Source organism: Rutilus rutilus, assembly GCF_951802725.1.
Source record: "Rutilus rutilus genome assembly, chromosome: 13".
In the NCBI taxonomy this organism is placed as follows: Eukaryota; Metazoa; Chordata; class Actinopteri; order Cypriniformes; family Leuciscidae; genus Rutilus; species Rutilus rutilus.
In genome coordinates, this window is record NC_140218.1 from 18,894,022 (window position 1) to 19,182,379 (window position 288,358).

General features: G+C 37.2%; 11 protein-coding genes across 27 annotated transcripts in view; 6 read left to right on the forward strand and 5 right to left on the reverse strand.

Moving 5' to 3' along the window:
• The first annotated feature begins 6,378 nt into the window (after positions 1 to 6,378).
• Positions 6,379 to 58,916, forward strand: fignl2 (fidgetin like 2). Of its 6 annotated transcripts, none has more exons than XM_084427532.1 (4): positions 6,379 to 6,429; positions 11,921 to 12,068; positions 45,074 to 45,215; positions 55,439 to 58,916. In XM_084427532.1, exons 3-4 carry the CDS (start codon positions 45,191 to 45,193, stop codon positions 57,493 to 57,495), a joined length of 2,082 nt encoding a protein of 693 aa, XP_084283658.1. In that variant the 5' UTR covers positions 6,379 to 6,429; positions 11,921 to 12,068; positions 45,074 to 45,190; the 3' UTR covers positions 57,496 to 58,916. The 6 variants fall into 6 exon arrangements, 5 of the variants coding, with proteins under 5 accessions (XP_084283658.1, XP_084283657.1, XP_084283660.1 ...); XR_014629531.1 differs by lacking the exons at positions 6,379 to 6,429; positions 55,439 to 58,916 and adding exons at positions 9,565 to 9,683; positions 51,161 to 51,288; XM_084427531.1 differs by lacking the exon at positions 6,379 to 6,429 and adding an exon at positions 9,565 to 9,683.
• A 6,942-nt stretch (positions 58,917 to 65,858) lies between these two features.
• On the forward strand, positions 65,859 to 101,959 carry stat6 (signal transducer and activator of transcription 6, interleukin-4 induced). Its single transcript, XM_084427529.1, has 21 exons — positions 65,859 to 66,011; positions 70,559 to 70,701; positions 74,445 to 74,589; positions 75,248 to 75,331; positions 75,440 to 75,641; positions 83,038 to 83,129; positions 83,241 to 83,389; positions 88,427 to 88,561; positions 88,714 to 88,890; positions 91,387 to 91,474; positions 91,637 to 91,759; positions 95,696 to 95,788; positions 95,901 to 96,104; positions 96,419 to 96,513; positions 96,615 to 96,748; positions 97,294 to 97,443; positions 97,607 to 97,667; positions 97,883 to 97,981; positions 98,112 to 98,132; positions 99,740 to 99,814; positions 100,002 to 101,959. The coding sequence occupies exons 2-21, from the start codon at positions 70,571 to 70,573 to the stop codon at positions 100,078 to 100,080; spliced, it is 2,337 nt and encodes a 778-aa protein (XP_084283655.1). The 5' UTR covers positions 65,859 to 66,011; positions 70,559 to 70,570; the 3' UTR covers positions 100,081 to 101,959.
• Positions 101,960 to 102,179: 220 nt separating this feature from the next.
• On the reverse strand, positions 102,180 to 106,534 carry mipa (major intrinsic protein of lens fiber a). Its single transcript, XM_084427544.1, has 4 exons — positions 104,663 to 106,534; positions 104,322 to 104,486; positions 103,952 to 104,032; positions 102,180 to 103,865 (listed from the first exon to the last, which is right to left on the reverse strand). Exons 1-4 carry the CDS (start codon positions 105,020 to 105,022, stop codon positions 103,680 to 103,682), a joined length of 792 nt encoding a protein of 263 aa, XP_084283670.1. The 5' UTR covers positions 105,023 to 106,534; the 3' UTR covers positions 102,180 to 103,679.
• A 2,033-nt stretch (positions 106,535 to 108,567) lies between these two features.
• Positions 108,568 to 113,088, reverse strand: ptges3a (prostaglandin E synthase 3a (cytosolic)). The gene is made up of 8 exons (XM_084427546.1): positions 112,896 to 113,088; positions 111,539 to 111,652; positions 111,291 to 111,360; positions 110,336 to 110,434; positions 110,151 to 110,240; positions 109,986 to 110,042; positions 109,803 to 109,830; positions 108,568 to 109,645 (listed from the first exon to the last, which is right to left on the reverse strand). Coding segments are annotated over exons 1-8 (480 nt in total). The 5' UTR covers positions 112,898 to 113,088; the 3' UTR covers positions 108,568 to 109,625.
• A 597-nt stretch (positions 113,089 to 113,685) lies between these two features.
• On the forward strand, positions 113,686 to 119,904 carry dtx3 (deltex E3 ubiquitin ligase 3). Of its 2 annotated transcripts, XM_084427539.1 has the most exons (5): positions 113,688 to 114,212; positions 114,457 to 114,504; positions 115,533 to 116,335; positions 116,476 to 116,693; positions 117,805 to 119,904. In XM_084427539.1, exons 2-5 carry the CDS (start codon positions 114,492 to 114,494, stop codon positions 117,878 to 117,880), a joined length of 1,110 nt encoding a protein of 369 aa, XP_084283665.1. In that variant the 5' UTR covers positions 113,688 to 114,212; positions 114,457 to 114,491; the 3' UTR covers positions 117,881 to 119,904. The 2 variants fall into 2 exon arrangements, with proteins under 2 accessions (XP_084283664.1, XP_084283665.1); XM_084427538.1 differs by lacking the exon at positions 114,457 to 114,504 and having other exon boundaries at positions 113,686 to 114,212.
• A 23,418-nt stretch (positions 119,905 to 143,322) lies between these two features.
• On the reverse strand, positions 143,323 to 156,591 carry rnd1b (Rho family GTPase 1b). Its single transcript, XM_084427545.1, has 5 exons — positions 156,359 to 156,591; positions 155,948 to 156,035; positions 147,393 to 147,502; positions 146,897 to 147,031; positions 143,323 to 145,876 (listed from the first exon to the last, which is right to left on the reverse strand). Exons 1-5 carry the CDS (start codon positions 156,476 to 156,478, stop codon positions 145,631 to 145,633), a joined length of 699 nt encoding a protein of 232 aa, XP_084283671.1. The 5' UTR covers positions 156,479 to 156,591; the 3' UTR covers positions 143,323 to 145,630.
• A 7,076-nt stretch (positions 156,592 to 163,667) lies between these two features.
• On the reverse strand, positions 163,668 to 180,086 carry cacnb3b (calcium channel, voltage-dependent, beta 3b). The gene is made up of 14 exons (XM_084427537.1): positions 179,802 to 180,086; positions 173,695 to 173,814; positions 173,486 to 173,608; positions 173,282 to 173,403; positions 172,258 to 172,313; positions 172,035 to 172,054; positions 171,746 to 171,826; positions 170,332 to 170,390; positions 169,054 to 169,154; positions 168,762 to 168,913; positions 167,203 to 167,298; positions 166,903 to 167,073; positions 166,778 to 166,825; positions 163,668 to 165,894 (listed from the first exon to the last, which is right to left on the reverse strand). Exons 1-13 carry the CDS (start codon positions 179,841 to 179,843, stop codon positions 166,796 to 166,798), a joined length of 1,173 nt encoding a protein of 390 aa, XP_084283663.1. The 5' UTR covers positions 179,844 to 180,086; the 3' UTR covers positions 163,668 to 165,894; positions 166,778 to 166,795.
• Positions 180,087 to 196,642: 16,556 nt separating this feature from the next.
• adcy6b (adenylate cyclase 6b) lies at positions 196,643 to 232,762 on the forward strand. 2 transcript variants are annotated; one of them, XM_084429270.1, is made up of 23 exons: positions 196,643 to 196,837; positions 198,576 to 198,772; positions 199,277 to 200,165; positions 217,360 to 217,509; positions 217,866 to 217,987; positions 218,865 to 218,976; positions 219,926 to 220,053; positions 220,147 to 220,305; positions 220,440 to 220,581; positions 221,781 to 221,909; positions 223,154 to 223,182; positions 223,467 to 223,614; positions 223,733 to 223,830; positions 223,938 to 224,025; positions 224,159 to 224,275; positions 225,060 to 225,215; positions 225,351 to 225,526; positions 225,762 to 225,788; positions 229,288 to 229,420; positions 229,529 to 229,792; positions 230,063 to 230,267; positions 230,413 to 230,537; positions 231,112 to 232,762. In XM_084429270.1, the coding sequence occupies exons 3-23, from the start codon at positions 199,278 to 199,280 to the stop codon at positions 231,238 to 231,240; spliced, it is 3,525 nt and encodes a 1,174-aa protein (XP_084285396.1). In that variant the 5' UTR covers positions 196,643 to 196,837; positions 198,576 to 198,772; position 199,277; the 3' UTR covers positions 231,241 to 232,762. The 2 variants fall into 2 exon arrangements, with proteins under 2 accessions (XP_084285396.1, XP_084285397.1); XM_084429271.1 differs by having other exon boundaries at positions 196,809 to 197,051.
• Positions 232,763 to 234,062: 1,300 nt separating this feature from the next.
• Positions 234,063 to 245,023, forward strand: galnt6 (UDP-N-acetyl-alpha-D-galactosamine:polypeptide N-acetylgalactosaminyltransferase 6 (GalNAc-T6)). 2 transcript variants are annotated; one of them, XM_084427298.1, is made up of 12 exons: positions 234,361 to 234,621; positions 235,491 to 235,580; positions 235,830 to 236,331; positions 236,975 to 237,147; positions 238,158 to 238,307; positions 238,775 to 239,009; positions 241,402 to 241,519; positions 241,785 to 241,985; positions 242,103 to 242,234; positions 242,329 to 242,430; positions 242,595 to 242,753; positions 244,232 to 245,023. In XM_084427298.1, the coding sequence occupies exons 3-12, from the start codon at positions 235,856 to 235,858 to the stop codon at positions 244,343 to 244,345; spliced, it is 1,860 nt and encodes a 619-aa protein (XP_084283424.1). In that variant the 5' UTR covers positions 234,361 to 234,621; positions 235,491 to 235,580; positions 235,830 to 235,855; the 3' UTR covers positions 244,346 to 245,023. The 2 variants fall into 2 exon arrangements, with proteins under 2 accessions (XP_084283423.1, XP_084283424.1); XM_084427297.1 differs by lacking the exon at positions 235,491 to 235,580 and having other exon boundaries at positions 234,063 to 234,621.
• A 4,806-nt stretch (positions 245,024 to 249,829) lies between these two features.
• On the reverse strand, positions 249,830 to 261,921 carry LOC311302031 (ceramide kinase). Its single transcript, XM_084427547.1, has 13 exons — positions 261,516 to 261,921; positions 258,948 to 259,043; positions 258,732 to 258,857; positions 258,502 to 258,630; positions 257,326 to 257,389; positions 256,911 to 257,056; positions 256,685 to 256,759; positions 256,095 to 256,247; positions 255,055 to 255,160; positions 252,046 to 252,149; positions 251,610 to 251,806; positions 251,190 to 251,524; positions 249,830 to 250,524 (listed from the first exon to the last, which is right to left on the reverse strand). The coding sequence occupies exons 1-13, from the start codon at positions 261,640 to 261,642 to the stop codon at positions 250,464 to 250,466; spliced, it is 1,719 nt and encodes a 572-aa protein (XP_084283673.1). The 5' UTR covers positions 261,643 to 261,921; the 3' UTR covers positions 249,830 to 250,463.
• A 2,373-nt stretch (positions 261,922 to 264,294) lies between these two features.
• hspg2 (heparan sulfate proteoglycan 2) overlaps positions 264,295 to 288,358 on the forward strand; it is a 116,307-nt gene continuing 92,243 nt past the window's right edge. For all 9 annotated transcript variants that reach the window (XM_084429068.1, XM_084429069.1, XM_084429071.1 and 6 more), the window contains exon 1: positions 264,295 to 264,682. In XM_084429068.1, the coding sequence (XP_084285194.1) occupies positions 264,608 to 264,682 (75 nt within the window). In that variant the 5' untranslated portion in view covers positions 264,295 to 264,607. The remainder of the gene's footprint in view (positions 264,683 to 288,358) is intronic.

Here is a 288,358-nt window from a genome sequence, read left to right on the forward strand (position 1 = left end):
TTTCTTTTGAATACTTTTTAAAATGTCATTTTTTCCTGTGATGACAAAGCTGAATTGTCAGCATCTTTACTTCAGTCTTCAGTTTCCGATGATCCTTCAGAAATCATTCTAATATGCTGATTTGGTGCTCAAGAATTTTTTTTAATGATTAAAATAGAAAACAATTATTTTAAATGAATAATATTTCACAATATGACTGTTTTTACTGTATTTTTGATTAAATAAATGCAGCCTTGATAAGAGACTTCTTTCAAAAACAATGTCGTTTCCAAACTTTTGACAGGATATACATATGAAAGGATATACAAATGAGCACTGTAATATTTCATTTATATGCAACGTGTCCAGTGGATGTCGAAAAAAATTATGTTGGAGTCGAACTCGCGCACAATTGTTATCAGCGCTGCTTGGATGTTTTAATCTGATACTGTATGACGAGAGGGTTATGCAACCAGCACACCTCTGTAACCTTGAGGTTTTATAGACATGCATACAAACACACATTTACACGTGAATGCACATATATGCGCCGTCCTGCCTATGGACATTGTGTGGTCACCCACCCGAGCCTGAAAGTCTAAAATAGTCACAGAGCAGTTCATGTATTCTACTCTAAAGGCCTCCCCGAACACTTCAGTGCTGGTACCTGTGGGCCTGAACAACAGTTTTGTATGCATTTCGTATCCAGTTTTTATGTGTTCAGTGGTCTGTTTCTAGTGCTACTTCACTAATTGTCGTGTGCCTTTTTCTGCATTTTCTCCATGTTCCTACATTTTCTGGATTGCATTTCACTGCAATTTTGGAGGATGATGCCATATTTAACATTTAGTTGATGGTGGGGGAAAGACAGGAGAATACAAAATGGCGCTCAATGCAAATCAGGGACTATAGTCTGAACAAGGCGTCTGGTGTAATGCCAGAGGAACACTGAAACCAACCAAGAAAACAAGCCCACTTCTTCCAGATTTGATGTTACGAAATCTTCTGATGTTCTGTTTTCTGTACTTTGTGTATCATCCACTTGGCTTGTAAAAAAAAAAAAAAACACACAGAAAAGAAAAAAAAGTATAGCTTGCCTTCAGACTTTTATGTTCTTTCCATCTTTGAAACTCACTTTTGTATCGATATTCAGTTACTGGACTTCCATTTTTAGCATGACTAAAATGCTTTCCATTTTGCTGAAAAGATTTCAAAAGTGCTTTTCAAACTGTTGTTTTGTTTGACACAGTGTTGTAGGAGGACATATAATTGGTGTGTATGGCACAACCACTGGAACTCTTAGTAAGAACATATAAAAGATTGTCTTCATTTGAGCACGAAACTTTTTAACAATAAAGCAGCCTTCCAGTTGCACAGAGTCGTCACTGATTTTGTTGAACGTGAATGAGAGGACAGACACATTAAGTGCCCATATGACATCAGGAAATCTTAATCTGCTACACTCATGACTGGCCCTCCATAAAACTATTAATGCATGTTTTACAGATAATTTTATTCTTTTATAATTGATCATTTGGTCTTCGATTACTTCTCATTTTGTTCCAATCCTGTATGAATTTCTTTCTTCTGTGGACCACAATAAAAACTTTTTTTGCCTATACAAAATACATCCTTAACATTTTTCAAAAATCTTTTGTGTTCTGCAGAAGAAAGTCATCTCAAACCCTTAATTTTGGGGGAATTTTGCAATCATTGAGAGTTTTGTCTCAGGGTGAGATGGGATCTGCACTAACACTTCTATCGGTGTCACTGCAGATTGTGGCAAGACATGCTCCTCTGCTCATCTAAGTCATGGTTTAGCAGAGAGATCAATAGAAAGCTATACCTGTGAGCTTAAGTATCAATGACACTCATCTGAATAACCTCAGGGGGAGTACATCCCGACCATTAGCTCTTGGTTGAATTGATTTGCAGTTTTACCAGTATAGCATTGTTTAAAGGATTAGGTCAGCCAATAATGAAAATAGAGTTATAATTTACTTGACTTTGTTACTTTTCTCTGTGTAACCCGAAAGGAGAAAATTTTGAATAATGTCTGTCATTATTTTCCATAGAATAGGGGACTGAAGCCTTCACGCTTCCCAAAAAAACACCATAAATGTTGTCCATATGACATGCGCGCTCTGCAAACCAAAACCATAAAAAAGCTTTTGAGAAACCAACTGAAATATGTCACTGTTCACTCATAATCTTGCCCGTAATCTTGCTCAAGACTTGATCTTGAGAACCGAATCGGTCAGATTTATGAATGAATGAATGAATGGTTCTCAGGGGGCCTCAAGAGGACTTCTTATCCTTAATCCTTATCCAGTAGATTAAAACGACTGGAAAAAATCATCAGGGCCTTTGAATATTGTTGTGGACAGTAGGGGGCCTTGGAGTCAAATGGTTGAGAACCACTGACCAATGTCCCTTTCAAGTTTATCTATAGTTTATCCAAATAATTTTCTTTTATATAATTTTGTTCTTCACCATGTCCCTTTATGGGCTCATTACCTTCTTATGAACTGAACTGACTCTTTTTTTTTTTAACGACTTTAATTTTGACCTGTTTGTCAGAATTTTTTTTTATGATTTCGTGTAGCCTATAATGTACGAATCAGATGGATCACACTTTTTTTTTTTTTTTGGAGCTTGACCGCACTAGTCCTCATTTATTCCCATTTTCATTGGGGAAAAAAAGATCAGGATGTTCTTCATAAAATTATGTTCCGTGGAAGAAGGTCAGTCAGAAGTTTCATTTTTGGTTTCCGTTGCCTTTAAAAGAAAGAAGACGCCAGAAAGGAAAATGTCTAAAATTAGAACAAAGCAGAAAGAAGCTAGCGCGAACATTAATGTTTTTCCTCGCCTTTCCTCCATTTCACAGCTGAGCAGGATTCTGTTCCTGCTCTCTTTCTGCAAGTCACAAGGTTTGTTCTCTTGCCCCCCTCCTCCTTTAGGCTACTCGTATCGCCAAACCTTACGAAGCACGATATTCCACCCCCACCCCATCGATGCCACAGCCATTCATGGTAAGGACCTGGTGTTTATCTTAAAATGTCTGTCTCACCACACCCCCGTTTCAGTACAGCGAGGCGGGAAGACCGAGAGGAGAGAGGGTGCGGCGGAGCACTGCAGTGCAGATAAATGAATGCACCATCGGTGGCTGAGTCAGCAGCACACTCCCAGTTTGGCCCACTGCCTGCACCAACTGTGTCTGAGGAGGAACAACATGTATGCAGTCAATATGCCTCCTGCCTGATCGAAGGCGCACCGAGATTTTTGCTCTCAATGTTTCACTGGGCAAAAAATGTGTGCTTTAGTTATCGGTGATCTTGCAGGCTATACGGGCTTGACCTAATTATTGAACCGATTCACCCTAACATGCATACAAGTAAATGACCTTCATTTCAGACTGGTTTTGAGGGACTGCATTTATGAGAAACAATGGCATTGTGAGCTCAATGCCGTTTCATAATTCTCATCTATTTATTTGAAAATCCAAATAAATGAAGTCTTATGTTTTTCCCCCCGGTCGATCTGTTGTTCCGTCAGGAGAAGTCTGGTGGTGGTAAGCTACCTAACCAGCTGCTTTGATTTATGGTCTGGTGGTGGAGCTTTCAGACTCCACCTTTAAAGAGAGTCCAGTGAATCAATGAGAGAGAGGGAGGGAGGAGGAGGGTGCTGTATCACTCAAGTCATCATGCTATCCACCAATCGCAGAAGCCACGACGTTTCTCGAACTCCAACTGATCAGCATGAAACTGCACTGGAACTACAAGTTTAATGGAGGAACACCGATCTGAATAGTGCTGCTGGATTGTGGGTAATTGTAGGCATGCTGAATAAATGGTGCTAAATGTCCAAATAATTGCATAAATCAAATGACACACTTAAAGGGATGGTTCACCCAAAAATGAAAATTCTGTCATCATTTACTCACTCTCAAGGTGTTCCAAACCTTTATGAATTTCTTTGTTTTGCTGATCACAAACGAAGATATTTTGAAGAATGTTTCAAACAGTTGATCGACCCCCATTGGCTTCCAGTATGGAAAACAAAATACTATGGAAGTCAGTGGTGCCCCAGAATTGTTTGGTTACAAACATTCTTCAAAATATCTGTATACAGATATATGTATACAGCAGAACAATATAAATTTACACAACTTGAGGGTGAGTAGCTATAGCTAAATTACAAATGTTATTTTTGGGTGAACTATCCTTTTAACTGTTATTTTAACAAGCTGTAAGACTGAATTTCATTTGTTTCTTAATGTGTCTGAATTATTATTTATTGTAAATCTTTCAGGAAGGTTTTTTTTTTTTTTTTTTTTTTTACGTTTTCCTCAAAGTTTTCCTCATGAATTTGCACTGTGATGTATATGTGTATGTTTATGCATAGGTTTGTAGGATTTTATTGTGTTGCTTCTAAAAGATTGCTAGTAGGCTAACACTTACTCATTTTGCAATAAAGCTGCAGTTAGAAATTGTTCATGCAGAATATACAAATATCTTCCCTTCACTTGGGTTTGCTGCACAAATTCAAATATAGTAGTTCACATATGACATATCTCTTATATTCAAATTTTATCATCTGTACAAAGAGCTTGAAAATCACTTCAATTGTATTAGCCTAGGCCTGCATGTCGCTTGCCTATCAAACTAGCGTAATTGAAGTCAGACATCCAGTTAGATATATGAACAATAGCAGGCATCAAACGCTTTAAAGTCATTAACGAACTAATATTGCATATTCTTATTTTTAGTATTAATAATGTAAAAATATTTTCTTTGAGCTCAAGCGCTAACAACCCCGTTTTGAAGTAAAGCGCTCCAGCTAGTGGTGGCTTAGCGTTAGTGCATTTCTTCCAATTTTACTAATGATGTGAAAAGGTAGTTCTGTTGGAACAAACTTACTAAACTTACTTAATTTAGAAATGTCAAAATAATGATGCTATGTATGTAAGCCATCTCACATATGGCTTTAGTACTGCAGTTGCGCAGCCATCGTAGTGTTTTGGGAAATTATGGTTTATAGAAAAATCGGAATATATTTTAAAATGGGTCAAATTAAAATAAAAACACTTAATTCTTGATATAATATTTTAAAATATGATATTTCGAAAACAGCTGAAACTATAGGCTACTCCAGTGACGATTCATTAAATGGGGTTTACAAACTAATAATTCTATGGGGTGTGAGAAAATATATTTTCCCTTAAAAACATCACAGTTATGCCTATGTGATCTGTTGGCAGATATTTTGTTAAATGTTGTAAACTGTTTCTTGTTTGCTTCGCCATGTCATTGGAGAAACTATTCTAGGCAATGTAAAAATGTTATAAACTCTTCCAGTTCTCTGTTCATATGGAGAAGATGCTTCTAGATGTTTTCTGCTGAAGGAAATCTCTGTTTTTATATGAAACAGTATGATGAAACACCTTCAAATTGCTGTTGTACAGTGGTCTGGTCATGCTCTCAAATATAAATGTTATTTTGATACAGACAAATCAGGGGTCCCGGGACAGTCGGGTTGCCTCTCTCTTCTTTTTACAAAGGAATCATTCATGTTTTACTAGCTAAGATCCCCCATGAACTTTTCAACTTGAAATACCACTGTGGATGTGTAATGTCTTTCAGTCAGCTGCACAGCAGATGCTTTCAAGTAACAAGTCTGGTCCTGAGTGCACACATGACCCTTCATTATAGTTCTTCTGGTACTTTTAACATTTTCAATGTAATGTTGTTTACTGAATAAAAATAATAACTTGTTTTGCTTTTGACTGTTGGCATGTCTTTTCCACTACCAATTTAATTCAGGCTAAGTATCATCTAGGCCTATATATCATTCATGAAGTTGTAATCTTTTTCACAACTTGTTAGCAGCATCTTATATATTTAAAATCATGTGGCTAAAAAGTAAATTATTTTTGGGTTTAAAGGGATAGGTCACCCAAAAATGAAAATGATGTCATCATTTAGCTTCTCACCCTCAAGTTGTTCCAAACATGAATGCATTTCTTTCTTCGGCTGAACACAAAAGAAGGTATTTTAAAGAATTTAGGAAACCAAAAATTTGATTGACCCCATTGACTTCTATAGCAGTGTTAAAACCATAGACTGTGGAAAAAAAGACCTATTCATGTATTTTATGTCAATGAGCGTCACTCTGTCAGCCCCTGCTGGTAGATTTCTGTATCCATTGTTTAAGCAACAAATAAACCTCAAATATAATATGATACTATTTGATTGTATTATTGTAGTTGCCAACACCGACAAATTGTTTTGCTCTATCACTATCTGATTCTTAAAAGTGCGATATTAACATAAACATTATATCAATTAGTCCTATCTGCGGATCAGTCACATGACAAACATGAAGCATGATGGCAGCGTCCAATCACGTGCTGCGCAAACGGAGCAACCTCTGAGGTCAAGCGTTTTCCAGGTATTCGTTTCCACTGAGCGGTAGCCTACGGTACGGTACGGTACAGTACGGTACGCATTTATTTCCGTTTCCACTGTCAAAAGTTGTGAATGGTACCAAAATGCCGAACCATGCATACCGTACCACTTTTTGGATACCCTTCCGTTGGGGTACCTAGCACAGTGGTACGGTACTAAAGGGTAGAGCTAGACTCACTGCATGACGTTGATTGGTTGACAGAGAATCGTCACTTGCGCGTGCTACAAGGGGAATGACAACATAAGAAGCGCCATTTTTTAATATACAGTTTAAATATAATACTCGTTTATATACTGTCTATGATAATACTACTGTTACTGTGCCATCGCACAATGCTAATAGTACAATAGTAACCAGAGTTACTAGTGCCCAAATTGGGCCTATACAGTTAAAACAATAAGATGCTTGTTATTTAACATTGATTTTCTTTAAAATTATTGTAAGGAATCGCTTTTTAAGTCATCAGTCATGTCGACTAATTCATGGTATTTAAAAAAAACAAAAATCACTGAATTAAGTTGTTAAAATACGCTGAAACTTATTATCTAATCTGCCTGACTGGTTCACTGAATAATTAAAGTAGGATTCAACAAATCAATTTGTGCATGTTAATTTTCTCAGCCAAACACTTTGCTGATATTGTGCTGCACATTTCTATCATTTTCATACTAGAATAGCCTGAGTGTCTATTTTTATGAATTCAAAAATATGTCTACCACTACAACTAAGGAAGGTTTTTTTTTTTTGACACCTGCTGTTTACCTCTATCACGCCTATGACATCAACATGGCAACAGCTCGTGAATTTTATGTTTGGAACATTTTTATTTTGACAATCATGTCAAAAGATTAAAATATGAAAATGGACATACTTTTTTTTTTTTTTTATCTCTGGTAATGCTGAAATAGCTCCCACAAGGGGGCGATATTTAACTGATAATAGTCCATAACACTCAGGCCTATGTCATTTTAGTAATACTACAAAGTAATAACTTTTTTTTTAAAAGGTTCATTTAAAAAATATTTAAATGGTGTATAACCGGTTATTTTGTATAAGCCATGTTTCATATTACTTATGACTAAGGAGTAAGATGTTAGAGTTATGGTTGCAGTTCATTAAAATATCAGATGATGGCATAGTGTATCCTCTGCGCTTCTCTCTCCCACTTGTCCAGCCACAGTGCATGGCAGATTCAAATTCATGAGTCTGTTATTACTGTAAATTTAGAACTGGAAAGTGTATGGAAAATTGTCATGGATGTTTAATTAATCTCATGAGTTATTCAGTGCATTTCCTACAGTGTCTAGTACCTAAGTCAAAGTCATTATTGGATGAGGTAGTGCTTCAGTAGTGCTGCAGCTGCTCACCAAGGCTTTCTTAATTTAAAATGAACACACTCCATCCCTCCATCCCTGACAATCACTGTTTTAATGAGTCTTGGAGTTTTGCAGCACTGTTCTTTAAAAGTAATGACAACTCAAAAATAATCAACTGATAAATTGTTATAACTTTTACTTCTCTGATCTTTTTTTCAATCTTCACACAGCTGGTTGCGAAACCTTTAAAGAATTCAAAATTGACTTTTTGTGTTCCACTGAACAAAGAGTCATAACTTTGGAATGACATTAGGGAGAGTAAATAAGGATTTTTTTTGGTGTGCACTGTATACACATATACACCAACCCAACCGTTGGTTTATATTAACCTAGAATTAAGGTAATTTAGAATTTAAATTAACCCAGAATTTTACGTTAATTTAAAGTTAAACCAACGTTGAGTTTGTATTGGCTTGTGTATTATTTTGTATTTATGTGTATTGTGTGTGTGTGTGTGTGAGAGAGAGAGAGAGAGAGGAATAGCAATATTAGCATGCGGCGCCTGGATGTCCTTTCTAGATTTGTAATAAGCAGACTACATGTATTATTCAGGACTGTGTGGACAGGTCCTACTCTGCTCCGTGCTCTCTCGTCCTGACCCGTCCCCTAGGGACCTGATGCCTAAATTACTATTTCTATTTGATATATTCCCATAGCCCAGCCCTTAAAATGCATAGGGAGAGAATGGTGTGTTCTGTGGGGGTCACAATGTAGCGGTCACTCAGTAGAAGTCAGAGGTGGACTAGTGGATACAGATTTATGCATTCATTCCTGTGATACCATAAAACAGCAATGTCACCTTTCCTCATGTATGCTGATCTGAAGAGGTCAGAAAGGGACAATTCTGTTTGAATTGTGCCCATATTTTATTTTCCTAATTAAATCTTCTTCGGTGTCTTTAGAAGTTTCCTTTAGAAGATAAAACTTCTTGGTTGAGACTTGCATCCTTGTGATGGTGGACAGATGTTGTCTATAGTACCATTATTTGGTTGGTGGTTATTTATTTAATTATTCTAATATATTAGCAGCTTTCCATTGCTGGGTCAATAGAGAGTGTACATGACAAAGAAAAGAAAATGTTTAAAAAAAATCTATAGCTTCCAAACTCCAAGTTGTTGAATAGTCTTTGTATTCACATTGATTTAATATGGTTTTGAAAACATTTATATCATTATAAACAAGTAAATTTAAAATCTCATGTGGTATAACGGTATAACCAACTTAAATACATGAGTGTACACTTAATCTTTTTTTTATGTAAAAAAAAAAGAGGATTTAAACGGAAACAATTATGAATTTAATATAACCTTATATTTAAATATAATTTATAAATCATTATGGTTTGGGGGGAGTTGCATTACATGACATTTCACAACCCAAACTTCCTTTTATTAAGTGACCTACAGTTATTTTTTGTTTTGAAAATATGAATATTTAAAATGTAGGCCTATATTCAAAATAATGAGTGAATATACATCATCAATCCTAATTCCAAAACGTGTTTTACCCTGATTCACTATGATAAGCCTATTATAAGTGTTTATATTTTAGACCTGAGGAGATGGTTTTCGCGGGAAATTGCGAAGATACGTCACTCGCCCATGTGTGTTTCATCATATCTGTAAATAGAGAAAAGATCCCCCTGTCACTTTAAGGAGTGTATGGTGTGGGAGTGGCACAGGTTAGTCGTCACAACGCACGAGCGAGAAAGGTTGACAAAGAACACGATAAATCTTGAACCTCTGGAGAATCATCCGTTTAAAAAAAACCTGACAAAAAGAGAACTTGACAGAGCTCGCAATAAAACGAGAATCAACATTGGCCTGAGGGATTTGAAGTGGTGTTTTTAATACTCAACAGGTGAGTAGCCTAAGGTATTTTATTAATAAATTGCCATATGTAACGTTAGCTCTCAAACAGAGTTAATTGTAAAGTATTATATTGGGTCATTTCATTATGGTTGTTGTAGTGCTGTGCTGGAATTTATTTTCAAGTGTCTATTGATATAGCTAAAGTAACATCTTCAGCCAGTCAGCTTGAGATCCTTCCTTTCCATCTAACATGGTGCCGCGAACTATATTCATCCGCACAGTCACGCAAGAGCCGAATCACAACCAAAAAAACAATGTTCTTTCTGCAAAAAGCATGGAGTTTTGTTATTTAACCGGTAGAGGGAAAGTTACAGTGTACCTTTAGGAATGTCATTTTTTTCTTCTTCTTCATTATGATGACATCAGGACATTGTATCACCCTGACCATTTTTACTCTATGCTTGCTCAAAATGAATTTTAGTCCAGAAAGAAAAAGTGAACCTCTTCTATGATGAGCTTGTAATTTATATATGAATTGCAAGTTTAATGCATTTAAAAATTAATTTGTAGATTCAGACAAATAGAGCGTCATTGACCCAATTATGTTTAATATGAACTTTAATAAAACTCTTTTTCAGTTTTCCATTTTTGGTCCAAAAGAAAACATTATTGTTGAATCTTTTGTGTGTTCAGGCAGCCCTGAAAAAAGATATGGCGTCTTTTCAAGTAAACATGTTTTAGAGCCTGCAGTAGTTTCATTGGCTTCTCTCCAGATGCTGTTTCATGGCCAGAGCTGTGAGCTAATTACACCTTTGTTGCTAATGTTCCTGCCAATAAACACTGTAACTGAGGTCAATAGTTTAGCTGGGCCTTTTTTTCTCCATTTATTTGGTCTGTTAATGATGGGATATCAGATTCCGATCTCTTTTTCCTGTGGTGGCCCCTCTTCGCTCCCCTGCTCTCTGCCATAGCCTGGAGGAGTGTGGAGCTGAGGCGAGCATCTGGGTGAAGCCTGCTGAATGGGGCCCTTTCTTGCCGAAGCCTGCGGTCCAGCGAACGCACAGCATCGCGCACGCTGGCCTAGCGAGAACGGCTCCTGTCATAACAGCACCTCGAGGCTCGCTTTTAACATCTCCTCCTCCTTTCCTCCCTAAACTCACACCCTTTCCTTTTCTGTCATCTCCTCCTGTTCCGTTCTCACCTTTCACCCTTCTCGCTCTCTCCCCCGGTTCGGCGGTGAAAAAACCTTTGGGTAGGATTGTGTAAATGAAACGGCGATGATCTCTTGCTCGGATCAGGCAGAAAGATTTATTGAAAAACAGGAAGGCATGGTGGTCCAGGGGTCCACCGAAAGGGTCAGATAGATGAAAATGACTTGTAACAAGATCATAAAATGCGGACAAAGCTTTGGCTTGCAAAGAAAAGACCTTGAGTCATTTGGCCGGGGTGGGGGCCACGTTGCTTGGGACACATATTCCACATGCAATGAGCAGCTGAACTATTGTCTCAGGTTCAAATGATCTGGCAAATGAACAGACTCACAAAGCTCCGCCCCCTCAATGAAGAGCTAGTGCATCCCAAGGTCACATCTTAGGGACAGAAATTAAGTGTTTCGGAGAAGAAAGACATTCCCTGCATTCGAATATGCCTGTTTCCTAACTATACAGTATGTGAGCCAAGTAGTATGCCTGAATTCTGAGTATTCATAAAACAGTAGATGGAAAGTACTATTAACGGCGAGATTCTGAAGTGCGCATCTAGTGGGCATTTGGTTATTGGTTATTAAAAGGCTTGGGGGATTTGAGTCTCAAGGATGTATCTCAAGCTGTCTAGTATGGCAGCTCGAGCACCTTAGAGCCTAAGCCTCTCGGCAAATCCAAAGATTGTCAATAAATTTCATTCTCAAAGTGGTCTTGACTGAACTTATGATTTCTACGGGTTCTATCCACCTTATTTTGCAACGTTGAAGTAAGCTATTTTCTGTGAATGTGTGATACTTCCAATACATAAGCCACTATTTGCGCCACAAACCGGTGTGTTTATAATAACAACAATGCATTAAAAAAATTCCAATGTCAAGCAGCATAATAAGTTGTTTTGTACAGCTAAATACGAATGACACCAGAAGCCTCGCACATTCAAGTTACAAATGGCTGCGCTTGCTAAAAATAAGGTACTTGTAACACTCTGCTTTTGTGTATCTCATTCATGCCAGTATTAGAGACCATCTTTTGAAATGCGTGTGAAATGAATGCTCCTTCTCCATTTGTGACTTCCTGTGTACAGATTCAGCCTGCGAGAGGAGACACTGCACACCCTTCTGAGCTGAAATCCTGTTAACCCATGACCCATCACTTGACCCAGTGGAGTGTTGGAGGGGACTACAATCAAATGTGAAACAATGAAACTCTAAGAGTCACAGTCTCATGCTTAAGTGAGTAAGAGAAAAGTAAATCTCTTTTGTTGCTGTTTTACATCGGGCAGTTTAAGTTGTGTTGGAAACGTGATGTTGTAAGTGAAGACTGAGTCTCTCAGTTTTCCACTAGTATTATATCAGAATCGCTGTGACAGCGAACCTGATGATGTCTAGTTCAGTGCTGCTCGTAGGTGAAGGTCTGTGTGATCAAGGACACTGAAGCTCATCACTGCCACCTTACCTGTCAGTTTTAATGGCTTCCTACATGCTCCCTCACCTTCTCTTTCCCTGCTACCTCTTACCTCTACCACTGTATGTTGACATAATTAAAATAGACAAACCAACCACTAAAATAAGCTAAAATAGCTAAAAATTAAGATGCACACCGCCATCATATTTCTTATTTTTTAATTTGCCCCCTTAACAGCTGTCTTTTTTTTTTAAATCATTGGAAATGAATAAAATCTTAAAACGTTATATAAATGTTTAAAATGTATTTTTTTTTCTAGTTATCGCTAGCACTAATATATTTTATCGGGTAGAAATGGCTGATAAATTGCTATAGAGTAAAAAAAACTGAAACGATCAACTTGAAGTAATTTCAATATATTGATCATAAAAAGTGTAAATGCTGTAGAACATTCAGTTATTGAAAGTTCTGGAATTTTCTGGAGTTTAATTGTTAAAATAAATAAATATGAATATAAATATTGTTCCACTCCTAGTTTATGAAAATAAAAAAGTTTGAATATTTTGGGTGCCTTCAAATATTGTCTTTGACAACAGGGGTCCAGAAATCAAAAAGATTGAGGTTACATTTGGCTTAAGCCAGCATAGGCTACTGTATATATGCATTAATCGGACATAATTTTATGCGTTTTGTCATATATATTTGGACAGTGGCTTGATTATAATCGTGCATGTAAGCATACTTTATGTGTGCTGCAGTGTAGAACCTGGATTTTAGTATTTATTAGCATTTATGTTTAGAGTTTCTTCTGTGTAGTAAATTATCTTTTGACAGTTGGCAAAGGCAACAATAGCTTCAATTACAATAAACTGCTATACCGCTCATTCAGCAACTATTCAAAACATACCATATTACCTCTACAGTTTGTGGTGCACATTTCAGGAAAAACCTGTTTTGGTCAATGCCACATGAGTAAGAGAAAAGGTGTGGCGATTGCTGTAGAACTTTGTGGACCACTGATAAAGCTTATCTAGGGACCAGGATGACAGGCTTTCACACTTCTATACTCTAACCCTCCTCCTAGCATGTTAGCATTGTATATCTGTGGTACATGTTAACTAGCTGTGCTTAGCATATGGTTTACGTGTTGTATATTCTATATGAGAGAGTACATACATTCTCTACACAAATGCTCTTACAAACCTGTAGGTTTTCAATTCAGAAGTCACTTAGTTTATTAAGTTGAACAAAAAGTTTAATTATAACCCATCTTCCTGGAAATATATTTCTTTGTTGAAATGCTGAATAAAATTGATACCAATTACCACCTCCATCAAAGTGGCTGCCTGCAATACATGTTCCTAATAGTGATTAGATTTTCAAGGCCGTGGATGGCAGATTAGATTTATTTCCCTCACATAGTTAATCCACTCATCTCAGTGTCTCATGCATTGAAGAGCACTCATAATTGCAGCACGGCAAAGGGGCAAAAGTACCCGGCTTACGTGCCCGTGAAGAAAAGGCCGATCTGCTGGAACAATGACAATATGGCTGGAGAATTAAACGCGTCACTGACCCAAGCTTTTTCCCTTTGCTCCTCGTCCCATTGTGCTAGGCTGATTGATTTTGACTGGGGTCACCTAAGCCCGTGCTGGGAGGCATGGTGCGCTGCGCACAGGGCTAAACGTTTACATGCATTCATTTAAACACACATGCACGGGCACATGCGCACAGACACAAGCGCATGCCAGGGCTCACGGGGTCAGCAGCCTGTGAAGGGGTTTACTGTACAAAATGTGTATGTGTCAGTTTGGATTTGAGGGTTATTTGTGACGTAGATAATTTATATAACGTATATAAATAAAATAATACATTTCATATATATATATATATATATATATATATATATATATATACAGGTGAAACTCGAAAAATTTGAATATTGTGCAAAAGTTCATTTATTTCAGTAATTCAACTTAAAAGGTGAAACTAATATATGATATAGAAAATGACATGCAAAGTGAGATATTTCAAGCCTTTATTTGTTTTAATTTTGATGATTATGGCTTATGAACATTTTCAAATTTCAGAGATTTTGAATTTGGGGTTTTCATAAACTGTAAGATTATTACAAATAAAGGCTTGAAATATCTCACTTTGCATGTCATTTTCTATATATTAGTTTCACCTTTTAAGTTGAATTACTGAAATAAATGAACTTTTGCATGATATCCAAATTTTTTGAGTTTCACCTGTGTGTGTGTGTGTGTGTATATATATATATATATATATATATATATATATATATATATATATATTGTATTGTTGTTCTTTGGAACTTACTGAGCAGCACAAATGTTTTTACCATTGATAGTAAGACGAAATATTTTTTGAGCACTAAAGCAGCATATTATAATGATTTCTGAAGGATTATGTGACACTGAATACTAGAGTAATGATGCTGATTCAGCTTTACCATCACAGGAAAACAAATACATTTAAAACATATTAAAATAGAAAATGGTTATTTTAAATTGTAATAATATTTTTCTTTCTTTATTTTTCTTTTGTACCATATTGTACCTAATGTATTATATTTAGTTCATCCGCCTAAAAACACCCTACAGAATGTTCACTAGTACATTACAAGAGCCAACAAACAGCCAGGGTCCTTAACAAATATTAGAGATGCATGTGGGCTGGCAATGGCCCCCACTCATCGATCTATTGATCTGTAATCAATAGAGGTGAAGTTTTCCAATAATTCATCATGAATTGTACACTTTCCTCCCTGCAAGTCAAGTGAGAAAGACTACAAGAGATGACAAAATCTGTACTACTGTTTTTTATTTACTAGTTTATAGTATTAATGTGCCTCCATAAGTCATGAGGTAGTGATCTGAGAATGTCTGTGACATGTCTTAAAGGATGTGTGTGTGACCTGTCTTTGTTCCGTCCATTAGTCTTTGTCTCTTTCGAGGTCCGCAGCACGTGATCAGAACACATGATCTTGGATGCTGTAGTGGGCAGTTAAACTTAACAGTCACTGCTGAATGTGTAATTCTTGTTAGCACAGTAGTAATTAACACCACAGGTCCACATTGTTTACAGTTTTCAGGGAAATCATCCCACAAATAGTTGTCACTGCATATTAAACCGTGATAGGTGAAAGAAAATACACACTTAGCTTTAAATTACATTCATGTTTTTGATCAGCTATTTTCACTTTTCACTCAACCATTCAAAAATGTGGAGTTGGTAAGATTTTTTAATTTTAATAAAAAAAAAAATTCTAATGATGCAGTGATAGTGGGAAAGATTTTAACATTTAAAATAACAGTTTTCTATTTAAATATATTTAAAAATGTAATTTTTCCTGTGATGTCAAAGCTGAATTTTCAGCATCATAACTCCAATCTTCAGTGTCACATGATCCTTCAGAAATCAGTGTAATATGCTGATTTGCTGCGCAAGAAATATTTGTTATTATTGGGCTGCTTAACATTTTTGTGGAAAATGAGATGCAGGATTTGTGTACAGGATTCTTTGATGACTAGAAAGTTCAAAAGAACAGAATTAATGTAAAAAAAAAATGTTTTGTAACATTGTAAAAGTCTTTACTGTCACTTTTGATCAGTTTAATGCATCCTGGTAGGGCTGCACAATTAATCGAATTTCTAATCGCGATTACGATTACGGATGCCACGATTACGTAATCGTTCAAAGCCGCGATTACAAAAAAAAAAAAAAACACTCTGCGTGCACGTGTTTAGAGCATGTTATGTTATGAGAGGCGAATCACAACTACTTCAGAAAACCCAGCACAATAGGAACTACCAGGCAGTGACGTATATGTATACTCTGAAATAAAAAGTATTTCACCTCAGAAAAACGGACGTTCCTGTCCTGTCAGCCGTTATACTGTACTCGTAGCGCACACTCTTCAATTGCACGCGCAAAGGCGGAGGCGCGCGCCGTGTATCGCTTCACTGTATATAAAGTGCAAAGGAAACTACGAGCATGCAACGTTGTTACGTTGTAAATTAGTAAGTCATGAAATAAAAGTAAAATACCAATAAATCACGTTACTGGTACGTCGTCTGTTAGCTGAGAAGGATTTGCATGCAGGGATGATTTTCATTCTATTCACCAGGAGCAGTTTCTATGTTTCATTAACAGTTCTTGTTAGTATTGTGTATTCACCATGGTAACTGTCGTTTCAATATTAACCCCAAAATGCCACTTTATTTTCACTTTGTGTTATTTTTTTATATTTTTAAAAGACTGTAGTGGCTCATACCAACATTGTATTAACAAAAGCTAGTTTGGGACTGATATTTAATAGCTTTAGCATAGGCCTAAAGTTTATTTATTAGTAGTCTTTACTATTAGTCATATTCTTACAATTTATGTCTATGTTAAGTAAAGGGGGACAGTGTGTGTGTGTGTGTGTGTGTGTGTGTGTGTGTTCACAATTTTATAATATGCCTATATATATATATATATATATATATATATATTCATATTCAATGTAAATTGTGATAATCGTAATTAATAATCGCAATTACAATTTCAAGGGAATAATCGGCAATTATGATTTTTGTCATAATCGTGCAGCCCTACATCCTGGATTAATTTATTGAAACAAAAACACACACAAAAAAAATTCTGACCCCGAACCTTTGACCTGTAGTTTATTAAAAACTCAAAAAATTTGGGAAGTTTTTTTTTTTTTTTTTTTCTATGTGATGATGCCACTAGTGTATGGTATCTTTAGGGCACATTTAATTTATTTAGTTAAATATAGCTAGTGAAAATGGAGAAAAAGTGTTGTAGCGTGGTCTTTAGGAAGCAAGAATATCTGTTATTACTGCTTATTCAGGTGATTGTAATAGCTTTTATCAGTACATAGATGTCTTCATCAGAGTCTGCGATGAAGCCTTTTGATTTGTGCGCGCATTAAGTCTGTGAAAGTGCGCCGCTGCACGTTCTCGTGTGTGCTTGTGCATTTGAGTGACAGGACCGTGGGAGCTGTATTGAGTAGTTTAGCTAACTTTGGCACTTCTGACTTTGGAGCCCCTATTCAACACCCCCCTTACACTCACACACGGCTCCACGCGGACTCAAGGCAACACGCTTTGACTCACACGCTCATGCATAGGCGCACACTCTCACGCACGCAGAACCTTGGAATTCCAGGAGGGCCAGGAGGCAGAGAGGAGGCTGATGGGGGACAATGGGCAGGACATCTGTCATGCGTGGCTGCACTCCGTCCACTCACAATGGAGAGAGGGAACCGGCGAGTGGTGCCTTTCTTTCCTCTCTCTCCTTTCCGGGGAGACTTCTGCATATCACAATGGTCCTTTTGTCCCCTCGTTGCTTTTTTTTTCCAGCATTTAACCATTTAAATCTGCTCCTTTTCTGCCAGCCTTTCTTTTTTATTCCTGAAAAAGAAAGCAAAATCTGAGAAGCTCCCTTAAGCTCCACTGCTCCATACATGCAGGGATACATGCATTTGTGTCTCTGAACTTTTTGAGAAAGAGAGGAAATCATGGCAGCATCATAGAATTACTTAGCACTTTCGAAATGTAGTTTTACATTTTTAATGCAATTATAATTAAATATGTATTATTAGAGTAAATATTTAAATGACATTTAGAAAATTGATGCTGCTTTTCAAATTATTCATTCATTTTTTAAACTTTATTTCCAAACTCAAGGTCCATTAGATTTTCTAAAGGTCTAAATTACATTTAGGAAGTGTGAATTTTCAAATGACAGTATTTTGATTTTGCTTTTAGATTCTTCTACCATTTTTTCAAAATCCTTTATCCTTTCACATCTCTCTCTCTCTCTCTCTCTCTCTCTCTCTCTCTCTCTCTCTCTCTCTCTCTCTCTCTCTCTCTCTCTCTCTCTCTCTCTCTCTCTCGCTCACTCACTGTCACTTTCTGTCTTCCATCCTATTTCTCTCCATGGGAAGTCTCATTATAGACAAGCTTTCACACACTCAACTGTAGTCGTTTCTCCTTGGTTGATAACTTTCAGCTTATTGACCACCACATGCATATGAGCGACAGTCTTGCAGATAGCCAGAACTGTCCCGAGCACCATTGATTGGCCAATCCAGCGGCGTTTGTTGTGAGAGGCCTCTAATTACCACCGGCCCTTCTCAGCTGTAGCTTTTAGCCTGTTTTCAACACACTGCCGCTCATGTAAATTGCAAATTGATTTCTCAGCCGGCCTCCCTTTCTTAAGGACTTAAGGGGTTCAAGACTGTCCACCATTGATTTAAGTCAGACTGCAATGTTTTTATTGCTGTCAGCCGTAAGGCTTTTCAAGGGGAAAACTTCAAGAAAGGCTTTTGGGTTTCGCATTCAAGGACTTTGGAAAAGTCCCAGAAAACTTTTGTTCCGTCCAATTTGTCTGAAATGTTATCTAAAGCCAAACAAATTGCGAGGTGAGCCACACAGGTGTGTCAGCTAATGAATTAATACTTCTGTATTATAGTTTGGAGTTAACTGAGGCAGATTGATTTACTACTTCAGCATGGACGTTGAGGCTCCCATGCTTGGATAGGCACTATAATACACTGACTGGCAACCCTTACTGCTGTGTACTGGCAGTTAATTGTTCCCAGCTGTTGTGGCTCAGGGAACAAAGACACTTTTGAAAAGGTGATCTGTTGATTGGGGCACCAGCCTGACTTCCTTTAATGGGATGTGGATCACAGGAAAGGTGGCATCTGTGTACAGCGTTGCTGGTTCATGTGGCCCAGGGCTAACATTCACACTGTAACAACAGTGGCCCATCTGTGTGTGTTTGTTTAAATCAGAGCGCATGTTTTTCATGTTTTAAAAGGTGAAAAACAAAGCAAGCAAAGAAGAGAAATGGAGTGATTCTGACGAGCACTTTTACTTCTGGTGTGAAGGAAGGTGTGGTTGGTGGTGTTTTTTAGAAGTCAGACATGCAAGAGCTTTGTGAATCATGTGATTAGGGTTGGGGTTGGGGTTGGGTTTTGCAGCCTTAACATTAGGGATGCACCGATAGGATTTTTTTGGCCAATTCCAATACTGGTATGTATTTGTCACTTCCTCTATTATTTGTACCTTTGTTATTAAAATAGATTAGCGTTTTGATGGTTTTAAATGAGCAAAGTTCAAAAATGCATGCATTAAGGTATACAAGCTTATTGCTGCATAATCAAATAATTTCTATTGAACATTAATTGGATCCATTTAACATTCAACAGGCCAACATAAATGCATAAATACAACAGAACAAAGATGAATATGAAACCAGTGCTTTTCAGGTACATCTAGTAGTATTCAGTTAGAATACTTATTAAAGTTACAAAAGTAGTTTAGTCCAGAGTAGTGAGCGATTATTTTTATTTTATTTTTTATTTTAAAACAGACAGCAGCACAGCAGAAATATTAGGCTGATGTCACTTTAAGAGCTGCATGGATCCAATATACTGGTACACAAGTGTTTTATTTCTCAGTTGTTTACGTTCATTTAAGACATAACTGACAATGTTTACAAGGATACTCGCCAAGACGGGCATTTTAAAATAATTTTGTATGAATTAGAAGTGAAAGAGAACTCAATTCAGTATTTGCGTATTCCAGTATTTCAGTATTATCTAAAACGCAGCTTTCCGGGCACATGCTTTGAATGTGTGCACAGTGCACACACAAATCTTCTCACACCATGAGTAGAAATGAGTTATCTTTCGCGTCTTGCACTTGAACATTTTAATTGGCAAGGCTTAATGCGTGCTAAGGATTTTGTGAAGATGCAGCACTGGCCTGATCGGGACAGTGACAGTTTTGTTAATTGTCCTGACTCCTGAGCGTCGTTCACATTGGCACCAGGCAGTCCGTATTGTCACGCCCTGCTCTTTTTTTTTTACGGATTTAATTTTGTTTTAGCACGTATTTAATTATTTTATCTGTTATTCATGCTATAGTTGATAGGCCAATGGTTTTAAATTGATCAAAAGTCGGCCAATAAATATTGGCGTCCGACACATCAGTGTATCTTTTCTTAACATGCATAACTGAAATTCAGCATTGAATTGCCTGAAAGTTTAAAATGAGATTTGATAAGTCAGTAAGACATGCAGATAGATGGTTTGGGTGTTGCTAGGGTGTTCTGTGCAGATGCGTAAAGAGTACCTGAAAACCGTACTTAAGTAAAAGTAGAGATACCTTACAGCTATTACTTCATTACATGTTACAAGTCACCAATTTCAATGCCACTTGACTAAAAGTTTCAGAGTATCTGATCTTAACAGTAGGCCTGATTAAGTATTTTACTCTTACTCGTTTTACTCATGAATCTTTCTCTTTTAAGTGACACAAGCATGAGTATAGAAGTGTGTAAAAACAAAAAGATAAAGAAACATAAGAAAGAGAACCTGAGTGAGCACAGGCAGACCAACAGAAGCACATGTAGAAAACATTCTTCTCACTTTTCTCTTCACACCAGGATAAATATTTAACAGGGCCTGTCAGCAAGACTTCACTCTGTCTTATCTCTCTCTGGGATGGAGGGAAGGAGTGAGTGGAGAAATGTTGGCTTTGTAGGAGAGAGGGATTGTCAGAGAGGAAGAAAAAGGGGCAGAGAGAAAAACAAAGAAAATGAGATACAGAAAGAGAGAGAGAGTGACAGAAAGATTTCACATTCTAGACTTCCCTTTGGGCCCGTGTTCACTATCAGACAGCCCGTCTGCTGCATGTCCTGACACGGCTGTGGCCTCCATTAGCTGTGAAGGTGAAGCAAAGAACAGACATTAGCTGAAATGTTTTTACCATACGTTCATGTTCTTATAACTCTGAAGAAGTGCAAAAATGTTGCACAGATTATCAAACACAAGAAATTAAACGTGTTTGTTTGTAACTGTTATTGGTGGCGCAATTGCTATTGTTTATATACTTAGGGTTAGATATTTAGAGGCAACAATAGATATTTTCAGATGTATTTTTACATTTATTTCACCCAACTGTAATCACCCCGAACACTTTTGCAATATCAGACAACCTAGCATCATGGCAGTGAGTTTTGGATGGGCATGTGGTTTAGTTTTACACAACGATGCATATCAGTATCATTATCTTTGCACAGCTTATTTGGATTAACTATGTGCCGAGTATACTTAATCCCCAGATCAGTTTTACATTTTGAATTCATGATCGACATGAGTGTTACAGCTGATGGATGTCAGATAAGAAACATACAGAACCCCACTTACATAACAGTGAATATCAGTGTACCTCTACATTTAGACAAGCACATGACCTCATTCCAGACACAGTGCATTGTGTCGCTCCAGTTTAGACAGAGGAGGGATTTGAATGAAGTGGACTATTGCTGAAACTGAAACCGAAACCAGAGAAAGTAAGACAACACGAGCAGTCGGTCCGGGCTTGGGTGTCCGTATCCAGTATAGCTTATGGGTTTAAATAGGAACTGGAGCACTGGAATGGGAGCCAATGAAACAGTAGATCAGCAGGTGACTTTCCTCAGTATTAAAACACAGCCTGTGGGTTTAAGCAAGTCCATATTTCAGATTTTCTACACAGTACTGCTTGACACAGTTAACTTATAATAAAGTCCACTCTCTGTAAACAAATGCTAAATGTGAGGAGAGCACTACAGATTTATATTGCTGGCTCGATAGGAGGAATTGCAGTAAATGGATAACCTTGATATTAGAGGCATTGAGATGTGGTTAACAGTTGAAGCTGCCACAGCTGTGCAAGCCCAAAAGCAATTACGCTTTATAACATCTGCACAGCCACAGCTTCATAATAAAAAGTACGCACAACACCTGTGATGACCCCCTTGTCCCTCCCCCTTTCACAGGCTCAACGGTGCGGATGCCATTCAGGGTCAGTCTATCCATGCTCTGTATTCAGAGTTATGTTAGGAAATCTCATAAACACAGCAGTCCTTTCTGACCACTGGTAATCAGATGAAGAGTCAACTTGAGAAACTCAAAAGGTCAGGGAGCTCTCTCATTCTAGTTGCCTGTGAAAATTATTTTATTGTTCCAAAATAATGTTTATTTTAATTTACTTGTTTCTCTCCTAATGATGGATGTCAAATGTGGAAATTAGAAGTTAACGGCAGCCCTTATTATCATTTGACCCGACTTGGTCAACCTATTAAAATGAGTCGTGCAATGTATCGTTGTTGCATTCCTGTTATATATTCGCTATAGACGGGTGGTGACGTAATATTATTCTTGTAATCGGTTTTCAGAATTTCACAAACAAGCCAATGTAAATGTTGAAATTACCTTTCATCCACATGATAAACAATTACTATCTGAATAGGGCTTAGGATCACAATTTTTTTCTTTTAGGAGTATTGTATGGTATTTGCTTATCAAATCAGTATATTCATTCTTTGTTTGACATAATGTGTGGCTGTCAGACACCTTTGACCTTGTAGATGTTTGTGACTGGACTTTATGCTGGCAGGTTAAGTTCTTAACAGCTTTATACTGACGCAAAACTTCTATTTGTTTTTCAGTCGCACATTTTTTCCTCTTAAATCGTTTCCTCTTAAAAATACAAGGTTTTCAAAACAAGACAAAAAACAGTATAATAGCGAATCTGTCAGAATAAAGGCCTTGTGTTTTGACAAACAGCAGGCATGAAGGGAACAAAAGTGACCAAATTTTCCATTGTGGTGTTTGCCTGGCTAAAGGCTGTGTTGATTGTTTTCGTGTGTTCAACGTTAGCCCTGTTTGTGCGTGTTTGAAATGAATGGTTGGCAATGAAGCTCAGTAATAAATACAAATTGAAATTGAATTTTTCCCTCTCTTGAAAAATGCCATTCTCAAATGGCCTTGTGTCAGTAGAATCAACTCATAGGCTTTCACTATGACAATTGTCACAGCCTTTTCTTCTTACAAGGCTCCAAATCCTCTGTTGTATTTGCAATTTCATCTGACAGTGCTCCAAACAGACCAGATCCCTTTAAATAGGAACAATAATATGGAAAATTACTTCTATGTTGACTTACTCCCCTGTCATTCTCTCCCTGCATGTTTTCTTCAATGCGGGGCCATTAAGCTATCAAGGACGAGGCTTGAGGGAAATGAAACACTGTCCAGAGCCGAAGGATTCCTGCGTGCCGAAGGGAGGACAGACGGAGGGAGGGGCACGTGATAGGATGATGAGGGGCAGACGCGGAGAAAAGTGTGCTATCAAAGCTGAAGGAATGCAGAAGTAGACTGATGCAGTCTGGAGTTCAGTCTGTCCTTTAAACACCTAATTACAAACAACAGACCAGAGACATAGAGACACTCTCCATACGATGACCTCCACATGGCAGTTTAGACACTGGCTGGAAACCGTCCCATAAGAAAAGAAAATCAGAAATGAGAGATTTTTAATTTCGCAGTTCTTTCTCCAAGGTAGCAAAGAGATAACAGATCATTTGATAAGTTAGCGGATAGTTCACTCAAAAATGTAAATTCTGTCACTCACCCTCATGTCTTTCCAAACCTGTTTGACTTTCTTGATTTTGTGGAACACGGAAAAAGATATTTTGATATTTGTATGTGTGTGCTTTTTTGTAAATACAATGAAAGTAGTCAATGGGGTCCTTTTGGACCCTAATGACTTTCATTATATGGACAAAAACAGTTGAAGCATTCTTTAAAATATCTTCTTTTCTGTTTTCTTTCTGTGCAACAATAATAATGCACAAGATACAGAAGCAGTTCTTTTAGCTGTTTGCTGCATCTGATCAGAGCTTTCTGATCAGAATTGCAATGCTATTGTGAGTGCATTTGCCCTTGCAATCTGCAGGTCTTATGTAAGAAAACTGTTTTTGCATATAAACACGTTAGTTTTTCAAGGTTACTCTTCAAGTTGCTCTTCACACGGGGAACAAAATGTCCTTGAGAGAGAAAACAGTGGTCAAGCAAGGATTTCGCGCTTTTCAGGTATGCAGTGGGACGTGACTTAACAATGACTTTGAAGAGGTTAGTTAAAATCTAGAGTTGTATGGACTTTGTATGATTCTTTTATGGTACTTTTTTAGAGTTTCAAAGCTATTGGCCCTCATTTTCTTTCATTTATTTGTTTTCCATGGACACAAGAAACTTTAGTCCTTGTTTTAAATGTCATTTTAAATAATGACAAATTTCCTTTTCAGGTTCAGTGAGCTCACCTTACCAATATAGTTCTTAATTTTTGTTTCTTTTACGTTACCAATGCTTGTTCTTCTCATATCTACTTTGCTTTTCTTTTCTTATTATATTTATTTATGAGTAAGTGCTCTTTCCTTCCTTCATGTCATCAGTCAAGTTTATTTTTTTAAATCTTCATGGCCTTTTTCTGTTTCTTTGACACCCACAGCCACCATCATGCATATATGCATCTATTATCGCGCGAGTGGAATCCGCATGCTGCCGTCTGTCGTTAGCTTGCCGAAATTTTGGGTTAGTTTCATCGCCTCCATAGTGTGAGCGAGAGCAACATTCAATAATTATTGATCTGTGGACATACAACTTTTACTGGAGCTCCCATTTAATCACAAAAGCTGATTTATTGTTGCCTTTCTGACAATCCCATTAAAATGCTGTCTAGCTAATCAAGTCCATTCACTCTCCTGGAGGACTAATCTTTTACAGGGCTGCCAGAACAAATCCCCGTGGTAACAGGATTGCAGGGGAGTGAGGAGGACTGTTCATCTGCTTTCCCCCGTAAATGGGAAAATAGAGTTTACTAGAGTTTTGTGATTTTTTTTTTCTTCTGATCCTGTTGAAGTACACAGTCATTGTTCTGTTATCATCAGTCATTATACATTGGTTCTATCTACCATTCCTACATTGAAGAATTGTACACCACATTTACAACTTGTACAACTAACTTCTTTCAGTCTATCGTATATTTTTATCATCAATTCAGTGCAATTATTGCACTCTCCCAGCTGATTTAGGTGCCAAGGCCAGAATGTCTATTTTCATTCAAAACAAATTTCCTTTAAGAAAAATGTAAGTCATATTTTATATTCTGAACACCTGACAATACTCATTGTTGCTTATAAATTCTCTAAGAAGCAGTAAGAACTCTTAAGCCCTTGATTCAATTGACCATAATCTATTGCTACAGACACTTGCCACTAAATTGGTTTAAAAGCTATTGTTCTGAACACACAGTGTGTTAAGTTTAGAAAATAATAAATCTCCTTTTTTTGAGTTCCCCAAGGTTCCATGTTAGCTCTCTAGCATCACCATCTTTACAATATAGGAGGAATTTGCATATGTATATATTTAATGCTAAGGCACTTTTAGGTTAATTGCCTTCTTATATCTCTAAACTCCTAACTTTTTATACAAACAGTTATGGTACTAGATCTGTTACACCTTCGACTAAAAGTCTCAAAGGTATCCTCAGAGTTTGGTAAACATGCTTTTTCCTTTTATGCCCCTTAGGCATGGAATGACTTGCAATATACACTTAAACTGGAGTTTTTGCCACCTTTGAATACTTTTGAATGTGTTTTTAGAATCTGTTTTAAAAGAATCCTGTAAGTGGTTTTCTTAATCCAATTTTTATCAACTGTTTTGTTTGAGTATTGTTGTGTCCTTGTTTGTTTGTTTATTTATTGTTTATTTTTATGTGAAACTCTATGTGCTGCCGTATTGACCAGGTCTCCCTGGAAGAAGAGATTTTGATATCTCAATCTTCCTGGTTAAATAAAAGATAAATAAATGAATAAAATAAAAAATCAGTACACCATAGTACACCAAAACATCTGTTGACTTATTTTATCCTCTACTATGATTCAATAAGCTTTTCTTATAGAGTGCAGAACTTTATATATATATATATATATATATATATATATATATTATCTGTATTCAGGCCATTATGCAGACATTCTTGTGTGGCTCATGCGTCATTGACAGTAAGCTGTCTTTGTGGCCTTTCTTTGACCTTGGAGTGTTTGTTGAAAAGCCTTTTTTGAGTGAATTGGTTTGAGGGCTTCCACGTTTGGACTATGCAGTATTTGCGCTCTGATAAGACGCTGTGCAGTGCTCTCCGTAATGGGTTAGGTGTAGCAAACTTCACCGCACACGTATCTGGACCATATACATTCCAGAGTCATGCAGTTATCTGAACTATTTGGTTGGAGGCAGTGCAGGCTCAAATGTGCCAAGAGTTGTGCTTGTGTGGTTTTTGGTCACTATACTGGTTTATAATTACGCGTGTGCATACTGGTATTTTTTTAAGAGCCTCCGGTTTGCGGTAAAAATGAATTGATGCTCCTGTTTGAGATGAAAAAAAAATTGATTCCAGTGGTGGCACACGAGGTCCTAAAGCTATAGCTATAATGAAATTGTACTTTTAAAGCCTTCAGGTTTCTCCTGTGTGGATATATTCGAGGAGGAGCTGTGGTTTATGAGTTTTTCATTGTCTGTGGGGCTTCATCCACTAAATGAATTGAGAACCCAGTTGAGAGTGACAATGAAACGATGGAGATGCTTGGGTGAGCTTTAAAGCTTTACAGCAGAATTTTTAATTTAGCTTTGTATTTGAAATCCTTCTAAATAAAGATTGAACAAGGCGCATCTTTGGACATTAAAACTTTACAAATCTATTAAAATGAAAAAGGTTTTGCATCTTGAAATCCTCACTTGAAAGATTTTAGCTTGTGAATATGTCTCACCGAATCGTTTGAGGTTATGAAATCACTGGAGTGAGATATAGGGCTATAAATCCAACTATGGAGATATATCTTACACTGCCTTTTTCTTATGAAGACTGTATGATTTGTGCGTTGTTGCACTTTTGTATTTCAGCTTCTCTGACCCACAATTCAATCTGATATGTCCATTGTTCTGATATGCAGGCTCTAGGGAGAGAGTTATTAAAGTAATGTGTAATATCGGCATTTTCCTACTGCCTCTAGCTGTGTTTATATTATATTATATTATTTTATCTGAAGAAAACCTTTTCAGCCAATTGTGAGTGATGAAGTGAGTTCATGTGCTTAGTGATCAATGCTTATTATAGGAAGAGGAATTGACTCTCTGCTCACTGTCACCTGATATAAAGGTGATTGTTCCTCCTCTCATATTATTCTGCCGATATTAGGGGTAAATAGCGAGAGATGATCTTTTAAAGGGAAGCATTTGTCCTCAGACTCAAGACATGAAGAATTATCGACCATCATCGCAGACAGGCATTTCGTGTTTCTTGTCTTGCAGAGATGCATGCAAATGCTGTACTGACGTACTGCAACAAGCTCTTCATTGGAACAATATGCAGAAAAGCTGCCCATCTATTGATCTCACTGGTATTATAGTTCCTCTCAATGCTTGGATCTCATCTCCGGTGAAGCGTATCATCAGCTGACTGGTATTGTTACAGACAGGCAGTGGAACATGAGATTACTGTCTGGACCAAGCTTCCTGTCAAAGCTTACTGTCAGCCAAGCTTCCTCATTTTGCCATTTTATATTTATTTCATTTTGTTTTCTTACAGATCATCAGATTGTTGATATTAAAGCGAAACATATTCTTTTTCAATTGTGGCTTGCATGGTAGAATAAGCCCAAGTAAATGTACCTCGCGATTTACAGCATCGGTTTCAGGCGCTTGCTCCATTTACTTTCACTGCTTTGCTCTAAAAGATTGTCAATCTGGGAATGGCCGCTGCCGTTGGAGTGCCAGTAAAGTCTTGTCGATTTCATTAAAAATGGGGACAGATGTTTGTCATTACCCTTATTGATAAGTGCATGGTCAATAGTGTGATTTATTCAGGAGACACAGGCTAAGCTTTAGTCACAAGTTTTACTGTGGCTTGATCAATAGCGCACAATGAACAAGTACAAGAGCAGCAAGAGTGTAAGCGAAAGGTTTTCGGTGCATTTATGATCAGTCAGGGCCAATAACTGAGCTTCCTGGGCTATACATTATTAATAGTTTGATGGTCATGCAAGTTATAGTCAAGGAATAGCTTACTGTTTGTACGAAATGAATTTGAAATGCTTACATCTGTCTCAAATAAACATTAAATAAAAGTGGAGTAGGATTATTTTCAGTTTTTTGAATGTTAAATCAGACTCTTTAAGAATAGCTTAGTTGTCATCAGTCTAACTGGACACATTTAGTACCATATAATGTGTTTGCATGCTTTCCTAAGCCCTTCAAGCATGGTACAAAAGAAAGGGTTTTTGCTTGACATGAGTGACACAGTCTAGTTTGTCAAGTCCAAAAGTAGTTCAGAACTATAGTGAAAATCTCCCAAAGACGTCACTGTGTTCAAGAAGGTGAATCTATTACACAATTCTTGACAGTGAAAATTACCTTACCGCAGGCCCAAAGCTTGTCAGAACCTGTGTTGCCAGATCCAAAAATAGAGCCTCAAGACACTTTAAAATGTAGGTCAGGGACAATGGCTTTAGCGCATTATGAGTATATTATTCTCCAGATATTATGTAAAATTCGATGCACTAAAGGCCATCCTTCAAAATTAGCATTAGTGTATGTGGTAGCACTTTGTTTTACAGTCCTGTTCCCCATGTACATATTATGTAGCCTACTTTATATAGTAATTACAATAACTATAGGTAATAACTAGTACTAACTCTGAACCTAACCTTAACCCATGAAGTTACCTTATATTACCACTACTTTCTTAGGTAAATACACTGTAAGTACACGTAAGTGTGCGTATACTGTAAAATAAAGTTCAGCCATATATATATACTTGTATATGCATACTCTACCATTGAAAACTTTGGTTTGTGTGTGTGAAAATAACGTAATACTTTTATTCAGCCAGGATAAAATAAAATGATCAAAAGGGACAGTAAAGACGTGTACAGTACAGTTACAAAAAAATGCGGTCACACTTTTTATTAGCTGCCTTTATACATGCATTAAAAAAGTTTAGGTACAATGGACTTATTGTGCTGTATTTGCAAAACACTTTTGCTGCTATTGAGGTTGGATATACGGGTAAGGTTAGGGACAGGTTTAGTGGTATAGGTTTATGGGTTGGTTAAGGTGTAAGGGAAGGGTCAATCGTGTAATTGTAGATTTGTTTTAATATAAGTACATTGTAAAAACATATATCTATACAATGAGGGCCCTATCTTGCACCCAGCGCAATTGACTTTGTACACCGACGCATGTATCATTCCTATTTTGCACCCGCGCAAAGCGGACTTTTCCCTCCACAGATGCACGTCGGTTAACTAAGAAATACACTTGCGCTCCCCGGGGGCGGTTCAGCGCAAAGAGGAGGCGTGTTCCGGCGCAAACGTTTCCTCATGCTATTTTACAGGTTTAGAAAACAATTGCGCCACTGACCGAAAAAAAAACAGTTTTGAAGTCAGTGGCGCATTGCGCATGTTATTCATATGCTATTTTAAGGGCGCATGCTTGGCCTTAATCAATGTAGCGTGTGCACAACGCGCATACACTTTGATTCTCTCATCTACACACAGACGCAGCAGTTATTTTTGCAAATCATACATTATTACGATAGATAGATAGATAGATAGATATACATTTTATTATAAAAGCATACATCTAGCTTACACATTTACCCAAATTATCATACGCCTGTTTAACCGAAGTTAATTTGGGTGTGTTTCTCCATCCCCAACGTCCCTGACGAGAACGTCGGTCTCCTCGGCTGTGAACCGCTCCTGGTGCGCGCCTGGCAAATCCGCCATTATAATAGGAATCCGCTTTAGAACAAGCGCGCCTGCTCTTAAAGGGAATGTGAGATGTCGCTCTGATTGGTTTATTTCACGTTACGCCCAAACCACACCTATGAATAATGAAGCTACTTCAGACCAACCCCTTTTAGATTTGCGCCAGGCGCAAGAGTCATTTATCCCGCCGGGAAAATAGCAACAGCGCCAAGACCCGCCCACAAAGTTACTTGCGCTTTGCGCTTTGACACTTGCGTTTCAGATCGTTAAAATAGGGCCCTGAGTGTGTTGTATCAAACTATTTAAATCTTAGTACAAAGTAAAGAAAATGTTCTTTTAAACTTTCTATTCATCAAAGAATCCTAAAACAATGTAACGCGGTTTCCACAAAAATATTGTTAAATGTAATTTATAATTGAAGTGTTTCTTGAGCAGCAAATCAGCATATTAGAATGATTTCTGAAGGATCATGTGACACTGAAGAGTGGAGTAATGATGCTTTGACACATCACAGGAATAAATAACATTTAAAAAATATATTAAAATAGAAAATAGTTACTTTAAATTGTAATAATGCTTCACAATGTAACTTTTTACTGTATTTTTAAACAAATAAATGTAGCTTTGGTGAGCACAAGAGACTTCTTTAAAAAAACAAAACAAATACAAAGATATAAATGTGATAGGCCTATAGATGTTTTTGAAATAGACAAATGACATCCTTGTCCTCATGAACAATGACTATTTGCTCTAAAGCAAATGTCTAGCGCTCAGTGTGCTGTGGGGGTGGCCACAGAGCCATCTGTTTGTCTGATCGGGTTGTTTCTGGATCCCCTGGACCAGTCTGACCAGAGACACATTCCTCTGACTGATATAGAGCCTGAAGATGCTGCATCTCTGGGTTCCAGCGCAAATGCAATTACGGCAGCCTTACAATGTCAGGGCAGACACGACCCTGACAGCGGCTAAAGAACGAGCAGTTTAAAGATTAAATTATCCTGCTGCAGCACCGCTGCCTGTCTGGAGTGTGAGGGATGATGTAGAGCTGAGCTACATCTAATTTTCTCTCTCTCTCCCTTGCTTTTTTCTGTGTGGTGAAATCTCTGTGACATTAATGTAAAATAAAGGGACAGTTCGCCCAAAAATGTAAATGCTGTCATCATTTAGTGACCACATCATTCCAAACTCGAATGCTATTTCTTTCTAGGGAATTTGTATGCAGCTCTTGACAGTTTATAGTGCCTTGAGCTGTCAAATAAACACAAAAAAGATGATTATCCTTTAAAAAGGCTTCATTGCAGTCTATTTCTCATACAAGGCTATTGTAGAGCCTCAAGTCGTAAGACTTATTTTATGGTGTTTTTTTTTGTTTTGTTTTCGTCCCTTTTTTGTAGCTTGAACGCTATAGTCACTATAGCAAGAGCTGCGTAACATTTCCTCAAATATTCTCTACCATTAAAATATTTGGGGTCAGTAAGATTTTTTGTTTTTGAAAAAAAACAATAGTTATATTGTGAAATATTACAATTTAAAATAACTTTTAAAATATAATTTATTCATGATGGCAAAGCTGAATTTTCAGCATCATTACTCCATTCTTCAGTGTCACATGATCCTTCAGAAATCATTCTAATATGCTGATTTGGTGCTCAAGCAACATTTTTATTTTTTTTTTATGTTGAAAACAGTTGTGCTGCTTAATAATTTTGTGGGGACCGTGATAGATTGTTTTCAGGATTCTTTGAATAAAAAGTTAAAAAGAACAAAATTTATTTGAAATCAAAATCTTTTGTAACATTATAAATATAAATTTGATGCGTCCTTGTAATAAAATAATACATTTCTTGGAAAAATGTATTACAGGCCCCAAACGCTTGAATGGTAGTGTATTTTTTTTTATGTGCGTTCCTCAGAAAAAAATAACCTCTGGTAATTATTTGGAATGACATGAGTGAATTAATAATAACCAAGTAAATAATGCATAATTTTCATTTTTGGGCAAAATTTACAGTTAAATCCAATACAAACCATGGTTTTATTGTCTAATACATTTCATGATTTTTCCATACCTTTTTCCATAATTTTTCTTGCTTCTTTTACCCATTGATAGCCCATGAAATATGGTGAGAAGGGTTCACAGAATCAGGAAATGACTCAAGACAAACTCTGTCCGTTTGAGCCCAACACACATATTTCCCCAGTATCTCCCGAGTTCTGTAAGCATTCTTTCTATTTAAAAAGCAATTACTGTGATATTATTTGAGACAAGCCCAATTCCAGGAACCACCATGTTGTATAGAATTCAGTGCTAATGAATTTGCACCTCACCACTGACAGAAATCAATGGACATTTTTTCTTCACTGTCATATTCAGTATAGCTGAATATATGCTTACGGTAAGAGCCTCCTCCCATCCCCTGACTATTCTATAGTCTCCCCTTTACCTAATTTCATTCTCGAGTCTTTACCTTAACTAAAGTCACTTTCACAGATTAATTAATGTTAACGGCTCTTATAATGTTTGCAGTCATGCAGTGTAGTGCACATGAGCCACTGTAATGGAGGCTTATGAACTATTATTTCAATTGGCTGAAGGATAAAGGGACAAAGGGATCAGCTATAGATCATAAGAGGCCCTTATGTAGAACAGTGGTACAAGTTGAATGCTAGGATCAAATCATGTCCAGCTATCAATCGGTGTATGAATGCTTTGGTAAGCAATATATAGTGACGACAATATGCAATTCTGTGTCTAGTTGGGGGAGGAGGGTTTGCTATGCATAATTGAAAATCATTCAGACAGTTGTACAGTTTAACCTTGAAACAGCACTGTCATGTGCAAGTCAAGATATTATTAGTTGGTGCCTAAGAGAATGGGAGATGTCAGTGTTGTATGCTGAGAGACTGTTCTTTTTATATGAGATAACATGCCTTTGTGAGTAATGCATTTGCTTTAGGGATCGCAATATTGATCGTATATAATTTGACTATTTATCAGCCTGTCTTATAATACTGAACTCGCAAGACCTCACAGCAGATATCTTGTCTGCTCACTAAAGCTTTGCATTGTGTCATTCATATGAAGACGACCTTTGCTCAATATATGCTTCGATTTAAAGTATAGAATCAATAGAAATATATAGAGTAGTGGAGGGAAAAACAAATTGAGGCAACCAGTGAAAATGCTTGTATTTAATTTTTTTGTAGTATTTGACTGTATTCTTAAATGTTGCTCCCACTCTTATTGCATCTATTTTTTCTTTATTTATCTAATTTATTTTATTAAGGGACTTTCAGAACTTTGTAGTATTTTAATTTATTCTTAAATGTTGCTCTTTTACTCTTATTTGTTTTATTATTTTTTCATTTTATTTTAAATTATTTTCAGAATTTTGTAGTATTTGATTTTAGTCTTAAATATTTATTTTTGTGTTATATTAATTTCTGTATTGTCAGGTTTTTGACAGATTTCCAATGTGGTCTCAGACTTCTGGATCCCTCTGTATATTTAAAGCCATAGGAAGTCACTAACATTATCAAACATATTAGTGCTTCGAGACATTTACTGAAGATCAGGTTTTTTTGCTTACTTCCAGGGAACATGGCTATGAAACATTTTTCTAAATAGACTGGTAGTTAATGACGAAGACATTTTTCCCAGTTGTGTAAGCTTATGACAGAAGCTTAAAAGAACTGGACTGTAACCCAGTGATGGCACTTAGGGGAGCTGATGAACAGGTTTGGGACCACTAATAGATTCTGCGCTCTGGCCAAATGGATCCCACCTCCGCCCAGGCTTCTGTGTTGTCACTGTAGTTGTGGAACAAATAAATTATTGATGGATAGCTGATCGGGAACTCAATTACAGGCAGATTACTGAGGAAGGCGGACACTAGGAGACTGACGGCGTGATTGAATTAGCACCTTCGCACACAGAGAAAGTGTCCTTCAGACTCGGCCCTCCTTCCAGGACCGCATGGGGATCCCAAATGCCTCAAGCCATTTCTGCCCACCCCTTGTGTTCATTTCAGCACTCTGTGCAGGTTTGAGATGCAGTTTCTATAGTATAAGGAAATTTGTTGGACCAATTATCATGTCTTTTGGATCAAATGGCCAACAAAAAGTTTTATTTTGATATTTTATATGTGCATTTCCCAAAATTTTCAGACACATTTGCTTTGAAGGGCCTGCATTCAATGTGTCTATAATGGAATGATCTTACCAGAGGAGAGTATTCAGAGGCATTAATGTTTGGATGTGTTAATAAGGAGCTGTATATGTCTATGGATATGTTTACATACATTACTTGCACAGATCTTGGCACATCTGTTGAATATGTCTGTTGCAGCTGCTTCCATCTGAGCTTCAATAGGAGCACCAATGAGACAGACGTGGGCTGAAAATATATGTGCATAAGTATTGGCATTTATGGAATCTCATTCATATAACATGAAATGTTGAATTGGAATCTTGCCTCCGAAGGAAAGAAGCTATTACAAAGTTAATGTGAGCTCCGGATAGAAAGCTAGAGGCTGAATTGGGTGCATTTATCTTTTCTGCTGGTCAGCAATTGAAAGGAGAAAAAAGTAAAAGAAAAAAAGGTTGCTGATACGAAGAAACACCTTTATTGAACAGATCAATTTGCTTCAGTCATCAGACTCTTTTTTTTTTTCTTTCTTCTAAGGAGTTCTGTATGCCTTTTTCTGCACCCAGAGTCAGAAATCTATTTGTATTTGTAGTTCATGCATAACGTGTATATGGCCTTTATTTCATCCAGATTTTAGTTTAAAATTAATATAAATGTACTTTACAATAAAGTTTTATTTGTTGACATTTATAAATGCAAAAGCTATGTAACAGCAATGACCAATACTACTGCAGCATTTTTTTAATCTTGGTTAATTAAAAATGTCTATATACTAATGCATTTATAATATGTTCAAATTGTATAAATGAGTTAATGTAATGAATTAATAAGCAATAATATCTGTTTCTTAAAGGGATAGTTCACTTTGAAATTAATTTTTGATATGTTTTAGCTTACCTCAAGGGCATCCAAGATGTAGATGTCTTTGTTTCCGCAGTAGTTTCAATTTTGATATTTTTAGGTCAAACCGTTCTTGTCTGTCAGTCATATAATGCAGGTCTATGGTCACTGGCTCAAAACAAGAACGGTTTGACCTAAAAATATAAAAATTGAAACTACTGCGGAAACAAAGACACCTACATCTTGGATGCCCTTGAGGTAAGCTAAAACATATCAAAAATTAATTTCAAAGTGAACTATCCCTTTAATGGCCTAGATTCGAAAATACTGTAAACAACAACAACAACGACAACAACAAGTTATTGTTACCTTATAAATATATTCAGCTGAAATTGAACCTTTTTGTAAAATGTTGCCAGAAAGACCTTGTAATCTTTTTTTAAGCATTGTTAATCATCATTTAATAATTTAAGTAATTTAATAATTATTTTAGCTTTCATTACTTGGAACTCTTTCTCTGCCATTGACGGAAATTTCCGTAAAAATTTCTCGAAAAATCCTGTCGTCACTGGCGCGCAATGAATTCTGGGGTAGGCAAGGCCGCGAAGGATATATCGGTTGTATCCCTCATTTCATGGGAAGTGATGGACGCATTTGAAGCAGCTTTCAAATTGGGACAGTCATCGTCGTGTCGCGATAATGCAATCGGCCTTCGAATGCGGCCTTTGAAGGATGCAGCCTCTGAATTGGGACACAGCACACGCTTACCCGCTATTGACGGAAATTTCTGGCTTTCTGTGTTTTCACTGATATACGGTTGGAGAGAGAAGACAGAGAGAGAAGCTACATAGAAAATGTGTATGAAGCTATAAAAGCTGCAAGCATAATAACTCAATTTAAACCAAAATGCTGTTTAAGGTATAGAGTATGTCATAATGCCAACTTCCCTAAATTATTGAAAACCTACTACCCACTTATCCTCATTCTAAATGTACTAGACTCTTTTAGACTAGTTTTTACCTTTACTTTTGCCCTTGTTTCTCATTGTTTAAATTGCTAAGAAAATCCTAAATGAGGACACCTGTTTGTGGCATTCATTGTCATTGGAGATTCTGACATAGCTGGACAAGAGCCTGCTTTTGTTGCTACACAGTTGTGTCGATGTTCAGGAATATTCTGAGACTTTCCTTAGTGTTTCTGTGCTTGTTCTTGGGCTAGATGGTGTACTCAAATGCACTCTATGGCATAGGATTCAAATACATACACATTTATTGATAGACTATAAAGTTCATGCTGATGTCAGCTTTACTGACAGCCTTGGGCTAACAGGCACCAACAATATGGCTCACCACCAAGTTTTCCACGCAGTGTGGGTGGGTTGTATCAGTGTCTCCGTCTCTCTCTCTCCAGACGCCATTCTGGCTCCAGCGTTCCCCCCCCCCCAGTGTTTCAGCCTGTTCAATTTATTGCAGCTTCAGGCTCTCCGCTAGAGCTTCAAACCTTCGTCCTGCTAGATATATTGTGCTCATGTCAGTCAAAATTTTCATATAGGTGAATGTTTTCAGCCACACATTCTCTAACCATTGATCACTGCTGCTTAACGCTCTGCATCAGACAAACCACCTGACCGGGTAATTTTTTTATTTTTTTTGCAAACAGATAGAATCAATATGTTGGCCGACTCGCTGCTCTGAAACTATCAATCACAGAGAAGCAGAAAGGAAATCAACAGTACTAGATAACGCTGCGTTTATGCCTTTTAAAAGTCAATGTAAACAAAGTATGGACCTTGAATGGTAAACAGTCACTTTGTGATTTGCCAAGTACAATGACATTGATCGGATAAGTGGCAACTGTGAACTTCATGAATCATGCAAGTGAGAATCGGCTGGTGTGTATGCGAGCTGGAATGTGTCCATCTCTCTGTCCGTGACTCATCCGTGCCAACTCAGAGCTGCAGCTATATTTAGAGTTCCTGACATCAGGCTCTGTTGAGGGAAGAGCTGGTGGAAATGTTATCCCGACACAATGGGCCATTGGAGGTTTGAATGGACAGAAGGAGCTCAAGTGACACACAGAGAGTTGCAGCCCAAAAGTTATTGTTCACATGTTGCCTATGGGGGGAAAAAAAACACTTGAATGTTTATGCGCCATGTTCTGTTGAGATTTGACGATTCTGACTGCTTTAAATTAGATTAGATTAGATTTCCAGAAGTGCAAATAGCAATGTCTATGACATAAAAAAGAAAAAGTTCAAGGTTATGAGGTAGAGATTCAAATGACACACACACAAGTGTTTGAGGTTGTTTGTTTTAATTTTTTTCCTTCTTTTTGAGACTGAAGATATAATAAGTTTATATTTTTCAAAGAGGCCATTTGAAGTGTGTTATCAATTTTACTTTATTTTATTTTACAAAGTTTCTATTAGGGCCAGTGTTGGCTGATTTAGTTTTATTGATATATACATTTATATATACATTTTTGTATATATTTAGTTATTTTAGCACATCAAGTCAAACTAAATCAAAATGAAAATGTTGCTTTGGAAAGTAGCTGAAATAAAATAAGTTTAGTTTTTTATTTATAATTTTTTTCGAACATTTATTTTTTAATGGTTTTAGTTTTAGTAATAACCCTGCCATTGACCAAATAACTTTTTTTTCTGTATGACATTTAAATTGGTAGGTGAGTTATAAATGTACTGACATTATATTATGTGAATAAACGAAATGATAGCTATATTTAATAGGCACACACGCTGTTTAGTCACACATGAATGGCAACCATGCGAGTGGTTAGCCACAGTAACCAAAGTTGGACCCTGCAGCTAGTGGATTAGCCCACCTCTGTCTTTAATTAGAGGTCTAAAGCGCTCTCATCTGACTCCTCTTTCAGCCTTAGAAGAGCATTGGCACTCTAATCAAAGACAATTTAAAACCACGTACTTCCACTGAAGTCTTTGCGGGTATAGTTTGCAGTATTTCTGTAAGCTGGTTTCAACACAGCTCTAAAAACACACAATATAACAAAATGTGACTATATCTCATGGATCAAATTTATTTATTTGTATTTTTTCTCTCAGTAGTTTACAGTGACTCTTTTTCCAGTCTAAACTAGACTGAGCATGTAAATGTATTGTGTTTGGAATGGTATTAAAATCTAAATTCATCATAGGTGACCCATGTGCTGCCCTAAACGCCATGCCTGCTGCACTACACAGAAAGTTCACGTTTCTCTGTGGGCTGTCACATGTTCCCAGCCAGATTAGCAGCCTTGCATGGACGTGACTGGGCGTCTGTGGGAAAGGAAGGCATAAAAATGGAGCCCAGTTGCTTTTTCTGTTTCAGTCTGAAATTGATTCCCCCATTGCTATTGCAGAAACTTGATGATACATTGCCATTGGTCTATTTGACGTATATTGCTTATTGGTTAGTCTTTCATATTTTAGGATATTTCATGTTTTCAGTTATGTTGCAGATGTTTCTCTCTTTAAAAAAAAAATGTTAATGGAGCATCTTAGATAATTTGGTCTTTCAGTAATTTGATGATTATGTTTGAGTTCATACTGAAATCTTTGGATTTTGATTGCAGAATTTGTATCTTGTTAAATCTGAGCAGTTTGTGACATTTATTGAGATCACTTCTGAACCTTTTTATGACATTTCAAGGTTCTTTTCTTCAGGAGTAACATTTGTGAATCAGGATCCACTATTTACTCTATTTAATCTCATTGCTGTCTATGAGATACTGAGAAGAAATTGAGAAATTTAACTGATAGAAGATCAGCAATGAAAGGCAGGAGTAAACAAAAAGAATCCCATTCAGCAAGTTTCTTGCTTTCTATCTTCCTCCATTGACTCAAACCCCAACTGTGTGGAAGCACAGAGCATAAATAGCTGAGAAATGTCTTTTCTGAGGAGCCAAAGTGCTGGATTTAACCCCTCTGCACTGATCCCCCAGGCTGCTGCTTAATTCTTCAATTTTCAGCTGTTAGAGATAGAATAGGAATAATAAACATCTGAAACAGCCAGTAATAATCCATCTGACCCCTCTCCCCTCCTCTGTATGGCACAGAGGCCAGGCTAGAGTTTCAGTCCGTCCTAATCTCTGCCAAAGACTCTGCACTCGCCTGGCCGACTAATGACACCATATCACCAAACTTCAGCAGCCTGGGACTGATTATCACCACATTCATGCGCACACCCCCAAAAATCTCTCTCTCTCTCTCTCTCTCTCTCTCTCTCTCACTCTCACACACACACACACACACATTTTGAACTTTGACTACTGCGTATGTAGAACGTGATAGCTTTTTTGTATGAAATTATATGTTCTACAAAATCATTCAATTCAGACTTGTCAAAAATGTTTATTTTAATTTATTTATTATCTCCATGTGGAATTAAAAGTAACACAGTGTGTCTGTGTCATATCCAATGAGTTCTTCAAAAAGTGTCTAGTCACACTGATAATGTCATGCTATTGATCAAACTAAATATATGTTGTTGGTTTTTATCTTCATACATTTGTTTATAATCCTGACATTTTTCCAGTCTTGTCTTATGTAAGGCTTGTACTTTTTTTTTTTTAAGATGATTGCTCTATTTTATATTTGTTCAGCTATGGCAGAGAATGAACACATGTCTTCAGGAGAGGCATTCTCTCTGGCTATAGAATGGCATTGTCTAATTATAGACTCATTTTATTTTAGGTGGTTGCTTTAAAAAGCATGACAATATTTCCTCTACCAGCCATGTGTACCACTCAGCAGTGTACAGCTGTCACCTAAAACGAGACCTGAAAATTACCCATTTAAACAGAACAGTGCAGCAATAGCCAGGGTAAGTCTGGCACACTCCCTAAAAGCTATCACACACTCAGATACATACACATATGAAGGTATATAGAATTTCATATATCTCGACCTTTCAAAAAGTGTTCTCTCTGATACATTTTTTCAGGATTCTCTGAAAAACAGCATTTATTTGAAATATAAATCATTTGTAACATAAATATCTTTGTCACACATGATCAATTGAATTTGTCCTTGCATTTCTTTAAAATGAATCTTACTGACCCCAATTCATTATTCAAACTATTGTATCTTCAATCTATCTTGTAAAATATTAATTTATATATTATTTAATATATTTAAATATGAATTTCTCTGCAATCAGTAAGGAAAGTAATGGAAAAATATATTGGACATATGGTGTGAGAACCCTGTATCACAGATGAGTGCAGCCTATTTTAGTTTAAAACTGAAAATCACTAGCATGTCATCTTCATTAAGGGTTGTGTTGGAGTAGTCCTGCTCTTTTGCTCGCTTAATGAGTACCAGCGGGGGAACACTGCAAGGCTTGCAGCTTCTCATTCAACCAAATTACTTATTACCCTGATTCATCACTGGGCCGTCATTCGTGCACCTGAACCCCCTGCACTGTACAGGCGGAAGATGGAAAAGCTGCTAAAAGCTGGCATGACCTCCAGCAATGAGGTCAGATTGAGATTTTCAGCGTTTTAGGTCATTAGCGGTGTTTCTCATCCATAGTGTTTGTTTTGGGGTCCGGCATTAAGTAAGCTCAGCTGCTCTGTTCTTTTGTGCTTATAATCTAATATGCTCAAGATATTATGTGGTCAGTGAACATGTGGTGTTTGAGGTTGTACTGGGTGGTGAATTGTGCACACTTGAGGTTGATTTTATGAGTGACACCTGTCAAACTCCCTCTATCCCTCTCTGTTCCTCCCTTTCTAGCTCTGATGTAAGACTGCTTTGTGGTCATTAGTGCTGCACTCAGCAGGCTTGCAGTAGCCAGACTGCTTGCCTCAGCATTAATGCTTAATTTCTTTCTCTTCTGGTAGGCGATAGAGTGATGGGCCTGCATCCTCACAAGGCCCTGCCAATCTTCTCCAGTATACAGCCACTATCATATACCAATTATAGTCAGCCTGGGAAGAAAAACTGCACTGTTAATAGAGACTGACGCACAGTTAATAGGTGTTTCCGCGTGGCATTGTAAACGCTTGTATTTAGCATTTCCACTTTTTAAATGGTGGCTTGCGTACTTTTAAGCTACAAAGAGTTGAAATAAAAGGATGAAAATGGCCGTCTACCGTTTCACCCCGCGCTTTGTGCTGAGCTACAGTGATTTCCACTGGTGCGCCACTAAGAATAGTACCAGTTAAGGCTTTTTGTGAGGAAGTTTCTTTTGAACGGGGGTGGTGCTGAATGGCAGCATTATGGGGATAAAAGACCTTTGTTGGACAAAGGATAGTTTTATAGATGCTGATGGAGCAAGTTGCTGTGTAGAGTTGACTTGGTTACTGGTTGCACGGTGGGCTTTTTTCCTTAGGGGTTGAACCTTTTAATTAATTTTTTTGCTCAAACAATTTTCCCAATGTTTTAAACACTGAAGTCTGCATGCTTTTTGTTTATAGGTGTATTCAGAGGCGATACAGTGATATAATGCCCAAGTACCATGTGACGCGTTACATTTGGATGCGACGGATTTGAATGCGCATTGCTAAACACAGCGCTCTAAAAACAGATCCTCAGCTGTGCAGAAATGCTCCATACACAACCTCACACACTCTTTACACTCCTCATAAATTGCTGATGAGCTCCAAAAATAAAAGCACAGGACTCTCCAGTCCACCTGTGAAAATGTGGGAGTCCATATAGAATGTAGGTTCCATTACTTCAGGCCTCTCTTATATGCTAACATGCTAAATGGTTAGTGTGGCAGCTGCAGTCATATCATGTGTTCACACAAACGCATTTCACCTGACGTTTTGAGCTTTATGCTAAACTGAAACCAATTTCTAATGTTAAAATAAAATGATTCACTATGATATTGAGTGAATTGAGCATTTTCTTATATGTTGAAGTTGCAATAGGCACAGAAGCAGAGCTGAATTGCTTGAGCGTGTCAGACTGGACTTTGGTGTCAATAAAGTGTTCCTATAGCGGTCATGACCTTTGCTGATGCAAGTCCAGTTAACAGATACAAAAATGACAGTGATTGTCTTGAAATCTCAACCAAATTGAGGCATGAATTATACATTTTGGTGATATAATATTTGACATATAAAAGTGTAAGAGTCTATTTGAAAGCGTCACGTATGTAAGTCTTTGAACTAGAATTCAACTCACTTTAAGTTACAATTAATTGTTCCGTACTGATTTGAGGTGAAAATTATGCATTTTCATAATACAATGTTTTTATATATCTATAGTTGTGAAAGTCCATTTAACAACTACTAAGTTAAGTCACTGATCAAGAAATGTCCACTAATCTGAAGCACAAGTTATACATTTTGATAATATAATTATTTACCATAAACTACCAGTCAAAAGTTTGGGGTTGATAAGATTTTAAAAACAAATTTGAAAGAAGTTTCTTATGTATGTATTTATTTGATCAAAAATACAGTAAAACAGTCATATTGTGAAATATTATTACAATTTAAAATAACTGTTTTCTGTTTTATTATATTTTCAAATATATTAACATTTATATATATTATAAAATGTATAATTTTCAGTATCATTACTCCAGTCTTCAGTGTCACATGATACTTCAGAAATCATTCTAACATGATGATTTGGTGTTCAAGAATCATTTCTTATTATTATCAATGTTGAAAACAAAGCGTCTTGCTTAATATTTTTGTGGATATTCAGGATTCTTTGCTGAATAAGTTCAAAGTTAAAAAAGAACAGCATTTATTTGAATTATAAATCTTTTGTAACATTATAAGTGTCACTTTTGATCAGTTTAATACATCCTTGGTGAATTAAATTAATCATTTCTTTAAAATAAAAAACTAAATTATGAGTTTGTGATCTTAAATTGTTTAGAAATGTCTTATTGGACTCACTTTATGTTAGAATTAAAGTTCCAGTAATAATTTGTGGCATAGTGTTTACCATATATAGTATTGATCAGTATTTCAGAATCAGGAGTAATTTAGCAATTTTCCACCAAAATAAACATCTTCACACTAATTCCCTCAGGGACTAGCCTAGCTCAGCCTCTGCCTTTCCCTCCACCATAACTAGCTTCTCTATTTCTCTCTCAGAAAAAGAATACAAGCCTGCACTCCAAGCATGATTGGTCAGCTGCCCCCACCCCATAGCCCTCCTCTCATTCTCTCTTTCTCTCTCTCTGCTTAAATAGTTTTAACAAAAAATAGAGAGAGAGAGGTAGGGAGAGGGGGATGGGGAAAGCTGGGGGAGGGTAATTGTGTATGTGTGTGTGTGTGTGTGTGTGTGTGTGTGTGTGTGGGTGCTCTGTTGTCACTGGTTGGGAGGGAGAGAGAGAGAGAGAGAGAGAGTTTAGTCGTGTCCCATATGTGGAAAAAAAGCATAGTACTGCACACACGAGCCTGTCTGCTCCAGGGATTATCTAACAGCTTTTGAATCTGATGTGGAAATGCAGGCATGAGTAGGTGAGTCTACCTTGACTAATAAACTGGACAGTTTTCTGCTGTTGTTCTCATCTGAAGCTGTAAATGATTGAAAGTCTTAACTCTGCATTGCACTGTCCTCTACTTCTCCTGATAGCCTGTACTCTTCTTCTTCTCTCCGTTTCATTGCATTCTCCCTCCTTTAATGTGAAACAGCCTCTTCTGCATTCCCCGCACTGCATGCAGGTGTCGGGTTTTTAGGCGAACGACTCTTGCTGTCTGCATGTGTGTGCATGAGTTTGGTATATAGATGTGTCAGGCTTCATTCTCAGCAAGTTTAGAGGTTGTTTATTTAGGATAGTGTTTCAGTCAGTGATCGAATGTAAAAGCTTCCATGTCAAGTTTAAAATATTGTAAAAGCGTCACCCTGGAATAAAGTGTTTCTTTTTTCTGTTCTAAGTTGAGAGTCTAACAGTATTAGTTTCACACACAATTTCTCATTTTTGTCACAAAACCAACAGTTACATGAATTAGAACATCAACATAAAAATATACTATATTAACTAAAGTTTTAAGCCATTTTAAATTTTTGTATTAAAACCTATGCATGAACCTCTAAATAAAAATATACTATATTAAATACAAATATTTTATGTATTATGTTGTGTACTCATTTACAGGTGTGTATGTATACACATGTATATGTTAACTTGACCAGATCCAATAATAAACTGATCATTAAAACATTGGTGTGATTAAAAATACATATTTACACATTATCAAAAAAATTAATTCTGTATACTTAAAACAATTTATTTCATTTTTAAGCATCATTTTGTAAAGAATGGTGTGTCAGTTGCCATTTCATTTCCTGAAAGCAGGGCTGGACGCCACGCTGTTTGACTAACATTATTATGTAATATTTTTCATTCATGTGTGAGCTATCCTACACGCTCACTTGAGAAGGAATGACGCTGTCCTTTGGGACACACCAAACTAATTGTTCATGCTGCATTTTAAGATATACTAAATTCACTAGATATTAGATTGTTATTATTTATTTAAAAAAAAATGTTTAATATTTTTGAGTCATTTCAGAAACAGATTTTAGATAATACATTTTTTAAATGAAATTATATATATAATGCTATTTATTCATTCATTGCAAAATAATGCAATATATATGTATGTGTGTATGTGTGTGTGTGTGTGTGTATATGTGATTGCCAATATACGGTGGTTTAATATGTCTTCTGTTTAATTATTATTTTTTTCTCATAGAAAAAAGAGATAATTGAGCTAGGAGAGTGTGTGGCAAGGGATGAAATGAGCTTAATTTTGTGAAAGCATGCTCTCTGGCTGCTGTTATGAGGCGAGGGGAACGGCTATGGTATGCATGGTGCTTTTTGTCAGGGAGATTTAGAAAGCCCTCTTTAGAAGCTGGACACAACCATACAATCAGCTTAATGCCTGTGTGCAGGCTCTTAATGAATACCCCTGTGTGTGTTCAGCCCACAGTGAGAGTCCCTGTGTCCGTGACTGTTTCACTCTTGCTTAAAATTGAGATGAAACCTTAGAGGCTATTGATTGTAGGTTGCACACTATGTTCACATATATGCATCATAAACTTGTTTGTTTACATTGTTTACACTGCTTATTATGCAGTGCAGTGTATGCGTAAATGATGAACATTAACCCCTCCTGAATTCTCCTCCTCCTCTTTTTTTCCCCCATTTTTTTCAGGAACACGTTTTTTAGAGTCCCAATGTGAGTAGAGGCCAGCGATGGACTACAGCCGTACAGACGCTAACCTGGGTTTCTCCGCAGAACTGTTACCATAATCGAGACCAGATCCGCAGAATGCTGAGTCCCATTGTTCCCTATAGTAAGTGTAACCTTTTTAACGTCAAACCACAGAAAATGCAATAAATAACCAATTGTCAACTCTAGACTAGTAAAAAATTCCCCTACGGCTACTTAGGTATTTGGTTTGTTGGTAAACCAGTTTGAACAAAGCCACATTTTAAAAACGAAATGTCTCAGATGTTCACCCCAGTGTCCTCCTCATGATGTTTTAATGAAAATACCCAAAGTATATGTCATGGTTGGTAGGACAGGTGTGGGGGTGAGCTGATGGCTCTACCAGCAGAAACCCTGTGGTTCTGCCAGTGTCATCTCACCATGATTACCCACCAGTGTCCAGCTTACTAGCATAGTTACTTCCTCTATCTCTGTCCTTTTCTGTCTGTCTTTCTTTCTCTTCTTTTCTGCCTCCCTTTCTCCAGCTCTCTTCCCCCTCCTCACTGTTCTCGACTGACCTAATAACTGACGTGTCCAGTTTTAGCCCCCATTCCTAACCCCCCTGCCAGGCTTCATTTGAGCTCCGCGCTGGCCCTCTCCAAAACAGCATTGTTTGTAGGCCAGCATGGGGTTTCTTCCCCCAGTTCTGCCTGAAGAGATGCTTTTTTCTCCACTCTTTAGCTCTTCTTCTCTGTGCTATATAGGCATGACAGTTACATGAAAAGAGGGAGGGAAATCAAACTAAAGGACCGATGCACCTCAATTTGAGATGTAATCATGTATTAATGAGTCGCCAGCTTAAACCTTTCAGCTGGCTTGCTAGGTTGTTGCAGCAACCAATTACCATTGACGTCTAATATGGTGTTATAATTCCATTTAGCATGACATTCAGAGGACCTTTGTCATATGTGCTGATGGAATTACTTTTTGTGTTTGTTTTGATAAATTCATTTTGTCATGCAAATAGTTAGAACTGCATTCTGTAGGCCTACATATGTTTTAGAAGACAGGAAAAACTTGTTTTGATCAAGGGAAGAGCTTTTATATTTTAGTATAATCAGTACTAATCATAATTCCACTTTTGGGTGGAATTCGGAAGAGTAAGATTAATGCAAAATAAGAAATAACTACTTTTTATTCAGCAAAGATGCATTAAATTGATCAAAAGCGACAGTAAATACATTTATAATGTAACATAAGGATTTCTATTTCCTGAAAATATTATCCTTAAAGAAATGTATCATGGTTTCCACAAAAATATTAAGCAGGTTAATTTTACATGTTTTTAACATTAATAATAATAAGAAATATTTTTGAAGGATCATGTGAGACTGAAGAATGGAGTAATGATGCTGAAAATTCAGCTTTGACTTCACAGGAATACGTTACATTTTACAATATATTAAAATAGAAAACGATTATTTAAAATTTTAATAATGTTTCACAATATTTCTATTTTTACTGTATTTTTGTCAAATAGATTGGAGATTTCTTGTTAAATAATAAAAAACATCTCACTTTGAAAGTTAGTTTGTATATAAATGATTTATTGATTATTAATTTATGTTTATAGTTTATTAAAGTTCTGCCTTTCCTTGTATAATGAATCAGTAATAGTTTCAAATCTGAATCTCTTTTCTGCCTAGTCTCTCTTTGCACACTTTATTTTCAAAAATGTCACAAAGCCCTGTCAGAATATTTTAAATTCTTTGAAGATCTAGAAAGTTGTTGTTTGTGTGTGTAATTTAGTGCACAAACCTCTTAACCACTGATTTGAGATTGCTAATGTCGCAGATCCTGATTTTCCAGTACTGCAGCATGCATTTAGATTTTGGAACTGATCTTTTTGTTTCTAAAGTTTGATGCTTATGGACTGTGCATATATGTGTATGTGAATGTTTCCCTGAGTGTCTAGTGTGATATTAGGACAGCACACAAAGGTGTTAGATATCCCTCAGAGTTTACCCTTTGAGCTTTTAAAGCCAGGCAAATTCCTTTTCCTCCAGGTCGTTCGCAGTCCCGATATGTCCTTTCTGTTCGTTCTGCCTCATAATTCGTCTGTGCCGGAGCCAGGTGAATGTAGGGCAGCTTATGTGGTATATATGTGAATAGTGTCACATCCATGCTGGAATTTACTTTGTGGAGCAACTGAGCATTTCTGACATCAGTGTTTATGTTTGAATCAAGAGGACAGGCATGATTGTACTCCAAATGTGCGTTTGAGCACTTGTTTGATGTCTGTCACATGCAATTACATATACTCTCATTGCATCCACAAACAAAAGTGTTGCATTGATGAGCATGTAGGAACCGTAAGCTGAAGAGGTTCAGAGTCAGAGCTGAAGGAAATCTGAGAGAGATTCCTGGGGCCATGGATACTCCTGGAGGGATTTGGTGCAAAGAATCTGTAATCTGCACTTCAAACACACCCTTAAATCAGTCCCAGGCCAGCAGCCCATGAGTTCTCTAACTCTTGTTGCTTGGGGGCCCTGCTGTCCGACATATTCCTTGTGTAAAGAGAAACAAGCATAGCCTCAGCTCTCTCGCTTTATGACCTCATTTCTTCCCTACTCCACACTAAAGGCCTGGGCAGATGAAGCACTCTAATTGCATCTGTTAAGTCATTAAGGCTTTGAGTTTGGTCTATAGGAAGGGGCGCTTTGGATGGCGCAGAAGGAGAGATTAACAACGAGCATCTAACACATCTATTCTAATGAGAGCGACAGGGTGAATACGCTTCTGGAGAGGCATGCGGACCCTTGAGTAAACAGGCAAGGTGCTGAAGTGTTTGTGTGAATGAGCGTGGGGTCATTAGCATTGGGTGTGAATGGACTTTAATTAGGCCGCAGTGCAGTCAGTGAGATGGAAAAGAATCTGCGGCCATAGGAAAAGCGAAAAGGGACCCCCCTGCCTCAGCTCATCATCTCAACATCGTTGAAGACCGCTCATTAGGCCCGTTGCTGCCACAATTAGGCTTCCAATTAAGTCCCGGACTTCTGAGGGTTATTGGGCATCAAGCTTGCAATCACTGCTCCAAGATATCACTCAAAGGGCTTGTCCATGGTTCTCTAATTAAAGAAAATTAAAATTGTGGCCTTATGTTTTTACAAACATGTATGTCTTTGGAGCACAGAAGGAGTTGTTGTTTTTTGCACATACAGTGAAAGTCCATAGGGTCCAGTGTTGTTTTTGGACCCCAATGCCTTTTATTACATGGACAAAGCCGGTTGAAAACATTCTTCAAAATATCTTCATTTGTGTTCTGCAGAAGATACATAAAGCTCAAACAGTAGAGCATGGCACTGCAAAGGTCAACGATTCCCATGGAAAGCAAAAAACTGATCAAATGCAACGGAAGTCGATTTGGATCGAAGCGTCTGTCAAATGTAAATATAAGGTCATACAGGTTTGGAATGATATGAGGGTGAGTAAATGACAGAATTTAGGTTTTTGGATGAACTATCCCTTTAAGCTGGACCGAGTTTTTTTCAGATCAGGCATTTGCGTAACATACTTTATGTCCAGCGTTCAATCCAAGTCATATTTGTGTGTGCGCACACAGAACATCCCAACACGGTTGTAGGGTTATTAAATAAAGCGGCCAGGGAATTCGAGAGAGGGCACTGATACGCAGTCCGGACACTCCGTGAGGGGGCAGGGTGAAAAGGAAGGAGGGAGGGGGGGGAAGAGAGATTGGAAGAAGGAGATGGAGGAGAACAGGGGGAGATGGAGGAGAGATTGGGTAAGAGGGACAGATGGAAGGGGGTGATTGGTCATCACAGAGCCTTAGGACAGCTGTTCTTTGATATATTAGTGGACACAATGACCTAAACCTGGCCTGCGGCCGCAGAAAATAGGAACCCTGTTTTTCTTAAAGGGGAGGGGTCCCAGGCATTTGGCCATTTGTGGACAAGAATTAGCTGGTCAGGGGGATGGGGATGTTGTTTTTAAAATTATGAGCATCTAATCATTCATTAAAACCACCAAGGCTATGGGCTTTTCTCATTTTCATTGCAAAATGAGCTAAAATGTTAACAAGTATTTATTCACAATTGAAACAGATATTGCACTTGATTTTTTCCCCCCAATTTTTATTCTAGTCATCATTAACATGAACCCACGGATTGCAACTTACTGTGTCCCAAAAGGCAAAGCAATAACACCTTCAAAGCTGAGAGATTATGGACTGCAGCTCACATGGATGACTAGTGAGAAAGAGAGAGAGAGAGAGAGAGAAGGACAAAAATCTGATCATTCACTGCCACTCTAGCAGATAGGCTCCTTCCTCTTGGGACCCCACGGGGCCTGGCTGAAAAGAGCCACGGCGTCTGGCAGTGTGCAGAGGAGCAGGTGTGAAAACTCGTAAGGCCCACCGCCTCTTCTGCTATTACATCATTTTAGGTCCATGAAAAGGGAGCAGATGAGCAGAAAGAAAGAGACAGAGAGATCATGTTAACCACACTGCTGTAACTAATGCATCACTTCATAAAAAATTTCATAGTTCTGCCCTGTTATGCATGCCTTGTAAATTATGAGGAGCTGCTGTCAGGATTTTTAAGTAAGGACCTCACACAAATTTTTCCTTATGTTCTTTATTCTTTATCTGATCTGCCTTCATCCAGGAACATAACAGATTTTCACAAGACATCATTATTGATATGTTTTTTTTTTATTGGTGTGCATCACCAGAGAGATGCACACCAATAATGTGCCTACATTGCATGCCTACAATATGCCTTTTTTTCTGCCACAGGGACAGAAATATTTTTGAAAACTACATATTTTAAGTGTTTTTTTATTTTAATCATTTATACTGAAATATAGAATATCTCTATTTATTTTTTTGGATTTAAATGAAAATAAGAAGTACCAACACTGTACAGCCTGAAGAAAGAATGGATTTTTAAATAACTATCGTAAAGGCTTTGCATGACTTTAAAATGCCCAATGGGCTTACATCATTGACATTTTGCAGTTCCTCAGCCTAAAGCATTGATTCAGAGACGTCTGTATACAGAATACAAATCAGCTGATGATTAGAACGCTGGGTGCCATCTTATCTGCACTGAGGTGATTAATTCATGTAAACACAATCCTCCCTCTGCAGTCTTTTCAACCAGATCTACCCTTTCTCTCTGTCTCTCTCATCTTTCTCCCTCTCTCTCCCTCCTTCATCTTTATTCTCTCTTGAAAGAGCCCTTCTTTTGTGGCATCTGCGTTCTTCAAAGGGAGTTCCACACATACCAGCACTGTGGGCTGAAGTTTCAGGACATAATTCCTAACAGGATGCTCACTGTTCACCCGTACAACTTCTTTTCGGTTGTTTTGAAGTTTAACTGACAGAAAGTGGTAGTAATTAATCAAATACTCTGAACTGAGCAATCGGGTCTGTGTGTGTGTGTGTGTGTTGTTATTCCCGGTTGCTTCCCTTTAAAGTTGTCTCTTATTTCAACAGTGTTAGGGTAGCTGGATGTGTACTCTTTGGATTTGTCTGTGTGCTGTTTAGTTGCAGTGCAGATGCAGAGGGTCTCTTGAACAGTGTTTGTAGGATTTGATATTTGAATTTGCAATGAGGGGGGTGTCTTTAGTAGATAAACCTACTTAAATCTATGTGTGGGGTTTAGGGAATGGGTACCCACCATAATACCTGATTGGATTGATTCAGCCTGCTCCTGTTTACAACTGGCCCCTGTGCAATCTGCCTGGTTTAATGGCCCCGTGTCCCAGAAGGCTTGTTGCATCCATGTAGGTTTTGTTCCTCAGGGCAGGAAAACAAAAGTGACGTGGCCTGAAAGTGCACACGGACCCCTGGGGAGCTGTGAAAAGCTGAGCATCCTCCGGCAGCCGGGCTTGCTCGGCTCTCACATTGCAGAACCTTCTGCTCCGACATCCTGCTTGTAGTCGCATAGTGGCCATAGGAGTCATAACTAATATTTTGGTTATCCTAACTTTTTTATTTATTTATCTAGAAATGGTTTATTAAAACCCACTGATATTCACTGATTCCGTTTTTCATTTGGTTCCACATAGATTTGTGAAATATCAAGATGGCGCACACAAACAAACACGCACGCACATCTCCAAAGGAACCCTCAATAAATCCCAGGACAGCACAAAGGCTGTCAGCGCACTGCTCCTGAATAGATTAATAAGATTTCCATAATTAGGCAGGCCTCTGACAATAGGATCCCTCAGCTTTTGTCTCAGGACCAACAGGATTGTCAGGCCAGGAGGACGTCTGCTGGATGGGTTGTGCAACAATGGACACACAGACAGTAAGGCGACCAGTTGAAACATCTGTCTCCCTGCCAGCCTCGGACCCGCACAGAGCCACCACGGCAAGCCACTCGTTGCTGCTCACACAAAGCAATGGCCAGGATTGCTCTATAGCTCTGTTTACGCATCTTTAGTTAATGATGTGTGATTAGAACTGGTCCTGTGGCTATAATTTAGGTTTATGTGTGTGAGAGGGAGACTGAAATGTTGTTGTGTCCATGTTGAGACACAAAATTGAGATAAAGCTGCACTTTTTCCAGCATTTCTCATCTACTTGTGTTAATACTGTGTTTTGCCTTTTGGTTTATCTATCTTAATTACCTGTTCAATTCAGTCTGTCTTTTTAAAATTATTTTTGTTTAAAGGTGCACCTGATCATTTATAGTTTAAACGGGGAATGATTTAATTATGGCTTACTGTAGCTCGTGCATTTTTACAATGGTAGTGGTTACTGAAAATTTTGCTGAAAATTATTAGATATCTGCTACTATAAAAATATATAAAAATAAAAAGATATTTTGCCACTACTGATATTTAATTTTATTAGTTAAAATGAATGTTATTTCTATTAAATAATAGAATTGATAATGTATTATCAATCATTATTTTATTTTATTTTGCATTGCATAATTTCTCATTATACATGTTATGCTGCAAATGCCTTAGCAAGACAAATGTACAGTTTTTGTCATGCAAAAAGAACCTTCAAATGTAAATTGTGTTCAGGAGCTTGATGTTTGTCTAATCTTAATGAGAACATTCTTTGTTTTTATGTGACTGCTGCTAGATTTATCAAAACGTATCATCTCACTCTCTTTTGGCACATTTTATAAATTATTTCTTGGTTTGATACTGTCATTTATTCACTGAAATGAATATCCTTCAGTGGTCATTCCCACTTCTACCAGTGTAATTGGACCATCTATTCTCAAATGCCCAGAATGAGTTAATTTCAGATGCTGTGGTGATTTAAATAGAAACACTTTTAACACATCTAGATTATTAGATAGTCCCAGCTGAGGCATAGCTCTAATTGCAGAACAGTTCATCTGTGGTTGATTTCATTCTAATGGGTAGTAGTGTTGTCACGATACTGGAATTTCCAACTTCGATGATACCTTGAAAAATATTGATTATTCGATACCATTTTTTGATACCACAGGGAAAACAGCCATATATGCTGCCATACGTTACTTTTATTATCTCATAAGTCTTTGATAATTTGGGCAATTTTGTGGCAAAAGCTTACACAGAGCACAGGGAGGCTTTATTTGAGACTTAAATCTACACACAAAAAAATACAAGTGAACAGATACAGAACAGATTCTTATAAAATAAGATCAAATAAACAAATTGCAAATGATAGCACAAATAAATACAATAGAATAAAATTAAATAAACATGGCTTTAAGTTTTTCAGGTGGGTCTACCAATAGTATTTCGGTAAGAAACACTACAGAAATTAAATAAAGTAATCAAATGTAAAATAATACTGGATAGTTGTAAAAATGTTTACACTTCATTGTAAAAATTAAATACAGGTTAATGCTAAAAATTAAAGTTACAAAAGTAATTCATTCAAGACAAGCGAGTATCTTTTTTTATCTGATTAACATGACAGACAGCAGCAGGTATATTAGACTGCCGTCACTTTAAGAGCTTGTGCACGGATCCAATATACTGTTTGTTACACAACATGCAAATTCTTTCTCAACTATTTACTTTCTCAAATGTGTTTATCTGAATACTCGCTAAGATGGGCATTTTGACATCATTTGATCGTTTAAGTGCAATAAGCCACAAGATAGAACTCAATTTGGTACTCGCGAGCTGTTCAAAAGTTAGGCTTTATGTGCGCGCCACTTATAAAGATCAGTGGTGTGCGTGCTTTGGGTGTGAGTGTAAAAACTTAAAGGAAATAGTAAATTTATGTGCAATTCCCACAACACCAACACTATTCAACCGGAGCAGAGTGAGAGTGCAGTATTTGGAAGTATTGGAATCGTTTCAGTTATTTCAGCATCGATACGTATCGAAATATCTATATTTTTGACTACACTAATGGGTAGCACTTTTAGCTGAGTAGGACTTTTGAGGTAGCCTTACCCAAATAGCACTTCCATGTCCAATTTGGAAACGATTTCCCGTGTGTCTTGGTGCACACACACTCATGTATATTGATGGAGTGGACAGCAGTTTGGCCGCCTGAATGACCCCTCTAATGTCAAACCCCATCCTCTCACACAGACTCATGCGCGTGCATGCACATGCACACACGGCGGCCGGAGCGCCTGCTGTCCACTCCCCCTCCTCCTTTCCTACCCGTTGCAGGTTTTATGAGCTCCCCTGGGCTGCCATCCATCTCTGTCGCACACTGGCCCCATTATTGTGCTCCATACAGCACTTCACAAACCAGCCTGCAGATGGGATTGCCCTGCTGGATATACACTGTTTCTACTGACTGGACAATGACCGAATACATACCTGTGTTCACCTTGTTTAAATTTTTTTCTGAGTCGTTTTATGTTTTATCTTGTTGTTATATTAGAAATAGGGGTAAAGAGTTAGTTTGGATGTGGGGAACTTGAGGATCTAGAGATGAATATGAAGGACATGGTAATCCAATGGCCATCTGGTGTGTTGGTGTGATCTTTTGGAATAAATAGCAGGCGTAATCTGAAGACACACATGGGAAGGTTTGGCGACGGGAGGGGTGAGAGTTTGAGAAACAGAAAGAGCACACAAAGGGGGAGGGCCAAGTTTTTGGGAGAAAACAGTAAGGGGGAACATAGCATACAGAACTGAGGCTTGATTTAAATGGCAATAAAGCAGCAGCTTGCATACTCTGACAGAAGTGCAAATAACAAATCATCACTTTCTCCTCCGATTGCAGCCTATGATGAAGATTTGCAGTTTATTCCATTTACTTCCCCATTTCCCCCTTTAGCCCTCACCCCAGGCTGATTCCTGACAGTTCAATAATGCCAAGCTATGTGTGGAATTTAGCTAATGCCTCTGGAAGGTGCAGTTGCAGACCCTCATGAAATGGCTGGTTTTAAAGCTCTGCTCCATGAAATTCTCAATACAAAGAAAAAAATGCAATTCCAATTGAAGTAATAAGGTCTTTCTATTAACAGATATTAATTATGCATACACCTTAGTAATTAACATTTTGATTTTTGATTTGTTCATTTTAGAATTAATCTCTTATGATTGCCTTTAAACTGTGATGCTGTTAAGTGTATTGCAATTTTAGAAGCACAGAAAAGCTCTGAATAAAGGAATTTGCATTATGAAAGGACATGGCAGAGACTGGATGTGGACATTTTTTATTTTTATTGAGGTTTATTTTCCACTCCTCATGTGCATTAAGACCCCCTTAGCATTAGGACAGCATAATTAATCACAGGAAAGCTGTCCTGGAGAAAGCCAGAGGAAAGGGCATTCCACACTCCCAGTGCTTCATGGGAAGTGGCCAATGAATAGCACAACTATTTCGTCCACCCGTCCCAACCCCCCTTTTCACCCATATTGGTCCCTCCCTCTCCCCCTCTGTTCCTTCTTCTTCTCTCTCTTTCCCTCCTTCTGTCAAGCTGACCATAGAGGCCTTTTGGAAAATTGCTTTGTGGATGAACTGTGGTGGTGGGAGGGGATGTATTGAGGGAAACATGCGCAGGGTGATAACAGTTTCTCCTTTGGGAGAACTGCAGATGGCAACACAAGGCTGCTACATGGCTGAGGGCTTGAAAGGAGAAAATTCACAGCCCTTCTCTTTTATACTTACTGCAGAAAAAAAAGACTCCCTCTGTGTGCATGCACACAATACCAAGAGAGTCATCTCGCCAAGCAAAATGGCAACAAAAAATCAGCCCCACAATCATCCATAATTTGCCATTAGTCATTTAGATTTTTCTTATAATTCTTTTTAAAAATCACTATATCCATCTAATACTGATTTGTAAATGCTTGGAACGTACACTTTTGTTATACAGCAAATTCTTGCATAATCTAACAAATTGCTATCTCCTGCAGGCCTATTGAAGATGCACTGGAACCCGGAGCATGCCCAGCCCCTGAGCCAGTGGCCTGAGCAGCATTTGGACGTGTCTTCCACCACCTCATCCCCTGCCCACAAGTCTGAGCTCTACCCCAGCCGCGGCCGTGGCTCCTACAGCTATGCCTGGGCAAATGACGACATCTCAGCCCTTACTGCCTCCAACCTGCTGAAGCGCTATGCTGAGAAATACTCAGGCCTTCTAGACTCACCATATGAACGCCCTGCTGTGGGCGCATACCCTGAGCCTGGAGCGTTTGGCACTCTCAACGGAGGCCAGAAAAGCGAATTGGAACCTTGGCCTCTTACGCACAGCACTGATGGGGCATATTCCTTAGTGCCTCCTTCATCTCATGATGGTCTGTCTGGGCCAAAGGTGGTTCCCACATCAGCAGGCCCACCAGGCTCTGGCAATGTGTCAGCTGTTAACAGCAACCTTTCAGACTCAGGCTACAGTGGGAGCAGCTCCTGCAGTGGGCCCCATTCCAGTGACTACCCCCCCAGTTACAACGGCACCTACCTCTCATCAGCGTACTGTCCCCAACCCAGTTCAGCACTTCCACCAACCTCATTACATGCCCTTCAGCCTAACCCCACACTTCTCCCCAGTTACACACCTTCTCCGCCTGTGTATAACTACCCCCCTAGCACCTACCCTCACCAGACTAGCCTTGCTCCTAGCTACACCCACCCAACAGCCCCTTACATCCCCTCGGGTATAGCTGCCCCCTCTCCACTACCCTCAAGACCCACAGTGGTTGGTGGCAGCTATGGCTATCAGAACAGCAGTCTAGGGGGCTCAGAGCCTGGGGGCTCTCTGAAGAGAAAAGCATTTGAGATGACTCTGGATGAGGAAGATGGAGATAGCTCACGCTATAGGAAGTATAGCTATGACCCCATGAAAGCTGGGGGAGATTCTCCATATGGGGTTACTGATAAAGCTGAGTGCCGTGGAAATGGCTTTGGAACGGGCAGCACAGATCCTCAAACCTTTAAGCCTAGTAAACCTTCATCTCAGTCAAGCCTCGAAGGAGACGAAGTTGAAAAGTACAGTGGGCTAAAGCCCTTGGTTTCACCAACGTATGGAGCCGCAGGGGACTACAGCCCCCCAGCAGCCATGACTGGGGAGAGCAGAGGTGCAGAGCAGGGCTTCTCCCAACATCATTCTCAGAAGTGCTCAGATCCTATGAAAAGCATGGAGCCCCAAATGCTGGAGCTAGTAAGCCGAGAACTGCAGGATTGCAGTCCAGCTTTGCTTTGGAGTGAACTGGCTGGGAACTGTCACATCAAAGCAGCACTGGAGGAGGACCTGCTGTGGCCTGTCCTGCGACCCAACCCTGCCATCCGCCCACCCAGAACGGTCCTGCTGTTTGGCCCTCAAGGAGGGGGAAAAACCACACTGGCACGATCCATGGCATCTCAACTGGGTGCTACCTTCTATAGGCTGAGTGGTGCAACTTTGGCCTCTAAATTGAAAGGAGAGGCAGAGCAACTATTGATCACCCTGTTCTCGGTGGCAACGGCCCGACAACCTTCAGTGGTGCTGCTCAGTGAGGTGGAGTCCGTTGAAGAGGAAGGTCTCAGACAGCAACTGCAGGCCCAGCTTGAGAAGATCCAACACGGTCAGAGCAGCCTGGTTCTGGTGGTGTGCACCACAAGACGGCCTGATTTGATCAAAGATCCCCTTCTGCGCTGCTTCTCCAAGCGTTATCATATAGGCCTGCCAGATGCCAGCACACGCAGGCACGTGCTTCTGCAGGCACTGGTGCCCCATGGCTGCAGTCTGGGTGAAAGGGAGATGTCAGCAGTACTGCAGCGTTCAGAAGGCTTCTCTGTCTGGGAGCTGCTGCAGCTCTGCCAGCAGGCTCTGGCATCAGCTTCTGCCTCAGCACCCGTGCCCTTGCACGGCCTCCCTGCATCCCTTTCTTCCCCTACCCTCCAAGACTTTGAAAATGCTTTCTGCAAGGTACGTCCTCACAGCACCTCCAAAGATTTGGACACTTGTATGGAGTGGAGCAAGGTTTATAGCCACTGAGAACCTAGTCAGCCACTGGTTGGGGACTGCTACAATTGTTTTTAAATACTTGTTGCAGCCAAAAGAGTGGAACTCGTTGAGAAATTACAGTTTATGAATGGGAGGCATTTTGGATTTAATGCATTTAATCTAGGGAACATGCCATTGTGTGTTGTTTTTCTATAAATATACATATACTTTATTTTTTTCCCAAAGAAATGAAATATTAGGCCTTTCTTGAAGGGGCATTTATTAGTTGCTTGGCTTATCTGATAAAATATCTGAATTATATTTTGGAATGTCACTGGAATTCCAATTAGCCTTGATCCTGGAATAAACCTGGAGGTTATAGATCACTTGACTTTTTCCTAAAAAAATACCCCCATTGATTGCAACTCTCAGGATCCTATTTATTGCCAGTCCACTCCAGTGGTGTTGTATCTTTTGCGTTGATTTACTTTAAAGATCATTTGGTGTTAAAGGGCTTAGGATTTATCAAAACTACTCTGTTTTTACCAAAAATGCTCAACAACATTATATTGTCCAAGTTACAGCATTCACCAAAAGGTATTTACTGTTATGCAACCTCTTGGGAAAGAAAGCAACAGTATTTTGCAAAATTGATTGTTAGGCCGCGGTCATATCTTGTGCACTTTGTCAAAATGGTCATTTTACCAAAAGAGTATGCGTTGCTACCCAAAAAGTATTAAATTGCTAATCCATAGAAAGTCAGATAATAGAAAGTGACAGGCTTTTACTGTTGGTAGTGGTACACTTCTTTCAGAACACTTTGTTAAAGGTAATACTTTTCCAAATACAATATCATGTAAACAACCCATCACATTCCTCACAATCTTGTGAGAGCCTTTGCTCTGGACCCTCAAACACACACAAAAAGCAAGGGTCCATGAATGACTATTTCTCTCTTCTGCTTTACTCAGTTTATTTTATTAGTATATGTAGTCTTGTTTGAAAATACTCAGGAAGAATTTCTTTACCTCAGAAATGATAACTAAAGAATGTATGTAATCTTAGGGTCTTAGTAGTAAGCATTGAGGTTGGAGGTGAGCAACAGACCTGACACAGACATGTATACACACTGCATCTGTGCTGTTACCTCTTAGGTGAAACTTGAAAATGCTACCAAGACAAACAATGAATGTAATTCAGGTATTTCAGAGAATATCTGATGCCATAAATCCATGTTTTAACTCTATATGAAAACATTTTCCCTTATCCTAACCCTTTATTTTTGATGTAGATTTTTGATGGAGTGATGATTGTCTTCATGATGTGTAATTGTAGATGGCAAACCAGATGTTTGATTTTGTTGGACAAACTGTTTTTAGAGACCAAGGTACATAGGCCGTTTTTCGAAGGACACTGACATATACTACGTAAGTACTCGAAGAGCAAAAAAAAAAACAATACAAAAAACAACCCAAAGATCAGAATCAGATTGTTTTTTATATAATTGGTAGTTAATCATGTCTAATCATAAATTGTGTTATTTGTATACATGTGTAATGTATACAAAATTGTAAACATGCTCATCAAATAGACAATCCAGATGGAGCAGCCTCTACCAATGTTTAAATATTTTTTAGCTTTTTCGTCTATGAGGTACACAAAAGCTAGAGTTATCAAATGTCTTCAAATCACCACTGCTGAAGAAACTGAGACTGAGCTCATTTATATTGTCTGTAGAATGGCTTTTGTGGATTGTTGAATTTCGATCAGCTGTGACATGACATAGCCTCTGATCACTCCTTTACCCCCAGCCCACCCCACCCATCTTAACACAATGGGTTGTCCCCTTGGTTGTTGGTCCTGTACAGCCTTGTGATGAGCTGATTTCCCACCCCCCATTCCTCTGTATCACCACAGCCTTTTGGAGAAGCCATATTCTGATTGATGTCCAGTAACCCTATAGCACTGTTCGGCTCTTCAAGTACAGCTGGTGGCTTCACTCATGCCATACAGGTCAATCAGAATGACCCCAGGAGCACATATTGATCAGTGCCGAAGAGAACCTGGCAGACTCGGGGACATCCTAAGCACACAAATGCATCATCTTGTGTAGAAAAATTCAGCACCAATTCTTATTCATAAAACCAAACATACACCGGTTTTATTCAGATGAAAAAAGTCATTTATGTGGCTTATTTCAAACAAGAACACAAAAGATACTGAGCAACTGAACAGTTTGTCCAACGAAATTGTCATTAATTAGCTGTTTTGAAACTATTAGTACAGTAACTTTGTTCTTGGATCTTGTTCTTGTACATTTTCTGTAACCATTTCTACCTCATTTTTGCAGCATATTGTACATGAAAATATTTATTTCATGTCTTTTTTGATGTCTGTTTTAAAAATGTTCTTGAAATGTAATGGTCTACCTCAAAAAAGACTGTATTTTAAGAAAAAAGTATTACACAATATTAAAGAGAATATGTCAAAAATCTCTCATGGCTCAACTTCCTGTACATGTCAAGAAGTGGCAGATTGTAAGGGTGAATTGTCTTCTCTTACATGCACATGATCTCAAAATATAAGGTCCGTGAAACTAAGAATTGTGGGATATTGAGGGCCATGACTATGAATAAACCAAATAAAAAGTAAAATGATTTGAATGTAAGTGAATATTTACTTGTAGCTTCTACATGTTCAACACAGAAAGGGATCTTTTCCAAAGTTCATTACTATGTTACTTAATTTTATTCAGTGTTTAACATTTAAATACTATTAAATGATCTTGATTGCTTCCAGTGTCAAATAAAGATGTTCAATCTGTGGTCAAGGGTTCAATACAGTCCACAAAGAAAAGCAAATCAATCTTATGAAAAAAGATTTTCTTTACACAATGCTAACTAGCGCCATTTTTTTTTAGTGTTTTGTTTCCTGTCGAGTGTATTGGAAAATTTACTTGAGCAAGCAAAAAATCCCCATAAATCCCTATATCTCTTCCACCATAACCCTCACCATAGCAACCATCCCTGCTGGTGTACGCTGAGTGATGTGACCTGGTCAGCTTGAACTCGACCTCTGACTCCAGAGCTAGAGCAAAATCTAAATTTACAGAATGACAAAGTGTACAGATTCAGCATTATGGAAAGGAAAAAAATGACTGTTAAGATCAGTATGTAAAAAAACTGTCAAGCGAGCCAATGGACACATTTATATGTACGCCAGTCGCCATATATAATGTTGTAAAACACAAAAGTGCACATGTATTATAAACATTTTACAAATACTTAACTTATTCCCTGCCAGAGTTTTTGAAAAAAGTTTCCAGCCAGCATTTTCAAAAAACCTTCATGGCCCTAGTATAGTCCACAGAGGTGGAGCTGGACTAGGAAAAGCTCCACCTATTACGCCCAGAGAGGAGGAGCTGGGCGTCATTTGGCTCTGCAGTGAGCACCACTTGGAATATTTTGTTGTAGGAATATCTGAGCATGTTGATGATCATGTTATTTTACATATGCATCTGCTTACACATGATATCGCATGTTTCTGCTATCTGCATCTTCTTCGCCTGTTTTGATCTGGAGATTCTCTACTCTTTCAGAAGATGCGTAATAGCGCCCACTACTGTATAACAGTGAAAACACCGGGGAAAGCCGGTCAATGGCGGGGAAAGAGTTAATATGAATCCCTCAATGTAGAATGTAAAATCCCACAGTTTCTCTGTGTTAATAAAAAAGTGAACAAAATAATATTCACGACTATGGCTAAATGTATTCTGCATTCTAGTTGAACAGATATGAGCATCAAGGGTCTGAAGGATGAAAGCTGTAGATAGCATTTGTAAAAATAAAAATAAAGAATCCATGTCCCCCAAGCTATAGGCTATATATTACAAAGCATGGATGTTTACATCTAAGAGTGGTCTTGGCATAAAATAATCATGGGTGATTTTAAAGGTCAGGTAAATTTCGTAAAATATCTTTTCTTTTTTTTTTTACATGCAAATAAAGAGCAGTTTGGTCAATTATATGAAATAAATGTTTTTCTCTAAAACACGTTGGCCACAATTATTGGCACCCCAATCATTTTTTTATGAGTAAAATATCTCTGAAGTATATTTCCATTAATATTTCCATTTTTAGCACACAAGGGTGACTAGGAACATAACATTGTCCAGCTATGACTTAGTTATGTTGTTGGAATATAAATATGAGGAAACAAAGGCCAAATTCCCTTAATCATCCATCACAATGAGTAAAACCAAAGAATATAGTTCTGATGTGCAGCAAAAGATTGTTGAGCTTCACATAGCCTAATTGGCTGTAAGAAAATAGCTAAAGCATTGAAAATTCCCATTTCCACCATAAGGGCAATAATTAAGAAGTTCCAATCAACTAAAGATGTTACGAATCTGCCAGGAAGAGGACGTGTGTCTCTATATTGTCTTAATGGACGGTGTGGAGGAAAGTTTGAGTGGCCAAAGACTCTCCAAGGATCACAGATGGAGAATTACAGAGATTAGTTGAGTCTTGGGGTCAGAAAGCCTAAATCAAATAAAAAAAATCAAACAACCCCTACATCATCACGTGTTTTGGGAGGGTTTCAGGAAAAATCCCTCTCGATCATGCAAAAAAAACTCCAGCATATTCAGTTGTCAGACACGACTGGATCTTCAAAAGGGACCGGATTCTGTGGTCAGATGAAACAACAAAAAAATAGCTTTTTGGCAGCAAACCCACCAGATGGCTTTGGTGCAAACAGGGATTAAAAGTATGCCATACCCACAGTTAAATATACCGCTGGATCTTTAATGTTGTGGGCCTATTTTTTTGCTGGAGGTCCTTGACATCTTGTTCAGATACATGGTGTCATGGATTCTACAGATAAAAATAGATCAAAAATCAAAACCTGACAGCCTCTGCTAGAAATCTTATAATGGGCTGTGACTGGTTCTTCTATCAGGACAACGGTTCAAAACAAACATCAAAATCAACACAAAAATGTGTCACTGAGCACAAAATGAAGCTTCTGCCATGACCGTCCCATCCCTGACCTGAACCCTATAGTGGGGTGAACTGAAGAGAAGAAGCATAAAACATGGATCTGGGAATCTGAAGGATCTGGAGAGATTCTGTATGGAGGAATGGTCTCTGATCTCTTGTCAGGTGTTCTCCAAACTCATCAGGCATTATAGGAGAAAACTCAGAGCTGTTAATTGGCAAAAGGAGGCTGCAAAAAGTATTTAATGAAAGGGTGCCAATAATTGTGGCCAACGTGTTTTGGAGAGAAGTATTTATTTCATAATGTCATTTACCCCCCACTTTTAATTATTTTGCTTCAATGAAAGGTTCGATTTTTGAGAATTTTTTAAATGGAAGATCAAAAGGTAAACCGATGCAGATTTATTTTTACAGTCATCTTTGATCATATTTACCAGGGGTCCCAATAATTCTTACCACAACTGTACATTATATCTGGTTCAGATCTGTTCTATTTTGTTGTATTTTTAAATGGCAATTTTCACATAAAGTATACAGAAACGATCATGATGGAAACCAGAGGGTTCTGATGCAGAGCAGCAAGACTTCCCATAGACCCTGCCTATACCTCTGTTCCTGACTGCTCATGTCTTGTTCTCCTTTGTCCTGTCTAGCCTTGATACAGACAAGGTTGACATCAGAGGAGATCCCTGACACAGGGTGAGTTAAGGCTGCCAGCTGCTAGCAATCAAGTCTATTTAGGAGTCAGGGACACATGGACCCCCAGGGCCAAAACCGTAACTAGCCCAACCCTTAGCCTTAACTCCCCCCCCAAACCCTCTAGTTACCCAGTTCGGCTGTATTGATTCCAGATGTGCTGCCATCAGTGCTGCTCAGCGCTGGGTCTTTACCTAAGAGGACCCCGAAATAATGACAAGCTGTGAAGGAGGGGAGAAACAAATACAGAGCAAACAAACAATCCAGGTCAACCCAATAACAATCTGTTGATTTTTGACTTCCTCTTAAAATATTCATCTATTTATTTTTATATAATTATGCTATTTTAAAAAAAAAGATATACAATTTACAATTTTAAATTGACAATGTTTAAATTGCCTCACAAAAATATAAACTGGAATCAAGCATCTTAGAAAAGTGTCTATTCCTTCGCATGTTTATTTTTTCCAGTTGTTACTTTTCACAACAGCTGCAAATGGTTTGTTGTCATAGAAGTTAAACACTTTGCACAACTATTATGGAATTTTTATTGATAACATTTGTTACTTCAGAATTCCATTTCGGGGTTGTCAAACTCTATCAGCGGGAGATTGATCAAGTCAACTCTGACTTTGTTTAAGTTAAAGCTGGAAATGAAAACAACCCCTGAAGCTCATACAGCATTCTGCTGACCTATCTCAATAGCCTCAGACAGGCCAAATGTATCATGACCGGTCAGGAAATGGGCTTTGATATGAGGAATGCCTGATGCTTGAAACAACCTTCCCTGCTTGGTCATGCTGCATATGAGATGTGTTTGGATTTAATATAATGTTTGAAACTTATTATTATTATTTTACATTTAGTATATTTTTCAGGTTTACCATTTAATTTTATTACATAACAACTTCATCAATTGACCAACACAGATGAGTTCGCTTTTCACATTGGCTAATGACCCACTGCCCTCTAGTGGTAACACAAAATACTGCTTTTTTTGAGCGTAGATCTTATGTTGTAATACTGTTCTATACGCCTAGTCGCCTACTGATTTATTCTTTATAGTCATATATTTCTCAAAGATATTGGCGAGCAAAGGATAATGTTATTCTGGGTGTGGGTGTGAGAATTGAAATGATTAGTCGTAGTAATGACGAGGCAGTTTCCTGATTTCAACGTTTCCTGATGTAAACGATGATGTGTTGCCAGATCCGCTACAAAACAAGCAAACTAAACGGATAAAACATCACCCAAATAAGCGACGTTTCTCACAAAAACTACGCGTGAATAAGCGATTTTATTTGTTTCTACGCTTATTGGGAAGGGGGAACTATACAAAAAAAAAAAAAAAAAAAAACTATAGGCTACAAGCAAAAGAAAAAAACAAGTCGCTTATAAGGGTGACATGGCAACATTTCACTTCTCGGGATCCAAAATTCATTAATTATTCAAAATGAGGTAGGCTATATTATCAAATAAATTCATTGCTGGATTTGTTTATTTTAAAGCCGTAAACATTAAATTGGTATATTTATCTCAAAATCGCAAATTCTTTACTGAAACATTGCAGCACTGCCAGCTTTTATTTTTTAGTGCATTAAAAATAAAAATATCCTTTGTAGATGTCTTCCCTGATGACGGGCAAGAAGAAATTATGCAACAAGAAAAAAAAAAAAAAAAGGAAAAGGAAAAGAAAAAAAGAGCTTCTTTGATAAGCGGAAACCCATTTCGAAACTCCTTACTGGAAATCAAGCGTTTCTAGCAGAAATTGCGTTGTTGTTTCCCCGCCTACCAGTGACGAAAATATAGAGTAGTCCTGAAATATAGAAAGTCGCCTCTTTTGAACAAGCATATGATGCAAGAGATGTTGTCTTGCTTGCTCTCCAGGTTTTGAGACACAACCACACATATATAACGTTAGACTATAGAGAGAGAGAGCTAACAAGGCAACGTATCATTTGTCTGCCTTTGTGGTCATTGGTGGTGCAGTTGAATGTGTCCTACTTTGGTTGCACACATAGACAGCATATAAACGGTTGCGCACTGGTTTTCAGTACAATTTAATTTCATGAAATATAATAACAATTTTTAATCTCAATTTATTTTCTTTTTTTTTTTTTAGGCGAATTAGAATTTATAGTGTGAATATATATATATATACCATTTATAACTTGTAATATATTTATATTCGTCGTTGGTACGTTAAATACTTATTCTTGGATATCTAAGAAGATCTAGGATTTTCTCTTTCATTTTCTTTTTCAAGTTCTTTATGGCTAACTTTTGCGACGCTAAAACATAAACGCATACAAAGAGTGGCAAAGAGAATGGAAAATGTATAGGCCAATAAAATAAGTTGCTAATGTTAATAAAATACTTTCAATAATAAAAAATAAAATAACGTAAATTAATGAACATTCAGACGTACCTACAGAAAACGATTAATAGAGAGTATAAATTGAATATGAAGATACTTACAAAAATATGAAGGTGTTCAGTAGTTAGATAAGTATGAAGATATTAAAATACGAAGATACTCACAAAAGTATCCCTTGAAGTATGAAGATAAAAATGTGATAGGCTATATTAAAATGGGTCGAATTTTCGGTCACACACATAAAACTGGATTTAAAAACAATTACATAGCCTATTTTCTGTATATGTAAATAAAACAGAATAGATCATTATTTAAAATTCTGTCCAGCCGGATAAAGATTCTCGTTCACCAGGTAGCAGAACTGCATCAGGATGGCCAATAGGCAGCAACTTCAGTCTAAAGTGAAAGTAGGTGGATAGAAAAAAACAACAAACGCACACGGAAGGCGCAGACTTATATCTCTTTACGTGTGTTAAAACAGCTGGCGTCGAAATCAGGTAAGTTATGTTCTCACATCATTGTATATTTTAGCTATATAAACTACGTAGATTAAGTTTATCGCGACCTGAATTTGTATATCGCTTAACGTTGTTGTGAGGAGGGAACATGAGTTTTGTAATAGCCTGTACTCGAAAATTCGAGAGAAGCGAGCAACCAGAACAAAAAATAAATCCATCAAAGTGTTCTATTACGATCAAAAAATCCCACTTTATAATAATTTAATCTCAGTATAGTTGTGAAATTGGTTTAGATATGCCGTTGTAGCGAACTAGACTAAACGACGCCAAAAAAGTTAGGCTACATGGTCATATACTCCATGAAAAAATATGCGAGACATTGACTTAATGAGAATTCTCATATTAAACAAGTTTCCTGTATCAGACAGTACTGAAAAGAGCAAGGGAGGAAGGCCTACTTAAATGGCTAAAACGTAGTAAACTGCTAAATGTCACGTTATATGGTGTAGTGGAAAACGTTTAATGTAGCACGAGCACCTACACAAATTCACGCCCTACTTTCTGTTCCCCATATGTATTGGTGTGTTATGTTCTTTTGTGCACTAGAGAGTGGTCTGTCCTTGACTAACCGTGCTCACTGTTGTTGTAACATTGCATGTGTCAGTCTCAGTCTTAGGGATGTAACACCCTCATGCTGTTATTTTTCATAAATATTATATGAATACTAATGGATGGCTTTGCTGTCTGTGGCCTTTTTTAACATGCATTAAAAAGGTTTAGTGACGTGTTTGTTTCTGTGCAAAGTAGATTAGATGGCTGTCTGTCTGTCTATCTATCTATCTATCTATCTATCTAGGCTATCTATCTATCTATCTATATCTAAAGTTTAATTAGGAAAGTGTGAAATTACACACTTCTGCGCGAAACAAAAAAGTAGAATGTCTTTCCCTACTATAGTTTGAGGAAATAATAGCTACTTTTTTAAGTTTTCAGTGAAGCCAGTAGGCCGTAGTTCGCAGCAATCACAGTATTAGCATCAACAGTGTTTGGATCAGTGTACAATGCTTTAATTTGACTAATTGCTATAAATGCTTTAAAATACTGTGTTAAGATGTCTGTGTAAGTGAAAAGGGAAAATGTGATAGGGGCCGGGTACTGACAGAAAACTGCTATGAGTTTGTTCGTTTCTGTCATTTGTATATAACCTTTATGAATGCAGTCATCCATTCAATGAAAAGAGATAATAATGGGTAAAGTGGATGAGTGCTCCATGTGTCAGATGCAAACTGCTGTCAAAGTTTGGCTGGTTTGCTGTGAGAATTTGAGGTTGAGAGATTGCTTTCTATTTTCCATTACAGCGAATTAACTTTAAATAACTCTTTAATTTTACATTTGTTTTTTCTTTTAGTCAATTCGATTGAACAAAGGAGCAAAACTCTTGCTTCTCGGATTTTTCCTTTAAGAAAAACACACCAGTATTCTCACACGTGTTTCCTGGATTTTCAGAAATAATTTCAACAACGTCAGAAACTGAAGTGTGCAATCAAACATGAGATATTTAAATATGCAGCAGTATGCATATCATCAGATTTCTCCAAAACCCAGTTATCCGAGCTATCACATCCACATTGATTTTTAGATGCTTACAGTACAATTGTACCTTTCGAATATTTCTCTTAATATAAACATCTGAGACCATGTTGATACCTTAAAGAAACAGGACTATGAAAGAGCAGCCTTTGCAATAATAAAATAAAACAAAATGTTTTACTTGATTTTTCTTCTCTGCAAATACATAAAATAGGGCACTGATCTATTATTAAATAAGATTTTTTTTTGAGAGTATGACATTGCTTTGTAGCCAGTAGCACATAACAGTGCTGAAAAAGAAAAAATTTATAAACATGAACAAAACACATTTCTATGTAGTTCTTTTTTATGTCAGAGACAGAACCGTTCTGTGTTCTTTAGATTATAAGTTATTACAGAATGCAGCCGTGACCCTTTCAGGTCCGTGATCTGCTACAGAGAGGAAAGCAAACCTATAGTCGTGATTTATATGGCTACCCAATGACAAGCTGTAAAACTATGCTTCCATGAATATGCCATCTCTTATTTCCTCAAGATCTTTCTTATATTATTTATTTTCGCTCTATCTGCTACATAAATAGGCACTATGTTTTTACCAGATCAGTTTTTCATGCACAACAACAAGTTGGAATCTAACTATCTGTTGTCTCATATGTGGTATGTCATGCATGTATACATGTAAGAATGAACTTGAATTTTCATTGGTCATCTGTTTGTTCTACATCCTGAAATAGCATGACATAGTTCCCTTGAATGATTTAGATCAGATATTACATAGGTGTGGTCTTTTTTTCACCTACACCTCACCTACGCTGCACCAATCCCTTTGTCAAACATTAAACCTTTGGAGCAAAAAAAAAAACAACAACAAAAAAAAACAAGAAAAATTGAGGAAATGCAGATATTAATTGGAACAGAGGGATTCCCAAATAAAGATGAGTCATGACCTTTAATGTCTTAATGAATGAAAATGTACACCTTATGACTTGTTTAAAAAAAAACTCTCAAAAAATCAGGGGATTAACCTAGTATTGAAGTATTAGTATTAAGTACTAGCTTTAACAAAGTACAAATCGGCTATTTGGTTTGTATTTTTGTAGAATTTTCATAAAACTGATTGGTTAAACTGATATTTAATTCGAAAAAAAAACTTTAGCATAGTAAAAAAAAAAAAAAAAGGCTATTTAGAAAGACATATTGGTTACTACTGATCTTATCTCGTGACCTTATGTGTTTTCTTTTATGTTGTAAAGGGATAGGCTAGTCCACAAGATATATATTTGTACATACAACAAAAGTCAACGAATTTCAGTGTTTTCCATTTTTGTGTGAACTGTCCCTTCAAGTTATTTCATAACAAATACTGATTAGCTGTTCAGTTTTATGACTTTTCTAATAACTTTCATACACACAGCTTAAGCCTGGTCCTAGTTTAAAAAAAAATCTGATAGTGTGATCATGTTCGAGACCAATCAACATCTTTTTCAGAAGGAAATGAGAAGTGACACAGTTGTTATGGACATGATCCAGCATGCTTACATGCCTTTGGGTACAGTTTGGTTTCAGTGCTTGAATCTAACACACCACGTGTGCTTGTTGGTTTGTAGAACTAGAAACCATGAATGTATCCTGTCAAAATCTAATCTGTTCATTGGAATTTGTAAAGGATAGGCCTACACATATTTTTATGGACTCTGAAACATACAATATCGACATACTCACAGCATCCTTTTAAATCTTTTGGATGTTCACGAAATATTATTATAAATGAGATTGATTATGTTTGATGGCATGATCACATTTATTTATTACAGTTAACACATTTACCTCATATAACATTAGGCCTACTGGGTTTGTGTTTCTTAGAAGAAGGATTTCCGCTTTTAGATCCTGACAATGTATGTACAAATAATTAAGTTCCAATACAAAAAAAAAAAAGGTCAAGAATGACTAAGGTCAGAGGCATTATCATATTACATTTTGTGTATACACCATAATAAAATGTTCTTCTCTTCTTACAATGCAGCATAGCTAATTTATGTGCTAAAATTACCATCTATGTAAGCAAACTTGTTATATTAGTGATGTTTGGGTTTGCCGGGCTGTTGTTTTGTCAAGCGCGCTGTGGTATACAGTGTCTTCTGTCCCCTTATGTTGGGGAGAGATAAGACAGACATACTGTCTTTTCTCACTTGCCCAAACAAAAGTCACACAGAGCAGTAATTACACACTCTGCCTGTGCTGTTTACACTAAATTAAACCAGAAAATAACCTGAAATACAGCATGCTACAAAATGTTGAGCATTATCTTGTCATCGGATGCTAATTTTTGAATTTCTAAAAATGACATTTGTTTTGCATAGAAGAATTCAGATTTCCAATTCAGTTTGTTCAATCCATCCCTAGAATAGGGAAGTTGTTATAAATCCAATGTTTATTTGTCTTTAATATAAATATTGCAGTTTTCTATTCTGTATGATTATGATGTGCAAACCTAGCAAAAGCAACGTTCCTAATTCAAAGCATTAAACCATGTTTAGATCATTAGTTTGTTTATTTGTGATAAGTAAAAAATGTCTTACCTTTGTGTAGTTCATCCCAAATTCTGTAATTATTTCCATAAAACTCAATATATTTTCAATATATTATATGCACTGACAGTCTATAGGGACCACATCTGTCATGCTCCAAAAAGGACCACTTTAAAAGTTGTCCATACTGTTTGTAGTTGTATTCCAAGCATTCTGAAGCCACACAAGTTACAACTATTTCTTCACAAATTGAACTGAACCATTTAGAAAACTTGGAATATGGCAATGCTTTTTAAAGGTTGACTGATGTGGTCATATCTTGTATGGGAAACAGCTATGGTTTAGAACATCATGAGAATTAGTAATCTTCATAGATTTCATTTTTAGTGAACGATTCCTTCCCAAGGAATTGAAAATGCCGTTTCTTTCAATGCGGTGGTAATGTTGTGATTTTTACTGTTGCAGTGTTTGCACACTATGGCGCTGTGGGCGCAAATGACCCCGCAGTTACAGTTCCTGCCAACTCAGACGCTGAATGAACTCTACCCAGAAACACTCCCTCTGGATGTCAGACATTATCTGGCCAACTGGATAGAGGATCAGATATGGTATGACATCACTGTTACAAATGTTGTATTAAGTTTGACGCAGTATATATATTTTTTAACTGACACTAGTAGCTTTAAATCAACATAGATGCTATTGTAGAAGTATTTTATTCACAAAGAAAGTGTTTGATAATAAGAGAAGTGAGTAGTATTTGGCTGGTCATGTGATCCCAATTTGGCAGCCTCCATGAGGTGACCCACTTCATGTTACATAAAAAGTTGTAAAGTATTTATCTCATCTGAGTATACATATTTACATGTATAACATTTCAAAAAGTTCATTTCCTTAGCGATAAAGCTTTTCATGAAGTTCAAATGACTGAGTGCACCTTTAAAATGTACTGGTGACTAAGTGAAATAAATGAAATTTAAACCGTATGAGTGACAATAGTGCTTATTATAACCTGATGCACACTACAATTTAGTGTAGTTTAAAGGACAAGTTCGGTATTTTACACTTAAAGCCCTGTTTACAGATTGTTTCTGATGAAATAGAACGGTTAAGATTAACATTTGGACACATGCTGCTGTCCCGAGAATTTTAGGTTTCTTTCGCTTTCCCCCCCACCTACAGAATGGCTGCCTATGGGCACTGGAACAATCCTTCCTAAATACGCATTAAACTTTCGTTTACAAAGACGTGAAACTCACCGAGTGGTCAGGGGTGTTCACTGATATGCTCACACAAAAATCGCTGCAAAAGATGCTTTCCAACAGGTTTTATCGTAGTTTTTGTCCAACTCCATTGACTTGTATTGGATGTCCATTGACTTGTATTAGATGTGCTGTGAGGTACTGTATTACTCCGCCACCAACTGGGCTGGAGTGTCTATTATTCAAGCTCTCAGCGGAAGAATGTAAGGGTGTGAGGCGTTTGGAAAAATAGGTTCACAGTTTTACAACGAATGGTGAAACACCTGTTGGAAAGCATCTTTTGCAGCGATTTTTGTGTGAGCATATCAGTGAACACCCCTGACCACTCGGTGAGTTTCACGTCTTTGTAAATGAAAGTTTAATGCGTTTTTAGGAAGGATTGTTCCAGTGCCCATAGGCAGCAATTCTGTAGGTGGGGGGGAAAGCGAAAGAAACCTAAAATTCTCGGGCCAGCAGCATGTGTCCAAATTTTAATCTTAACCGTTCTATTTCATCAGAAACGATCTGTAAACAGGGCTTTAAAGGAGAACTCCGGTCAATTTTAACATTGAGCTCATTTTTTTGTACATTTGCTGTCAGTACAGAGAACAACGACAAAAATCGGTGTTGCCTACAACGTGTTATCCTCTTTTTAAAATTTGCACCCTGTTGACTTCAATGGGGCAAGTTTTAAACCTGCTTTTAGCCTCTTAACATCCTTGATGTGTCATTACAAGTGCACAGGTCATGTGAGTGATTCCTTCAGAGTGATCACGGGTGAATCTGACTGCAGTAGATGTGAAAGATATTAATAAAAATGATGTTTATTCAGCCAGCGCACATCCCTGTATTTACATCCTGTTTTCGGTCCAAGTCCACAGTAGTCAATTGTCGAGTTCACGCACGTGATCATAGGTACTAAACCTATGCGCGTGAACTCGACAATCGATTACTGTGGACTTCGACCGAAAACAGGATGTAAATACAGGGATGTGCGCTGGCTGAATAAACATCATTTTTTATATATTTCTTTCACATCTACTGCAGTCAGATTCACCCGCGTTCACTCTGAAGGAATCACTCACATGACCTGTGCACTTGTAATGACACATCAAGGATGTTAAGAGGCTAAAAGCAGGTTTAAAACTTGCCCCATTGAAGTCAACAGGGTGCAAATTTTAAAAAGAGGATAACACGTTGTAGGCAACACCGATTTTTGTCGTTGTTCTCTGTACTGACAGCACTCCAAATGTACAAAAAAATTAGCTCAATGTTAAAATTGACCGGAGTTTTCCTTTAAGTGTAAAATACCGAACTTGTCCTTTAACTTCTTAGGAATTTCTCATGAATTATGTTATATCATAGTGACTCACAAAACGAATGAAGGTTGTAGAACAGCACAGGACAAGCTAGACTAGAAAGGCTTTGCTCCTTGCCCTATGAAATCCGTTTTATTTTTCCTCAAATTCCGTTTTATTTTTTTCCAAATTCCATTTTAAATAACATTTTAGTAATCAAAAAGCATGTCTAATTAATTGTAATCATGAAACTTATACAATTTAACAACAATTTATTAAAGGTTTTAAAAAAGTACATGTTTAGGGCCCCATGAAATACGTTTTATATATTTATTTTCTCAAAATGTTTTTATTTATTTATTTATTTATTTATTTAGCAAATTCTGTGTTTTCTGGATTCCATTTTAATGGTTTAATTAAATTTCAATAATCAAAAAGCATGTCGAATTAATTGAATTCATAAAAAACTATTTATAATTAGTTTTCTTCAGAAAGTCTGCGTTGTGTATTTTAATTTTATGTCAATCAAATGCAGGCATAAAACATTAATTTAATCGTATAAACATGGAAGGAAAAAATTGTATTCTTTAAAAAATTAAGATATTTTTGATGAAATCCGAGAGCTTTCTGACCCCACGTAGACTGCAATGTAATCACCATTTTCAAGGCGCAGAAAGATAGTAAAGACATCGTTAAAATAGTCCGTGTGACTACAGTGGTTCAACCTTAATGTTATGAAGAGTCGAGAATACTTTTAGTGCGAAAAAAACTAAAATAATGATTTATTCAACAATTTCTTCTCTTCCGTGTCAGTCTCTGATGCTGTTCACATTGTAAACACAGTGCAGCGCTTCCAGGTTCTATGACAGAACGAGATATGACATTATTTTGTAGGCCAATCGGCAGTTAGCATCACACTGGTTCCCACCACAAAAACCCAATCAAATTTTTCCATAGGTTTTTTGGATTATCGCCTGTTTCAAGACACCTAACAGCTTAAAAAAATCACGAGTGGGGTATAACTGATGTATTTTATGTCTTAGAATAAAATGTGAAAGTATCTTGAGCTTGTTCACCACAGACCATATTTCAACCAAAAAAATCCAGTTGACTTCAGGACAATAGAACCTGAAGTGCTAAAATGCTTACTCGTTTCCACGTTTTGGCCTGCAAGTGATGTCATACCTGCACCACTCTATTGGCAGGTTCCTGCGTCAACACCACACACATGCATCGTGGTGCTCACGTGAACAGCGTCGGAGACTGACACGGAAGATAAATTGTTGAATAAAGTCGTTTTTTTGTTGTGTGTTTTGTTTTTTTTGCGCACAAAAAGTATTCTTGTCGCTTCATAACATTAAGGTTGACCTAATGTACATGGACTATTTTAACGATGTCTTTACAACCTTCATGGGCCTTGAAAGTGGTGATTACATTGCAGTCTATGGGGGTCAGAAAGCTCTCAGATTTCATCAAAAATATCTTCATTTGTGTTCCGAAGGTCTTACTGGTTTGGAGCGCAATTAATGACAGAATTTTCATTTTTGGGTGAACTAACATTTTAAATGGGCTTTTTGCGGTTTAATACTCACAGATACCAATCTATATCGCGATTTGATTCAAGTGTACTGTCCTGCTTTTTATTTATTCATCAAAAATCTGAGAAATTCCTTGAAATTTCACATTATTCAGTAAATTCGTTTTTTATGACTAGATTCCGTGATTACGTCCGCAGTTTCTGCACCGCGGAAATCAAAGGGCCCTACGGTTACCAAAGATGACTTAAAAATGTCATGTCTGTGTTTGATTTAGGGAGGAATTTGATCTAGACAGCGTGGAGCAGGAGCCCCGGGCCCGATTACTGTTGGATCAGATGGTGCTTTTGCTGCAGGAGGTGGCCCAACAAAACCCTAATGTGGTGGAGAAGGTCAAACTACAACATATCAGCAAGAACTTGGTGTGCACAACAGTCCTAACACTCATAATTATTACTGACTTGAAGATGCTGCATCATATAAGCCAGTTCAAATAATTCTTCATTTTTGTACATTTAACATTTCTCACTGAAATAATGAGTAGAAAAAATACAACATGTACAAAATCAACATTTTCTATATTTAATAATTTGCTTTGGCTTCAATACAGTAACAATATAAAAGGTAATTATTTCATTTTACAGATAACAAAATGTCTTTAACAGCACACTTTTTCTCACAGTGTAAATGGGTCCTTATACATGGAAATATATAGCTGCCATTATAGTTTAGGAGGAGAGTTCTTCGCAGTACTCATATTTGAGGGCCCATGGCATCAAAAAGTGAAAACCCCTGCTTTAGATGATCTACATCACCATGTGGGATGTCCAGGACAGTTGTGTTAATTATGTCAACACAAGGAGTTACTGCACTGCAATTTTTTTTTAAAGATTCACTATATGCTATATAACATGAATCATGTTGATTTTCATTTCTTTTACATTGTGAACACTTATGGATCACAATACGGATAGACATTTTACTATTGGCAGCCTACCATGTTGACTTGTGACATCTGACACACTGTTTGTATTTCTGAATGTTTGTATTTACTATGTAACCTCATGAATTATTCCTCAGAGTGTGTACCAGCCACAACCCATGCAACTTGTGAGGACAGTTCGAGATATGCTAAGGAAAGAAAGACAATTGTTAGGACAGGCAGTAAGCACAAAAAAACTTTAATTCTGAATTATCAGAACATTTATGTGTTATATGTAATGTAAATGTCCGTTGTGTCATTGCTCTTTGTGTCTGTGTGTTTGTCTATAGAGTCTGGGCTTCCCACCCTTTCAGCCCATGCCTGGGGGTCCTCCAGCTGCCAATGGCACCCCACAACCTGTAAGGGAGGATTCTAAGGCTGATGTGGACAATCTGGTGCTCAAAGTTTTGGAAATTCAGAATTGCCGACAAACGCTTCATCAGCTACAAGAGGACTTGAATTGGGAAAAACAGGAAATAGAACCCATGCAAGGTAGAAGATCCAAATCTGTTTTGAACAATGTCTAATAAGCTTTAGGAAGTTACACCTGCCAGATTTAATAATATAAAATGCCATATTTTGTCAGCTTGATCCTTTTGGACAGTAAAATTAGTGTAATTTTTCATATCAAGTTATAATGAAACTTTGGATACCTGTGTTTTTGAGGAACAAATATTTATGTAGGGAAATTATGTAGGGAAAGCACATCTCTCTTTCTCATGCTGTGATGCATGATGTCATCACGAAAGAGTTGCTAAGATTTGGAAAAATAGCAAGCCCAGTGAGAGCCCAACATGTAATTTCTTTCCGCTGCTAAGTCTTAATGTTTTTTACTTAGCCGGAGCGTATTTTGGTAGTTTCGTTCCGAGTTAATCAAGGAGAGAATTCATACATGATTTACTCAAGCACTGAAAACCTGAAGTGCTTCGAATGTGGTGACCTAGGACACAAACGTTTCACATGCCCACATAAAGACGATCAGCGGCCGTCTACATCGCGTGGAGATGTTAACAATGCGAACCAATATCAACAGGATACAGAACAGAGAACTGAGACACAGTAGAAAGCAGCCTCAGAAGAGGTGAGTGATGTTCATTTAAATGCTGGGGGTATTGAGCAGCTGGTTTGCGTTGCTGAGACTGTAACTGATGAGAGTGAAGCTCAGGGAGGTGATGAAGGATTGTGTGAACTCAAAGAAACAAGAAGCAGGAGTTTCTGAAGAAAATATGACTGATGAACTGTCCCAATGCAATGCTAGTTTGAGTAATGAAGAGCAGTGGTCAGATACATCTGATATGGCAAGAGTGGCTGAAAAGTTTATTGCCTCTGTATGGGGAAGGAAAACAAGTAAGAGCTCTCACAGCAGAAGAGCTCCACAAAATATGCACATAACTGTTATTAGACATGGAAAACAAACAGCGAAGGAATGTATAACGAGGGGAAAGGCAAAAGAAAAACCCAATAATAATGATGACTGCTCTCCCTATTTCTCATGGCAGTCTTGCGGATGGGATCTCTAAATGTTAATGGGATTTGAGATGGGAGAAAGAATAGGTTACTTTCAGAGATTATACATTTGACAGATATAGGTGTTTTTTTGTTACAAGAGACTCACAGTGATCAAAGCAATGAGGCTGAATGGGGCCTATGGTGGGAAGGAGAAAAAGTCCTTAGTCATGGGTCCAATTTGAGTGCTGGAGTGGCAATACTTTTTTCCCCTATTGTTAAAGTGAAAATCTTGTCAAAAAATGAAGTTGATCCAGGGAGATTGCTGATTGTGAGGGCAGAAATTAGCAATCTTATTTTTCTTTTTGTGAATATTTATGCTCCAAATATAGGTGCAGAGAGAATATGCTTGTTCACTAAATTAGAACATTTTTTAAGACAACAACACGAAGGAGATCTCATTATATTAGGCGGAGATTTCAGTTGTACTTTGGACTTTACACAGGACAGGATTCACGAGTTCACATCTACATATAATTAATACAATAAGTTTATGCGTATTTGGCGTGCTGTGCGGGGGGAGGGCTCCGAGCTCGGAGTTAGGCCCGAACCCAAAGTACTCCCCCAGTTGGTAAGTGTAGATGGAACTGGAAGTGAGGAGATGGGGTGGAGGAGGGATGCTGACAAACTTTCAATGAACAGAGATAGGTCTGCTGTGAATTTATACTCTGTCATTGAGTTGATTACTGATTAATCTCCAGCTGTGCATAATTTGGTTAATTATCTGAACCTGCTCCTCCCGAACTTTGTTAAATAAAACCTCATATAGTGAGGAACCTCATGCACAGAGTGCATTGTGCTTAGCCAATGTGATTACAAATTGAAACCTATCTGATGTATGGAGAGAACATAATCTGTTTACACGTCAGTATACATGGGTGAAGATTAGTAATGAGCAGGTTTCTGCTGCACATTTGGATAGACTCTATATGTCACGTACTGTAACACATGAGGAATAGAGTTCTAAATTTCTATTTTTCTCACCTCAATGTCGGATCATAAATTTTTCACTTTTGAGTGTACTTGATAAAAAGAGTGCATAAAAGTCATTATTGGCATTTTAATGCTAAATTATTAGAAGATACATTTTTTTTTTTTTTTCATTTTAAGTTCTTTTGGGAGTCTTGGAAGAGAGAAGAATTGTTGCGAAAATTGCATTCAATGGTGAGAAATAGGGAAGGTACAAATAAGGATTTTTTGTCAACAATATTTATCACATTCTTCGTTTTGTATAAAAAAGTCTTTGGAATGTCTTGAAAAAGAAATTATTGGTATTGCGCAAAGTATGATTGCAAATTAATCTGTAAATCTTAAAGATCTGTGGACTGAAAAGACTAACCTGCAGAGCTCATTTTTAAATGAAAGAGTGAAAGGAGGTCTTGTAAGGAGTCGTTTTGTAACAGCAAGAGAAATGGATTCTCCTACTTCTTATTTTTTAGATGAACAATGTAGAAACGAGCTGCTTTATGACCTTCAGGTTTTTACCTCAAAGCACAAACTTTTTTTAAAGTCTGAACTTACCTTTGAAGAAGGCACGGCTGCTGTGATTGGACTCTCTGTAGGCCGTACACCTGGAATAGATGGATTGTCTGGTGAATTCTATAAGGCTTTCTGGCCTGTTCTTGGACATGATTAATTTGAAGTTCTTCAAAAAAGTGTCTCTGAAATAATTCTTCCTAAGAGCTTTCAGCGTGCAGTGCTAAAACTACTCCTTAAGAAGGGGGATTTAACACCCTTAAGACCTGGAGGCCTGTGGCAGTTTTGTTTTCAGATTACTAAATCAATTCTAAATGTTTGGTCACCACATTAAATACTGCATGAAATCATACATAAAGATCAATCTTACTGCATAAACGATAGATCTATTGTAGATAACCTAGTGAGAGATGTATATGACTATGCTTTTTATAACAAGATTGAAATGGGATTTTTATCATTAGACCAAGCGAAGGCTTTCGATCAGGTGGATCACATTTTTCTCTTTAATGCTCTAAAGGCCTTTGGTTTTGGTGATAATTTCATTTTGATGATGCGGTTAGTGTACACTGAAGCCACTAGCTGGTGGCCTAAGTAGCCCTGTGAAAGTTCAGAGGGGAATTAGAAAAGGCTGTTCTATTTCGGGCCAAATTTATAATATAATTATTGAACCCTTGTTATGTAAACTAAGGAAAGACCTGGCAGGTCTACAAATTAACTTTCTAAACTCCCAGAAATCTGTCAAATTATCTTTATCTTAATTATTAATTATAAGTGTACTGGTGTAAAAGCGATGCTGTGTGGTGTGGCCAAGCTGCTAAAAGTCCATCACTTCCTGGTGGTTTACAATGGGGAAGGGCATGTTTTAAATATCTGGGAGTTTTTTGGGGGACAACTGAGTACAGAAAGCAAAATTGAGAGGGCCTGTTGGAGAAAGTATGTGCGCGTTAGTCTCATTGGAAATGGTTGGTGCCCCAGCTGTCCTACAGGGAAAGGGTGTTGATATGTAACAACCTCGTAGCCTCTTCCCTTTGGCACAGAATGATGATCCTTGAACCTCCAGAAGACCTTGTGAGACAAATTCAGAGATGTCTGGTAGATTTTTTTCCAGTCAGGACAGCATTGGTTAAAGGCTCCAGTGCTGTATCTGCCCAGACAGGAAGGAGGACAAGGCCTAGTGGACATCAGATCCAGAGTAAAGACCTTCAGACTTCAAGTAGCTCAGAGACTCCTCAATGGGAAGGACATGAGCTGGGCTGGGAAAGCGTGTACCCTATTGAGGAAAGCAGGCAACATGGGACTAGATCGCCACCTGTTCCTGATGGACATAAATAAGATGGATCTTGCAGGATTAACATCATTTTATAATCACTCTTAAAAGCATTCAAGATTTCTCAGGAGTCAAACAATGCCCAAAGTTTGTGACTGAGAAAAGAACCATTGCTTTTTAACTCTGCTCTAAATCTGGATATTTTAAAGACATATCACTCAGGAAAAGTCTGTGGTCTGCAAAAAGCACAAAAATTGGACACTTAATACCTGAAGGTGATCAATTTGAGTGGCAAAGAAAATTTGGAGAAAAAAACATTTTTACCACAGTTATAGACTTTCCTTAGAAACTCATAATGGAGAGATGAACAGATGTGACTTCCCAGAATTAGAAATTGCAGCTGAGACTGAAAGCTGGGAAGAAACTGAGGGTGGACAATTATCTTTTAAGACATGATGTTTTATTAACAAGGTTCGGGAGGAGCAGGTGCAGATAATTAACCCAGTTAGCACAAGTGGAGATCAATCAGTAATCAACTCAGGACAAGATAAATAACAGCAGAACCACCTCTTCCTTGACAGTTTATCAGCATCCTACCTCCACCCCATCTCCTCACTTCTAGTTCAATCTACTCTTACCACGGGGGGAGTACTCTGGGTTCGGGCAGAAATTCCGAGCTCGGAGCCCTCCACCCGGACAGCACGCCAAATACGCATAACCTTTACCGTAATAATTATATGTTGATGTGAACTCGTGAAACCTCAGTTGGGAGTTTTCAGCAATATGGGAAAAAAAATCACTGTACACACTGTGTGTAAAGATACTGCATCTTCATGTCGTCAATAATTCCTTACTTATGAAGATATCCATTTCATGAAAGATAAATATTTTATAAATGATTAGACATATAAAGATATATATTTCATGAAATAGTCTGAAACATTGGAAAACAATCAATCAAGCTTGCCTTGTTCAAAGCACTCAGGATATCAAAGGTGTTTTCAAACCCAAACAGTTAGTAAAGATTTAGTTAAAATGAAAAAGAGGGGGAAGTGCTGCATGGTGGTGATCTAGTGATTAATTCTATATGTATACAACTCTTTTCAGGTTTTAACATGTTGTTTGAATGTTTTCCTTTTTTTTTGGTTCCATCTGTCAAAGCACATTCAATTGCTAGGTTCAATATATTTTGTCATCAAATGCTTTTAAAGTATTTTAATTCACATTTAATAATACATATTATTTCAAAGCTGCTTTAAAAAGAACAAAGTGACATAATGCTCTCACTTAGCAAGGTTAACTACTTGTCACATATTGTTAAGAAGACTTGGCCAGTCACAGAGTTTCTTATTGATGACAGTGGAAAAGGACTCTTGGGGAGAATGTAAACTATGTGCAAAGTTTCCAACTGAAGGTCAATTTATTCTGAATCTTGTGGAGCATGTTTTCTCTGACACCCTTAGGCAAGCACAACTTTCTTACTCAGCGACTATAAAGTCCTAATCACCCCTATATACTGTATAAACGGCTACATACAGGTCTGACGTGGGGTTGGGGTGGGTGTGATGGAGGACAGTGAGACTACCGTGCACATGACATGTATGTGCATGAATCATGGTCACACACACATAGATATTGTAGCTTTATAAGTTCTACTGCATAATGTAACTGTGCAATACATTTTTAACAAGCATCATCATACACGTAGTATTAGCATTTCCACAACCACTAGCTGTGGAAAACTGCTCAGCCACAAAATCTCTGGAAGTGCTGAAAATTGTATCCAGCGATCCTCACAGTGACTTCTGAAATTGAAATTGAAAATGAAAATGATTTCGTTTTTTACCTTGACTATGCATAATGGAATTGAGACAGGAATTTTTTGTTGTGTCAAAATCAACCATTTAAAAATGATTTGTATATATAAAAAACTGTATTATTGCAGGCCAAGCGGTTGCACGCATGGTTTTGTCTGCAAGGCTGTTGTGAAATGGTTAACAGAAAGTTTTGCAGCAACACAAGAGGGAGAAATGCAATAAGACATAGCCCTAGAGGAGCAGATGTGTAAATAGTCATTTCCGTCATGAAGGCTCCAACAAGTCTCACCATGATTAGCAGTGTGGGTGAGTTTTTGATGACCTAGTACAGCAATGCAAAATACATCATGAAGCGTAGGCTCAAACATTCACTTAGATGAGCTGTCAGTTTATCTGTGAAAGTCTCTTCAGTGATAGCCTTCAGTATGTGCAAATATTTACAATCCATAATACAACTCTTTTAACTTATAAAACATCATAATTTGCTCCTCTAAAAGACTAACCTAAATCATTGATTGATTATCTTGCAATTGAATTTAATAATGATTCAAATAATTATCCAGTGTTTGTGATATCCAAGGTTGTGATATGCCAAAACTGAAAGTCTGTAGTGTGACAATGCTTTTATTTACAATATTTATATAAACTGTTAGGTTTTTCTGCTTTTCCTCATTATGAGCCTATAGGTAACAAAAACAGTTTTGTTTTTGTAAAGGAAAGACAGTTTTGCTATACTTAAAACATGTTAGTGCTCCAAATTTTGTGTGTAATACTAATAACATGTTTTTTCATGTTACAGAAATTAGCTTGTAACATGTATAGTAAAATGTTGTGTTTATATTAATTGTTGATATCTATATGTTAACATTCAGTTTAATGGTTATTTATGTTCAGTGATGCAGATAATTGAGTACTCAGTTATTTATTACATTTATATCCTATTTATTACTTTTAAAACTTATTAATTAATTAAAAGGCACTGTAAGAAATCAAAGGTATAGGTAAAGGTAAAGGTATATATATCTCCCTAAGATATAATCCCTTTCAGAATAATTTTGATTGGCCAATTAAAAAGTGCGCTTCCTGTCTGTCAACCATTTTGCGGGCAGTCCATATATGGGAAACCAGAAGCGTGATAGATGAGCTTGGCTGGGCATGCTTGCACTGCCCAGCCAAACATCCTAAAAGGGAAATGGAAGCAAAAAGTGATTGGACCAAAAAGTAGATTCAAGTAGAGAGTAAACATCTGTAAAAGTTTCATCTCTGGAGTGAGCTGAGAGTTTCAAAGTTGTTGATGCTTCGCTTGACAGATAAAATACCATGGTTATGCCAAATTGGCAGGGTTGGAAAAACACCCGGTGTGTCTAATTCGGTGGCTCTGACAAAGCCCTACAACTTGTTAACTTCTCTTGCAGAACCTCCAAATGTTCAGAATCACCTGTCCTTTAACCTTTTAGCGATCAATGCTTCATACTAAATTTGTTCAACATAATTAGGGGATAATTCGCACTCTTTCAACCTTTATTAGCAGACCCAGATGCAATTTTCATACCTTATGAGAGAGTCACTTGTTGCAATTTTATGATATACAGGAAGTAAGCAAACACCACTTGTTTTAAACTGTACTCTGTAGTAGGTGATAACCAGAGATTACTAATTTACATAGATTTGTGAACATAAAATGAACACCATGAAGAACCGCAACACAAGTGAACTGTTCGTAACCCCTGGACTGGGTTATCATTATCAGGGCTTACATGTACACAGGCAAACAGGTGTCTCGGTATATCTAATGAATTTTTTTCTTGTTTCCCTACAGTTCAAAATGATTTGGATCAACAGCATTCGGATCAAGGCATTAGACAGAATCGCATAAAGCAGCTTGAGTACAACTTTTCAGTTTGTGCAAAGGTAAAAGCTCAAATGCATGCTTGAACATCATAATAAGTTCATCAGGGTAAAGACAAAAGCATTTATAATGGAGCTGTTTTTCACGGTTTGTATATCTGTGCGAGTTTACAGAAGCGTTTGCAGCTTCTTCAAGAGGCCGTGTACGCCCTGGAGCAGTGCCAGTCCTGTCTTATTCTCAGAATTAAGTCCTGGAGGTGGGAACAGCACCGAGCAACCATTGGCGTGCACTTCAATGACAACCTTGGCTTTCTGCAGACATGGTGAGGACCACTGGACCTTTTTGTTACAGTTGTATTACTGTATGAATGTTATCAGCTAAATCTTTCCCTGTAAGAGGTTTGTTTGGTGAAACCTTTCACCACCAAACTGGTTTTCATTTTCAGTTTTCAGTTTGTTTACTTTGGCCTCTTTTGCCATCTTGAACAGTGGGCTTTTTTTTGTATTTTTCCTTCAGGGTCACAGTATTTCTGTCACTACTTCTGGATGTTTCTTCTTGAACTTTATCTCCCAATTGAACCACTTTACACACACACACACACACACTCACACTCACACACATATATATATATATATATATATATATGTGTGTGTGTGTGTGTGTGTGTGTGTGTGTGTGTGAAAAGTGGTTCAATTGGGAGATAAAGTTCAAATGTAATTATTATTATTATTATTTTTATTATTATTATTATTATTTTTTTTTTTTTTATTACGTTTTTGAATCATTTAGTCATGCATTTTTTAAATGTGGAGCATAAAGAAAATAGTTCTCTTATACCCCTTTTCCACCAACAAGAACCAGGTGCTGGTTCGGAGCTAGAGCTAGTGCCGGTTCGGAGTTGGTTTGACTGACGAGCCTCCAAAGAACCGGTTTGCTTTTCTACAGGCTAAAAGAGCCAACGCAGAGCCAGGTCTTACGTCACAGCTACGTCTCATCTTTCTCAGCAACGTTAGCGCGGCGGCGCCAAACACATCATCAACAATGGCGCACGTTGCTTTGCTATTGATGTTCATGGCTTTGCGGACCTACATCGGCATCCAAACACGGCGGATCCAACGTGTTCGCGCGGCTCGCCATTATTTGTACAGACGGAGATTACAAGCGAGAGTAACGGCATGTAATGTTACATAACATTTATTTTTAACAATAAGATGCCGACTTTAGCCTTAGATTTATATTTTAGATCACGTCCATCGTGTTTAGCTGCTGTTAGCTCGATTAGCTGCTATTTGAAAATGCCGGTCACAAGTTTCTCTTCAGTCTTGTTGGCCACGGTAACCCCGCCCCCAGCCTCTGACGCAAGCGGTTCTTTCTTGGCTCCGTTCTAGACCCTGCAATGATTTTGTGCTACTTAAGAACCAGTTTTACTGGTTCGGAGCTGGTGCTTTGGCGGTGGAAAAACAAAGAACCGATTTGAAACTAGGCTCTGGCTCCGAACCAGCACCAGCTCTGCCTTGGTGGAAAAGGGGTATTAGAGATCTAGTTTCACTTCAGGATTCAGATTAGATGTCAAGTGGTGACCCAATACAGTACCAACACTGTTTATCATACAAAAGTAAACAGAAATGCCCTTACAACCAAATTGTTAACTTTTTAATTACATTTATTTATCACTATGAGCTGCTTATGTCCAACATTATGGAAAAGTTTTAATATGACATCAACTGATTATCAGCTGAAAAATATTGTAATATAAAATGCAAAAGAAGTGTTTTTTTTTTTTTTTTTTTTTACATTTTTTAAATGTGATTAGATCTTGTTGCTGTTATTTGAAAACCTCAACAGGTTTGTCTTCATGGTTTTAGTGTTTGGTTTCTCTGTGCCTTTTGAATTTCAGCGGTTCGTGGACAAGATTTCATACAAATCACGTTGTTTTCATTGCAGCACTAACTACTGTATGTTTCTGTCATGACAACTTTCTGAGGGTTTGGTATGGTAATAGTATGACAATGTTTATATATCTGGTCTTGGTGGAATAGATCTGCTTTGCTGCTGCTGCAGAGCAAGGACAGGACTTGCTACTGCCAAATGCATACATGACATGCTGTTGTGAATAAGACAGGCTGCTGCTGTACAATATAGCATACATGAATTGCCCTTAGCAGATCTATACAGATAGAGCTGGGGAAGGTGTAGGATTTCTGAAAACTGCTAAGGCAAATGCTAACTGAGCATTTTAAGTTTGAGCATGCAAGCTCTTTGGCTACTCTACTGATAAACAGCAGGAACCAATCAGCTGTGCCTAATAGAAAATTATATTATTGCAAGTGTTTGAGCCTGTGCCATCTAGAGTTTCATTACAGAACTTTATTTCTGTCATAACAACTCTCTGAGTGTTTGGCATGGTAATGGATATGACAGTGTTGATATAGTGTTGATATATTTGGTCTTGGTGGAAAGTACGGGACTTGCTACTGCCAATACATACATGACATGCTTCTGTGAGCAAGTAAGACATGCTGCTGCTCTAAAATATAGCGTACATAAATTACTCCCCAACAGAGCAGATGACAATGAGATTTGAACAATACAAGCCAAGTGTACTGTACACCATAGAAAATCCCCCATCATGCAGGAAGCAAAGGAGATGACGATTCAGCCCCCCAGCAGATCCACCACCAAAACATACGTACTGCTGCTGCTCCAAAGACCCATAGGAACCACGTGTATGCTAGCTACAGTTTGTGTGCCTAGCCCTTCAGTTTTGTTTAAGTATAAGAAATAGGGCATATATAATATCTTCCTTTGTGTTCAGCAGAACAAAGAAACTCATACAGGTTTGGAACAACTTGAGGATGAGTAAACAATGATAGAATTTAAATTTTGGGGTGAACTATCCCTTTAACACTAGTGGCCTATGACTATGTGTGTCTAGGCTACCACGCCGAATAGCTTAACTCTAGTGGCATAAACTACGGTGGGGAAAATAATAATTCGATCCCCTGCTGATTTTGTAAGTTTGCCCACTTACAAAGAAATGAAGGATCAATAATTTTTATGGTAGGTTTATTTTAATGGACAGAATATCAACTAAATAATCCAGAAAAAAACACATTATATAAAGGTTTTAAATTGATTTGCATTTCAGTAAGTGAAATAAGTATTTTGATTCCCAAGCAAAACATGCCTTAGTACTTGGTGGAGAAACCTTTGTTGGCAAGCACAGAGCTAAGACGTTTCTTGTAGTTGGTCATCAGGTTTGCACACATCTCAGGAGGGATTTTGGTCCACTCCTCTTTACAGATCCTCTCAAAATCCTTAGGTTTTTTTTGCTCAAACTCAAAGTTTCAGCTCCTTCCACAGATTTTCTATAGGATTAAGGACTGGAGATTGGCTAGGCCACTCCAAGACCTTAGTATGCTTCTTTTTGAGCCACTACTTTGTTGCCTTGGTGGTATGTTTTGGGTCATTGTCATGCTGGAAGACCCATCCACAACCCATCTTCATTGTTCTGGCTAAGGGAAGGAGGTTCTCGTGCAAGATTTGACGGTACATGGCCCCGTCCATCAGCCCCTCAATACAGTGAAGTCTTCCTGTACCCTTACCAGAGAAACAGTCCAAAAGCATGATGTTTCCACCTCTGTGCTTGAATGTAGGGATGGGCTTGGGGTCATAGTCAGCATTTCTCTTCCTCCAAACACGACGAGTTGAGTTGATGCCATTCAGCTCAATTTTGGTCTCATCTGACCACAGCACTTTCTCCCAAGCCTTCTCTGAATCATTAGATGTTTATTGGCAAACTTCAGACAGGGGGACCTTGCGGGCGCTGCAGGATTTCAGTCCATTGCGGTGTTAGTGTGTTAGCAATGGTTTGCTTGGTGACTGTGGTCCCAACTGCCTTGAGATCATTAACAAGCTCCTCCCGTGTAGTTCTGGGCTGATCCTGCACCTTTCTCATGATTATCTTTACCCTTTACTCCATGAGATCTTGCATGGAGCTAAAAACAGGGCGATTGATTTTTCATTTAGTATTTCTTCCATTTCCGAATAATCACACCAACAAAAGTCCCCTTCTTACCAAGCTTCTTGCCGATGGTCTTGTAGGCCATTCCGGCCTTGTGCAGGTCTACAATCTGGTCCCTGACATTTGGTCTTTGATATTGCCCATGGTGGTGGAGAAGTTGGAATGAAAGATACAGATTCTGTGGACAGGTGTCCACTGACATTAGGACATTAGGAGTACTTTCTTAAAGTGACACGGCTAATCTGTGTTCCACATGGGCACATAACCAATCTGTGGGAGGCAGAATTCTTGCTGGTTGCTTGGGGATTGATCACTCGATCAAATGCTAATCAATTTACAACCTTTATATAATGTGTTTTTCTGGATCTTTTGGTTGATATTCTGTCTCTATCCGTTAAAATAAACCTACCATAAAAATTATAGACCCTTCATTTCTTTGTAAGTGGGCAAACTTACAAAATCAGCAGGGGATCAAATAATTATTTTCCTCACAGTATGTGTGCCTGATCCAAAAAGACACAAACATATCTGATAAGAACTCATTCATGTGTGGCTTTATGAATGATATCACGTTGCAGAGAAGAAACCCCCCACAACCACCTAAGCAAATAGTATGAGGAAAGTAACGACTCTCATCTGTTTCTATAGCAACTAGCTTCTAACGGCAGCTGCAGTGACATAATGACATGACTGATCGGCGATTGGCTCTTTTATTAGAAGTCGGGACTATCCCACCATATTGCTTGTTCCACTTTCTCCCATTCATAAATAAGTGAGTACACTGTCTTTACGCACGGCTGACATGGCCCCCATGCGCTTGTTTCAACTTTAAATGCAGCATACTGAAATTGTTTCATCTGACATTAGATACATTAGATACCTCTCGTTTCGCTAGAGAATCTTTCTTAGCAATGAGAAAACGCTAAACTTGGGTTTTGACATGCTAATGGTCGTTAACATGAAACATGATGTTAAACCTTATTGTGTATGGTTACTTCATAAGGAATAGACAAAGCAGACCATGTAAAACGCATATTGATATAGCATAAGAAAGACGTTGAAATCGCGTTGTACTGGGCATGCAAGCTCATTGGAACCAATCAGCTGTGTCCTATAGAGAATGATATGATTGCAAGCATTTGAGTTAAGGACCTATTAGCCTGCGCCATCTAGAGTTTCATTACAGAATCCTTGCAGCAAGTGCACCCATATTTAATGTACTCTGGATCATATTTGTTTCACTCCGCCTTGTTTTGTTGTCATGCATGTCTTGCAACCTGTTGGCCTTCTGTCTCTGTGTCTTCCACATTCTATTTCCTACCTTTTCTGTTGCAGGTGTGAGCAGTTGCTTGGGGTGAATAGTAATCTGAGGCAGGAGCTCATGTTGATGAAGAGGGACCACGGAGAGGCTGAACAGTTACACACGTTGCAGGAAAGCCTGGAACTTCTGCTCCAGACTCTCGTACAGAAGTATTCAGGCTTCTTTCAGTTCTGAGAAAGATGAGATTGCAGTGTAGTTACTCATCATGCAATCACAACAGATGATTATGCGATCTTGTGAAAATGTGAGTGCTTTTTCTTCTAGCCTTTGATATTGTACTTTCTTTGTCTTGGCAACTCAGTTCATTGGTAGTAGACAAGCAACCTCCCCAGGTCATCAAAACCCAATCCAAGTTTTCCGCCACTGTACGCTATCTGCTGGGAGAGAAGATGGCCCCTGGAAAACCTGTCGTATTGAAAGCGCAGATTATTACTGAGGCGCAAGCAAGAAATCTGGGACAACAAAGTATCGTACCCAAGTAAGTATGCTGTCTTATTTAAATACACACACAACACAAGTATCTATTAAGATATATATAATAAATATATAAAATATATATTTTATTGTTTTAAGTTAATGTTTTTGTTTAAAATAAAAAGTTATTTTGTTTTATTACTGTATTTTATTGCATAATATTTTATAAAATAACTGTACTAAATTAAGCCAATAAATTGATAGCAATAATTATATTAAGGATAACACTTTACAGTATGGTTCAGTAAGGTAGCAAAAATTGGTTTTGCTAAATACATTGAACCAACGATAAGCAATAATTGTACAGCATTTATTAATATAAATAAATTATAACGTTTTAAATATGTACATTTTTTACATCAACTACCGTATTCAGCTAGGATGCATTCAATTGATCAGTAAAGACATTTTATAATGTTACAAAAGATTTTCTTTTCATATAAATGCTTTTTTTTAATTATTTTTTTACAAATCCTGAAAAAAATGTATCGTGGGTTTCCACAAAAATATCAAGCAGCACGGCTGTTTTCAACATTATAATAAAAAATGTTTCTTGAGCAGCAAATCAGCATATTAGTATTATTTCTGAAGAATCATTGTAATGGCATCAAGTAATAGCTTAAAAATTCAGCTTTGCCTTCACAGGAATAAATTATATATTAAAATATATTTTAACAATATTATTGTATTGTTGATCAAATAAATGCAGCCTTGGTGAGCCTAAGAGACTTCTTTCAAAAACATTAAAAAAATCGTATAGACCCAAGACTATTGAACGGTAGTGTATACTAATACATTTGAAACATTTCAAGATGTATAAATGAATGAATTTTATGAATGAACATGAATAACAATGTACAATAGTGTATTTCTAAAATAACATTTACCTGAATTAATTGATGCTGTAAAAGTATTGGTCATTGTTAGTTCATGATGCCTTATGCATAAACTAATGTTAAAGAATCAAGGCTTATTGTTAAGTGTTAACGTATTATTTTGAAAGATATATATAGACAGCTTTATAGACTTTATATGTTATTCACAGATACTAACTAAATTAAGATCACACAGTATTTTTCTCCTATTCTGCAATTTTAAAACTCATGCAAAATTTAATTTATCTTGTAACGACTTCTGAGAATAAATATATATATGTATATAGGGATGGGCAGTATTTCAGATACATGTATTAAAAATTCTATTTCGTATTTTAAAGCCTTTGAAAATAATCAAATGTAATTTGTATTTAAACATTTTTAAGCTTAGTATTTTTGTATTTTGAAAATACATAAAATACTTTGTGCCAATCAACCTCTTCATTAGGCTGCTGATTTCCTGTAAGATTTGGTGAGGATGTCATGGTCGATTCTATTTGTTGGTTGTAAGGTTAAAACAGAACATCATTCAGATTTGTCTTCAGTTAACATGAAGGAATAAAAGAGCAGTGGCAATGCAAAAGAGAACTCATACTCTGTATTCGTGCACTGACACTTCATGTGCACTTGCGGTCTAGTGGACTTACAATCACAGCAAAGGCCCTATCCCAAATGGAGCCCTAAGCCCTTGCGATCTTCCTCCGGTCCACACTTTCGTGACATAACGCCGCTTTGACTGTGAGGTAGTCTGCTGCGGAGCCCGCTTCAGTGCAGGCTCGGAAAAAGTGCACATCGAGGGGCCGCTTGCGAGTATCCTTCTGAAACCTAAAATGACAAATGGGACACCCTACGATCTTGTGGACTTAATGAACAAGACCTCAAGTGTACATTGTGTGTGCCATTTGGGACAGGGCTAAAGCAGTATTACGTCACAAAAGTGTGAAATCAGAGGAAGTTCATAAGGGGTTAGGCTTAAGTAGTGTTCACCACAAGTAATAAATAGACTGCAGTGTAACCTGGTCAATCGGTATAGAAATGGCACACAGATGCCTTAAACCCAGTCTTTTTGAAAATTTGGTGGTAGAGGTAGGTGAAATTAAGACAAAGGTTTTTAAGTTGTTACACGAAAATTCAGAATAATAAATCAAATAAATAAAAATTCCACACAGTATTTGGTATTTTATTTTGATCCATTTCAACTGATGTGTTTTGTATTTAAAAAAAAAATACATTTCATGTATTTATGCCCATCTCTATTCCAAAGAAACAATACTGACCAGAAAATATGATGCTGAAGCATGTTGCATGTGCTGTTACTGCATGCGCAGTATCATCTTTGATCTATAACTTACGTGTAATTGTGTCGTAATGTTGCTTTTGTGCCTTTGCCAATTGTTGAAATCTGCCCATACAAGCTGTCATACATGTCATACATTTGACAGCCTTTGTTGCTGTTCTCAGACTTAAAGAGGAAGTGGAGGCACAAGAAGATAAGCAAACAGATTCAGGGTTTCAGTTAAGCTGTTAACCATGCAGAGGCGATACAATATTTTATATGTCTAACATACACACATAAAATATGCAAATGTTTTATAATCATTTGCTGTCTGTTTTTCTCCACTTAGTGAAAATGTTGGAGATCTTCTCAACTACACGGCTATCTTAGAACACAACACCGCCAGCAAGAGCACGTGTGCTACCTTTAGAAACATGGTGGGTGATGGTGAAAAATAGATGGATTTGCCCTGTTCTGTCACAGCTCATTGAGAATGTTTTTTTTTTTTTGCTTTATTCTGTTGTCATATCGATATTGTCATGTAAAGGTAATGTTTTTGAGAAAAATCACTCTAATAAGACATGTTTTCTCCTCTTCAGTCCATAAAGAAGATCAAACGAGCTGACAGGAAAGGCTCTGAATCAGTGACGGAGGAAAAGTTTGCTTTGTTGTTCAACACCGAAATAACCATCACAGGCTGTGAGAGCCCTTATGCCATTCAGGTGGTTGCCCCACTTCTTTTACTGATTTATATATCATTATATATTATACAGTCAAACCAAAAATTTATCAGACACCAGATATAATGTTTGATATTGTTTTACTAGTGGGTGCAGGACACTATAGTTCATTTATGTAAGTGAGGATAGCAAAATAAAGTAAACTGTGACATTATACTCAAAGATTCTTCATACTGTGGCCTACCAGTAAAATTTATACAAATTTGGGAACAAAGATTATTCAGACACTTTGACCTGACCATGTTTTGCTTAAGTGTTGTTTCTTTAATTGCTAATGCGACATTTTTACACCAGAGACTGAACAAAATTAAGCATTGCTTGGTAATTGGTTGACCTAAATTGATATTATCTAATTGTGTACTTATATTTAACAGCTGACAGCAATTCAACCTTATTCATTTGTGAGACAGTGAAATATCAACTGATTTTATAACTCTTAGTTCTTGTCATATTTTATTACCATTTTCTAAACTATAGCGAATAAACTGATAATGTGAGAAATGTTGAAGGTGTCTGAATAAATTTTGGGTTGACTGTATGTATGTGTGTGTGTGTGTGTATGTATGTGTATGTGTGTGTGTGTATATATATATATATATATATATATATATATATATATATATATATATATATATATAATAGTGTGTGTGTGTTTTGCAGTATAAACCCACCAATAATCATGATGTACTTATGTAATTAGTGTTAGTGACAATAAGAGTGTAATTACCTGTAAAATATTTGGTAACACTTTTAAATAAGGTTTCATTTGTAACATTAGTTTATATATTAACTAACATGAACTAGCCATTAGCAATACATTTGTTACCATATTTGTTAATGTTTGTTAATGTTATTTATTAAAAATACAGCTGTTCGGTGTTTGTTTGTTACTTCACAGTGCATTAACTAATGTTAACAAATACAACTTTAGATTTTATTAATGTATTAGTAAATGTTGAAATTAACATTAACAAAGATTAGTAAATGCTGTAGACGTGCAGTTAAATATAACTTCATGTTAATTGATGTAGTTAACAAGTTGTAACTTGTGAAACCTTGTAAAGTGTTACCAAATATTTTTGTGCATAATTACTGAAATTGTGGTTCTTGTCCCCCATGCACAAGGCAATGGTAACTCCAACATAGGCAAGGCAGGCAAGGCAAGTTTATTTATATAGCACATTTCATACACATGGTAATTTAAGAATTCCCAGAAAGGAATTAAAATAATCACAAAATAAAAGCAAGGAAAATTAAAACAATTATAAAAGGAATTAAAAGAGATATGTGATACACTTATAAAAGGAATTAAAAGAGTAAAAAGATGATACATAGATAAACTTCTCATCTGGCAAAACAGTGTATTATATTTTTCACAACTCCCAGTTTTACTCGAGATTTTCCTGTGGTGATTACACTGTGTCTGTGGTGTTCTTTTCGGCGCGCCTAAGTAATCTTTCCCTTAAATCGGGACAGGACCTCTAGGACTGACTCACGGGGTAACCTCGGGTTCACTGCCCCATCAGTCCGCACCCCAAAGATTTGTTCAGAAGCTCTAGGAATGGAATCGATCCAGTCCGCACCCCACATGAACCTCGAGTTCATACATAGAAATACACATAATTCTGCTTCGCTGAAAAAATGCAGAATTGTGTTAGACACTAGCTTGTGAAATCGTTAAAATCGTTGAAATAAGACAAAAATGGAAGCTGGCTCAAGTCAGTGTTATTTTAGTATCATTCAGATATATAGTGTTTATTAATATTTTGAATTAGTTTTTATTTTTATATTTTCCGTTTTAATTTTAGTTGAAGTTTCTTTCAGTTTCAATTGTCTTGTTTTTATTTTTAGATATTATCAAGTTTTTATTTTTATTTATTTTATTGTGCTTATCTCACTAAGTTTTGAGTATGCACAAACCTATTGGACATAGCACTAAATGACTCTACGGAGCTTAGCTCAGAGTCAAAAGCATGTCACCCCCAGGGCACATCCTATGTGACCTGCAAAAGTTATATAGTAGCACTACTCCCAAGCCCAAATTGTCAGGCGTTAGTGAAAAAACCCCAAGCTGCTTTGCTTCATATCAAGGGAACTACACCTTCCTCCCTACCTTGCGGGCCAGGCCTCAGCCAGAAGCCCAAGAGCAGGGCTATAATGGGGGGCACTGTCAGAGGGACTCGTCATTGCCCACATAACTTCATACACTCAGCATCAACCCCTAGATCTAGCAGGTGAGGGAGCAGGATGTCCTCAGACAAGCGACCACTCTCTAACACCTCTCTAAATGCATGAGCGTGTTAGTATCCATCATAAAGTTTTACTGCCCTCAGAGAGAGTGATTGATTTTTAATTTTTTTAAACAAAATATACTAATATAAATCTGCACTCCAAAAAATGCTGGGTAAAAAAACAACCCAAAATACAGTACATTGAAAATTAAAATCACACAGAATTACTGGAGTAACAACACAGGGAACAGTAATAAAAACACAGGCAACAGTAATAATCAAAGGATGAACATTAATTTGTAAGCAATTTTAACGTCCAACTGAATTAGATTGACGAATAAAAATCAGTTTATTTATTCAAGGAAAAATCCGTTTTTATCATGCGAGATGACCAATGCTGACTGACTGACGCATTTAGCTGACTGACATCTCATCCCTGTATTTTGCGTTGCATTAAATAAAATGATTTACAGTAAAGACTTTATAGACGAAAGAAAATGTAAACAAACCATTTTATCGAAGATATGCACCAATTCGGCGGCATTGAGAACTGCTCTCTCCTGACGAGGATGCAAAAAGCCAGCGCTCAGTGCAACCCATCAGCTTGGTTGTTGTAGTAAAGCCACCACTGGGTTGTTTTGTTGACGGACGGGTTTAGATGGCAAGACTGGAGATTTTAACGAAGATGCCTCACCCTGCAAAAGATAGCTGGTCAGCGTAATTAACCCTCCGTATTCAAATCATTTAAATGTGGAAAAGGAGAAATACAGGCTGAATATGGCCTCTTCTATGATCTCTCCACCTCAGTGTGCAGATCTGGAAGAAACAGCAGGCTCGTGGGACAAAAATGGCCCAACAGGAATCGCTCATCGAGTCTACCCCAAATCACTTTCTTCTGTTTCTCACACGACCAAGCGTCAACCTGGCCCTGGCCAGTACATCCAGCAATTGCCTGTATGCGGGCCTGACGGAAGGAGAGGGCTCAACAATTTCACTCTCTTCATCCCCTCTAGCTACATCTATTTCCTCAGAGCTAGATGGCCCCAGCAACATGCTCTCTGCTAGATCGTAAGATACCGTAGAATGGGCTTCCTGATCCGGCAGATCGCTTAAGCTGGCAAACGAGGACTGAGAAAGCGAAATTCTTTGACCTGTGATCCCCACGATTTAAGTCTCTGCTGTGCTTCAGCAACAGCAGGACCCGAACCGCGAAGTGCATATGGTTGTCCCTAATCTCTCGAGAAGAAGGCAAACCGTGAGAGGAGCTTCTTCACTGTGAACGCATGGCTCAAGTGCTAGAAGCACGTGCTCTGTTCCCAAGCAAACAACGCAAAGATCGTGGGTATGCGCAGGTGTCATGAAATGCACATTTTAAAGCACGTGCTGCTTGGTTTATCCATAGTTTGTCTTTGATTATCACCTGCTACAAACAAAACGGCTCCTGAAGACAAAAAAGGCTGATGACGTGTAAAACAGGCACCCTTTTATTCTCATGGGCACTCGTCCGCCAAATAATCTTGCTGTGATGTTACACGTGCCTCAGACACCGGTCACGCTTCAGTTAATTATAATAACCCAATAGTTGGCAGAGTTTGCTTTATTTGCAATAAAATTCTGTGATGACGAAATCCTGGAGGGACTGATGTATATAAAACAGTAATAACTGATTGTCTTATTCTTCTCCCAGACAATCTCTCTTCCTGTGGTTGTAATTGTACATGGTAGTCAGGAAATCAATGCTATGGCGACCATCATATGGGACTGCGCCTTCTCTGAGCCTGTGAGTAACACAGAACAACCACACAACAGCTCTTTTGTTGTCCTGTTGTCAACCCTCTTCAATGTTTTGTTAACAAATAGGCAACATGTGCTTTGTGTTGTGCTGAATTCAGAACAGGATACCGTTCGTCATTCCGGAGCGTGTGCCCTGGAAGCAGATGTGTGAAGCTCTTAACAGTAAGTTCATGTCTGAGGTGCAGACGCAGCGGGCCTTGGACAGATACAACCTTCACTTTCTTGCACAGAAGATCTTTGACCAGCCAGACATTGCTGAAGATTTCGGAAATATACCGGTGTCCTGGGCTCAATTCAACAAGGTGCCACTAACTTGCATTTTGCACTTTGTTTACGTGCATTGATTTACAATATTATGAGCATGTGTTGTTTAACAGCAAACTAGTTGATTATTTTTCTTAGTTATGCTTTAATTAGCTCACTGACCGCATTTACATAGTGAAACAATGTTGGATACGATTTTTCCATGCTGTCTCGAGACCTCTAAACAAAATAAAAAAGAGTCTAGAGACCCTAGCACCTAATAATTTTTTTATTTTTATTGTAGATAACATTCACAGAAGGTTTGACTGGCGAATTGGTGTGAATAATTATTTCTGTGACTGTTTTAACACAGGAAGTTCTGCCTGGTCGAAACTTCACCTTCTGGCAGTGGTTTGAAGGGGTGATTGATCTTACGAAGAAATGCCTGAGAGACTATTGGAGTGAAGGGTACAGCTACACTTCCTCAGTTTGTTTACCACTTTAATGAGAACTAGACTAGATAACTAAAGAGAACTACTATAGAAATCTACTTCTCATTGCCCCTGCAGATTGATCTTTGGCTTCATTGGAAAACATCATCTCCATGTCCTCCTCCAAAACAAGCCCAACGGAACCTTTCTTTTGCGCTTTAGTGACTCAGAAATGGGTGGCATCACCATTGCCTATGTGGGTCCCAGTGATAGTAAGTCTCAAATATTTATACTGTACGATACACTACTGTTCAAAAGAAGTCCCTTATGCTCAAACGTTTAATTTATTTGATCAGAAATACAGTAAAATATCTTTACAATTTGAAGTTGGCATGAAATGAAAATTCGCCCTTTCTATTTTCTAAGTGCATGTTATATATCTTATTGTAAATGATTTGCAAAAAGTACTGCATCTTCTGTCAGACTTCTTTCTAGTTATATATGCAAGAATTCCCCAATCATTTAGTCTGCTTAAACCCACCCCTGCAAGCTTGTCTTCATCTTTCTCCACCAAGTCTTTTGTCTTTACTGAAAAACGCATAAATTTCAAACATTGAATCGCCTAATGCAGTCCCATGCAAAGCATGCTGGGAACTACAGATCTACTGCTCTGTTAGTTAAGTCAACAAAAATGATTCCCAACAGAAAATTATTACGTTACTAAAATATGTACTAATGTGAGTGGATTGAGATAAAATGTTCAAGAACTGTGTCATTTAAAAGTAATAACATGTATGTCATTGTTGTTTCTGCTCAGATGGAGGCAGGAAAATCCAGAATATCCAACCTTTCACCAAGAAGGATCTGGACTCAGCTGGCCTTGGTGACCGCATACGGGATATTAGTTGCATCAGTTATGTGTATCCAGACTTTGTAAAGACCGAAGTATTTAAGAAATTCTTTACAGGCAAGTAATAGGATCTTTTAAAGATAATATCTATATTTCAAGGTTTCACCAAAAAAGAGAAAATGCACAAAATGTATCTGTATATTTGAATATTTCTTTAAAAAGTATGCATAACAGAAACAGTCCAATGTTTATGCTTCTGTTTTCTTGTGTCCTGAAACAGTGCTTTCCCCCCCTAATCCTGATGGATACCTGCCATTCAAACTAACAACAGTAGTCAACCCGTAAGTCAAATTTTTGCTGTAAATGTATATCACGTTTCAAAGATTTTATAAAGTGAAGCATAATTTAATGAGCACAGAGCCATTTTCTTATGTTAACAACGATAACTTGGGGTATATATAGAGAACTGCTTCTATATTAGGACGGGGAAATAACTATTTCTATATTAGGACAGGGAAATAACTAAAATAATAATTGTGTTTTCTTTCATGATAAGAGGAGACCTTAGCTCCTCCACTCCCAGCATACCACCTCAGACTGACCTCCCGCAGGATTTCTATGACCAATCTATGGTCCCAGGCTATGGACCAAACATGTGCGTATTGGAGTCAATCAGATCTTCGATGAAACAATCAAACAGCCACAGATGTACACATTGTTGCAGTATAGTTATTTTTAAAAGTCTTAATTGTGTGGTGTTTAAAATACCTCTTTTCTCTCCACAGGAATCAGAGTCATTTCTCACCGTAAGTTTAATTATACTTTGGCTTCGGAAGTTCATTCACATCTGTCTGCTCGTGGATCATGTAGGAATGGAAATGTCGATCATATTTTTTTTTCAGGGGCCGTATTCACAAAGAATTTTAAGGCTAACAGTAGCTCCTAACTGGCGAATTTAGGAGCAACTCCTAAAAATAATGGGCGTGTCACTCGTAATTTTAGGACTCCTAATATTTTTTGACTAAGAGTAATTCACGAAGCGTTTTAGCCCTAAAAGTAGCACCTAAGCCTGGGACAGCTTAAAAGAAGTCGAGAGGACTCCTAACTCACTAAGACCTATTCACAAACCGCTTTTTGTGGCATTTCACGTTGCGATGTTTTGAAATGCGTATGCGGCGGCTACAGGAGCTTCCAATCGCGAGGGAACAATTTTGCATTGTAGGCATAACTAGGGATGCAATAACGCCACCAACAACAACCAAAACTATAGGCTACTCATTGCATGTAAACTATTTGTAACGTTTCATTGTGAATCAAATACAAATTTTCTTCTCTTTGCAAACGTAGGCAGTGACAGATTAATTCAATAATATTGCAAAGATATTGCATCAATCCATATGTTTCATTAGGCTACTAGGCTATTTGTTTTGCCTTACTCTTTATTAATTTAGGCTATTTATTCAGTTATTCATCATCTTCCGTCCTTCGCACTACTTGTGTAGCGCACGCATTCTCAGACCTGTCACCTGTCACTCATCATCGTAGGGGAGGTGTTTGGAATCATTCCCGCGTTACAATCATCAGCCAATCAAGGTGGTCACTTCAGTCAAGCTCGTGCATGAGTAATGACGTCATCCATAGCAACGAAGACTCACTCTTAGTTTAGGAGTTGTCATTTTTCTTTACTAAGAGTAGGTCTGAAAGGCGTTGTAAATAACTTCTAAGAGAAAACTCCTAGCTAAAATCTTTTAGTGCGATTTAGGAGTACTCCTAGTGGTAAGATAAAATGCTTTGTGAATATGGCCCCAGAAGGCTTTGTTGTAAACTTACACATCAATGACAAGCTTTGGAGGCATCCTAGCCAAAAAAGTCTGTTAATGGGCATATTAAGCTTAAAAGAGCTCACAATCTTTATCACATTGCTAAGCTAACAACAAAATACTTTAAGCACACACACACAAAAAATTAATAGTTTTCAGTACTAAATAAAATGCACTACTGTTCAAAGTTTTTTTTTAAGAAGTCTCTTAGGCTCACCATTTGATTTATTTGATCAAAAATACAGTAAAAACTCTAATATTGAGAAATATTATTATCATTTAAAATAGCCATTTTTGTACTGTTTTTTAATTGTAAAATGTAATTTATTCTTGTAATGGTAAAGCTGAATTTTCAGCATCATTACTCCAGTCTTCAGTGTCACATGATCCTTTAGAAATCATTCTAATATGCTGATTTGGAAACCTTTTTTTGGTGAAACCAAGACTCTTTGATGAATATAACCATTGTATTTGTTAAAGGAAAACTTTTAAAAGTCACTTTTGATCAATTGAATGCCTCCTTGCTGAATTAAATGGTTGATTTCTTTAATAAACAACAATGTTGACTGTTGTCATTCTATTGCCCTTCCCAGGCATCCTAGTAATTGTACACCCACATATATGTCAGACCCCGTGTCTGTTCCAGGATCAATCTTCCCGTCATCCATGTAAGTCACAGTCACATTAATGTTATATGCAAATCCCTTGTATTTAAGGAATGCATACAGGTTTGGAACGACATGAGTAAATGATGACAAAATTTGAATCTTTAGGTAAACTATAGCATTAATGTCTTGGCATCAATCACACAGCTGTTCTTTATTAACGTTCTAATCTTTCTTTATTCTATTACAGGCCACCAGCTCCCTCAGATGAATCCATGGGCATGGATTCGCTGGAGGGAATTTTGGATCAATTTGAGGTACATCATTAAGAGGTACACTCTGTTCTTGTTGGAGAAGGGCTATCAGATGGCTTGGGGCTCCGTGAACTTCCAGACCAATTCACGTGTCCTAAAAGGACACATTACCCATTTGTTACAAAAACAAGTGTGTCTGTAGCTATGCATTTTTTTCCCCCTAAATTCATAGTCAGGAATCAATGGACGTAGAGTGTCTTTTTGGGGGGGGTAGTTATCGCATGGATTGTATAACAACTAGGCATCACACTCGCTTCCTCCCGCAAACAAAAAAAACACACTAAACATGCAGTTTAAAGGACCAGTGTGTTTAACTCAATAATCATAGGGAATGTTTAATAGCACCTTGTATAATTTCTATGAGAAAGCAGGTGAAGTGTAGGCAAAAAGAGCTTTTGCGCATTAGCTTGTAGTACCTAAACTGCTTAGTCATTCCCTGTTTCCGTCTCATCAATACTCTTCAAAGCAGCATTGTAACTGACAAGTGAAACTATCAAGTGGTTGTATTTTCCATTGACAGACCAAATAGATTAAACTCAAACATTTTTGTATATCAGAAGTTTTTTTTTTTTTTATGACGATGATGATGCAGAAAAAACATATTTAGTATATTTCAGTGTGGTTGTGTCACCAAAGTAGATTAAGAATATTTTACTCACAATGTCCTGAATGAGACCGATTGTTCAGGGCACAGACACCGATTTGGTGAGGTAAGCTGAAACGAATAGCATCACATGTTCTCTTTTAGACATAGGCATAGGTTTTATTAAAATATATGCAATTATTACTTTTGTACCATTTTCCATATAAAAAGTTTTCATTCGGCTGTTTTATTTGTATGAGTTGTTTGTAATGGCATTTTCAATATTCAGTATTCATATGATTCTACAGTCCGCTTTGGCTAGTAAAGCTAAAATCACAGTTTTATTAACTGGATATCACTTGTGAGTTTTACTTAACTCTGTCTTGTATCATTTGTTCCTTAATGCCGGGGACACACTTAACGACTAGCTGAAACATTCCAAGACTGAACTGAACACACTTACAGACTGTTTCCAATGACTGGAGTCGATTTTAAACACCGACTGAAAGCAAATGTCTTTGACTCGGCGCATTTGGGCATGATCAGTCGTAAGTATCAAATTACATTCATAATTGGCCTTGCAGTCGTTAATTGTGTCCCCACCTTTAATCGCACTATATGATATATAACTAAATTTCGCAAACCTCTCATTACATCATTTATGAGTATGAATCATGTAAAATACATCTTGTGTGGACAAAATAACAGTAAGTTTTCATATAAAAAGTAGACATAATACTGTCTCTACATACTCTACAGTGTTCTATGTGTTCACCTCTTCTGTATTTAGTCCTTAGTGCTATAAGTCATCAACTTTCTTAAAATTTTAATGTAATATAAATTTTCCTTTCCATAAACTGTGATTTTTTTTTTTTTTTTTTTTTGCCATTCAACAATACTGTTCTATATCTTGTAAAATATCAATCTTTCATAGTGCTTTGATTAGGAAAATATCAAATGGGATGTTTTTCAAAGGTACCATCTGTCTGTATGTATTTAGTCCTTTTTGGGAAATACCACACAATTTCGTTTCTGTTGTCTATTCAGATGTTCTTTCTGTAGCTCTAACGGATGATTGTGCTAGATATACTCCTGTCTGATTATTGATCCTGAAGATTTCATCAAAATCCTGTTACCTGCCAAAGAAGAGCATAAAGCACTTAATGCATTTGTCATTAAAAAAATGTCAAAGTTGCAATTTTTTTCATTTAATACATGTGACTAAATATGTAATGCAGGTATATATGATTTTTTTCAAAGAAATATTCAAATTTCCATGTTAAAAATCTGATAAATAAAGTCAAAATACCATTCGAGACTCTTGCCTGATAATTCAGTAGTTCTGGATTTCTACAGAATAAATGATTGTCTCATGTTTCATAAGAGTAAAAAATGATAATTTTGCGTTGAATGAAGGTTACTGTTAATTTAAAGAGAGGAAAAAAATAAATAAAAAATTGTTCATGAAATAAGCACTGTGGCATTATTTCAGACTCCACCCTCATTAAATTACCAAAGAAGAGACAATTACTAACTTGAAATGATTATTTATACTCAGCTAGCTTCAACAGTCAAAAAAGGTCATCTTTACATTTTACACAAGACTTTGATGACAAAATGATAACTGATTTTACAGAGCCCTATGGTGAGCCCTCTGGTCTCCCTTCAGTCAGATCTTGAACAACAAGACACTAGTAGAAGAGTGGAAAGAGTGCAGAGAGGAAAAGAGTGACAGAACACCTGGGTGGAGTAATTGCCTTTTCATTCTATCAGATCCAAATGCTACAAGAACATTAATGTGCATTTAAATCCAGACATCTCAGTCGCTCAGCAATCCTCTAATCGCAGGCCAATGAGGAAGAGGTGACTAAATGACCGTAACAAATCCCTCTCCATCTGTGAAAAACAGGAACGGTCACTTTTTCCATGATGTTTTGAACCAATTTTGCTCATTAGTGAGTTTTTAAATTTCTTTTACAATGAATTACACAAATATTCTCTTGCCCGAGACAAAATTATCATTGCTTTTGCCTAACTTTAGCTATGTACACACAAAATAATGCCAAACCCACTAATCTAAACAGAAAATGTATGCATGCAGATTTATGGCAGAAAAAGTTCATTGAAAATGCCTGAAACAGTAGTTTTGAAAATGACATGGTTGGGGGGTTGGGGGGGATCAAGTGCTTGTATCAGGTAAAAGTTATGGTATAACAATAGACTAGTTGAGTTTTGTGTGTTTTTTATATATGTATATATTAATTATGAATTATGTGTGACTGTGCTTCTTTTAAAGAAACACATACTGGGCGATTAGGCCACAGTTAAACGACACAACAGCTTGAGACAGACTAGAAGAGGGATCCAAATTCCCAAAGGATTTATGAAGCTTTTAGTCGTGAATGAACATCCACCTGACCCAAGATTTAAAGGAATGATTCCTTCATTTTGGGAGATAGAAAAAAGAACATTGCATTGATACAAACACAAGGCGAATGGTGGAAATGGAAGAGCCAAACTGGAAAACACACACACACACACACACACACACACACCAAGCACAACTGAATAATGTCGACTGTAAGTAGAATGTAAAGAAATCTGTTGCAAAATGCTAATAATATTGTACACGTGTCACATCTCTGAAAAATCAAAGAAAAAATAAACTGAAATGAAATGAATGTGTGAGATTTAAACCCTGTGAAACTGGAAAGCATGCAGAAGTCCACTTCTAGCGTAGTTCACTCTTAGTAGACTAGAAACGACAGAGGTGCCCCTGAGCGGCGTTAGCCACCTGATCTCGCTCCCTATACCTGGAGGTACAGAGCGCAGTCCTCAGCAGGAAGTCCTCATCTTACCCTCATTCTTAGTCCTTGGGAAGGGGTTATAGTGTCTCGATTGCCTTTGGAAGTGTGTGTGTGATTCTCCCCATGGCAAACTTTGTTGGTATGTTGGAGGTGTGTGAAGATGAGGTGTGTGAAATGATCGAACGTATATGATGCTTCAGGGATTCAAAGTTTCCTGGCAGTGTTTATAAGGCTTGTGTTTTGAGCTCAATCGGTTCTCCTCTGGTCTCCTGCTGGGCTTCGGCCTCGGGAGGCCGGTCGCCCTTGAGCGTGGCCAGTCGCTCGGACAGACCGCGCATGCGTGGAAAGAGCATGAAGTCGTACAGCAGGGCACCCATAGCACCGCCGATCATAGGGCCCACCCAGTAGACCTACCAGAACAGACAGAAAACTGTAACGTTTATGATTCAATACGCAACATGTTTCTTCATCTGAATATGATGGAAATGTGCCTCACCCAATGGTTAATAAAGTTCCTAAACAGCACAGCAGGGGCAAAAGACCTGGCAGGGTTCATTCCAGCTCCGGTGTAATACATCTGCAATGAGATTCATGTCAAGTCAAGTCAAGTCTTTGTGGTACACTTGAGAAACAAGGGCATACGATAGTATGTAAATACACGAGCAAAATTGTAATTTTTAGGTGAACGATCCCAGCTAATTACTTAATGACTAGTCTTTGTTTCGTGTGCTAAGCAAGTAAATCTCACCTGAAGGGTTTTATGCATTTACTCTTTGTTAACATTTTAGTGCTGTTTTGCATTGGAAAATATGGGCCATGAGGCAAAAACCAATGCACAAGAATCTGTCCTGTGGATGGCCTCTTACCCCCAGCAGGTGACCCAAAAGCACTGAGAAACCAATGGACAGGGCAGCAGACCCCAGTCGCCCGTTTCGCCTCTCGTCCGTCACAGCGAAGACACAGACTACGAGTTGCAGAGTCAGGAATATCTCTATGGTGGTGGCCATTCCCACACTGATGCCTGGCTGAAGCTGAAAGCATATATACGCATACGTTGTAGGAAAAACTGCCAAAAAATGATCCAAAATACATTTATTTTCCACTATTATTTTCATGTGAAATGATCTGTGGTTTAAACCATTGATCAATCAGTTTGTATCACTTTATTTTAACTAACGAACTCACGGATTCAGATGCACCCTCTTACCGTGTTCAGGGCCAGATTGCCTCTCATATTGCTTGGCGTGACCCCGTACAGCACAGCGGCTCCAGCCAGCGCGCCCAAGCACTGAGCACAGATGTAGAAGAAAGCACGAAACAGGGACATCTGGGAGCCAATCAGGTAAGCGAACGTGACGGCTGGGTTGATGTGGCCACCGCTGATGTGGCCGATGGACTGGATGAGTGTGGCAGCTGCCAGCCCGAAGCAGAAGGCAACTTGGAGCACGTTGTGTGGCCCGCTGGTCCAACGCAGAGCTGCTCCCAGCCCGAAGAACACAAAGAACATGGTGCCGTAGAACTCGGCAAACACAGCCCGCCAAAAAGACATGGACCGGAACTCCCACATGGCTGCTATAACTCAGAGGCGATGCCAAAAAATATGGAGGGACTTGAGAGTGAGAAGGAGAAGAACCTCCAAGAGCTTCCTCTCAGATCTGGATGTGTTCCCTTTGAACACAAAGGCGTATAAACTATGGAAAACCGAGCATAAATGCCTCTAACCTACAAAGAAGTTCGCGTGAAAAGCAGCCCTGCTTCACAAGACTGAAATCATTTGCTCCGTTAATTTCTATCTTGTGGTTTTTGTCATAAAACCTTAAGTGTGAAACTGGCAGGTGATCTCTGCATCTACGTGAAAGTTCGAGATGATATTTAATAAAAGGACACGGATAGACAAATGATGAGCATGTCCTGCAGACATTCAACCTCTCTGATGGGAAAGTGAGAGGCCACAGGGGTATTTATAACGACCGTGACCCTCAGTGACACTATAATCCTTTGGCTGAATTGTGGGAGGGGGCTGCAGAAAAAACAACAAATCAAATCAAAAAGTTCTTAACCCTTTTCTGTCCTGTGCCACCCTTTAGCTCATGATCATCACCGTAAAGCGTACAATATTTTCGCCATTGAGGAACGGTGAAATGTTAAATGAATCTTGGTTGGAAATGTAACTTTCAACTTAGTTTTCAACTAAAAATAATGAATTTTCATTAATGAAAATGTTCAGAAATATAAATGTTTTAACAGCAGGCACAAGGGAAATGATGTATTTATAAGATGTGGGAACATGATGACATTTAAAAGAACAGCTGCTGAGAATCACTGTCACATCCCATCCCAGCCCACAACAGAGAACAGTGTTTAGAAACTGCCTCTTCTCTGGCCCCGGCTACAACACTAGGGCCCCAAAAAGGGTCTAGAGCCCTTCACAGTGTGGATTAAGTGCTGACACAAAGAAACAAACCCTCTCATACAACAGAAGGAAGCCTCACATGGATGTAACCTATCATAACTAACACTCCACATGGTAGAGGCACTGGACAAGAAAAGTCTATGGGTTTTTTATAACACAATTAAATATCACATATGAGGCTGTATATGCACAATGCATAAATGTAAATATAATATTTGCCAGATGCTTTTATTCAAAGTGATACACATTGCATTTAAAATACAGACTTCAATGTTAAGCTTTGGATAAATGCATCTGAGTACACATTGTGCCGCTGTATCGTTTCAAACACTTTGCTTGTGGTATTTAATAGTTGTGTCATCATCAACGCACAGCATACCACACAAATCGCATGCTTGTGAAACCATTTTTACTGGAACCGCATGAAATAGTGACTTTTCCACAGCACACAATGAGGGCTTTGCCGTAGCACCTCCATTCCCTGGTCAGGGCAGAGCCAGTTGGTTCTGTGCAGAACTGATTAGGCAGAGTTTTACATTGTGTGTGCTGGCGGGACTGCTGGCCTGAGGCCCATTAAAGCTCTGGAAAATCCATGTTTGGTGGCAGGAGGTGATAGCAGGGCGAGGGCAACACTGAGCCTCTTCTCTGGGCAATCACGGTTAGCTAGTCTAGTGAAAGGATACTGCTTCGCTTGTGCTTTTGCTCTTTCATTTGGGATGAACCAAAAATGCTGGCCGCAACAGTTTCTGTTGCCTTTGATTAAATTTTTTGTGTGTGTGTGTGCGTGTGGTCGGGCCATTGTCTCAAATGATAGGTGCTTTATTTGCAAATGTTACTAGAGCAAGAAGTGTGATAACTGGTCTAAAAGCCAAAGTGTAAACTGTTTCTATACCAATTTTAGAAAACATTGAATATCAGATTGCAAGTTCTTTCAGTTATAATCTTTTCTGTCATACTGTAGGCAATAACAATGTGGTCCTTTAAGGCGAAGCACTTCCTTAACCAAAGATGGGTATTAGCTAAGCAATCAAGGTATCATATATCTGACCCCCTCTATATCCAATTTCATGTTTGGTGATATAACCAACCAGGCCAGTTGCAATTTCTGTGGAAGCAGGTGATCCGGTTGGGTTGCAAGTAGCAGCAGCTCTGCAAGGCCGGCTCAGAGTAACCGACTTTGTGTACATCTATTGTGGGCAGGATTACTCCACGCCATTGCCTGCTCATGTGTCCGTAAGCCGCCTTTTGTCGCACAGGAGAGACAGCTTAAAACCGCTTGCGTGAGGACTTTTCTATTACCTCTTGTGCAGACTGCTGACACCAACACAACCCTCCACAACCTCCCATACCACCACTGTCTTAAACAAAACGCTAGCTCAGGGAACTCAACCCCCTAAAATATTCCAGACCTTACAGATCAACTGTTGATCTGAACATACAGTCCCTCCAGATACCATTCATCCATCATTACATCTCCATCTGCTGTATTTAGGGCAGTTATTAAGAAGAACCTGGTTTCATTTTGAATGCAAAATAAACATCTCTGAAAGTCAGTTAAAACAGTATATGCTCATTAATAAAAAAAAAAAGGATTTTCCTACCATACGAATATTTAAACATTTTTAAATTAAGAATATCAAAAATATCTATCAGTGAGGAAAGAAAAATAATCTTGTTTTCCATTTGAATTAAGTTTATATTTCTGATCCCAATGGCAGATATTCTTTTCTTATTTTAAGCAAACGTTAACTTCATTTTGTTTTCAGAAAGCAAGACTTAATATCCTAAGTAATTTTGCTTATCAAGTAGCCTAAATCTTGATTTAAAACATCCTTTCACTGTTAAAGTCATCTTTTGTAATTATATTACAAAATATTATTATAATATAGTAATATATATATTAGTAATAGTAATATTTATATGACATATTATTATAATTTCTATGAAGCTTCTTTAGGAAGAAGCCCAGAACCTCAGGGCTGAAGATAAGTGCTCAATGGAACCCTTACCTTCTTACATTAATGGTCCAACTAGAACCCAGACCTCAAACCATTAGTATGATCAGGAAATTGTTGCCTGGAATCACTGGATCCTTCCACCTAACGTGATAGAACAAGAATTTGGTGAATAAAAAGTATTTTCTTCAATTCTGGGTTGAATACTGAATAACTGATAACATAAAGACGTTGTGGAATGGTGAACGTTTTCAATGTGTGAGCAAAACTTTAAAGAACTCTATATTACACCGAGTTCTGTTTTCACTCAGACTTTTAGCTTTAAAAACAGATGCAGTCCCGTCGAATGTAGTATCACTTCTCAAAAACGCAAAGTGCAGTTTCATTCTTGCAGGCCCGTTCAGCAGAAATGGAACTATAGCGACATCGTGTGGGAGCAGCACAGTAGCTCTCTTTTCATAAGCGAGGACAAAATGTTCCGGAACCTCAGAAGAAGCCTGTTTTTTAGGAATGCACAAACAAATGCGGTCCTGTCATCGATTTGACGAATCCATATTAAACTATTCGTTTTACCAGTGTTCACGATAAATCTCATATTTAGAATTGAGGGTTAATTGTGAATAAATCTGCTGCCAAAACCAGACAATATTAGCTGCTACTATAATTTAATAAACACAAATATCGGATGATATATCGCGCACTGCTGAAAATGATCCAAACTGATGTACAAACATAGGACAAAAGTGTTGTTTAGAGACAGTTTATTAGAAATATGTAGACAAAAACCTCACTGCTTTTAACAAACTGAAATTTATAAACCTGAAATGACAGGTCACAACATCTTTTTCATGATTTTATCTTTTACTCACACCTGCATTGATATTAAGAGTGCAAACACAAATTGGTCATCTATTGATAATGTTTTTTTTTATCTGTTGATAAGTTACCCTTTTGTTCTGTACAGCGGTGAGCATATTTTTAATGACTTGTCTTTACATATATGGAAGAAAACAGTGCACGATTGCCTGCTACACGTCTATGTGTGATACAAAACAACAAATACTAACTGCCATCCTGAAATTATTTTGTCAAGCAGTGTGTACAGACATGACTATGCACTTTGAACATGTTGGATTGACACATAAACCTATCTGAGGGGTCAAAACTGCAGCTAAAACACTTAAAATGGGGGTTTGCAATAAATCAGTGCAAGGGTTTTGAATATGCCATTCTGATTTCAAATACAGCACTAGTGAAAACCAAATGTCTTGGCTGGCAATGCAGAAGCATGCACCTTAAGACAATGCTTCCTTCGAGGAAATCGGAGCTTAAACACACACAAAAAAAAAAAAAAAAAAAAAAGAATTAAATAAAATGTACAGTTTGAATGAGAGGGAGAAGGCAGAATATGTTGAAAAAGTCATTCATGTCCTTTTTCCAGTACTACAAATTACAATGTCTACATTACATGATGCAATAACCTCACTGACACTGAGGAAAAGCCCAAGACTTAGAAGCCATTGAGTAAACTGACCATAACTGGTGTCCACAATACATCATTGAGAGCTCGTAATTGTCCATGCAGAACAGTAAAGTAAAGTGTGTGTGTATTGTCGAGGGGCTTACGTTGCCATCAACACAACAGTAAAAATTCATCCCTTGTGACTTTCTGCAGAAAGAGAAAAACAGTTCCGAAAACTATGCAGTTTTTAAACGGCTACCAACTCAAACTTAGTCTCTCTCTTAATTTAAGTGTTAAATTAAAATTCTTGCTTTCTTCTGCATGACGGTTTCCTGTTGCTTCACTCGAGGTCAGGCATTTCTGAAACGTTTGAAAATAAAATTCAAAAAGTTAATACATTTCATTTTTATATTTTAAGAATTAACGTATAAAGTTGTAGCAGCAAACATATATAGATTTTCTAAATGCAAACAAACAAAAGTCACAGAGGACAGACAGATAATTTAAGAAAACTTACTTTCGTCATCACTATCCACAGACTCTTCCTGGAATTTGAAATAAAAATCAGGTCAAACACAGAGAACATTTCAGCAATGCCGCAATTATAAAAACATTTTTATTATTAGGTTATTATTAACTAACTAACTTACAATAAACCAATCATTTAAAAATTATATTAAGTCTTCAATAATTCTCTCACATCATCAGCACCATCCACATCTGGTAGGTCATCTTCCCCTCCCATGTTGTTCATCATCTTTAAAATCAAACAAATCAAATGCAAATGAGTATGATTTATTTTCCCCAATTATTATTTCCCCAGAAATTTTTGATTATTAATAGCAGTATATATGTAGACATGAACCTCTGAAAAGCGATCGAAACTGGACAATTCTTCATCCGAGTCATCCTCCCAGTCTTTCCAGTTATTGAAGTCAACACTGAGCCAATTGAGCTGCACAAAGAACAAAGAGAAACATCAATTAACACAAGTGACCTTATTGCTAAACGGAGTTACATTTTAATAGTTTAAACGGACCAAACACTGACCTTCGCCTTCTCTTTTGTTAACCTTGGCCAAGACTTGCCAGATTCTGCTTTTCTTAGACAGCAAAACACAGACCTGTCTGTGCGTTTGTGTTTAGAGTCCTGCAAAAGAATAATAGAGTTCTGTGTACCTCTTCAACCAGTGAGAACACCATGAGCCATGCAGATTGAGCTCTTACAACCTGAATTAGACCAGAAACCATCAGGTGGAGTAGCGTTGTCAAACGTACCGCTACTACTGGTACCGGTCGGTACACACACACACACACACACACAAAAAAAAACCTTGACAGTACCAGCATTTCTGAAGTATTGTTAGTACCGAGTACCAGGTATTTTTGGTACCCGCTGATGGACACTGCTTTCAAACGCTGTCTTTTGTGTTTGTTTGAGCGCAAAGGTTTCTATTTACAGTTTTTTGTTTTTTACAAGCATTGAGCATTATAGCCAATCGCAATCATATCTGTTGAGTGCATGGACACAATGGCCTGTCAGAGTTGCTAGTCAGTAAATTAGTCAGCATCAGCTTAACACCGCTAAAAAAGCACAAGGTTTTTTTTTGTTGTTCAATGTGAGCCGTGTGCTCACGAATCCTTTCACATGAAGTAAATAAGAGATTCACTGAACAACTAAGACAGCTTTTTTTATTATTCACAAGAGTGCAGAATTCAGTGAGCTTGCACTTTACAAGTTTAGTTTTTCATGCTGCCAAGTACACTGCAAAATTTTTGGATCAACAACCGAATTTATATGAGGAATTGAATCAGAAACTGTGATGACTGACAGTGATAAACAATGGACAAGACAAAATAGAACAACACTTCTTAAAGTACTTAATTCAACAGTTTATGCTCTGGTACCAAAATTGGTATCGAGAACAGCTAGATTTTGCTGGTATTGGTACTACTGAACTATTGAAATGTTGGTACTGTGACAACCCCTGAGGTGGAGTACTTACATTTGGGTCAATGGACTCAAATAGTTCTACTTCATTATGGTGTTTCATGTTATCTGTTCCTCCAACACAACTAAAACAAAAAATATAGCATATTACAATTTAGAATTAACTAGTTTAAAACACTAAAGAGGCAAGCATTCAAATTTGCAATGCAAATACTAAAACATTTTAACTGAGTATCATTATATTGCATCAAAAACATTAGATCATAATTATATTTTGGAATAGCAATTTGAAAACGGATGTACCTGAAATCAAGCTTTGTTTTGTTAAATTTAACTTGGACATCTTTGCTGTCTTCTATACAGAATTCAATGAAGACGGCCTCTCGTCTGTCATACCACTTGGCAGTTGCTGGCTGCCTGTAAAACAAATGGAATTAAAACCAATATATTTGAAAGAGCATGCAGAATTTAAGGTTGTACAACACTTCAATACGACATCGAAATAAAGCGATGTTGTTTAGTTCTAATGGGGAACATGGTGAACTAAGCAACCAGCTAAGTGCATTTATTAAAAGGCAAACTCCAGAACTCCACACTAAAAGCGCAGCTCTAAATTAAGATGTGCGAGCAGGAGGCCCTGGCGGGGGGTGGAGCAACAATGATGTTACCGTGGAAACCAGTTTGTATTGACTGGCAGGTTCACGCATGGCCTCTGAACAATTTACCTTGGGCTACACTACAGTAAAAACAATGAAAGAACCAAGCCCCTGAAAAAATATTTGTTTCTAATATTTTGTACAGTGTTTTAACTGCATTAACTATAGCTTAAGATATATATGCCATGCAACTAAGTGTAATTTGACACATTGAGAGTTAAGAGTTAAATGGTGGTTAATTGAATCATACCAATGAACAAGATGCTGCAATGTTTAGAGCTGGTGTTGAAGACATGTACACATTCTGGTCATGATTATTGCCTGTTGCAAACTTAGTCCAACCTGAATTTGCTGGTCTTACATAGTTTAAGATGGTCTCTGTGTCTTGTCAAAGTGGTGCTCAGCTGGTTTAGCTTGGAAGCTGGCTTATAACCCACATGATCAGATGAAGTGACCCAAACCCTTTTAAAACCATCCAACAAACCAGCCTGGGAGACCAAACTAAGACCTTTCAGCAGAGCACCAGCTTGGAAGACTAGCTGATTTAAGACCGTCTTAAACAGTTAAGACCAGCAAACCTTTTTTTCTAGCTGGGAACACCCTGCAGACCTTGATCTGCGTAAGGCTTAATCTAGGGCGTGGAAATTGCTAGAACATTCTACAGTCATGCAGATGAATTATTACATTAAGAAGAATCAAGCAATGGCAAAATGAGCAGTAGCAATTCTCATGTTAGCTGTACAATAACTTCAGGCCCTGATAATCTAGCTGCAAACCAGCTAGCTAAGCTCTTCTGTGCAAGCAATGTGCGCTGTTTCCACCACCTTTTCTATGCTATTTAAAACGTCTTTCCGAGAATAACTAGTATTCTCTTAAATGTCCATATTTGACAACTGCCGCATGTGAGAAAATATGATGTTTAACGTCACCTGATAGAGGTTATGAACACATTTGCTAACTAGCTAATAAGTTAGTGCATCCTTATCACCGCCAGTCAAACTCACATGTCGATATCTTCTTTCAGTTTACACAAAAATCTGCGTTGCCACTTTCGTCCTCTCGCCTGTGGTAGTGTTTTGAATTTATGCTGTCAGTTCAAAGCGCATGCATAAAGACGGAAACTAGCTGTTTATGCGCCGCTCCGTCACCCTGCACAGGAATCGCGCGTGTCCGTCTACTCACTGGCGCGTAGTGACGTCACCTCAACGTTTCTAGCGACTTCTGCTGCGCGCTCCGCGCCATGCGCGCACCTGAGCAAATGCGTCTCCATAGTAACGCAGACCTCGCTCCGCCTCGACTGTACAAGATGTCACTATGATCCTGGACCATACTACAAACATACATACATACAAATAATAAGGATAAATAATGTGATATATTGCCAAATATTTGTTCTTGTATTATCTTTTCTTTTCCTTTATCTAGAGTCAGAATTAGACTTTATAATATAAAATCTAAATCTATCTATCTACATTTACATTTATGCATTTGGCAGACGCTTTTATCCAAAGCGACTTAACAGTTACATTGCATTTCAAGCTACACATTTACATTCTTATCAGTTCTATCTCTGTTTGTTATTTTACGTTTTACTTAAGTGTTTACTTTTTTATTATTTTATATTATATTAAAGTACGTTATTGGCATGATGTTTTGCGTTGCATAAAATATTGGCAAAGCTTCAATACACAAAAAGTGTCGGCAAACAGACAAACAAACAAATAAATAACAATGGCAGTGATGTTAATAAATTAATCATTGCAAATGATTAATAATTAAAAATATCTATCCCGTGAATATATATACAGAAGGAGTTAATCAGAAAAAGCACAAAGGTCAAACAATACATTTACAAGACGATTGATGATGTGGTCTTTAAAGAGCGCCACACAGTGGTCACATCCTGTAATCGCTAATCCGGCTCAACCAACGACCACGAGAGTGACGAACTTCCTGCCTAGATTACCGTGTATTCAGGGCATTTTCACTGTAATTACTGAAAGCGAACTATGTGATAACGAAATATGACATAGAGACGCCGAGTTAGAGTCGCGAAGGAGCCAAAGGCAAAACACTTTCGTCGTGACAGTCAACGATGTTCTTTGTATGCATGTTGTCTTCTTTTGGCCAAGGACGGGGAATTGGGAAACCACAAAGAGACTGAGCTGGTCTGTTGATCAAGCGAAGTGTCATCTGAACTTGAATAGGATATCCCAAGCATAAATTCGCAAGAATTATCATAGTTTTTCTTACGGCACGTTCAATGCAGCGGTCGTCTGTTGACTTCCTCATCGAGTGGAAGCAGGCATTCTCTAGTTGCGGTAGGTTCCCTTTATATTCATCTCTTCTTCCGGCAAAGTCTCTACAGAAGGTGAATTAATTTATTACATGAGCACAATAGGCTTTGTCACTATGTTTTTTTTATTTTATTTTTTAATTTAGCAAATGCTTAGGTTAAAGCAACTGCCATCATCATTTTCTTCGTGTGTCAGGTTACTGGACAATCCGCTAAATATAAACAATGTCTTGATCTACTAATTTGTGTATTTATTTTCTCTAAAACAGGGAAATAGGCCTGTTACTGCAAGTAACGAGAATTTATGGGATCACAAGGTAATTTAGTTTCAATAATGGAATCACTGCAAGCATCAAGTGACATTCATGAGCAGGTAGTGCAACACAGAACGATCCTTTGTTTATACAGTGAACACATTTCAGAGCAGCTGATGTGGTTCTGCACAGCTGCCTGTTGGTGTTGAACGAGCTGATAATACTTAGCACAGCCTATTCATGCAAGAAACTTCATTGTCTAGAATATTCCACCCTTCTGCTGCACAGCCACAAATAAATTGGATTGTGAAAGGGTAAATTATATTATAATGATTAAACCTTCTAATATAATCCTTTTTATAAGAGATACAGGGAGCTTGTGAGATCTGACTGAGAAGAATCTGCATGCTAGCCTGCAGCTCTTGTCAGGTGTGAAGTATTGTGAATTTATGCAGGGTTGACTCATTACACGTGTATTATTCATCATATGCTTCTCCTGACAAGGAAAGAGCGAACCGGTAACAAGCACAAGCAAGCTAATATTTAACTTCAAGAATTGTAAAAAGGGTGAAAGGTTGAACATTACTGTAATTGGTAAGTTAACATGACATCAGTCAGTTACAGCAGTATTTCATCTAAAACTGGTTTAATTAGCATTTAAATTGTATTTTTTGTACAATTGTTATGCCATTCTTAAGACCTCTTATAATTAATATGAAAGACTACATCAAATAATTTAAAAAGAAATGTGTTTCTTTTGTTTTTTATAAAAAGCTAAAAGGCTTTTTAAAATGGTAAAAATAATAATAATGACCAGACACCTAAAATGTACAAAAAGGAAAAGAAACATGTATGTATGCGTATATAATATATAACATTTATTTATTCAATTTAAAATATATATTTTGTACTTTTTAACTATATATAGTTGATTTATTTTATTTACCAATAATATTGGGGGGAAAATGTGAAGTACCTAATAGTACAGCATAGTGTAAATGTAGCAACACAATAAAGCACTAAATAATTGCAAAATTTGTTAATGTTGGCCATTTGAACTACTCTTGCAAACTGATCTCTTTTCCTCCCAGTTTCATCTGATGAGATGAGCGTGCGCGCGGGGCAGGGCAGTGACGAGGTGCTGGTGTCGCAGGCGGTGTGGGATTACCTTGCAGCCGCTGGACGGCCCTGGTTGGTCGACTTCGAGGACAAGCAGGGACTAAGCGCTGACATCATCCGACGCGGGGAGCGTGGCGGCTGCTGTGCCGTGCGGCTCTCCCCGGTGGAGGGAAGCAGCAGGGCCAGAACTGGGATGATGGATGGGCCGGTTTCTCCTGTTACACGGAAAGCTTTCATTGACTTATGCCGCTGTGCCCGGAAGGAGATGACCAAACAGGAGGCAGCTCCTAAGAGGAAACGCTCTCTGTTACCGTGTGTGACGGCGGTGGAGCCCGACGGGGAAGGGAGCTTGTTGTCTCCGCCTCCCCCTCAACCACGCCGCTCGCAAAGGCAACAGCAGAAATACAGGAAAAACGCAGACATGGAGACCTGTGTGGTTTTACCCATGCAACATGAGGCAGTGGCAAGGACCGGGGCTGAATTAGCCGTCGGTCATGAAGAAGAGAGCACCGTTTGCTCTATCTGCATGGGCGAAATTGTGGAAAAGACAACTTTGGACAAATGTGGCCACGCGTTCTGTCGGTCCTGCTTAGAACAGGCGTTTCAAGTAAAGAAGGCATGTCCTGTGTGCAGGCTGGTGTATGGTCAACTTATCGGGAACCAGCCGGCCAATGGGAGCATGATGGTTGAAAGAGACCAAGACCTGGAGCTGCCTGGCCATGAAGGCTATGGCTGCATATGCATTATTTACAGTTTCCCTCCCGGTTTGCAAGCGGTAAGTACTGCTTACAGGCGGATTACAACAGCCGAGTGTTTTGCATTCAGATCACCACAGACCAGATTTCATTATATAGCACATAAAAATTCCACACAAAAACTGTAATCAAACACTATTATGTTTTAAAATTCTTTCAGCAAGAGCACCCAAACCCTGGGGTGAGGTACCCAGGCACAGACCGGGTGGCATACCTGCCAGACAGCCCTGAGGGAAACCGTGTCCTCTGCATGCTGCGGCGGGCATTTGAGCAGCGCCTGATCTTTACCATAGGCACCTCGATGACCACTGGCATGCATAACGTTATTACCTGGAATGATATCCACCACAAGACCTCCATATGGGGCGGACCACGATGGTATGCAATTTCATAGTTGTTTGCTAAATTATATCTGGGAAAATCAGTTATACCACAGGCATCTCTTCACTGGAATTGCCTTTTTCATTTTTTATTTTTGTATTTTTATTTAAAGCTGTTGGTTTGGATAAAAGCCAACCCAAAAGATATATTCAAAAATCCAAATTATAAATGATGCACTAAATTGTTAAATTTTTTTGCAGTAGATTTATGAGGTTCTAGTGATTCTGATGTACTAAACCTTTATGATCAGAGCGACTTGGTTAAAAATGCCTGAAATCATGATCAGCTTTCATAGAAAAAAATAGAGGAAATGTTTTTGTGCCACGTTTCATGTTGCCATATGTTTGTTTGATTAATTTTAATCAGCCAAACAGAAGCTTGAGCAGACATTTCCATCCTATAGCACCTATATATCGTGATAGTTCTAATATGAAATACATTTACAAGGTGTTGTTTTTGTTTTTCTGGCCAAGGACAGAGATGTTACTACATAGTGTAAATATTGTATACACAATATAACATTTTGCAGCGTGTTGCATTTTAAACCTGGTCTATAATGACGCACATAATACCACATTCATTTAACAATTTATTTACAAAGCCATTAAAATAATATTAATGAAGGATGTGCAGAGATACACTACTGCTCAAAAATTTGGTTTTTTTTTAAAGGCTACATTTATTTGATCAAATGTACTGTTAAAACGTGCAATATTATTACCATTTCAAATAACTGTTTTGTATTTAAATATTTCAAAATGTTATTTATTCCTGTGAAGCCAAATCATTACTCCAGTCTTCAGTGTCACATGATCAAAATGACAGCATTTATTTGAAATATAAATATTTACTAACATTATAAATGTCTGCGCTGTCAATTGTCTTTCAATTGAGTGTATTCATTGCTGTACTAAATACTTAAAAATAAAAAAAATGAATACAAATTGTGCTGACCCCAAACGGTTGAACGGTAGTGTAAACTTGTAAATTGGCTTATAAATGAATTTAATACCTTTTAATATGGAAGGGATAGAGAAACATTTAGCTTTCTAACTTCAGTTTTAATTGAATTTAACTTAATATTGATTTATTTTTAATTTTTTTTCAGCTTTGGTTATCCAGATCCTACATACCTTGTGCGGGTGACAGAGGAACTACGCGAGAAAGGGATAACGGCTGACTGATTTGTTTCTAGCACTTGAGAAGTTTCAAAAGGATGGCGAACGTGTGCGCTTGACCAGTCTCTTCACAAACCCACTGTGTCGAAACAAGCCACAGTCATCTGCTGCAGGACACCGTTTTCACTATGTTTAATTTCAATCTTTATGTTTAGCTTTGTTCTTTAGTTTACCTGAGTGAATACAGTATTTCTGTGGTACAAACCCGGGGTGCACTTTACTGAGACAGATTGTTCAATATTCTCAGCTGAGTTTCAGATACCCACTGGATTGCTAAAGTGTGAATGTGAAGGTGTACACGTTTCTGCAGTACAACCTTCCTCTTACCTTTTTTTTTCAGGTTAGAATCACTAGGCTGCCAGCCTCCCTCTTCTAACTCTGTTTCTTCCATCTAAACTATGCTTAATAACCTTTTTAGTTTATGGTAACATCTGGGTGGAGACAAATGAGAGACTAATGGCATAGCACAGTTAAATGGGTACAGCTGGGACAATCCCATACAACTTTTTTTTTTTTTTTTTTCTAGTAATCAGCACTAAGAGGCACTTTGCAATGTAGGTAATCTTTTTATTATGAGGATTTAAAGTGGATTCTGCCTGATCTTCCAGAGTGCAGGATCTAGAGAGGTTATTTGTGGGCCTTTCTAATAATAAGGTCCTAGTAAAAGAGATGCAAGTCGATTTCACTTTGTCCTAGCTTTCATCCTTTATAACTCCCATTATTGTCTTTCATTTCAATAAGATGTGCATAAAAAGAAATATTTTTGCTTTCTGTTCATTGGATTCAGTTTTCCCCAGTTTGTATTTTTATGCCGTTTACAGATTTTTGAGTTCATCCATTTTGGATGTTAAAACTTCTGTCACGTATATATAAAATGATGTCAAAACGAAAGGGCGTGTGAACCACTTAAACCAAACTAAAAGCATAATAGCTCAAAACTTTGCTGTTACCATTGTGTTTATGCCTCAGACTGAAAAGCATAGCACTGATTTTATTGTGAAGATTCAGCAGAATCGTCCATACAAAGTTTGCTGAAGTAGAAAAAAATCCAATAACACAGCAAATGACTCTCACAAAAACATGCAGGTCACATTTAACTCTAAAATCCAAAGAAAAAAAAATATATTTATTGCATTTAGCTTATTTTAGTGCCATTACGGTTTTTGTTATACCCATTATTCTCTGTTTTTATTTTTATATAATAGCATATTGTTATATTACACAATTATCATTTTTTTGTCACAAATGAAAGATTTTACCTTTACTTTACTACCTTTAAGTTTAAATATCTGAAATGTTATACATTATGTTTATAATAACTTAACACAACACACACACACACACACACACATAATTGGCTTTATTTTCTTTCCAAATACCAAATGTAAATTTTTTTTTTCTTCTTTTGATTTTTGTGTGAGATATGACCCAGGTTCGTGAGATTCATTCATGACGCAGTTTTATCAGATTTGTTTTGTATTTCTCTCACTGAAATGTTATTGTGCCTTCTGCTAAAGGTCACAGCCTGTTATTACTAACAGTATACTATTACTCATTAGTATTGGTTAAACTGTGTTCTGATCAATATGAAGCATTAACTTTATAGCAGTCTTTCAGCTTTAAGCAAAATGCATCATACTTTAAAGTCTCAGATAGTTTTGCGCAAACCAAAACATTTACTTTGTATTAAGAAGGTTTTTGTGTTGTTGATTACGTTTTACAGTATCTTTAAACAGAAAACAGTATCAGATTTGAGTTTTTCTTTTATACCGTATTCTCGTACTCCCACCTTTATGTTATGAAGGACCAATTCAATCAGGATGAGTAGGACTTAAATGTTACTGTCATGCAAAATTCTATGCACTTCAAAATCAGATTTATAAAATAGACCTCTTCAGATGACTGATTGTTCAAATTAAATAATTTGCCTTTATAGTTGTGTTGATTTGTATTACATAATTGAATTGTATGCTACAAATAAAAATGTGCTTTACATTTTCATACTTGAATAAAGGGATTCTGTTCTGTTAGACAGTGTTCTGTTTTCTTCTTCTTCTTCCAGATTTAACTTCTCAATGCCTCATGTGTTTATCTCTGTAAATGACAAAATGGCAGTGATTCACTGTTTTGTTAATATGACCTATCTTCTCAGGATATCCTGCCAGGAATTTCAGCTGTCATGAATTATTTTCTGCTTAAGCTACCCTTGCATCACCTTCATCATGAGTAGCACATTTTGTGTCAGGCATCTAATAAATGGATCAACTGTAATTTCAACATTATCCATAAAAGCTTTAGGATATTAAAGGAATGTTAAGAATGCCTTGGTATTAGTTATAATTGCTTATAACTAAAAGGAGGGTGAATTCAAGTTGATTGGGACACTATCGACCTGAATTCGTTCGATTTGTTGTGACTGACTGAAAAGGAAGTCATAATACTACATTTGAACTACATTTAAATGTATTCATTACAGTTTCCATTGCAATGGTTTGATACTTTAGTATGTTTCACTTTATATTTTTGCTGTTTCACAATTTGTCTGTAAAGCCCCAATAACAGGTTCCTTTTGTGACAACATGCCTCACTATTGTTGTTGTTGCATATGTATCACAAAAGGTTAAAGTATGCCATAAACTATAGCTTTTTTCCTGAGCAATAACGGTGGAATTGTTCAATAACCTTTTTGTAGCCTATACTTTAAAGGCATGTTTCTGAATATTGACTGCAGTTTATTACTACTAGCCCAAGTCGCCCCTATATTTAATACTTTAAAGAAATATATTAGGCCTAGCAATGGATCAGTTGTGTGCAATTGGCGAAGAAATATTCCTGGGGGGAAAAAAATCATTAGACCCTTGACATCAGTGATGCAGTAAATGCAATCTTCAAAAAAAAAAAAAAAAAAGCAGTGCTTTAAGATGCTCAACAGAGGGCGCCATTTTACCACTTCACTAAACTCGCAAATAAATGTTTTGGATTGAAAAACTGCAGTGTAGGGTGAATCTGAAGTAGTGTATGTTTGTTGTTATCGTGTAGCCTATTCTCATTCTTAAAATTAATATCATAACATTATTATGATAACAGAAGGACCTCAACCATGGTAAATGTATTCAATTATTCGACACAAACAACATTTCTGCCTTCCTACCAGAATGTGTAGCCTAGCCAGATTTCAAACAAAGGCCCATTCCATCGTAGGGATCCATCTCTGCTTCCATCGTCTGGAATTACACCCAGAACACTGTAAATCGTATGTAGCCTAGTAAAAATCTTATACAACACTATGATAATTATTATTATTAATCTCTGCATTCAGTAGCACAAAATACCTGGAGGGACAAGCCTTTAGAGAACATGTGACACCGTCGTATCATTCATTTTGTGTTATGATTTTAGAGGATGGGGGGATGCAACCTGTCCATGTTGGCATCTACCTAATTTGGCTAGCGTCTAAATGATGTTTTGCGCCAATATACAGTAGAGTTTAATTGGACACACGACTTTTGACGTAAATAAAAAAAAAAATCCTACGCTAAGAATATTTTCCATTCAGTGCCTTCAGTGACTAAAACATTCCATTATCTTCTTGCAGGCGATATTTTTTAATTCTTGAGAGTTTTTTGGCAGAAATGCAGTGACGGGTGGTGAAATGATAAGAGCACAGCACTGTACTTGGAAAACCCGTGCTGAAATGTGTCTCAGGGCATTTCCTCTGATTATGCCAGCGAGCCTTTGAGCAATGCACTGAATCCCCATCTGCTTTAAGGTCTACAGTAGTGCCCTGACCCCTCTCTGCCTCTCTGTGTTAAATAAGAGTATGGAAATGTCACCTGGATCTTGGCAAGGTTAACCGAGCACTCTTTTGTTTCTGCGAAGGGAGGGGATCTCCATTTATATTCTTAAAAGATAAATTGTTGAAATGTCAGCATAAAATAGTGAAATGTTTAGATGGATTGTTATAGATTTGGATATTAATGTGCCCAGTATAAAACCTATTTTTAAATTTCAATAAAAGTTATTGTTAAAAAAAAATGTATACAAAAAAAAAAAAAAAACAACATAATGACAACACTTTACAATAAAGGTTCAAATTGTTAACATTAGTTTACTGCATTATTTAACATGAACTACCAATACATTTTTTTATAAAGCATGTATTAATCTTAGTTAATGTTAACATTTACTGATACATTATTAAAATCAAAAGTTGTATCTTATAATGGACCTGACCTGACACGAACTATAACAATAACAGTTGTGCTTTTATTAACTAACGTTATCAAAGATTAATAAATACTGAAACAAATGTATTATTGTTAGCTAATTCTAATGAATGTATTAACTAACATTAACTAACGGGACAATAACAAACATATGAATTTGTCTGGTCGAGAGAGAATGGCTCATTTTTTATTTATTTATTTTCCAGAGGTGACACATATGGATGGAAGTCATTTGATTCTATGGAATTCTATAGTGTTACAAGTCGCTCTTGTTTTAATGTCGGGAACAGGAAGGACTTTAAAATAAATGGTGTACTTGTCTGGACCTTTAATAATCTTGGCATAAGCTTTATGGTGATACTTAAACCAAAAGGAGCTTTTCATTCCCATTTATGCCATTAGTCGTCAGTGAGAGCTGAATGGCTGGAGTGGCTCAGGTGTGTGATGCCCATGTGCAGGCTGGACCGTGAGGCTCTGCCGAAGCTTTTCTGGACATCTGCTGCTGTCCCATCTCACGGTCCGGCCCATCTGGCCCAGCCAGGCTTGCCTCTCGACAAAAATTGCCAGAAGAGCTCTTTGTCTTTGCCTTTCTCTCTCTATTCTCTCCTCCTTCTATCCCTTCATTGTCAGGATTGAGAGCACTGAATGTGTGCTTGTTTGTCTGAATAACACGTGTATGGATAATGATTACAAATCTAGCTGATATTTTCCTTTTTGGTGAGCTGATATTCTGATATTTATATTGTAGCATTGCATGAATATCCTGTTTTCCAAAGCAAAGATTAATAAAAAAAAATATTTTAAATATACATGTATTTGCTTATTAATATCTGCAATCCTTGCCTCAAATAATGAAAAAATACAATTTGACAAATAAGATTTTTTCTTGTTGTTTTGTAATAGTGTGAAATGGTGCATATAACATTTGAAGCAGAATTGTATGTTCTGTGATTTGGTTTGTCATATCTATTTCCCTGGGCAATTTCACTCATGTCATTATCCATCTGCCTGCAATGAGAGGGTGGGGGTTGCGAGGGGCAGGGAAGCATTGCAACAAACCCAGAATGCATGGTGAAACATGCAAAAATTAGCATTTCTACTGTTTTTTAAAAAATAAAATAAAAACCTTTCAGTCTTACCAATCTGGTAGATCAGTTATGTGCTTTTACGAGACTCTGGCTTTAGCATTGTGCGTATTTTCCTCTTGTCCTCTCCACAGAGCTCCTTGTGCCCCCCCTCCCCACGGTGCTCTTTAATTATAAGATCTGCACTCGGGCAGACTTGGCATGCTGTTTCTCTCTCTCCAACTTTCTCTTTCTTGTCTCTCTATCTATCGCTCTCCTTCTTTTCATCCCAACACACCTTCTCTATAGCATAGGCATTAACATGATGCACTATCTTTATCCAACAATCTGCCTAGGGATGGGAAACAAAATCCAGTTTTACTTCAGTCTCATGCATTAATAAAAAAAAAAAAAGAGAGAATGAGACTCGGGTCGGTACTCTGTACATTCGGTACTCACACGTGCATTCGCCGAGACTGACAGAACAGCTACTAAAACAGGGCCGTATCTGCAAGTTGTTGCTGTGGGCCCCTTTGAAATCGTTTGAAATCCCCTAAGGCACCGTGAATCGTCACCACCGTTTGCCCCTTCAGCGACAGCCATGCACCGCTACAACAAGAAACCAACAGTGCAAGCAGTGTAAAATTACTTTAATGAGTGAATCAAAAACTTTCCTGCGTAACCAGTGGTAGTCCAACCAATAGCGTGCCGCACGAGTGCTATTTTTAGACCGCAAGGCCGCGTGACGTCAGCAACGTAAACCGGAAGGGGGTCAACATAGAAGCGCGCTCGCTTATGATTCATGCTAGTACTGCTTGTTTTCTGCCGGTTATCCCTCAAATAAGAACATGCCGAGTAAACACTGCTGCTATGGAACTTGCAGAAACGACTCCAGACACTATGACCGTCCACATATGAAGGATGTATTCTTTATTCGTTTCCCGAAGCCAAAAACCCAGAGGGATAAATGTGAACTACTTTTTCTGTAGTAAGGAAACAGCCTTAGGGGGGAGGGTAAAATAATTGAGAGAATTTAGATTTGATATTAATTAAAAATTAAGTGTTGTTGGTTGTGACCAAGTAGCATTAGCGATCGCTAAACAAAAAATAAATACATTAATAATAATAATAATATAAATTACCCACAACAACTATCAGACGTAAGACAACCAGAGGACATAGTATATATGACAGACATAGGGTTGCCAACTGTCCCAAATTAGGCGGGACGTCCCGTATTTTGGGCTTAATTTATTTGTCCCGTGCGTGACCTCCCGTGTCCCGACACTTGAGAATGATCACCGACACCTGTCATCATCCAATCACAGCTTTTTTTAATCACTGTTTTGAGACAAATCATTGTTTGATTTGCGAACATAATCCTCTGCCGTCTGGTTGCTTCCTCTTCAAGCCGGACTCGTCTCGCGCTAACTGTCCACGTTTTGATTTCGGCAAAACAATTTTGGCGAATGCAAACAACGTGATTATTGTTCATGAGTCGAACATCCAGCCACGCAAGAAAAAATGTAATCTACCTGAAGGAATAATATGCTCAAAAAACATTTCTGATTATTATTAATGTTAAAAAAAGCCTTAGAAAGTAAATAGAAAGCTTTTGTAACATTATAAATGTCTTTACTGTCACTTTTGATTAATGTAATGCATCCTTGCTGAATAAAAGTAGGCAATTACTTTCTTTAATTTTCTTCCCAAAAGAATAATCTCCCAAACTTTTGAACTGTAAGCCTATATAATGTTAAAAAGCTTTCTATTTTAGATAAATGCTGCTATTTTGAATGATGGTTTGTTTGTAATGTGACATTTTTTTATGTATGACATTAAAATTATTTTTATAATTAAATACATAAATAGGTAAAGCAATACTAATGTGTTTATGTCTGATAACCTTTTAAACACATATTTAACTGCAGACACTGAAATGACGTACAGTTTTGAGTGTCCCTCATTTTCCTATAAATAACCACGATTGTCCCGTATTTTCCTTTTCTGAAGTTGGCAACCCTAGACAGACAGGACATAGGGTGGTAAAAGATAGCTTGTTGAAACTGCAAAATGTCACTGTCAGTGGCGTAAGGCGATGTTTTTTTGGGGAGAAATTCTGTCGATAACAATCTACCTCTGGATCAGGTCGGCTCTTTTTCCCGTCTTTTTCAGCCCTCTACACTCAAGCCATCTCTTCAATTGAATATTTGTATGTTCTTCTACTTCTATACCAGTGAATTTGGCACCGGGGACATCATTCTCGGACAGAGTTAGCAGGTTTAGCTCAGTAGACATCTCGTCCGTAAACTGTTTACATGCGTCTAGCATGAGTGACACGCGCGAGTTTGACCCCCCTAGCAACCGTCGCTAGCTTAATGAATATTAATGAGAAAAGGTGACGTATATCGTGCGGTACGCTATTCCCAGAAGAATAACACTTATTAATCGGCTCTTTTTAGTTAATCAAAACCACACAGCTCAACCAAAGTAGTCCAACCAAAACAATGACTATTATGAACCAAGTCTTTTGAGTGAATCAAAAAAAATACTGCTTTAAAAGTGTAGTCCAATCGATTCTCGGACAAATAATTCTTTTGAGTCGGTTCTTTCGAATGAATCAAAAACATGCATAGCCACTGTAGTCCAACCGATTCTCAAACGAATGACTCTTATGAGTCTGTTATTTTTTGTTTATCAATAATATACAGCACAATCAGCGTATAGTCCAAATTAATTCCAAATGAATGACTCTTAGGAGCTGTAAACGAGTAAACGAACAACTCTTTATAGGTAATCAAAACTGGACAGTGTAGTAATTGGATTCCCATATGAATCATTCTATATGAATCGGGTCTGTTTAGTGAATCAAATATATACTGTTGTAGCTTACTTACTTAGGTAGCTAGACCTTTGTCAGGTTAGATGCCGTATTGAATTCAACACAGATGAAAACGAGGCTTTGAGGGATAGACATTAATGTATGAAAGTCCTATATAATGTAATTTTCACAACTCACAACTTTTAAAACTGTTTTATGGAGTTTTTGTCTTCTGAAAGCCTCGTTTTCATTCCTGTCAAAAATGTAAAATGGCGCTACCCTGACTAAGGTCTATAGCAAGCAACAACGACCCAATCAATTTCCAATTAAAAAAAAGTCCCGCCATACATTTTTTTTCTTGTTCGAGAAGCTGTTTCACACAGATATGGAAGAATAGGGAAGAAAGAATATGGAAAAAAAACTCAGTTTCATGTCAACTTTAAATCAGTGTAGCTGCAGAATGACAGATTGGTTACATGCATAGTTTTTTTGCCCAAATTTTTTTTCCCTTTAAATTACGCAAAGAATTGTGCATTATCCTTTATTCATAATACATAATTTATATTTGTTGTACTTGTAACAGTTGGGTACTAAATATATGTCAATAATTATCTGGAAAAACAAGCTGATTCTTTCCCCCACAGCCATGAGCCTCAGGCAGTTTACTTGACGGTGCCGAGGTTGTTTTGTGCTTCTGTTTCTTTGTATCTGTCTTCTAGCATTGACTCGAAGAATGTAATGCATAGGCACTTGTACCTTCTGGTTCAGATCATCGTATGGCTTTTCTTCTGCAAGATTTAGCAGAGGAGGCCCTTTAGATTCCTGTGAGATTCACAGGCAGACTTCACCATTAGGGCACGAGAGCAGCTTTGGCTGGATTTCCAGAAGACAGATTGAAGGCTCTTGCTCGAACAGTTAATAATTATAAAAGCCTATGTTGCCGCTTATGAGAGTTAAAGCATAATCATCATTGCTCTGTGTGAAAGAGAAATAAAAATGGTGATCAGTATTTACCCCTGGAAACTATTCTTATTTTAGAAAGCTAATGTCCACAGAGTGGGTAAAAAGGGGTCACAGAGGAATCGTTCGCTTGCAGGATGATAGAGCTGTGATGGTACTGAAGAAGGAAATACTGAATTACATAAATCCATGCAATTTTAACACTATATGAAATGTTAATGATTGATTTCAGTAAAACATTTAGATCTAGTTTTCTAGGCATAGGGAATAGGGAAGACAAGTTTTGTGCTATGTATCTGAAACGTCAATAATATTCTCATATTTATTGGCTGCAAATTAAATTCCTAAACTGTATTCCACTGCTGTAATAAAAAGCTTGTGTGGTATATCAAATTAAACCAGAAGATATGTTGATTCAGATGATCCTTCTGCATGTCATTCAACATCAAATTATAAACCAGTCCTGAAATTTTACTTACCTTAAAATAACTTCCATAAATCCTTTGTATAGAATCTTACAACTTTCACAGTCACCTCAGAATAATGATGCTCATTTCTTATTGGTTGAACACAAACTTCAATGTGTGTTCCATCTCATCAGTTTGGTCTGGCATATAATTTTCAATGCAGTCATCAGGACAGCAAACATTGTTGTCCATAATTTACTTAGAGGCATACATGTCACTGCAAATGTCATAAGTGTAAATCACTGCAAATGTCATAAGAAGCATCTTTCATATTCCACCCACTCAAACTAAAATGTTTCCGTTCATATCTTTTGTGTCAGAGTCACTAAGTTAGTTTGTGTTATAGCATCTTCAAGCATGGTTGCTGGTCGCAGATTTCCAGCACCTTAAGCTTTGGACTTGTAGGCCTAGTTTTTTTCTAGAATTATCTAGGGCTGAAATGATTGACAACAATCTAAATTGTTGATCATTTCTATTGATCTGAAACATTACATAATGTTGGCTATGCATCCAAAATAAGCTGAAAACATTTCTGAAATAGTTTGTTATTTATACATTTCAAGGTCAAGACAGTGACTTAACAATCAAGTACACATTGGTCCTCTTAGCAGCACTAAAAACATTTTTTTTTAATTCAAATTGTGAATAAATTATATACCTTATGCTCTAAAAACTCCATTATAATCATAGGTTAAGGTGCGGTCACATTAGCAAAATTTCGCCAATTTTCGCTAAAAAAAAAAAGGTCCAATGTCTATTGTTGTCAGGAGTTTGTTGAGTTTAATTGTGTTTGGTTTCATTTTCCCTGTTCGCCAGTGTTCTCATTCTTTGGCTGCGTTTAAGTCCAATTTTAATGACCTTCCCTTGCTAACTTCCCTCCTCTCTCATTCACTCAGATGTACGTCATTTCTTACGTTGCACGAGTGCCCACTACTGGCGGAACCTTTGCATTGTGTTTAAATGGAAAGCTCTAAAATTTGTTTTACGCACCATTCTATTGGCCTTTATGTATGCTTGGGCTGTAAAAAAAAATAAATATACAAATATATTAAATATTAAAAAACACAAACAAAAATGATAACAATACATAATAAAATATAACTGTTTAAAAAAACAGTCCGCTTAAGGTAGCAACAAATATTAAATGCAGTTAAATGTCAAAATAACTCCAAACTCATACACTAGAGTTGTGTGGGATGGGCGTAAATTAAGCGCAACCTGCTGTGACATCACAATCATGTTGCAGTGGTCTATGGATCCACCTGAAGTGTACATGTTGAGTAGACTCGCTCCCTCAGTCAAAATCGAGGGGTCGAGGATCTGTCCAAATAAACTTCCCTCGTCCACTTGACAAAGTTGAATGCACTTCAAAATTATGATTTTCTGACTTCCCCTGAGAGGAAGTGCTTAGGAAAGTATGGCTAAAAGTGGAGTTAAATACAGCCATTGTTAGTTGATATGGTTTCTGATTTGAGTTACACACCTGTTCCATGTTATGTTGATTAGTCCCTGTGTGTATAAGCCCTTAGTTCCTTCTGTTCATGGTTAGGTCGTTTATGTTTTATGTGGTTGTGTTTGATGATTATTATGCTTGTGATCTCCTGCCTGTTCCCAGTTAAATTGTAATTAAAGTATTTTTTTGTTGTTTTCTTTCATCGTGTGATTACAGCCACACGTGACAATTGTCAATAGAGTACCAATGTATGAAGCGCATCTCACACCAAAGTCACTTTTAAAGCAGCTGTCTGTCTGTTGGTCAACAGGTCAAAATTGCATGATTTGAACCCGATGCAAAATCTGCATGTGGAAAGCTTTTGCCCTCACACAAAATTCCCAATCGCACAGATTTCTATTGAAGCGATTGAATTTCTCCTACGAAAATTCCTCGAACAACGGTAAATGTGAGTGCACATACTTGCTCAAACTCCTAAATATAATTTCAATGTCTACTCTTATTATTTATGTTGAGAGCATTTGCGAGAGTGCAGGATGATGTTGGGCTTGTAACTACTTTAAACATCTCTGATTGGCCATTGCAATGATGCGTTTGATTAGCTACAATGTTAAAAACTGCAAAAACAGGTTGTAAATTGAATCATCTGATGTGGCGGTAGACTACTAGATCTAAATAGAATGCTGCATGACACTTTTCACTATTAGTTACGGCAGCTGGAATCATTGCGATCAATTGAGAATAGTCAATTCATTTGAGCAAAACAAGTCGAAGAGAATTTCTTCTCACTTCATGATAGTACCAGGACAGATGTGTTTTTTTTGTGGCCTGGCATTGGCATTGGTTAATAAGGCCTCTTTTATCTGCTGCAGGCATTCCTTTTTTGGTTGTCTGGTGATACATGTCTGGATTGGGCTGCCTTATTTATGACTCCAATTACATGGCCACCATTAGCAAGGCCTTTAGCCTAATGAGTCGTGCAGAAGATTGGAGAGATGGCCTGTGGAGCTGTATTGATGGAACTCTAAACAAGTCCGCTATATCACTAGAAGTGGTTACCATGAGGTACTGTTGGTTTTAGGCAACACCAGTCACCTGAAAAGTCCCATTATCTCACATTTGCTCCATACACTTTGCTGTGTGTGTGTGTTTGTGTTCGGTCTGTTGTGTCTGCTAGTGTGTGTCAGACTTGGCTTAAACAGAAATAGGTCAGGCTGAAAGACTTACAGCTGCAGATGATTTAAATGCCATGACCTGTGCAGCCTGGACATATAAATGTCATCTAGCTCTGTTTAGGTAAACTAGAGGTTCTGGGTTGAACATATAGGGTAGACGGAGTACAGTTGAGACACTTTTTGCGTTTAGATTTTTCACACAAAAATAGATAATGAAAATAAGTGAATTTCCACATGGCATGCCACATGCCATTTAATTAGCTTATAGACTAAGATATTATCAATCAATAATACCCACAAGTAGTTTATATTTTCCACAATTAGCTCATAAAAAAAATGTGCTTTTTATCTCAACATACCCATGTGGTACAGTTGAGACAGTGCATGGTACATTTGAGACACCCATTTCTAATGATGTAAAGGTAACTAACAATTCATTTTAAATATAAAAAATAAAGACAAATAAAGAAAATAACAACTGGGCAACATTTTTGTTTATTCAACCATTTATATTCATTCATTTTATTTAAATTAGCACTGGTTAAAATTTATAAAGCAGGAAGAAGATATTAAACAATATTTATTAATAATACACAGTTTAAATATCACAAATATCAAATTGTATTTTCATTTGCGTCCTATGCTGGCTAATTACGGCGTTTAACCTGTCATCACAACACTGAACAACTACACAGTGTGTTTCCACGCATGTGCACAGCAAAAATCATAACTTGTGCTTGCTGCGAACGCAAGTTATTTAAGGTGTCTCAACTGTACCTATGTCTCAACTGTACACAGTCTACCCTATGCTTTGGCCGCATGATTAGAATACAGTGCGTTTATAATGAATACAATGGAACAAGCTATGCCAGCAGGTGGCATTTCTCATCTGATTTTCTTTGTCTGATCTCTCTATGTGATTGTTAGGCGTTTCAGTCTATGAAAAATGTATGAGGAGCTCTTCACATCAGTGTTAATATTCACACCGTGCATGGATGCATGGATGAGTGACTCTCTATATCTTGTTGGATAAAGACATTGGAACGAGGAAACATTCTCCCTGTGTACGTCTTCATGTTCCCATGACAACGGACTTACTGCTGTGAAAATGCATGAAGACAAGGATTATATCTGTTTTTAAGGAGAAACAAATCTACAAAGTGAGAGCTCTTGGTTATTTGGTCTGTATCAATGTGCTGTTGAGAAAGATGGAGTGCTCATAAAAATATAGAGGATGTGCACACAAACACCAAGTCAAAACAGACCTTGCTGCAGGATGAGATGATGAATATTTTATGGACTTGAAACCACCCTTACCGTGGTGGTATTTTGATATACAGTGGAATCTACAAGTGAAAATGCTTCTGTTTTATGCCAGCATTTTTATTACAAATGATTGTCAGCATAACCATAAGTGAAAATTTGAGAAAAAAATCTATAATTCATGTATTTTTTTCATTAGTCACCTATAGAAATACTGCAGAATATTCAATATATCAGTTACACTTTACAATAATGTCTTGCTTTTTAACATTAGCTGTATTAGTTAACATGAACTAACAATGAACAATTCTTCTATATCATTTATTGTTCTTAGAAAATGGCAATTGCAACATTTTTCAAATCCAAATGTATATTTGTTAACATTTGTTAATGTACTGTGAACTAATAGGAACAAACAATGGATAAACAATTTGATTTATACTCATTAAAAATGTTTTAAGACCTTATTGTAAAGTGTTATCAAAATTTATTTTCCATTTTACATAGTTTCTTTGTTTTATTTTCAAAATGTTTATTAAATTCCATATTAATCATCTTCCATATACTCTAAAAATAAAATAAAACTTTTTGTTAGTGCAAACCTAAGTTCGATATGTTTACTTGACTAAATCAAAAAGAACAACTGCGAAGTGAAAAACCGCAGTGAACCGTCACAAAAGCTACATCAACTCCCAAATACCAAGGACATGACTTGTTTTGGATTCCGTCAGCAGCACAGAACGTAAAGTCACTGTGTGTTTCTTACATAACCTCCTTCAAGCTCACTTTGTGCTTCACTTCCCATGTATTCCTTGTGAGTACATGGAGAAACATCCTCTAAGTGCTTGTTCAGTGAGTGTGATTCCTAATCGCATGTCATTGTGATTTAACATCACTTCCGACTCAGTCCAATTCCTCGATCCTCTGCCCTTCAATAAGAGCTTTGCCCTTCAGATCGGACCTCGGTCCGACAATACAGCAGCTATTTTTGTGCTTTGAACTGGATGGGTCAGTCAACCTGCTGACAAGGTAAAAGTAAAGTGTAATTCTCTTAGAGTAGGACTCCTTTTTCACAGAGTTACTTTACAGACCTAGAGGGGGAAACAATTCTCATAGTTGGTCACACCACACATCCTGTTCTCAGCTGTAGCTACTTATACCGTGTAAAAGAAACACTTAGGGAGAAACTCTCTGGAATACATTCTGTCCGGTCAATTGCACCATTCAGCAGTCGGCTATTTCCTCACTTTCATTGTTGTCCATTGAAATGCTGTAAATCAAACCACTCATCTGGAAATGGAGCTACTTTCATGTTGCTCATATCACATCTTGGACTCTCTGACTCGTGGACCTCTCTGTCGTTTCATACAAACACAATTTGCCGAACTTGCCAGTCGACAACTAGGACACAAGGGTGCCCTTAGAAAACTGTGTCGTGTGGGACGCTGCAAAAGATGCAAAACATAAACGTAACATTCAAAGTTGTCTGTCAAACAATGGATAAGCACCGCAGAATAATGCAAAACACTTTTTGTGGCCCCTACTGGGATATTTCATGTTGTTCACACACACACACACACACACACACACACACACACACACACACACACACACACACACACACACACACAGAATGGGTTTTTGAATTCCACTGCGCTGCTTTTCCATTGTTTTTCGATGTAATATGTGCTAGATGGATGTGTTTGGGGCAGTTCACACAGAATGCAATTTTGTGTTAAAAAATGTGAGATGCAGGCCAGTAGAATGAAAAAATACACATGGTCTTGAGGTGCTTTTTAAAGGGGTGGTTGATTATGATTTCACTTTTCTAACTTTAGTTAGTGTGTAATGTTGCTGTTTGAGCATAAACAACATCTGCAAAGTTACAATGCTCAGAGTTCAAAGCAAAGGGAGATATTTGCTTTTAAAGAAATCGCTTTTTAAGGACTACAACAAACGGCTGGTAGGGACTACACGACATTCCTCCCGGGTTAGTGACATCACCAACCCTAAAATTTACATAAACCCTGCCCCCGGAACACGATGATTATCAAGACAGAATATGCTAATCAATGACTGGAAGATACTACACATAAGCTCAGTGGCGTAGCAAGTCAGTCCCGGGCCCATATGCAAAATAAATTTTACGGGCCCCCCCGCCCACAAGTACATCGAAGATATAGATATAGGCTAGACGTTCATATATAGACGTTCACTGTAGTGTATCAAGAAAATACCATACTAAACAATACCATAAAAAACACACTCTACCCAACCATTTTTCACAACCAGAACGGAACAAAAACAAATCTAAAACAACCAAGGCACTGCCAATGTCAATAATAAACTAGGCCTACTGATCTTGGCACGGCGGCCCAAAATGTAAAAACATAAAACTACTCACTCATTTTAGTTGCATTCACCGGGCCTTTCTTTCGGCAAATTCATCCACGATGTCAACAGTAACAGGGACCTTCGACATCGTTGTCATTTACACTAGGTTTGCACAAAAAAACGGTCTATTTTGGGTACTTTTTGTGTCGCGACTATAACTTCTCCACCCTCCTTTTTCTCTTTAATGCCCCACTTTTATGTTTGTATTTGTCCATCCTTTAATGTTCAATTAGCTAGCCGATAGTAACCTCTCACTCTGTGTTTTCTTTTTTTAATTTGGCGCGGCGATGTAGTGTGCGTCATATAAAAAATGACAGCGTAGTTCTTCTACGTCAGCTGCGGGGTGCAAAAAAAAATGCACACCTTAAATGTCGGAGAAAGTAGACATTAGGGAGAAACAAGAAATTACTACAGATGACAAGCATACAAAAAATAATGAAATATATTTATTGTGGCCACGAATTTAAAATTAATTTCCTCGTTTTAATTAAAAGCTCCTCATGGGCGGGCCCCCTATTGGCCCGGGCCCATTTGCACGTGCATACCCTGCATGCCCTGACGCTACGCCACTGCATAAGCTACATAAATTCATCAATTAACCATTCAGAAATGTCCTGTTGCTTCTACATGTTGTCACTTCTTCTAGAGTCTCTCCATCTTTCTGACTCCGGTTTGAACCAAGCGTGCCACACAAGCCCTGAAAAGTGAAGCCAAAACGTCTCGATCGCCCGCCCCGTGACTGGTCCTAGTATAGGTCATAAGCCCCGCCCCGTTGGTGAGACCAACTAAACAATTAAATTACACTTCAAATATCTTTTTTCCAAAGGTGGTTTCTTTCATTTGCTGTTGTTTTTATCACGCTGGTGTAAGTTCAAGTGTCTGTTTCAAAAATAAGTTGGTTTTTAGTTAGTTACGTGATGTGGTGGTGTAACGTCATGATTGACAGCTGTGATTGACAGGTTCTCTGAGCGAAGTATAGTCACTGAAGCACCAACGGACATTTTTTTCGGGATCTTCGGAGGACTGAGGAGATTATGTTTACTTTATATGAACAAGCCTCTTGTCGTACTGCAATAAAAAAAAATGTAAAAGTGTGCAGAATGCACTCTCCCTGAGTGCATTCTGCGAGAGTGAGGGCGAAGCGTTGATTTCGCGGCTTTACTTCCTGCTCACTACTGCGCAGGTCTGGTCCCGAGATCGCTACCGCGCAGACTCATCAATGGAAGAGAGCGAAGGGGCGTCGTCCATATTTTTTTACAGTCTATGGTTTGAACATAAAAGGCTAAAAGTTTTTTAAATTTTCAGTGCATGTGTGTGTGTGCTCTTGAGCTCTTGAAGCTCCGCCCCCTATGCCGGGGGTAGCAGCTCATTTGCATTTAAAGGGACAGACACAAAACGGTGCGTTTTTGCTCACCCTCAAAAAGTGACAAGAGACTTATTTTACATCTTGTGAAAGCTTCACATTATGGAAGGGGGGAATCTCCTCAACCACCACCAATGTGCAGCGTCCACCTGGATGATGCGACGGCAGCCATATTGCGCCAGAACGCCCACCACACACCAGCTTACTGGTGGAGAGGAGACAGTGATGAAGCCGTATTGGGATGATTAGGAGGCCATGATGGACAGGGGCCAATGGGCAAATTTGGCCATTAATTACCACAGAGTCAGGACCTCGGTTTAACGTCTCATCCGAAGGACGGTGCTCTTTTGACAGTATAGTGTCCCCATCACTGGGGCGTTAGGACCCACACAGACCACAAGGTGAGCGCCCCCTACTGGCCTCACTAACACCTCTTCCAGCAGCAACCTGTTTTTTCTCAGGAGGTCTCCCATCTAGGTACTGACCAGGCTCAACCCTGCTTAGCTTCAGTGGGCAACCAGTTTTGGGCTACATGGTGATATGGCTGCTGGCCTATATGTGAGACATGATCACATTATCAAAGGCCCTGTTTACACCTGGTATTAAGATACGTTTTGGTCAATCGGATCACAGGTAGACGAGGGAGAAACATCCGTTTACACCAGGTGTTTTAATCCGTCTCTTTTGTCTAGTTTCAACCACTTCTGTCCTGATTTCTTCGAGGGCAGGGTCTATGGGCAGGTAGATATATGGGCTTTTTCAGACCTTTCAATCTAATGGGAAAAATCAGCTTGCGCAATTTACATATGAACGTGCCTGGAGACTAGGGAAAAACACATGGAGAGCAGCAGCTTTCGTTTCTGCTCTGACAGCCACAAGACCACACTGAATGCTGTGAGTGTGTGTTAGAAATCAGGAATGGTTTATGCTTGGTAAATTTTTTTGGGTCTCCAGCCAACAAAGTTTAAATCCCGTCTGGTTGGCGCGCTTCCCATAATGTTTACAGGTCAGTAGAGAGAGTCTTTTGTGGTCGTTCACTACAAACATAATCCGTTCGAAAGCTCAAAACGTTTTAGACCCCGTTTACACCTGTATTTAGTGCTGTCCACATGTGATCTGATCAACCAAAATACATCTTAATACCAGGTGTAAACAGGGCCAAAGACATCCATCTAGTTCATTTACATAAAAAAAACAAGGGCCTTTTGACCGTCACACTCACGTTTTTGCAGCATTTCACACATGACATGCCGTTCAAAAAATGCGGGGCTCAAGTTACAATAAGTTCAACCTTTAAAAAAAAAATGCATCACAAGACCTTGCAGTTTGTTTTTCATTTCAATGCCCTGCGTCTTCCATTTCTAAATGCAAAAAACGAATGCAGGATAACGTACAGTCAGCGGACATTGTCGCAAAATAAATCCAGACAAGGTGACCCCAACGCAGAGCATACAGTAGCCTACTTACATTTAATCCCATCATGGCACTTGAACTGAAAAAGCGTATTTGTGCATTTGGGTGAGTTGTCTGGGTTTGACAGGCATGAATCATCCTGGCCGTGTTCAGCACACAGCGGTTTACCCCCCTCCTTGTTGTTTGCCAGATTCACTTGCAGAACACGGTTGGTCATCGCTTGAGTGCTCGACTATATTTCGTTCTTTGAGTTGGAGGTAATGAGAACAATGACATTTAACCTGACTTGTGCCTTTGCTCCGGCTGTGCATTCAACACTGTCACATTCTGCACATCAGAACGCACTGCCTTTGTGTGCACTGTTGCCTAGTGATGGCACGAGGAAAAGCACAATGCGAGTGTGTGCATATCGTTGCATGTTTGTGTGTCTTTCCTTTGGGCTGCTCAATATCCTGTTTCAGTTTATGCAGAGCAGGCATGCGGATATTGTTATAATCGGAACCAATATTTAATTAAATGAGCAGCAGTTTAAATCATCAAAATAAATACAAACAGATGAAAAGAATCATGGCTAAATTTGTGATTACTGATCCACGCAAGAAACACTTGACTTGCTGGACTGAATCGTGGACAGGACGTACCGTTTATAGTGTTTGGATGTGTACTAGAAACTCAAGGAAGATGTTGCTGCTTCTGTTACAAAACAACAAAAGAGAGCAAGTCTGGCAGAGCTTCAGGAACGCTGAACAATTGATCATGTGTGCATTTGCCCTATAGAGAGAGAGTGGGTGGACAAAGTGCTCATGGGAGGACTATGGGATCAGACACTGTCAGCTGCTTGCAGGATGATTAACCCTTAATCACTCCTAAAAAAGGACAACACTTAAGGTCTTTGGGGTCATTTTGACCCCAAACTTTTAAAGAGCGATTGCATAAGGAAATATACATTTTTTATATGGAAAACTATATATCATTTTTTTTATTTACTTCTCAACTATACATTTATGCTGTGTTTTTGTGGAAATTTTGAAGTTTTTTACCTATTTACTGCACAATTACATAACTAGGCCATAAATTGGCTCATGAAAAATGATTTTTTAAAGAAAAAATCACTTAAATGATGATCTTAATTAAATCTAAATAGTTTTTGGACATTGCTCTAAGTGTTAGGGATAGAATACTGACATCTGCTGGTTTGTGGAAAAACTTTAGACATTATAATTAAAGAAAGAAAGTGCAATGACCACATATATCCAATAGAGGGCCATAGAGACTCATTCATTTTCACTTCATTGTTCTTGATGCTTCAACTTCTCCTCACAACTTTATGATATATATTTTGTGAATATTTATTTAAACATTTTGAAATACATAAAAAATACGTAGTTTTGTCAGAGTAAGAATTTGTTGTTGTTTTCTGATATATTTTGAATTATCTGCTTTTGCAAATTATTATACATACATTTGCAGAAACATTACAAATCACCACTTGACGACATGACTGTAATGTGTGTGTGTGTGTGTGTGTGTGTGTGGGAAGTTGGGAACAAGCTCCATGTTGCATATGTGACATTTTTCAGATTTATGCCAGTTTAGTTGATTTTATTTGCCAATTTCTATAAAAATGCTCTCTGTTCCAGTGACATACATGTGTGTGTTTGTGTGTGTTTGTGTGTATGTATGAGATAGAACGTTCGTTCCACTTTGGGTTTATGCTCTAGGACCAGACCTTCATTTAAATGTAATTTTTTTTTAGATTTATGCCAGTTTTGTTTATTTTAATTGTCAATTTCTGTGAAAATGCTCTCTGTTGCAGTCACATACATCTGTGTGTTTGTGTGTGTGTGTGTATGTGTGTGTATGAGATAGAAAGTTTGTTCTACTTTTTATTTATGCACTAGGACCAGACCTTGGTTTATTTGTAGAATTTTTCAGATTTATAATGGATTTACTGTTATTTTTTTGACAAACAAAATAAAAAAAAGTCATTTTTTTCATTTTCCCATTCATTTTCAATGTGGGGTCATTTTGACCCCAAAGACCTTAAATGGTACTTTTTTTTTTACACACCTTTAGAACAACCAAATCAAGCCCAGTTTTTTTGTGCATGTTTAGATAGATTATTTAGGAAAAGTCACAGAGTTTCATGCCCCTGAGATGAAGGTAACATTTAAAAAAAATGAAGGAAAAGTCCATTGGGGTCATTTTGACCCCAAAGAGTGATTAAGGGTTAAAGGAGCACAAACATGGAAGAGACATTTTGCTTGGGTAAACAAAATTGTTTATGATGTTTATTAACATTCCATGAATAAAATCTTCCCATTAAGAGTGGTTTATGGTAATTATGAATTTTTGGAAAGAAAAGAATCAAACAGAACATAAAAACCTTGAATATTTATGTTACACTAATTTGTTAACATTAATATCAAGCATAATAGTTGGTTTATGATAAATATGAATCATATACAGTGGAGTCCAAATATCTGGAATCCAAAATGAATTTTAAACCAGGAAAGGAAAAGAGAAAACCTCACTAGTTAAGGTTTTACATAAACTTGTGAAGTATTAAAAAAAAAAAAAAAACTTTGTATGTTGACATAACATACATTTGCAATGAAAGATGTTGCATTAAATGAGAAAAATGCAAATATAATAAAAAAAATATAATCTTCTGGTCCAGCCAGAAAAAATAATTACTACCTCTTTCAACTTAAAAACTCGCAATTTTTAAGTGTAATCAAATTGGCAAGCCATTTCAACTTAAATTATATTAAACTGACTGAAATCGAGTTTAATCTTTTATTATTAAAAAAGTTAAAATTGCTTAAATTATTTTGCTGAGTTACAGTAATGTAAAAACATAAGTTATAATATAATTTTTTGCATTGTAGTTGCTCTTGGCTATTGTGTTAGGTGCATTTTTACTGTTGCGTTACTTTTTTTAATGTCAATACTCTAGACTATATGCAACAATTTAAACCATACAAAAATGGCATATGTTTTACATAATTTGTTGAATTGATATTCAATATTCAATTCAGTTTACTAAAAACTATTTTTTATTATTAATTAATTTGATCCTATAAATAAATTCTGTTACCGCATGATTCCCACCCATATAAAAAAATACTGTCATCTATTTTTGGAACAGTTTTTACAACAATACATTTTAAAATGTGATTCAATATTTGTATTCATTTTCTTTTATTTATGAGAAGTGTAATTTAATCACTAACAAATTAATTATTATTATTAACTTTTATTTTAAAAGTCCATTTCATTTAAAGGGTTATTTGATTCTGCTATATCTTTTTATCGGGTATATCTGCTATCGGGTTTTGAATCTTTTTCATTATATGGTAAATGCAGGGCACATGTTATCCTTGCAGCTCTGTCTGCTTCATTAGTCTGCCCAGAGCTCACTGACGCTTATGGACCTTCACAAATGAAGTGCCATATCAAATATGTCACATTATTATTGCACACACAAAAAAAAAAAAAATCATATTTACATACACCGCTGACCCACTATCTAAACATCAATCACACTCAAGACTGAGAGGGGCACAAAAGAGTGTTTGATCTTAGTAAGACAGAAGCAGTGGTGTTGATGAGCTGGCTGGGTCCTGCACTGCGGCAGAGACTGTGTGAAACTGGAAGTGTCTGTGGGTCTGCTGCAGAGGCAGACAGCTCATCAGTAATCACAGAGCGATGCTCGCTTTCCCTGAGAGCAAACTCACCCAAACAGGGATCTGGTTATAAGGATTGCAACTCACCATTCTTTCAGAGACAATTTGAAATAAAGATGCATTGTAGAATGTTGAAAAAAAAGGGGGTAAGGGGGGGGGGGGGGGGATTATTTCATACCAAATTATTTGTGCACCGAATGGTTATGGACGTTACCATGAATAAGGGTGCATTTTTCCCATTACTTTTTTAATGTTAACATATCAATTAAAAACTCTGGCTGTTCCGCCTCAGAGATCTAGACCTTGACTGTACCCAGCAATTAAAATCATACAAAATGTCATATTTTTGACATAATCTGTTGATTTTTTTTATTTTTATATTTTTTTAATTGTAAATTAATTTTAATGACAAAAAAAAAAAAAAAAACTTGGTACAGCATGACTTTCTATTTAATTGTACAAAATACATTATAATGTCTTTCTTAGTCATATAAACTGCATTTTTAATTTTACCATGTCTGTTTTTAGGAATACTTGAGTCGAGAACCTTCTTCCAGCAATTAAAACCATACAAAAACTATTAATTTTAATGACCAAGATATCCAGCAACCACCTGATAGTTGAAACATTTCTACAACAAGATAGGAAGACATAATAATTAGACATAATAATCAATCATTTATATTTAATAATTAATAATAATAAAATGTTCTCAGTTTTACCCAAGTAGCCTACCCAAAAAATTTGATTTAACAAATATTTTGATTCGTTTTTTATTATTTATTTTACTATAATTTATTTTAAAAGACTATTTAATTTTAATTATTTTATTGCTAGAAAATATTCTATTTAATGTGACTTTTGACAGAAATATTGTCTCTTGGTAAGGTTCCTAGTGAATCGCTTCATATCTTCTCTTCTAGACTCAAATGCCTGCATACTAATTATGGATAACTACTACTCGGCTACTACTAGGCTATAATAAAAAGTTTTATTTATAAAGCACCTTTCCCAAGCTCCAGGTCGCTGTACAAGGAGATAACATAAACACAGCATCAAACATAAGTATGCATCACATATACATACATATACACATACAAATATAAAACAGCAGAACACTAAACTGAGTCAGTACTGTGAGAAAAGATAGTTTTTTTTAGTTGGGATTTGATTGAGGATAGAAGATTTGATTTATCACTGACACTACATAACCATAAATGTTGTTTATATATGTAGTCAATGACATCTACAAGCAAACAATTTAAAATAAGCTACTTTAAAATGAGCTCCCCTGCAATTTTCTCTGGTTTTGTGCCATGATGCCTGTGGCCTTTAACCATATCTGTTCATAGCTGAGTGAACAATTCCTTTCCCTGTGCCTGTCCAGATGTTGGCCTAATTTGCTATGACTATCAACGTATGCACTCTTACAACTCCATCTCCATGCGAATGAGTAAGTATGGCCATGTTTACTCCTGGGGAAGCACGTTTTGTGTTAGCGGACACTTAGAGCTGGCTGAGGTGAGACTGGACCCCTTGGGTCCTTGTACTTTCACTGCATGCGGGCTATTGCATGGCATTTAACAAGAATAAACATCCTTCTATCATGCTTTCACAAGCGCTGTTGAGTGGATCAAAAGCACCAAAGATTTGAGGCAGGAGGTCAGCGCTTTTGATAAACTCCCACACTGATATCACAAGTGTCTAATCGTACGTTTAAGTCCTCATGCGAAGTTTGTTTACGATGTGGGAAGTCGTGTTTACGACGGCAGGTGCGCTCAAGTCACTTTCGTCGGAGTAAGATGGCGGTGTACTTTTTCTTAACTAATTAGCCTACACAAAAATACAGCAATGTTCTTAAACTCTACTTATAGAAAATGAAGTTAAACGCACCATAAATAGTATTGTGGTATTCCGCCATGTTGTTCACTGACACGACCCCAACTCATAGATCGGGGCTTAAAGAAAATCCCACTCGTATTTACGACATTGTGGTGGCGTTCATGTGCGCTCAACTCGAACGATCTTTACGACCTGACTTGAACGCACCATATATGGATGTTTCACACTTTTCTTATTTTATAAATAGATAGATAGATAGATAGATAACGTTAGATACTTTGGGTACAGCGTAGCCTACTTTGGGTCATGCTAGTCCTCACTTTGGAATGCACAAAAAGTAAAAAAAAAAGAGACATTGCTTAGCATGTTTCATTATGATATCCTAATTTTACATGCGCCGAATGAGCAACTTCATTATGGTTGTCTTTGTAGAGCTGTTTCCCGGTGAGATTTGAAGTTGGGGTTGGCTGCTGAGTCGGGGTCTCCACCTCCACCTCATGTCCTCCTGGCAGGGTTCCTCTTTTGGACACTGGCAGCAGCTTGTGCCCCACACCCCCTCCCAGATGTTGTGTCTTGAGACAGATGTGCAACCCAGCTCAGTATCCAAGGAATCTAGGGAATGTGTGCTTAAGAGGGGAGATGTCTTACACTGGCTGATGAAAGGAAGGAACGTGCCAACGCAACAGCCCACCTGGCATCCAAACAGACGCTAACAGAAGGAGAGCAAGCATTCTATTAATGGAATTATGTGGACTATAGAAATGACACAATATTTGCTAAATGTGAACTAAGAAGTCATTTCTTTGATAGATTTACAGTAAGAAAGAGGAAAATAAGATTTTTTTAAAAGAAATTATTCATCAAGCATGCATTAAATTGATCAAAAGTGACACTAAAGCCATTTATAATGTTCCATTTCTAATAAATGCTGTTCTTTTTAACTCATTTTGAACTTTCATCAAATCCTGAAAAATGGTTTTCACAAAATATTAAGCAGCACTACCATTTACCAAATCATCATATTAGAATGATTTCTGAAGGATCATGTGATACTTTTTGAATTTGAATATTAAGCTGCCTTATTTTAACATAGGCAACTATAAGTTTAAGTATGATATGGAATTTTTTATCTATATAAATGTACAACAAAGACAATTTAAGCATGTCTTTCTTAGTCAAAGAAACAATTATTGGGCAACATTTTCCAGTTTTCCTTGGCTGATATATATATGACATACATAATGCAAATAGGCATTTTTATGAATTGCCTTAGTTCACAGTAGAGTCCAAAACAAACTCAAATACTCAATACTCAAGGTCGTGTGTGCCACACATAGGCAAGCTTTATTACTGGAAAGACAAAAGGAGAAGTCATCATTTAAAAAAAATAACATTCTGAAATAAAACAGTGTAAAACACGAAACAGAAAATAGTTGCCTGCCTCAAATGATGAATCCAAATAAATAGGACTAAGCAGTTTTACATTAAGCACATCTTTGTCAATCCACAACATGAACAAATATTTAATCTTGTGACATTCTTTTAGATGTCTTACAAAGATTACAAAACAGGATATGTACAACTGAAGAACTAGAGGACATGCTTAAGTATATTTGTACCAAACAGTGTGCAATGGCAGCATAATGACTGAATGTCCTTCTTCATCTGGGACGCTCACATGACCCAGAACTTCACAAACATAAATCGGCAGCTACAATGTATGACCAGCCATGTGACATGTTTACACGCTGTTCATACTCCCTAGCACCCAAAATTCATTTTCATTTTATTTACAAAGTCACTAGACAATGCAAAAAGGAATTTGGTGTGTGATCACAGTGGCAGAGCTTGTAAACAGCCACAGTGGCTGCCCGCGTCTCGTCTTCCGCCACTGAACAAAATATTGATTTCAAGTGTACAGAAATAAAGCAAAAACAACTATTTGAACAATAGTTAAAAAAATGGAAAAATATCTTTCATTAAACAGGACCAGCCTGTTCGGTTTTATTCCAAAAGTCTGTTTCCATTTCCAGTTTGGCCTTGAAGATTCACGAACATCAAAGCCCTTATCAGGTCAGCTGATCCATATATTAAAATGTCCAGTCTGAATCTCCTTCCAGTCCATCTCCTCCTCATGCATTAACCGCTCTTATGCTCATGAACAGAACACTAATATTCCTATTTGGTTGAAAATGAGGGGAAAAAAACGTTGCACTCCAATGGTCATATTTTCATCTAATTACTTTGACAAAGGCTCAACAGAGTCACAATATATTGGCTTGTTTGTACAGCAGCACTGATGTATATCCACATAAATATACGCATGTCCACAAAGCATTAGCATGAATTTATAATACCGGTAGCCTTTTTTGTTTTAATTATTGCCACTGTACACACTTTGAATTATAAGCACTTGAACCATAATTATTGCTTTGTGGTGGAAAGCAGACTTCAAGATTAGCACTTTGCACAAGAAAACACATTTTTATTTTTCCCATTGAGAATCAAGTTTAGAAGCACATTGGACGATATCATCCACAAATATTTTTGCTGCTAGTGCTGCAAATGAGCATGGAGGCAATGAAATGGGAGATTGCTACATAAGATGCATGAAAAACTAAACCCAAGCTGGTCTGATCTTAATTGTCTCAAACCAGCCGATGTACAACCTTCTTATTTTAAATCTGTTAGTTTCTGAAAACATAGTGTGCTACGACATCTCTCGAGGTCATTTCAAAAAGGAAAGAAGATTCATCGTGCCAAATTCGATCCGATCGAGTCCTCGCAGAACAAATTCATGGTTGTCTACACTACAGAGCAGCAGGAGATGTTAAGATACAGATAATCACTGTAATATATTCCCCAGTCACACCCATCCTATCTCTCAGATAGCTATTGCCTCTAAAAATAGAAGCATGTGTATATCAGACAGTGTTCTAATAGAGGAAATAAGGGAAAATTGACTTTGGTAGCATCATAAATGGTCTTTTTTTACACATATTTTTGGCCCTTGTTTCCCTCTATTCCTCCATCTTAGTGTTCAGATATGAATGGCTCCCATTTAAAAATCACATTTCGCTTCCTGCACTGCAGCCAATTCGACCAGCATGATAATGCCAAATGGGCCTCGTTCTCCTCTACATGACCCAGGCTTCACGCACAGCTCCCCAACGGTCCCGGCTTCACAATTCCCTTGGATCGGTTCCCTCAGATTTAGTCATTAGTGCATACTGTAGGCATGTATTTTGAATCTTACACTAGAGAGCTCGTATTTATACATTGATATTTATACTTTTAAAACATCTGTTTCCTAAGTTGAATCATTCCGTGCTTCAACTGGCACAACGACAGCAAATCTCTCAAAAACAAGGAGTGAATAGATGACGGCTGATGATTGAATCTCGTTTTGAAAAAGCAAGATACAGTACTGAAAATACATATGCACTGTTGAAGAGCTCAGGACAAGGAGGACAGCGAGGTGTCCACTTGCTCTGAAAGGTGTTTCTTTGGGGGGGTGAGGAAGGATTCCACACGTCAATGATGTGGCAATCGGAACCCACCCCCTTCCCCAGACCAAAGCGCAGGGAATGGTGTAGCTTTTGTTATGGGGGGGTGAAGTTCTCCACTCACATTACTGAGCAACTCTTGGCCTTCTCCTTCTTGAAGGTGGAGGATAGGAGCTCAGATTTGCTGGGGAGGTGCAGCAGGCGTTTGGACAGCCGGCGGGTCGGGCTTGGCTTGGCAAGTGGCTGCAGCTTGTTAATGCAAGCCAGCGCAGCTGTGCGGAACACGCTGTGGATGCTCTTCTCGGAGGTGAAGGCTGAACACTCCAGATAAGCCTCGGCACCCAACTGTTTGGCCATGGCAGAGCCCTGTGATGGGAGGAGATGCACAAAAAAACTCAGTTCGCTGTAGGTTCTTAATAGAAGCCAAAGATACAGGTCATAGATTCAAAAGCTTTGTTCATGTTGTGAGTTGTCTATATAGGCAGTTGCCTTTTAAGACAGGGTCCGAAGTAGAGAAAAGTGTCTGATTTAAAGATTTAAAACAGTATAATAAATTATACAGGGCAGCTATGTTTTCATGTACCCATTAACCAGATAAACGTATATTGTATTATTATACATAACTATTAAGTATGATTTTATAAAGTGAACATGTTATTTCCGAAATGGCATTGTATTTAACTGTCACTGCACTAACTCCAAAGCAATTCTTTAAATATCACCTAGAAAATATGTACCTAGCTGATTTTAAATAATAATAATACTTCTTTTCACAATATATACATACACACTACTGTTCAAAAGTTTGGAGTCGGTAAGATCTTTTAAAAAAGTTTTTGAAAGGATGCAAAAATACAGAAAAACTGTAATATTGTGAAATATTTTTACAAATAAATATAACTTTCTATTTTTAATATACTATTTTAAAATGTAATTTATTCCCTTGATGTAAAGCTGAATTTCCAGCATCATTACTCCAGTCTTCAGTGTCACATGATCCTTCATAAATCATTATAATATGCTGATTTGGTGCTCAAGAAATATTTATTATAAATGTTGAAAACAGTTGTGCTGCTTCATATTTTTGTGGAAACTGTGATACAATGTATTCAGGATTCTTTGATGAATAGAAAGCCCAAAACAACAGCATTTATTTGACACAGAAATATTTTGTAACATTATAAATGTCTTTACTGTCACTTTTGAATAATTTAATGCATCCTTGCTGAAAAAAAAGAAAGAAAAAGTCTTTTCACAAAAAAATCTGACCCCAAACTTTTAAATGTGGTAGTGTAGTTCAAAAAGCAGTTTTACAGAGAATATTGCCTTACAGCCTGAGTAAGCAAGATCAATGCACCAGTGGAAAGAAACAACGTGTGGCTGTACCTGCTCATGAGTGATGGGTGTTTGTTTCTGATTGGACAGTTCCATCAGCGTGCAGACATCCGTCCGAAGGTCTGTCTTGCATCCCACGAGGAGAATACGAGTACTGGGGCAGAAGTCGAGGATCTCAGCCCTCCACTGCAAAGAGACAGAAATATATAAAAGAACTGTTTTGCAAGAACTGATTAATCTTACAGAGCAAACACATTGTTCTGTATAAATAGGTTTGCATAATGACAATTATAATCTTGATTCTTAAGTGCCAAGCTCTTCTGGCAAGTATGGTGTGATAAATATTGCAGCCCAAAAATGCTGAAGTACAGTAAAAAAAGCAAAAACAAATGAATCATTCATAAAGAAATCTAAATTAAACTTCATAATCTCACACGAAGCATATTTTTAGGTTACCTGACAAAACATTTTACGGTAAAGAAAGCCTAATGCAATGATTTCTTGAGGTCAGTGGTGGGTTTGAATATTAATAGGAATATCTAGTTACCTTCTTAAGTCCACTGTCAAAGATATCTGGGCGACTGATGTCAAAACACAGGAGCACGGCATCGGAGTCACTGTAGCAGAGGGGTCTCACATTATCATAGTATGGAGATCCTGAAACAAGAGAGAGATGCTAATCAAGAGATGACTACAATGATGAGAGAGGAAATCAGCAGAAAATAAAATGTCATTTAAGAGGTAGAGAATATTTTTCTAAATGTTGCATTTTCAATACAAAATTATGACAGCAAGCATTTTTAAAATCCACAAACCAGGAACATTAAAAAAATAAATAGACAATTCTGATGCATTGATCAAATCCTACAGTAAAACAGGAACATTAACAAAATAAACATTACATTTGAGTTTTTAGTTTAAGACTTAAGTTAAAATGATTTAAAAAATAATGTTTCATGACCCTGCACACTGAATCACAGAATAAATAGAGTAAATACATGGAATAAATAAAATAGAACATTATTATGTGACTGTAAACGCTATAGAATATTTAGAAGTTTTATTAGTTAGAACTGTGAATCCGTATATGCACATGTATGCATGTACGTACGTAGGTACGTGTGTGTGTGTGTGTGTGTGTGTGTGTGTGTATAGCCTACATGATGTGTGATATATATATATATATATATATATATATATATATATATATAGACTGGAGTACAAATAAAATCAGTAAAAAACAAAATTAACTTCTAAATATTTTACACCAGTACATACATAGCTGACTGTCTGTGATTGTGCTATATGTATCTGCAGACAGAAGCAGACAAAGGCCAGAGGTAGAGCTCCCCTGCTCATCATATATTCTGTTAAAGCCCTCTTCCTCTCACTGCTTGCCATATTGGCATTTTAAAGATGAAGAAACTGACAATTGAGCTCTAAATCCTCATTGATCTATGTGTCTCGCTCTCTCCCTCGATTTCTTTTTTTCCAGTGGATTATGCAACTGGAGCGATGGGGCTGGGGTTGGCACTTCCTCCCCCCCCCCCCCAATACCTCCAGTCCCTCTGTTTCCACAGCAACAGCCTTGGAGTCAACCATCTGCAGAGCGCCGTCTTCCTAAAGGCATCCCTTAACTGCCCATCAATCATTTGATACAGAGCAGTGCCCACCCACTTGGTACTGAGAAGATGCTGGGGAGGCGTAAACAGCCTTATACACACCTCACTATTGCAGAGTCTCCTTTACTGGATGGATTTTGCATGATTTTTTCCTTTTGAACCTCATGTGTAACAGTCTTCATATCTTTGCAAGAGTCAGTGAAACAATTATTAGCCATGCACTGCAGTCTAGAAGCCTCATAGTTAACAATATTGATTGAACTTTAAAAAATCCAAAGGGGAAAAAATCTGCATCAGAACATGTCACTCTTATGAATTGAATCAGTTCTTATTTCTTTTTAGAAAATCAAAACTTTTCGGTGCGACCAGCTGATTCCCAAATAACTGATTCTTTGATTCTTAATATTGAATCAAATCACATACAGTGTGAACAGTGTGGTCTAACTGATTCCCAAATAGTTGATTCGGTTATTTTTTAGTGACTCAAACTCCCATGGTGTATAACTTACTTTGTTATGTAGAATATAGTATAAAGTCTGCAAAACTTATAAATAAAACTTTTGCAAGAACTGTTACATGTTTTTTTTTTCAAACATTACTTTTACACAAGTAGGCCTACTAAAATAATAGTTCTTTATGATTCCAATCTGTAAACATCAAGTAAAATCCCCAAACAATACGTTAAATATTAAATTTTATGTCATGTTGATTTTAAGTTGATTAAAACTTATCCAACATGACTCTTATGAGCATTTCTTTCAATGAATCACTCAAAAAGACTCGGTCTTAAGCTGTTGTTTTGAATCAGTCTGATGAATCCTTTACTGATAACTCATGACTTGGTGAATCTTTTTGAGCATTTAGTTGAAGAATTGCTCAAAAGGGTCATGTTGACTAAGTTTTAATTAACTAAAATTCAACATGAAATTAAAATTATGAAGCCAATTTCCCTCATTTCATTATGGAGATCACTGGTTAAAGCAGGAACGGGTTTAAGTGAGTGCGAGCCACACTGCAGACATATCTTCACTCTGAAGCACAGATCACCGCCTCTTTCCTCTATTACCGGGACATCACGAACACACAAACCTGGGCGTGAGGCTGCATTCAATTGCTGTTGATCTTAATGCAGCGATCGATGTAGATGTACACCGAGGGACAAGAAGCAATTTCAATTAATCTTGACAAAATGGCACATCCCAGCAGTCAGAGACAAAGACCTCCACATGGCGAGCTTACCAAAACTCACTCAAACCACTGTTTGAAATCTGAAAAGGACACTGTGACACTTATACTGTTGGCAGGGAGCCCTTCCTAACATGAATCATGTACCACCTGCAGTCTTGGATCACAGAACTGCACTATGTGTGCAGGGATGTTCAATAGTGAACAAACCGCTTCTCCGCTCTAAACCCAGGGCCACATGTTCCCCAGATAAACAAGATGAGGATGTTATGCTGCCTGTGTATTACCAGACGGAGGGTTGGTGAAGCGTGCAAAAAAAGAAAAAAAGAGCAGAGTAGAGTCACTACAATTGCACTAAATGCTTTTTGTTGTGAAGCCATGCCTGGAGCAAACTAGCTTAACTGAAAAGTGGGCCAACGTGAGCATGTGTTTGATATGAGATGGCCTTTTCCTTGGGAGTCTTGTAAAGAGAACAGATGGAGGTGGAGTGGGCTGCTTTTGTGTGCCGCACAGACCAGAGCCGCAGCGCATTCCATCTGCTGATCCCTTTCACTCTTTGAAAAACTATTTTAGCAGCGTTTCAACAATGACTCTGAACTATGAATGTAACTATCAAGTTGCACCAGAGATGTCCTGAAACATAATGAAAAAAATAAATCACATTCAAACTAAAGATTTTTGGTGCGCACCTGAGTGTGCTTGACGTCACAGTTTGGATTGTAAAAACGCCACTTGAAAAGGTGGTCTTGGGTATGATTCACTTCAGCACTCATTAAAGGAGTCATGTTCATAATGCTCATCCCTCATGACTAAGCCTTCTCTGACAGTCTGAATGAGACCGTGATAACAGATCCTGTCAATTATTACTGCTTAATGTCATTTACTAGGGAAAGAAAATATCACTCCAGTGTGAAGAAGATGGTATCATATAATGAAAAGAAGAAAGCATTTTACCCAAGTGAATGAGCTTGCTGTCTGTATTGAACGATGAGAAAGTCTGGCGGCAAAAATAATGCCACACAATACGTCATTTTAGTGTTGTCACTAGCTCAATAAAACAACCCATAAGAACAAATAACATGATTAATTTAATGAACTGTTTAAAAAGACTCATCAGTCGGACGAATAATTCACTTAATGAACTGAATCAATCAGATCAGTTATAAGTACAGGTTATTGATCTGCAAATCATTATCATTCATGTTTGACTCAAAATAAAGCACAAATGATTTTGTGTAGGGATGCACCGATATGAAAAGTTTGCCCGATACCGATAACCAATAATTCTTTATATTTGAAAGCCGATAACCAACAAATGTTTATAGAATTTTTGAGAGCCTGATTACAAAAACAAAAGTCTCACCATTAAAAGTCATGTCCCAAGCACACAATTATAATGTACTCTTTTTTCCAGTGATTCCAATCATATTTCAAGCAATTCAAAACCATCAGTGCGCATCTGAAGTGTCTCAGCTGAAGGAAATAATCCATTATTTATCGTCTTTAATATATCGGCCAAATTTTCTTATTGGGCCGATAACATGTACATATGTCAGGCCAATATTTCGTGCATCCCTTATTTTGTGTACTTGAAATCTTTACTGACTGACTTGTAGTTAAATATGTGCATCTGCAACAGATATTATAACAGAACTTATAAGCTGAATAAGAGTAAACTCCGATGTAGTAGAATATGTGAGAATTAATCAGCACTCTGAGACTCATGTAGATGCGAGCAGGGGGCTGAGAGAGGTCAACGTTCACAAAGGAGCTTGAAGCAAGTGAAAGCCCCTGTCCGTCTTCCCACTAGAGATGAGAACAAAACCTAGAGCATTCTCCATATCCCCAACCCCCCTTTTCCTTAAGATCCCAGAGATTCCATCACAGGACATGATGGGAGCTCAACAAAGAATCCCCCCTCTCTCTCACTGCGAGGGGCTGGCCATGACCCCTCAGGGAATACCGTCTCAGAGCTGTGGTGGTGTTTCCTCATTGGTGCCTGTCATCAACTGCCAATGGCCACTGGAGAGCACATTAATCTACTGGCTGTTTTAATGTGCTACTGGAGCACTATTTTTACACATCCGATCTTGTGTAGTCATCCCATACTGAAGCAGCAGAATTTATATTCACAAAAATGTACATCCATCAGCGTAACAGCAAATGCCACCTAATCCATTGCTAATGCCCCAATGCAAATTAAATATAGCCTCCATATTAGAAATACAGACGCCATCTTCTAAGAGCCTGCAGTAGGTCCAATTGGCTGTCGTGATTAAGTGAGAGGATTGATTTTCACCTGTAAATCCTTCCTGGGCCTCAAAGAAAGCAGTTGGAAACCCAATGATGAGGTCAGCGCAATCAACGAGGAGAAGACAAATAAGAAGCCGCGTTCACATTGAGCAGCATCACTGAGCTGATATAAATAGCACACAGCATATAACCGAAAACAACACTCCAAATCAAATCTGCCACGCTGTAAAATGTTCTTATTATGTCATAACATTTTTGTTTTTTTAATCCATCTGACTTGTCACAATTTCTGTTTGAGTTCAAGCTAAATTTTCTTTAGCGGTAATTAAATTCAAAGTGATCGAAAAAGTGCAATGAACCAATTACTGTAGGTTATGACTGTGGCACCAGCTTGATTTTACGTACAAAACTAAAGCAGCAATTAAACCTTTTTTAAATGCGCACTGAAGGTAATGGGACATAATTTAGCACTATGAATATGTATGAATACACTACCACTGAAATGTTTGGGGTCAGAAAGAAAGTATTAGTATTTCAGCAAGGATGCAATAAATTGATCAATGGACAGTAAAGACATTTATAATTTTACAAAAGATTTCTATTTTAAAGAATCCTGAAAAAAGAGTCACAGTATCTACAAAAATATTAAGCAGCACGATGTTTACAACATTGATAATGCTCAGAAATGTTTCTTGAGCACTAAATCAGCATATACAATGATTTCTGAAGTATCATGTGAACACTGAAAATTCAGCTTTGCCATCACAGGAATAAATTACATTTTAAAATACATTAACGTAGAAACATTTTGTAATATTACTGTTTTTTTTATGTATTTTTAAACAAACATATGCAGCTTTGGTGAGCATAAGTTACTAATAGTGTTCACCTGATGTTGCTACAGTATATTTTGCCTTCTTGGTGGGAGAATATAGTTTTGTGAGAAATACTTAAGTATCATTTTAGTTTTTTGCCAAATGATCAATTTATCTTTTTTTTCCCTGTATTTATGGATGCAGCCAATTCCGTTTATATCTAAGAGTTTCTATTTAACTTGATGAAAATACAGTTTGGATTCTACAACACCAGCCATGATTAAGAGATAAAAACTGGATAAAACTCTGGTTTGCCCTCTCATCCTCATTCAAGCCCCGACTCATCCCCTTAAACTGTACTCTCTCTCAGCTGGCTTGTCTCCAAGCAGACTAAATCAGATCAAAAAGCATGAGCAAAAGGCTAGGGCATATTAACAGCACATATTTCATTCAGCAATCTGTACAGGAAATCTTAATCCTTGCTCTCTCTCTCCCTCGCTAGCAATCACTATCACACACGTACAACAGACAAACACATTATAGAAACCTAGTCCTTTCAGCCACACTTCACAGTCAGCGGACAGCCAGACGTTACTGGGTGCTAATGATGCTTCTATTGGCAACACATCCAAAGAGACATGAGGTTATCATGTCTGTCATTTACTAGGGATTCAGAAATGAGCAGTGAGGAGTAGACATACACAGCACATTGTAATCAGGTCAATAGGCTACAATGGGAAGCCGTGGGGAGATGTGAACTGCCTCAGTGATCATGTACTCGTTAGACTACTGATTATATACGGCAGTTGTTAGAAAGACAGACATAGTCTATAGTCTCATGCCTGATGCATATTGGACAAAAAAAGAACTTTCTCGATTTGGCAAGCTCTGATCTGATTGGCTGACTTCACGCAACTTCCGGGATTAAGGGCATACAGGGTTTATTAGCAGTTATCTTGAAAACAATCACATTAACATAGCACTTTTGAGGATGAAATAATCACTGGATTTTCAAATTCAAGTATCAAATCTTTGAATGATATTTCAGGTAACGAGATATCCACAAGCAGAATAGTCTGTAATTACTACTTTTGGAACAGACAGAAGTTCTGATCACAGAGTCTGTACTCATTTTTCACACCATGTTAAAACTATTTTTTTTGTCCACCGGACACTCTTTTAATCAAATGCACATATGCTTTGTAGAAAATAGTTGTTATAAGGTGTTATATTGCAAACTGAGCGTCTGTTACAATTATTTACATTTTCCTACACTGCTTCAGAATTAGCATAAATAATATGTTTAATATTCAAATCAGGTTTAGTTTCGTAATCAGCATGACTGGATTGGCCCAACACAGATCAAAACAAGCCAGACTGTTTCTTTGAGCAGAATATAAAACAGCTACAATTCGTAACAACTGTAAGAAATGTAGCAATTCAGTGACTATAGACTATCAAGATACTGGTACATTTTCTAACAAACAATTCTGTGGTTTCCAATTTCCAGTGTTTTCTCCAGACAATTTCAATTAGACTATGAATACATTCTTAAAGCAAAAATGCATGAATATCTGATGATATTAACTACACAGATGCAACATTATTATAATACTGAAAATCATGTCTCAGTTATTTGTCATTTTAATATATGATATGGACAAAATGCCCCCTCCTAGTATGGCAAGCCGTTTTGACTTTTAATCATTCGCAGGATATGAATTCTTGATGTCAACAATTCCATTTCTACTAGTAAAAATGTTAATTCTTCATATCAACAATGAGAAAACAGAAATATCACTCACATAAATATGAATTCGTGATATCAAGAATTAAATTTGAACTAGTAAAAACCATAATTCTTGATATCTGTAATTGTATTTTCACTAGTTAAATTTCATAGGCTGCCATTCAAATTCAATTGTTGATATCAAGAATTGATTTCTTACTAGTTGAAATTCCAATTTCACATATCAGAAATACTGATATGTTCTAGTTCTTACTAGTAAAAATCATAATTTTTTATATCAATAATTACGTGGTTACTAGTGTAAATGTCTGTTCTTGATATCAACAATTGAATTGTGCAAAAGTTCATTTTTGATATCAATAATTCGATTGTCACTAGTGACAATCAGTGCGTTTATATGCACCCTCATAATGTGATTATAATGGGATTTTGGCAATATTGCGATTAAACTTTACCTCATGTAAACGCAATACTTTGATCAAACTATTGCGGTTAAGCTCTAAATCATAGTAAACATATTCGCATTAAACTATGGTGTACGCCAATTTTAATCACAATAAACAGACACATAAACACCTTAATCTCATTATTACCGCTCTGACCAAAGTGCACATGCGCAGACGTACACGGATGCCGTGTGTTGTTCACACAACTTCGTGAATGAACTCTGTGACATTATTCTGAAGTTGACTCTGTTTATTACAAATAATTGCATTGGTGCACATGTAAATGTAGTCAATGTTTATTTTTGATATCATGATTGTGATTGTTACTACTAGTAAGAAAGCCATTTTAGATACCTGAAATTACTCTCCTAATTATTGATATCAGAAATACATTGACAGATATCAGAAAAAAAACAAAAGTTACATGTTGAAATACATTGACAGATATCAAGAATTAACATTTCAACTATTGACAATTGAGTTGTAAAAATTTATATTTTTACTAGTAACCACGTAATTATTGATATGAAAAATTCTTATTTTTTACAACTAAGAATTCTATTTCTGATATGTGAAATTGGAATTACAACTAGTAAGAAATCAATTCCTGATATCAACAATTCAATTTGAATGGCAGCCTATGGTGAAATTTAACTAGTGAAAGATATCAAGAATTGGCATTTTAACTAGTGAAATTTTAATTGAAGAAGTCAAAATTCATGTCCTGGGAATGAATAAAAGACAAAACGGCTTGCCATATATTCCTAGCCCATTTTGACACCACATTAGCTCATAACAGTGTACCAATCAAGAATCCCACTAATGTATTTTGATTTAAAGTTGTTATATATTACCAGACCTTATATTGTTTTTCCTCCATTACACATGACATTTCATATTATGTCGAGACTCATACGGTTTCAGTTACATTATGATGTCGCCCAAGTTACATAACATGCCCAAAACAAAATGTTACTTTCTATTTAGATGCATTTTAATATTTAGTCACGGAGTCACCCGTTTAATCTTACCTGACGTGTCCCATAAACTCAATTCAACACGTTGGTCATCAAGCTCCAGACAGGCTGTGTAGTTCTCAAATACTGTGGGCACATACGTCTGAGGAAGAGATGCAACATATTAAAACTGATGAACATGCATGTGATGCTTAGAAAGAAATCGGGGTACCACTTTAAATCTTTACATACTGTTCCTTGCCTCTAAGTAAACCGATTTAATGTTTGCAGCATTTTGTTATGCCAGTAAAATCCTAACGGACTTGGTAACCAAAGCATGTCATAATGAAACTACTCTTAACATGCATGAGAGAAACAGTTAACCTAGACATAGCCTAACGTTACATGTCATTCGGAAAAACCTTTAATAATATAATTACAGAATTATTTTAAGGAATGAGCTTCTTTGAGAAATGCTGCACTGACCTCCGGATAACAATCCTTCGCCAAAACCTGTAACATCGCAGTTTTCCCGCATTGAACATCCCCAACCAGCACCAGTTTACATCTGACCACCAGTGGCTGTGCGTTTCTTCTCTCTTTCATGGTTTCACGATGTCTTTTAACAGAATAAAATAAACAAAAACGCCTAAAACAGATCGACACGAGGATGCGCGAGTGCACAACGGTTTCTGTGGTGATTATACACAACACTGAGTCGAAGTGATTGAACTGGGGACTGTGGGCTTATATGTGCCGCACAACAGCCAATCACCTTGCACGATGCTCATGACGTCTCACATTCTTTCCTCCTCTGTCTGGATGGAAACGTATTTCCCCGACGACTCAGCCTTTTGGGAAACTTTTGTCTAATCCCAATAAAAAATTCCACAAGAATGCTAATTTTATACATGAGTTATCCAAAATATCCACACTCGGGTTGTTCTATGATTACAAAAGACGCTGTACAAATAGGTATTATTATAATCACATAGAATAGCCTCTGAGATAGTTTGCATCAATGTATGTCTATCATTCACAAACAAACTAAATCAGCTTTTCTTGCATATTGTGGCGTCTTCATTATCTCCCGAGTAGCTATAATTAATTAGATTGTTTTAACTCAGCAGCAAAAGCCAGTCAATTGGTTTGTTCACACATTCTTGTCCCTCCACCTATACGACTTTCCTTTCACCTAGCCTACTTTAATGATCTGTGAATTGCCTACTTTCTTTCAGCGTTTTCCTCTCATTTCTGAGGTCTTTTTAAAATCTTCATAACCACCTCAAATGTCTCCCAAACGATACGCCCCCAAACATTTCAATAGCTAATTCTTAAACTATTCGGGTGTTTTTCCCTGCCATAATACGGAAAACGTGGTTATTGTCATGATCAAATGTATCTGTTTTGACATGTTTAGTCATTTTACAGTAAAGTCTTGCATGACTCCTCTTAAAAATCCCCTTGACTAAAAACATGAAACCATTGTTTACATTAGCCTAACAGACTGGATTATTGGAGAAAATTGCTTTTTGACCCCAGTCTGTGTTTGTTGTTTGGTTTTGACACAGTAGTTTAATTAATGACGAATGCGAGGCCAAAAGTTTATTGGCCTTATGGGGATGTTCAAAACGTCAGCCCTCAGGGAGTCTCACAAGGCTAAAGTGGTCTGATAGACACTAGGCACAGAGGCTCTGACACTTTCAAGGTTATATTTGTATGTTAAACACCTCAGAGACAGCAGGCTGAGGAGAATAGACCTTACGCAAACACTTCTCCCCTCCCCTACTAATTCAATTATTCTTCAAACTGAAATTAGACGGTCTAATTTCACATCACCGAATGGTTTCAGAGCAGTATACATTAATATTGTATGTGTATCAGTACGTTTTATCGTGCACATTGTCTCTGTTTTTGTCCCTAAAGTCATACAATGTCAAACTGCAAACAATGTTCAAGATAAAATCTGTGGTGGCATTATAATATTTTGTCTTCATTTTGAACGGAAGCCTTACAAGTACCCTTTTTATTATGCCATTCAACCTATACTGAACCAGTTAGTGGTATCATAGATAAGGCTTGTAGTATCCGCAGCAGGGGTGGAGACCACATGAAGTATGTATGAGAAGAATTCCCCTGCCGTAACAGCAGGGCACAAAGCACAGGGAAGCAGGTGGAGCTGAATAATCAACAGCCCAGTGTGTCACAACACAATCTGCTGTAGGAGATAGAGGAAGAAGGTGTCAGAAGGTTGCAGTTGGGTTCCTACTACCTCTGTTTAACCTCAGAGGTTCATGGTCACATGGCATTATTGAAGATAATTATGTAAGACATGAAATATTGTGTGTGTGCGTGTGTGTGTGTCTAGAATATTTTCAAAATTAAAGTGAAATAATTACAATATTTTAAATTTATAATTATTTAATTATAATTGATATATTATGCAACATACATGCATATATATTTTAAGATTTAAATATGTACTTTATAGGTGTCATCTATGATATTCCCTTTATTCAGAAACATAATTCCACCGACCAGTCCACTAATCTAATTTTTACCAAGACTAATGAAAGATATGTTATGAAAATCTCATAAAGTGTTTTAGAAGTGTGTTGACCAAAATACACATGTTTTTGATTAAGCAAGATGCTTTATATAATTTATCTAAATTCATGCAACATAAAATTAACATACCGGGTCAGAATAGTTTTCACTTTATTATGCTCGGGGTCCCATTACTTCTTCAATGCTTTGACATGCAAAGTAAATTAGGCCCTTTGCCAATTTTTCCAGATTTCCTGCATATTCTGACATTTTCTTTGTGTCTAAAGTAATCAATTAACTTGTTTTCATTCAGCATCAATAGCCACAGACATGAGGACAATAGGACTGTTCACACATCCTCGTCCTTCCTCCTAACACTCTAACCTTTAATGATCTGTGAATCCCCTAATTTCCTTCTGAAATGACCTCAACTATTGAAATATTTCAGTGCATTTGACATATATATTCCCTTTGTCCAGACTCCAGAAACAAGCCACTCTTTTGGGAAACTTTTATTATATCTAAACTGATGAAAGATAGGTTATGAAGGTTTTAGACGTGTGTTGACCAAACTATCCACAAATTTCACAATTTGTTTATTTCATTAGAAAGATAGGCTATTTAAAAATGAAAGAAAGAAAGAAAGACTTTTGTTTCAGCGATGCCATAACAATAATGCTGGGAAGTTATTCATTATAAACGCATGTAATGTTGTATTTTTGTGTCGTTTCATGCATGTAACTTGTGTAGATGGACGTTTAGCATTTGTTGACAGTGCCAGAGATAAAGATAAACCCTCATGTGTGACAGATGGCTGTGTCATTTGCAGATAAAAATGAAAGCATTTTCAGTGTCAGCCTCTCAGGAGGGAAATGGAGCATGCAGAAATGAAAAGAAGTAGCATATGGATATGGAAAAGCCCATTTGTTCTGCAGCATGTGTGGATCTGATGAATACTGCGATGAGGTCAAGTGGATCAGCGCAATTGCTCTCTGTCGAACTTTCCGTTCCGGTCAGTCGATCCAGACCACCGTCTCTTTTTCTCCAGCTCTCTCATTATAGCCAAATCTTTCTTTGAGCTTCGCTATAGGCCCCATTATGCTCTGATGACAGGGAACGTGATACTGAGAGCATATCAAGCCACAGCAGTAATCAGCTCTTCTTGCTACTGGAACACCAACTGAGAGTGAGAGAGAGAGAGAGAGAGACTCTAACAACACCCCCTGACCCACAACCGCCCACTTGCAGCAGACAGAGGCCCAGCAGGCAGCTAATTAGCATGTGTTAATGAGTTCCTGTTCCAGGGTGACCCACTCAGCAGTGCAGGAAAAGTGTGGAGGTATGGTGTGTCTGCTTCACGGTGCTTGTAGTAAACACAATTACGAACAAGCTGGACATACTCTGAACTGCAAATCTAGCACATTCATACAGTAGGCCGGGGGTGTCCAAACATGCTCCTGGAGGGCCACCACTGTCCTGCAATATTTAGCTCCAACCCAAATTAAACACACCTGAACCAGCTAATGAAGGTCTCACTAGGCATACTAGGCCCTGTCCAAAATGGCACCCTAAGCACTCGTGGTCTTCCTACGAGTCCGCACTTTCGTGACGTAATGCCGCTTTGACTGTCGGGAAGAAGTCTGCTGTGGAGCATTGAGGACGCAAAGGGGATGCTCGCGAGCACCCTTCTGAGGCCTAAAATGACAAATGGGACACCATCTACGGTCTCACGGACTTAACGGACACGCGCACGCGGCAGCCATTGTAAGTCCACAAGACCGAAAGTGCATATGAAGTGTGCCATTTGGGACAGGGCCCTAGAAACTTCCAGCCAGGTGTGTTGAGGCACGTAGGAGCTAAACTCTGCAGGACAGTGGCGCTCCAGGGCTGAGTTTGGACACCCCTGCAGTAAATGCAACTAGCTGCAGTTAGTTTGCTGCAGTTACAAGCATCTACTAGCCTGGCTAACGTCAGACTAAGTCTCATTTGAGACTTGGTCTGGGAACCACGTGTTCATTTTCTCGTATTTGAGGCGTGGTTTACGAATGCCCAGAGCCGTTTATTGGGCACTATGAATGTCTATCAAATGCGCCTGTACGTAGCTCATAACTAATCGCTTCAATTATACCAGATGACGTATGTAGAGTGACAGAAATTCAACGAGGAAAAAGACGATGGGTCAAAGATTTATTTGTGCACAATGGCGTTTAGCGAATATTACCGTTTGTGCAAGATAAACATGAGGGTAGAAGGTAACGTCGAGTCTGATGCCATGTTGGATTCATAGATATAAACAAACTGCTTCGGTGTCGTCATCGTCTTGCTGCTCCCTCCCCGTTCTGTGATTGGTTCCCTTTTTCAGGGGAAAATCTGGTCCATGGTGTCCAGACTGCCTAGCAGCGTGAATAAAATCGCGCTGCGAGCAAGGCAGTATGGGGAAACCCAGGCTAAGCATCTAGAGTAAATGCTCGACACTCAAAAAATGATTTTTTGCCTCTTGTTAAATTTAATTAATTAAATTAAGCAAAAGTAACACAATTGTTTAATATTTTTTCACAACTTAATTTAATTGTGTTCAATCAACCTAATATATTTATAACTGAAGTTTACTTAATTAATTTGTGTGAAAACTACATGAATCATTTTTGTTGACAACTAACTGGGCAGTGGAACTGTAGTTCCCAGCATGCTTTGCAAGGGACTGCATTAGGAGGGTAAATTTAGGGATTAAAGTGTTATTTTATGTGTTTTTCTGTAAATGGAAAGATGTTGTTAGTTAATGTTAGTGTTTGATATTCACTAATGTTAGAAACTTAGAGGACTTTCTGTAATGTTTTTGAATTTTGTGGTTACCATTATGCCGAAGAGTGGCGACTTGTGTTTAGTTTAGGGCTGTGGGCCTCAGTATACGCTATACATGCATTAAAAATGCTCTTTTGCAAATCTGCATAAGTAATATTCAATATTATTCTGTAAAAAGTGGTTTTAATTAAACTGAACACTAGTAGCTCCTATCATTGGTAAAAACTGTAGCGTCAAATTAACTAAAATTATAATGATGGCGATTTTAGGCAGGGCAAAAATTAAATGTAGTCAACCTGACAAAACAGTATCTAGCAGGAATGACTAAATGAATTTAAGTTCATACAACAAGATTACAACAAATCATTTCAAACAAATTAGATTTTGTTGGAAAAATGTAATTCATTTTCGTGGAAAAGTTTTCCTTAATTTAATTAAGTTCGTTCAACAGCTTATTTTTTTGGGTGTACGTTTCCACCCATGTTCAAGCATAAATCTGAGTGTTCGGTTTAGCCTGACCCCAAGTTTTCCCATATTTTGAGTGTTAGAGTCTAATATTTGACAAAATAACCTCACTGCTAAATGCATGCACTGTAAAAAGATTAGCTGGTAACCTAAAATGTGCTTACTGTGGTAAAAAAAACTTTCATGAAAGTCAACATTTTAATATCACTGAATAACCTGATGAAATTAAGGTTATATGTAGTAAAAAATATATATATATATATATGCACAGATCAGGTAGAAATCCTCCTTCAAGTAACCATTGCACAGTTTCAAGTTTTAAAAATGTAAATCTGTAGAACCCCCCCCCCCCCCCCCCCCAGAAAGACAGTGTTTTTGCATTTACACAGATCATCAATTTCATTTCATTCTGATTGCACTACAATTGCTCCTGCACTGACCTCTAGAGGAAATTTGGAATTTATGTTTGAGATTCCTCACCATTTTACATTTATATGTGGTTAGTTGATATAAACTACTTTTGAAATGTTGACATGCCTGGTAAGACATAATATACACTTAATCTAAAACTATTTTGAACAGCATCTATATTTCTAATTCTGCGTGCAGCTTTTATGACCTCATTAACTGACTATATTTAAAAATTCATTTGTCACACCACAAGATAAATTAAAGTAAATGTATCAAGTCTAAAGTTATTAGAACTGTACTCTTATACTAACATATTTATTGAAATATAATACATGCACAAGGGACAGAAACCAGAGACCATTCTTTTTATTTGATTTTTAATATTTTTTTCTTCTTCCCCAGAGCACACAATACTTTTGCTCAGCATCAGGTAATACATTTTTCTAAATTCTTTTCCTTTCTTTTTCGCCCAGAACTTAGTGCTGTGTCAGTGTTGTCACATTAGTACAATATGATAAGGTTTCAACTGGAAGAGGGTTTACACACTTACATACATAGTGCTTTTATTGCATTGTAAACCAAAAGAAAACCTCAAAAACAAAATAGTGCATTCATATTGATTTCCCTTTATTCTGTGATAGACCTTTATTAATACAAGCCAAGTTTCACCTTCCTCCAGTGTTGCATACAGTAAATTGTGATAGAGAACAGCATAATATCTAATAAAATAAACAATTAGCCTTGAAAATATACTTTGGAGACCCAAAGACATAGTTTTTGACTATGTACAAAATTCACCTGGAAGGATATCAATCACATTTTTGATTGGGAAGAGCTCATTGTGCTTTAAAGCCTGTGTCTCTTGCTTGTTGCTTTTAATATTCAGTGATTCACAAATTGACAGAAGATTCAACATGGTCCCAAATAACATTTTTGTTCAATATATGCAAATAATATTGTATACGTGGTGTACATCTTAAACTAACAGAAAGTCATTTGTTTGTGCATTTATATATAGATGAGGGCAATGAATTTTAATGTGCAATCTGTATACTCAAGCAGATGGTTTGTGATGGTTTATACATTTCTATGTCCATTGCATCTTCCCATTCAGTTTACAGTGCAGTGAATTCCTACAAATGTCTGATTGTTTGTCATGCATAGTCATGATTAGGCGCTTCATTGTACAATGGGATTGCATATGCGTGTATGCAAAGAGTAAAATTAGTGAACATTTAGTTAAGAGATTGTCTTGCAAATTAAGACATAAGTCATTCTGTTATGTGTGATAAAATTGGTAAATGTCTTTGTTATTGCATGGAAGAACAGCAGCAAGCAAAACTCAACAATTTCAGCAGCAGATATGTCAGCAAGATCATCACTTATCATGCGTATAAGTGTTGATGGTAAAGATAAAACAAATATCAGGACTTATTATCAGTGTTTTAAGATTCTCGAAATGCAGAAAAAGAGGATGTTATTAAACAGTGGTGAAAATGTGTTTTGATGCAATACATCTTACTGTTGCTGTTGGAACAATGGTACGATTATGTACAGTGATAAAAAAAAATTCATAAAAAATAAAAAATTAATATGAATCAAATTATAATTATACAATAATAATTAAATCATCAAAATAAATAGTCAATAATTCACAAAAGCACATTGCAGCATAAACCATGTTTCACTTCATTACAAATGAAGTTGTTACAAATAAATGTAGTTTGGGTGAAATTTCTTTTACTTTGCTTAGTTTGTTCATTGTTTCAAGGACGAGAGCATGTCAGCCAACACATCCAGGTTGGTATTAACCAAATTTACTTTGTACCAAAAAGCCATATATAGTTTGATTAGATTAGTGTTCTCTTTTTAAAAGTTAAAAAGCCTATTTATTGTGTCATCCTAACTATGCATGATTAAATGGTTAGATGCAGTATTACGGAGCCCTGCAAATGACAGGGAGGAAATAAAATATGTATATCAAGGCCACGAATTAACTATTCATTCCCATAACTTCACTCATTCTTTCCCAAAACCTTGCATAATACAAAAATAAATGAAAGAAATTCTATAGCAATACCATATTGAAATATATTCTGAATCTAAAAAATGAAATACTATCAAAGCAATTACATGTAGCTCTTTCAATTTCATTACCATCTATACAAACGGAAAACTTAGGAATAATTTTGAACTGTAATACATGGACTATGTAACAAACTGCCGTGAATTATAAACAGTACAATGCTAACTGTTGTTAATGTTTTTAGGTCAGTGTTTTATGAGTGACAAAGTGTGTTTATTGGTTGAAAAGCTTTACAAGTGTTAGAGTTGATTTGAGACATGTATGAAGTGTTTTGGTAGTTTTAGTGCATTTTGAATGTGAAATTATTAAAGCTTAAAGTTGGTTAGGAGAACTGCGTGAAGAGTTTTGAAAAAATGACCAGAGTATTGAAAAAATGTGTCCTAGAGAATGTAAGTAAATAGTGTGCACGACATAATTTGTTCCATCGTTTTACTAAATCATGGCCACATTGTACTAATTCGTTCCCTTGTTTTAGTTAAATCAAAACGAGGGAACAAATTAGTTCACCGTGGCCACGATTGACTAAAATGAGGGAACGAATTATGTTGTAATAAGTCATGGAAACAAATTCTTAATGTGTGGCCACGATTTACTACAAAGAGTTAACGAATTAGTAAATAGTGGCCACAATTTGCTAAAACGAGAGAATGAATTCTTAAGTCATGGCCACAATATATCTCCTTCCCCCCCTGCATCATGTGCAGGGCTCCATACTATTTATATAATTTAGCTTTTTTTTAATCACCTGCTGTCCCATCAGAACAGACCTGCGACCCATCAGTTGAGAACCACAAAGTAAATAATACTATATTAAGATGTTTATTGCAATACTGAGATCTAGGCAAAAAATGTATGGTAAACATTCATGTGGTCTGCTTTTCACTGATCTGAAAGGGTGATATTCGTGCAATGCGGTTGTAAATACTGATGAGTTACTAGTGGATTTACCCAGGTTGATATAAAACTAAAGATTCCCAGTGGATGCAGTAAAAAGGACACAAGAAAAGGAGAACAGGACATAAAGAAAAGTAAAAACTTTTTCAGTTACAAATAGTCCCAACTGTAATTTGAGAGTTGTGCTACATAAAGCTTATTGGGTTATTAATTATGAGCTAATCATTTAAATGAAGTGAATCGGGCATAAGCTACGGTCTTGATAAACCTTAAAAAAGCGATGCGGGAGGTGGAGACGTGGTGAGCTGACTGGCAGCTGTGACATGGGGTGCCCTTCTTTGTGAGGGCATGGTATGGATGCTCTGATGCCAGTGCCAGCCTCACCCCGGAGATAAGAGTCAGGCTGGCAGAACCTGGCGGACAGACAGCACCACCCAGGGGTTTGGGGGAAAACCCCTTTTGATCTCAGCGTGGGTCTCAGCAGGGACATTCAGACCAGTTGAATGTGTGTATACCAGCCAGAGTGTGTGTGTGTGTGTGTGTTGGCTGAAGGCCTGCAGCAGTGGTCCTGAGATGTAAAGGACGACACATGTGTTAGTGCACGGAAGGGTGTGTGCTGTCACCGTCAGTGAGGCTGGGATTGGTCCGCTTCTCCTCTGGCCCTCATCTCATTCTCCATCCCTCCTCTCCTCTCCTCCTCTTTCTCATCAAGGGGGGGGGGGGGGCAGCTGCTCTGAGCCCCATCTCATTCTGGGGCAGTGAGTGGCTGGCCTTTGAGGAATATTCTGGGGGTCTTTCTGGAATGTTCTGTGTCACTCTATAACAGTCAGAGAGCAGTGGAGAAAGGGATCATTATGGTTATAAACACCCTGGTGACAAGCTTACTGTCACCTGTTATTTAATAGTGCCCCATATTTTTGTTTGTTGTGCAATATGGCCGTTGTTACACTGATACCTAGTGGTCATCACGTCAAAGAAGTGTTTCAGTTAGTCATTAAATAAAACTAAAATGAAAACTATTAAAATGAGTTTTTGTTAGGTAAAATTACATTACATTATAAATACACTTTCAAATACACTACAAAACAAAAGAAATGTTGCATTGGCAACTAATTGAAATAAAATAAGTTAAAGTACTAAAACAAACTATATAGAAATATCCATAAAAATATTTTTTAAAAGCTAATAAAAATGACAAAAGCACATAACAAAATTATAAAAAAAAAGCTAATTAAAAATAATAATAAATACAAGAACAGTAGAATAAATAATTCTAAAATAAAACTGGTTTCAGATGCCATTGTAGAAATGCCCATTTAAATTAAATTAATGAATTTACATTAATCTATTCTGCTAGTGAAAGTGTCCAAATATAAATATCCATATATATATATTGGTGGTTTACCGAGATATAATAAAGCAAGTAGTAAAAAATCAATAAAAATGAAACCGCCTTTATTCTGATATAAGACATTATTTTAAATATTTTTCAAACATACAATACAAATGTATGTACATACGTATGTACACATACAAAACTTGGAATTAAGTAAAAATGAGCGTGTGCTCCTTTAAAATGTATTGTTGTTATTATTATTATTTGAACAATAAAAAAGATAATGTATGCAAAATAAACCCTGACCGGGAAATACACATTGACGGTAATGATCTTAAATGATGAAAATCGATCCAACACTCACGCTTATTTGTGGTAGTACTCATTCAATTAGCTCCTGCGTCTCTGAGAACTGAAGGTAGAGAATGAGAGAGTGTTTAAGATCAATTAAGCAAGTGAAGTCCATGCAGTTAACATTTAAACACTCACCTGTTGGCTAGAGTTAGCTGAGGGGGGTGTAACTACGTTTTGCTCCACTAGAGGGTTCAGGGGGGCGGCGCCTGGCAGGTGAGTGGCACGCCAGTATATATCTAAATATTCGGCCAGGTGTTCGCAGGCATCCTCTAACTGATTCTCATCCAGTATAACATCAAACATTTCCTAATGCAAGAGCAAAGCAGTGAGGATAAACAGTGTGTAAAAGTGCAGGATATTGCATCTGTTCATTTGTTGCTTCGGTTTTAATGTCCGTTAACAGGAGCTGAATGCATGTGCAGTACTGGGACTCACTGGTGGGCACTGTGCTAGTTTATCTCCAGCCATCAATTGCACGTTGAGATGTTTGCTTTGAGATTTCCCTCTGGACTTAATGAGTCTTTGAAGAACCTGAGGTAGATCGAGTGACAGAAAATGAGGGACAAAAGTGGGAGCAATGCTTCAGGGAATTCTATAACTTTTAACCCTGTGGTTAAAAAGCACACTTTTCAAACACAAAATTAATTAGTCTATTATCAATGTTCAACAGTAAATATACATGCTTCAAAGATATATATATATATACAGTGCTATGCATAAGTTTAGACACCCATGCTAAAGTTGACTAAAAAGAGGAATAAAAAATCATCTTTTGGAAATTGAACTTAATGCCTTAATTAAAAAAAATTAGGAAAAATCCAACCTTTAAGGACACCAATTTTCTTTGTGAATGAATAATGTATCGTAAATAAATAAATGTTCTTCCTTAAAATACAGGGTGCATAAGTTTGGACACCCCTATGTTAAATTCCCATAGAGGCAGGCAGATTTTTATTTTTAAGTATTTTTTTTAATTTATTTTTTAGGATACTATGCATCCTGATAAAGTTCCCTTGGCCTTTGGAATTAAAATAGCCCCACATCATCACATAGCCTTCACCATACCTAGAGATTGGCATGGGGTACTTTCCATAAGATCATCTCTCAATGCAAATCAAACTAGCTATTAGGCTAACTGAAATAAAACCATGCCAATCTCTAGGTATGGTGAAGGCTATGTGATGATGTGCGACTATTTTAATTCCAAAGGCCAAGGGAACTTTATCAGGATGCATAGTATCCTGGATCCATGAAGTAACTGGCCTTAACATAAAAGCACATTAAACAAGCATTAAAATCACCTGTTGTCATGTGATTCCCTGTTATAGTCATGTGATCCTGTCATGTGTTCCCTAGTCTGATGTCATTGGTTCATTGTTTACAGGTGTCCCTTGTATTTAATGCTGCGTTCCAGGCAGGTTTTTGAGCTCGTAAATCACGACTTCAAACCACGACTCACGACCTTGTAGCGTTCCAGGCAACCTGTAACCCGTGTTTTTCCAACCTTATACCCGTGAAAGTGCACTGGAACGGCAGTCAAACCCGTGACTTCCCACCCGTGAACTCGTACTAGATCGATGTACTCCCAGTTACGGGGTGGAAAAACACGGGTTACAGGTTGCCTGGAACGCGGCATAAGCCCTCATGTTTGCCATGTGTCCTAGTCAAGTATTGTTTCATTGTAACCTCTGTGGGTAATGTCCTGTCATGTTTATGTTTTGGCCATGCCATGCCTTTTTATGTTTTATGGTTGATCACAGTCTGTAAATAAACTGCACATGGGTTCTCTGCAAACTTGCCTCCAGTGGACTATATTACAATAAAAGGAATTTCAAAAGGTTTCCAAGGCCATTTTACAGTAATGTGACCTTTATACAACAACACAAAAGTTGAGTTTGTTTTAACATAAATCTGTAGCAGTAAACGAATCACCCATTTATAGCTTTTTAAAAACAAGTAAAAATGATTTATTGACCCGTTAAATATTGTTGCACCTTTGGAGAGGACACTTTCACATAGACAATGATGGGAGCGAGGGAGGTCTTGAGAAGCTGTGCGGGATGGTTGATAGTATCTGCATCCAAGATCACCAATTGCAGACTTTTAGCCAGCTCAAATATTCTCTCAATCTCACTCTGCACTTCCGCTGAGAGAGAGAGAGACAGACATGAGAATAGGAACCACATTAATAATGAAACAACATGAGATCCTTCATACTCAAAAATACTTTACCACTCGTTATATTTATGTACTATTTAGCTTTACCCCTGTATGTTTGTCACTCACCCAGACTGGAGCGAGTGTTCGACCTCTCCATGATAGCTTTCTTATTCAAAACAGACCTTTTAGCCAGAGACAGATCTGCAGTCACCCGTGTGATAGAAATCCTGCCATGAAAAAAAAATAAAACATTCAGAACACTTGTAATATAGCACACAGGTATGGACCACTTTTATGATACTTTATGGTGCTTTTTTGATATTTTGAAGCTTCCCAGTCCCCATTCACTGAATTATACATGTATTTAAAGGCACACTATGTAACTTATTCAATACACCATCAATTCCTCTTCCAAAATGTGGGTTTTGTCTTACCCTGATTCACTATGGTAAGCCTATTATAAGTGTTTATATTTTAGACCTAGCGGGATGGTTTTCACGGGGAACTGGGTACATGCGTCACTCGCCCGTGTGTGTTTCGTCATATCCGTAAACAGAGAAAAGTTGCTCCAGCTACTTTGACGTGTATGGTGTGGGAGTGGAAGAGATTAGTTGTCACAATAAGCTTGACATGGAGCACGCTAAATACTGAACCTCCAATCACCCGTTCTCAGAGGACAGTCTGCTGGCAAAAAGAGAACATGACAGAGCTCATAATAAAATGAAAATCAACATTGGCTTGGCTTTTCGGAGATAGCGAGAACTGAGGAATTTGAACTGTCGTAAAGGTGACACAGAGATGGCGTTTTTATTACTCAACAGGCAGGTAAGGTATTTAACTGAACAGATAAATTGCCATTATGTAGCTCTCTAACAGAGTTCATTGTAAGGCATTATCTATTGTGAAGGGTCATTTCATTAAAGTTGTTGTAGCGCTGTGCTGGATTTTAATTGATTTAATTATAATTGATTTACAAGGAAGTACCTTGTCTATTAATGGGTATAGATCCAGTAACCTCTTTGGCTAGTCAGCTTGAGATCCTTTCCTTCTCTGGTTATATATCTCTTAAGCCTAGTAGTGAATGTTTTATGAGCAGTAGGATAATCTCTCTCTTGTTTTTTAGTTAAGAGAAAGAACCATTATTCATCTGCACAGTCATGCAGAGCTGAAGCACAACCACAACAATAACCCCCTCTGTAAAATGCATGCAGTTTTATTTATTAACCACTAGAGGGCCACATGTTACATAGTGTACCTTTAAAATGGCCACAAAAAAAATCACTTTTTTCTTCTAAGTCAGTCATATGAGTTTGAAACGACATGAGGGTGAGTAAGTGATTTATTTCCATTTTTCCAAATTCACATTTTGGGTGAACTGTTCATTTAAGCTTATAGCTCACTCACCTCCCATCAAACCTGTGTTTCAGGAAGTCAAACAAGGCTTTCTGCATCATATCAGTCACCTGTATCAGAGAAGATTGTGAGAAAACATGCACACCCCAGAAACTTTTCATGTATAATTAACCTGTCAATCTGAGGTAATTCAGGTCTTGAGCTATAAATAGTGTTAACATATAACCAGTGATTTTGTTGTCTAAGGAATCTAGAGGGAAAATAAGGAGCCCTAAACAGGGGATTGTGAAGAATGTAAAAGGCTAATATAGTTTGGATGAGGTGGTTTTATTTAGACATGAATGACTCCTGAAATAGAGAGTAGAGTCAGCAGGAGAAGCATGTCCCTGGTGTCTCTGTTAAAGAGCTGACTGACAAATGTGTCCAGAGCTCTGTGCCACAGCTGGACTTAAATATTTCACATTCCTGAATCCTCTCACGTACCATCTTACACTGCCTGAGCAGTCATATATAACAGGATCCAAAAGTGAATGACACGAATTTACACACCATAATTACCTTTTGAATATAATTATGTCATATATATTTATATAAATATTATTTATAAAATATAAATAAAAATACTGACTATTTTTCATAGGCCATAAAACTGTATTTTGCATTTTTATTAAATTACAATAAAACTATCATATTAAATGTAAACGATACAACTATTATTTAAATGTAAATATAAGTATAAACTGCATATATCTTTTTTTCCCATGACAATGGTTTTATTTAACTGTTTTTCTTTCATTTGTGCAGGTCATTGGCATATCATATTAGATGAGTCAATCTCTGCATGAACTTGTTGCAAAATGTGATTTCGTTCCAGTGTTGCTAAAATTTTATCTATTAAAATGATTTTCTGTTGTTGAAATAAAGCTGAAATAATATATATATAGTTAGACAAATAACTTAAATTTTAAAAAACTTGAAATACTAAAATTAATCAAATTAACTGAAATAAAAATGCATTAAAGATATATAGAAATATTTAAAATATAGATTAAAAAAACCCAAATAATTATGACAAGCACTAACTGTATGACTAAAAAAAAAAAAAAAAAAAAAAAAATCTACTTCAAAATATTCATAAATACTACAATAGTATAAATAATACTAAAATAACATTGTTTTGTTCTTAATATTGTAATTTTGGTGACTTAATATATAATGTCATCACATGAGGTACAGGTTAAAAGACACACAAGTCAAATGATTGAGTGATGATTTCTTAGTAAATGGTTCACATGTCTTTGATTTGATTGGTTCATGTCACTTACAGCAGCGAGTGTCATACTATCATTCTTACATTGCCAGTAACTGTATTAGGAACTGCAACATGACATATGTAAAGTTTCATTTACTCATTAAACTCAACTTTTACTTGCTTGCAGTTAATTCTGGACCCTGCAGAATTTACCTCATAGCCTTTCAGTGAGGGGCCAACCAGAACAACAGGCCTCATGGATGGAACCACATCATAGGGTGGAACGTGCTCTGTCTGCAACACACACACACACTCTGAATCTTAACTAACATTTCTCGACATCTAAAGAGTAGCCTCAAGGGATCCAGTTACAATAACACAGCATTAAAATATCTTACAGCGAATCGTCAGAGAGGCCAGACACTAACTGCGAATATGCAATACCACTTTTTGAGGGACTGTGTTGCATTATGGAATCAAGGGAGCATCTTTAACCACCTACCTGCTTCTGCTTCTGTTTGGCTTGTTGAAAACAAGAAAAAGGTGTTTAAGAAAATCGGAAATATGCTGTTTTTGTGCAAAATGGCAAAATTATTTTATACTGAAATATTAAATCATGCCGACAGATAAAAGCAGGGTATGCCCTAAGGGGAAATGAGAGTGGCTCAATAGTACTGGCATTACAGTAAAACAGTGATGTGTGAGAGTATTTAAATACCTCTCACCTGCAGAAGGAGGAGTAGACCTCCAGCCCCCAGATGAAGCATTCCCTCCCATTTTCCTGTTAACAACATGAACACTTTAGAAATGATATGATAAGACATGCGGATAGCTGAATGTATGTTATCATACTTTGAAGTCAGAATCCCATGTGGCACTTATGAGCTGAGATTTCTTATTAATAGCAAGCACAATTGCAAATCACAGCATTTGAAGGTAGAGGTGTTTATCTCTCACTTATGGTATAGTTTACCAAAAATGAACCAGTACTAATTATCATCACTGATGCATGTTGACGAGGGTCATTTCTGTCTTCGTTTCGAACAAAGCAAAATACACAAAAGTAACTGCCGATATTGTTTCTAAAATATACGCTACTCGCTATTAACTTCTTGTTTATTTAATTTTTCATGTTTTTTTCATGCTTGAGTGAGTTATTAAAATTTAAAATAGAAATGAAAGATATTTAAGACCCACTTTCCTAAAAAAAATCTAAAATCACATTTGGAATAAGTTGATTGAAATTAACTGCTCATGGAAACATAACAGCATATGAGTGTGGAACAAAATGGGAAAGACTAAATAATGACAGAATATACGTTTTTGAGTGAACTATTCTTAAATTATAATTTAAGGCCGGTTCACACCAAGAATGATAACTATTAAGATAGATGACTATATTAGCATCCAAACCAATGCATGATATCATTCTCTATTCGGTTTATTATAAGCACGTATTTCAGTTATGTACTGTAATCTGTGACTTTAAATGCTCAAGCTCTTTAAAGCAGCATGGATTCTGATTGGCTGTCAATGTTGTTATCGTTCATCGTTCAGTGATTCCAATGATATCATCTCTCTCTGTACCGTTATCATTATAGCTATAGTGTGGAATAGTGTGGCTATTCTTTTATGTTTAGAATGATTTTAAAAACTGACTTTTAAATAGTTATCGTCCTTGGTGTGAATGGGTCTCTATACAGTATTCAATGATGAGTAGATATGATGAAATGCAATTGTAGTTCAGACCTCTGAGCTGCTTTCTGTTCCTGTTTGATCCGCATGGCCTCCAGTTTAACAGGGCTGGGGATGAAGGCAATATCTGCCCCCTCCTTCACCAGCCTCCCGATCCACCAGTCATTATTATACTTCTGTAGGATGAGAGACAACGTGCTCAATAAAACACTGAAACATTAGCTTACTGTTCACTTTAGTTCATTGATCGCTTCCTACCTCTTTTATGTGTAGAAAATCTTTGGTTTCAAAGTTGATGGCAGTACCCTGAACCGGACAGTCTTCATCAAGAGCCCCGCAGTAGCTGACATTGGTTCTCACTGCAAATGCCACAGGTTTGGTCTACAAAAAAAGGAGAAAACTTTAGAAAAGTAACAAAAAACAAAGAAAAGTTAATGCTATTGATGAGATGTAATTGACTGTGTAACCTTGGCTCTCTCGAGCTGGAGGTGGGCCTGGCGCTCGGCCTCACGCCGAGACGCCTCCTTGTCCTCCTCCAGGGACAGGTCGGAATCCGATGGTCTACTAGTGTAGGAATCAGCTGAACTCTGCAAAAAGGACAAGAGTCCAATGTGAGAAATGTTCTTTCATATTTTTTTTACAATTACTTTTGTTTACTTTTACTAGTAAATTCATTATATTCACTTTATATATATATATCTTTGTCAATTATATGATTTCCTTTTATTGCTTTATTTTCAGTTCTATCATGACAATTCTTGGAAGATTTTTAGCATGATAATGGATATGACAATGTTAATGTATTTGGTCTTGGCGGAATAGATCCAATACATACACCAATACACTGCTGTGGCATGCAAGACATACTGCTGCTGCACAAACAGCATATATCAAAATGATCAGTTGTATATCTATATGGGTGGAGTAAACACTCCCCAGCTATTTAAATGTTGAGCAGCAAGCTCATTGGCTGCAGGAACCAATCAGCTTGTTCCATGTAGTAAACGATGTAAATGTCATCAGGTTGTATTAAGGAATCATCAGTCTGTGCAATTTAGGGAGTATTGCCAAGTTGTTGCCGCAAATAGGTTTCCACCACGTAAGTATGATTTCAGCACTCTAACACCCCCAAAACACCCCAAAATGTACATATTCAGGGGAGAATTCGGCCGCCCGATGAAGAAAATCGCATTGGGCTATTTTTGGGCTACTTTTGACTGGCCATTGGTCTACTTTTGTTGCACAGACCTGGCAAACCTGCATTTAGGCCTGATTTCACAGACAGGGCTTAGATTAAGCCAGGATTTAGTTAATTTAGAACATGAAGGTAGCTTTTATAAACATGCCTTAGAAAAAAAAACATTACTGATGTGCATCTTGAGACAAAACAATGCCAGTGACGTATTTTAAGATTTGTCAGTGCAAGTTGCTTTCATTTAAAACAGCTCAAACATGCATTTTAGTCTGGGACTAGGCTTATGCATTGTCTGTGAAACCGGGGGCTGGAGTTTCATGACAGAACTTAGTATTTTTTTCTGACACACAGCAATTGCTGCAAATACTTTGGAAATTCTAAATGTCTAAATATTTGTCATGCCAATAAATCACCTTAAATTGAAATCTAAATTTTTTATAAAAGACATAGAATTGTCTTTTGACTTCCAGGGGCATTTTACCTTTGTAAAGGGCAACTTAAATGCTTCTGCCATGTTGATATTTATGTCAAATACTTCCATTTAACCAATTACTTTGATCAAAAAGAATATAGACTGTTTAATGCAACTCAAAGTTGGCAACTCAATGACAATTGCATATTGTAAATGGCCACCATAAAGTATATAAACTAAAAATAATTATTACTAATTAGGTAAGTATGACAAAAATCCTCATGGACGATTATTGCTCTTGATATGATACCAAAAATGATGTTGAATAAAAGAATACATAAATGCATTCATAAGCTCAACAATGTGTGGTTGGTTACAATGCTGCAAAAAAGAAAAAGTAATCTGATGCAACGTAAGTAGATCTAAATGTAATGCCGCAGTCAACACTTTTTATTCATTTACACATTTCCCTTTTAATCACGACAGCCACATGTTTGCCTAATTTTTGCCCCTAGCCCCCATTAATTTCCGACCCTAGAAGAAATGCACCGAAAACAAAACACCCACTGACCCTAAACAAGTATTGAAATCCTCCATCCCTCTGATTTCCCCTCCAGACCAGCCTTTCTCTTGCTCTCTTTCCCTCCAAAATCCAGAACACAGTGAGGATATGATTAAATATCAAAGGCAGCCGCAGGGCGCAGGTGTCTGCGACACCTACCGTCGAAAGAGATAAAGCATAATTAAGCAGACACCGGCTAAGATAAGATTCTTATGTGCGATTAAAATATACCTCCCGTCTAAATGAACATGTTAATTAAAAGGCAGCCCTGCAATGGGAGGCATCTCTATCACAGAGCTATCCTGAACCAGCTCTTGGATGATCTACACCATGCTCATCTCTTTCATGTGTTCAGTTTAAAAATATATTAAAAGAAAGATAGAGGAGGGCTTTGAAGCACACACAACACACAATATCAAACACATTTTTCTTTCTTTTTGGCCACTTTTATCAACCGGAGGTAACAGTGATGCAGGGTTCGACCGTGTGTCAGTGTACTTGATGTGACACGTATTTTGTGTTCCTTACACACACAGTTTAAACCTACATTAACTCAGAGTTGTTTTCAGATGACCCAACAGACTAAGCAATTTTTCACTCAGTACCTGGATCGATAATGTAATCCTTTAAAAGACACGATGCATAGCAACCTCATCCGCTAAGAGTATTTCCACAACACCTTATCCACTTATAACACACATTCTATCCATTAAACATTCCCAGAAAAGGCAGCATGCAATGCTTACAGTATGTAGCTTAAATAAAGCTATTAATATTTACTCTAAATGTTATCAAATTTGTGTCATCAGCTACAAAGCATCACTCATTTGCATTTTTAACAGACAGTGGGGTCCAAAGTATGAGAGCACTTTTGAAAATACATCTATTTTTAGTTGTTCTAATTAAACAATTTTGTGTTGCAAATAATATTGCCGGCAAAACAATTAGAGTGAAAGGCTGGCTAACTCTTTACTTAAAACCTTTATGTATAATGCATAAAAAAGGTATTCATAATGTACATTATAATGCATTATATCTTTTCATAAATAATTGTAACAAAAGTTCAAATGCATTAAAATATTTGCTGATTCCTTGTTACATCTGAAATTGGTTGTTTGTCATGTGTTTAATGCATTATACTTTCTAAAGGTGAAACAATTAAACAATTAATAGATGCATATTATAATATATAATAACTGTGGTTACAATTAATTCATGAGACCATACAATGCATTATAATATGCATTACAAGGTATAATTAATGCATTAAAATACTTTTATAATGCATTATATATAAAGGCTTTAAGTAAAGAGTTACCAAAAGATTAACTGAAAAATTATTTTGAATTTCTGAATGTTTTGTCATGACATTTTTTGAAAGTTCTGTCATGAAACTCTAGATGGCGCTGGCCGATGGGTCCTTGACTTAAAGGGGTGGTTGATTATGATTTCACTTTTCTAACTTTAGTTAGTGTGTAATGTTGCTGTTTGAGCATAAACAACATCTGCAAAGTTACAACGCTCAAAGTTCAAAGCAAAGGGAGATATTTTCTTTTAAAGAAATTGCTTTTTAAAGGTGATCTAAGTAACTTTTTTTACCTTAACTGAACAGCTTCGGAGTCATTGGAATGGTTATATTACTTATTTCGGGTTGAATGGTGGTCGTCTCGCACCCCCCTGGTGCCCGTGAGCGGAAAATACGCACTTGCAACTTTGAGCCGGCGGGCCGCCGCGTCAGGAAGTATCGCGTGATATCAGGTCTCGCGATGTAAACAATTGCTTTACGGCCAAAAGAAATCTGCTGAAATGCTGTCATTATTGCGCTCCCTCACGCTGTTCGAACCCGAATGAAGAAGACGTTTTAAAGAATGTCCCATCTGCTTTGATGTCGTTGATCTACTAGCCTCTGGTGTCTGATAATCGCCAACGAGTTTTTACAACAGTGTTGTCAAATATCTATTCCGAAGCTGTGGGGGGAGCTCTAGAGAGAAACCTGCGAGCAAAAAGCGAGAATACAGCGAAGAAATCCCGAAACTACTGAGCCCCGCTTTAAGGACTACAACAAACGGCTGGTTGGGACTACACAACATTCCTCCCAGGTTAGTGACATCACAAACCCTACAATGTACATAATCCTCGCCCCTGTGAACCTTATCATGACAGAATATGCTAATCAATGACTTGAAGACAACTACACATAAGCTATATAAATTCATCAACTAACCATTCAGAAATGTTGTCTACATGTTGCCACTTCTTCTTTAGTCTCTCCATCTTTGTCTGACTCCAGTTTTAACATAAAAGGCTAAACAAAATGTAAATTTTCAGTGCATGTCTGTGTGAGGTAAAAGGACACATGCTGTTGTAGCTCCGCCCTCTTTGCTGGAGCAGCAGCTCATTTGCATTTAAAGGGACACACACAAAAAGGCGCGTTTTTGCATGCTATATACAATATATCTGTGGGGTATTTTGAGCTAAAACTTCACATACACACTCTGGGGACATCAAAGACTTATTTTACATCTTGTGAAAAGGGCATTATACCACCCCTTTAATCTGCTTGCAATCACATCATTCTCAATAGGGCACAGCTGATCGGTTCCTGCTGTATCAGTAGCCAATGAGCTCAACCTTCAAATACTTGGTCAGCATTTGCTGTAGCAGTTGCAGCGTGCTTTCAGAAACCCTCCACCTTCCCCAGCTCCACCTGTATATATCTGCTATGGGTAATTCAATTTTAATGTATGCTATATTGTACAGAAGCAGCATGTCTTACTTGCTCACAGCAGTGTGTTGCGTGTTGGTAGTAGCAAGTTTCGTACTTGCTCTGCAGCAGAAGCAATAGCCAACAGCAGAGTAGCAGATCTATTCCACCAAAACCAAACATATCAACATTGTCAAATCCATTGCCATGCCAAACACTCAAGAGTTGTCATGACAGAACTTCCTTTTACTTTAATGACAGCAACACTCGAGCTGCATGAACTCCACAATTTTGTGTAAAACATGATGATCATGATTTGAAAATGATCCAAAGAGCATCTTGAGCTTCAGAAGATGGAAGTCTGACTGTTTGTACAAAGGCTTTCACATGATTAATGTAACAATTTTACATACTTGACATCATAATGTTCAAATTTAAACTCTGTTTATTTCTAGGTTTAACGTACATTTTCAATCCCAGATTTTTAAAGGCATTGTATTTTGCATTTTCTTTCAACTGCTGTGCTTTGCAGGCACAGATACATGTGAATATGAATGTTGTGTGTGCAATAGCAGCACACGGTCAACAGGGGGTGAAAAATCAATGAACCTCCACTTGTCCACCAGGCTTGTTAGATAACAGTCATTCATTATCCTATACTTCAAACAGTTTCATGCCCTATTTTCATTCATATTGTCAGAATCTGATTCCCAGTCTCCTGTACGCCTGCTGCAATGTGTTTGAACATGGAGATGATGCAGGACAGATCCTGATTGTGAACAGGGATCACAGAAGAATCAACTACATGCAACAACAGTGCATTTTGCATTACATTATCAGTCTATATAATCAGTATCAGAAGAAAGGCTGAACTACATTGACTGCAATTAAATTATTATTATTATTATTTTATTACACATATTTGCCCCTTGGAATTGATATTAAGGGATTTACTTAGGTGAATTTTTTTTTACTAGTTTTTAAAGTGTTTTGTTTTGTTTTGTTTTTGTACCTTTTTGAATATAAAACACACAGCATGCCACGAATTTATGTCAAGTGAATAAACCTATAAAGACCACAAATATTATATTATGTCATAAAATTATGAAATGATAAAAGCAAAAACTGAAGAATTTAAATTTACCTAAGTTTATGTAAATACATTTATAATAGATTAAATATAATACATTTAAATAAAAACTTATACATAAATATCTGTGGCATTTTGGTCACCTTTCAGTGCAATGTTTCACCTTAAAACTGGATAATTCTGACCCTGGTTAATAAAAAAATATTACGACATATCACCTGCTTGCAATACAATTTAAAAGCACACCCAGAGAAAGACACGAGCGAGTTAAAGAGAATACATGTTCTCAATTAAACATTTAATGCAGCTGAATGCATTTGATGAGTCTGCATGCTGGTCGAAAAGCTAAGGCTCCATCTCGACTGAGAATAATTTATTCATAAAAAAGGCTTGCATGAGGATATTAATAGACTATGACCCAGGCAGAATGCATGCAAAATTCATTCACTTCACCAAAGCAGCACTGATTGATTACAAAATCACATGGAGTGAAAATGTAATAGAGAGGGAGCGCGCGAGAGAAAATCAGTGAGCGAGCAAGAGAGAGAGCGAGAGAGAGAGTGACAGAGATAAAGTGCAAGTGAGGGAGAGAGAAAGCAAACTATCCCTACCTTGCAGCTGAGCAGTGCTGCGCTAGAATCGGACGCGGACATGCCTATAGAGACAGCTCGTATCGCCCCCCATCACTCTGTGTCCGAGCGAGACGCGAGTAAAGAGGCTGGCAGAGAGAGGAGAAGCCGAAGCCTCAGCTCTGATGCACTGCACTCAACGCCTATACAAAATTGATGCCCTGACTGCAGCAGCCGAGCTGTGCTGCTCACTGAGAGCAAACGCCCTCCCTCTCTGCCGATGCTTGCCTTTCTTCCGCCTGCTCTCACATTCAATCAGGCTCCATTTTCTCCCTGCTCCACACACTGGAGATGCGGTTCTGCAGCCAGTGTTGCGGGGGAGGAGATGTTTACCTCTCACACGAGACACTGAGATCTCATTCTCTCGCAGCAGGAAATACAGTGAAACCCGTCACATTATGATGCCCACAGTGTTGTCATTATGAAAAGCAAGCCTGAATAGGTAAAAATAAATATATTTAATTAGGCTACGTTTAGTTTTTTAATCCCTATTTCTTTCTGTACATCTGTACAAAGCATTGAAGCTTCGGGCCACATATAGGCTAGGCTAGTTTTTGTGGTATTGTTGGCTCTTGTATGATAAAATACAGATGGTCCTCATTTGTAAGCTGCCTTGGATAAAAGCATCTGCTAAATGACTAAATGTGAAATATTAAAGGGGTGGTTCACCCAAAAATGAAAATTCGGTCATCATTTACTCACCCTCAAGTTGTTCCAAACCTGTATGAATTTATTTCTTCTGAAGATATTTTGAAGAAATATCTTAAAAGAAGATATTTTGAAGAATATGGGTAACCAAACAGTTGAAGGACCCCACTGACTTCCATGAAAAAAATAATACTATGGAAGTCAATGGGGTTCATCAACTGTTTAGTTTCTGACCTTCTTCAAAATATCTTCTTTTGTGTTCAGCAGAAGAAAGAAATTCATACAGGTTTGGAACAACTTGAGGGTGAGTAAATTTGTTTTGGGATGAACTATTCCTTTAAAGGCAGTGCTGTCACTTTACTAATGTACACATCCATTTGGATACAATAATTACTACATAAAAAGACATGAACATTTTTAACCATTCTGTAGGGATACTCAAACTATGCAGTTATTTTTTATTTTTAACAGTATTAATAATAGGCCTTGGTATTTATTTGTTTTTAAAATATGCAGTAACCATTTTTTTTTAGACCATGCCTCATTTATATCAACTTTTTTGTCCTTATTTTTTTTCCCCCATCTTATTTACACACATAGGCATAAATGCTTCCCACATGTAACCTTTCAGTACATTCAAAGACAAAAAGAGTCATCTGTAAAGACAAAATCTGTAACACTGCACTCTTCATACTAACTGCATGCCGTAGTTTAGTCTGTCTCTGTGTGCCAATCGGTGATCTTTGTTTTTGAATACACTGACACTTTGCTTTACAATTGTTAAAAAACTTAATAAATTGCCAAACCTTTTGTGAATGAATCTGATTACTGCACTAATGTACCATATGGTAGTAGTTCCCTGGTTTGTTTAATTTCCTGCTTGTTCCAATAAGCAGAAGATTCCAACACCAGAAGCTAATGCAAAAATTAAATCAGGACCAGACTGAAGCTCACTTGTGCATGAATTAACAATGCAAACAAACACATCTGCCTGATGAGAAACAGCTGGGAAACCAATTGCACTAATGCATTTGGTGCCCTATAATGGGGAACAGTGAATTAAATGTGAAGTAAGTGTTTTTTAAATCCTATGTAAATTAATGATAATAGACTCCAAAAAATCAAACAAAAAAACAATCAGTGTTTTGACCCAAATGTCATTAAATGATCATACCATTTTCAATAGAGACCACTGAAATAAGTGGTCCAAATACTTTTATACAACAGTTCCAGGTCTTTTTTTCTTTCCATTTTTTAATCGCTCCGCTTCTTTGACGCGTTCCAACTTTTTCTGCAGGTTTTGAGTCTTTGAATCATTCAGTCAACTGATTCGTTCAAACAGGCTGTTTCGTTCATCAATGAAACAATTTGTTCCAAAACACTGAATTCATTCCTGTGAACAACAGGCGATTCTCCTGTCACTTGGTTTGAAACTGTTTTAGTTGGCAGAGCAAAAATACACAAAGTAAAGACCAATATTGCTGTGAAATTTACATTTCTCAATGTTTACTCATTGCTTTTATACAACAGTTCAATAAAGAAGATCACATACGCTCATGTTTTTCATAGCATCATAAAACTGGTTCAGTCTGTTCTATTGGTCACTGCATTCATGCAGTGATGCTTTTGTTATAGCACTAAGAGGATTTACCGGTCCGTTGCGATTACATTGTTTTGTATCTTTCACAGCACTGGAAGATTTTCACACAAACTCCCAGGGAGTCTTGATCTAGATAACCTCTCTCCCTGTCCGCTTATCTCTCCAGGCCTGATCCCACTGAGAGTAAATCTGTTCCGCCCAATGAGCGCGGGGATGGATGCCTTCACAGCAGCATTACTGTCCTGACAATTATAACATGATGCAGGACGCTCCACGAACACGAGGCGAGTCAGCTTGCACTCTGTCATAATGGGACGGTACCGAAACTGAATCAGTGGGGCATGAATAGGGACCCTTTCCCTCTTCAGTCTGTATTAAATCAGCATGCTAACGGAGGCCCAAGGCTGCCACAGGTTGTTTGGCCCTCTCAGAAGCATGTGCTCTTTCTTCATTCAACTTTGTACGCTGTGGCTTTTAGAGCTGCATATCTTGAGGCCATGCTACCGCTGTGCTTTCTTTCATACACTTAATACACATGCTTGCAAGTGGGCGAGTTTGAAAACAAACAAGGCCACATTCGCTCACATACCTCAGCTGTAACAGGGACCATTATTTAATACAAGTACATCAGAGTCCAAAAGCTATATTGAAAATCTGAAAATAATATAATTATTATATAGCTATAAATAATTAGGAGTTTTTTTTATATATATATAATAAAAGTAATTAAGATAATTAGCATTGGGATGTTTTGGATTTTGAAAAAGATTTATCATGATGTAAAATAAATTATTATTGTGTGTATTGAAACAATATTTCCTAGAATTTTGAAGTCAAGTCAAATACTAATATATAATGGGAAATGACTTCCAGAATCCATTATGGCATTCGTGATTCTGTTTATAAACATCTGAAAACAGAGTATAGATATCAAAATTAAATCAGGTATCTGATGAACAAGGGAACAGCTTGGAGGGAGAAAAAAAAAGTGAGAGGAAAAAGCGATAGAGCTTGAGGTGAAGAAAATCATGAGGGTGAGTGGAGGGACAGAAAGTGAGGATGTCACTCCATCTCAGCCTAAGCAATGGAGAAAGACGGTACATGTTTTTTTTGTGTGCTGTTGATCTAAATATAGCTTTTCTTTCACTCTACTTGCTTTTCTTCTGCTGGGTGCGTATACAGGCTGCCTGGGAATAGACTGATGGCCCATGAGAAACAGATAGGTGGGCTGCTGGGTAAGCCTTCACAGGGCATTAACTATGCTACTGTATGCATGCTAGTGATTTCTTGTATACTGTATTGATTATTGAGCTCACTGATAGTATAGCAGCTGACATGATGTCAGTTGTGTTTCGTGTGTGACTGATCGTCAGTGGGGACTTGACTTCGGTAACTTCTCATTTCTATTTCAGATAAGAACAAGGCTAGAAACATCAATGCCAAATACAATTATTTAAATATATCTTTTTAAATAACAGATCAGTGTTTTTCTAACGCAATCTGTCTTATATCCTAAATTCACATACATCTGGTTACTGTACCAAGGACACGATTCCTATCAAAGATAAGTTCCTATATGCGCAAGGAACGGCATCTTGTATTTCAACCACAAGCAGTGAAAGTGGAATATGGACACCAGAATGACGTAAGTCACCCAAATGAGATGACAGCAACATATGAGAGTTATAGATGTATTTTGGCCACACAACATGGTATAGCAGCACTATGGCATTGACCTGATCAAGTGGCTTGACTGAGCAACTATATAATCAAGACAGGTTATAAAAGGCAACCTGATCTACAATGCTTTTATTTACAGATATTCGTTTAGCAGATTATTTAGTCCATAATAGTGCAACCTTTCAACTGAGTACTTGAATAGCACAACAGTACAGAATAAGTGCTGAAGAGCAGAGAAAGTTTTGGAATAATATGCATTATGCAATTAAATTAAACCATGAGTGCATTTAGAAGTGCTAATACAGCAAAGCATGGTGCTAACAAGGTCAAGGCCATGCGATTGTTTCCCAGGGAAAGCATGAATTGCTAAAATGTATACCCTGAATGTAAAATAAGTTGCTTTGCATAAAAGCATCTTCCAAATCCATGAATTTAAATGTGAGCAGTTTATCTTCAGGAGTTTTTGAAGAATGAAATGAATCTTGTTGAAGACTGTGATTGGACCTTGTGAAGGATGGTTCAAGAATTTCCTTTAGATTTAGATTTAAGTTTGTATGAACATTAATGTATAAAATGTCAAATCTGTATGTGTCACTCACTTATCTTTATCCAAAATAATCATAAATAATTTAAAGTCACAAATTAACAATGATTAAGGACCTGAGCTTAAACAGAAAACAGAAATGTTTAGTACATTTTATTTGTCTGATTTTTTAAAAACTTCAGAAACTGTAATGTACGGTACTATATACACTTTAACACTTTATTCAATGTCATAGAGCACTACATTCTAACTTTTATTCCAGCTTCCTGTTAAATGACAGAAAACAAGCATCAATTTCCATATAATTGTTTAAAGGACATGTCTTCACCTCTAAAAACTTTGCTGGTTTATCAAATTTAATCAAGGCTTTTCGCATTGATGCTCCATTGCACACACACACACGCACGCACAAAGCACTCCTCTCCTCACGGGACAGGCTTTTAGTGCTCTAGTCTCATGCAGTATTTAATTGACCCCACACAGGAAGCCCAGCGGTTCCAAATGCACTCCTTCCCCCAACACAAAGGAAACTCCATGAGCGCCTGCAAGTATGCCAACAGCTCCACTATGATAAAACGAAAATCTATGCATATTCCACATAAATCTGCATGATAATGAACATGAATTTAGGTCCATTTCAAATGAAACCGAGAAAAAGAGTTACAACCTCAGGAGTGTCAAACTGACAATCTGGCCTCAATAAGTGACAAAAAAATGCATTTACACTCTGTAGAATAATTCAAGCTCCATCATTTCTTGTCAAATAGGTTATTTCATCCACTTACATGAGATTCAGATTTCATTGTCTTAAATGTCAATCATAAGCTTTTTCAGAGCACACTGCTAAATAGACAAAATATTCATACCAAAGTCTGTGGAACACACTAACTAAACACACCCTTTAAGCATTTTTCTTGTGCTAAAGGTTAGAGAAGTGCCTGTACTCACTCAGTTGGAGGTGTGGAGAGAGAACACACTCTCACAGCTAGCTGGTCATGGTGCGCTCCCTCTCCAGGGCAGAAGTGAAGTGTACTGTAGCATCAAACTCCGGTTCCCTCTCTTATTCCCCCCTCCCCCTGCACATTAGGCTGTATCTATCTCATATTCTCTCTGTCTTATTCCTTTCTCAGCTCCCTCCCCTTCTCCCTCTCTCTCTCTCTCTTTTCACCACTTAGTCCTTTATGCCTCTGCGTTCTCTCATTTTTATAGCATCACATTGGCTCAGTTTAAAGACTCGTGGCATGAGTCGATTTATGTTGTAAAGTTTATGTATCCAAAAATAGATCCATGCCTTTGTTTGTTTTTAGATTTGCCAAAATATCAAAGTTTATAATTAAAAGTCAGATATGAACCAATCGGATACGTCCAAACCACATTAATTTAGCTCTAAGGTTGTCTTCAACCTTTTCAAGGCCAAAGATCTATAAAAAATATATAACATTTGTGTCTATTTTTATTTCTTATTATTCATATTAGACAAACTTTAGTTAAGACTCCATTATGTATCTTGAGCTAAGAGCAACATTTAGGCAATACGTGCCAAAAAATTTTTTTTCTTAATAGTATTTTTACCATTAAAAGAAGATTAGTTTACTTTAGAAGTAAATAAATGTACAGTGAGGAAAATAAGTATTTGAACACCCTGCTATTTTGCAAGTTCTCCCACTTAGAAATCATGGAGGGGTCTGAAATTGTCATCGTAGGTGCATGTCCACTGTGAGAGACATAATCTAAAAAAACTATTTATTTGTATGATACAGCTGCAAATAAGTATTTGAACACCTGTCTATCAGCTAGAATTCTGACCCTCAAAGACCTGTTAGTCTGCCTTTAAAATGTCCACCTCCACTCCATTTATTATCCTAAATTAGATGCACCTGTTTGAGGTCGTTAGCTGCATAAAGACACCTGTCCACCCCATACAATCAGTAAGAATCCAACTACTAACATGGCCAAGACCAAAGAGCTGTCCAAAGACACTAGAGACAAAATTGTACACCTCCACAAGGCTGGAAAGGGCTACGGGGAAATTGCCAAGCAGCTTGGTGAAAAAAGGTCCACTGTTGGAGCAATCATTAGAAAATGGAAGAAGCTAAACATGACTGTCAATCTCCCTCGGACTGGGGCTCCATGCAAGATCTCACCTCGTGGGGTCTCAATGATCCTAAGAAAGGTGAGAAATCATCCCAGAACTACACGGGAGGAGCTGGTCAATGATCTGAAAAGAGCTGGGACCACCGTTTCCAAGGTTACTGTTGGTAATACACTAAGACGTCATGGTTTGAAATAATGCGTGGCACGGAAGGTTCCCCTGCTTAAACCAGCACATGTCAAGGCCCGTCTTAAGTTTGCCAATGACCATTTGGATGATCCAGAGGAGTCATGGGAGAAAGTCATGTGGTCAGATGAGACCAAAATAGCACTTTTTGGTCATAATTCCACTAAACGTGTTTGGAGGAAGAAGAATGATGAGTACCATCCCAAGAACACCATCCCTACTGTGAAGCATGGGGGTGGTAGCATCATGCTTTGGGGGTGTTTTTCTGCACATGGGACAGGGCGACTGCACTGTATTAAGGAGAGGATGACCGGGGCCATGTATTGCGAGATTTCTTTCTTTCTTTCTGAAAGTTATTATCGTAAACAATTATTCTTTAAACAATTTATCTACAGTGGATATTAAAATCTACACACCCCTGTTAAAACAGCTGGTTCTTGTGTTGAAGAAAGAAAAATCATATTAGAACTTTTGCACCTATGTCATGCCACTGAAAACTAAAGTGACATATTTCAGAACTGAAATATGATACTTGGTCGAAGCACCCTTTGATTCTATTAGTTTCAGAACCGTTGAGGGTTTACTGGAAAACAGGTCTGATCCAATGACAGTTCTGTGGTTTGGGAGAGAATGTTAGGCTGCCAGGTGTCTCTTTTTTCTGTGTTTATGTCCAATATTTGAATACCTCCCATGCGTATTCAGTCTATTGTAGTGAGATGGGGCTGTCTCAGATGTTCTCTGTGCTGCTGAGCCTAGAAATGCATGACAGAACATTCTTGATCAGACTGTGACAGCCCAAAGCATCTAAACCTTACAGCTACAAAATACTCAGAAAGCAGAGAAATCACAAATACACTAAAACACACACACACACACACACACACACACACACACACACACACACACACACACACACACACACACACACACACACACACACACAGACATGCTCAGTTAACAGAGCTGTGCTGCATGTATTGATGCAAAAAGAGAAATTCTGTGTAGTAAACATTTCTGGAAAAGATTTAGACAAGCACTGCATGTTTTTGTTTTTTTTAAACAGTTCCACAAAGTCACTGTTGTCCTGAACAAAAAATAAATAATTAAATACAAAAATAACAGAGAAAACTCACAGGTTCAAACTCGAGGTTGTCGAGTTATGACATAAAATTCTGCACTATTTCTAGGTCAAAATTGTTTGTATTGTATAATACGAACAAATACATAATTTCATAAAATACACACGCTGTAAAAATTGGATGTTTTAGTATTTTCAACTTAAATTACATTAAACTGACTTAAAAAATGAGTTGAATCTTGTATAACTTACAAAAAAAAAGTAGAAAATTGCTTAACTTATTTTGATGAGTTAAAGCAATGTTAAAACATCAGTCATAACTTACTGATCATATAATTATGACTTTGTATATTAGTAATAATGATTAAAAATACAAAAATATTTCAAAGTTGTATTTAAGTTCAGGAGTGTTTCATTGTACATTCCTTTTTAAGATTAGTTTAAAATAATCTACTTATCCGATGACAATAGATTAGGAGAGTGATCAAATGTATAACTAGAACATAGAAGCAGCAGACAGGAGACGGTGGTTCTCGTATAACTTTTTAATTTCCACTGTCCAGTATCTCTAAGATCCATAATAGATGAGGACATGTTGCTCTGAACAGTCAGGCATGGAGAGCAAGGGAGGAGGCCCATCAATTTGAGTTCCATATGAGTGGTGTATGTGAATAAAACATGAATAGAGGCTTGGAATCCACAATGTTATCAGAGCAGAGATGGAAAGTGAGAGAGAGAGAGAGAGAGAGAGAGAGAGAGAGAGAGAGAGAAGGCTAAATTTCTGGCAGGATGTTGGCAGCCCTATGAGCTCATTCAGTCCTTGTGTCTGTCAGTCTGTCCCTTAGACCTGCTCACTGGGTTGAACCCTCTCGCATGCATTATGTATGAAATCTCTTAGGGGCTTGAGTTTGGAGTTTAAAACTTTTTTGAAACTGAGGTCTGTGACAACGGTTTTCTTTAGTCAATGCAAAAGCAATAAGACCAAGAAGATCTCAGGTCTAGTAAAACATCTATTTCTGTAAATATCACCCGTTTAAAAGGATGCGAATGAATGAATGAAGAAATAAAACTATATAAACAGCATAGCAAAACACATAACAAAATCTCTGAATCTTAATCAGAAGTAAAAGTAATAGCAAGAGAAACAGCTGTTCATGCTGCAGTCTAAAATAAACTACAAAGAAGCAGAAGACATAATGTGGACTGAGTCAGGTGTTGCATAACGTGTTTGTGTTGTTCTACTGTCTCTCAAGGGAGCAAACACATGGTATACAGTGGGGAATTAACAGTGAACACTAGACAACAAACAATGACTGGACTGTTCGGTGAAAGGGAGAACGATCTTAATTGCAAAAAAAAAAAAAAACAGTTCTAAACTGTTTATATGGTTTATACACACTGACATAATGATTATGAGGCTGTCATGAGGCTGTATGGGGGGAGGGGGGATGATAAAAAGATTGATAGACAGACAGATAGATAGCCAGATCTTCGCAAAAAGATGGTGGAATTTTAAATAAAAATGAGCTATAAAACAACCCTACTAAAAAGCTTGGCTGTGTCTCGGTATAGCCTAGTACGCAGCCGATCTCAAGCTTGCGCATCACATGCACGTCTCTCGCTTGCTTTTAAAACACAGTAATCCATTGCTAGCATCATGAACGCATTATTTTCCGAATAAACGCCCATAGGTAACATTAATTTTTAATGTTACAGGTTTGAATCAGACTTGTGTAAATTCATCATTGACAGCATTCAACATGCACTGGTGAAAGGAAGGATTAGATTACCCTATTCCTCATAAATAATGGAACAGCACTTTTCACATTGTCCTTTAAGACTCATAGAGATAAAACTCTAATATAAGCTGATCCAGTTCTGCTTACAAAATCTATCCATCTATCTATCTATCTATCTATCTATCTATCTATCTAACCAATTCGTCCGTCCGTCCGTCCATGCACCCATCCATCCATCCAGTCCGTCCGTCCATCCATCCATCCATCCATCCATCCATCCATCGACATACACTTTTTCTAACATTAACATTTAAGATAAAAATGTATGTATAATTTCAAGTGTGATTTTTGGGCACCATTTATATACATATTATGTACACCAATTATTTTAAGCTTATGTAAATTACTATTTTAAAAGACCAAATATTCTATTAAGTCTCTCAATTATTATGAGGTCATAAAACTGTATGTAGAATAATTATACAAGAATTAGAAAATGTTAGATGGAGTAGCATGTCACACTGAAGTTTTCTGCTGTTGTCTCTGCATGTTATGTTAGTTACACAAGAACTAAGACTGCTTCCCATGATGCTTTAGTGACAGAGAGTCAATATCTTTGGTTGTGCGGGCACAAGGATACTGTAGCTCCTCTCGTTTTTCACTGATCTGGCACTTTGGATGGGAACAGGACTTGCAGTGCTTTCTATTTTAGATTGAACTATTGACTTTTGAAGCAGGTTATATCAATGTCAAAAAGACAAAAGACTTTTGCAAGCTGTCTCTTTCACGCACAGACATTTTTCCGCTTACACCTCCAACTTTCAGATGTACACGTAAGACCAAAAACAAACATTCAGCCTTCGCTGAAAAAAAATGTGAAGTAGGATTTACTTGAAAAGCTTTAGGAAGCAATTTTCACTCAGAAATTGCTTGTAAATTTAACAGCATGTTTTCAAGTAAAGGCTACATCATTTTTGGTGGATTCTTCAGTAGGCTAACGCTTATAGAAAATAGCTACTATAATTTTAATGTTAATACGCATTTCATTTAAATTCCTGAGTAATGTTTAGATTAAAGGGATATTTCACCCAAAAATGAAAGTCCTTTCATCATTTACTCACCCTCAAGTTGTTCCAACTTGGGATACAGACATGCTTCAAAATATCTTCTTTTGTGTTCAGCAGAAGAAAGAAATAAACAAAAGCCTTGATAAAATGAAACCAGTGGTAGTCTAACCTGCAACACTTCTTCAGAGAGTTAGAAGCACACTTGGCCCTCTAACGATTAAAAAAAGGAGGGGGGGGGGGACATTTTGCGAAAGAACATTGTTTTGGTTGTGATTTGGCTCTGCGTGACTGCGCGGATGAATATGACCATTCACAACAGATAATGCTTTACAATGAACTCTGTTAGAGAGCTACATAATGGCAATTTATCTGTACAATAAAACACTTACTCACCTGTTGAGTAATAAAAACGCCATCTCTGTGTCACATTTACAACATTTCAAATCCCTCAGTTCTCGCTCCGAAAAGGCAAGCCAGTGTTGATTCTCGTTTTATTACGTGTAGCGTTTTCCTTTTGTCAGCAGACTCTCCTCTTTTTTGTGTTTTTTAAACACAGGTTCGAGAATTAGCGTGCTGCCTACAAGTCAACCATTCTGCTAGTTGAGACAACTAACCTATAGGCCTACCACTCAGCACTAGCCTACACCATATCAACATAGACAGAAAACTTGATCTATTTATGGATAAGAGACTTTTGGGCGAGTGACGTATGTACGCAATTTCCCGCGAAAACCCATCCCAACACAGGTCTAAAATATAAACACTTATAATAGGCTTACCATAGTGATTCAGGCTAAGACAAAATATACGTTTTGAAAGAAGAACTGATTATGTAGCCTAGCTATTGACTCATTATTTACATTTTGTTAATTTCGAGTACAAAAGTTACAATACAAAAAGATACATAGTGTAAGACTAGGCTACAGTATGCTGCAAATGTTAAATGGATTCATAGGCTACTAGTTAAATATTGTAGTTTAATTTACTTTAAATAAATTACCTAATTCTCGGAGGGGTGTAGTATATAGTGCCGCGTACATATACTAATGTTAAATAGTGCCCGCTTAAAGGCGGAGGGATTTGAAGGTGTTGTGATTTTTAAAAGAGTAAACAATTTACTTGGTGTCATCCTTCCTCTCACCTCGACACACGTTATAAATGGTTACAAATAGAAACTACTACAAGGGGAACTGTGTAGTGTAAATTTTACTTGCTTTTTTTAAAAACAGTTAATTTAAATTGGAATTTAAATTTAAATTGAATTATTATTCGAGCACAAATAATTACAAAGAAACGACAAGTAACCATTTTAATATTATATATGTTAGGCCTATAATATAATTATTAAGTATAAAAACTGAAATCGTATTTTCTTGTCTAATTTGTTTTATTTACAACTTGAAAAGTTTTTTTTTTTTACACTTACTGGTTATCACTAAAACTATATTTTTCCCACATATGCTATTCAGTGTCAGCATATTCTTAGATTATCATATCTGAGAATTATGAGCACTTAGAGCTATTGTATGATGTATGGAAAACACTAGTTTATGAAATCAGGGAATGCTAGAATGGATTTTTCATGACACCACAAGGCAACATTTTGTTAATGCTGCCCTCTAGTGAACATTGTGAAACAGTGCAAACTCAATACTCTCATTTTGCTAGTGCTTGCTAAAGACAGGCTTCATGAAACCTGTTGAAAAATAAAGAATGAGTGAATGATGAATTAATCATTTGCAAACAATTAATAAAATCATGAAGCAAATTAATCCATCAAATTCTATCTATGTATAACATAATAATAATAATGATGATAATAATACATTTTATTTATATAACACCTTTAAAGCTACTTAAAGTACAAAGTGCTTTACAAAAGGTAAAAAGAAAGAAGAGCTTTATTAAATATACAATCAAGTAAAAAGACATTAAGAGCTTTACAAAAAATATCCGTCATAGCTAAATAATAAAACAACCACACAGACCAAAGGATCCAAAACACACAAAAAGACTTCACAAAGTAATAAAAGCTAGTCTATACAAATACGTTTTTACTAAGTAGGCTAATTTTTGTACTAAGAAGCTTTAAGAGACTTAAAAGCAGACACAGATTCCGCAGATCTAATATCCATTTGTCAGGCTATTCCATAACATTGGAGCTTCCACTGCAAAAGCTCTGTCACCTTTTATATCTGGATCTTGGGAACAGCCCACAATACATACAATATGTGAGACATCTAAATGTTTCATAAGGTCTGAAAAGATCCGCTAAATAATAGTCGCCATAGTGCTTTATATGTCAAAGATAATATAATTGAAGCCATGAGAAAGTGAGTTGATTTAAAGTAGAAAACAGGGTATTGTAATGACCCAAATGAGATGAGATCAAATAAAAGCATGAAGCTTCTCTGTGTTTTTAAATTATATCTTTTATATCTGCTAAGCATGCTTGGAGGACATCTGATTAAACTTGTCACTTCAATGGATAGGAGTGATAAATACAGACCTAACTGTAAAATCATCTGCATAGCAGTGAAAATATGATGTTTACGGATCCAAGAAGTACCATATAACCTAAATTGAAAACAAAATGAAACATATAGGCCTATCCCAGGTTGAACTTGGTATATAAACATATTTTCATATTTTTCATTTATTCAAGAAGTTTTCATATTTACTACATCTGACCGAGGAAGTTATTGCAATTCTTTTTACAAACCCCAGATGGCAGTATTAGGCAAACAAAAATAATTTGTCTGTTGGTTGCAATAAATAGTTATAAAATAAAAAGAAATATTATGTTCTAACATTAGTATAAAAGTTTTCCTCTTGTTAAATTTAATAATCATGTCATCTGAGTTTTTTATTATTCCCTCTCTCTCTCTCTCTCTCTCTCTCTCTCTCTCTGTGCAGAAACATGGACAGCTTTGGAACATATTTTTACTTAGAAAAAGTTTTTTTTTCAATCTTCTGCTTCAAATGCATTTTCCTTTGTTGTATTTCCCTAAAAGAATGCCAATATATATAATCTTACATATTGAATATTGTTACATTAAGATATAATATGTAATCACAGTGTGGCATTAATTATTGGAAAAATTGAATCACCATTAAAAGACAAACATTGACTATTTAATAGCAATGTAAATGGATGAGAGGAGGCATGAGATAGGATGTGTGGTTACTGCAGGACAAATCCATTAAATGTCCACTGATCCAACAGAGACAAAATACATGCAAAAAAACCCCCTAAAAAACAAAGAACAACAACATTGAAATAAGACTTCTGTTCTAAAGCTGACGGCAATGTTTTGTCATGGATGGAACCTGAAGGAAGACGAGTAATTTTTCCTCTGACCTCCAATTTCATGCTTTGCTTGGAGCTGCTGAAGATTTAAGACAGGAAATTAAAGCTTCAGACAGAACCGAGTCACAAGGTTGCAGAAGGTAAATGTGATGTAAGGATGAGTCAGGTGAACAGAAAGATAAAGTACAGTAAAGGTGTGCTGAGCGTATGGACTATGGATGCATGTGCAGGGAAACTATAGTTAAAGGGATAGTTCACTCAAAAAGGAAGATTTTGACATAATTTACTCACCCTCAAGTTGTTCCAAACCTGTATGAATTTCTTTCTTCTGCTGAACACAAAAGAAGATATTTTGAAGAATATGGGTAACCAAATTTGATGGACCCCATTCACTTAAAAATACAATGGAAGTCAATGGGGTCCGTCAACTGTTTGGTTAAACGTATTCTTCAAAATATCTTCTTTTGTGTTCAGCAGAAGAAAGAAATTCACGCAGGTTTGTTGGGACAACTTGAGGGTGAGTAAATGATGACAATTTTCATTTTCGTGAACTATGCCTTTAAGGAGTTGGTATAGCCACAGCCCACCTATAACTCAAAGTTCATATATCCTTAAATATTTTCTTCTTGCTGTAAAAGTGGGATAAGGGTTTATTTGAAAGTTAAAGAGTGTGTTTGTGTGGGCTGTTATTGATCTGGGCGGTAGACACTTTCGTGTTATGGGAGGAAGTGTTTGTTTAAAGTGACATTATGTTTACAGTGTTTGCTCACTCAAACATGCAGAGGCGAATGCTTTGTGGATATTTTTATCATATGTTTGCTTATATTAGAAGTATTAGAAAAACAGTTAAGTCTCAAATCTGACATATTTTGGACTAATTATAATGGTCTGTCTCATCATTTTGTGCTTGTTCATAAAAAAAAAAAAAAAAAGAAGTCAATATTCCCTTATCTTTTGACCAGTGAATTTCCATGGCTTTTCCATTCATTTAAGATAAAAAAAAAAAAAAAAAAAAACTCATGTTATAGAGATTGCATTCACAAATGGTCATTTGTAATATATATATATATGGTACAGTATATGGTATTTTTCCCATTGTGTTTATGTGATTGTGGGACCCTCCCCAAAAGGTGGTGCCTGTGATTTAAATAATGGAAACCAGTATTGCGATATGGTCATATATCTGAAATAAGACACAATATAAAGTAAAAACAGATAAAACCCCTAAAGCATGGCCACAGAGAACACTAGTCACAGATCCGAAAAGGAGACCAAACTGCACTCAAAGGTTACGTGTTCTGTAAGAAGAACAAATAACGCTTTATTTGCATAGTGGGGCCACTGTCCACACACACACACACACACACACACACACACACACACACACACACACACACACACACACACACACACACACACACACACACACACACACACGCACACGCACACACACACACACACACATGCACACATGCATAGAGAGAGAGACAGGAGCACATATTGTTTTTATCAGTGTAGAATCCTCAGGCTAGCCTCACAATGGAACTCCAATAAGCAAAACAGAAAGAAAACATTGTCCAGAACAACCGCTTTAAAAGGTAGTGAAGCCAGAAGCCTGTTTGTAATGTTCTGTCATGTAATTATTCTGATGAAAAACATACACTACCAGTCAACAGATAGGACACACCTCTCATTCTGTATTATTACTATTTTCCACATTTTAGAATAATACCAGAAAAGCAAGTGTGGAAATTATGTGAGCAGAAAACTATTATATTTTAGCCTCTTTAAACATAGCCACAGATAACAGCTCTGCACACACTGGGCTTCCCTCATTTTAAACAGCATTGAATGAGTTTCCATATGGTGAACACTTGTTGTCTGCTTATTTATTTAAAAATATTTTAATTAAAAGTATATGGTTGTAAATAAATACATAAACAGACAATATTTGTTTATTTATTTATTTCCCCCTTTTTTTTGTTTGTTTGAACTATAAAGTTAGTCAAGTGTATCCAACCATGTGGCTGGTAGTGTGTGTTTACACAACACAGAACAATTGAAGATCTTTAGTGTCAGCAGGGTGAATGTGTGAAACATTGCCATGTTCCTGTGTATGATGCATGGTGTTCTTTCACCTTCAGTACACACAAACACAGCTTTACAAGGTTTTTTTTTTTTTTTTTTTACTGGCCCTGCCTCTAAACCCTAACCTAAATCAGAAACCTGTTGACATATTAGATTTGAAGCAAAACATGGGGAAATTAAGTATATATATAGGCTATATAGCCTATATAGGGACAGTATATGGGAATATATAGTATCTGTCAATTTTAAGACTTTCAAGACATGAATGTTTAAAAAAAACAAAAAAAACAATTACATTTTCTTTGAATTTCAGTTCATTTTAATTCCAATTTCTTAAATCCTTATTGTATTGTAGTTGCTACCTCAATTCAGGGACTGTATTTAGCCTACACTTAAAAGCCATTTTCATTTCAATCCTGCATGTGTAACCCCGACAGTGTTTTTCATAGTTGGGGTCTTTCCATTAAATGTTAGTCTTTATACTGAGCTAATATTTTATATCTAACAATATTCCTACCCCAAATCGAAACCGTATTGCATTTTATTGCATAATTTCTATTTAGCGTGTCATCGTGTGGCGGTCACCACAATGTCAGAAATGTCTGGTTTTACTATCTATGTGGGGTCATTTGCTCCTCTCTCACACACACACACACACACACACACACACACACACACACACACACACACACACACACACACACACACACACACACACACACACACAGAGAGAGAGAGAGAGAGAGAGAGAGAGAGAGAGAGAGAGAGGCTGCACCTCTAGGGGGACTCCCGACTTCAGTGGATAGTAGCAGCGCGTGAAGAAGCATGAAGACCAACGTGACTGTATCAGAAGCGTGCGTGAGAATGTAACCATCGCCCAGTCACTCCCCGTACACGGACACTCACACGCTGTCGGACAAGCGACAGTTCCACTCCGTGATTTCGCTACTGAAGGACACTGCGCTGCTGATTAATGGGGGCTTTGGGTGAGTGCTGCTTGCCCTACGGACGTGCTTTCGCTTACTCTTGAAATGTGTGCTTGTTTTGCAGTGTGTTGTATGGCTTGTTAGCAGCAGCAGCAGCAGCGTCAGCGCCGTAAGGACCTCAGGCAACATGTTACAGTTGCTGTAGTCGTTGATGAAAGCTAATTAACAGTGGTGTAAGGACAGAAATGCAGGTTATGTAGCTCTTCACGATCAGGTATGTTGAGTTTACATTCAGCAGCTGTAACCCTACTGCAAAATGGCTCTATTATGAAATAATGCACTAGAAACCAGACAACCAGAGTATGTTTATGGTGATTACTTGTTTAACAACACAGTGGCATCATTTAAACGTGGTGTGTCTAAATCATACCATTGCATATATAAGTCATAATATTGTATAGTCTTTTGAGTGTTGTGCCTGTAGACTCTCATGGTCTTGCTTTTATGGTGAAGACTCAGGGAAAGTTGGATAATATGCACTATGACTTTTTATTTGTTTTTCTCTTAAGCATTTTTGTGTGTACAGTTTGAGGTGTTAAAGTAAAGGATCGTTCTCCTGTCATCGGGTTAAGTGTTTAGTTTTATTGCAGCAAAGTTAAAGGTTTGACATTTTTGTCATCCCTTACGTTTTTCCCCCCTCATGTCTGTACTGTAGGCTACTGAATGAATGGTTGAATCTTCCTGCCAAGTTAAATTAGTGCTTGCAATAGAATGTGAAGCCACAATGTCTCTAGAGTGGGATCCATGAAGGAAAAACCAGCCCAAGTTTCCCACAGACCGCTATAATTTTATTTAGATAGCTGTGTTTGATTTTGATCAATAATTGTGGGGTTAGAATTTACACATGTTTCAAGTTTTTCGAAATTTTCATCACATCTTTGCTGCTTTTACTAGATAATTTTAAATAATCCTGCAGTATTACAAAAATTGCAGTAATTATTTTTTTTATTTTGATAGGAATTTTAGTATTGGATCATGCTAAAACCTGATGTCATTGTGGTTAAAATCTGTATTTCAAAGCTGAATTGGAGTTGGTTACGTCTTATTTAATTTCCAGACAGTTGTTAAAAAAATCTTTTGAAGTCACTAATGCCCCTGACATGAGGTAAAGTGGTGACTCATCTGAGCAAATTTAGGGAAGCATGGACAATTTCATCTGAATTACAGAGCGTTGACTTATGATGGCACACGGGCAGCAAGTCCTTTGTTGTCAGACAGCAAGCTTGAAACTGGCGGCTGGCCTGCGTGTGTATATTTTGGGAAAATCTCCGTCTTACAACGCGCTGTTTTTGTGGTTAGCTTTAAAAGTCTCTGCAATTGGTAGGTCGGATTAACCTAAGTCCTTTCAAGCGTTTGTGTTTGTGATTTTCTTTTTCCCTTATGCACTCATAGATTTACTGTGCGATTGATTGGACAGTTTTAGCATCTGTCAATTCTAACAATACAGTATTTCCTCTTTAATTTTCAGCTCTTTTTATTTGCTTTCACGTGAATTAACATTTCTGAGAAATAGCCTGTTAATTACAGCTTGAAATCAATAGTCTTTACTAACCTATTGAGGCATAAACATGAATAAACACACATTAATGTCAACAACAAATTCAACAGCAGCTATTATCGAAAGTTATTAGCGGTAATCAGACACTGATAATCTCAGAGGTTTGTCATGTGCTTTTTTTTCTTCGTTTTTTGAGGCTCTGCTCATGCTGCATCTGCTCTATTTGTGTTGAATCAACAGACTCAGGTGGCCGAGAGATGCAGAGATCCTGGCTCTATACAAGGATTTTCTGTTGACCCTGTGCTTAAGTGGGTGTCCCGGAACTTGACAAACCCTGAGCTCAGAAAAATGCTGGTAATATCATCTCTCTACACTAGAGTAAATGCAGTGCCTTGCTAAAGGGAGCAGTGCCGCCACACAAAGGGGAAGCCACACAGGTAAGTTGACCTCGCTAAACTATTTGCCAATGTTCACTCTGTAAATAAGCTACCAGTTAAGAGTTTAAACACAGTTGGCTGAATTTGCTTCTCATGATCCTAAAAAACTTTTTGAGGCTTATGCTTAAAATGATCAATTTTGTTGACAAACAAACAAACATTGTGGTTATGTAGGAATTTAGTAGGAAAAGCATGGAAATTCCTTCAGTATTGTTTAAAAAGAATCCAAAGTGAAACGAGCAACAATTATAGAACTATTTTATTTAGACTTTATTAAAGGGAACATAACTCTACACTTTTTAATAATTTTGAGAAAATATGAAAAATTTCGCATAGTTGATTTCGTAGTCTTGTGATAAGTTTAAATGTGTACTGTTTTATTTGTATTATTATTTTTTGACATGAATATAGCCTTTGATGCTGATATTACATGACAAATTAATAATTAAATATAAAAGAATAGTTATTTATTCAAGCAAGTATTCTGTTCTTCTTATCTGTCAGAATGTCTTGGGTCAATGGCTTTAAAGCTGCAAGAGTGGACAATCATAAGACGGCGTGGGGCGAGCGCAATGGCAGGAAATCGAGGCGTAAAAGGGGCTCGTCCTTGTGCAACCCACGCTACATGAGCTGTCTACGGGACTCCGCGTCCATAGAGCCCCCGTCACAACACTACTCCCGTGCAGCAGGGGGCGCCACCAGCAGCAACTTCAGCACACGTTGCGTTTGGCAGGAAGACCATTACGGCAGGAAGGGTGATGTGGGTCTGAGAGCCGTGGACCTGGCGTTTGAAGATGCTGAGACGAGGAAAAAGAAAGATGGTGAGGACCCAGATGACGGCGGGGAGGAGCGAAAGGGCCCCGACAGGTGTTTTTCAACTTGCTTGTTGCGTCTGGCTGACGTTTTTCAGTCCAAGAAGTTCAAGTCAGCCAAGCTCGAGCGACTGTATCAACGGTACTTCTTCAGGCTCAACCAGAGCTCTCTTACGATGCTGATGGGGGTCCTGGTTGTGGTTTGTGGGGTTATGCTGACGTTCCACTGCGTCCAAGGTCCACCAGATGTGGCGTTTGCCTCGGTGCTCTCCGTAGCCATGGGCCTTTTCTTAGCCTTGATGGTGGTGTGTAACAGAAACGGCTTCCACCAGGACTACATGTGGATCGTGAGCTACTTGGTCATGGGGGTGTTAGTGGTGGTGCAGGTGTTTGGTTTGTTGATGGTGGAGCCACCCAGCGCGTCTGAAGGGATATGGTGGACGGTGTTCTTCATCTACATCATCTACACGCTGCTGCCGGTGCGAATGAGGGCGGCTGTGATCACCGGAGCTGTGCTGTCCACCATTCATATTATTATGGCTTGGAGACTCAACCTTGAGGATTACTTCCTTTCTAAAAAGGTATTTGTGCACTTCTCAAACATTTAAAATGATTTTAAAATTTCATGTCATTATTTACTCCTCCCTCATGTTGTTCCAAACCTGTATGCTGTTATTATCTTCTGTGGAACACAAAAGTAGCCTTCTTTGAAGAACTCTTATCATACAACAGTTCATACTGACCATGTCTGTAAAAAACACCATAAATGTACGATAAAAGTGTTCCAGGCAGTATATTCCATGTCTTCTGAAGCTATACGATAACAACTAAATAAAGAACAGAAAATTTCAATTATTTGATTATTATTAATTAAAAATTTGTTTATTTTATTTTTAATCTTGCCCTCCCTGTTGACTGTGCCAAAGAAAAAAATTGATTTGTATAAAAAAAATATTGTGAAGAAAGAAAAAAGAAATTGTGACGGGTCTGCAAAGCCAAACAACGATTTAATTAGTTTATCATTATTATTATTTATTTGATTTTTTTACAATTTGAGGGATTAAACGTCTTTGGCGTAGACAGAACGCTAAAATGCCCTTTTCTTTTCTATGTTGCTGCTAAATAATTTAAAGATTTTGTATGCAAATGGGTGATGAGAGAGGTGAGAATTTTATGATCATTTAATTAAAAACATTTTTTTGGTCCTTTTTGAGCTTGACAGCCACGATCACTGAATTGTCAAAAAGAGCAGTGTAAAATAATTAAGAAATTCTCAAAAATGTTCCACAGAAAAATATAACAGCATATGAGATTGAAACGACACAAGGGTGAGTTAATAATGGCCGAATATTAATTTGATATGAATAATATGAATTATTCCTCTAACCCACAGGGAAATTCCCAGCATGAGATATTTTTTGTTATGCATCTATTAGCACCATAACTTTAAGAAAAGAGTTGCACATTATTTACACCACATGTTTCAACTCTAGTAATTCCAGTGACTGATCAATTGGAGGCACATCTTTAAGGAGCACAGAGTTCAGTGGATAATTGGTTATTGTTTGAAACTGTGATTGTTTCAGTACTTTTAAAGGAATTCCTGGCATGAGTTTCAGACTGCAGTGTAGATGGATCCTAGTTACCAAAGTTTTCTTGCCTTTCAAACTTTGCTTTGTCCTCAACTGCTCTTAATATGATGCATTTAGCATTCAATGTTTCTATGCAGTGGCTAAAATGCAATATCCCCCATGTTCGATGTGATCTAGTGCTGACACTGTTAATGCTGGTTCAGTGAGCTTGGGCTTTTGTATGTTTGCTTCTTAGACAGCTGTGCTGTGGGCTCTCCACTTGGCACTCAGCATGATAGAAATGGATTGGGATAATGGCTGCTGATTGACTCAGGCCGTGCCCCTGAGCATGTACTTGTAGATTCTCGTCATAGACATTTGGGATAGGTTCCAACCCTGTGGGCAATCAATGCAGGACAAAAGTCCACTGGTTGTGTGGCTGCAAGTGCCTTATGTAAATGCTCTCTTACAGGGAGCAAGTGAGGTATGCCATCCTTCCATGTTTTCTCCATGATCTTTTGTTTTAGAGTGCATTGGTAAGTAAAGTCTTGGGTTGAGGATGGAAGGAGTTCAGTACTCTTGTAGTTTGCAAATTCAGAGTGACCGATCACGATCAGTTTTTTTTATTCCATATAATATACTCTACCATTCAAAAGTTTGGGGTCAGTAAGATGTTTTTTAAATTAATACTTTATTTCAGCAAGGATGCATTAAATTGATCAAAAGTGATAGTAAAGACTAAAGACATTTATACACTGTAAAAAATGATTTGTTAGTTTGACTCAAAGTATGTTACCTGGTTGCCTTAATTTTGAGTTCATTGAAACTAAAAATGTGATTTTTTTTACAACAAGTGATTTTGTTGTTTCAACTATTATTTTATTTGAATCAAAGATAATTTTTTAACTTAATGTTGTTTTGTTGTCATAACTTAAGATTAAATATTGTATCAACTTATTCAAACAATCAAAGGGATTAAGTGAATTTACAAATGTGTTCACTCAACTTAATTTAATATTATATGAACAAACAATTTTAAGTTCACTCAACTTAATCTTAACTACATATAGTTTGTTGTAACAATTAACTAAGAAGTTTACACGGTTGCCTTAAAATTATGAGTTAAATCAACTTCAACACAACTTAACATGACAAAAGCTTTTTTGTTAAAACCAATTATTCTGGAATAACAGAGCACAAATAAACCATAACTTTAACATTTATTATAACATTCACAAAAATATTAATTCTTTAAGTTGTCTCATTATTATAATGTTAGGGTTAGGATTAGGGTTAGTAAAAGGGTAAAAGTTTTCTATTTTAGAGTTCTTTTGAAGAACAGAATTAATTAAAGGGTTAGTTCACAGAAATTTTTTAATTCTGTCATTAATTACTCACCCTCATGTCGTTCAAAACACGTAAGGCATTCGTTCATATTCGGAACACAAATGAAGATCTTTTTAATAAAATCTGAGTACTTTCTGTCCCTCCATTGACAGCCTATGCAACTACCACTTTCAACTCGTGAATGCACTTTGGCGAATACAATTTTGTAAATAAAGTGGTATATTGTTGTGGAAACAGACCACTCGCGTCGCTTCATAAAATTGAGGTTTTCGTGCAATATTAAAAACAACTAAAACAAATATGCTAAATATCTTCAATTATCATAGTCATCACAAAAAATACCTTTTTGGATTATGTAAAATAATGGGAATTTAGCTAACAGTAGGTGTTTTTGAAGTTCAACAATAAATATGTTATTGGATACACAGAATTTGTTACACAAGTGGTGCGTTAAAGGGTGTTGTCCTGTTGAAAGTAATGCACACTAAAACATGACATGATAAAACCCTCTCTGAGAAGTTGTCTCTGAATTCATCCTCTTTAACGGACTAGCTCTAAAATATAAGCTAAAACAATTTGGTATAAATGATCAATCCTGGATGACTAGTATGGAAAGGCGACAAGCTTTTCTTCTTCATCCTGTGGCCAAACGGGCTAATCTGAGAAATGCAGCTATACCTCAGAAAGCTCATCTACTGTTCATTCCCTTTATCTCTCTCCCTTCTTCCATTCTCTCTGTCCCCCACCATCCCTCTCACACCCCTGCACTCCTTCTGGCTGTGCTGCGTGTCCCTCTGAGATGACCAGTGCAGTGCAGATAGAGCGGGTCAGTGGGCGATCACCAGCGGGACAATAGCTGTCTTTGTGAAGATACACACTGATGGGGTGGTGACAGGAATGGCTGTCGATCGACAGTATGAAATAGCGTCGGACTGACGCGCATGGCTGAAAAAAGACAGCCACCCCAGGCCTTTCTTTTTCGATTGCTCTCGCACTCTCTCTCACTTGTAGTCATGAATTCCCTTTTCACAACAGTGCTCATGAGATGGCCCTCAGTTGTGGAAGCCGCAGAGGCTTTATGTGCATGACATGCCGCTGTGTGGGTGAAAAGCTCCACACTGCTGCTCTCTTAAAGTTCTGGACTTGTGACAGGGAGGGAAGGTATTCGACTAATTTTGTTAGTGCGGTTAATTTGAATAAGTGGGAACGCTGCCATCCGAACCCTGGTGCGCACCAAACAAGTGGACCGAGAAAAGATTGGTCTCGGTCCGCTTCCAAACGAACTCTGGTGCGGTTCGAATGAAATATGAACGCAACACGGACCAAAGACATGTAAATGACCCAAAAACAGGAAGATGAGACCGAATGCTCACACATACCAGTTTTTTTTCTCATCATAGTCGTGATGTTGCCATCACAGTTCGGTACAGGCATCAGAACCGTTTCTCCTCGCAGCAGATCTTTTGTGTGTGTGACGGAGGACTTCCTGCCGCTGTTTTGATGCCTTTACACATTTTAAAAGCTCTTCATGAGTTCTCAGCTGGTCAAAGTACCATTATGTAGGCTACGCACATACAACGAGCGCACTGACTATGAACAGACCGCTTACGATGAATTTTGATTCATCATGTGGCTTTTTATTTTGCCACCTGCATTATTGTGGTGGTTATCAGTACATTTTAAGGGAAAAAAAGCCAATTTTGGTCAAGTATTAACATTATATCACTTAATAAAATATACGGTTATAAGTTGTAAAATATACAGGCATCCTGTAAAACTGGAAACATTATTGCCAGTTTTTTACCATAAATTTAACAGGATTTTTTTTACAATGCACAAGGCCTTTTAAAATAAACTAGGCATGGTGAAAAAGTGATTCAAATCTTGTATATTGCATAATCCTGGTCTTACAGTGAATGATTCAACATTGTTCCAAATGTTAAAATTTGTCTTTGTAATTTTAATATAAATTTTTCCTACTCTTTCTCTATAACATTTTTTCCTTTGAGACATATAGGCCTCATAGCCTGACTACGTCAGACTTCGTACTTCCGCTCAATTTCAGTTCGCTTCTGTACTCAGTCTGAGATAGCGACCGTTTTCCCCGTTTTCCTCCGGCCCCAAAACAGCCGGCCAATCAACAAACAGAGGGCGGGCTGAGAGCCGTGACGTAGACGCTGATTGTACCGTGGATGCGTAGATTTACTTCACATAATCTGCAAAAGTCGTTCACAGCCATGTTCACTCCGGTATTTCGCACGATGGTTTTGTTTTCGCATCATACATGTGTTTACAGTGGAAGTTAGATGCGGCTGAGCCTGCGCATAACACACGCCATAACCAAACGTTATGTGATTGGCTTACGGGTAACCAATGATTTTAAACTTCAGACAAGCGCCGCAATTAATTTTTTTAATTATATCTTTATCGTTATTGTCCTTGGTGTGAACGGGCTGTTATGGACAACCGCCCACTTACTGTTTATGGAAAAAAAATTTATGTAAAGCCTGTCGTTCAAATGGAAAAAATGTATGGTCAACTGACTGCTTATTGTTAAATTTTTGTTTGTCATATGGAGAATTGTGTTTTCCTATGTTTTCACTGGCACCGTGTGAGTCCAAACTATGAGAGCACCTGTTATGTGCCTTTTGTTCCAACATTGTCCCGTGGGGTTGAACTAGGCTCATGAAGAGACCAGCAAATTAAAGACATAAATGTAACACCTTTTTCAGAGACACCAAGCTGAACATGTTATTTTTAGCCTGAGACCTGGTTACACGTTTGTGTTTAGTAGCTAAATGAACTGGTGCATAGCCACACACACACACACACACACACACACACACACACACACACACACACACACACACACACACACATATACATGTATAAATATATAGACTTTATTGATTCCTGAAAACACACACACACACACACACATATATACAAATATATAGACTTTATTGATTCCTGAAAACATTCAAGTGAAATTCCAGGGAAATTCATAGTGATGAGAATAAACTTTGATTTTATACTCTCTGGAATTGTTCTAAAAGTTTAATGGAAGCAGAAATCAACTTTAGTTAGCGTACCTGTTATAATGTGAACCGCAAAGAGTGACATTTTGGCCAGATGCCCGGAGCATGTACTGTAGCTATCTCAGGGGGAAAAACCTGTTTGTACAATATGAAGAGTAGTTTTGAGATGCGCTGATGGCCATTCTACTGCAGCTGAGAAACAGATTACTGCACTATGAGTGCCATACGTTTTAACTGTACATCAAAGTCTTATGAACAGTTTGTTTATGAAGAATGCAGGCATGTAGATATTCCTGTGAGCTCAGTGGTGATGTCATGCTGGTTTATAGGCATGTAGTTTCAGAGTGGTGAAAAAAATGCGACACTAATCAGATTGCAGTATTTGAAGAGTTTTGAATGATTTTGGCTCACTAGTTGTTGGTACTTTGTTTGATATAATAATTGTATAGTCTTCTGTTTTTTGTTCAGAACCTGCCTCATTTAAAAAATGCTTTTGAATTATTTTTGGAGGCATTTTCAAAAGAAGCTTAATTAGAAGCACTTGAAATTGTGTTTTTCAGCTAAATTGAGAATCATTTAGCTGTATTTCCTAATTTTTAGCATCAAATAATACAGGTTGTTTTGCAGTGAAAACATTTTTTTTTCCCTGTAATTTACTCAACCTCGTGTCATTCCAAACCCATATAAATTTCTTTCTGCTGTGGAGCACAAAATATATTTTGATGTCTCTGTTTTTTTTCTTGTCTACACAATAAAAGTCAATGAGGTCCAATGTTATTTGAAACCCATTGACTTTCATTGTATGGACAAAAAACAGTTGCAGCATTCTTCAAAGTATCTTTCCCTGAAGAAACTAAGTCATACAGGTTTAGAACGACATGATTAAGTAATGATATCACTTTAATGAACATTGAATCGTTCAATTCTATATGATTCTCATCTCCAATCTCCAAATTTCATTTTAGAAAGCGCAAACTACATTGCTATAAAGTGCAAAGCTAACAAACAGCGCCAACAGCTGTTTTGCCTGCTTGAGCGATCAATCAAAACTTCTGGCTGACCTCGGGTCAACCTCAAGATTAGCGCTGGCTCTGCCCCGAGCGGTGGACCACCGTGCCTGACTAATCGGCACAGGAGGAGGTGTCATAAATTAGGATTTAATGATAAGTACAATGTTGAACATGATATGAGTGTGTTGATAAAGGTGATAATAATAGCATGTCTAATAATAACATTTCAAACATGGGTCAAGCCAAGGCCTGTAATAGCAGACTCTATGGTTTCCTAATGTCCAGGGCTTTCTCTTTCAAAGCAAATACTGTGGTTTAGCATTGTGACGGCCAAATTGTATTAGGCTCATAAATGACTGCTCATGTATTAGGATTCCAATAATGGTGGTAAACGGTAATTATCATGACAAACAGGCTGTGGTGCTTTTGCCTCCTTGTTTATTTCTCTAGTGTTTCGCTCTGGGTTAGAAAAAATAAATTAGGCAGCGAATAATATGGTCAGTCATAACACTTCACCAGAGTTTACCCACATGAAATTTGAATCAAAACTGTGTGTGTTATGCTCTATAGCTAAGTTCATTGAGTTTTCTTCTTACTGTAGGCCAGAGGCAAATATAAAGTAGTCTTTTTCTCATCCAAATGGATTGTAAAATAGTGCACAAGTCGTATGGACTACTTTTATGGTGGTTTTCTGTCATTTTTTTAGTTGAAATTTTATGGAAAGGAGAAGCCTAGTTGTCAGAATCTCTTCTTTTGTGTTCCACGAAAGAAAGTAAGTCATACAGGTTTCCAACGACACAGGTTTATATTTTGGTGATGGAGGTTGATATTTTAATCAGGTTTATTTCCACACTCCTTTGACATATCTAAATCTAATCATCAGATTATTCAAGTATTGATGCATTTTCTCATTCTTGTCTTTTTCGTCCGGGGAAACTATTGATTTCCACTGTTCTCTGTCTCTTCTATGTATCACACCTTTGTACCTTTAGGTCTCTCTCTTTCAGTGTATGCTTCATCGGGACCAATTGATGTTTTGTGGGATTTCAGGCCATCTTTTTTTGGATTCAGGCCGTTGTGACCTGTGTGCTTTTGCTGTGCATCGGAGAATTGAGGACTCTGAAAGGTTTAAGTAGATTTCAGAGCAGTATGGCATTTCATTTGCTTGTAGGAAATTGCTTGATTTGCCTCGGCATTTGACTTAAATTCTGTGAATTTGGACTACTGAGAGCTTAATGTCTGCAGAATAATCCTTAGATTAGGACGCCTTCACTTTCATGGCATTTTTATTTTGGATTACTTGTGTATTCGTGTGAAGAAATGCTCTGTTTGCTGTTCAACGTAAATTTGTCGAGCACTACCCAGTGCCACTTTACCCTTTCCAAGTTCATCATAATGATAAGAAATTCCTGACATGGTGCTTTGAAGTGTCTCAGGAATATTGCGGTTTCCTGTGAGAACTTTTTCTTAAACGCAGTTTCTCTTTGTATGTATGTAAACAAAACATAATGTCCATGCCAGGCAGGAGAAGGAGGAGGTGTTTGTCACGTGCCTGTCACTTGTGTCACTGTGCTTGTCTGACCTTGTGTGCTTGTGACAGACAGGCTCAGTGCAGTCCTGGAGCGCGTTAGTACAGGGCTCAGAATAAAAAAGGAGGAACACATTTATTTGATGGACTTCAGTAACATCGGAGTAACATCGACGGGCCACTTTTATATCTTTTTTATTTATGTTTTTGTCATCCGTTAACCCAAAATGAAATAAAAGAACTCATTCTTATGTTGTTCCAAACTCATATGCTGTTATTTTTTTCTGAAAGAGAAAAGTAGATCTAAAAAAACAAAAACATTATGAAGCTCTTGCTATACATTGACAGAAACTACAGGTTTCTGAATGAATCCACACTGTTAGAAAAATCTGTAGAAATTACAGTATTACTGGCAGCTACTTGCCAGTAACTTACTGTAGATTTAAATTGATGTTATTTACTGGCAACAATTTGTTCAAAATTAAATGAACATTAAACATTAACAAGTCTTTATCTTTACAGAATAAAACTAAAATAACAGCCTCATGCAAAGCATTCTGGGAACCAAAATCTGAAGGAAAAAAAACAGAAAAAGGTTGATGAAGATTTCTGGTTCCCAGAATGCTTTGCATTAGATTGTTATTTTATAATTTTATTCTGTAAAGACAAAGACTTGTTAATGTTTAATGTTCATTTAACTTTGAACAAACTGTTGCCAGTAAATAACATAAATTTAAATCTACAGTAAGTTACTGGCAAACAGCTGCATAACTACAGCAAATTTTTTACAGTGCATGCTATACCTTGAATTTTTTTTCAAAATATATATCATTTCTTTCTTAGTATTATCAATGTTCAAAACAGTTGTTTGACAGCTGCTTAATAGTTTTTGTGAAAACATTATGTCAGGATTTTTTATAATAAATAGAAAGTTAAAAAGAACAGCATTTATTTGAAATTATTTTTTTGTAACATTATAAATGCCTTAACTATCACTTTTGATCCATTTAATGCATACTTGCTAAATAAAAGTATTAATTTCTTTCAGATTTCTTTTTTAAATATAGGCTATAACTGAACCAAAACGTTTGAACAGTAGTGTAAACCAACAATTTATTTTTGTTATTGCCAATATTACTCTTATATTTTCATTATATAAATAATTTTGACGGCTACGAATAACTTTAGGCATCACAATATAACATTAGAAGGTGCACTGATAATGTTCTGTTGCTTTTTGTGGTGTTTGACAGTCCCAGGTCACTATGAACTGTTATATTATATGGCACAAGCTAATTCTTCAAAGATTCTTCGTGTTCCACCGAACAAAATAACATTGAGGGTGAGTAAATAATGACAGAATTTTTTGGTTAAAACTATCCCTTTAAACTACCACAAACAGGTAAAAACTCGGATTTCAGTCTCACGCTCAAAGCTTTTTAGGTCAGTGCTAATTTGTTGGTTTGTTTGGATCCTCAATTTGTTTTCCCTTGGCTTTCTGTTTTTGATCATTCATTTGTATACAGCTGTCATATGTCCTGAGCCCAAAGGCATCAAGCCTATTGAACTATTGCTGTATATTCCTAATTCGCAGCTGTTTGTTTTGATGAGATAATTATTGCACTATAAAAGGCGAATGAATCTTTTGCACCGCTGAGGGCTTTTTTCATAGTCTAGAATCAGATGACTGACTCTGTGGCCTATTTGTAAATTTCCTTCTTTCTTCAGGCCGACATGGTAATTTATCAGGGGCCCGGGGCCTCAAACTGTTATGAATGATAAAGAAATAAACCATCCCATAGTAGAACGTAGAGGAAACATTTCCTACATTTGTTTTAAATGGGGAAAAAAGCTTTGACCTTAACCTCATTTCGCTTGCACATCAAATGTTTTTTTCCTCATGTTTATGAGTGGACTTTAAATCCTCATGAACTACAATTTATTTGCCATAAATCAGTTTAAAATGCTCTGTCGTAAAGTTACTTTTCATATGCCTGCTTTTGAATGCAGTCAGTGATGTAGGGATGAGACCTCAGTAGTTATGACAAGTTCATTCGAGGTCAAAGATGTTTTTACGAGTTACTCCTTCCAGGAATTTGCTTGGTTAGGCAGTTCACAGACCACCTTAAAACTTAAAACTTAAAAGCTTTCTCATTCATGCTGCAAACACTTCAGCTGCATCCGACATTCCCTTCAAATAAACATCATGATTAAATTGTCAATAGTCCTCCATGGACCTTTAACTAAATCCTATCATAAGGTTGTGCGTGTATACGTGTGTATATAATATTACGTTTCTGGGCCAAGTTCCAGTGCGAGTAGGGCTTTGGCTATATTATGTAACAGCCCAGCGAAACCAGAGCTTTCGCTCAACGGCGACTTCCCAGAAACTGACTGTTTTGCCTACTTATCTATTCATTTAGATGTTCTGCCTCCTCTCTTTTTTTTTATCCTCACTCGTTCTCCACCACTCCTCCTGCTCTAATTCCTTCTGATCTTATTTGTTTGCTTTGTGCAATGGCTCCTGAGATCAGGATTGACAGAGTTTATCCTTATGGTATAGCAGCTGTGTCCAAGCAGCTCTTTTCCATACAATGAAAGTCAATGGTGACCAAAGCAGTCAGACAATAATTTCAGTGAATATTGGCTTAAAATTTTATCTGGTATATGCACATTATTTAATAACACTGTTAAATGTATCTTTAGCAAATCTCAAAATGAGTAACCTTTTTTTCTTGCTTTTATAATGTTGTTATGCCTAAATTCACTTGTAGTATTTAAAATGACTTATTTTAGTTTTGAGTTTTTTCAAGAACCAGCATGTTCTTTTGGGAGTCGGAGTACCCTCATCACACGGTATGTTTTGTGCCATAGATTCAGTATCAATATCAGGATAAAGCATATAGAGAGGAAGATGATGATGGAAGAGGATGTCCTTCGGAAAAAGAGTTGGGGTTTAACCCCGGCATCCTGGCCAAATTTGCCCTTTGTCCATCATGGCCTCCTAATCATCCCCATATATACTGATTGGCTTCATTACTCTCTCTCTCTCCTCTCCACCAATAAGCTGTGTTTCTATCTCTGAGAGAGCTAGTGGTAGTTAGTGTATTGAGTGGTCCTAGCTTGAGGGGTTTCAGGACCCTGTAGCTCACAGCAACAAACGTCAAGACAACATGTTCTTCCCTGAGGACGGGCTGTGGTACTGTGCCAGGACTGAGATGCTGTATGGGTGGGGTTCCCGGAAAAAAATATTTGTCAGGAAAACATTGAAATCTCCCAGTGATTGTTTTCCAAATGATCCTAATAAGGAAGATGGTTGATGAAGAGGGCCATTAGCGTCAAGCTTTGTTTTGAAAATCTCCCTTTGTCTCTGGGAGATATGCCACGTGATTTTAAAACATAAATTCATAAGTGTTCTTTCTTTATCTATTGCATGGCCTTGATCCAGATCTGCTGAGCCCATTGTGTTTGTTGCCATTTTTCTCAAAGTTCACTAAATGGCTTCACTGCTCAGCTGAGACCAATTTTAGTTTGGCCCAAACTATGACTTAGCTTAGTGCCAAAGTCAGAGTCAAAGTCCCAGTTCCTTTCCTTTCCTTTCCTTTCCTTTCCTTTCCTTTCCTTTCCTTTCCTTTCCTTTCCTTTCCTTTCCTTTCCTTTCCTTTCCTTTCCTTTCCTTTCCTTTCCTTTCCTTTCCTTTCCTTTCCTTTCCTTTCCTTTCCTTTCCTTTCCTTTCCCTTCCCTTTGTGCCTACCTTCCTTCTTTCCTTCAAATGGAAATGTTCAGTTATTGAAAACAATATGTAACATTTTAAACTAAAACAATTTAATTGTTCTCTCTCTGACTTTCTTCATTACTTCCCTTGTTCCAAGAAAGTGACAAAGTGAACTGAGAATAAATCCACCCCAGCACAATTCATGTTTGACAAAGTTAATCGTCTGGAAGTGACACCACTCCCTATATAACTTGATGTTTTCAACTCGTGGTTGCCAAGACAGCAACAACATCTGGATGGATTTCTGCTCCAGTCTTGAGTCATGTGACCCCCACGGCACATTTAAATCTTAAACACCATCATTATATCATAGTCATGAAAAATGTAATGACTTCAGAGTCTGTGATATATTTCTGCATCTTTCAGGGGAGATGGCAAGAGCTTCTCTTGATCACACGCAGTGTGCCAATAATTATTTTGTTAGTCTGTATTTCTTTCTGTTTCTCCTTCATGTTAGCTACCTTTGTGGCACTGTTAAATTCTGTTACAAGCAGAAGAAGCTTCAGTGTACCACCTTATAAGCCAATGTTTAGACTCTTTGGAAAGAAAAGTCCCTGTTAAAGAGGAAGGCTGTTAAAGAGTCCCTGTTAAAGAGTTTCTCTGAATAAAATCCCACTGAATAGTGATCCCACACTCTTCCCACACCAGCCCTGCTCCATACAATGTGTGTCAGCAACATTATGAGTGGTATGTTTTGGATGCAAAAATGTTGTGTACTGTATACAAATTCTTACTCCCAAGCTGAAAAGTCCTCGCATTAGAAGAAATGGTTTCACAAGTTCATATAATGAATACAAAAGATTTGGGAAGACATAGTCTGGTTTGGCTCGTTGTGCCTCCACACTGGTACAAAAGGTTCAGTCTGTTTCAGTTCAGGTCAGCTTTAATATGATGATTAAATAAAATAGCAGTGTCTTTGTTCTCTGACATTTCTAAACACACAGTCCCCTAACACTGAGAGACTGACTGCGTACTGTGTGGCTCCTTGTCTTATACACACACACACACACACACATGCTCTGTGAGTGATCTGGCAGTTTCATTTAATCAGTTTTGCTGTGAGGTAAAAGCATGTGACATTTCTTTTGTCAGATCTGTCAGTTGAAATGTCAACCGCTTTTTTAAATTTCACTGATATGATCTACTCCCAGTCAGTGCGATATAGATGAAATAATACAGATGAACTGAGGGGGGCTGCTGCTTATTGGAGATCACCGGAATAAAGCACGTGGGCTTTGTCATGTATCAGTACAAAAGCATTAGCAGATTAATGGTAACTTCTGATAGTGCTTCTGATCGAATGCAACCATGACGTTTATGGTAAACTGGCACATTTTATGGATTGGCATTTTGTAATTTTGTAGGAGTAGTGGAGTAGTTTAACTCATCAAAAATGAGTAACTGATTACCCAATTACTTAAATGAAAATTAATAAATTAAATTAAATCATGAGTATGATACAATACTACTATTAAAAAGTTTCTGGTAATTTTAAAAAAAGAGATTTATACTTTTATTCAGCAAGAATAAATAAAATTGGTCAAGACATTTTTTTTATCACAGTTTCCACAAAAATATTAAGCAGCACAACTGTTTTTAACGTTGATAATAAGAAATGTTTCTTCAGCAGCAAATCAGCATATTAGATAGTAATGATCCTATAAAAATTCAGCTTTGCCATCACAGGAGTAAATTGCTGTTTTTACTGTATTTTTATTATCAAATAAATGAAGCCTTGTTGAGCATAAGATACTTCTTTCAAAAACAATAAGTTGGTGTACGATTACTTTCTGCACATCTTGTTGCTTGCTTTTTCTGACCACAGTTGGACAATTAGGAATCTGTTGTGTCTGCGGCCACATCCCCATATTTTCTGTGTCTAATCAGCTTGGTGTCTTGGACCATTGGCGTTAGTAAGTGTTCCTTGAATGGAACAGCCATTTTAGTTTTGGAAAACTTGTGCAGATGGACCACACAACCCACCTTATTGGTAAAATTACGCAAACTGATAACGTCATCTGCTCATATGGATGCCTGATGGGTCTGGCTTTTCTTCCTGAACTGTAAAATCTGAAGATGTTTGTACATTGACTCTAGGGGCACTTAAAAGAGGGAGTGGAGCTATTTTTTCTGAAGCTCTGCTGTGCCATTTCTTGTCTAGTGGATAAATAAAGACCGTTCCTCTTCGGCAAAGAATAAAATGCTTGTTGCAAAGAAATAGGCCTTAACAAATTCTCTCAGACAAACTGTTTCTGACTGATGGAAAATTGACTTGATGTGTTTGCATGAGTTGTCGATAATAGAACTGTACTCTTACACATAATAACCACTTTTTGGCCTTGTGTGTTCCCAGTTATGTTCAGTATTTAATTTAATGTTATGACTATGTACACCCGATAACCTTTCCATGCAAGGAGACAGGGAAGAGGCACTATCTCTGGAGCATTGTCTACATGGAGACATCAGTATCATATAGCCAGAAGTAAAGAGTCTTGCTCAAGAAGGGTCTAGTGGGCCTAGAAAATGAATTCCACATCAACAGGATGATTTAGACAACTATATATATGTTTATATATAACATTATTTTTATTTTTTTATGGTAATAAAGGTAAATGCTTAAGAGTCTGTGATTGCAGTGATTATTATGTTTCTAGCATATTATATGTTTGGCAACAGTTCTTCTAACCTTAACTGATGGAGTGTGTAGCTTTTCATTTCTTAAACTACCATGTATGAAGACACATCATGGCCATATTTCAGGATGACAATGTCAAGATGAACCAGGCTCAAATTATGAAAGAATGGTTTGGGAGCATGAAGAATAATTTTCACACATGAATTGGCACATCTGAGTCCTATGGAAGCTTGTTTCCGCCACTGAATAAAACATTTTAAAAGATAGTTGCGACTTTTTATCTCACAATTGCGAGTTTACATCTCGCAATTCTGACTTTATTTCTCAGAATTGCGACATATAAAGTCAGAATTGCGTGAAATAAAGTCAGAATTCTGAGATATAAAGTCAGAATTGCGAGATATAAAGTCAGAATTGCGAGATATAAAGTCGCAATTGCGTCTTATAAAGTCAGAATTCTGACTTTTTTTCTCGCAATTGCGACTTTATATCACGCAATTCTGACTTTATATCTCGCAATTCTGACTTTATATCTCAGAATTCTGACTTTATATCACGCAATTCTGACTTTATAACACATAATTGCGAATTTATATCTCGCAATTCTGACATCTTTTCTCAGAATTGTGAGATATAAAGTCCAATTCTAAGGGGAAAAAAAAGACGGACTTTTTTTTTTTTTACCTTAGAGTAGTTTATATCTCACAATTCTGACTTTATAACACGCAATTGCGACTTTATATCATGCAATTCTGACTTTATATCTCCCAATTGCGTGATATAAAGTCAGAATTCTGAGATATAAAGTCAGAATTGCGTGATATAAAGTCGCAATTGCGAGAAAAAAAGTCAGAATTCTGACTTTATAACACGCAATTGTGACTTTATTTCACGCAATTCTGACTTTATATCTCGCAATTCTGAGAAATAAAGTCAGAATTGCGAGATGTAAACTCGCAATTGTGAGATAAAAAGTCGCAATTATCTTTTTTTTTTTTTTTTTTGTGGCGGAAACAAGCTTCCATAGAGTCCAGACATTAAATGTTTTGAAAGTCTTTGGGATGTGCTGGAGTAAACTTTACAGAGTGCTGGACTCTTGCATTGCCAATACAAGATCTTGACCAAAACTGTATGCACCTCTTGATGGAAATAAATGTTGTGATGTTATTGGTCAATTTTTGGTCAAGATCTTGTATTGACAATACAAGAGTCAAGAACTCTGGAAAGTAAAGCTGACGCATTACAGTACTGGGAATTTAGGGGAGAAATGGGCTTAATCTTAAAGATCTTAAAATAGGCTTGATTTAAAAAAAAAAAAAAAAAAAAAGAAGAGCAAAATATAGTTTCTTTTGATTTGTGGTGACATGCGACCTTGATATGTTTTTCATGAGATTAACTGATTAAAATGTTGTCCATATAACTGTTACGCAATTCTCAGAAACAATTTGGAGTAAGACCGCAAACCATCTTATGTTCTCTTAAACACAGGTTTGGCCGCATACCATCTAAGCCTTGTACTGATATAGAGATAAAATACCTGAAACACAAAGCTGAAAGCTGAATGCTTTTCAGATTACTGCACAAAGCAGGCCTAACTCCTTACACCATTACATTTAATTGGTCTTCAGCTGTTCTTGGACATTATGACCACATTTCTGTGTGCTCTGCAACTGTGTTGTGTTTGTTTTAATTGCTTGTAAAATATATATTAACTGCTAATGAATTGAATAAGAATAAAAAATAATAAGCAGTTTTAGCTGCAGTTTTGGCTCACAATAATTAATATTTACCCCCCCCCGATAAACACACAGGGAACTGATTGTAGCTGAAGGACAAGGGAGGGCATGTTTTGACTTATTTCTGGACAAAAAAGTTTTTTGTTTTGTTTCACTTTTAATCACATCCTCAGAGATATGGATTTCCAAGCATTTTCAAAGCATTTAGTGTTGTGAAGCAACTTGATTCATTGTTATGTCTTTTTGATACAGACTTTTTCCACATTCCATAGAAGTTCCCATTTCCTTAATCTAAAATCCCTGAAATTTTGTGTGTTCAGTATGAATGATGTAGTACAAGGCAGTAAGTACTACAGTAAGACATTCAGAGATACCCCACCTCACCTCTGTGGAGCTCATGGCCGATGCATTGTGGTCTCTGTTCTATGTTCATCAATGTGATAATGATCATAGGAAATGGTAGCTGGATCCTCCGAGGTCATGTGTTTCACAGGTGTGATGAGTACATAAGTGATGAGTAAGAACATTTAGGACTGTACATGACAAGTCACCCTTTTCCCATTCAATAAGGCAAAAAAAAAAAAAATCATGATATGTAGTCAGACGTGGTTGAAATAGAAAGACATCCATCCTTCTTGGTTTTCCTTCTAGACTGGAAAAGATTCATAATCACTTGTTCTGTGTTCATGTTCTGTTTTTTTCCCCAATTAGTTGTGTGGGGCATAGACATAATTATTTATTATCTATATATGCATTTTTGGTTGCATATATAATTAATTAATTACAACATTATTACAAACTTTTATTTAGTGTTCTTTATTATTTTATTATTTTAAATGTTTCTGTCTGTCAGTCAGTCAGTCATGATGGCTACCACCATGAAGGTGCAGCTTTATTTTAACCAAGCTGTAAGCTCTCTAATAAGTGAATGACCTGGTTAATATTAATGAGCCATTTTCGTGACATCAAAATCAGCATGTCTCTGCCCTCCTTTAAAACACACCGAGACCCATGTTGAAAGGAGTGAGCTTTAAATCTCTATCATTGATCGCAAACAGGAACAGTCTGATGTTTTTTCCACATCCCTCTTTGTCCAAAATTCATAATTTACTATTCTCTTTCTTTCTCTGCGTAGCTATGTGCCAATGCAGTGATTCTCCTGTGCACCAACATCATTGGCATCTGCACACACTACCCAGCTGAGGTGTCTCAGAGACAGGCCTTCAAGGAGACCAGAGGATACATCCAAGCCAGAATACACCTTCAGAGAGAGAACCAGCAGCAGGTTGGCAAGCACTCGAGTACACAAACACACCTACCCGGCCACACTTGTTAACCTCATGAATGTGCATGAAGCATGCTGATAGCATGCTGTGCTTTAGGTCTTAGCACAGTAAATCCTAGTGAGAAAAGTAAAGCACAGCAGATTCAACCACACACATAGACAGACGTCTCTATATCTGATCAATAATAGAAAAAAAAATTTTTCAAGAAAAAACACACTTTTCAAAAGGGAATTTAGGGGGAAAAGTATGTTTTTTTTGTTTTGTTTTTTTGCTGTTGTCAATTCCGATATATATATTTATATGTATATGTGTACTTATACACATGCTCACTGGTGTCATCTCAAACCTGATCCAGGAGCGCCTGCTTCTCTCCGTGTTGCCAAGGCACGTTGCCATGGAGATGAAGGCAGACATCAACGCCAAGAAAGAGGATATGATGTTCCACAAGATCTACATCCAGAAACACGACAACGTCAGGTACACAAATGCCAAGACCAGTGCATGGTAATGATGCCAATGCTGTCCTCACACCTCCCGAATGTGAACCGACACTGTTATAACAATCAGCACCCACGTGATTAAAGCAGGTGACAAGCCTGGATAAAACACAGACACATTAGACACTGATACCGCTTAAGGTTATCTTTCCAAAGGCTGAAGCTATGTTGAATGCTTAAACGCAGATTAGCGAACTCGCAGTCCTTGAGACATGACTTTCCTTCTTTTTTTTTTTTTTTTCCCCCTTTTTCTCTGAGGGTCAAGTTGGGATACAGCAATTTGTTATGATATACCAGAAGTTACACAATCAATTAACATAAAGCTGCGTGAAATGACAGCAAGCCACTTTAGTAAAGCTGTTACATATCTGGAGCGTGTGGAATTCAGGGCTTGATGAACATGTTGTCCTGCATAATCCAAGCCAGCTTGAAGCATCTGTGCTAGGAAAACTTGGATGTGTGAAAATGCTAAATGTCACGGGCCGTGTAGGAATCCTGCTTTCCAAATGTTGTGAATTTTATCAGCCATTTATGAAGGCAACAGTGCCATCTATTGCCGCACGATAGCGTTGTCCATACAGTGTGTCCATTCTGTCATGTCTTAAATTGTAGTTGATGACCGACTATCCTTCTCATGGCTATGAGGGCTTTAAGGACACCAGCCAAGTCCTGCTTTTCTAATTGAAGGATAGACTGAAGTATTGAGAGTGGCCAACCTCCATTCAGAAAGTGAACTGAATCGATGTTTTTTCTCGCTTAGCCCATCAAACCAACTTCAGTGACCCAGACAAGGCGCTCTGTGATTATTGATCTCAATTTCTCTGTCTATCTTTGTCTTCTGTCTGTCCTCTCAACAGTATCCTGTTTGCGGACATTGAGGGCTTCACCAGTTTGGCGTCTCAGTGCACGGCCCAGGAGCTGGTGATGACCCTTAATGAGCTTTTTGCTCGCTTTGATAAATTGGCTTGGGTAAGTAGATAACATTAATTCATTTTTAGTGTTACTGTTCTTGCAAGCAATTTAGATTTTTTGCCTGGTGCTTAATAAAACTCCCCAGACCTTTTTTGGTCTAATTTTCCAATTAAAAGATCTAAAAATACTTTAGATAAGATACATTTACCTGAAGCATCTCTCCATAAAATAATGATACTTTCAGAGAATGTTTCTTTAATATGAGTTTATTTTGTTTTTCTGCTCTGGCAGTGTTTCTTTAGATTTTCTTTAGAAGTTAAAAATCGGTTAAAGACAAAATATATCTGTGTTAAAGATACATTATCTTAAAACAAGTCATAGTATCATATGTAGTGTTCTTGTTTTAAGTATTTTATAATATTTTTACTGGTTAAAATGTCAAAAAGACTAAATAAACTCATTGAGAAATAATTTTTTTGCAGCTTAACAACTATGGATGTGCCAATTTTACCTTTGTGGCCAATTATTTTCATTTTATGGTCGAAATACTATTTGTGCAATTTTGTCTAAATAAAACGTATAATATTTATTTATACTATTTTGTCTCCGTACATTAAAAATAACTAAAGGCTAAAATCAATGGTTTTTAAATGCTAGTAGTATACTTAGGCATTGCAACATGTAATGTACAGTATGAAAAATGGATATTCATTTGGAGATTTTACTAAATTGAATTATTAAATTATTACTGATTTTAAAGAATAACTTTAAGAGAGTGTTAGATGACAGCAAAGCTAATCTAAATGTAAAAATAGATGAAAATTAGAATGCACAATTAAATATGTAATATCAACTGATGCAAATAGTTTTTTTATTTTTATTAGCCGATATGCTACTAAAAACTCTGGGAGCCACCCACAAGGATGCGAACATCATAGCATCCTATTAGTGAGGATTTCTACTATAATAACGGCATAAATCTTCTGTGTTATGTCTGAATTCTTAGGAAAACCACTGTCTGCGGATCAAGATCTTGGGAGATTGTTATTACTGTGTGTCTGGACTTCCGGAGCCGAGGGCAGATCATGCACACTGCTGTGTGGAGATGGGAGTGGACATGATTGAGGCCATATCGTAAGTTTGTCTTAACATCATTTTCTCTATCGATCTCTCTTCCTCAACAACACGTTTTTCGATGAATAAACATGTATGTCGCTACATGTGCAGATTGGTGCGAGAGGTCACAGGAGTGAACGTGAACATGCGCGTGGGCATACATAGCGGCCGCGTGCACTGTGGGGTGCTTGGTCTGCGCAAATGGCAGTTTGATGTCTGGTCCAATGATGTCACACTGGCCAACCAGATGGAGGCGGGAGGCCAAGCAGGGTAAAAGTGAACACCACCCTAAAAAATGTGATCATTTGATCCGTATTAATAAGTTTCATATTTAAAGTAGATTTGTGTTAGATTTGTGTTAAGCAGTTACCGCACTAAAATTCTTACATTGTGAATTTTTTCAGTCGGATCCACATCACCAAAGCCACACTGCAGTATTTAAATGGTGACTATGAAGTGGAACCAGGTTATGGAGGGGAGAGAAATGCATACTTGAATAAAAACAACATTGAGACATTTTTGGTGTTGGGCTGCAGTCAGAAACGGGTCAGTAACATGCAGACACATGGACATTATTTTGACTGTGATAGTGGCCGTTTTTTTTTCGACCGCGGTGGTAATGGACCGACTGCCGGCAGTGGTTCAGTGGTTGGGATGTGTGTATCACATATACAGTATAAAACCTAGACCTAAATACATTTTAAAATCTAAAAATAAATAGGCTCAAACATCCGTTTCGTAACAAACGTGCGTGTTTATTTTATCACTTCCATCAGTGAAACATTTAAATAAATATCAGTTAATCATGGTAACCTAAATAATATAAGAAAGTTAAATAATAAATGAAAAAACATACGTTTTATATTTCCCCAAAAATGTAAATGCGTCGTCATATATACCGCTCTGCACTTACCGGAGAGGGCTATGGGACACGTGCTGGACAGAGACAATCTCTAACTGTCTAAAATCTTCATGTCTTCTCCCGATGTTCCAAAGCAAACAACACTTGTTGTAAAAGGTCTGAAGTGCAAATTTGATCTTCTGCAGGTGCAAGGCATTTAGGGTAAATTTGATGTCGAGAAAGCCAAACTAAATTTCTGCATTTTACTTTACCACAGTAAAGGAATGCGAATATAGTAATTAAAAGTGACCGATAGGAAGAAATGTTTACAAACCCTGCGAAAATGGGTGAGATGTGAGTGAAGATTTGGGAAAAAGATTCCATGTCTAATGGAATAACTCATGTAATATTGTTCTATTCGTGGAAAATCGGCTGACCGGATCGCAAAACGGATTACAAATGGGCTTTATATACCCCTCTCATTCGGCACATTTCCATGGTTGCGATGTAATATTTAATTGCTAACCTATTATTTCTTTTGTAAACAAAGTTTTGTGCTTCACTTGTGTCGTTATATTCACATAAAACAGCATTTACATACATAAAAATGGGTTTCCGCCATTGTTACTCGGGCGCCGCAATGGGGCGGTTGTAAAGTTGACCCTATTATTTACAAACAAACTCATTGCAAAAAGTAATTGCTAACCCCTGGTCCCTGCAAATTCTTGAACAGGGGATCTCGATTGCATCATATTTGGTGGTGGGGGGGCTGTGTTTTGTTATGCCCTGATACAACTGACTGAATTTCCCTTTGGGGATCAATCAAATTCCTATTTAAATTGGGTTTGCTGTAGTACTATTTAATTTCCTGTGTGTATGCCTTTGTGCCAAATTTCCCTTGCAGAAAGAGGAAAAAGCCTTGATGGCTAAGATGCAGCGTGCTAGAGCCAACTCTTCAGAGGGTCTGATGCCGCGGTGGGTTCCTGACAGATCTTTCTCCAGGACTAAAGATTCCAAAGTTTTCAGACAGATGGTGAGCTCTGCTCCATCCACTCTCACTCCGCCTCTGACAGCTCACGCTGACTGATCTCCCATGCACTTCTTTATGAGTGTAGCAACAAGTCATAATTGAAGCCATTTTCTCCGGAGCTTGGCACTGCCTATGTGCGAATTGATTTTTCCCTTTTCCAGGCGATGACTTTTCTGGTTTCCATCAGTGTCACAAAGAAAAAACCAGGGACAGTAATAGCATGACAAATAAATATTGTGTCAGACCGTATTAATTAGTGAGGGAAAAAAATGTAATCTAATGCACAATATGGACAAATTATTTTTTCATATAATTTACATTACATTTACATTACTACACAAAGAATTTAATTCGTTTTCCAATAGTGTAATATATAAAAAAAATGTGCTTTTTAGAATATTTTAAATCAGTCTTTCATGTAAAAATATATCTAAACATTCATAAAAATAAGTCACTTGAAGCGAAGTTGTATCTTGTATTAGTAAGATTTATGTAAAAAAAAATAAAAAAAATAAAACTCTTTTATTGGTGGCTAATGATTGTTTATATTATAATATATTTAAAAATATGCCATAAACTAAAATACAATATCTTAGTTTTGCTTATCAAGTAAGTGTTCATGAGGTATAATTTAAAGAAAAAAAAACAAAACAGTAAAAATATCTAAACATCCTTAAAACACATTTACTTAAGGCAAAATTGTTATACATCATGTATGAAATTGTTTATTTGTTTGTATATAATGTAGAATGACATTCAAAATATAGCCTACTATAAACTAAAATACAAAAACAAAGGTGTATCTTGAATTGATGAGGTTCCATGTAAACAAAAAATTATAATAACTTAAATTAAAATGATTTTAAATTATATTCCTTAAAATAAAATGTATACAACACATACTGTAAATTAAACGCACCATATGTTAATATATTCAGATTATACTATAAACTAAAAAAATACAGTATATTATCTTAGATTTGCTTCTCAAGTCAATTTTGGTCTCGTTTTAAGAGTGTTTCGATATTTTTCCTGGAAAACAAGAACCTGATTTGTTCCCCCTTTTTGCTGTCAAGTTCTCAGTCTCTGACTCTGAATGTAATTCGAAGTCTCTGAGTGTTAATTAAAGTGGCAGTGGCTCTGTGGGGTTGGCTTCAGAGCTGTCTGAGATGAAACTCACAATGTGTTTTTCTACTTCCACTGTGTTTTTACTGCCCACTGTAACTAATCTACCTGTCTGTTTTCAGGGCATAGATGAAGCCTCCAGCAAAGATAAGTGAGTTCTGGTTTTATTAGGACACAAATCCATTCTCTCTGGCTCTGCGGGGGCTTATGGGTTAGATTTCACAGGCTGTTTTCACAATCTGTGAGTCGCTCAAGGATAGAACCAACATGAAATAAATATTCTAGGCCAGGTTTCACTTCAGGAAAGCAAATTTTACGACCACTAATAAAAAAAACCTACATTTTATGCCATCCCCTTATGGATGTTATACAGTACCTTAATGCTTTACATTTCATGTAATTTTTTCGCTGTCATCTGTATGTTCTTTTTCCCAGCCGCTGTGCCCAAGAGGCTCTAAATCCAGAGGACGAGGTCGATGAGTTTTTAGGTCGTGCCATTGATGCTCGCAGCATCAACCAGCTGCGGAAAGACCACGTCAAGAAGTTCCTGCTCACATTCCAAACACCTTTTTTGGAGAAAAAGGTCAATAGACAGCCTGTAAAACATATATTTAACACTGTCCAGCACTAAAACAACATTTACAACCTCAGAGTACTGAACAAAATTACATCTTACAGTAACACCTTTTCTGTGCTTTTAGTATTCAAAAAAGGTGGATGATCGTTTTGGTGGTTATGTGGCATGTACTCTCCTTGTCTTCTGCTTCATTGCTTCTATACAAATCATCATATTTCCACAGTGAGTGGTGTTGAATTATTAATATTAATTATAATAAGGAATTTGAATTAATGTTGAGATCTTTATTTGCTGTATGTTTGAATGATGTTGTGGATTTTGTCTTGCAGTACACCGTTAATGCTGGGCATGTTCATCAGCATCTTTATTATTCTCGCCCATGTTCTCTTTATATGTGCCATTTATTCCTGCGCTAAGGTCAGTCACTGTCAGTGCAATTTCGATTCAAACGAATGTGCAATTAATGACTCTTTTGAAAAGGAAGGTGCTTTCTGATTTATTCAAAGCCTTTTCCCATCTTTGTCTCTTTTGTTACTGTGTCTTATTTCAGCTTTTCCCAGTTAGCTTGCAGACAGTGTCAAAGAGGATCGTTCAGTCCCGCATCAACAGCACGCTCGTTGGAGTCTTTACGATTCTGCTTCTCTTCATTTCTGCCTTTGTTAATATGGTAGGATTCTCATCAGTTTGTTGCTGTCTGAAAAAATGTTTGTTCGGTTTTTCTGTTTATCAGTATAATTCAACACTCATAATACCAATAACATAATACCAGCATTCATTCAATAAGATTTTTAAACTCTGGAATGAATTTAATTTAACTTTGATTAATTTTTGAATATTTAGTTATGCAATTATTATTATTATTATTATTATTATTAGTAGTAGTAGTAGTAGTAGAAGAATTAGTAAAAGTAGTAGGGGTAGTAATAGAAGTAAAAGGAGTAGTAGTAGTATAAGTAGTGGAGGTAGTAGTAGAGGTACTAGTAGTAGAAGTAGTTGAGGTAGTAGTAGTAGCACTAGAAGTAGTAGAGGTAGTAGTAGAAGTAGAAGTAGTAGTAGTAGAGGTACTACTAGTAGTAGTAGAGATAGTTGTTGTAGTAGTAGTAGCAGCAGCAGCAGTAGTATAAGTAGTAGAGGTAGTAGTAATAGAATTAGTTGTAGAAGTAGTAGAGGTTGTAGTAGTAGAGATAGTTGTAGTACATTTATTTCAATTACTTCAGTTCTCAGTAGGAGATGACAGCATTTTTCCAGTCATAACCTGGACAAATATTTATGGATTATTTATTAATTATATATTAAATATTTAGGATTATTAAATATTGTTAAAATGAATTATATGCTGAATTAACACACATTGCAGCCTGATTACCGACTGGAAAAAACTTAAAGTTTAATTATTTTTTTTTTAGCTTTTCAGTTATGCTTTGTACTTCAAATTTTTCATATCTTTTCAGTTTACCTGTGACCTGGAGGATCTGCTGGAATGTATGGCTGGACAGCTGAATATTTCTGATTCAGTCACGCTGTGTTTGCTGTATAATCTGACTGGGCCAGCAGGGGACCCTTTCTTCCTGTGTCCCGAACAGCCTTCAGCATGTCCTTTACCCGAGGTCAGTGTGTACATATATGACGTCTCCCTACTGTGTTCAGATACTCTCTCGCTCACAATTTCTACAACTTGATTTGCCCTTGTTGTCATGGTAACAGAATGATGGTCTTGACTGGTTGTGTTCCTGTGCTCCCAGTATTTCACATACAGTGTGCTGCTGACTCTGCTGTGCTGCTCTGTGTACCTGCACATCAGCAGTATAGGCAAGCTGGTCCTCATGCTCTTCATCCAGGTCTGCTTTCTGCTGCTAGTGGAGTGGCCCCTAGCCAGTCTCCTGGACAACGCCGACCTGCTGGTCACCGCCAATGCACTGTGAGTGCTGTTCCCACCACTGATATTCTCTACTAACATATAGAGTAGATGTGTCGGCATGTAAGTCAGTAACATTAACTCAATACTAACATCACTCACACACACACACATGCACTTAATGCGAATTACCCATATAGTAGCATTATTTTGGGTGTTTATGCTCATTTATCATTAGTAGGGGTATATGTTGAGTGGGTCATGTTGGTCACTAATGGAATTTGTCTGTCTTACGCAGGTATTCTTTCAATGAAACAAATTATTGGTGAGTTAATGTCATGCTTTATTTTTCCAAGATTATAAGAGAGTTCAAAGACAGAAGGAGCTTTAGAATACGAGTTATTAGATTCCAATGTTTGCATGTAGTGTGTATTTGTCTCAATTCAGTCAGTATGTTTTAAAGCTATTAAATTGGGCTTTCCTGAAGCTCAAACAGTAGAGCATGGTGCTAGCAGTGCCAACATTATGGGTTTGATTCCCAGAGAAAGCAAGAACTGCTAAAATGTAAATGTATACCCTAAATTTAGTGATAACTATTCACACCGATAACTATTACTTTACATTTAACGATAACTATATTGTGTCCACATCAGTGGACAAGAATGTTCTGTTTATTACTGGCGTGCGCCAAGTACACCTGGCTGCAGCCTGCAGATCGGGGCGGGGCTGCACCTGGCCAGCCCCGCCCATAACGCTTCTCATTGGTTAGGGGCAAAGTGATGACGTCGATCGAGGCGGGGCCGCACCTGGTTCTCATTGGTTAGTGGCACAGTAATGACGTCGACGCCACGGTAAACAGGAAATGCGGTTGAAAACTCATGCCATATCGCGCTGACAGCGCAGGCGTTGTATTTGCGTTAAGTGGTGACATCACGCGTCTTAAAAACGCTTGCGCAAATTTGACATAATACTTTAATAAAATGATAAAGTATTAAAACAATTCTAAAGTAATAATGAAAGCAGCAAAAAGTAGTTGAGCATATATCCACAGTTTTAACTATGTCTGATCTAAGGTAAACATAAGGAATTACAGAGTTTTTTTTTTACAATCTGTTGCACTTCACTGTGTACATTACAAAATTACTGTAAACATTAATGGCACCTTATATTTTTTTATTTATTTTAATCATTCCTCTGTAATAGTTCTTGTTTATTTTTGTGCATTAGGTTATTATAAAACATTTATGCCAATAAAGTAGTTTTAAGTTAAACTAACTAAATATAGTACATTGTCAATCTCTGTCTGTATCCCATATTATGCATGCCAACTCAAAAAAACCAAACTCAAACCAGTGATAACTTTTATTTCAAAACAAAAATAATTGTGTAAAAGAGATATGCACACATACAGATAATCACATACATCAACCGTACACACACACGCGTACGTACACACACACACACACACACACACACACACACACACACACTTGTACGTACGTACACACATGCACGCATGTACCTACACACACACACGCACGCGTGTACCTACACACGCGCATACGTATACACAGACAGACGTGTACGTACACACACACACACGCGTACGTACGTACATACACACAGACGCGTACGTACACACACACGCGTACGCACACACGTATGTGCGTACACACACATGCGCACGTACACACACACACACGTACACACACACACGTACGTACACTCACACATGTACGTACACTCACACACACGTACGTACACACACACGTACGTACACACACACGTACGTACACTCACACACATACGTACACACACACACACACGTACGTACACTCACACACGTACGTACACTCACACGTACGCACTCACACACACTCACACACGTACGTACACACACACACTCACGCACACTCACACACACATACGTACACTCACACACGTACGCACACTCACACACGTACGCACACTCACACACGTACGCACACTCACACACACATACGCACACTCACACACGTACGTACACGTACGCACGCTCACACACGTACACTCACACACATACGTACACTCACACACGTACGTACACTCACACACGTACGTACACTCACACACGTACGCACACTCACACACGTACGCACACTCACACACGTACGCACACTCACACACGTACGTACACTCACACACACTCACACACGTACGTACACTCACACACACTCACACACAATCTACTCAGCCTGAAAAAAAAAAACAGTCAACCGAGCAATAGCCCTCAGCCTCCTTCTCAGAATAAAGTCCCCGCAGGCCATCACCCACAGACCCAGGTGGGCAGTGCTTGTATACTTCAGTGCAGTGCAAGCACAGGGTCAGCGAGTAGGGCACCCGGAACTCTTGCCTATATTTTCTGGAAAATGCACTCCACTTCACAACACCTAATTTAGATAAAATACAGAACAAACAATATGGAATCATTTTAAAGAGAGGCATTAACATAGTACAGAGTCATACAAGAAATTTATTTGTTATATATTTTAAACATATTATAGGAAAATTTTAGACAAGATATGCTTGAGTGTTATTGGCTTTGTCTGTAAAATACCTAAGAGACTTACTTGGTTTATGAACAACAAACTAGTTAAAAAAGTTTGTCAACACAAACTTTAATTTGGCTTGAGAAAGCCTATCATAAAGTTTGAAATAGTTTTAAAGCTTGAAGGTTTTCATAGCCTTATATTTATATATATATTTATATATATTAATAACAATAATATCAAAATACATTTAAGTGATTTAATCAATGTATTCATAGAAAAAAAATATCCTACAATATATCTTTGTATATTACTATTAACTCTTAAATCCTATATTTCTTCTCCTGGTTTAGTTTTGCCACTGTATTAACCTATGGTTTAACACTATATCCTAATCCCACCAAAACCACAGACACCACGCAAACGCGCGCGCGCACACACACCACACACACACACACACACACACACACACACACACACATTACGCACACATACACACACACAGACCTACGCTGTCCTAGTTATTTGAGTGATATGATGAGTAAAGTTAGCACTACACGATCTCATTTTTACACCAATTAACATCACACTAAACGCCACTTCAGAATTAAAAATTGTAAAATAAAATAGTAGCTTGCCTGTAATGTACTCACCATGCAGCGATGAACATCGGAAATGAAAACATGTTAGAATCACGTCATGACTTTACGCCACTAACCAATGAGAAGAGATGTTGGCGGGAAGAGACGTGCAGCCCCGCCTCGATCGACGTCATCACTTGCCACTAACCAATGAGAAGCATTGTGGGCGGGGCTGCACGTGCAGCCCCGCCCAAATCTGCAGGCTGCAGCCAGGTGCTTCTCGCGCGCGCTGCAGTTTTATCATCTGCCACTTTAAATGCTTAAGCTCTTTAAAGCAGCGTGGATTCTGATTGGCTGTCAAAGTTTTCATCATTCATCAACTGGAAAAAAAACATTCTGAAAGTGATTCCAACGATATCGTTTATCTGTGCCGTTAGCGTTATAGTTGTGGTGTGAACTCTGCTATTCTTTTTGTATTTAGAATAATTTTATAACTATATCTTTATGGTTATTGTTTTGGTGTGAACCGGCCTTAAGGCGCATTAAAGCATAATTGTAAAGACTTGAATATGTGAATTATGAGATGTACAGTATAGATTACAACAGTATGAACAGTAATCTTTAATTAAATAAACATGACCTAATACTCTTGTCATGTTCTTTGCTCAGTCTCTGGCAAAGTCTAATCTATTTGTGTTGTTCTTTTCCCACATAGCCAGGAAACGATGACTAAAGTGTCTCTGAGGGTGTCGATTCCAGTCGTCCTCACTGTGTTTGTGCTGGCTCTCTATCTGCACGCACAGCAGGTCGAGTCCACCGCACGCCTTGATTTCCTGTGGAAGCTACAGGTGTGTCCCTTGTAGTCTGTCTCTGAATTGATCACTTAGCGCAAAATACATTTCCAGTAGTTGGATCCCAGCATGATCGGTGACTTATCTGCTGTTATTCTTCACCAGGCCACTGAAGAGAAAGAGGAGATGGAGGAGCTGCAGGCCTACAACCGCCGTCTCCTTCACAACATCCTGCCCAAAGATGTGGCTGCCCACTTCCTCGCGCGAGAACGTCGAAACGATGAGCTTTACTATCAGTCATGTGAATGTGTGGCCGTTATGTTTGCTTCTATCAGCAACTTCTCGGAGTTCTACACTGAACTGGAGGCCAACAATGAGGGTGTGGAATGCCTAAGACTGCTCAATGAGATCATCGCTGACTTTGATGAGGTAAAATGGTTGAAACGGACAACCGAAGTACCGTTTTATGATTTCAGAAAACTCTTTGATTTTACAGTACTCTTGGACTTTATTCTGACACCTAATGGTGTGGAGGCAAATGTGCCACACAAAAGCTAAGTATTTGTCATGCATGATTCATTTATTCTATGACTAAATAGAATTATAATTATGTTACCAAGACAAACAAGGCTGCCACATGTTTCTGTGTTGCTACCTTTATGTAAAAATCTTACTCTGTATGTTCTTTACTGTTAATAGATCATTTCTGAAGAGAAATATAAGCAATTGGAGAAGATCAAAACTATCGGTAGTACTTACATGGCAGCATCTGGATTGAACGACTCCACGTACGACAAAGAGGGCCGCTCACACATTCTAGCTCTGGCTGACTATGCCATGAGGCTACGAGAACAGATGAAGTACATCAACGAACACTCATTCAACAACTTTCAGATGAAGATAGGCAAGTAATTCTTTATCGTGGACACCTGAAAAATATTCATGTTCTGAAGACACCATATACAATATTGAGAAATTGTCTTGCAGGCTCTCAGAGGCTCAGAGCTACTAAATAAGAGCAGACAATGACAAATGTATTTTCTGCACAGGTTTGAACATGGGGCCAGTGGTTGCTGGTGTGATTGGAGCCAGAAAGCCTCAGTATGACATATGGGGCAACACCGTGAATGTGGCCAGTCGAATGGACAGCACAGGTGTTCCCGATCATATCCAGGTAATCACAACATAATAAACTCTTTACTTATACAAGACTATTTTTGGCAAAACATTATTGAGAATCCCCCATTCATTTACATCATTTAAAGTCAGAATGGATCATGGCTATGTTCAAGATTGCATTCATAAAGATGGTGCTGCCCTCTATCTTCATGTTGCTGCAGTTGCAGTTCAGCATTGCAGGAGTTTTGTGTGATTTTGTAGTTTTTAGCTACTTAGTAACTTCTAATTAAATAACTATACCAGTTAAATGTGTAGAATTAACTATAAGTAAGCAAGGCTTTGTTGGTTGATTTCTCTGAAAAGTGTAAACACTGTGGCTCTGTGGTGGTTTCAAAACGTTACTCTTTTTGTTTGGCATCCCAACCAGCCTGGCATAGTAACATTGGCCTGAGTTTGGGGCGGGGCTATCTGTTTATCTGACCAATGGCAGACAGTTGGATTGTTTTTTTGAAAACTAGTATTATTTTTGCAATTCCCTTTGGTGCTGCAGAAATTATGCACTTCACCATTCATTTTTGGCTAATTAGAATCGCATTCACTGTATAATTAAATGTTCCTTATTCCTACAGGTGACCACTGACTTGTACCATGTACTAGAAAGTAAGGGCTATCAGCTGGAGTGTCGTGGACTGGTGAAAGTGAAGGGGAAAGGAGACATGACCACTTACTTCCTCAGCAGTGGTCCTGCCTGCAGTTAACACTGACCTCTCAATGCACTGAAATGCAGGAAGGACAACAAAATGCTCTGAATGGGATATGAGCAGATCCAAATATAACCACTCATAAGCTCTCTCGCTCACGAGCATTAGTGGGCATGTGTGGTATTTATATATGCACCTATTGGGAATAATGAGGTACGCTCTACCTGAAAGATTTAATGAAGAACTTTTGCCTTAGATGGAGATGACTTTGAAGAAAGCTTGGTTTTCATTTTTATTTTGTGGGAAAGACTTCTTCCATACCAAAATTTGAATTCTTTATTTATGTTGACAGGTTTTAAAACATGTAAATAAAAAATGATTATATATGCAAGCATCAAGAAGCAAGAAGAAACTGACCAAAGAACAAAGCATTTGAAATAGGAACACTAAACACGTCTGGAAACTGTTTGAAATGTCTGAACAAGTGTTATTCAGTTGTCTGGATTTCCTTTTTTGGCCTCTTGTCACTACCGGCCATACTCTATTATAAACACTAAAGCAAAAAAATGTCTGTCTTCTTTGAAGGCCTTAGGAACAGGAATCCTAATTACAGTGACTTGTATTTACAGTTTGTTTGTATGATTAATTAAGTGATCAACCTGTTTTTCCCTTTTAGTATTTGTGTATAAATGAGGCAACTTAAATGAAGGACAAGAATGGTGTTGGACAAATTTGCTTAGTCATGTTCATTTACTTTTTTTGTTTGTGTGTGGAAGGTGTGTGAATGTGCGTGTGTGTCATCTTTAAAGGGCATAATAGCTCACTGTGAGGTTTATAAAGTGAATTTAAAATTGATTGTTGCCAGTTTAAGTGCTAATCAGATTATATGTTTCACATTTCTGAGTTCATTTGTTAACAAATGTCATTTCCCTCTCATTGACATTCATAAATGTGTAATACAAATTTCAGATCTCAATTCATTCCTGTAGAAATTAATGAAAAAAAAAAAAAGAACCCAAATATGACCAAGACCTCATATAATTCCAGCACAGTATGGTCAGCAACGATACAGTCGTCTTAAGACCCTTGTAAATATGAGTAAATGTGCTGACAGAGGCCCGCTGAGTTAAGTGGTTGCTGACAAAAGTGTCTGGACTGCAAAGTTTTTAGTTTGACAGTGTTCAGCAGCATACATCCATTTCAGCATTTCGTCATGAGCGCTCTTAGTCATGCTTGCACATTTGTCAACATTCTTTACATTTATGCAATTACTGGTCAAATGCATAATTAGCACTGCTGCAAAGTATTTTTGTACCATTCCCACTGTATAGATGCATATTTGACTTTATAATTGTGTTGCAAGAAACATCCTTCCCCATCCTTAACATGCATTTCCAATATGAATGTACATGTCTGTTTAACATTCTCACCTTGTCATGGACTTAGAAGCACATATGGTTTTTAGTTAAAATATGTTTGGGGTACATTGACCTTTCAGGATCTTTTTCATTGAAAAGGTGGCAAATCTATATATTAGGTGTTTTATTAAAGAATAATGTATCAATACCTTATCCACCCCACACTAGTTTGTGCAATTTGTCATTTATAACTTCTCATTTTTATTTCAATGAAGGTCAAGTCCACCAGAGGCAGAGTTGGCATAAAAGCCACAGTCATAAGCTAGACAAAAAGGAGAAATATTAGGCACTTTCCACAAATATGGTGTAAAATAGAACCTGAAATATTCCATTTAACAAGTGGTAAGTGAACGCTTAACCTTCAGAAGAAAAGGTGACTGTCAACCAGCGGTCTGACCTAAATATTTATCATAAAATCTTGATAAGTGTTACATGCAAAATCTAGACTAAGTATTAAGTGTTTGATAATTAAAAGGACTTAAATATTGTTACAACAATGGATATAATTTCACAAGATTTAAGTGATGTTTTTACACATGGTAATTTGATGTTAGATAAATAATTATAGGTCTATAATAGTGTACACTATTTGGAAATGTGCCGCTAGCGAATTTAATACCTCAAAACGAAGCTAACAGATAGACAGACACGCCATTGTTGTGTGTGAGTGGCTCTAGTGATTGTTGTGTTAATGGACTCTTCTCTTTGTCCGTGCTCAGCTTGGTGTCTTTTCTTCAAGTTGCAGTGGCAGTCTCATGTCAGTCGATAGTTTGTAATCACGATTCTCTCGAAGTACCGACCCCATTTCCTTTTGGCCTGTGCCTTTCTCAAATGTCTGAATAAATATTGTATTCGGTTACACGTATGCGACTCAAGAGGCATTGAATTTAATTGCATCTTAGTTAATAATTTATTTATGTTGAGGTATAGTGTTAACTTACCACATCCTTTCCTGAGCCTTAATTAAGTAATTCGACGTCATCTAATTTTAGACATGTAAAAGTGCAAAGCAACACTGAAATGTCTACATGTTTAACCGAAGAAAACAAACAAACAAACATCTAAATTAGCATTATGGTAAAATCTAGTGTTCCGTCAAGTGATCTGGTGAACGAATCGCTATTTTTGAACGAATCGCTATTTTTGAACGAATCTCTTAAGTGAATCATTCTCGTTCACTGACTCATTTTGGTTCACTGATGACTCCCCACACTGTAAAAACATTTTATTGGTTTAACTTTAACTTAAAAAGGTAAGTTACCAAATTGCATAAAATGTTAAGTTAATTAAAAATGTGATTTAATACAATGAAGGAGATTTGTTTAATCAACAGAAACTCCAAATATCATGTTATCTGAACCACATTAATTATCTTAAGTTGGTTTGACAAAAGAAAATAATTGTGATAGCCTAACAAATCATGAATATATATATATATGTGCACTTTCTGAACAAATCACCTCCTTGAACGAGTCTGAACGAAATTCGGCCACTGAGAGACTTGTAAACTGATTGATGAATGAGGGGGGGGAAAGGAAAAAGAACCCATATCCCAGCAAACTTGCACATTTGGGGCACGTGGGGTCACTGCAGGCAGAAAATTCTTATTAGGCTAACTTATAATCACTTTTTTTTTTAAAAGACACACACACAAAAAAAAAACCCGACTCTTTTTTATAACCCACAGAAAGTGTCACTGAATGAATCTTTTTGGTGAACACGAACACATTCAAAAGATTCGAGTCGGCTTTAGGACCCAGATGACGCCCAATCATTTGAACGAATGACACCTGTTGCGTTCAAAGGGAAGCCGGGAGGCCAGTGCTGCTGGTCGCGTGAAACCGTCGCGCGCTTAGTAAACGCAATACGTCTAAAACTCGATGTTACAGAGTAACAACATCCGTATCGACCCACACAGCTGAAACAAATGGTGGAGCAGTAGACGAGGGGACGTGTATCTATCTATCTATCTAAATTATCTGCCTCTTGAGAAGCACATGAATGACTGATTTTATTACAGGTAAACTTTGAAGATTTATGTGATGTATAAAGTAAACGAGTGCTTTATTTGTTTCGACGTGTTTCTCACGTCTGTTGGAAACGAGATCTAACTTCAGCTTTATCTTCCTCTCCTCCTTGACATGAGAAAGTTTCATTTTTATTTGTAATAGTGTATATATATTGCTTTTTTTTTCTAATACTAAAACTCCGTGTGTCGTAAATTATCGTCATTTATTTTAAAACAAGGTTGTGAATGATTAAAATCGGTATCGTTCTGTACATATTTTGACCATTATCTTGACTATGCTTGACTCACTTCCTTATGTAGGTTTCGTTTAGTTGTCATGTTGCGAGGCATTATTCAATAAAACTTTAAGGAAGTGCTTGGGGTTTGCGAAATAGTCAAACTTCTCACTAAGGAAAAATGCTGTTTGTTATGTCAATGCAACAATATCCATTCACGCCTTTACTATTAAGCTCAGAAGTCAGTATTAATGCAGGAGAACCAGTTTCAGTTTGAGTGATTAGGAAAGTCTGAACACCCACGTAGAAGAATAGCAGAAGTTGGCCTGTCTCTGTTGGCTATTGCCTGTCTTGGGATTTGTGATGTAGATGTTTTTAAATAGACTGGTGCCATGGGCACTGAGGTTACTGATTCATTTAACACCATACGTTTCATTGTCTTCACATTTCTTGCTTTAAGTATAATTACTTGAGGTTAAAAGTAAAGAATAATAGTGCTTTAAATGCGTCAGTCCTCAAGATGACCCTTAAACTCTTTTCGTGAGATCCAGACCTTTTTTTTTTTTTACATCATGTTCAGTTAGATGGGGACGTGTCACTGTTGTGAAGTGTATTTATGCAAAGCTTCCAACGTCACCCATTTAGTGTGGTGGGAGTGTGCAGTGAGCCACCTGCCGCCACGTGGATCTAGCAGGGCGAAGGAAGGATCAGGTGCAGAAGGGTGTTTGTTGTCAGGTGAGGTTTGTTTGCTCTGTTGCTGTGTGCAGTGTGAGAGCCTGGAGTGCAGGCGTTCTTTGCTAAAGTAGTCCTTCCAAGTTGTGGAGTTGGTGTAAATAAACAAAGTTGACAATATGGACTTTATTTGACATTATTTAAACAAAGTTGACTTTTTGTGTTATGTGTTTTTTTTGTTTTGTGTTTTTTTTAACAGTTAAGTAATGATTGCTTTTCCTTCATAAGTGATATTTGGTCTTTTTCCCACAGGTGGGTGTCTGAGATAAACCAACAGAATGCGCCTGAGACGTCGTTTCTCCCCCCTAAAGCTTGCAGTTCTGGGCGGCACGCTTTTCATGGTAATTCTGGTGGTGATCCAGAGGGACATTGGCAGCAGTTCATTTCAGGACCCCTGGTTGCAAGATCTCTCCGTCAAAAAGGAGCAGGTTTTCGGAATGGTCCGCGAAGTGGTCAATAATTTCGGCTTCCAAATTGGAGCCCCGCAGCCCCCGTCAGTGGTAATGCAGCCCACAGTAGACCGAAATTGCCCCCCGGGCTTCTACACTCAGGTGGAACTCAAACCGTGCATGGAGAGACCTCCTCTGGACCCAGAGGCCCCGGGAGCTGATGGCGCAGCCTTCCAGAAGGCCAGTATGTCTACGGAAGAGGAGAAGGAAAAGCAGGAGGGCATGACCAGGCACTGCTTTAACCAGTTTGCCAGTGACCGAATCTCCTTGCACCGCAGTCTTGGAGAAGACACCCGTCCGCCCGAGTAAGAATGGGCACATTGTTTGACACCATGAGAAAATGTAGAATACAAACAATTCATTCACCATCCAATCCGACATAATAATGATTCCCTTCATAGATTAAAGTTAGGCAGCCGCAGCACCCATGACGTGCGTTATGTTTGCTGGCATTTTATGTGCCTTTTAATTAACGTTGACACATTTGATCTGTTTACACAGAAACTTGAAGGTGCAGACTCCTGTTGATTTAAGGCCTGGGTCTAAAGCTGTATAAACGCTGCCCAAACACTCATTGTTGATTAGAGTCTTTACTGTTCTGCTGCTTATGCAGTTTTCTAATCACATCTTCACCTGTTGCATTACTCTTAAAAATAGGTTGACTGTTATGAGGTTTTCTCTTAAATCTTATCGTATTTAAACACCATGTGGAGTAACTGGCTATAAACAATTAGCATACGTCCTCATTTTCATATTACCGATAAATGCAATGTTTAAACTCATGTTTTTGAATTCCATTTTTTTTAGGTGGGCATGTTTTTTTAGAATGAACTATATGTATATAAATATTGATATAATATAAATATAATGTGTGTATAATATAAAAATATTGATGTGTTTTTTATTTCATACATAAATGTATTTACTTTTTTCATGTGTCGCTTACAGGTGTGTCGAGCGAAAGTTTCGCCGCTGTCCTCCTCTTCCCACCACGAGTGTGATCATTGTGTTTCATAACGAGGCATGGTCAACACTTCTGCGCACCGTGTACAGCGTGATGCACACCTCCCCGGCAATCTTCCTTAAAGAAATCATAATGGTGGATGACGCTAGCACGGCAGGTGGGCCCGGCTTTATCAGCTCCTGCTGTAAAAATGAACCACTCCTAGGAGTAATGTTAATCTTTGGTCTTGTGGCGATGGCAAACAGTTTTATCTGATGAAATATTATGGAATGTCACCTGTGAAAGTGCTTCAGCAGGTGGATAAAAAAATATCACCAGTTAGAGAAAAGGGAACTGGTTCGAGATGCAAAATAAACTGTAGGAGAATCTAAAGAAAGAAAATGATTTGCTAACTAGTCCATAGCAAAACTTTTAATTAAAGTTTTTTTTTTTTTTATGTACCATCATGAGCTTTAGGTCCTTACATTGTAAGGCATGCGAGTGATAAGATAAAAGGAAGTGTGTCAGTTCGCTTGAAGTCTCACCACAGGAAATATCGTTTTATCGGTGCAGCAAGCTTTGACATGTCTATTTTTAGACAGAAAAAGTCACATTGAACAGTTCACAATTTAAGTTTCCATGTGAATTTTTTTAACACAATCAGTAAATAATCTTGTACTCATTATACTACTGTTCAAAAGTTTGGGGTTGGTTAGAGTTTTAAAGGTTTTTGAAAAGAAGTCTCTTATTCTCACCAAGGGTGCAGTGATATTGTGAAGTGTTATTACAATTTTCTATTGTAATATATATATATATAAAAAAAAAAAGTAATTTATTCCAGTGCTAGCAAAGCTGAATTTTCAGTATCTTTTGTTTTCCTTGATCCTTCAGAAGTCATTCTAATATTCTGAATTGCTGTTTAAGGAACGCGTATTGTAAATGTTGAAAACAGTTGCTGCTTAATATTTTTGTGGAACCTGTTTTTGTAACAGTTTTACTTCACTTTTGATCAATTTAATGCATCCATCCTTTCTTAAAAAAAAATCTTATTGACCTCAAACTTTTGAATGGTATTGTCATAACTATAACTATTATAGTACCTTTTTTTTTTTTCATACAGAAGAAACAAAAATAAACAAGATTACACTAATGTCTTCTTTCCACATTTGATATCGTATGATCTTGTAGAACACCTCCATGAAAAGCTGGATGAGTATGTGAAGTCATTGAAGATTGTGAAGGTAGTGCGTCAGCAGGAGAGGAAGGGTCTGATCACGGCGAGGCTTCTCGGAGCCAGCAAAGCTGAGGGAGAAATCCTCACCTTCCTGGATGCTCACTGTATGTATTTCATCACCCTTCATGACTTGCCATGCCCAATTCCATTGTCTAACATGATTTTCCAGTTTCTGTTCACACGTCATTAACATCCACCAGTCTCTTTAATATATATTTTTTTTGTGTGTGTTGTGATGCAAAGTAGTCTTTCAGGAACCTGCTTTTCAGGTGCACAGGCATGAGCTTAAAACGGTTACTCCCATGATGTTTTTTTTTCCTTCTTCTGGAACTCATGTCATTTGCAAAGTTATGCGCTGTGACAAAGAGCTAGTATGTGAAGCCAGTGTAGGCCCCATTGAAGCCTAGCAGCAACTCATGTTACACCTGATGCTTAATTTTTCCCAATTTTACCTTGTATACAATGTTAAAGGGTTGAAATATGTGACGGATCATCTTAGCATATATGCTTGAGTAGCACATTTACAAACCCTTAAGCAACTTCTCTCTTGTCCTGTTTTTGTTAATGAAAGGTGAATGTTTCCATGGCTGGCTTGAGCCTCTCCTCGCTCGCATTGTTGAGGAGCCCACTGCTGTGGTGAGCCCTGATATCGTGACCATTGATTTAAACACCTTCCAGTTCCACAAGCCTGTGGCCTCTGCCCGTGCCCATAACAGAGGAAACTTTGACTGGAGTCTCACATTTGGCTGGGAAGCCATTCCAGATTACGAGAATGCTAAACGCAAGGATGAGACCTACCCAGTAAAGTGAGTCATGGACCTTTAAAAAAAAAAAAAAATTTTTTACCTTTCTAAGATTGACAGTTTCCTAGAGTGACTGCAAATTTACATATTAATTTTGTAGTAATTGACATATCAACATTTTCCTTTCCCAAGAGAGGTGTGTTTGCTTTTTCTTCTACGTTTAAGTGGAGTCAGTCATTATCATAAATAAACCCTGACGAAGGGGTCTTGTATCACCCAAAAGGGTTTTTTTGTGAATATGATACTGTAGGTTGTATTTGTTTCATTAAGTTAAAATATTAAACAAAGTTTAATTTGTCTGATATAAGCAAGAATACTACTAATTTATTTTGTGTATATAATGTATAATGGTAGCCCTGATGTTTCTCTATTGGTTAAATCATTTCTGACGTAATCTAACAGGGTGCCATGTATAGATGCATCTATCACGTGTAATTTCGACAGCATGCTCCATCAAAACACAGTTACACTGTTGGACATTGCATACTATGCAGTGTGTTGTGTTAAGGAAATGCTTCACATATTCATGTCATCTCATCATGCTCTTCAGGCCAGATCATGTTCTTCCTGTCAATACGATTTTTATGAATGAGATTACTTGGCTGGTTGTATCAAGTTTCATTTGAGTATCAAATTAACCACTTTCACTCAGTTTACTATGACCATGTCTTATTATGGATTATGAGATTAGGCTGCATGTCTCCTCAGCTAACTTAACATATCTTATATACTATCATATAGTTTACTATTCATAACATCAGGCAGTATGTGTTAATCTTGAACAAGTGCATTGATGTCTTGTATTTACATCATTTCACCAGCTAGTAGCAAGATGCTAAAAGGAACCTGAATTCAAAATAATCATTGGTATATAAAAATTAATATGAAATTAATTTGTATTATAATATTTAGTTACAGTATTATTTTAGAAAAGTTGGAGTTGTTTGCATCTGCATGGCAAACTTTGGTAACATTATGAAACCTGTATTTATAATGCATTATAAGGTTATTTTTAAGGTATTATAATGCATGCATAGTGCCTTAAGAAAACCATGTGTCATTTCATGAATATTAGTAACAACAGTTATAATATGATGCATTACAATACTTACCTGTGTGTGGTTCTAACTTTCAAAAGAGTATGATGATTTATAACACTTTAACACTGTAATATCCAATAGTGCTGCACGATTAATCGAATCGCAATCGCGATGTCAAGCCTACGCGATTATATGACGCAAAATGCTGCGATTTTATATTAAATAAACAAATTAGCGCTGTTAACGCAATTAACGCAGCATCTGTTAATTTTTGGCATCCTTTGGCTAGTGTTACATGATCCCGCTCTTATTCATGCAAATGCTTTTAAACCGATCATGCGCGATAAGACAAAAAAGAACGCGCTGTCAGAATGTCCTCCTGACACACACACACACACACACGACCCACAGATAGACGCGCGCCAGTATCAAGTTCTCTTTCGCGGTAGAACGAACAACACACATGTACGTTATGCCAAAATGAACGCGCTGACTGTGACACACAGAAATACTCGCGCTAATATCGTGCGTGCGCACAAAACAGCATACCAGTTCTCTTTCGAGCTTGAACGAACAATAACACACAATTATGCCAAAATGTCTTTTTGTCCAGTATCTTTATAACATAAGAGTAGTCTTATGATGAACATGAAGAGTTGTGACTCGTGAGAGAATGAGGCGCGTGTGAGATCTGCGTCTCTGACAGCAGCGACTGGTCTTAAAGGGACAGTACACAGTAGCCACTAATTATATCTGTCGCTAAAGTTAATCAAAGAACAAAGGGAACAGAGAAAAACTCACTGCTCTTGACTAAAGAACTATTTTCTTTAGGCAGATTATCACTAATCTGTGTGTGCATTTATTTTCCTTGAGAACCAAGCAAGTTGACCTCTATTATCGCAATATGACATTTTCCCCAAATCGTGCAGCCCTAATATCCAATTAAGTTGTTATAATCTATTATAAGTCACATATCTTGACATTAAGATCTGCACAGTGTCTTGCTAAATCATGCATATTTACACACATTTACACATTTCTGCATGTTTTTGTTTTTAAAAAAAACTTTCAAATCAGAAATTCTTCCCTTTTTAATTTTTATAGCCTATATTTTCCTATTTTGTTAGTTTTATATAGAAAAATTAGTTGAGAAAAACAGAACAAGTTGCAACTTTCAGCTCAAGTGATGAATGGATGGATAACTGGAAATAACTAACTTTTCTTAAATGAACAATTAAATACTGTAAACAAATGCATTTAATAATAAATCTGAACTGTTCAAAAGCAACAAGACCTGACATTGGCTCTCTGGCTACACGTCCTATTCATTTTATTTGTCCTGTTCTTCGTTTCAGAACTCCAACATTTGCTGGTGGTCTGTTCTCTATATCTAAGGCCTACTTTGAGAAAATTGGGTCCTACGATGACAAAATGGAGATATGGGGTGGTGAAAATGTTGAGATGTCCTTTAGGGTGAGTTCAAGCTCTTCATAATTCACCTGCAACCATATTAATGACTAATATAATGTTAAAACAACAAGTCAAGTCAGCTTTATATATTTTTAGTTTCAAAGCAATTTCATAGTAATAATAAACAGGAAAATGATGATTCAGTGATGCAAACAGAATTCAATTCTGCTGTAAAGCAGAAAGTTTAAAAAGCTGATAGTGTCATTATTCAGCTGAAATCAATTGTGTGTTGAAGAGCAAGCTGTATATGTGTGTTCTGTGCTGTCAGGTGTGGCAGTGTGGCGGACAGTTGGAGATAATCCCCTGCTCTGTCGTGGGTCATGTGTTCCGCACCAAGAGTCCTCACACCTTTCCCAAAGGTACAAATGTCATCACACGTAACCAGGTGCGCTTGGCTGAGGTGTGGATGGACGACTACAAGCTGATTTTCTATCGACGCAGCCAAAGCGCAGCTAAAATGGCCAGTGATGTAAGAACTACTTTCGCTTTCAAAGTCGTCAAATATTAACCTTGTGTTTGTGGTTATGTATCTATCTAGCTTTATGCATGAGCGTATAACCAGTTTGTTTCCTATGTGACTGTGTAGAACAATTTTGGTGATATATCTGACCGTCTGAAACTCAGAGAGAACTTACAATGCAAGAACTTTTCTTGGTATCTTACCAATGTCTACCCAGAAGCCTTTGTCCCTGATCTTACCCCCACCAAGTTTGGAGCTGTAAGTCCTCTTTAGAGCACAACGATAACGATTTGCCATTTTAAACCAGTCTGGGTCCAAACATTTATTTTAATTTGTTTTTTTGTCTGTGTAGCTCAAGAATATGGGATCACAGCAATGCCTGGATGTAGGAGAAAGTAACAATGGGGGAAAGCCTGTAATAATGTATATATGCCACAACATGGGCGGTAATCAGGTATAGTACCATTGCTGTGTCATTCACATTGATATTATGAGTAGTAGAGGTGCTTTTAAAACAAAAGTGACAATTGTTATAATAAGAAAAACTAGTCATTTTGACCGAGGATTTCTTCTTGATCTGAACAGAACAGATGTTCATCATGATGTGTTTGTTTTCAGTACTTTGAATATACATCACATAAAGAGCTGAGGCATAACATAGGGAAGCAGCTCTGTCTGCAAGCGTCTCCTTACCCAGAGCCAGTGAAGATCGAACACTGTACACTGAAGGGCAAAGGCAGTTCTTTGGCTCCTGAACAAGAGTGGGTGTTCACAGAAGTAAGTGTCCTCTCAGAACAGAAACGATTTACTCAATTGGTCTTTCTTTGTTATTACTGTCGTAACTTAGTTTCTGTTTCCTTCCTCTTTTGTTTACCGTCTTGGTTTGGAGATGTTCGTTGCAGTTTTTTTTGCAAGTCACGAACTAGCTGACATCTACACTTCACTAAATAAAAATATGAAGCTTTAAAATATAAGTTTGATGTTTGAAAATGTTATGAATATATGTATATAAATATATTAGTTATACTGCGTGTTAATGTACACATTACACAAGTTAATTGTTGGTATGACATGCTTTTATTCAGCATGATGGATTTAATTAATCACAAGTGACAGTAAAGCCATTTTTATTGTTACAAAAGATTTCGATTTCAAATAAATGCCGTTCTTTTAAACTCTGTTCAAAGAATCCTAATAAAATTGATCACGGTTTAAAAAAAAAAATATTAACCCGCACAACTGTTTACAACATTAATGATAATGAGAAATGTTTCTTGATCACCAAATCAGCACATTTGATTATTTCAGTGTCACATGATCCTTCAGAAATCAATGATGCTGAAATAAATAAATTATATTTTAGAATAAATTGTTACATCGTAATAATTGTTCATATTACTGTTCTGCCTGTATTTTTGATCAAATAAATGCTGCCTTGGTAAGCATAAGAAATTCAACATTAAATCTTACAGACCCAAAACTTTTGTACGGTACTGTATGTATTAAATATAACTATATTATTAAAATTAATAATTAAATAATGTCATTACATGGGTGAGCAAACTAAATTTTCAGTTCAACTTTTCACGTAAATGTATAACTCCTGATGTAAAGAAACATTATTAAATTTTCACTTCTGGTCGCAGGTATTTGGACAGTAATGTCATTTTATATTGTTTATTATTAATATTAATATTAACAACAATAATAATTCGATTTCAATTAGTCATAATGCAAGCCTGTATTTGTGATATCATCCTTGGACATTAATGTTTGGTTAGGTGTAGATATCAGCTAGTTTCAAATTGATAGAGCTCAGCTCAGTAACGTTTTACAATAAGGTCTCATTTGTTAACATTAGTTAATGTAACAATGAACAAATTTGTTACAGATTTTTTTTTTTAATCTTTAATGTTAGTTAATAAAAAGTCATTCATTGTTCATGTTAGTTTACAATGCATTAATGTGAACAGATACAACATTTGATTTGAATAATGTATTAATAAATGTTGAAAATATCATTAAGATTAATAAATGCTGTAGAAGTATTGTTCATTTTTAGTTTAATTAGTTCACTAATGAAACCTTATTGTAAAGTGTTACCAAGAGTTCTATCATTTCCTCTCCCATTACTGCTAGCAAGTCTTTCTCAATGTTCATTTAGACCACTAGAGAGACGACTTTGCTACAAAATTCGAATTGCTGTGCTTTGATAGTTTACCTTCACATGAGATTATTATTTTATTTTATTTTAGGAGCAACTACTGAAGAATCCGTCCTCTGGAAAGTGCCTCCATAAGAAGGGAGACAAGATATTAATGAGCCCCTGCAATCCAACAGACCATCACCAGCAGTGGGCTTTCAGTTGACCTCACACTCCAATCGAGGAGCAAGGACGTTCACTCCTTTAAGACACAAGAGGGAGGCCAGCCGCCACAGCTCACGCTGGCAAAGCTCACTGTAGGCCTGAGCAGATGCACTGGGTAGTTCGTATCCATAAGCTCCCAAAGACATAGTGATCAGACTGCGGTCAGGATGCTCAGGGAAGACAGTGGAGATCATGGAACATTGGAGTGTGAACATTCTGGCAGCAACATTGTTTACTTGACGCGTTTTATTGCCTGATTGATGTTTACTGCTGCTTTAAATTGGTGTAGGTTTTATTTATTTTTAAAGAAATGGAAAATTCAATATTTTTGGAATATTGCTAGTGTTAAGGCCAGTGAATGGCCGGCCTTGACAACTTGTGGGTTTTGTTCAGCTGTACTAAATTGTCACAAGGCAGCATTGGTTTCAGGTCCTTCTCTTGTGTCTTTGCACTTAAAGCCGTCCGTATGCGAAGCAGAATCATGTGACTTGCATTACTTGGTTGCCGGGGTCTTTTGGGGGAAATCATGCTCTAAAAATGAATACATGTAACTATCTGTTTCATCGTCTACACCATTGTTCTTTCTAGATTTTGAATACGCAGATTTATTCTTTGAATCTGTAGATTGGAGCTTTCAAATGTTTGATTTGAAAAAAAAAAAATACACACTCCCTGATCACTTTTTTTTTTTGGTGGTGTTTTTTCAAAACCAAATTTGATTTTGTTTGTTTGTTAAATATACAGTATGCTTCAGTTTTAATCCAACTCCGATCAAACGCACATGCTTGTAATTTTCAGGTAATCCTGAAGACCCGATTAGCTTGTTCAGGTGTACGTTATTAGGGTTGTAGTTCTGTGGACCTCCAGTTGACTAATTGAAGAGTTCTGAACCAGTTACTACAGTTCTTACAATAAAACAGAGATATCTTGATATTGACCACAATTCTCAATCTGCTAACTCAGCAAAAAATAATAAAGCACTAAAACAAATCTTCTGAAAACTTACGCTGTCTTCTGAAGACTCTATTCATTTATCATTGTTTTACTATAGCAATAGTTACTAAGGTATTTCATCAAGGCTGCATTTATTTGATCAAAAATAGAGAGAAACGATAATATTGTGAAATATTATTACAGTTTAAAATAATAGTTTTCTATTTTAATATACTTTAAAATAGAATTTTTTTCTGTGATGCAAAGCTGAATTTTCATCAGCCATTATGCCAGTCTTCAATCACATGATCCTTCAGAAATCATTCTAATATGCTGATTTATCAATGTTGGAAACAGTTGTTGCTTAATTTAAATTTTTTTATTTTTATAGAACTTGATAATTTATTCAGGATTCATTCATGAATAAAAAGTTGAAAAGAACAGCATTTATTCAAAATAGAAATATTCTCTATAACAATAAAAATCTTTACCATCAATTTAACATTCTTGCTGAATAAAAGTATTGAGTTAAGAAATATACTGACCAAACTTTTGAACGGTAGTGTATATTGTTATAAAAGACTTGCTGTTAGTTTTTAATTGTGATACTGAAAAAAAGTATCACAGGTTAAAAAATATTAAGCAGCACAACTGTTTACAATATCGATAATAAATCGGCATATTAGAATAATTTCTGAAGCATCATGTGACTGAAGACTGGCGTAATGGCTAATGAAAATTCCGCTTTGCATCAAAGAAAAGTTCGATTTTAAAGTATATTAAAATAGAAAACCATTATTTTAAATTGTAATAATATTTCACAATATTACTGTTTTTCTCTATTATATATATTGATCAAATAAATGCAGGCTTGATGAGCATAAGAGACTTATTTCAAAAACATTAAAAATAGTAATGTTTCCAAACTTAGACCGGTAGCCTACTGTGTGTCAGAGTGCCATTATTAAATAATTAATTTCTCTGTAATGTGTTGTGATTGAGGTTAGCGGTTGAAGCAAAACATGTCATTTCCCACTTTCACCAAAAGGAGGCAGGCGACTTCATATTTTTGTTTGAGAGGGTTGTAAAAAAATGAAGGTTGTTCGTTGAGGGTATGTAAATACCACTGTCTATGGTAAATACAGGTAACATGCTTTCACTGATAGCGTACTTCTATAACGTGGCGTGAGAGTTAGTGTTGTTTAACCAGCAGGTTTTCTTTAAATTTCAAACGTTTGTGTTTGTATAGGCTAGATGTTAAGGCTGCCTTTCAACCTTTATCTCCTTTAAATATTTACCAGAGTTTCCATAGTTTCCGCCTAAACACCAATTAATTGTATAATAAAATCATAAATTAACATGATACTTCAGTTCAAACAATAGCCTATATCTTTTTTATCTTTCTCTGCGGTTTTGAAGACGGGTGGCTATAGTACCACCCAGGCCATGTGTTAACTACATAAAATAAAGCTGTAGTAATATTTATGCGAAAAAATAAATAAATATTTTTAAGGCTCAACAGTATTCCCAGTCGCCTTTATAAGGCGGTAGTGCACAGTCCATTTGCACAACATTAAACAAATAAAATTGTATACAATTTATATATATATATATATATAAAAGTATATGTAGCCTATACATATATATATATATATATATATATATGAAGAGTTCAGATGCAAAAGCCTCTAAGTGCCATCTGAAATTTTCTTGTAGAATGATGATTTTTTTATCAAGCTTGTATATAAGTTCAGTAATTTCACTTAAATGACAATTCATAGGTAATTTTCATTTCCATTTAAGTGAAATTACTGAACTTAAATATACAAGCTTGATCAAAATGATCATTCTACAAGAAAATTTCAGATGAACTTTGCATCTGAACTCTTCATATATATATATAGCAGTATAATAACCACACATTTCTCCAGATCACTCTTTCTGAGTTCTTTGAGTATTTGGGAACTTGATTCATTACATATCCATTGAGTTTATGTTTGAATATATGAAAGGTGTAAATAAAAATGGATTCATTTTTAATTATCATTTTGTCTTTACTATTTCAGTCTAAATGGCCCGTCAATTATCAATATCAATTACACAAAGGTATTTTGTAACAACTGCATAGTTACAGTACATTCTGTTTCTATGCACACTTCAGGACACCAGTTTTTGGCTATATTTTGACATTAACACCAGGTGCAGTCAGCACTGAATGCTGTGATCCCAGAGGAAGTGTTTTTGTCTGTCTTACTGTAAATGTACAACAACTTCAACTTCCTCTTTTTGGTTTGCTGGTTCATATCACATGGCCAGAATTGGCATTGCATGAGTGATTCTTTTATGTCACCATATTTCCCTGTAATATGATTTGGTCATGATTAATTTGAACAGACTATTACTAGAGTTATAAATACATTTTTTACAACAAGCATGACTAATCATTCTTAACCTTCTATTTAAACTTATTTGTGGTTTTATTTTATAAAAATATTTCATAACATTTTTGTAATTCATAGTTTTCTTGTGACGCCACACCCTTATAGGAACACCCACCTGTAGGGCAAAACAAAGCGTTTCCTCCATTGCCTGCAGTCACTTTTACCACATTTGTACTAAGTAATGAAGTAAGAAAGTGATATTAAAAGACCAAATTTAATATACACCTTATTGAAAATGCATACTGTGTACAGGCAAGCAGATGAACCCAGAAAATAAACGTGATGCGCAGTTTCTAGTTTTTTTCCTTAGAAAACTATTTTAAAGAAAAAGCTTGACCATTTAGCGCATTGTGTTCATATTCTGGGCTCGCCTGTCATCAATAAAGTGTGTACTGAATTTGATCTTTTAATCTCAATGTTTTAGTACATTAAGGCAGTTTAAGTGTTTCAGAATGTCCTGCTGTTTTAAATGATTGGAATACTGAAGTAGGTTCTGTATATAGGCCTCAATTTTGTTGACATAGATGGAAAATGGACATGCAGGCCTTTGGCCCTCCAGGTCTCCACACCAGTCACATGACTGAAAACTGTGAATAGAGCTCTGTTTTGTATTGTTATTTCTGAGTGATGTCATGATTGTGCTTGTTTATGTTGGGCTATATGTGTATCTATCTAGGTGAAAGATGAATATGTCTGTGTCATTCAGCAGAGGCTCATCCTGTGTAGGCATTGTGCTCATCTGGAATCCCTCCTTAAGGCAAAAAGGCAATATATGAGAAATGCAAAGCTTATAGGATAGGATAGCTGTGATGATTAGTTGTAAAAAAAAAAGTAAAACGGTTATTATGTGCAGATGTTTTGGTCCCGTTGCGTTGTTATCGTGTGGGAGCAGTTTATGGGAGATGGATTTGCTTTTCTGCTTTTTTGACGTCTTTGCACAGAAATTATCATGTAATTTTTTATTTATTTATTTCAGTTTGCATTTTCAAACTTTGCATTCATCCTGGTGTTTCCGGAGACATCTTTAACTCTTAGATCTGGTTGTACCGGTGCAGCCAGAAAAAGCCACAATTGCCACAACGATGACCAAGCAGTGTGGAATGTAGTTCAGTTCTGAGAATTTACTGCTTAAGATGTAACTAGTAATTTTGCAGCTCAGACACAGTCTTGTCATAGATCATTTAGTGGTAGATTTTCAAGCTCCTTCTCCACCAGGCTGATCCCTTACACTTAAGATGAGTCATTATTTATTAACCAGGATTACTGGGTTTAAATCTCATCACAAGGTTATTGTGAATAACCTGTAGTTGATCAATATTTAATCAGATGTAAACAGACAGTGATGTTACAGTAGATCTTTTCTCCCCATCAGCCTCTCCTTTGTCGGTCGACAGAAGCAGATGTTTGATGAGAGGGTTGGGATTCTGATTTCACAAGTTTACTCATTGCAGTTTATTGCTAGTTAAGTCATTGCTCACGGCAATTCGTTCGAATTTTACGAGGTGGCTAATTCGTACGTATTCATACGACAGCCAAGAAACCTTAAGGATTTAGAGAGGATCTGTAAAGAGGAACGGACCAAAATCCCTCCTGAGATGTGTGCAAACCTGATGACCAACTACAAGAAACGTCTTAGCTCTGTGCTTGCCAACAAAGGTTTCTCCACCAAGTACTAAGGCATGTTTTGCTTGGGAATCAAATACTTATTTCACTTACTGAAATGCAAATCAATTTATAACCTATATATAATGCGTTGGTTGATATTCTGTCTCTATCCGTTAAAATTATAGACCCTTCATTTCTTTGTAAGTGGGCAAACTTACAAAATCAGCAGGGGATCAAATAATTCATTTCCCCACTGTAGTTTAGGCATGTTAAAGTGCATTGTAATGCATTCATGTTGCTATTTATAAAAATACTGAGTTTGACTATATTAAGTTGTTTGTAATAAACCCAACTAAGTCAGTATCTGTTATCACAAATTGTAAGCAAGCATCTTTCCATCCACTACAGTATTATGAGGCTTTTCGTTTGTGACTACATACTGATGATAAGAATAATATAATGAAGTTTTGAGAGAGAACTCTAAGGAAAGCAAAGACGATAGTTTTGAGATGATTCATGACACTTTATTAGGACAAACACATACATTAACTAGTGATTTTGAATGTTGAACCCACTGACATCCAGTATATGCACATTCCAGTCGAGCTGTGAGAATGTTGTCTGGAATGGGTCCACTCCCTTAAAAATGTCAATCACTGTTTGTGACTGTCAATGTACAAGCCTTACACAGAAGATGTAGTGCCTTCACTGAAAGGACAAACCAGTGGTATCACTCACGTGCTGGATTAAATAACCCTGACACAAAGTTTAATGTTGTTAATGTCAGTTGAGTTAACACTACCAACTAACATACTTTTTTGCTCTGCAAAAAACAACAACAACTATAAAATCAATTAAATGAACAACATTGTGACAGATCTGAAACTGATCCATCACCTACATATGTTAATCATTATTCTTCAGATTTCCAGGAAAAATTTAGTAACAGCCGAAATATCTTGCTAATGTGAAATGAGCTGTGCGTCTAATACATTCACATTTTAAGACTGCACATCCTCTCACCCATCATACGCATTTACATTATATTTTATCTTCTTTGCAATTAAGTCCTCATAAAGAGTGCTATAAAAAGGTCATACGTTACGATGATCACATCTCTTTTCTCAGCTCTTACAGGTTTCATTGCATTGTTGAATTCTCGATGCCCCTGGCAAAGAGACGCACCAGCTGGCCGTGAACTCTGTGGAAAGAGTGTCATATTAGGAATCATTCAAATGAGAAGATGCAAAGTTTTTAGTTTGAAACTCCTAAACTTCCACTTGATATCATCATCATTCACTATGAGATTTGCTTACATCATTGGAACCAGACGTTTGAGGTAAGTAATATATTTTGTTGTTTTTGAAAGAAGTCTCTTTTGCTGCATTTATTTGATCAAAAATACAGAAAAAAAAAAGAAGTAATATTATGAAAAAATATAGCTACGATAAAACAACTGTTTTCTATTTTAATCTATTTTGAAGTATAATTTATTCCTGTGATGGCAAAGCAGAATTACTCCAGTCATATTATCCTTCAGAAATCATTAAAATATGCTGATTTAATGCTCAAGAAACATTTCTTATTATTACCATGTTGAAAAAGGTTGTGCTGCTTAATATTTTTGTGGATACTGTGATTAATCCTTTTCATGAGTTCAAATGAACAGCATTTATTTGGAATATGTTTTTTTGTAATAATATAAGTGTCTTTACTGTCACTTTTGATCAAATAAATGCATCCTTGCTGAATAAAAGTATTAATTTCTTTCAAAATAAAAATCTTACAGACCCCAAACTTAGTGTATGATTATTTTACAGTTCTTCCATGTGAATTTCCCTCTTGCTTAGTCACACAACAACGTACCTGCATGAGATCTCGGTGTGAGGCAGAATTTCTCCATCACAGTTCCACACTGATACCGAGCGAGGTTTAGTACAGCAAGGCCCACATGCAAAGCCTTGTCTCTTTAATCTACTTGTCTCACTTCCTCTCTCCTTCCACGCTGCGAGATGCTGCTGTGAGTGACCTGCAATGTTACCACTGAACAGTTTCTCAGGATCCTCCAGTTCACTCTCAGCAGAGGTCTGAATTTCTCGATCGGCCTCTTTCTCATATTCCTCTTCTTCTTCTTCTTCTCCAGGGGGTAGAGAAAACCGAACAGCCTTGACACGATGAACTTCAACGAAGGGCAGGTCAAACTGAAATGATACTTCAGAAGTGATTTTTCTGACTGATTCAGCCTTTAGCTGAGAGTTTATTTACTTGAATGTTATTTGGTTTTACCTGATCCTGTTTGGTTGTGTGCCTGTGAAGGTATGTGAGAAAGCCAAGAGGGTTAGTTTCTCGGACCATGATGAGGTCTGCCGTCCCATCGGCCAGGTGAGCGGACGGCGAAAGACCCTTTGGGCTCCGTGGACATGAGCTTGACATACAGGTGAGAGAGACACACTTGAACCTGCCTTCAATAGTCACCCACTGACCTGAAACAGTGATAAAAGGTTAAAGTTTTTTTTTTCTCAATAGTCTACATCACAAGTGCATAATGGCTTTGTAGGACTAGCAATGCACACTTTGGTACTAACATGACAACGGTCAAATAGAGACGTACAACATACGAACCCCATAGAGACACAGCACAGCACAGTGTGATCCCAGTAATAGGGTTTCTAATGAGATGACACAGACAATCATTCTACAAACAGGCAGCAGATGGTCTTACCCTCTAACTCACTGTTGCACTGGCTCACATTAGTGCTATAGAGGGAACTGGAGCTGTCAAAGTGGGGGAACAGCCTCTCTTTGCTCTCTGAACACACACGGCACCTGCACATACACACACAAACATTCTTTTAAAACATTTCTGGGATCCAAAGCTGCTTTAAAGGGATAGTTCACCCAAAATTTTAAATTCTGTCATCATTTACTCACCCTCAAGTTGTTCCAAACCTGTATGAATTTCTTTCTTCTGCTGAACACAAACGAAGATATTTTGAAGAATGTCGGTTGACTTCCCCCATTGACTTCCATAGTATTTCCCTCCCCATACTATGTAAGTCAATGGGACCCATCAACTGTTTGGTTACCCATATTCTTCAAAATATATTCGTTTGTGTTCAACAGAAGAAAGAAATTCATACAGGTTTGGAACAACTTGAGTCACAAACTATTTTGCGGCAGATGAGATTCAGTTTACGGCACTTCTCATTCATTTCTATGGTATCCGCAAATGGTGATTGACTGTCGCACAACTCTGACAGAAAGGCTATAATGTGACTGGTTATCAAGGCACATGTGGCCGTTACGCTTTCTCCAATCGCAGAGCCACAGGGTCCCTCCTATCTCCCAAAAATAAGACCATCTCTGTTGGGAGTTGTACAAACCAAGATGGTGTATAATACCAAGACTTTATATACAGAAACACGGTGCACTTGTATTACTATAAATGGGAGAAAGTTCAATGTGCAATATTGTGGAATAAGTTCCGCTTTCTAAAGAAAAGAGCCAATCGCCGATCAGTAAAGTCATCAAAAATGCATGATTCGAGCATTTAGAAACAAAATATATGAGGCAATTGTTGTCAGATTTCATTGGTGATTTCAAATATGACATGTAATCATAAGCATGGTGAACAGTTTTGGAGAATTTGATGTTTCCCCATTCAAAGATATAGGAGCTTCACTTGCATGACCGAGAGGAGTTTAAAGATGGCCGCTGAGTGAAATGACTGAAATAATACCTGGTAAAATGTATCCTCGAGCATTGCCATTCTCAATGGCAGTTCAATTTAGTACTCACTAAATCCAATGTTACCCACATTAGGAGCTCGGAGAGTCTTTAAGGGCTGTTACATAGTCAACGCGAGCAAACAACGCGCTCCCTTTCAGAGTCTAAACAGTGGACACAAGCAGACGCAAGCGTCACAGGCGATGCGTGAAATGCAATACACCGCTCACGCAACAGGGGGTAGTAGATTCATAGTAGAGTCATAGCTCTGAACGCCCGTCTATTTCGCTTCAAACGCTCGATTTATACCCGTGTCCTATTCGCTTTGGACGCGCGAATGGATTCAAAATGTTCAAGCGCTGAACTAGTCGCGATAGACGCGAATTTGACGCTCTATTCACGTTTGGTGTGAACGCAGCATAATAACAGGCTGCGATGTCAAGATTGCAATGCTGGAATGTGTGTGCGTGTGTGTGTCAGAGAGAGAGAGGCACGGGCGCGATCGAACAGTGGAAACAAAAACATACTCCGTCATTTTGTTCATACAGGACATCATTAAAACTGCAAAGTGTTTAGCCTACTTATATTTGTGTAAAACACAACATTGTGCTTAAATTTGTCAAACTGTAAACTCTTGTCAAACTGTAGGCTATACAACTGTCACCCAACCAAAATCACACACACACACACACACTGTAGAGGAGATGTATAAGCTCGCATAATTTTTCCTCTTCGCCCGCCATTGTATTCAAACCTTCTTCTGTAATAATATACTTGAATTAATGTACAATACTTGCAATGTCGCCCCCACCGACAACGCATAGTATTGTGTGCATCGGCGTGTCGTGTATCAAAAACTAGGGCGACACATTTGACGACGCATAATGGCGGCCGAAGCGTAGCGATGCGTAGCCTTGCGGACGCGTACCGATGCGTTGACTATGTAACGGCCCTAAGGCGCACTGTGTAATTTTTAGAGGCATCTAGTGGTGAGGTTTGCGAATTGCAACCAACAAAAGTTACGGTGGCCGACAGGAAAAGATGTTGTCGTCTGAGACAGTAGAGAGTAGCCAGTTAAGCAATGAGGTTTCTTTACAAAGATAAATTAAGAAATTAGGTCTACTTAATTATTCAGTATATCGATATGTTCTTGCGAATATTGTTACTTTTTCATCATTGTGTCAGTGTTTTATTCACTGACTTTAGCTAGCTTCTTTGCACAAAGAACAACATAGTGACGAAACACGTTTGTCCATTTAGGGCTATTGAGAAACATGGTGGCGCAAAATGGCTATTTCAATGTAAGGGAACCCACGGTGTATGTAGATAGAAGCACATTCTAAGGTAATAAAAACAAAACATTTCATTATGTAAGGTATTTATACACCACTGAAAACATAGTTATGTATATGATATTGCATTTCTGTCAACAAGTCCTCCTAAATATTACACAATGCACCTTTAATTTTGAGCATTGTGTCTGTGGCATAACACAGGATGTGGTACTGAAATTTGTTTTGAATATTTTTTTTAATTCAGCAGTCTTTTCCTTTGAGACAAGCTACTAGCAATTCACCAGCTACTCTTCTTCCATTAGAGATCCTACTGCTTGAGCGGCCATGGTAACAGCCCTAAGGAAGGACCTCCAATTCAGAAAAACACTGAGGAATTCAAGCCAATTGTGTTATTTAATGAGGTAACTGCTAAGAACACATAATTCCCGAAAGATGAAGCCACACTAATCAGAACACTAAGGACCCAACCGAATCTATTCATGGATCCACTCAACACATCCACATGTACAAACTTTACAAACTAGTGAAGCTGTATCAGTCATGAGGGATTTCTTTCTGTTCATGCACATTTAGTCATATCCTTCTGGTTCCTGCGGGGATTTTGCACTGTTGTTCAACCTGTTGCTAAAAATGCTCCTTAAAGTCAATATTTTCAAAATAAAATGCTCCTAATATGATTTTCAGGTAAAAAGATGAAGACAAATATTTACCCTGAGAGGCATCGAGTTTTGTCCCGTGGGCTGGAGATATGGGAATCAGCAGGGAGATATTGCACCAGTCCCGGATAGCTCCTGTTACACAGGTACACCATACAACCTACAAGAAGAACAAACATACATGAAAATATGAGCAGAGAGGGGATCGAGGTCTGTTTCTTCACTCACATTCATGATAATGAGTGACAATAAAAGTATAGCATATAGAGAAGCATCTGGCATATCAAACCCTACAAATTTGCCAAAACAATGTTACTTCAAAAAAGAAAATTATATAATTATAATAAGTGTTAAAGGAATAGTTCAACCAAAAATTTTAATTATCCCCGTCCTATGTCTATATGACTTTCTTCTTTCAGCCGAACACAATCAGAGTTATATTAAATAATATTCTGGCTCTTCCCATCTTTGTAATGCCTGAGTTTTTGAAGCTCCAAAAAGCACATCCATCCATCATAAAAGTAATCCATACAGCTCCAAGGGGTTAATAATGCCTTCTGAAGTAAAGCGATCCATATTTATAACTTTATAAACTATAATCACTGGCTTCGGCAACGTACATTAATGAAAGAGTCGAGTTCCGGCGGAAGGGTGACCTCTGACCCGACATATGATATTGGACTCATGATGTAAGCTTAGGTGAGAATAGACGGCTCTTACTAAAAACCACATAACTCTTTCGTGAATGCGTATACGCCAGTTTTAAATATGGATATTTTTCTTACAAAAAACCATCGCTTCAGAATTTATTAACCCACTGGAGCCGTGTGGATTACTTTTATGATGGATGGGTGTGCTTTCTGGGCTTGTACGAAGATGGAAAGAGCCAGGATATTATTTAATATAACTCTGATTGTGTTTGGCTGAAAGAAGAAAGTCATATACACCTAGGATGGCTTGAGGGTGAGTAAATTATGGGATCATTTTTATTTTTGGGTGAACTATCCCAAAAAACTAGAGAATGCGCAGAGTTGACCTATCAGTATTCAGTCTAAACTTCATTTTTAAAGACAGTTGACACTTGCCGTCCATACCTGAATAATCATATCTGAGAGGGCCCATCCAGCGGTGCCTCTCGCTCTCTGCCAAAACATCGCCATAGAAACCATAGCCCACCATAGATACAGAATAACGTACCAGTGTGTTTTGATAATGGACAGAACACACATCCAAAGGCTGAGAGTCTCCTGGTGAGAGAAAAAAGGAAAAATATCCAGTTATGCTATTCATCATCATTCACATTTCATATTATTTCTATTCTATTTTATATTGTGTTGCACAAGGGCAAATCTTTTTAATTGAAGTTTGTTTTTAAGATAAAAAAAAACTCTAGAAATTAACATAAATATAAATGTATGAAAACTTAAATATGTTAATAATTCAAGGGTCAGCAACCTTCAGGCACGCAACATTGCCACGTGAGTGGCAAGACAGAGAGGAACATTATTTTTTATATTCTTCCTCTATTAGTATATAATACAATTTGCATGTTTTTAGGGCTTATAACCCATAGGTCGTATCAGCTGGGTAACACAGTGCCATTAACACTCATGACAGTATTGCAGTTGTTATGACCTTTGGATGACTTTTTTATTGTTTGTTGCTCTAAAAAAATGCAGATTACCAATGATGATGTGCAGCGTCGATGTCACAGGGTCATTTATGCCCACAGTGGCGAAACACACACAATCTGTAGAGCCTGCGGAGAAGAGTAAACACAGGGAGGTAAACTAACACTCCTCTCACTATCTTGACCATGCATTTGAATGACACATCAGTGCTATGAACAGACCACAATCTACGCCCCTTTTCCATACTAATATCAGTCACGGCACTATGCAAAAATTCACCTGCTGGAATTATGCCAATGTGGAGGTCACATGGCTGCAGCATTACAGTTGGGTCATGTTCTGAAACTCCCGCCTCCTGCTGGGTTCGTCCAATCACACCGTGCAGAAGCTCGCCGAACATTCCGTCTCCACCCACACATATCACTCTGAACGGGAATAAAGGTTTGACTGGAAATACGCAAGAGCTTAATTTTCTAAAACCTTATTTTAGAGTATTATCAGCGGGCTTGCTCAGAATATAGTGACGCATATTTCTAAGATGACCCTTTAGGTATTTAGGCAACATTTCTGCTTGAATAACAAAATACAGAGGACAGGTCTCATGTGACATGAATTATTACAATGACACCATTGTTACTGGACTGCACTCTTGAATCTTTAAATTTTTGTATTATTATTATTTTAAATAACTTACCCACTGAACCCTGTTAAGTCTTTCTTCAGGATGTAGTCTCTGGCCTGATTTGCTCGTTCAGTCACTAAAAACAAGAAACATCCCCCAGATTTTTTTTTTTTTAAGTCGCTCTATATTTTTTAAAAGGAGTCTTATAATGTGAAACCTTTCCTTGATTTTTTTTAAATGAAAGAGGTTTCAGTACATAAAGAGTTTTCCGTACAGCAATTCAATAAAAAGTCATTTATTAAAACTAAGCTGCAACAACAGCTTGTTTCTGAAAATTTGTTTGCAACATTACAGTATGTCAGATGGATGAAATAAATATGTCACATGATCCTTCAGAAATCATTCTAATATGCAAGGAACTTTTCTTATTATTATTATCAGCATTGAAAAAAGGTTGTGCTGTTTAATATTTTTTGTGGAAACTGATAGGATTCTTCGCTAAATAGAAGACAACAGCATTTACAGTAACTGTCAATTTTGGAAACAAATTTTTTTTTTTACATTTTTGAGAGTAGTCTCCCCTGCTCACCAAGGCTGCATTTATCAAAATACAGTAAAACCAGTAATATTATGAAATATTACTAGAAAATAAAATTAAAATAATTGTTTTCTATTTTAATGTTATTTAAATGTAATTTATTCATGTGATGACAAAGACGACTGGAGTAATGATGTTGAAAATTCAGCTTTACCATCACAGGAATAAATTACATTTCACAGTATTACTGTTTTCACTGTATTTTTGATTAAATAAATGCAGCCTTGGTGATCATAAGAGACTTATAAAAATATGAATGTTTCCAAACAGGCACTGTAAATGAAATATTTTGTAACATTATAAATGTCTTTACTGTCACTGTCACAAATTGATTAATTTAATGTGCCCTTGCTAAATAATATAATTAATTCTGCTTACTGACCCTAAAGTTTTGAATAGTAGTGTGTATGCATGTAATTTAATGTGTGTGTGTGTGTAGTAGGATATGCTATTTTGTCACAAGATTCCATTTATCTGACTATTTAACTTTGCTACTCAACTCAAGCCCTCTTCCCAAATCTCGATAAAGATCTGCGATGTCACTTGAGAACTGCACTACCTGACGTACTGGCAGTATCAGAGACCAAACGGGGGGACACTTGATAACTGTTCAGTTATTGAACGGTGGAGATAAAGTCTCAGTATCTCACCCACAACATGAGAGCTGATGCCAGCCAGCTCAAACAGAGGGGCCACAAGAGAGTGAAAGATCTGTTTCCCCCTCTTCTTTCCTCCGAAAGGATTAATGAACACCAACAACCTGTGAGGACGCGAGGGGCCTGATAGAGGAGAAGCAGATGAAGAGAGAGATGTTAATGAGTCATTAGCGAATAATGAGTCTGAATGAATGAGAAAGGGCATTATTTTCAGCTGTACACACTGTGGGTTTTGAGTGCGGTTCGGAGTTGAGTGATCCATTGATCCCGGACACCCCGGCTAGGACAGCAGAACTGGGTCCTGCCCAGACTCCATGACAGTCCATGTCCGTTACGCTTCACATAGAACACTTGTGATACGAAAAGGACAAAAACAAGGTTTAGTCTAACTTTGTTGTATTTGATCCCTGTGCAAAAATAAATCACTTTCAGAAACTTACATGTAAAATCAAGGTCAGTGTCTTCTACTTTCTTCTGGGTTTGGATCTCAACTCGACCCTCCTTCACCCCAATCACCTCTGACACCGGCACTGAAACTAAGAACGACGCTCTTGAATAAGGGATGTACATGTGTCTCATACTATCAAGTAAGATTCCACCAATCCTACTCAGGCCTTTTGTCCAGACGTTTAGTTGTCAAGCCTGGATGGTGCTGTTCAACTTGTTTTGAGGTCAATGCAGACAGACAAATTGCCAGTAAGGAGGGACTTTTAAACACTATTTTCATGCATAAGCTGAGCATTGAGCATAGACTGATATGTTTATGGATTATTCCTTCAGTCCAATCCAGCTAGAATAACAAAGAGAACTGTGGATACAAATTGGATAGCGCACAGTGTTACTTTAACCTTTTTCTATATTTCTAGTCAATAATTAAACTAATTGTAATACCAGGCATCAAATCATTATATGGTGGTTAATTATCTACAAATAAGAGAGACTTTAAGTCAATGTGTCAGAGGTGCACCCAGGTGCTATTACATTTCTATGGCATCTAAATACTATTTAATAATTACAAATTATTTTATTATCATCATTTGAAATCATTTTTTGGTTACTTCTTAATAAATGCTGTTAACTTGGGCTCATATATTATGTCATACATTTTTAATTAATAGTAGTCCATTACGTGCACAGCTGGTCATGTGATGTCAACATGGCTGCGTAGAATTTACTTATTTATTTATTTTTAGATGACTGGGCCCTATACCATGAAGCCGGTTTAGGTGGCAAGCCAGGTATGTTTCAGTTTAGTTTGCGATAACCCTGGGTTTTAGGCAGCAACTTGTAACTTACGCTCCATGGCTAACCCGGTTCTGGACAGGTTATGTTCCAGATAAGAGATCTCAAACCGAACTTAGACCAATCAGCTGTGAGCAAAGGATAAAGTCACTCCACCTGTTCTACTCCAAATTAAAAGTCACTATATAGCAAATGATTTTTAAAGACAAAATCGTCTGGCTTTTAGTAATGCTTATTTAGAATAATAATTTAGTATGATATAGATATTATATCATACTATATATTATATGATATAGCCTGGTTGGATTGGTTTGGTTTTGTCAACTCGAAACTAATTCTGAGCTTGTTCAGCTACCATCATGGAACTGGGCGTCTTCATCTCATTTGAGTTAAACATCAATTTAATGAAATTTCTCAAAAATGCTATTAATTTTTTTGCATAAAAAGTTTATATAGCCTAATTAGTAAATTTTGTCTGCCTTTAATCGAATAATATTGATACATTACGCATATACATATTATGCGGTTACTCAAATAAGAATAACTTAAAGCTCCTTTATATAGCTACCATGTCATGTAATTTTGTCACTCCCTAAGAACACCCATACTATGACCTTGAGTAGTACAATTACTAAAACAAATTTAGAAATATCCTCCTGAGACCCAGAAAAAAAAATATATATTTTATTTTTTTTTCCCCTCATGTCATCACATTGTTTAGAGCATAAGATAAAAATGGTAAAAAAAAAAAAAAAAACATTTTTGAAAAATGATATTTTATTCATATGTTATGCTATGTCCTCTGTAGTGGACACCAGGACTCAGTTGTTTAAAAAATAAAATGACATGAAATTATATGTATAGGCAAAAACAATGGGATTTTTATTTTATTTTTTCAATCACCAATAAATGTTGGGGTTTCAGGATTTATTTTAACTAACATTTGTATAAAGATGATTCTCAACTATGTTATGAAAGATATAACTGAATGAATTGATACACCATTTTACTTTATGCAATATGTGGGTAAAATGGCCATAAATTAATATTCCCATTCAATGCAAATCTAATGTGCACATTAATGTGTTCTTGGAGCAACATTTAATGAAAAAAGAAGTGTAATAATTGGAGTAATAATTAGCAACATTTTAATAATAATATCTAATATTTCAAAGGAATATTGATGTATAATTTATTTCCATATTCACTTGTTGTGTCTCCCAAAATGCCTGATAAACATGATTTAAGTCATGATGTCCTCTACAGTGGACATATATTAAATCAATGCCCTGTTCTGTAACAGAAAGTCATTTTTTGATTTGAAACCCCATAACGTTTTCCTGAGATGTTGGTTTATGAAATACAATTTGAAAAGTAGTCCGATTTAAATTAGGCTATAATTACAATATATTATCATATTTCCATAAGAGTGCTACATTTGATCATTAAATTAAATGTCAGGCATTTTTAAAGACAAAGGATAAGTTGTTTTCATGGTGAAACCTCCAAACATTTGGTAGCCAATCTCTGAAAAGCCCTGAATGTGTTATTTACAGGACACCCAGGTTGTGACATGTGACATGACATGTATGGTGTCAGAGAAATTCATTAAGTCTATTCCTGCGTCCTAGGAGGATATAAACACGTTTACATTTGTTTAATTTATCTTTTTTTAAATCACAAACACCTGTCCCAAAACTTTGAGCTGTCTACCTAGACCGCGTTATTGGACTCAGGTGCGTTTAGAAGGATAATAAATGTCGTACTTGTTTTCCTCTCCCGGTTCCTCTTGTCGATCTCAGTCCAGCTGAAGTACCATCCGCTCAGGAGAGCCTTGTAGCGCTTATTACCGATCCACACACTCGACTCAACTCTCACCGAATCTATCTCCATCGTCTCTTTGGTAGTTTCATTTATCCATAGAACCTAATGCTCCCACAAGCAGCATTCAGCGGTATTTTTATCCATGCAAGAATTTCCAAGTTGGCCAAAGCGTCTAACATCTGAAGCGAACAAATATAGGCTGAGCATATTATAATGTTTAGACGTGGGTTAAAAAGAGTCTCCAAGTGTAATAAATACGTTTATGTAAGTAAGGTAGGATCCGATAAATTATTTCGGCTCCGTCTTCGCTGACCTGTGCTAACCTACTTGACTGTTCCTTACAGGTTTATTATAAAACAAGTTCACTTCCTTTTGAGGTAGCGCACCTGTAGCCTACTGGAAAAATTTGCATACGCAAGTCTCATTGGATAATGATTATGCAGAAGGTAACCGTAATTCATTCGCCCATTCAATTTTTTAAACAAAACTAATTTAAACTTTATAGCTAAAATCAAATATTTGATTCATTTCCTCTCGTGTTATTAATCAATTCGATTTTTTTAATTGTAAAATATAGTTTAATGTAGGAAAATTACTGCCTGTGCAGTGGTGGGCGGATCGTGTAGTAGATAGACAAAACACTTTACATCCTGCTGGAAATTCAACTTAGATATATTCATGTAAGTTTATCCTTTCTTTCTGCATCCTTTTGTTTTTACTGTCAACATGCAGTTGGTGTCAGTGTGACTGGTATGACTAGATGACATGGCACTTCATAACACATTTCAACCGTTTTTTTTTTGTTTTGTTTTTTGATGATCATACAATAACTAAGATTAGTCTGAACACATGCTATATTGGCAAATGTTTCACATTTTTAAATGTCAGAAACACAAGTGTCAGTCTTGTTTGGCTGCATTGAGCACACTTTACTCATATTTGGTCTATTTTTGTTTCTGTCAGTGTGTTTCTTTTCTTCCTTTATGTAGGCTATAGCTGGAAAGTTGACTTTCCTGAAAATCTGCTTAACCCGACTGACTGACTGACTGACTGACTGAAAGGGTTGTTATTCTAACATACTAAATTGTATAGAATAAGTTGCACGCATTATAATAAAAAGCATGCATCAATAAGAATTGTTTTTCCAGTAGGTTCTGTAATATTATTTGTTTTAAGCGTGTACTTCAGAACAGTTCCTTGTAACCTCCAGCAGATGGAGACAGTGGCTTAGACAAAAATAAATACACCTGATAATGTTTTTGCTACATCTAATTGGTAAAATAAATCAAATTATTCATTTACCAGTTTTCAAGATTATTATTCAATAGCGTTCATGTGTTCCTTTCAGCCATCATTTTCCCTTTCAAATTGTCATTTGTGCAACATGGTTGTGAGGGGTTCAAAGCTAGTGAAAAAGGAATAGCATGAATCATTTGATGACAACCAGCTACTTTGTCAAATCATCCATTTTGTGTCAAAAGAAAATGCATACTTCTGCATTTAGACATTTTCTACAGATACAGTGATGCATCCTGGCAGCTTTCCTCATAATTATAGTTTACAGTGTTGTTTTGGAGTTGCTAGAGGGAATCCAGCTGGGTAGATGAAGTCTAAATTGAAAGCAGCTGCTTTATTTTGTCCCAGTTATGGATGTGACCGTGCATGTAAACAGATCCTGTGCAGATGTCCTTGTTATATTGGATGAAGAGAAAAATCTGAATGGCTGAACAGAAAGAGATGACAACTGATTAGTCTTTTTTTTTTTTTTTTTTCTGAGGGAAACTTCTTTTCATTATAGGTTACCAGAGGATATTTAGCTAGAGGCTATTAGAGACCTTGGAAGACAGTGTTTAAGACGCAATTATAAAGATAAATACTCATGACCATAATCAAAAGTGAAATGATAACTTTGGTGTGATTTAACAGTTTTGACTTTACAAAACTATCTTACGTTCATAAAATAATTAATAACCAAACTGTAGCCTATATTGTAATCAACATTGTCATTTTGTATCAACTTCCCTAAAGTTTCTTTCTTTATCTTTCAAAATCCATCTGAAGTGATATTTTGCCCATATTGCAAATACACTATCATGATTCATAGATGTAGAGCTGTAAATTAAGGTTTTGCTTATAAATAATAGAGTGAATACAAGGGACACTGTCTGATAATTTGCCTTTGGTATTGTTTTAAAAATGTGATGCCAAATGACCTATCCCTACACAATAACATATAAAATCTCTAAAAAACACAATATCCTGGATAAAAAAAACAAAAAAAAACACTTCACCTGTATTCACACTTGGTGTCATAAGCAAAAAGACAAATAGGCACTATTTTAATAGCCTATTAAAAACATAGTAGCCTACACATAATATGTTGTGTATTTTCATTTTATTAAAATAAGAATAAAAATGTAGTTTGTATCACATGTAGCCTAATATTTCCCGTTAGTAGAGGCGTAGTCTAGATGGAAGATCCTGCTCCTGGAATTCCATTCCGCCTTTTATCCCAGGCGCTGATAGGCTGTGTCCCAAATCCTAGTGAGCTGCCTACCTAGACACCATATTTGGGCGTCATCGTTCTGGGACGTTCCGGGTCGCTTTCCGCGTCAGCTGAGAAGAGCTCACTATGCTGTCTAGCTAGGCAGCTTACTAGGATTTGAAACAAAGCCATCGTCAGCAGTTCAACATTATCGCGCTGAAAGTGATCCGCTAGGCAGTGCATGCTGAACTTTCTGCTTGCCCATTGGAAAGTGGGACCAAGAGAACAAAACGGATATTCACAAGTCAACCATCAGTTTCTCTTGGTTGTATCTCACAAGCACTCAACAGCAGACGGGTTTTCTCTCTTTCTTTCTTTTTTTTTTTTTTTGGCAAATGAAGTCCCACCAAGCGTGGGACGGAGAAGCGACGGCGGCCTTGCTGTAAAAGAAACGCTTGAAAGTTTTGCGAAGAAATTTCCCAGTGGCTTCCAAGTGACGGACTTTGATTTTCCCAGCGGCGTGTTTGGAGTCGTGCTGGGTTGGCAGAAATGGGGACGCGGATACGTGCCCATAAACTCACTCTTTTTATTATCCCTTTGATATTTACGTCGCATCTGTTTAATGTAAGTGATTCATCTGCATTTGTATACCCTTAATATAACACTCTGTGCTGCTTTTGTGTAACAACAGGTAACTGTATCAATGGAAATGCACGGGAAAAGTTACTTAGCCAAACTTTGCGTCGTAATATAATCCATTTTTTATAACAGCATTTAGTAGGCTAAGCTGCGAATTGTATCATGTGAAAGTTATGTTGAGTTGCATTGATGTCTTACGGATATCTAAAGCTCGACTCAAGTGTAGCGTGTGTCCTAGTCCTGGTCTAATTTTATCCATAGAAACGAGCTATTCATAGTTGGTCTTACTGGCGTCTTGCGTGTCTGTATAGCCCACTTGATCAACTTTATTTATCCTTTGACACTCATTGATTTAGAGCACTTTCACTGCACACTTAGGCTATACAAAGTCATAGCGTGTGTATTCAAACGCTTATTATTGATACTAGTCAGATAACCTGATACTAATTTCCACATATTTCACGTGCACATTCATGCACATTAACTGATTTTACCTTAATATAAAATAGTTGCAACCATGGTGAAAAAGGAAGCAGTTTATCTATATATTATTTTGTGATTGTTTCCTTTCTCATGTTATGATTAAAGCAAAGCATATAAACTGCATTAATTTGATAATCTTCACATAAAAGCACAACTTCTACATTGACTTGCTTATTGACTCAATGTTTGTGCTGGGCACTCACACAGAAATTGGCACCTTTGTGAAAACTGTCTTTGAATTCTTGCTTTCATTATGACTTTGTGCAGTAAATTAGCATTAACAGGAGTAATATTCAAGAAAAGTTTGATAAAATAAAGTGGCTGAATGAGGCAAAGCAGCCGATCAAATCATCGTCTATGAGATAATAGTTTAATGTGAAAAACAAATAGGCTACCTACATCTCAAATTTCTTGGTACCTGTAATACTGTACCACTTCCAGCCTGCTGGTAGATTCATTTAGACTTTATTGCTTATGTAGGTGGAGAGTTACTGGGAGATACTGACTGAATTGATCTGTTGGAAATGGAATAGCATGTGAAATGACCTTAACAGCACATAGTCCGTTTTTAGGGTATGCTGCTCTATTTTGCATAAATTTGAGTTAAAATTACTATTGTTAGTTTGGTTCTTGTAAAGCATAAGAAACCGTACTTTCGCTGACCAAAAACCACCACCCCTCCTGTATGTTTTGGAGTCAATTTAACTAGTTTGCTGAAATTACTGCTGTCTTGGAAAGCCTTTGATGTTGAATCCTTCAAAAATTCTCTGGATCACGTGCTAACGGAAAGTCTTGTCATGTATAACTTCAGATTCTTTAAATCGGCTTGCGTTCATCTTGCATACCATGTATAATCCCTCTCTTATCATTCAGACACTGGTGAACATGAGCCTCTCTCAGTTTACTGATGTGTAGCAGGGGCCCATTGCCTTTGGTAATTTGAGATCTTTGCTGCTTTGTTTCAGGAACCACTGTGTCAGTTGCAGTATAATTGAATTAAATGGAATTAACGCCATGTGTTTTTTCCATTACAAGCTTGCCTTAAGATTTGACAAAGAGTTCAGTTGAACACTCTGGGCTTCAGTTGCCACCGGCATCCCTGGTGTCCTACTGGAATTTCAGGGTCATAAGTATCAATCAGCACTGACAAAACCCCAATAAAAGCACTTTATTACCTTTTAGTTTACTGACACAATCAAGTGCTCCCTCCCTGCTGTTAACTATCAATGGCCTGGTAATTGAGAGATGATCCTTTGCTATTTATTGACACATGTAATTTTTGGGTTAAACTGGCTATTTGTGAGGTCGTTGAAGTTTTGTGTGATGATAAAGAGTTGCAAGTGGGTTCACGCCCAGTGTCGTTCCTTTTGCTTTTAGCTTGTTTGACCTTTCTTTTTGAGATGAAGAAAAAAAGTAGGAAACTCTTTTGAGAGATGTACTAGACCTGCAGTTATCGATTAACAAAGTTTCAGTTCACTCAAGCAAATCAGGTTTTTGTTAGTTTGAAACTGTGTTTATTGTAAGTTCTACTTAATACCGAACCCTTGATTTAAAGAGATGGTTCACTCAAAAAATAAAGATTCTGGAAGAATTTACTCACGCATCTCGTTCCAAACATGTATGGCTTTTTATATTCTGTGGAACACATTTGGAAATATTTCAGTGTTTTTGGACCCCATTGACTCTTACTATATGGACAAAAACAGTTGAAACATTCCTCAAAGTATCTTTTTTAGTTGTTGAAAACTACATGAGGGTGAGTAAATAATGACAGAATCGTAATTTTTGTGCTAGCTATCCCTTTAAAAAGGCAGATTGTTATTATTAGCTCTGTTTTCGACTCCACAAAGCCTTTTAAGTGTTCAAGTTTGTCCCGTGATATCCAGCGTTACAATGTGCTATTTTATTTTGAGATGGTTCTCTTATTAGAGACTCACAAATATACTCTGACTTCATCTAGGTAGGATTTTAAAGTAGGTCTGGTTTCCTATGGATATTTTCAGTTACCTGCTCCAGACTGTAGTTACACGCTCAGTTCTGTTATGTCTTTCACCGTCTTGGCCTCCCAAGTATGCCCACATTTACTGTATCTTATGTAATATCTAGATATAGTCCAGCCATCCTAGTCAATTTAACACCCATACGGTCTTCCAAGTAAGCACAGAGGCATCTAGCGCACAGCGTTGGGATAACTGGGCCCGTGTTCAATGAGATTTTTAGGACAGGAGATTATTAATGATCCCAGTGTGTGCTTTTATATATCTTGTTTGTGAGCTGCTTGTCAACCTATTATGGTCTTTTACATTCAGCAAATGCTAGGTACTTAAATTAATTGCAGTAAAATCACACACTTTGAAATGGTATTTATGGCATAATAGAAAAATATATGCTAGTATAATCTGAGATCTCTCTGGGCTCTTATGGTGTGTTCACACTCGGCAGGTTTTGTTCGATTAAAACGAACTCTGGTGCAATTGCTCTGTTTGTGCGGTTCATTTGATCAGTTCAGTGTGAACGCTGCCCTCCGAACCCATGCGCACCAAACAAGCGGAGACCCCTGAAAAGTTGGGTCTCGGTCCGCTTCTATGCGAACTTTGATGTGGTTCGACTGAAATATGAACGCAACACATTCATACACGGCGTCAGAAACGCTGTGTCCTTTCAGCAGATCTTCGTTTGTGTGAAACGGAAGAATTCCTGCCGTTGTTTTGACTCTTATAAACACTCCATGAGTTTTCAGCAGGTCAAAATGCCATTGTACGTACATTTATCCCAGCACACAGCAATGTTTTGGATGTTCGGTAAGTTCTGCCACATATAGCCTATATATCTTCTTTTTTTTTTTTTTTATCTTTAGGTTCGGTCTTAAAAATGGCAGTGTGAACGCTTAGCGAACTAGGACTAAATGTATCATTTTCTTTTTTTTGGTCCAGACCAAAAGAACCAAGAGAACAGAACTACACGTGTGAATACACCCTTAGATTTACATTTGTGCATTTGACAGAAGCTTTAATACAAAGTGATTTGTGTTGCAAGTTTATTAATAGTGCATGCATTTCTTGTGAATCGAACCCATAACCTTGTGTTATATAAGCAACCTTCCATTGCTTGCGTTTTGTGTTTAAAGTCAATATGAAATGAAAATGAATTCAATCTTGCATTTTGTAAATGCACGTTATTGCTCTTATTGGGAACTATTCATTCATTCATATGTTTAATTAACCCGCTTAAACCCCTTCCTTCCACAATCATGTTCAAGCTTGGATTCATTTTTTAGGACAATTGCCACATGTCAAAATTCAATAAACAACCGATGAGTAGAACCAGGCTCCCGCCCTAGATTTTCTTTTCTTTTTTGATGCTGTTACACTCGGATGTACGTCACAATACGGTACGTCTGTTACTATCTTTTCATCACAACTTTTGGTTTGGTTTATGCCCTCTTTTGGCTTTGGTCGTAAGTGGTGTGGATAATTTATAGAAGTTGCTGAATGTAAACGTACTGTATTGGCACATCTGGAGAACAGCCTGTGCTGCTGTTATTTTTTTCTGTTGTGAAGTGACTTCAGGTTGGATTGGGGTCAAAGTGGTTAGAACAGCATTTTTTATGTGCTGATGTATCGACTCAAGATTTAGAAATTTTTGTATTGTTTTGTGTTATAAATAAGTGCTTCGTTTTAAAAAGTACAATCATGTGTATCCTTTAAATTCAATTTGCCAAAGATTGTTCCCACCCATATCTGTGATCTACTTGCACACATAAATTCCCCCACCCGTTCCGCTTCGTCTGCAGGTAACCTGTGGTACAGCACTGTGGGAATCTTCATCTTTCATTTGCCAGCTGTCTGTGATAGAGCAGGAGGCAGACCCCAAACACAGCTGCAGTTCAGCTGGTATTGTAACCCTCGCAAGTGCAGACATGAGTGCTCATTGTGTGGCTTGATGCTTCATAAGAAGCGCCTATATTCTGACCGACCTATACCCATAAATGCAAATTTAAGTTCTTTTCTTGATCAGTTATGTCCCACTTTCCCATGCCATGTCAAAACCAATAGGGTCACAACAAGAAGTGCTTGATATATTGCTGCCATTTCAGTGCACAACGTGTTCCTTGGTTGTCGGAAAGCGGTCACCTTCAGAAATAACGATGGTGCAATTACAGCAACACCAAGATCAGTTCAGTTTCCAGAGAATATGCATACTGATAAATTGCACTGCAAGTGAATTGATCTAAAATCCTGTGCTCATTACATAATTACATAATTAGATAGTTTTGTTTTTGATGAAGTGCTAAATAGTGTCTCAGATCCCTGAAAGGCTTTATATTTGTCTGTTCTTTGGAAAATTGACATTTTTTAGACTTCTATGGGAACAACCTGAATGTCTCTCTTTATTGCCTAGAGCATGAGTCATGTATTGTTATGCATAATTTGCTGTACTAAAAATATCTTTATGGATTTGACCAAAACTAGAAAAAGATGTTCTGTGGAGTATAACCATTTATGGATTATTATTATTATTTTTCTCTAAGGCTCCATAACATATCGGTAGCAAATTGGTTCTTGGATGATATTAGAGATTTTTTTTTAATGTAATTATTGTTATTTTTTTAATTCATATTTAATTGTTCATTCTCATTTACCTTATTTATACATTAACATTACCTTTGCTATCATCTAACACGGAAAGTAAATCATTTATTAATAAATGTTGTATGTAATCTTAAAGGCCCCCTGAAATGAAAATGTAAGTTTTCTAGCTTAGAAAAAGTTATAAATAAGCTGATGCGTTCCAAAACAATGACAAAATTCGCGTTTAGGAGAGAGTCCCTCACTTCCGCTAAAATGGATCACAGATTTTTATGACATCACTGTGGACTTCAGCTTCTCATCACATCTTTGTCCAATCAAATGCTCTCTAGAATCTAAAGCGTACCGCCCCATATGCTACAAATACCACCTGGCCAAAGCGACCGATGACACGTCAAAGAGCAATATTGGTTGGAGATGTGTGTTCTGTTGCTCAAACAAGTTTTATTCCATTTTCCAACTGTACGTTCGTTACCATGAAATGGTACACACCTTGAATCCAACGTGTCATCAGCACTCGGATTCGCTTCCATATTGGTGTCAAGTAGGTAAACTAAACACTATTGGCTATTTAAAAAGGGGGAGGAGCCATTCAATATGTCCTTCCTTAGCTTCCTGTTTCAGTCGTAATTACGTCAACGCATCATATAAAGCTGTGCGTTCCAAGGCACTTCAGTTGGCCTTTAGCAAATCTCAAAATTAATATCCATTTTTCATTATATTTTATTACAGAATTTCATTGTAAGTACATTTGATAATGCTGTGATGCCCAAATTCATTCTTTGCATTTAAAACAAACAAGTCGTTAGTTTTTTTTTCTACATTTATTTTGACAAAATAATATATCATTTTATTATCAGCTATTTATCTGCTATCAGCAATAACATGTAAATAATACATTTACTCCATCCAGATTTCTAATATTGCTCCATCCCTTTATTTTCTCTTGAGGCTACAGTATGCCTACATTATATCTGCAATAAGTATGAGTGCACTGGTCTTCTGTATCATCAGTATAGCATCCTTATGTATGATATCAACATTTCCATATCACTCAATAAAGATGGCTTTTGTCAGTGCTTGCTGTAAGTTGTAAAGAGTGTCTTGTGAAAACAGCGTGTGAATGAAGTTCTCAGCAGAGACCTCTTCTTCCATTAATCTTCGACAAGCCTCGGCCTGCCCCAGAAAGAAAGGCGCTACTTTTTCCGAGCCTCCTGCAACCCCCATAGGATGTGAGTTCTCCCAGGCTGTTATTACACCACTGAGATCATGTTGAGAAAGAAAAAAGAATTTCAGTGCCCTCAGGTCACAGTATATGTCACAGCGATAGGAAAATAAAACCGAGAAGATAGACGTTGGAGCACTTGATTTTGTAAACATTCCTTTTATCAATTTACAAGAAAAGAGCCAAAAAGATAAATCTCATCTTTGTGGTCTTTTATGTTCACCAAAAACCAGACATAACAAAGACTTGCTTTGCAGTGTTTAACCAAAACAAAAGCGTAAATGTGCGTCTAAGTGACATTTTAACAAGAGCCGTTGACCTAGTGTACTCTGGATATGGTGATTTGAGTGCGCTGTTGGTGATGTACTTCCTTTTGAAGTGGTTGCCAGGGTCTGTCATGTTTTGCCGCGCTGCTATTGGTTCCTTTGAGTGTTTGGGCCTCTATTCAGTGTATCTGCCACCTTCTCTACACCACTCTGCTCGCTGGGTTCAGCCGGAGAGGCCACAGATAAAACTAGTTGAGCCACCCAGGAGGCTGATGTACATTAGCATGTCAACAGCTCCTCTACAGGAGCTGGGCACTTCTGGCTCTTGGCTGTTGGCAAGCAGTGCTTCTCTTTGTCATTCAGATGAGAGAGTCGAGAAGTGAGGTAATTCTTGTGTTGGCTTACGGGTGAGGGTGTGGCTATAAAAAGATTAAATCTCACCTGACCAAATACTTGCCAGTAATATTTCATTGTGTTTCTTTTGGCGGATTGGCTATTGACATATGACACAAGTCCTCTGTGAAGGACTTTACAGTCCTTGGTTCCCTTCAATGTGTGCTCTGTGATAAGAGGAGATCTGCACTCTTCCAGTAGAGGATATCTGCACGGCCAAATGTGGCAGTAACACTGATTTCAGTGAATGTCTTTCGCAAAGTTGCTGACTCATCATCCTGCCAGGGAACTTAAGTTCTAAATTATCTATGAGAGGCAAAAGCCCTTTCCCAATAGCAAAGTTTACTCAGGCTTTCCTGTGAGGCTTTCCTGTACTACAGGGACACAGAAGCAATCTTAGAATCTATGATAATAATTATTGAATTAATTAATCAAATCTGAAAATGCTTTGTAAGCTGTGTATGTCATATGTTTGCATTGTTATTAGCTATGTTTTTGTTTTTATTTTATCTTTTTCTGTACAGCACTTTGGTTCCACTTGTGGTGTTGAAAGTGCTCTATAAATAGAGTTGAGTTGAGACTAATCTTGAGAGTATTCATTTATTTATCTTTTTCAACTTATATTTTATATATTAACATTGATTTGTAAAATAAGAAATACGTAGGTCACGTTATTATTCATTGAAGCACAGCATGCTCTCTAAAACATTCTCAAATCAAGCTGTAGAATTCAGAAAATGAATCTTTTTCTTAATTTTTAACATTAAACTTGTTAAACTTTTTGATACCACTGTATATTTGCCTAGTTATTTCCCTTCACAATCATATCACAGTTCTGCTTTAATTTTGTACTGCTTTTTTAAACAGAGTTCCAATGTTAAAGAAGATAAATGAAGATGATGTATCCATATAATGTCAGGTGCAATACAAGTGTGAGGCAGTTGGTTGAAGCAATCCTTGCGTTTGCATTAGCACGCTCGGATTAACATCAGGCATACCTGGTACCAAGCTATAAGAGCAAACATGTTTAAACTTGAATAATGAAATTACTTGAGAGCCACCTGCTCTTGATGCTGCCAAAACCACATCCCACACTGCAAACTTCTCATAACCTTCAGATCTCGCATTTATATTTCCATGACCAGAAGTTTCAGTGCTTTGCTGCAAAGTTTTCCATGTAGGAACTTTGCCTCTGATGGTTCCAGGCCATATATTTTATGCCAAAGTCCTCTAATGGAAAAAGTACAATCCCACTACAATCCCACTCTGAAACCTGTTAAAGCAGACCACTGTGTTTACTCAAGGCATGTTATGATTGGTGCAGATACCACAGGCCTTCAGCTATGTGCTCTCTTATCCAACGGCAAGGGAGTAGCTGACAGTTTGCTTTTGCTCACTTTATTTGAACCTCAAAAGTGTTCTGATTTATCTATCCCTTCCTATATCCATTATAACCACTTTGAGCTCCTATATAATCATTGTTTACAGTGTTTTTGACCTACTCGCATGTGTATTGAATGCTGGCATGAACAGTGGGAAAGAAACCTGAGCTATTGTCTGAGATAGGAGGAATGTTGTGAATCCTGTGTGGTTAAGTGCTTTGGCAGAATTAAATTACCGCAACGCATCAGTTTGGCCTCTGTTGTGGCCAGAGGTCGAATTTTACTTGTTATTTTTGTTATTTTTCTAATATGTCAGGGGAATGTCCTTAATCACCAATCAAAGAAATATCATACCTTCTGTTCTCTTCTTTTTAAAGAATGTCAAAAGATGGTTTTGAACCATTCTCCATTTAGAACAAGCATGAAAAATGCCGAAACCTTCATTGACTGTGCGCAGTGCATTTACAATGTTGTGTTCTGATTGGTCAATCGTTGTTATTTATAGTTCGTAAATGATCATATAGAGAATTTTACAATTTTATTTCTATTAGTACATAAGTTTTACATAATACACAACACTGTTAATCTAATGGGGATGGTAAGGGTGGTTTTACAGAAGGGAAGCTTTTCCCTCGCATTCCCCTGCAAAACAAACCCTGGTCATGCCCATTAACTGCTTTTTAGACCCAATTTTAAAGGTATACTCAATTATTTCAATATTGTTTGCACTTTTGTGTTTTGTTAGAATTGTAGCTCATGCAAGTTCATTACTTGTGCATGAATTGATCATTATGTATTCTAATGACAGTGTTGGAACCCAGCCAAATTAAAAAAAATTTTGACTCATCATTAATGATGAATGACTGATGATCCATGTCTCGTGGACATGGACATCTTCAATAACAGTACTGGTATTATGCATTCTTTATGCATGCATGTTGAATGTTTGTGGTTTTCAGACTAAACTGGCCTAGTGCAATTTTCCCTCCACCCACACATCATGACCTAAAGCCGGGGACACACTTAATGACTGTAAGGCCGATTATGAATGTAATTTGATACTTACGACTGATCATGTCCAAACGCGCGGGATCAGAGACAGTAGCGCTCAGACGCTGTTCACAGTCAGTGTTTAAAATCTACTCCAGTCATTGGAAACAGTCTGTAAGTGTGTTCAGTTCAATCTTAGAATGTTTCAGCTAGTCGTTAAGTGTGTCCCCGGCTTAAACTGCAATTTCACCCTTACAGTGACAGTCATCTCCTTACCATAAATGCTGAGAATATTTATAAATAGAGTTTGTGTAAAAGAGCTGATCATTGATTTCCCCCTCACCCGGACTATCCTGGCCTTTAGGTCAAGATGAATGTGAAAATGATTTTTAAAGATGAAATAAAATAGACCATTTAAAAAAATCACACTTGCCAATTAGGCTTTCTAGCATTAATATTAGGCTATTATAAGCAACGTTTTAGTTGAGGACTCAAATTTATATTTGACTAAAATTACCAGACTTCCACTTTTAACAGTTACTAACTTTAATTCTTCAAAGTTTCCAAAGCAGAAAAAGAATAATGTGGAACATGGAAATATAATGTAGATGTCCAAACAATAAACATTGCGTTTCCATGTCAACTAGCCGCAGTTGGCGAGCAGCAGCAGGGAGCGACATTTCAAACCAGAGGTTCTTAATTACCCTGGACTTTATAACTATCTTTAACTTAGAGCCAGCAAAAGCAATTATCCTTTAAACCAGATAATTAAACAGCCCTTCCAGTGGTGATTGATGACTAACTAGAAGTCCTGCTGCTGTGGAGCAGATTTCTAGCCGCTAGAAAAACTCGAGGCCTTGGCGTTACCTCCAGGCCTCTATTGTGGTCTTGACATGGGCATAAAGTGTAGTATCAGGAGCACACTACTATTGAGATCTGGCACAGAGGAGAGACTCGCTGAGTCAAATTCCTTGGCACAAGAGCTGCATGTAGGCACAAGTTTACTGCACTTTGTTCTTTTGTGGGGAAAACCTGCAGCGTGGAGATTAGGAACAGAAGACTCAATTACTAGTAGTGTTTCACGATATACTGGTACTAGAAAGGTATCACGAGACCCTGCTATTAAAAATGGTACGGTTCCACATTTTATTAGTACCGGTACTTTAAGAATGACGGCATTATAATAAGAGCCGTATTTCTTAACTTGCATCGACATGACAGCAGGAGTCAGGACGTGTGTGTGCAAAACTCTGCTTCCTCTCCCTGCAGCAGGAGTGAAATATATCCGCAAAGAAACATGCATGCATACAACATAAAGTGCATGACGTGTTTGATGTTGAAAAGGGTTAAGTAGAGTTGGCCTCCAAAAATAACTCAATGTGCTACTCGCACTGCTGGGCTCAGACCGCCTTTCACAGCATGCGATCGCAAATTCAGTTCTCATTTGCGGATTATTGTGCTTGAACGGTCAAAAGTGTATACGTTCTGACGAGGCAAACGTAGTCTGTATGACTAAAGTGAACGTAAATGGTTTAGAAATAAATCTGATGTGTTCCAGTGTATTATATTAGTGCAGCTCTTAAAGTGACAACAGCCTAATAAATCGTTGCTGTCTGTGTAATGTTAATCAAACATCAAAAGAAAAGAGAAAATCACTTGCTGCTTGACTGAATAGCTTTAATATGTTTATTAAGAATCAGTGTATAGTTAATTTATAGAGGATAGAGGTTTTTTTTCTTTCCCGTATCGACTATTTATCGAGATCGAGATATTTTAGTCAGTCATCGTATCGAAGCCATAATTTTGGTATCGTGATAACACAAATTACTAGCCTTTGTTTTTTGACATGTTGGGACAGAATGAGATTTATCATAATTACACATTATTTTATTTGGCAAGAGGCAAAGAACAGAAAGTGCACTGATGGCTGACTTTAAGTCAACATGAAAATTTGTTCTTGAAAAATTGACCCGAATGATTAATGCACATTCCTAATAAATGAATGACAGACAGACAGACAGTGGTTAAAGAGAGACCCCTGACATGATTGTAAAGCTCTTTGGATGTACAGTAGTGCATATGAAAGCGCTATATAAATGCTTCATTCAATCATTCTTTCAAACTGTGCATGATTCATAGGTGTGCATTATTACAAATAAAAGTCTTCATAATCTATTATCTAAATGTAACACATTGTATCATGGGAATAAATGGGTTGTGAATTTTATTTATTTTTAAATTAATTGAAGTTGTGGCTGGAGAACATGTCTTTGCCTTTGAATAATTACGGATTTATAGTTTTTGTTGGTTAAATTATTGATTTTCATTATACTGATTGATTGATTGATCATGCCACTATGAACTGTTCAGTGGCATTTTATGCTGCTGAATCAATCTCTTGAATGTAAAAACTGCCTTTTCTCATGGACAGGTTTTTTTTTTTTTTTTTTTGTGCCTGTAATTAGCCGGAAGGAAATTGAATTTCACATCTGTTTCCAATGAATGGGCAGGTAAGGCCCCTCACTTTCCTTTATGTGAGATGTCTCCCCTGGCACACAGATGTTGAGCTGGAGGTATGGCTGTTACTGTGAGAAGAAGATAAAAAGGCTGGTGTATTTCTTAACTGGGAGGGCAGAGGTCTTTCAGTAGCTTCTCGTTTGTATGTTCAAACTTTTTCCTGTTACCTAGAGATTCCCCTTGCCTAGTTGGCTCAGCGTACAATAAATACGTTGCTAATAACCTTGCAAATCTCTGTCTGTTTATTTTAACAGAAGAGACTGGTTTTGTGCTTTGTTATTGTTTCCAGCTTCATTATTAAGTGATTGTTTACTTTGGACGATTTAGGAAGGAAGGGTGAATAAGTTATGTTTAATTTTAGTCTGGGAGCTTTATCAGGTTTTTCATTGCACAAGATCAAACAGGCGTGGTGCAGTCTGGGGGAATTCCTTCCTTAAGCAGCCATCATGGACAATAGAGCTGTGTATACACTGTGGTGTCAGTACATCTACCATCTAAATATCATTGTTAGCGATTTCAGATGCTGATATTGTTTGTTGCACATTTCAGTTCCTAAAGGCATTTAATGTAATGTCATTTGGAAAATGAAAAAAACTATTCATTAAGAGTCTCAAACAAATTTGTTCTCAAATGCCTCTTTGAAAGCTCCCAGTGAGCCATTAAGCAGATGCCATAAATCCATTACTGCCAATTGTTTTTGCATGTTTAGAGTAATGGAAGAGACCATGAAGAGACTTCCAATGTTTTTTTTTTTTTTTTTTTTTTCATCTTTGTGCTCAAGTAACCTTCGTTCTGACAGACTCTTTTAAGATTTCCCTTATCCTGAACCTAAAAAAAAAAAAATTCCCCTTATCCTCTTCACATTTTCCCCTTGATAGCAACATATGTGCTCTTTTGAGAGTTTACGCAGCATGCGAGTTACGATCTAGGTGTTACTAGTCCTTGTCAGAAAATAATTCAATGATAGAGTGGTTACCTAAACATATTCTGTAGAGGCTGGTTGGTCTTCAGCTGTCTGTTAAATATTAAATATTAAAATGCATGAGAAAGATACAGAATATGTTTGATTGATTGATGTGATTCTTGTCAGAAATGTTTTTCACAATAATTCATACACAATTTCGGCATAAACTTCAGCTAGTTTAAGTGGATTTAAGAGTGAGTTTAGCAAGACAAACTGATTTTTTTACTTACTTTCTGCAGGCTATGTATATTAAATTTATCATTGTCACTCACCGACTCATGAGTGTTAAGAACAGACGGTTGCATTACACGGTATTTTGAACTGGCTAATATAAGCACACTTTAAATTAGCATGCATGATACATTTAAATGGCTTTGTATTCTCTGGGAAAACATTGGATATGCTGTTCTAAGTTTGCCTATTCAAAATCAGAACTGATACATCTGTCTTTTTAAGGTAGCTGAAGTAATATAATGAATTTAGACATACTTTGAAACCATCATTACTTGATCGTTCAACTTCTTTCAAGCCATTACTGATTTTTGGAAACATCGGCCACCGTTGGATAAAGTTCAAGAAACGCTTAAATCAGGATGTTGCCATTCAAATCATTGTAAAAACATTTCAAACCTCAGGTAGTTTAATTTGGACAAGTATTGCGACTGGGCCAGTTTATCTCCAGCCTTGCAGCTTTCCAGCTTTTCATTCATAATCATAATCCTAATCAAAACCATTGTCCATTGTCATCACTTTATAGTACTTAGAATCTGACTGCTGTGTCTAGTTTTGGAGAATGGATGTATTTGGTGATGTGACATGCTTTTTTTATATGTGCAGGGTTCATACAAGGAGGAGTAAACCGTCTTAAAGTATGTTTATTTTGTCAGTCATAATTCTGAAGTACATGTGTAACACAGCTGTTTTAGCTGCTGTTGAATGGATTTTGAAATGGGAAACATATGGTGTGACACAATCTAGTGGGTTTTCAAAGAGACAATTGTTTGGACACCTTTGTGGTAAAGCTTTCTTAACTCAACCAGGAAGACTAAATGACTCACTGAAAGACACAAAAAGGTCAAAAGGTGGGTTTACCTTGTAACTTTTACAAAGCTTTTTCGATGTTTACAGTTTTTTTTTCATTGGTTGTCAAAGAGGCATGGTGGCCATATGTCAGCTAGTTAGGAATTTTGTTATAGCATAGTTTGGTTTGTCTCAATTCATTTTCAAGAACTTAGGCTGTTGCTGATGTGTTCCAACATTTTTACGTGTTATGTGCACTTATTAATAGACTCACTCATTAGTAGGCTGTTTTTCCCTATCTTATTCTTTACTTGTACTTCTGTATCCTCCATTCTTGTACAGTATATTAGACTTTGAAGCAGTCTAAGCTGTCAGCTGTTAAAGCTTGTAAAAAAAAAAAAACCTGGCTTAAGTAAGGAGAAGATACTTTAGTTTCTTCTCACAATTTTGTGTAAACTATTTCTGGGGCCTCAAGATTCTCCAGAATTCTGACCCAGCCAGTTTAGAGATAATCCTGCAGATTCTGACTGGCCAACTCCTTGATCCTTTGTCAGTGGGTGACAAGGGGAGGCTAAACCCAAGGATTTAAAACGGAGAATGGAGCTAGAATGAGCCAATCAGAGGACAAGTATTTCAAGCAGACAATGTGGGCACCTGATCCCCTCTCACATGCAGAAGCGAAATAATTGGCTGCAGGAATGTTCAAATACACTACCCTTCAAAAGTAAGATATTTTGTATTTTAATATTTGTATTCAACAAGAGTGCATTAACTTGATCAAAAGTGTCAGTAAAGACTTCTACATTGTTTCAAAAAATATTTTTATCAAATGCTGTTCTTTTGAGCTATTCATCAAAGAATCATGAAACGAGTGTTGCACGGTATCCACAAAAATATCATACGGCACAACTGTTGTTTTTTTTTAACATTGATAATAAGAAAAGTTTCTTGAGCACCAAATCAGCATATTTGATTGATTTCTGAAGAATCATATGACACTGAAACCTGAGTAATGATGCTGAAAATTCAGCTTTGTCATCAAAGGAATAAATATATTTTAAAATATATTAAAATAGAAAACAATTGTTAAATTGTAATAATTGTAGTTAGATTGCAAGTGAAGTGTCCGTACTGAATGTGTGCGTTTGAGTGGAGGAGAGCATGAGAAAGGGAGTATTTGCTTTTCTATAGTAAATAATAAATAAAACGTAATTTTGTGGCAAAAAACATGGAAATAATTAGCTGTTTTTATCAAGTCAAGTCACATTTATTTATATAGCGCTTTTTACAATACAGATTGTTTCAAAGCAGCTTTACAGAGATAACAGGAAAATAATGCAAAAAATGTGTTTCCAGAAGAAAATATCATCACAGTCCAGCTTAAGTATGTTCAGTGATGTTTCATTTTTGTTTTAAAAAAAGTTATTAATTTAGTTTATATATATATATATATATATATATATATATATATATACAGTGAGGAAAATAAGTATTTGAACACCCTGCTATTTTGCAAGTTCTCCCACTTAGAAATCATGGAGGGGTCTGAAATTGTCATCGTAGGTGCATGTCCACTGTGAGAGACATAATAAATAAAAAAATTATCCAGAAATCACAATGTATGATTTTTTTAAACTATTTATTTGTATGATACAGCTGCAAATAAGTATTTGAACACCTGAGAAAATCAATGTTAATATTTGGTACAGTAGCCTTTGTTTGCAATTACAGAGGTCAAACGTTTCCTGTAGTTTTTCACCAGGTTTGCACACACTGCAGGAGGGATTTTGGCCCACTCCTCCACATAGATCTTCTCTAGATCAGTCAGGTTTCTGGGCTGTCGCTGAGAAACACGGAGTTTGAGCTCCCTCCAAAGATTCTCTATTGGGTTTAGGTCTGGAGACTGGCTAGGCCACGCCAGAACCTTGATATGTTTCTTACAGAGCCACTCCTTGGTTATCCTGGCTGTGTGCTTCGGGTCATTGTCATGTTGGAAGACCCAGCCTCGACCCATCTTCAATGCTCTAACTGAGGGAAGGAGGTTGTTCCCCAAAATCTCGCAATACATGGCCCCGGTCATCCTCTCCTTAATACAGTGCAGTCACCCTGTCCCATGTGCAGAAAAACACCCCCAAAGCATGATGCTACCACCCCCATGCTTCACAGTAGGGATGGTGTTCTTGGGATGGTACTCATCATTCTTCTTCCTCCAAACACGTTTAGTGGAATTATGACCAAAAAGTTCTATTTTGGTCTCATCTGACCACATGACTTTCTCCCATGACTCCTCTGGATCATCCAAATGGTCATTGGCAAACTTAAGACGGGCCTTGACATGTGCTGGTTTAATCAGGGGAACCTTCCGTGCCATGCATGATTTCAAACCATGACGTTTTAGTGTATTACCAACAGTAACCTTAGAAACGGTGGTCCCAGCTCTTTTCAGGTCATTGACCAGCTCCTCCTGTGTAGTTCTGGGCTGATTTCTCACCTTTCTTAGGATCATTGAGACCCCACGAGGTGAGATCTTGCATGGAGCCCCAGTCCGAGGGAGATTGACAGTAATGTTTAGCTTCTTCCATTTTCTAATGATTGCTCCAACAGTGGACCTTTTTTCACCAAGCTGCTTGGCAATTTCCCCGTAGCCCTTTCCAGCCTTGTGGAGGTGTACAATTTTGTCTCTAGTGTCTTTGGACAGCTCTTTGGTCTTGGCCATGTTAGTAGTTGGATTCTTACTGATTGTATGGGGTGGACAGGTGTCTTTATGCAGCTAACGACCTCAAACAGGTGCATCTAATAGGGGTTATGCGGAACATACTTCCGGGTTCTACAAAACGGGTATAACTACTTCCGGTCGTCAGCTTCTGAGGTAAACACAGCGTAGGAATGGCGACCTTTTATAGCCGGTGTTTACACGAGCTACCCATTCTATCCATTTCAGATGTACATCGTATTGCCAAACGGACGTCCAGAGCCCCGAGTACTCCGTTAGATAAAGGATTTAAGTTTTTACGCCTCCTCATTTATTCATGATTATGAAGGTATGTAAGTTAGTATATGTAGCTTTTGCTAATGGCACCCGATGTAGAGTTAGCTAACTATCAGTAAGTTAGTTTAGACTTGTATGCTATCATAGTAGTTTAACCTTTTATATTTGCTTGCAGACGATTAAAACAATCAAATGAAGACTGCATTTTTTCTATTTTTTTAATTTATTTTTTCTGATACTTAAGCATTCGTGACATTTTTATTAAAACAGAAATAAGAATTGTATTCTAAAAAAAGCGCAAAATAAGTTACCTCAGAGATAACCTACCGCTGCAGATGCGTACGGTAATGCAAACCGGAAATGTTTATACCCGTTTTCCGGTTCGAACGTTGGGCGTTCCGCATAACCCCTATTTAGGATAATAAATGGAGTGGAGGTGGACATTTTAAAGGCAGACTAACAGGTCTTTGAGGTTCAGAATTCTAGCTGATAGACAGGTGTTCAAAGACTTATTTGCAGCTGTATCATACAAATAAATAGTTTAAAAAATCATATATTTTGATTTCTGGATTTTTTTTTTTAGATTATGTCTCTCACAGTGGACATGCACCTATGATGAGGTATATATAAGCCTTCTAAGGTACATATATATCCGTATAGCCGTTCTGGAGCAAACCGTGATGCCATCGTTCAGTTCTTGTATTATAGTGTCAATGCAGGCAGATCAATATTATTGTTGAATATTAAATTAAATGTTAAATTTAATGTAAATTTAATGTCCCCAACTAAGCAAGCCAAGCCAATGGCAACAAAGGTGGAAAAAGGCGGCAGTGGCAAGGAACCAAAACTCCATCAGGTGACAGAATGGAGAAAAAAAAACTTGGGAAAACCCAGGCTCAGTCGGGGGGCCAGTGGCCATGGCCAACAGACGAACAGTGCAGGATTTTGATTCAGGCAGCAATACAGGTCAGAAGTCAGATTGGTTTGGAAAAATCAGAATATTATTCAGTTCCATCTGGTTTAAGATAAGAGTCATCACACCGGGATGGAGACGAGTTTGTTGAGGATCAGTGCTGATGGCTGTCGTGTCAATGAGGTCAATTTATCCTGTTGTTATCCTATTATTGCTTGTTAACAATTATCCTATTGTTATCTATTTGCTTGGTCAGTGTCGTTGTGGGTTTTAGTTCTTTTGTTGTTGTAGGCTGTAAGGAACTTTTGAAATATCAGATTCAAGCATTCAACAGCCCCGTAGTTTAAGTGTTGACGAAAAAGATGCATCCTCAGCCGTTTCTTGAAAATGGCTAAAGACTCAGCAGCGCGGGTTGAGTTAGGCAGGTCATTCCACCAGCATGGAACATTCAAAGTAAAAGTCAGTGAAAGTGGCATTATATGACATATGTAAGGATGTTCTCCGTGGAGTTTTTGCTAAAACAGTGACCTGTTTAACTGAATCTTACCCTCGGAGTTTATGCTGATGCTGTGGTCTAAACTGCTGAGCAATGACGGCTGTTCCCAGAACACCTTGACCACAGAAATGCTAGTAAAACCGCTCTTTTCTAACTTGTTTACTGATGTGTGGCCTGAAATAACCCCAACTACAGTGCAGTTCTGGCTGCTAAATGTACAGTTGAGCAGAGTTGTCAGGAACCTTCAGTCATGATGCTGAGGCTCTAGGCATGAGGCCTAACAAAAGAAGCTTTCAGTACATTCGTGTATGAAGTCATGGCTTCCACTGTGTCCTCTCATAAAAATGTATCCATCATTGTACAAGAAACACAACATACAGAGACATTTTTTTGTTGTTTTTTTAACACCCTTTTGGCTTTGGTACCAAGGAGGCATATTTTGTCAGTTGATCTATTATAACACATCCTGAGAATGAAAAAAAAAAAAAAAAAGTATATTTGTTCGTTCATTCATTGTGTTGCTCTTACAGCTAGAGTGTATATGGTGACATGGATAATGATTCATTAGTATGTAAGAAAAACTGAATTAAAAAACGCATAATAGAAATAGGGTTGGACTGACTCGTTGTATGTGCATTCTAAATATGGTGCTAAAATACTCATACTTTTCAGTATTTATTCAATGATTTTGCATTAGTTACTGAATCTACATTACAATATGTGTAGAGCAATGAGTCTAATGAATCAGAAACATACAATTATACAATTTGAATTATACAATAAACATACAATTATATATAATTCTAATGAGTTGATTCTTCATAGCAAATGAAAAACATTCAGTAATAACATTAAATGTAAAAATTATATTAACATAACATGCAGATTGAAATGTGGCCGCATGTTTTGGTTTAGTATACTTTATTATATACAGAAGTTAAAGCCAATTATTGCAGTCAAAAAAATGCTGGCCTTCGTATGGCCCATTTTTGCACTGCAATGATGGGTGATGAATTTACAAAAATGGATGCATGAATCTACAAAATTGTAAATTTCCATATAATTTCCATCATGCTTTTAGTCAGTTCTTTGTTGAGTGATGAACCTTGATCAACGTTTAACTGATAATGGATGACTTGCTGTTTAAAAACACAGGTGTTGTGCATTAAACTCAAGCACATTAGCTTCCTTGTTGGCTTGTTTTCTGTCCCAGTAGTCCTTCATCCTGCTCACAGCCGTTTTGACAAGGGGCTTGATAGTAGGATGAAATTTCACCTGCAGCTACTTGACTTGAGTGGTATTTTTACCTCCCAGAGGAATGCCACATCCATCCACCCAAACACACCTTTCAGTCTGGGTGCGAAAGGAGTCAGTGGAGCTGTAGCATCTTCTGTCCCTGTGCGTTACCTGCCAGAGGAAATTGTATTAATACTCAATCAAGCTACCTCACTGGGGCTTTATAGTCCAAGTGTGGGCCAAAGCAGGGCTTTTAAGCCTGCAGCAGTGCTATGAGACCAGGAACAGTTCCCTTTGATCAGACAAACTTCCTCTTTGATTCTCCTGAATGTGCTTTCAAGACATGAGGCAAATCATGTGCAAACTGCATTTAGGGAACTTTTGATCAGGCTTGTGTAATTACAGTCATTTCTGTATCTCAGGATCGCAGATTTCAAAAGCACACACCCTCTGATTTTCAAGAGATATGAGCTTGCCACTCGCTTTCAAGGCTGTAGTAATTGATTCTGAAATTATTTAAAAAATGTGAATTAAAATTATGTATTTATTTTTAAATCATCAATATAAAATATAATTTTTTTTTTTTTATTTTTTTTTTTTTTGGGTAGCTCGGCACTCCTTGAACTATCATGTTTTTATTGTGTTTTTATTTCTTATGTTTTATATTTTTATATTAATTTAACAGCTTGAGAATCTTGGTGTGTGTTCATTATAAGACCACATCTGTTGTTTGTTTTGAGGAGCACGAGATTTCTGCTGCCACATATAATGATCAGTGAAAGAAAACAGCTGGTTTTTACTTTTCAGTAGCCAGACTCAAACACATGTTCACTGACCCCAAAATGTGCGTTGAGGATCATGCTACTGCTACTTTTAAAGAGTCGGAAACTTGCTCACCGTTTATTAATCCCACCCCCCAAAAAAGGCCCTTTTGTTGTAATAACCATATCAGGTTTCTTAACAACATTGTCCATAGTCATATGATCATATCATGCCTGAACTGTTGTCATAGCCTCTCACAAAGGTGCGCGGCCAAATCCGAGTTAATTATGACATAGCTGTGTTGTATAGAGCTGGGACTTATGACCTTGAGAACAAACTGCTAGCGGTAATTCAACTTTAAACCTCTCTTGGCAGACGGGCATGATTATCACAGAAGAATGTTGGTCAGATATCTCAAACTTGGGTTGCAAAATATTTCTTCCTTATTGTATTCTGAATGTTCATACTAAAATAATTTGTCAGACATAGATATCTAACTAGAAGATATTTTGAAAATGCAGTGTTGTTCTGGTCCCCATTGACATTCATTGTTAAAAAAACAAACAAAAAAAACAGCTGAAACATTCTTCAGAATATCTTCTTTTCTGTTCCTTGGAGGAAAGGTTGTCATACAGGTTTGGAACTACATGAGGGTGAGTAAAGTTAGTTTTGAGTAAACCATCATTTAAAAACTTCACGGAAAGACTATGTTACACTTCCAAATCTTGTGATGAATGTCAGCGTGCGGCATTTAATAAGGCAGCTCTTATTAAATTGTCTTTGACCTGGCGTACCACAGCACTGTGTGGTCTAAAGCCAAGACAACAGGTGGTGCCAGATTAGCTCCAACAGCCATGAGAATAAGGAACGGAAGTTTGTCACCAATATTGGCTCTGTGGGAAACCAGAGCTCCATGAATCATCAAAAATCTGCCACAACTTCCTTTATATCATTTGCCATACATGCTGTGAGCAAGGCTTGGATGTTCATTCTCAACATATGAATTCGATTGTTTTGTTGTTTGTTAAACATAATCATATGTTGAGTGAACTCATTTACTACTTGAACTCTCCTATTTGGACAGTGCAAAATTGAAAAGTGAAAATTCTGTCACCATTTTCTCATCCTCATGTTATTCCAATGACTTATTTCTTCAGCAAAACACAAAATTATTGCAACTTTGGGTCGACCCATTGCGTGAGTTGGGGCAGGGCTTTCTGTTTGTCTGACCAATAGTGACGGGGGAGTTTTTAAGGGAAAGCTGTTTGACAGCAGTTGCACACTAGCCCTTTAAACTTTATTTGTCCAAAGTTCTGTGAAACATTCTCCTGAACTGGCTCACTGTCGTTGTCTAGCTGTCAAATTCTCATAAACCTTTGCGCTCTCATCTTGACATATCCTTGACACGTCCACTGCTGCGATAAACATTATTCTGTTTGATTGTGTCTATCCTGTGTCTCGCTTCTCTGGAGCCTTGTGGCATCATTCTTCAAAGCAGTCACTACGCCAAGGTTCCTTTGGAAAGAGGACCGTGTCACCAAGACAAGAAAGGAAGTTCTTCTTAAATGACAGCTAGCTGCAGTACAGAGGCCCTTCCTGTTATAAATAAACAGCTTTTCCCTCGCGCGCTGCCACTGGCCTCAGCACCTCCACGCTCAGCTGTCGTCTGGGGGAACAAGAGCTGCTCTCGGTCTCCAAAGTGCAGGTCACCATAAAGCTCTTATTACCGGAAACACTGCTGTATTTTTAGACTTTTAAATTGCTCTGCCATGTTTATGTTTACTTATCAACAAAAAATAGGCCATAAAGATTAAATCCCTACCACAGAGTGACTTTGATGAAATTAGGTAGATTGTGGTTTACTTTATTCAATCGGAATGTAGAGTTGTCACATGACGTACATGGAAGTCTGCAGTCTTCAGTACGTGAGCTTAGAATTATAAGGTTCTATCTCCACTTTTGGTCGAAATTGAGTTTTTGACATAATCTGATCCATTAGGTGTTTATTAATGCCTGTGTGGTGTTATTTTTGTAAAAAAAAAAAATTTGTTAGTAGTTATTAATAAAATAAAAAGGTTCCATCTCACAAAACATAAACCGAGTTGGGATTATAAGGTTCTATCTCCAGTAGATTCAATATCCAATCAAAATCCTGAATGAACACGGACGGACCAATCAAAACCCACCTCTTAGCTCTGTAGCCTGGACACAGAGCTAAGGGCTGGACATTAGCCTGGACATTTGAAGCCGGCGATGGCGCCCAAAAGTACCTGTAGGGTGATGGTCTTGTTGAGCTATAATAGTAGATTATACTACATAACAGTTTTGCCAGCTGGGATGTAAAAACTTTGATGACCCTAAACGGAGATAGAACCTTATAATTCTAAGCTCACAAGTAGTTTTGATATATATTTTTTTTTTGTCATTTAACTGAAAAAAGTGCAAGAATGAAATCTAGAAAGTGAAATTGGAACACGATTTCATTTGCTTGCTGTGGTGCGGCCCTGCTTAAAAACTTATGAAACTAACTTTGTGATATAGTGTAGGTTGGTTTTTGTTATTTCTAAACCTAATTGCCCTTTCTTAGATATTTCTTCATGGATGATCTTTTAGATAAAGAGCAAAGACTGCAGTTCCATCGGAAATACCATACTTTCATGGTGTTTACGGAATTCAGTTAAAACCTGCACACCTTCACAGTTTTTCTTTTAAGTTTACGGTTGACTATTGTTTAAATTTTCCCAATCTGATGGCTCCTCAACTCCCATGGCCTTATGAGAAAGTGTCCACAGGTCATATCCTTAGAAATCTCAGCAGATGTAGTAGGTAATTTGGATATTCTTCGCCTCATAAATACTGCGTATTCGGATATCACACTCATGACGTACTGCTTTTTGCATTAACTGCATAATTGGATTTAATATTGCTGATTAAAGGATCCCTCTGGTGGATTATATGAATGATTTGCACCATTAAAAAAAATTGGTGTCTAAAATATTTCTTTGTTTTTGAAGTCAAAGCTTGCCTTATGAACACAAAGTTCAAAAGAACAGCTTTTATTTAAAATAGAAATCTAATTAATTTAAGAATGCAAATCTTTCTGACATTATTTTCATGATTTATCACACCTTTTTTCTTTTGCCAAATCAACTTAGATAATTAATGTTGTTCAGATAACATCATATTTTGCGTTTCTGTTGATTAAACCAATCTCTCTTTCTATATCTAAAATCTTTTACTGAAACCTTTTATGACACAAGCTATTGTAAGAGTTCTCTGACCCATTTTTTACGGCCTATGTTTCATCCTCTGACATAATTGTGTGAAGGTCTATAAACAAGGGTGCTGTCAGAAACGCAGAAACTGGAGGGACTGTAGATCCTTTGGACTGTTTTGATGGTGTAAATTGGTGTGTGGTGAAAGTGTAATCTGAGGC

Coding starts and splice junctions, on each gene's coding strand:
- rnd1b (XM_084427545.1), bottom strand. CDS start 156,478: ATGAAAGAGAGAAGAAACGCACAGCCACTGGTGGTCAGATGTAAACTG. Junction 147,503..155,947: donor GAGTTTATGGGACACGTCAG/GTAAGATTAAAC, acceptor CTCTTGTTTCAG/GATCTCCATACTATGATAAT. Junction 145,877..146,896: donor CACCCATCACTCATGAGCAG/GTACAGCCACAC, acceptor CTCCCATCACAG/GGCTCTGCCATGGCCAAACA.
- galnt6 (XM_084427297.1), top strand. CDS start 235,856: ATGCGCCTGAGACGTCGTTTCTCCCCCCTAAAGCTTGCAGTTCTGGGC. Junction 239,010..241,401: donor GATGAGACCTACCCAGTAAA/GTGAGTCATGGA, acceptor TCTTCGTTTCAG/AACTCCAACATTTGCTGGTG. Junction 242,235..242,328: donor CCCCCACCAAGTTTGGAGCT/GTAAGTCCTCTT, acceptor TTGTCTGTGTAG/CTCAAGAATATGGGATCACA.
- cacnb3b (XM_084427537.1), bottom strand. CDS start 179,843: ATGTCCGCGTCCGATTCTAGCGCAGCACTGCTCAGCTGCAAG. Junction 172,314..173,281: donor GAACAGAAAGCAGCTCAGAG/GTCTGAACTACA, acceptor TGTTGTTAACAG/GAAAATGGGAGGGAATGCTT. Junction 172,055..172,257: donor GTCTACTCCTCCTTCTGCAG/GTGAGAGGTATT, acceptor GTTTTCAACAAG/CCAAACAGAAGCAGAAGCAG.
- adcy6b (XM_084429270.1), top strand. CDS start 199,278: ATGTCTTGGGTCAATGGCTTTAAAGCTGCAAGAGTGGACAATCATAAG. Junction 217,988..218,864: donor CAGAAACACGACAACGTCAG/GTACACAAATGC, acceptor TCCTCTCAACAG/TATCCTGTTTGCGGACATTG. Junction 225,789..229,287: donor TTCAATGAAACAAATTATTG/GTGAGTTAATGT, acceptor TTTCCCACATAG/CCAGGAAACGATGACTAAAG.
- ptges3a (XM_084427546.1), bottom strand. Junction 111,361..111,538: donor AAAACAAAGCTTGATTTCAG/GTACATCCGTTT, acceptor TTTTTGTTTTAG/TTGTGTTGGAGGAACAGATA. Junction 109,646..109,802: donor TGTGGATAGTGATGACGAAA/GTAAGTTTTCTT, acceptor CAAACGTTTCAG/AAATGCCTGACCTCGAGTGA.
- LOC311302031 (XM_084427547.1), bottom strand. CDS start 261,642: ATGGAGATAGATTCGGTGAGAGTTGAGTCGAGTGTGTGGATCGGTAAT. Junction 252,150..255,054: donor AAAACTCGATGCCTCTCAGG/GTAAATATTTGT, acceptor GTGTATGTGCAG/GTGCCGTGTGTGTTCAGAGA. Junction 251,807..252,045: donor GTGCAACAGTGAGTTAGAGG/GTAAGACCATCT, acceptor TCACTGTTTCAG/GTCAGTGGGTGACTATTGAA.
- stat6 (XM_084427529.1), top strand. CDS start 70,571: ATGGCGCTGTGGGCGCAAATGACCCCGCAGTTACAGTTCCTGCCAACT. Junction 70,702..74,444: donor TGGATAGAGGATCAGATATG/GTATGACATCAC, acceptor TGTTTGATTTAG/GGAGGAATTTGATCTAGACA. Junction 74,590..75,247: donor AACATATCAGCAAGAACTTG/GTGTGCACAACA, acceptor ATTATTCCTCAG/AGTGTGTACCAGCCACAACC.
- mipa (XM_084427544.1), bottom strand. CDS start 105,022: ATGTGGGAGTTCCGGTCCATGTCTTTTTGGCGGGCTGTGTTTGCCGAG. Junction 104,487..104,662: donor GCAATCTGGCCCTGAACACG/GTAAGAGGGTGC, acceptor ATATGCTTTCAG/CTTCAGCCAGGCATCAGTGT. Junction 103,866..103,951: donor GGAACTTTATTAACCATTGG/GTGAGGCACATT, acceptor CTGTTCTGGTAG/GTCTACTGGGTGGGCCCTAT.
- fignl2 (XM_084427532.1), top strand. CDS start 45,191: ATGCTGAGTCCCATTGTTCCCTATA. Junction 45,216..55,438: donor GAGTCCCATTGTTCCCTATA/GTAAGTGTAACC, acceptor TATCTCCTGCAG/GCCTATTGAAGATGCACTGG.
- dtx3 (XM_084427538.1), top strand. CDS start 114,155: ATGCAGCGGTCGTCTGTTGACTTCCTCATCGAGTGGAAGCAGGCATTC. Junction 114,213..115,532: donor GCAGGCATTCTCTAGTTGCG/GTAGGTTCCCTT, acceptor TTTTCCTCCCAG/TTTCATCTGATGAGATGAGC. Junction 116,336..116,475: donor TCCCTCCCGGTTTGCAAGCG/GTAAGTACTGCT, acceptor AAATTCTTTCAG/CAAGAGCACCCAAACCCTGG.